Source organism: Capricornis sumatraensis, chromosome 3, assembly GCF_032405125.1.
Source record: "Capricornis sumatraensis isolate serow.1 chromosome 3, serow.2, whole genome shotgun sequence".
Taxonomy (NCBI): Eukaryota; Metazoa; Chordata; class Mammalia; order Artiodactyla; family Bovidae; genus Capricornis; species Capricornis sumatraensis.
In genome coordinates this window covers 174,000,945-174,236,130 of record NC_091071.1, presented here as the reverse complement: position 1 = coordinate 174,236,130, position 235,186 = coordinate 174,000,945, and the positions used below count along the sequence as shown (strand labels likewise).

The window sequence follows — 235,186 nt, the reverse complement described above, 5'->3', positions numbered from 1 at the left end:
GTGATTCTCTCCCCACCCCCTACCCTCCACCGGACCCTTGCCCAGGCCTGAAGGCCTTGGCCAGGAGAAAACCCATCCGTCAAGGGGTCTGGCCACAGACTCTGCTGTGAGCAAATGCAGGTACCTGAGCGGAACAATCAGTTAGTGGATTGAATGGAAATAAAGGCTTTAGTTAGAAAATGACCCCTGTTCTCTGTAAGCAACGAGAGATCCTGGCACCCTTGGGACACGTCAAGTGACCCATGATGCTCTTCTAAGGGACTGTTCCTCCCTCCGGGTTCAAGAAGGCCCGGGGCTGAGAAGACTCATGGAGGACGCCAGTGGTCCAGGTGGCCTTCTCTGGCTCGTCAAAAGCACAGGCAATGAAAGTTGAGTTGGAAGCGGCTCAGAACTTGGGATCTGATGTCCTATGAGTCGGTGAGCCACTCCAGGATACAGCAGGAGCAGGGAGTTTGACCACCATGCCCTCGGCATTTCTGGGCCAGAGGAAGGGGACCCAGGGAATTGAGTGAGCGGTGACGAGAGTGTGAGGGTCCCCAGTCAAAGCCACACCTATTATCATCTTATGCTGGTCCACTCTGACAGCCTCTGAGCAGACGGGCTTCTACTCACAATCAGAATTCTGATTGTGTGAGGAGGCAGCTGGGGTGGGGAAAGCCAGGGACACCGCATCTCAGGACCATTCCCTTTGTCTAGGAGACTGACCAGTTGAGAAAGACTCAGGCCGCAGGTGGTCAACCAAATGCCCCTCGGGTTGAGCAAGCATCCAACACGGACCAGCCTGTCGTCTGTCACTCACCTGTTCTCAGAGCCCAAGACGCAAGGGGAAGGAAGGGATTTAGAGGGGAGCACAGACCCCCAGGGGGAACAGCAGAGTGAGCCACAGGGAAGGCCTTGGCTGGCTTCCCACGAACCGGCCAGCCTTGGCCCAGCCAGCTGCCCTCTGTGCCCCAAAGATGCCCAGCACGGGTGGCAGCTGTCCCAGCACACAAGGTCACCTTCTGGAGGGAGCTGCCCTGATGCTCTTTAGATTAACTCCCGTCTTCCCAGCCTGCCCCCACCCCCACCCCCAGCCCCGCTGCTGGGGGCCCCACAGGGGGCTGGCATTCAGTGCTTCCTGTCAGATGGCTTCCTGTCCTAAGCCGCTAGGCTGGTGTCTGCTAGCCAGCTCATCTGCCCATCCACCCTTCAGGGCCAGAGTCCTTGGGTCCATGTGCCTGCTTCTCAAAAGCAAGGGTGCTACCCAGACTCTCTGTCCCACTTCAGGGTAACAGACGGACACCACCGTGACTGTGGCGGGTGCAGGCAGATGCTTACCTCTCCCCGCGGCTGGGGCAGCTTGCCCACCACCTCTAGCTTGCTTCTCAGTGGGGAGGGTGGACCATGCTGCCAAGCGCCTTCCACAACGCTGCCCGCTCACCCAGACATACCACCCAGAGCCACCCGCTGCCTGGTTACTAATCCTTGCCTGGCTCAGCCTCCCAAGTGCCAGCCCCCACCTGCCCAGCAGTGGGAGAGGCGTTTCCGGCTGCCCTGCATGCAGTTGGTACTTGAGGAAAGAAAGCTGCCTTGTAAACAGGGGCCAGGGCACCGTGGAAATGGGGACCAGCTGCTCTGAGAGGCTGTGACCAGCAGATCTTCACAGGGCCAGGCCGGGTAATAGAGCAATCGTGCCGTTACCCCCACTCCTAACCCTAACTGCCCTGGAAGTCCCCCGCCCCCAAATGAGCTACTGTTGATGATCAGCAGGTCTCCTCCTGGGGGATGATATTCCAAATATTGATAAACTGGTTTAAGATGTGGGCAAACCGATCCGAAGCGATGACAGCCTCAGGGCTCGACCCAAAGGCCCCAGAGGAGAGGCTGGGGTGGCGCTCGGGGAGATTCTTAGAGACTCGGGGCACGAGCTGTTTACTGCAGCCCGTGGTGCCTCCTGCTCAGATGGCATCAGTGTGAATTTCCGCATCGTTTCTGGCTGGTCCCTCTCAGGGAGCCCTCTGCCGCCCTCTTGTGTGCAGTCACTAGTTTGACAGCCCTCCATCCAGCTCATCTCCAGAATCCTCACCCCCCAAACCACTGCCCACCCTGGTGCTGGGCCCTCAGCCACGCCTGGCTCCCCACCCCCGCACCCCTGAAGTCCCCAGTGGTACCAAAAGCTGAAGACTTGTCAGAGGAATTACTGTACATGCATTCGAAGGTCAGGACGAGGTATGATGCTGGCCCAGATGCGCACTGCCGCCCGACTGGCAGCTCTGTCATTAAGACGCGGATCTGGGCAAGCCGGCTCCCCTCCTGAGCCTCAGGCTCTCGTTTGTAAAGCAAGAGGCCTGGATTGGGTGTGTCAAGGGTACAGAACACTTTACACACCCCAGTCCTGTGAGGAGGGGCTATTTCCTTCCATAAGTGGGGATGGACTGAGGGAGAATGGGCTGAGAGAGAGGAAGTAACTTGCTCAGGAAAGGGCAGACCAGGCTGCATCTACCTGTTTCCAATACCCACCCCACCATGCTCAGTTAAGACAGCATGGAGCACCTGGCAGTCTGAACCCTGGTTGGCAAGAGAAGGGAAAGGTCAAAGGGGCTGGAGTGGTCAGGGAGGGCTTCATGGAGGAGGCTGTCTTGACAGTTAACAGAGGTTTGGAGAAAGGTCACTCCAAGTGGGAGGCGCAGTGTACCCAAAGATGCAAAGGCCAGTATGGTTAACAGTGAGGAGTCATGTCTGGATGGGCCAGAGCAGTGCTGGGAGGTGGGGGGGCTGGTTTAGGGAAGGTTGAGGCCGCTTGGACAGGAGGGACAGTCCAGCCACAGCAGGTTCTTGAGCAGAAGAGTAGCAGCGTGAGCATCAGGTTCTAGGAGGAGGAGTTGGTTCAGCCATTAGAGGGGAGCAGGATGCTTCACAGCTCCCCCTCCACTCCCCCGAGGGGGCAAGAGCCCCCTGGAGAAGCCCTCATTTATTCCCAGAGAATCCAGGCCCCGCCGGTTCCCTTCCCATCCTCGTTCACTGATGCAGAAAATCCAAAGACTCGTTCCAGCTGCTTGGGACAGCGGGGTTGGATTCTGTGCTACCTGATTCTAATTCAGCTGCATCCAGCTGAGAGGCCCACGCCACCTCCAGGGCAACCACTGAGAGAGCCGCCACTCACGGCCAGAGCTGAGTGTATGCAGGAGGTGGTGAGGGCACTGGAAGGCAGGCAGGTGGATGGGCATTCCCCCGGGCGGGATGGAGCGGAGTGATGGAAGTGGACAGGGTTGGGGGCTGGGCAAATGGCATGCAAACTGCTCAGGAAGCCCGCCTCTGCACCCCGCCCCCCTCACCCTGGCCCAGGAAGAGATGATCCAGACACACTGTTGGGAGGGGGTGGGGGGTCCTGCCCTTATCAATAGTGCGTTATGCCGGGGAACCCAGGGGCGGGTTAAGGGAGCCACGCCACCCACGCGCCCTCCACCCGCCCGCCTTGACCCCGTGTCCCATGAAATGGCTCTTGCCATAAAAAGCACCAACTTGTGCCCTCGAAGCTGGCCGCATTCCCCTTCAGGGAAACCAAAGGAAGTGACTCAGCCTTTGTTCTGACACCTCAGGGCTCAGGGGACAGCCCATAGGAGGCTAGCATCAGGAGGCTGATGCCACAGCGACTGATTGGCTGATCGATAAACGCTCCCCCTGGGCCAGGCCCGAGGGTGGGACCCTATGGGTGCCGCACCCTCCACGGGACAAGAGAGGAACAAGAGTCTCAGAGATGATTCCCAGAGGAGTCCAGCCAGGCTGTCTGCCTGCTCCTCCCTGACCTCCTAAATCACAAGAGCCAAGGGTGGGCTCAGGAGCCTATGTTTTTAACAAGCTCCCCCGGGAGACTGCTCCAGACACGGAAACCCTCTCTTCACTTCCCCCACAGTGAACTGTGCCCTGACGTCTACAGAGGGAGGGTCTGGCGTAGACAGGGATTAGGAAAAAAGCAGGACACCGGCAGATAAGATGCCCAAACTCAGACAGGGATTAGGACCCCTGAGGTGGGGGCAGGGCTGGCCTTCAGGAATGTATTCTGAGCTAAGCGTTCAGGAAAATTAGAAAGACCGCATCCCCCACCCCACCCCCACCCCCACCCCACCCCACCCCAGACCCAGAGTCTGTCTGAGTTTAGCTCCACAGCAGGAAGGCTGCTTCAGGAAAGCTGATATAGCAAAGCAGCAGCAGAAACTCAATACTTCAGAGGGGCCCACGAGCCCACCCAGGGCCACCCCACGCAGACCACACAGACCTGGAGGCTATGATCCAGGCCTGGTCACTCAACACCTGGCCAGGTGGGCCAGGCAAATGCAGGGTGGGGCTCCAGCTGGACCTGGGGCTTCCTATAACTCCCCTCCACCAGCCCTTGCTCCCCAGACTAGGGCTTTCCCTGGAGGAAGATGAGGGAGTGAAGGTCCTTGTCTCTACTCCTGGTCTAATGGCCCCGGCTGGAGGAGGGGAAGGAGACACAAGGGAGGTGCGAGGTCAGAGCCAGGACCACATACACTCTGGGGGCCCTGCTGATCCTGCAAGAGTTCAAAATTCTAACATTCCCTGGGCAAAAGATGCCAAGATTCCAGGGTTGCAGAACCTTAAAATTCTAAGATTGCAACAGAAGGATTCCGTAAGATTCCACCACCAGGCGACTTCAAGTCCCACTGTTCATCCCTGCTCCCCACCCCTGAAGGTCCCCCCGGCAGTGAGAAAGCACACAGAGAGACAGACAGACAGAGATGGGGAGACACTAAGAACAAACACGAGCACCACCACCATCCTTCGAACCCGAGTCGTTCTGAGTGGGATGCTGGGTTTCTCTCCCTGGTAGACGGGTAGAACTGCCCACCCCTGGCCCCCCTGGCAGCGAGGGGGCTGACTTCCCCAGACTGCAGCAAAGCCCCACATGGGCCACAGGGCCCAGGGGCTGGGGGGCTGGAGAGCTCGGGTCAGGAGGCTGGCAGGGGCCCCAGGGGCTCTGTTCACGGAGGGACTCCTCCGGGGTGGACACTCCCCGGACCCTGAGAGAGGAAGCTGCTGGCCAGGGATGCACTGAGGGATCCTCCCCAAGCTCTCCGCCTCCCTGTTCAGAGCCCGAGTCTTAACCCCGGGCAACCAGAGGGGCGGGTCCTGCTGCAAACCCCGGAGTCAGGGGACTTCCCTCCGACACTCAGGATGCAATTTCCATGGCCACACGGCCCCGGCCCCCTCACGTCCCACTTGAGACCGCTGAGCCTATGGAATCTGGGAGACCAGCTGGAAGAGGAGTCTCTGGATTGCTCGGAGCTCGGTCATCGGTCTGGCTGCTTTCCCCTAGGTGGACAGGGACTCGGGCGGGCAGGGGGCACGAAGCTGAGCCCCTGAGGCTGGCCTGGAGAAGCATGGGCAGGGACACTCACTCACAGCCAGCCTCTTTTGAGCCCAGGAAAGAGCGATTCCTGGTTGGCCATGCCCAGCCCCCAACGCTCATCATCGCTGCTATTTCTTGAGTGCCAACGATGTGCCAGGTGCCATGCTTCTCTTTTTATACCCAATGTCTTGCTTAACCCCCGTGCAGCTCTGTGAGACAGGAACAATCCCTCTACAGACTAGGGAACTCAAGAGACGCGCATGGTGGCCTTCCCAGGTCGGCCGGTGGTGTCTGACCCAGCGCCTGCCCTCGCAGTCACTGTGCTAAGCTGCTGCCTGTGGCCCCCACTCAGCCCCTCTCCACTGTCAGAACCTGTGCCAATCAAACCCAGACCCCTGAGGGGCAGCCTGTCTGTGGGCACTTGGACTCCCACTCCGGCCCTGACCTCCTGGAACTGCTGTCTGAGCCACAGGCGGTGGGGACGGGCCCTTGGACTGCCCCCCTGGAATTTCACTCTTACCTTTGGCCACAAAGGCCAGAGCTCCCAGCAGGGGCCCCTGGGGTCTGGTGTGGTCTCACACAACCTGTTTCTTCTGGTCAAGAACATGGGCTTTCCCAACAATGCTGGGGAGTCAGGGAGGGATGCAGCTGGGGTTCTGATGGTTGTGGGTCAGATCCGGCTCCCCGAACGGCACCCCCACCCCATCGTGACTGAGGAACACTCACCAGCTGTGTCCGTGAGCAACCCGCACCCTGTTCCTCCAATGCCTTTGTAGGAGTATTTTTAGCAAATCCTCTTTTTTTTTCCCAAAATAAATGTGAATTGCAAAAATTATCACTTGGACTTGCAGTGTATTTTCCCCCAGTGTTCCTCAGGGAACAAAGAGGAGTCCTGGGAGGTCTTCAGCTGGGTTCTGAAGCGTGACTAGGAGTTTTCCAAGGCTAAGGATGGATCCAGGGTTGGGGCTGGGACTGGGTTGAGGCTGGGGTGCAGATTTGGCCTGGATATTGAACTCAAGCAGTAATTCCTAAGTGTTCTAAGGACACTCATTCATGTTTAAGAGTTTGAGCTCTGCTGTGAGGAGTCCTAAGGATTCAAGTCCCAACTCGGCCATTTGTCAACTACACATCCTTGGAAAGTACACATCATTGCTTGGAGCCTCATTTTCACGTCTTTAAGATGGGACAGTAATACCGAGCTCCTGGAGTAGATGTGAGGATGAAACGAAGCCTGTCAAGCACTCAGCATCACAACTGTTAGCTCGTAGTCTTCTGCCGGGAGGAAGCAGAGCCCACAACTGCCACACACTGAGCTGTGTTCTCCGCAACCAGGACAGAGCCTGACTCACAGGAGGCTCTCTATGAATGTTTGTCAGATTCAAATCAGGGTATTTGGGGAGGGCTCCGTGGTCAGATACACTAGGCAAATTCTGGGTTTGGGCAGGCTGTTCAGACCTCTTTGCTTCAGGATATTGTAGAGCCTTTGGTGCGTTGGAGAAGGAAACGGCAGCCCACTGCAGTGTTCTTGCCTGGAGAGTCCCAGGGACGGGGGAGCCTGGTGGGCTGCCATCTATGGGGTCGCACAGAGTCGGACACAACTGAAGGGACTTAGCAAATGTGCCAAAAGCACAATGTGTGTGCGTTAGTTGCTCACTCGTGTGTCCGACTCTTTGCGACCCCCATGGACCATAGCCCATCAGGCTCCCCAGTCCATGGGATTCTCCAGGGAAGAACACTGGCGTGGGTTGCCGTTTCCTTCTCCAGGGGATCTTCCCAACCCAGGGGCGAATCTCTAAGAAGCTGTTACCATCTGCAGGGTTTCCCACCGCGGCGGGAGCATCTTATGGGACCAGCGTCCCTGGGAGCACACTTGGAGAAGTTCACCAGCATCTGGGTAACACCCTGGTGTTTAGAGGGAGAACGGGGCTGAGGCTGAAACCGGGCCTGTAAACATAAGGGGGCATAAATCAGAGGGTTGGATGGGGGGAGGTCTGCCTGATGGCATGACATTCAGGCAGGGAGAGCCTAACAGACTCCACCTTGCAAGACCTTTGTGAGAATTAAATAGTTAACGGGCGCCAGAGTGCCCAGGCAGAGAGCCTGGCACACAGCAGGGGCTCAGAAAGTAGTTCCTCCCCTTACTTCCCCCTGGGGAGCAGCCCTGCCAGACCTCGAGGGATGAGGCCAGGAGGAGGAACTGAAGGCTGAGCCAGGCCTTCCCTCCATGGAGCCACGCTGCCCCCTGGGGGCTGAGGCTAGTAACAGATCAGACTGAGCCCCAGAGCAAGTTTGGCATTCTGGGCTGGGGGAGGGCGGGGGTGATGAGCCCTCTGCTCCCCACCCCCGGCGAAGGTCCAGGCCAGTGGGTGCGGACTCAGAAGCACAGCGACAGGGCAGGAGGCAGAGAAGCTGAACCAAAGGTTATCCCCTTACCGGCTGCCTCACCTAGGTGCCCATCCCAACTCCCTCAGTTCAGTTCAGTCTCTCAGTCATACCCGACTCTTTGCGACCCCATGGACTGCAGCACGCCAGGACTCCTTGTCCATCACCAACTCCCGGAGCTTACTCAAACTCATATCCACTGAGTCAGTGATGCCATCCAACCATCTCATCCTCTGTCATCATTCCCTTCTCCTCCTGCCTCCAATCTTTCCCAGCATCAGGGTCTTTTCCAATGAGTCAGTTCTTCCCATCAAGAGGCCAAAGTATTGGAGTTTCAGCTTCAGCATCAGTCCTTCCAATGAGTATTCAGGACTAATTTCCTTTAGGATGGACTGGTTGCTGCCCAAGGGACTCTCAAGAGTCTTCTCCAACACCACAGTTCAAAAGCATCAATTCTTCGGCGTTCAGCTTTCTTTATAGTCCAACTCTCACATCCATACATGACTACTGGAAAGACCGTAGCTTTGACTAGACAGACCTTTGTTGGCAAAGTAATGTCTCTGCTTTTTAATATGCTGTCCAGGTTGGTCATAGCTTTTCTTCCAAGGAGCAACCATCTTTTAATTTCATGGCTACAGTCACCATCTGCAGTGATTTCGGAACCCCCCAAAATAAAGTCTGTCAGTGCTTCCATTGTTTCCCCATCTATTTGCCATAAAATGATGGGACCAGATGCCATGATCTTAGTTTTCTGAATGTTGAGCTCCCAACTCCCTGCTCCTGACTTAATGATAATACTGTGTCTCCGATCCAGGCTGCTGACCTGAGAATGTCTCTGCAGTAAGGCCCCAGGAGCAGTCAATCTAGCTGAGATGAGGAACTAGGAAATTTTCCTGGAGGCTGGAATTACCCAACCAGCTTGCTGTTTATCTGTAGCTTTCAAGTTTACTGGGAATGCCTCAGGGAGGAGGCAGCTGATGGAGACTGCTAGCCCTTGGCACCACCACCCACATTTTATCCCCGAATGTCCACAACCATCAGAGATGCTTATTACCAGGGGTGTGCTATTTAGCATGTACCAACCAACCTGCCAAGCATACTTCACAAATGCTGGCTGACACTTCCATTTGAGTCCACAGGTAAGACGAGGGTGAGACAACAGGACAGAGGGGCGGGGAGACAGACAGCAGAAGCAGATGATGAGGCACGAGCCGCTAGGGGTAAAATAAAGAAGACTGGTGGTGATGGCGGTCACCAAATCCTGTCTGACTCTTTGCGACCTCATAGAATGTAGCCCACCAGGCTCCTCTGTCCTCCGTTATCTCCCGCAGTTTGCTCAAATTCAGGTCTGTTGAGGTGGTGATGCTGTCTAACCATCTCATCCTCTGCCAGTCCCTTCTCCTTTTGCCTTCCTTCTTTCCCAGCATCAGGGTCTTTTCCAATGAGTCAGCTCTTCACATCAGGTGGCCAAAGTATAGGAGTTTCAGCTTCAGCATCAGTCCTTCCAATGAATATTCAGGGTTGATTTCCTTTAGGATTGACTGGTTTGATCTCACTGCAGTCCAAGAGGCTCTAAAGAGTCTTCTGAAAGTGAAGTGAAAGTGTCAGTCGCTCAGTCCTGTCCAACTCTTTGTGACCCCATGGACTGTAGCCCACCAGGTTCCTCTGTCCATAGAATTCTCCGGGCAAGAATATTGGAGTGGGTAGCCATTCCCTTCTCCAGGGGATCTTCCCATCCTAGGAATTGAACCCAGGTCTTCTGCATTGCAGGTGGATTCTTTACCATCGAGCACAAGGGAAGCATACAGGAGTCTTCTCCAGTACCACAATTAGGAAGCATCAGTTCTTCAGTGCTGTGCCTTCTTTATGATCCAACTCTCACATCCATACATGACTACTAGAAAAACCATAGCTTTGACTATACCTTTGACTAGACCTTATAAAATAAATAAGATACAAGGAAATAATATACAGCACAAAGAGTATAACCAATATTGTATAACAACATTAAATGGAGCATAACCTATAAACGGGGCTTCCCTGGTGGCTCAGAGGGTTAATCGTCTGCCTGCAATGCAAGAGACCCGGGTTTGATCCCTGAGTCAGGAAGATCCCCTGGAGAAGGAAATGGCAACCCATTCCAGCACTCTTGCCTGGAAAATCCCATGGACAGGGGAGCCTGGTGGGCTACAGTCCACGGTTGCAAAGAGTCAGACACGACTAAGCGACATCACTTAACCTATAAAAACATGAAATCACTACCTTCCACTCCTGAAACCAATATAACATTGAAAATCAACTGTGTTTCCTTTTTTTAAGTGAAACAACAAAGGCTTATGCTAGAACTTTGCTTGCTCCCCAATGACATGGGTGACTTCTCTGCTGAATCAGGTGATAGTTTTCAAATCCTGCAAGAATATTTCTTCAGTTTTTTTGTGCTATTATTCACCATGTCACATTTTTCGATTTAATCTGCATTAGCATGTCATCCATTACTTTCTTAGGCCTAGACAATCAAAAAATGACAAATAAATCAAGCCCTGATGTGGAGTAATGGCCATTTTCCACAGTATAAATGGCCAACAAGGTCTATTTCAAACTATCAGTGTGAGTCACTAAACAACAGACTTTGGAAGAGATGCCGGGTAGCATATCTTTTTTTTTTTTTGGCTTTTAAACAACAGAAATGTGTTTCTCACAGCTGTAGAGGCTGCAGGTCCAAGATGAGGGGGCCTGCATGGCCGTGGTTCTGCAGAGGGCCCTCTTCTGGGTTGCAGATTGCCCTGGCAGAGAACAGACCTCAGCAACACATGGTTACATAATGTTTCCAAAATTCAGATACGACAGATATAAACAACCTCAAAAACACAGATAACAGTAGCACACAATAAAATAGCTAGAAAAGTGATTTGAGTGTTTGTATTGAATGCATTTTATGCTATGGTAAATTTATGTAATTTCATTTTTTAATGATGGCATCCAACAACAGCTTCACAAAATTCCTGAAAATGTAACAGCTGCCTCTTGCCAGCTGGTGGGAACTAGCTCCAGCACTACCCTGGGCCTTCTTCCTGTTTTACAACAGTGGAAATTGAGGCTCACAGAGACAGGGGTGTCTTAACTGCTCAAGGTCAAGATGAATGCGGCTTGGTGGGGTGCCGCTCAGGTATATTTTATGAACTAAAACTGACTTTCAAACTCCCTGCACGAGAAGACCTGGCATCTTCTCCGTCCACCTCTTTTCTGCATCCCTCTGGCACTTCAGCACAATTTACAGAATTTCTTTTCTCCTTCCCTCTCTTCAAAACCAATCCTGAGACTGGACCCTTCCTCCCATTCCAGGAACACTAAACCCCAGAGCCTCTGATGCCGAAGAAGGAGCCCTCGGATCCAGGGGAGGGGGAGGGGGATACCCAGCCCAGCTAGCAAGTGTTCGAGTGACCTGCCCCCCAAAAGCTCACCCTTGGTTCATATCTCTCTAAGTGGTAGGAAGAGCTGTGGGCCCCTACAGAGACTCGGTGGAGCCCCACTGATAAATTTCTGAACTTGGGCAAGTTACTTCACTTCCTGGAGTACATGGGCTGTCTGATCCCTACCCTCAGGGTTGCCAGGACCATTATCTAACTGCTGCCTGTCTTCTCTTCCAGTTTCCTTAAATGATGTGATTGGGTGGATGCCAGGGAGCCCCCTGCTCAACCCTGAGCCTGGGATTCCATCCTAAAGGGTCTTACCTTGGGTTTCCAGCATTGCCCTCTTCCAACTGTTCTTTTTAATTCCATTAGGCTTGGAGGAACAGCTGATCAATTCAATCTTCAAGGAGTTTGTTCGGGCTTCTTCCCTGAGACCCTGGGCTCCTCCCCTCTTCCCTCTTTCTTCTCCTGTAGGCAGGAAAGCTGCAGCCTAGCCTCCCCGGCCTGAGGCCCACAACCAGAGGCCCTGGCTTAGGTCTTCCCTTCATGAGTCTTGATCTTGCTGGAAGGGAAACCCCACCATGTTACCTGAAGTCCCTCTGGGTTATTCTGAGAGGTTCATGGTTCTCTACAACCAGCCCTTCATATGCCTGACCAGTCCTGATCCTCCCTCAGCTGCCTACAGAGGTCACCGTAGCCAGACTGATGATGGAAGATATCGGATGACTTGACCTTCGTCCTGGCTCTGCCCTACATCCCCGAGTGACCTCGGCAAGTTGCTGACCCTCTCTGAGCCTCATTCTTCTGTCGGAAGACATTTTCTGAGTGTGTTCTCACACCAGGCACTGTGCTGGGCACTGGGTTACACCCAGAAGCAGGAGACACAAGGCACCTGCCTTCCTGAACTCTGCAGCCCTTACTGAACCAAATAAATGGAATAAAGGCAAATTGTCGCAAGTCCTGGGAAGGAAACCAGCAGATCTCCGTGACACCAGCCCGAGAGGGTAACAGATTTTAGACAGAGCAGCAGGGAAAGGGGAGAATCTGAGTAGAGTGCTAAGGAATGAGAAGCGGCAGTCATGTGAAAACCAAAGGAAACAGACATGCATAAGGCCCCCAATCCCTCACCATGGAAGGAGACTTAACCACTGTGCCTTGCAATCCTGAGTTCCAAGGAGGTGCCCAGTGGAGCACGTACAGGGAAAAAGCGAGAACCTAAGCTTTGCCTCCCATCTCCACCTCCTCCAGAATAATTCTGCTTCTGCTTTAAAGACTGGATTTGGAGGTTCTCTGGTGGCCCACTGGTTAAGCGTCCACCTTGCAATGGAGGGACCACGGGTACTATCCCCAGTTCCGGAAGATCCCACATGCTGCACAGCAACTAAGCCCATGCGCCGCTACTACTGAGCGACTGCTCAAGAGCCTGTGCTCCACAGGAGAACCACCACCGTGAGAAGCCAGCGCACCACCAAGAGCAGCACCTCCTCGCTGCGACTAGAGAGGATGCAGCAACCAAGACCCATCACGGCCGATCAATAAATGAATCAATCTCAAAAAAAAAAAAGATTGGAACTGGATGTTTTCAAAACAAGAATGACAGCTGAAAGATGTTCAGAAACTACTAGAAACTCATCTCACTCACAATGAGATGATGGCTGAGGACTCCCTCTCCATCCTTGGGATGTCTCCCATCTCTCCTCCCAGAGATGCTCACCCCCTCCCACCCCCACCCCCCATCCCCCCCCCCCCAGCACAGGCTGTGCCTTTAAGCATCTTCTGGTTTTCACCTATCAAAAGTCCCAGACACAGAAGAAAAATACTAAATCTCTGGATTCCTTTTGAAAACTGGAGAGAAAAACATAATTAACATATAAAAACATAACAAACATAAGTTAATTTTTAATATAGCATCCAGCCCCACGCTCATGTCCACAAAAACAGACGGAGTGCAAAGGCTCAGTGCGGTTTGTATCCATGTGTTTTCAAACCACGGCCATGATTCAGTTTCCCTCGGGTGCCTCATGACTCTGTCCCAGGTACTCTTGCCGTACAACAGAGGACTCCAAAATTTAGCCACTTAAAATAACTATTTGATTTTTAATTAACGATGCACTGGTGAATATTATTTCATTGTAGTATTACTGATTTAATCAGTTATTCATTTTGTGAGTCAGGAATTCAGTCCGGGCTTTGCTGGTGTCACACAGCATTAAAGGAACTCATGCAGGGGTATTCAGCAGGTGGGTCTGCCAGTTTGGACATCTAAAACAGAGTCACTCACTGCTCTTCTGGAGTCCTGGCAGGGATGGCTGGGAGCCTGGGCTTGGCTGAAGTCTGAGCTCCTCTAGGACTCTAAACCCTACGTGTCTACATGTAGCCCCCAGTATGGCAAGTCTCAGAGTGCTGCTGCTAAGTCACTTCAGTCGTGTCTGACTCTGTGTGACCTCATAGACGGCAGCCCACCAGGTTCCCCTGTCCCTGGGATTCTCCCGGCAAGAACACTGGAGTGGGTTGCCATTTCCTTCTCCAATGCATGAAAGTGAAAAGTGAAAGGGAAGTTGCTCAGTCGTGTCTGACTCTTCGCAACCCCATGGACCGCAGCCTACCAGGCTCCTCTGTCCATGGGATTTTCCAGGCAAGAGTACTGGAGTGGGGTGCCATCGCCTTCTCCGAGTCTCAGAGTAGTCAGACTTTAAAAGCTCAAGGCCCCAAGACAGAGTGTCCAAGAGAGGAAGAGAAAGCTGCTGGTGTCTAAAGCCTTGGTCCAGAAACTGGAATCTCATCACCTCTCTTACATTCTTTCGGGTTAAGCAGTCCCAGGGCCCACCTGGATACAAGAAGTGGAGACAGATCTCAGCTTCCAATAAAAAGAACAGCAAGGAATTTGTGCTCATCTTTTATTTGCTACATTGACTTTTTTTTTTTTATTAATGTAACAATTTAAAATGACATGATTTAGGACTTCTTTACTGGTCCAGTGGTGAAGAATATGCCTTCCAATGGAAGAGACACAGGTTCAATCCCTGGTCAGAGAACTAAGATCCCACAAGCCTCGGAGTAACTCAGCCTTGAACTGCAACTAGAGAGCCCACATGCCACAGTGAAAACCCAGTGTGGCCAATAAATACATATATAACAGGATTCCCAACATAGTCTATAGACTCAATGCAATCTAATCAAAATTCTGGCACATTATTTTGTGGCTTTCAACAAACCGATTCTAAAGTTTATATGGAGAGGCGAAAACTCCTCAATAGCCAACTCAATATTGAAGGAGAGAGACAAACTGGGAGGACCAACACTGCCCAGCTTCAAGACTTAATGCAAAGCTACAGTCATCCAGACTCAGTGTGGTGTTGGCAAAGGGACAGACAAATAGATTAGTGGAATAGAATAAAGAGCCCAGAAACAAACCCACACAAACACAGTCAGTGGATCTTTGACAAAGAAGCAAAGGAAATGCAATGAAGAAAAGACAGTCTTTTCAACAAATGATGTTGGAACAACTGGATACCCACATCCAAGAGAAAAAAAGAATCTAGACACAGACCTTACATATTTCACAAAAAATAACTCAAAATGGAGCACAAACTTAAGTGTAAAATGCAAGATTAGAAAACTCCTAGAAAATGATTAGGAGAAACCCTAAATGACCTTGGATACACTGATGACTGTCTTGATTCAACACCAAAGGCACAATCCATGAAAGGAATAACTGATAAGCTAGACTTCATTAAAATTTAAAACTTCTGCTCTGCAAAACACAATGTCAAGAAAATGAGAATGCAAGCCACAGACTGGGAGAAATATTTGCAGAAGACACATCTGATAAAGGACTGTTACCTAAAACACACAAAAACTCTTAAAACTCAACAATAAGAAAAGAAACAACCCAATTAAAAAAATGGGCCAAAGACTTTAACAGACACCTCATCAAAGAAAGTATACAGATAGCAAGTAAGCATATGAAAAGATGACATCATATGTCATCAGGGAAATGCAAATTAAAATGACAATGAGATAGCACTATATGGTGGTTATCTATTAGAAAGGCCAGAATCTAGAACACTAACATCATCAGATGCTGACAAGGACAGGGAGCCATAGGAACTCTCATTCACTGCTGGTGAGAATGCAAAGGGGCACCGCCATTCTGGAAGACAGCTGGGCAGTTTCTTACGAAACTAAACACACTCCTACCATACAATCCAGCACTTTGGTATTTACCCAAACAAGTTAAAAACATGTCCACACAAAAACACGCACATGCATTTTTATAGCAGCTTCATTCAAAAGTGCCAAAACCTGGAAGCAACCAAGACGTCCTTATTAGATGAATGGATAAACTGTGGTACGCCCAAACAATGGGGTATTACTGAGTGCTTTAAAAAACATCTGTTGAGCAGCAAAAAAACATGGAAGAAACTTAAATGTGTATTACTAAGTGAAAGAAACCAATCTGAAATGGCTACATGCTATAAGATTCCAACTGCATTATGTTCAGAAAAAGGAAAGACTATGGGGATGGTAAAAAGGTAAGTGGCTGCCAGGATTTACAGCAAGGGAGGAATGAATAGGCGAAGCACAGAGGAGTTTTAGGGCAGGGAAGATACTCTGTACGATACTGTAATGATGGATACCTGTCATTACATATGTGACTTTACCCACAGAACATACAATACCAAGAGGGAACCCGAAGGGAATGGACTTTGGGTGATAATGATGTACCAAGGTAGGTTCATCAATTGTTCAAAATGGAGCACTCTGGCTGGGGATTTTGATCATAGAAGAGGCTATGCATGAGTAGGGGCAGGAAGTAAATGGGAAATCTCTGTTTCTTCCTCTCAATTTTCCTCCTCTAAAAAATGAAGTCTTCAGAAAAAAAATAAAAGAACTGAAAAGAGTAAACTCCAGCTGCATGTGACAAGAGTAAACACTGTTGCATTAAACTTATTTCAGTTACATTATTGTGTCTGTGCATAAATAAAATCTATTTTCCATTGAGGGTGTAGGTCAAAAAAGTTGTAAAAACTGTGATCTAATCCGAATCTAGCATTCAAGCTAATGAGCACACATGAAAAAGCTGCAAAAATATGCGAAATGAAAAATCACAAATTGAAAAGAGAAACAGACAAATTCACCATTATAATCAGAGACTTCAACTTCCCTCGCTCAACAACGGACAGAACAGCTAGGAGCCCGTGCTCGGCAACAAGAAAGAGAAGCCATGGCAATGAGAAGCCCCGTGCACCACAGCTGGAGAGTTAGCCCCCACTCGCTGCAACTAGAGAAAGCCCAAGGGCAGCATCGGAGACCCAGTACAGCCAAAAATAAATTTAAAAACTTTTTTAATAAAAAGTTAAAATAGAGACAATATCAAATGCAAGCCAAAATGTGCAGAAACGAGATCACTCATACAGTGCTGGCTGGAATATAAAACAGTACAACCACTCTGGAGAACAGTTTGGCAATTAAAAAAAAAAAGGCATCATTCAACCTTCAGTTGCCCTCCTGGGCATTTATGCCAGAGAAATAGACTTACACGCAGACAAATACATGTAAACGAATGTTCCAAGCAGCTTTATTCCTAGTAGGTTAAAACTGGAAACAACCCAGATGTCCTTCACCAAGTGAATGGTTAAATAAACTGTGGTGTGTCTATACTATGCAAGCACCACTCTGCAACACAAAGAAACAAACTTTTGATACTTGCAACAATTTGAACGAGTCTCCAGAGAACTGGGCTGAGTGTGGAAAAAAAAAATCCCCAAAGACTACATACTGTATGACTCGTCTCTATGGAAATAATCAATAACCAACGTGTAATAAGAGTAAACGAGAGTTTTAATCAAGTCAAACTGAGAACCAAAGCCCAGGAGACAGCCTCACAGATCTGAGAAACTGCTCCAGAGAAGCATGTTTTCAGCACAACTTTTTTTTCTTGTCAGAACAAAGAACATCAAGCATGACAGGGGTACCTTCCTTCAAAGTATCCCAAAAAATACAGATTTGCACACAAACAGCAAGTCAGTATGGCCTGGGCATCTAGGGAGGGAGACTTATTGAAGTACTAGTGGCACTGACATCCCAGGAAGGCAGGCAAATATCTGTCTTCAAAACAGACATGTTTTAAGCTTTCATTTATTTATTTATTATTTTGGCTTTGCTGGGTCTTCATTGTAGCACTCAGGCTCTCTAGTTGCCCCACAACATGTGAGATCTTAGCTCCTCGACCAGCGATCAAACCCGTGTCTCTTGCATTGGAAGGCAGATTCTTAACCACTGGACCACCCGGGAAGTCCCAAAAGGGACATCCTTAAGGTCCAGACAATGCATCCATTTCTTTAAAGGTTAGAGAAAAGCAACAGTGTATGTTTGACAGGCCACAAGGCAATCTGTTCTAGTTAGCACAAAGTTCAAGCTAACCCACGTACTGTAAGTAGAATGACTTTCCCATTCCTCAGTATGGGCAAATTTCTTCCATCACTCCATTTACATAATATTCCTTGTTAAAATTTTTTAATTGGAGGACAACTGCCTTACTGTGTTGCGTTAGTTTCTGCTGTACAACAATGTGAGTCAGCTATAAGTATACATATATCCCCTCTCTCTTGAGCCTCCCTTCCATCACCCCCCATCCCACCCCTCTAGGTCATCACAGAGCACTGAGCAGAGCTCCCTGTATAAGCAGCAGCTTCCCACCAGCTACTTCATACAGGGTAGTGCATCTATGCCAATGCCCTGCTCTCAACTTGTCCCTCTCTCCCCGTCCCCTGCTGGGTCCACAGGTCCATCCTCTGCCTCTGCATCTCTATTTCCTGTTACATAATATTCCTGAGGTGACAAAATTATAGAAATGTTGCCGGGGTTGCCAGGTGTTAAGGACAGGGTGCACTGGTAAACAAGTGGGTGTGAGCAGAAAACGCCAACAAGAGGGATTCTTGAGCTGATAGAAAGGTTCTGTATCTTGATGGCATCAATGTCAATAACTTGCATGTGATACTGGGCCCTAGTTGTGCCAGATGTTTCCACGGGAGAAAACGGGATAAAGGCTACACTGATTATTTCTTACAACTGCATATGACTCTACAATTTTCTCAAAATTCAATGCTTAATTGTTAAAAGGAAAGGCAAGCCCAGATTCTGATTCATTCGGATGTATCAGGCATAAAATTCATTAAAATTCTATAACTTCTGCTCTTCAAAAGACATCATTAAGAAAAGGAAAACGCAAGCCAAAGACTGGGGGGAAATCTTTGCAATATTTGTATCTGACAAAGGACTTCTATCCACAACATTTAGGGAACTTTTACAATATGATAAATACAATGTAATTAAAACTACCGTGAGAGAAGACTTCACAGCTACTACCACTAGCATGGCTAAAACTGAAAAGGCTGACAATGCTAAGTGGTAGCAAAGATGCGGAGACATTGTATATTGCTGCTGGGAACATAAAATGATACCAGTGCTTTATAAAACTGCATGGCAGTCACACCTAGATATTTACCCAAGAGGTATGAAAGCATGTATTCACAAAAACCAACTTATATAGGAATGCTGTTTCATAAAGCCCCAATCCAGAAACAACCCAAATGCCCATCAAAAGGTGAAAGGATAAACCAATTGTGGTATATCTGTACAACCCAATACTATTCAGCAATAAAAAGAAACAAAATATTGCTATACACAAAGACACGAATGAACCTCAAAAACATCCTGCTGAGCAAAAGCAGGCAGACAGGGAAGATTACACTCTGTGATTCCACTTCTACAAAATTCCAGACTAAAACTCATGTAAAGTGACAGAGTAGATCAGTAGCTGCCCAGGGCTAGGAGCAGGGAAGGAAGCTGACTGCAAAGCAGCAGGAGGGATGTTTGGGCGAGTGATGAAAATTTTCTACTATCTTGATTGTGGGGATGGGTATACATATCTGTCAAAATCAAACTGTACCCTGATAATGCGTTCATTTCCTTCTACATAAAATTATAACTCTATAAGGTTGATTTTTAAAAGATACAATGATATTCTGTCTCAGATTCAACACACACACAAAAGTACTCTGTCAACTCGCTATTAGAGTTTCTAAATGCTTACCTAACTCTTCCTCTCTCACAGATAACAGCTGGCAAGCGGCGGTGGTCCACGAACCACAACGTTGAGGGGCACTGCCCTACCCCACGCTGCCAACTCCTCGGGTTCTCCAACAAACCTTCATGCAGCCTTACTTTGCAAAACTAGGTTGGACAGCGGGGAGGCAACAGCAGGGGAAAACGGAGTCCAGGGTCACTGGGTCTTGAACACCGGCTTGTGCGACAGCCGCAACACCCTGTACGTGTTGAGGCCCGGCACGTCGAAGCCCGGGGACAGCCCGTGGCGGTCCAAGGGGTAGAAGTTGACCAGCTGCCCGTGCTGGGCCTCCAGGGACAGCCAGGAGTCGCCGAGCGGCAGGGCGCACGGGAACTCGCGGGCCACGTGCAGCTGGAAGACGCGGCCGCGCACGTGGCGCAGCGTCAGCGTGCGGAACGCGGCGGGCACCAGCGCCTCCACGCGGGGCCCGAACTGGCGCAGGCGCAGCTCGCCCGCCGGCCCGGGGCGCACGTCGTAGAAGGTCAAGTTAGAGAAGGTGAAGTAGCCGGTGAAGGGGCGCGCGCTGGGCGGCGGCGCCGGGCTGAGCTCGGCCCCCCGCAGGGCCCTCTCCATGGCCGGCAGGAGCACGTCGTAGGCCTGCGCCACGAGGTCGGGCCCGGGCGGCCGCGGCCCGGCCAGGAGCAGCGTGAGACCCAGGCGCAGCGGCGGCACCAGCGAGAAGGTGGCCGCGTAGCCGTCCAGCTCGCCGTCCTTGCGCACCACGCGGTAGCCCCGCTGCGCATGGAACTCCCACGGCGTGCCCGTCTCATTGGCGAAGTAGGCGCCCGGGCAGGCCAGCAGTGGCACCAGCAGCGTCTTGGACGCGTCCGGCCGCAGGAGCCGCTGGGGCCCGCCGCCCAGGAGCACCATGGACAACTTGGCCAGGTCAGCCGTGGTGGAGTACATCTGGCCCGATGGCCGGTACCAGCCCAGGTCGTACAGAGGTGCCGGCCGCCCACTGCCGTAAAAGCCCACTGCCAACCGGGCACGCACAGGAGGCGTCAGGTCGAAGCCCGTGTCTGCCATTCCCAGCGGCTCCAGCACCTTCTCCAAGATCCAGCGCTGGAAGTCACCCTGGACGGTGTGGGCTGCCAGGACGTGGGCCAGAAGCGAGAAGGCCAGCGTGCTGTAATGGCACCTGAAAGAGGAAGGGTGGGAGCTGGCCTGCAGCCTAGGATGGGCATCGCCAGCCCCCAAGTAACCCCTTCCCACTTGCTCGGATTGTCTGAAAAGCCTTCCGAATTTCGTTTTACCGTGTGGACAGGAAAGGAATCTGCTTCACGGAATCGGAGATGGTCAGACCTAGCAGAGACTTCAGAGATCATTGAATACAACTCAGTAGTTATTCTTCCTTCCGGAAAGAGGAAGGCCCAGAGAGAGGCAGAGCATTGCCCAGGGTCGCACAGCAGATTGGCAAAGACCTAGACTTAGCAGTGCACCTGGGAAAGTGGCAAAACAAATCTACTTTACACATTAGTATAATTTACTTTGTCAGGAAAACGAGCCTCAGATTGCTGGGATTGGGTGGTGAGTAACGATAGTGATCATATAGCTCAAGGATAGCAACTAGCGGGCAAGATCTCACCCCCTTCTTCCCAGCCATGGCAGACACCAGTAATCAATAGGGAGTCGCTTTTCTTTCCCAGAGCAGACGCTGTTCCAGAATCTCTAAAATAGTGCCTCAGGAAGGCACAAGAATGGGTGAAAATGCACAAATGCCATTAGACATTCCTGTACTCTAGCCCAGGCTCATTTTTTTTTTCCCCCAAAGGCAAGAAAAGTGAAGTTCACAGAGGCAGATGCTTCCTGCAAGGTTGCTCAGGAAGTTAATGTCACAGCTGGAAGGAGGACTCTAGCCTACAGACGGCTAAGTCTTAGACCCTTTCTTCCTTAACAGAAGTGGGCCCTGAGGTTCAGCATTTGGAGAAGCAGAGGGGCAAATTTGGAAAAAGGGCACTTGCCCAGGGCCCAGAAGGAGGCATCTGAGGCAGGCGAGTGCCCGCTGACCTCTGTCTAGCTCACAGCCCCACTGCTCCAGGAGCCCAGCTTCTGTGTTCAGTGGCTACCCCAGCTTTCCACTCCCTATCTTATCAGCATGCCGTTTATTTTCCAGCACTTGGGAGAAACTGTATTTATCTTGTTTATCTGTTTAGCAATAAGAATTTCATTGTTCACTGGCAAGAATGCAAACTCCATTGAGGGGGCACCGAGTGGATCCATTCGCTGCTGTTTCTCAGGTTTGCACATTCCAAGCACAGAGTTGGTGTTGAGTTAATTCATCGAAAGAACTTGAGATTCAAACAGAGCTGGATCTGGGCCCGGCTCCCCTACTGCCTTGCTCTGCCATCCATCCATGGGCCTCAGTCTCCCCAAATGTGGAACAGGACTTGTCAGTCATCCCTGAAGTCTTTCCGGGCTCTGACCACCTAGGATGTGGTTACACGGGCTGTCTGCCAGGACGAGTGTGTGCCCTTGTGAGGTTCCTGGCATTGGCGGGGCATCAGGGCTCACCCCTCACCTGGTTCCTGGATCCGCCACCAGCACATCGTCCTTCAGCAGGCTCAGGGCCTCCTGGGTGCTGCCCCTCCACAACAGTGAAGTGGAACGGAGCCTTCGGGGTAGCCCTAGGGAGGAGCCATGGTCAGATTCGCTGGGTAGGCTAAGAGGGGGCCCTGGGTGCACTCCTCCCCCACTTTCCATGAGTTGAAAGATAATGATAAAATCAGCTTTTTAAAAAGAAAGCCTCTAGCATGGACTCTCATCCTGCCTGTGTTTTGTGTCCTTTGGGTTGTTGTTGTTTTTTCTGCACTAGGCAGCCTGTGGGATCCTTAGTTCCCCAACCATGGATCGAACCCATGTCTCTGAAATGGAAGTATGGAGTCTTAACCTCTGGACCACCAGGGAAGTCCCCTGCCAGTGTTCTGTTGGGCAAGCCACTTAACCTCTCTGAGCCAGTGTTCCCTCATCTGTAACAGAACGGAAATAATTCCCATCATGGGGCTTGTGTAAGGATTCAGTGAAATAAAATGCTGAGCATGATTGTCATCAACCAGAGACCTTCGATTCCATAAAATGTTTGAGGTTGCTGCCCAAATATGTCTTGGGAACTGACTCCTCTGATCACTTGGGGTTTTCTGATTTTGGATGTGACAATACGGGAAGGCTCGCAGGATTAGGATTCTTCCCATCCATTCACTCAGCAATAGTGTTCAAGCATCTGTTCTGTGCCAAAGGCTGTTCTGGGTGCTGGGACTCAGGGGTGAGCCACACGAAGTCCCTGCCCATGTGGAGTCTGCATTCTAGCAGAGGAGACAGGCAAGCAAACAAATATTCGTGCTCTGGAGGGAGATAATTACATGTGTGAAAGGAGGGGTGGTTATTTTATACAAAGCGGTCAGAGGAAGGCATCGCAGGGAAGGCAACCCTTGAGCAGGTGAGGCCTGGAGGAGGTGAGACGAGAGGAAAGAATGTGTCAGGCAGAGGGAACAGCAGATGCAAAGGCCCTGAGGCGGGAATGTTTGAGGGTCAGCAGGAAACAGCCAGTGTGGCTGGAGAGGAGTGAGAAAAGGGGAGGCTTTGGCGATAAGAGAGATTGGAGGTGCAGGCGCCAGACCTGTAGGGTGCTATTGGGTACTAGAAGGACTCGGGCTCTTCTCTGATTGGAATGGGGCTAAAGGGCTTGAGCAGAGCAGGGATATAATCTGACATATATCGGGGTAGCTTTGACTGCTATGTGAAAGCAGTCTTTGGGGGCAGGCGTGGGCAATGGCAGACGCGGGGGAACCTGTAAGGAGACTCGCAGAGGTCCATGCTTAAATGATGGTGGATTGGACGAGTGAGTAGGGGGTGGGTTCTGAACATATTTTGATAGTGGAGCCAACAGAATTTGCTACCGGAGGGGATATGGAGGGTATGGGAGTGAGAGGTTCCAGGGATAACTAACTCCCAGGCTCTTGGCCTGAACAACTGAAGGCTGAAGCTCCCAAGTCCTGGGTTTAAATTCTGACTCTAGCACTTCTTGCTGTGTGACCACAAACCGTGTGCTTTACCTCTCTGAGCCTCTCTTTGCTCACTGTAAAGTGGGCTGAAGCACCTGCCTTGATCTCCCTGGGAGCTGTTGCAGGGCCTGACTAAGAATGCATGAAAAGCTCAGAATGGGAGGAAGCTCCAGATTAGGGTGAAGGTCAATCGTAAAAGACACTGGGAGCCTATAAGTTATCCAGGCAGCCCTGTGGTCAGCTGGTCCCTTTGGGACTGAGAGAAGACAAGTAGGGAGTTTTTAAAAATGACCACAAACAGAGCCCTGTGCTGAGTTCCTTGGCTATAGATGAAGAAGAGTCCACAGTGTACCCCTAGAGGGAGCCCTAGGTTCAGGTTATAACCAGGAGTGGATTTAATAGGAGGTTCCTGGAGCAAAAGCCTGACTGACCCCTTCCAAGGCCTGTATCTAAGTTTGAATTTATAATATTCTAAAAGTGAAAGTCGCTCAGTTGTGTCCCACTCTTCGGGACCCCATGGACTATACAGTCCAGGGATTTCTCCAGGCCAGAATACTGGAATTGGGTTAGCTTTGTCCTTCTCCAGGGGATCTTCCCAACCCAAGTATCTAACCGAGGTCTCCCGCATTGAGGGCAGATTCTTTACCAGCTGAGCCACAGGGGAAGCCCAAGCTTACTGGGGTGGGCAGCCTATCCCTTCTCCAGCAGATCTTCTTGACTCAGGAATTGAACCAGAGTCTCCTGCATTGCAGGCAGATTCTTTACCAACTGAGCTATCAGGAATATTTTTTTAAAGGACCCCAAAATTGTATCAGGCCCCAATAAACCTAGGTCTATCCCTGACTGTAATAACCAGAGCTACTTTGAAAAGTACCTGCTGTCAGATAAGTGCTTGAAATTCATTAGCACACTTAATTCCCCAAAATAGCACAAACTAGTCATTTTACAGAGGAGAAAAACAAGGCTCAGAGAGGTTACGTGACTTGCCCAAGATCACACAGCTAGGAGGCAAAGTGGGAATTCCAGTGCTTGTGCCCTTAGCCACTGGGCCACCCTCCCCTGATCCTCTCCTGCCTAGGCAATTTCAGGAGGTTCCATTTTCTGACTGAGCCTCAGGTTCACCATCTGCTAATGGGAGTGGAAACCAGCCATGTCCATAGATTGAGACCTCAGGCCTGAACACACTTTGTCAAATGATGAAATAGTAGGCACTTGTGATGCATTCCTACCATCTAGATGGGCTGATGACTGAAAATCTGAACAATAGAAGGCATTTTGGGGTGGCGCACGTGGTGCCCGCCTTCTCCCTCTTCGCTGGGGCAGTCGCCACAGATCACAGACCCCCTCCCACCCATTCCTGCCCAATTCCTGTCCACTGGCTTTTGTCTTCCAGCATCCCAGCCTGCCCTTGCCCTTCCACCGTGGAGACTTCATCTTGGCTTGTTAGCACATCTTTTATCATTATTCTTTTTATGTAGTTTTTAATAAATAATTCATTTACATGATTCAAAATCCCAAAGACACCAAAGGGTATACAATGAAAAATGTCCCCCCCTACTCTTCTCCCCAGCCACCAAGTTCCTCTCCCTGGAGGCAACCCAGTGGTTTAATTTCTACTATCCTTCCAAAGATACATGATGCATGTTCATATATATACATAGACACACACACATAACATGTGTGTGTATATATATATGTTATATGATATGTACATTACATGTGGAAACAGAGCAGAGAGTGGGCCCAGCCTGGCTGGGTGAGAACATGCTTCTTGGTGCCCTCACCTAAAATGGTTTGGGCTAAGCTAGATCAAATGGTCTGGGCTAAGCTAGATCATTGGAGAAGGCAATGGCAACCCTGCTCTAGTACTCTTGCCTGGAAAATCCCATGGACAGAGGAGCCTGGTGGGCTGCAGTTCATGGGGTCGCGAAGAGTCTGACACGACTGAGAGACTTCACTTTCACTTTTCACTTTCATGCATTGGAGAAGGAAATGGCAACCCACTCCAGTATTCTTGTCTGAAGGATCCTAGGGATGGGGGAGCCTGGTGGGCTGCCATCTATGGAGTCGCACAGAGTTGCACATGACTGAAGCGACTTAGCAGCAGCAGCAGCAGCAGCAGATCACGTTCAGAGCCACTCACCTGACAGCTGGCTGGCCATCCTTCGGAGGGTGACAGGTGAAGGCCTTGGGGCTGGGCCCACCTCCTCCAGCCCATCCACCAGACTCCTTTGTTGGGAGGCTGATGCCATACCCAGTGGGTTGTTAATGGTGAAGGTGCTGGCGTACCGCTCCAGAGGGTCGTCTAGAGAAGCCACAATGCCCTCTTCCCACAGGCGGTACAGCATAAGGACAGGAAAGATCTTGGAGACGCTGGAGATCCTGGACAATGAGAGGCACAAGGGTGCAGCGGGCGTCGTTGGCTCCACAACCCACCTCCACCCCGCACCCCCAGCCTCCACCTTTCTGGTATAATCAGGAAAGCGCTGTGTGTATGTGAGCTCAGCCGCTTCAGTTGCGTCTCTTTGCAACCCCGTGGGCTCTAGCCAGCCAGGGTCCTCTCTCCATGGGATTCTCCAGGCAAGAATACTGGGGTGGGTTGCCATGCCCTCCACCAGGGGATCTTCCTAACCCAGGGATCCAACTTGTGTCTTCCGCATCTCCTGCGTTGCAGCCAGATTCTTTACCCACTGAGCCAGCTGAGAAGCCCAGGAAAGCGCTGAGCCCACCCTTATTCACCGTCACAGGTGGAAATCCACAAGCCTCTGTGGAATGCCATCGAGATGCCTGAGAACATAGCAGAGGCAATGAGGCGGGGCCAGAGGCACACCATGAGCATCTCCCCGACGCCAGGCCCTCACCAGCAACTCCCCACTCTGGGACAGACCCAAGCTGGGATCATGCCTCTGCCTCTCTCCAGCTGAGTTGCCTTGGAAAAATTACTAGACTTTTCTGAAATGTAATTTCGTTGTCTTGTTTCACGGATTTTAGAAAGGACTGAACAAGATTATGCGTGCAAGGTGCCTAGCAAAATACCTGGCAGGTAGTGAGTGCCCAGCAGGTGATTTATTGTTGCTTAGTCACTCAGTCGTGTCCGACCTGCGACCCTGTGGACTGTAGCCCACTAGGCTCCTGTGTCCGTGGGATTTCCCAGACAAGAATACTGGAGTGGACTGCCATTTCCTTCTCAACGGGATCTTCCTGACCCAGGGATCAAACCCGTGTCTTCTGCTTGGCAAGCAGATTCTTTATCACTAAGCTACCAGAGAAGCCCTCAGTAGGTGAGAGCAAATATAATTGTTACCCCCTGGCTGGCACACAGCTGGTGCAGCCTGACTGGAACCCCTGTAATCCTCACAAGCATCCCTGGCAGCAACTGTATTCACTTCGCACCGTGAGGGCCGAGGATCCTACAGGCAGCACCCAGGAGGAGAGACTCTGGGTGTGTCCCAAGTTGCTTCCATCTGGGCCACTGCTGCTGGCTGTTGGAAACCTGGGTGGAGGACCCAGGAACTGGTTACAGCTCCTTTGTGTCACATAGAAGGGGGGTAGGGTGGAACACAAGGGGGTCTTTTCTAGTTTGGGAGCTTTGGGGCTAAGGACTCTCCAGAAGGGATTCCTTCCTGACCTATTACCCTGTGGTGTGATGTTAGGCACTCAGTGTTCCTCTCTGGACCTCCATCTCCTCGTCTATGAAATTGCCACGACTTAAGAAAGGGCCATGGTAACTCAGATCCCCCCCCCCTCACCCAGCCATAATTCTCATGAGTCCTCCTGCCTCCCAAGTCCCCCTCGTCATCCCATCCCTCGCCCCCGCCACAGGATCCTGGTGGTCCACCAGCTGACCGGTATATGGTGTACTCATTGGGGGGCCCGGAAGCCGGGTCTGAACCATTCTTCTTCCCGAAGTTCCCAGTCCAGAGCACGGTGTCATTGTGGATGACAACTGCCGACATGGCAGCCAGGCCCGGGGCAGACAGGGCCTGGCGGAGGATCCGGCCCACCTGGGAAGAGAGGAGCGGGAGGCTTAGAGCTCACGTGTCCTTCTCCCCACCAGGCCCTTCCACCAGCTGCACACAGCACACACTGTCTCGCTCCCCTCCGTTCTCCCCACCAGTGGCTGGAAGGGAGCCCCAGTGAGCCTCCAGACCTCTGGCTGTCAAACTATGTCCCACGGGGTCGGCCACCACCCAGCTGCAATCAGAGCAGATCCCCTGGAATCTGTTTTGTACGTAAGGTTTCCTCATAAGACTTTCGTTCAAAGAAACATTTCCTTGGAAATATATAAGAGGAAGGAGGGGTTAAGACCACTGATCTAATCAAACCTGTGATGCCCTAGAAAGCCTTCAGTAGGCCTCATCTAGGGCTTTCCCTGGTGGCTCAGCAGTAAAGAATCTGCCTGCAGTGCAGGAGATGTGGGTTCGAGCCCTGGGTCAGAAAAATCCTCTGGAGAAGAAAATGGCAACCCACTCCAGTATTCTTGGGAAATCCCATGGACAGAGCTGTTCATGGAGTCACAAGGAGTCGGATACAACTCAGCAACCAGACAATAGCAAAAGCCTCATCTGACCCCTAGCGCTGGAGAATTCAGGATTTGTAGAGGGCGCTCTCTTTGAACATTTGTTGGAAATATTAATACTTCGTTATTTTCAGTGATGAAGTTTAATGACGATTAACTGCTAACACCTACTGGACATTTAGAATGTGCCAGACACAATACACAATGATGTTCATACCTTGTCTCGCTTAATCCTCATAATAAGTCAGTGCTGATTCCCCCCACCCCCCACCCCCACGTTACAGGTGAGAAAATGAGATATGAAGCGACTTGCCCCAGTGGCTCATGGCTGGGGGAAATCGGAATGCTCATTCCCCATGCTCATTCCAGCACCTCCTGGCCAAGAGATTTGACATCCCTGAACCGAGTTCAGTCTACCTGTGGTTTCCACCCCTGGCCTAACTTTTCCTCTACTCTAAGTGTTTTCGGCTGCGCTGGGTCCCTGTGGCCAGGAGGGCTGTCTCTAGTTGCGGTGATCTGGCTCCTCACCGCGGCGGCCTCTCTAGCTGGGGAGGACGGGCTCTGGCACATGGGCCCCGTCGCTCCCGGGCCTGTGGGGTCTTCCCGGACCATGTCTCCTGCACTGGCAGGCGCACCGCCCGGGAGGCCCACCTGAGCTGACGTTGCCGCAGTTTCCTCCTCTTTGTCTAGGGCTTCACAAGGCGGTAACACAGGGGGAAGTTAGCACACTGCAAGACGCATGCCAGGCTCTCACAAGGAGGCAGCCACAGTTATCATTGCTGCTGTGTTGTTTCTAATTAGTATCACCCCTGGGAGGCAAATAGCAGCCTTCTGCTCTGTCTCCCTCACAAAAGCTTCTTGTGTATTTGCAGGCAGGGATTGTGTCTCTCTGCGCTGGCCCACGCCTGCTCTTAGATGAACACGAACCCTCCTTTCCTCCATCTGTCCCACAGACCAAATTTCAAACCCTTCCCCACTGCCGCCACCCCCAGGCTGCTGCACATACACTCCTTTAAAAAAAATTTTTTTTATTAGGGTATAGTTGCTTTACAATGTTGGGTTAGTTTCTGCAGTACAGCAAAGTGAATCAGCCATTCCTATACACGCTGCTGCTGCTAAGTCGCTTCAGTCATGTCTGACTCTGTGCGACTCCACAGTCGGCAGCCCACCAGGCTCCTCTGTCCCGGGATTCTCCAGGCAAGAACACTGGAGGGGTTACCATGTCCTTCTCCATATATACGTATATCCCTTCTTTTTTGCATTTCCTTCCCGTTTAGGTCACCGCAGAGCACTGAGTACCCGCTCCAGTGTTCTTGCCTGGAGAATCCCAGGGACGGGGGAGCCTGATGGGCTGCCTGTCTATGGGGTCGCACAGAGAAGGACACGACTGAAGCGACTTACAGCGGCAGCAGCAGCACTGAGAGTTCCCTGTGCTATGCAGTAGGTGTCCACTCGTTATCTATTTTATGCATAGTAGAGTATAATTGCCAACGCCAGTCTCCCTGTTCATCCCATCCCCTTGATCCTCCTTGGTATCCATATGTTTGGTTTGTACTCTAAGTCTATGCCTCTGTTTCTGCTTTGCAAATTAGTTCGTCTGTATCATTTTTCTAGATTCCACTTTCTGATTTTTATGTCTGTTAAGGTGAGATCAAACCAGTCAACCGTAAAGGAAATCAGTCCTGAATATTCATCAGAAGGATGATGCTGAAGCTGAAGCTCCAATACTTTGGCCACCTGATGCAAAATGCTGACTCATTGGAAAAGACCCTGATGCTGGGAAAGATTGAAGGGCATGAGGAAAAGCAAACGACGGAGGATGAGATAGTTGAATGGCGTCACCGACTGGATGGACATGAGTTTGAGCAAGCTCCGGGAGTTGGTGATGGACTGGGAGGCCTGGAGTGCTGCAGTCCATGGGGTTGCAAAGAGTCGGACACAACTGAGCAGCTGAACTGCCTGCTTGAAGATGTGTGACCCACGTGAGTGGGGTCTCGATGGCACAGACTAGACCTGACTGACAGCGCCCTCTAGTGCCGGGCCATCCGGCAATGGTAATGTGGGGTTCTTCTTGTTCGGTTACTGAGTTGTGTCCAGCTCTTTACGACCCCATGGACTGCAGCACACCAGGGTCCCCTGTCCTTCACTATCTCCCAGAGTTTGCTCAAATTCATGTCTATTGAGTCAGTGATGCTATCTATCTCATCCTCCGCCACCCCCTTCTCCTTTTGCCTTCCATCTTTCCCAGCATCAAGGTCTTTTCCAATGAGTTGGCTCCTCGCATCAGGTGGCCAAAATATTGTAGCTTCAGCTTCAGCATCAGTCCTTCCAGTGAGAATTCAAGGTTGATTTCCTTTAGGACTGACTGGTTTGATCTCCTTGCAGTCCAAGGAACTCTCAAGAGTCTTCTCCAGCCCTACAGTTAGAAAGTATTAATTCTTCGGTGCTCAGACTTCTTTATGGTCCACCTCTCACATCTATACATGACTACTGGAAAAGCCATAGCTTTGACTAGATGGACCTTTGTCCCTACTTTTTAATATACTGTCTAGGTTTGTCATAGCTTTTTTCCCCAGGAGCAAGCGTCTTTTAATTTCATGGAGTGTCTTTAATCATATTACAATGGCTCTGTGATCCTCCTTGCCTCATCTTTCTCCACCCCCAGTTATGCCCCCCACTAGACTGAACTTCCTCGTAATTCTCTACATGTGTCTTGTACTGACCCTGCTGCCTCTGGGCCTTTGCACATGCTGTTCCCTCTCTCTGGAGCACACCCTTCACACCCCCAAGCTCCCTTACTATATACACACATATCCTACCTGCTCAGCTCTCAGTTTAGACACCACTTCCTCCAGAAGCCTTCCGTGACTCCAAGTCCCATGACCCCTAAACTTGCCCTGTCCTCACTCTTGCCCTGGTGATAAATGTTTATTATATTGACTGTTCTCCTCACTTCAGACTAGTAGCTCCTTCAGAGCAGGACAATGTCTTCTTTCTGCCATACTGCTGGTCTGTAGGGCAGAGCAAGTGCTCAAGGATTATATGTTGAATGAATGCAACCACCAGTGCAGAGGGCGTGCCCTCCCCTTCCTCGGCCTGGCCTAGCCCACACAGTCAGTTCTCTCCTGGGTCATCACTGACCTTTTCCAGGGCCTCCTTCAACACAGGGAGGGGATGGGCCAGGGGCACAGGCTCAGGGTGCTGGGGACACATCCTCACGGGGGCAGAGGTCACCTCTGGTCCCAAGGAACCTGGAGGGAATATCACAAAATGAGTAAAGGACAGAGATCAGGATAGGAGTCTAGGGGTCATCGTAGAGGAGGTGGGAAGGTGGCAGCAAGTGCCAGGCTCATGCCCTAGGGCCAGCCCTCCAAGCTGGCACCCCCTCACCACAAGGTACCAGCCCTGGGCAGTCAAGGGCAAAGTGCAGAGCCTGCCCGGGAGGAGACAGCACAGTCCCACACTCACCATCTGTGGCTTGGCCTTTGAGGGACCAGTCAGGCCACAGGTGCCCATTGGCAGCCCTTCTGTCTCATATGTCCAGCCTCCTCCCTCTGTATAGTCAGCAGACTTAGGCCCCAGCTCCGAGGGGCAGCCACAGCAACATCTCTATCTGTCCCCCTTTCTCCAGCTCTAATGATGTATCTGGATGGAGAAGTGGATTCAGGGCCCTGCTGAGGCTCCAGGCTTAAACCGCTAGGAAGGACTCATTCCATCCCCAGAGCAGTGCATCCAGGCATCCAGGTTTGAGTCCCATCCTGCTTTTGTCCTGGTGTATGCTTCCTTGCCACCTCAGAGGGAAGGTGTGGAAGTTGGCAGGATAGGATTCAGGCTTGAGACCATCTCTATGGCCCCCAGACCTCCCCACATCCTTTAAGGACGGTGTGGGGTGGCAAGAGTGTGAGAACCCCCCAAGAGTGTAAGAACCACCTTTTCCTAAACCTTCCAGGGATTTCCCTGGTGGTCCAGTAGTTAAGACTGCCCTTCCACTGCAGGGGGCGCAGGTTCGAGCCCTGATTGGGGAACGAAGACTCTGCATATTGTGTAACGCAGCCAAAAAGCAATACAAATTATTTTTTTAATTATGTGCCAGCAGGTCTTGTGTCTGGTGAGGTGCTTCAAAAATAAAAAAGGTTCACTTAAATAAACCTTCCACTGCCTCCCAAGACCACCCAGAGCTGGGAGAAGGCTCCGTGATGGCAGGTCACCGTGGCCACAAGCTCTCAAGACCCTCCCACCTGAATCGGAGGGGCTGCGTGACTTGTTTTGGCCGAAAGTATGAGGTTGAATTGATTGTGCCCCTCCCAAAGCTAGACCTTAATCTGCCTTTGCTGCTTTGGAACACTTCCCTCTCGTGGACAAGCCTGGGATAGCGACCTTGAGAGGGAAAGTCCACACGGGGGAGAGGTCCACTGAACTTGCTTGCATTGGAGAGCCCAGGTTAGACCAGCAGAACTGCCAGCCAGTGCATAGAATCACGAGAAATGATCAGTCACTCTGTCTGAAGCCAGTGGGTTTAGGTGGTTTGTTACCCAGCCTCAGATGATGTGGTCCCAAGCAGGAAAATCACAAACCCTACAGAAGATCTCTCAACAACTTCATCCGCATTGTTATTAATAGCAACCTCTCAGGTGATGCCTATGGGAGGATGAGGACGCAGATCACTGTAGTCAGTGGACCCAGGAGAGTTCCATAAACTGTTTCCCATTTGTGACAAATTAAGTACAAAATTGGAAAAAAAAAAACATTTAGAAACTTTTATAGCAGGTTCTCAGAGTAATCTTGTGAATGTTGAATCTAATTACTGAAAACCTGGGCTTCCATTTTGCAGTCTTTTTCATTTATTTCCCTAACATAATTCATTTTTTCATTTATTTCATAAGGCTGGTCTGCCACAGATTGGTAGTTTGATAGTTTGAGAAGCACGGCCCTGGAGAACAGGCCAACCTACCCACTTGGGGACTGTTTGCTAGAGGGACTAAGAAGCCCTTGATAAAGGAATTTACTCTAGAAAGAAAGGGTTGGCTGGGAGAGGAAGAAGCTGGCAGGAAAATAAAAGGAGGCATTTCTGCAAAAATCTGCAGGATTCTGGGAGCCCAGACCACCTTGTTGAGCCATTGGCGTCTGTAATACAGGATGTCTCAGAGAAACGGAGAGAGACATTCTCCCCAGCTGCAGCAGAGACCTGGGACTCTGGACCATCCGGGATCCCAGCAGGCTGATGGGCCCAGGGGTTGCTATAGCAACAGAGGGCCAGGATGTTACCTGCCCTGGAGGTTCGTTCGCTGAGCCTTAACCAGCCCAGGATGCAGTCAAGAAATGGCAGCTGCTGTCCACGTACGCTGGCACGTGTTCCTCCCAGGGTCTTAGCTGAAGCTGGAGGAGTGCCTTTAAAGGGAGGTAGAGCCTGGGCTTTCACCCTGGGGGCTGAAGGCAGAGAAACACTGCACTTTGTGGTGGGGGGGAACCCTGAGTTTTACACACACACCCCAGAGTAGGTGGCTTAAGAACACCGCAGGGGCATTAGTATCCTCAGGTTACACAGAAGGGCATCGAGGCACAGAAGGAGCACATGACCGGCCCAAAGGTGCACAGTTCCTGAGAGCTAGAGTCCGCATGCAGGCCAGAGCTCCTGAGTCTGAATCTGTGGTCCTCCCTCAGGTCAGGAGTGGCGGCCCAAAGCCCACGGGGACCTCCAGGGACGGGGAGCGACTCAAGGAGGCTTGGCACTCACCAGTCTTCAGCTTGGGGAGGTAATACTGCCACAGGAAGCAGCCGGTCATGAGCACAGAGAGCACGAAGAAAAAGCTGCAGGAAGCCGGCAAGAGCCACTTCTTCTTCACTTTCAGCACACTGAGCTGCCGGCCAGCCTGGAAGGGGAAGGGCAAGACAGGCCCACACAGGGGGTCAGCAATGGGCAGGAGAGAGGGACTCCCCTGGCCTGGCCCTTCCTATGCCTTCAGTTCAGTTCAGCTGCTCAGTCATGTCCAACTCTTTGCAACCCCATGAACCGCGGCACGCCAGGCCTCCCTGGCCATCACCAACTCCCGGAGTCTACCGAAACTTATGTCCACTGAGTTGGTGAAGCCATCCAACCATCTCATCCTCTGTCGTCTCCTTCTCCTCCTGCCCTCAATCTTTCCCAGCATCAGGGTCTTTTCAAATGAGTCCTATGCCTTAGGTTTACCCAGACATCAGGGGAGCCTACAGCTTGGGGTGAGTTTCACACCTGTAAAACCAAGCACCTCCCCAGTACAGCCCCTTTGACAGCTCTGCCCCGCAGACCTCTGTGTCTGTGCCTAGCCTGTCTCCTCTGCTGGGCATGCCCTCTCTCTCCTGTGTATTTAGCGAGATATCTAAAACCAGCTGAAATGCCACCTCCTCCCAGTTCTCTTCACCCAGATCCATTCAAGGGCACTCAGCCTAAGCCTCCACTGCAGTGCAAATCCAGCTCTCTCTCTAAGATAGCAGTTGTTCTATGATTATCAGTGTGATAGGGTTCGATCCCTAATTGGGGAACTAAATCCCGCATGCTGCAACTGAAATAACCTGTGTGCTGCCACTAAGACCCAGTGCAGCCAAATAAATAGAAATAAATATTTTTTAAAACGTTGCAGTGAAAAGGGACCTGCCTGGAGAGCTCAGGGAAGGGTGAGGCTCGGAGAAACAGGGGCCGTTCCCTCAGACAGGCGTGGGGACCGAGACGTGCTTGGGAGGTGGGCAAGGGCAGGACATAGGGATCGTAAGGTGAGATCAAGGCCTGAAGTCACACAGAGGGTGAGGAAGAGGCCTGGTGGGGAGGTGGGACAGAATCTAAAGAGACAGTGTGTATGGTGACCTGGCCCCCAGGAAGAGCTACATGTTCCCTCAAGGCAAACTTAGTCTCCTGGAGACACTTCCAGTTAGTGCTGCAAGCAATGTGCTAAGCCTTTTCAGAGGCCTATCCCAGGGCCCTGTTGAGGCAGGCGCCCTTAGTGCCCTGACATCACAGATGAGGCTCAGGGAAGTTAAGTGACTTGCCCAGAGTCACACAGCTCGGAGCTACTCAACCAAAGTTCTTGACGAGGCTTCACAAGCATTTGTTGAAACTTAATTCCAGGTGGGCAAACTGCAGTTACAGGAAGGAAAGGACTCGTCTAAAGAATGATAAACATCGTGTGTTAACTGTCAGCTTTATGCCTGGCCTGTGCTGTTCATCTAAACAAGTATTATTTTACCACATTTCACTATCTGCTCATGAAGTGGGTTTGAGAACTTTCATTTTAGACGTGATTAAATGGGGCTCAGAGCAGCTGAGCAACTTGCTCAAGGTCACAGAGCAAGGTGGTAGCAAAGCTGGGATTCAAATCCAACCGGCCTGACTCTCCACCTTATGTCTTAATGTGTCTTATGTCTCTCTGTCTCTTTTATTTTTTTGACTGCGCAGGGTCTTTACTGATGCGTGCGGGCTTTCAGTAGTTGTGACTTGGGGGCTTCACTTGTTGCAGCTTGCGGGCTCTAGAGCGCAAGTTGAATAGCTGGGGCACAGGCTTCGTTGCTCCGAGGTCTGTGTCATCTTCCAGGACCAGGGATCGAACCCATGTCCCCAGCACTAGCAGGTGGATTCTTCACCACTGGACCATCAGGGAGGTCCCGTTTGATGTCTCTTTTGAACTATCTTCACTGCTGCTGTAACCTAAACTGTGTTGTGAAAGGACTCTTCCCTGCTCTCCCCTAATCCTTCTCTGTCCCTCCTAGGGGGCCTGAAGAACGAGATAACAGGGAAGGAATTCAAGATTCAGAACCCTTGTCCCAAGACTGAGGGCTAGACTGCTCTGTTTCATCTATTCGTCCTTTTACCCACCCTCTCCTGAGCACCTATTAGGTGTCAGACACTGTTCCAGGCCCCCGGGGCTCAGCAGCGAACCAGTGCCAGAATTCCTGTCTACAGGGAGCTGGCCTGGGGGTTACCTAGGTGGCTCAGTGGTTAAAGAATCTGCCTGTCAATACAGGAGACATGAGTTTGATCCTTGGGTTGGGAAGATTCTTTGGAGAAAGAAATGGCAATCCACGCCAGTATTCTTGCCTGGGAAATCCCATGGACAGAGGAGCCTGGTGGGCTACAGTCCATAGGGTTGCACACAGTTGGACACAACTTAGCAACTAAACAGCAACTGTTTCAGGCCCTGGGGACTAAGCAGTGAGCTGGTGTCAGAATTCCTGTCCTCAGGAAGCTGGCCTGCTGATGTCTAATGCCTAGCCATCCTGGCTGGCCCAGCTCCATACTGTCTCTCTGCTGAGCTCCCTGCTGACCTCGGTGGCTAACCTGTTCTAGGGGCCTGGTGAGGATTTGCTCAGCGAGTGGGTAAGCATATCACAACTCAGCTGCTGGAGAGCTGGGTCTCAAAGTCAGGCCTCTAGAATGTTAATCACAGAAGACACCCTTGCAAAGCAAAACCCACGTTCAAATCCAGATACATCACCCTAAGACCCATAAAATCCTGGGCCACTCCCAATCTCTTCATCTGTGAGATAGGAAAGGCACTAACCTGGCCAAGCTGTGTTGAGACAGTAGACATAGAAAGCACCTGCTATGTGTCAGGCGTTATTCTAAGTACTTTAGGTTGCTGCTGTGTTGTTGTTTAATTGCTCAGACTCTTTTGCAACCCCATGGACTATAGCCCGCCAGGCTCCTTCTGACCATAGGATTTCCCAGACAAGAATACTGGCGTGGATTGCCATTTCCTTCTCCAGGGGATCTTCCCGACCTAGGAACTGAACTCATGTCCCCTGCATTGGCAGGCGGATTCTTCCCCCCACCAGGGAAGCTTAAATTTTTAACTCCCACTATAGCCCATGAGATAGTATTATTACTACTACCTCTAGTTTACAAGTGAGGAAACTGAGTCTCACGTATGCTAACCCCTTCACCCCAAACTACACAGTATTACGTGGCAGAGCTGGACCCTGAGCCTATACAGGCGGCTCCAGAATTGGGCATCCTTAACCACTGGGCTGTCTCTGCTGCCCTTGATGAATGAGATCACACATGTTCACACAGAAATGTGTACTTGTATATCCATAGCAACACTACTCATAGTAGCCAAAAAGTGGGGTCTATCCAATGATAAATACATAAAGTTAGGGATATCTAATGGGATATTATTCAACCACAAGAAGGAATGAGTTGCTACAATATCAATGTAGGTTGAAAACATTATAAACCCACAGCCACAAAAAGCCACGTTTAATTCCCTTTTATATAAATGTCCCTTTATATTAAATGTCTACATATAATTCCCTTTATATCAAATGTCCAGAATAGGCAGATCCATAGAGGCAGAAAGTAGATGGTGGTTGCCAGAGGCTGGAGGTACAGGGAAATGATTGCTAATGGGGTACAGGTTTCTTTTGGAGGTAATGAAATTTATAGACTTGTGATGACTTGCAGAGGTCATGGGCGACAGATGATGGAGGTGGGGTTCTAGCCCCATCTCTGTACCACCCCGACCCCAACGTGTGCCTGGGTTCTCTGCATGCCTGATTTGCAGCCCTCCTCTGGAGCCTAGCCTCATCTCATATCTCTCCAGTCTCAGGATTTATTCCAATAGACCCAAAGGTGGGTTCTGTGTCTAGCGTCTAAACGTGCTCCCCGGCTGCTCACACTGTGACTTGAAATGGCCACAGGGCATCTCTCCTCTCCCGTCCCAGCTGGAAGATGCTCACGGAGTAGGGACTCAGAGCCAAACTCTCCCAAATCCCAGCCATAACACAGTTTACTCAGCTCCTTCTCCAGGTGGTTTGCAGCCCAGAGACTCTCAGTTCTCTTCTCCTCGTTGGCCACTCTGGGCAGACCTCCTTGCCCAGTTAGTTATTCAATCAGAATATAATCCCCAGGGGCTGGCTGTGTGTGGGGCCCAGCACTACTCCCTTTGGCTCACATCTGTCCCTTGCGGAGCCAGCAGGGTGGTTGGAGGTCAGACACAAGGGCTCTGGGCCCTGGGATTTGATTCTGGCTCCGCCCTTATTAGCTGTGGACAAGCTGTGGACAAATGACTTCCCCTCTGCAAGTCTCAGTTTCCCTGTCTGCATAACGGGCACAGCCATCATTCCTACACCTCATAGACTTTAGGGGAGGGTAGTTGAGAAAACTACTGGTTTTTTCAGTAGTCATGTATGGATGTGAGAGCTGGACTATAAAGAAAGCTGAATGCCAAAGAATTGATGCTTTTGAACTGTGCTGTTGGAGAAGACTCTTGAGAGTCCCTTGAACTGCAAGGAGATCCAACCAGTCCATCCTAAAAGAAATCAGTCCTGAATATTCAATGGAGGGATTGATGCTGAATCTGAAACTCCAATACTTTGGCCACCTGATGCGAAGAACTGACTCATTTGAAAAGACCCTGATGCTGGGAAAGATTGAAGGCAGGAGGAGAAGGGGACAATGGAGGATGAGATTGTTGGATGGCATCACCGACTCAATGGACATGAGTTTGAGTGTACTCCAGGAGTTGGTGATGGACCGGGAAGCCTGGGCTTGCTGCAGTCCATGGGATGGCAAAGAGTTGGACACGACTGAGCGACTGAACTGAATTGAACTGAGAAAATGTAGGCAAAGCCCCTCAAAACTAGCTACTCACAAACTGGTAGCTGACGTTGTTATAATTCCTCTGGGAAAGAGATGTAAACAGATCACACCACAGGGCTCTGGGGCTCTGGGATGCTGCTGAGCTCAGCCTCAGGGTGGGAGCAGGAGGAAAGTTTCATTGAACAGGTGGTTGGGACTGAGTTGGGGACACTCCAGTCAGGGCTCCTGAGACAGGAAAAAGAGGAGGCTCCCTTTCTGGTTTGTTTTGAGAATTTGATAAGTTAATACCCAGAAAACACATGAAATGTTTCCCGGCCTGTGGTGCAAACTCTAGAAATGTGAGTGATGACAAGGAAGGTGATGTGGGGGTGATTTATGAGTTAGGTCACTATCTGAAGCAAGGCTTCAGGGGGCTATGCCTCACCTGGGTCTTCACTCTCTCCATGGCATGAAAGATTCCAGCCCTTGAGGAGTCAGATCTATAGTCCAGCAGACGCTGTAAGTGGGGAAATTGAGTCAGTGGAGAGAAGAGAGTTCTTGGAGGCTGGAAAAGAGAAGAGGGAGCTGGAGGAATGCCAGAAGACGAGGAGGGAAGACGAAGACCCAGGACCCCTCACGGTTTCCAGACATGAATACGTCTCCCACGTTGTCTCCCCCGCCCACCAAATACTACGAGGCTCACCAGGGCAAGGATCCCCATTTCATGAAGCTCTGCCTCAAAGGCAAGGGGAAACAAACTCAGGGAAAACCCTGGTTGCCCAGGTCTGTCCCGTCTGTCCTGATTTCAGCACGAAAGCCCCAAACCCCTTCCATCCGGGGAGAACCGGGACAGTCGGTCACTCTCCCTGCCACTGTCGCTGCCTCCAGCTCCTCCTCCCGCTTCAAGCCTCAGAAACAAGCCTTGTCAGAGCCCTGGGGGCCTGCCCCCGACTCACCCTCTCCTGGCAGGCTCAGGAGGACGGGGCAGCTCCGACCTGCGCCTCCCGGAGCCCCTGTGTTCCCGGGTACGAGGGTGGCCCTGCGCAAGCTCCCTGCCAGCTCCCCAAAGGCTGCCAGATGTGGCTCCGATTTCCCAGCACTAATCCCTCCGTGTGTCACACGCCAGGGGATTAGTTTCTGGGGTCCCCGAGCAGCGGGTAGGGCGCACATCTGTCAGGGAGACGGCGTGGCACCACGTGACCCAAAACGCTCCGGGCCCAGGAATGCTGTCTCCAAGAGGAGTGTCTGCCCAGCCCCGTGTGGGGACGAAAGGTGACGGGAACTGCCAGGAAACAGCCTCGACTCAACCCTGGGGCCTCCCAGAACTGCCACCACCCACACCAGCTCCTCCAGCGACCTCTGAGGAACCCTCGGCCCCGAGGAACACAGTTCGAAGACCACCGGGGTCAGCCTCGTTGTTACATATTCACTTGTGTGTGTGTGTACTCACTCGCTCAGCTGTGTGTGACTCTTGGCCACCCCGTGGACCATAGCACCGGGCTCCCCTGTCCATGGGATTTTCCAGGTAGGGATACTGGAGTGGGTTGTCATTTCCTTCTTCAGGAGATATTCTCAACCCAGGGGTCGAATCTCACCTCCTGCAACGGCAGGCAGATTCTTTACTGCTGAGTCACCTGGGAAGTCCACACATATTCACAGAACTCCGTTCAAATCCCAGTTCTGTAACTACCTTGGGGCCCTCTTTGTTTTCCCATCTATGAAATGGGTGTGATGTCTATGTTATTGTGAGGATTACTCTGCAATATGTGTGTGCAAAGCCGGTAGCCCAGGACCTGGCCCCTAGGAAGGGTTCCGTCAAAGTTACTTTCTTTTTAAAACTTGGCTTTTATGCCACACTTCCTACTCAGCACCTGTGGCAGACATAGATCTTCCCCAGTGAATACTCTAGGAAGTCGCTACCATTGATTTTAGTTGGCGCAAAAGAGAGAATGCGTTTGCCTTCTTGACACTAGATATGGATGCACATTGGAATTACTTGGAGAGCTAATAAAAACCACCAGTGTCTGGGTCCCACCCCCCAAAGTTCCCCAGGGATACAGCCCAGGCATCACAGGTTTTGAAAAAGCCTCATCGATTCTGCTGTGTGGTCAAGGTTGAGAACCATTGCCCCAGAGCACTTTCCAATTCATTCTAAATGCAGGTAGGAACAGCCTGGGAATCGAGTTAAACTGCAGGTGCTGAGTCAGTGGGTGGGGGTGAGACCTCAGATCTCCATCTCTAACAAACTCCCAGATGACATTGCTGCTGGTCCGTGGACCACACTTTGAGGAGCAAGGCTCCTCTGCAGTTCATGGATTGCCCCCGGCTTCCACATCATTATCTCAATAGAACATCGTAATTACCTCCCAATCACCCCACGACTGGACAGGACTTGAATTATTCTGTTTGGCCAATGCTCAAGATCAAGTATGTGAATGGATGGGGGCAAGCCTTCTGGATCTTCCTCTTTGGAGACCAAAATTCTGGGCTGACCCAGAAAAAGGGCTTGATAAATTAGAGTGAGAAGAGATCTGAGTTAATCTTCTCTGAGCTCCACATTGTATGGCTGGTGAAACCATGAGCAAGGAGCTGACTTGCTAAGGTCACATAGAGAACTTAGTGACAGCAAAGGGCCCGGGACCCAGGATTTCTTTCCCCTTGTACCTGGCTGCTTTTTTCATCTTTATTGAGGCTCTGAGCAGGCTAGACGTACATGTGCTTAGTGTTTTCTGTGTTACACCCGTGGTCTTCACAGCAATCCCACGAGGCAGGTTTTATTCCCCAGTGAGGAAAACGAAGCTCTGAGAAGTGAAGTCTGCAGGAAGTGGCAAGACTGGGATTTGAGCCCAGGAGTCTTCACTGTTTCCCAGACACTAATGCATGTCCCATGCTATCTCTCCATCAGACTATGAGGTTTTCTAGCATAAGGAACTGGGCTTCACAAGTGGCCTAGTGGTAAAGAACCTACCTCCCGATGCAGGAGATGTAAGAGACATGGGATCGATGCCAGGGTTGGGAAGATCCCCTATAGGAGGTCATGGCAACCCAGCAGTCTTGCCTGGAACTGGCAAATCCATGAACAAAGGAACCTGGTAGGCTACAGGCCAGAGGGTCTCACAGAGTCGGACACGACTGAAGCGACTTAGCACACACGCAGGGTAAGGATCACTTCTCATTCTGGTTTGCTCTGGCAAACCAGGGCTCAATATCTTAATCAGTTAATCCAGTATTCTTGGGCTTTTCTTGTGGCTCAGCTGGTAAAGAACCCACCTGCAATGCGGGAAACCTGGGTTTGATCCCTGGGTTGGGAAGATCCCCTGGAGAAGGGAAAGGCTACTCACTCCAGTATTCTGGCCTGGAGAATTTCGTGGACTGTATAGTCCATGGGGTCGAAAAGAGTCATACAAAAGAGAAGGAAATGGCAACCCACTCCAGTGTTCTTGCCTGGGGAGTCCCAGGGACGGGGGAGCCTGGTGGGCTGCCATCTGTGGGGTCACACAGAGTTGCACTGAGCGACTTTCACTTCACGTCACTTTAATCCACTCCAGAGTTCTGCATTTCTGCTGATAAAGACCCTCATCCCCAGGACACCAGCTCCTCTCTGGGAGCTCTTCCCTTGCCCTTTCAGTTCAGTTCAGTTGCTCGGTCGTGTCCAACTCTTTGTGACCCACAGACTGCAGCACGCCAGGCCTCCCAGTCCATCAAGAACTCCCGGAATTAACTCAAAACTCATGTCCATTGAGTCGGTGATGCCATCCAACCATCTCATCCTCTGTCATCTCCTTCTCCTCCAACCTTCAATCTTTCCAAGCATCAGGGTATTTTCCAATGACTCAGTTCTTTGCATCAGGTGGCCAAAGTATTGGAGTTTCAGCTTCAGCATCAGTCCTTCCAATGAATATTCAGGACTGACCTCCTCTAGGATGGACTGGTTGGATCTCCTCGCAGTCCAAGGGACTCTCAAGAGTCTTCTCCAACAGCACAGTTCAAAAGCATCAATTCTTCAGCATTCAGCTTTCTTTATAGTCCAGCTCTCACATCCATACATGACTACTGGAAAACCATAGCCTTGACTAGACGGACCTTTGTTGACAAGATAATGTCTCTGCTTTTAATATGCTGTCTAGGATGGTCATAACTTTCCTTCCAAGGAGCCAAGCGTCTTTTAATTTCATGGCTGCAATCGCCATCTGAAGTGATTTTGGAGCCCCAAAATCCAAAGTCTGCCACTATTTCCACTATTTCTCCTTTTATTTGGCATGAAGTAATGGGACCGGATGCCATGATCTTAGTTTTCTGAATGTTGAGCTTTAAGCTAACTTTTTCACTCTCCTCTTTCACTTTCATCAAGAGGCTCTTTAGTTCTTCTTCACTTTCTGCCATAAGGGTGGTGTCATTTGCATATCTGAGGTTAATGATATTTCTTCTAGCAATCTAAATTCCAGCTTGTGCTTCATCCAGCCCAGCGTTTCTCATGATGTACTCTGCATATAAGTTAAATAAGCAGGGTGACATTATTCAGCCTTGACATACTCCTTTTCCTATTTGGAACCAGTCTGTTGTTCCATATCCAGTTTTAACTGTTGCTTCCTGACCTCCATGCATATTTGTCCAGAGTTCTGTTCCCTTGCCCTTTGCCCCAGCCTTAAAGCAGTTTCTCCACCCAGACCACACCACCTCTACCAAATTTAGCCAGACCAGAATCCATATCATGTCATACAGCAGAATGACCACACGGTGGCAGCAGATGACCACCTGTAAATTCTTCCAGCCCAGCCTGGGTGCCTTGCATCTCTCTAGGCATTTGTCCAACGGCTTCCCATCCATGAACCAAGATAATCTCCGCAATAACCCGGTGCGTTCTTCCTCTTTATAGATGAGAGATCATATTAGTCCTTTGCTTAAATAACTTTTCATGGCTGCCCACTGCTCTCTGGAAAAATTAAAATTCTCAACCTCAGTCTAAAAACCTGCCCAGTGGACCCTTGCGTTAGACTGCTGGAGGCTCAGATCCCAGCTCCACCACTTATCATGCATGTCACCTTGGTCAGATTTCTAGGCTATTCTTGGATCTCAGTGTGCAGATCTGTAAAACTGGGTAACGGAATAGAACCTAGTCCTTTGTTGTCCAGGTGAGGATTCCCTGTGACATGCAGAGCACATGGCTCTGTGCTGCACGTAGCAAGTGCTCAGAAAAAGATAACCATTCGTTACCATCAGACAGGCGGGCTCCCCTCATGGCCCCTAGGGTCTCTTCTCTTTCCTTTTCTCCACTCTCCTTCTCCCCCACTTTTTTCTGTTCTTACTCTCTCCTAACCCTTTCCCCTTATTCTAGTAGGGGCAGCACTTAAACAGTATATTAGAAAGTGATAAACGTAGGACTTCTCTCGTGGTCCAGTGGCTCAGACTCCGCACTCCCAATGCAGGGGAGGGGGCCGAGGCTCCATCCCTGGTCAGGGAACTAGATCCCACACGCTGCGACTAAGAGCCAGTGCAGACGAATAGATAAATAAAGTTTTTAAGTGATGCATGCTATGGAAAAGTAAGCACAACCTAGTAAAAGGGGGTAGATTATAGTGTTAAACTGGGCAGTCAGGATGGCCTCCTTGAGAAAGAAACATTTGGCAAGTCACCGAAGGGGAGCTGGGCGTATGGACAGCAGAGAAAGAGGCCATGGCAGAGCCTTAGTAAGAGTGTGCAGAACAGCAAAGAGGCCAGTGGCTGAGCAGGTTAAGTGAGGCACAGAGTAGAGGCGAGGTCAGAGAGATGGTGGAGGGCGAGGTTATAGGGAGCCCCGCAGCCCGCAGGAGGGACCGTGATTCTCACTGAGTGAGATGGGAGTCGTTGCAGTTTGGAGCAGAGGGCATGACCTGACACGTTTTTCAAAAGCATTTCTTTTTGGCTGCGCTGAGTCTCTGCTGTGTAGTTGCGTCGATCGGGCGCTCCTCTTTGCTGTGGGGCACGGGCTTCAGCAGCTGCAGCACACAGGCTCGGAAATTGCAGCTCACAGGCTCGAGAGCGTGGGCTCAGTCACTGTGGCACACCAGCTTAGCTGCCCGCAGCAGCTGGGATCTTCCTGGACCAGGGATTGTGCCTGTGTCCCCTGCACTGGCAGGTGGATTCTTACCCACTGTGCCATCAGGGAATTCCAAACCTGACACAATTTTAAGGAAGCGAGCACTCCGGCTTCCTTATTGAGAGAGGACTAGAGGGGAGGGGCAGAGGCAGGAAGACCTAGGTCTCATTCTGGTGAGAGATGGTGGTGGCATGGAGCTGCAGGGGAAGTGGTGAGAATAGAGACTCTGGATATGCTCGGAAAATGAAAGTGAAAGTCATTCAGTCGTGTCTGACTCTTTGCGACTCCATGGACTCTTTGCGACTCCATGGACTATACAGTCCATGGAATTCTCTAGGCCAGAATACTGGAGTGGGTAGTCTTTCGCTTCTTCAGCGGCTCTTCCCAACCCAGGGATCAAACCCAGGTCTCTCGCATTGCAGGCAGATTCTTTACCAGCTGAGCCACCAAGCCCAAGAAAACTGGAGTGGGTAACCTATCCCATCCCCAACGGACCTTCCCAACCCAGGAGCTGAACCGCTTGGAAGGTGGAGCCAATAGCACCTGCTGATGAATTAGAGCTGGATGTGAGAGAAGGAGAGAGGAGTCGGGACCAGCTCCAAACTTTTCAGCCTGAGCAACTGGAAGCAGAGGGCTAACTTTTACTGTGAGATGGGGAAGCCCGCACATGGTAGAGCGTTTGAGAGGAGGCAGAGAGTTCAGGATGGACTCTGTGGATTTTGAGATGTCTGAGTGAAGGTGTGGAAGCAGGCAGTTCAACATTAGAATCTGGGACTTAGAGATCTGTATCAAAGGTACAGTTTAGAAAATCACTGACATGCACCATTAGATGACATTTATTTATTTGGCTGCAACAGGTCTTAGTTGCGGTGTGTGAGATCTAGTTCCCTGACCAGGGATTGAACCCAGGATCCCTGCACTGGGGGTGTGGAGTCTTAGCCACTAGCCCCACAGAGAAGTCCCAGTAAAATGATATTTAAAACCACCAAGAGAGTGAGAAGGAGTAAAGAAATGATCTGAAGACTGAGCCCCAAGGTCCAGGAGATGTGAGTAGTGAAGGTGAATTCACAAAGTCACACAGCACAGGTGCAAATCCGGCTTTACTGGGGAAACTTGGAGGCACTGGGTCATCAGTCCAACCTCTTGTCTTCATGTGGAGAGAGACATGGGGGTCAGGGTATACAGCTGGAAACCTCCTAGAGGGTGCTGCAGGAGATGGACCCCTCACCCCCATCCCCTACTCTACATCATTTTTGGCAAGTGTAAGATTAGTCTTGCAAGTAAAGAAAACATGATCTGAGCTCAGACCCCAGGGGGATTGTTTGCAGCGCTGAGGGCAGGAGCCGCCCGTGGGAAGTAGAGACTGTGTGGAATCATTTCTGCTTTGGGAAGGGAGGCCCCTCTGGAGCCCACCTGCTGCTAGAAACTTGGAGTGTGCCTCTAGGGTCTTCCAGTACATCCTCTGGCCTAGGGGCTCATGAAACATAAGCCTACCAAATGGGAGTAGAAATCAGTAAGTACAGGGACTTCACTGATGAACCAGTAGCTAAGTGTTTGCTCTCCCAATGCAGGGAGCCCAGGCTCAATCCCCGGTCAGGGAACTAGATCCCTCATGCCATAAATGAGAGTGTCCATGCTGCAATTTAAGCTGAAACTGAAGATTCTGGTTGCCGTAACATAACTGGGACCCAGTGCAGCCAAACACGGAAATAAATGTTACCAAAAAAAAAAAACAAGAGTAGATTCAACTGAGCTGATAAGTCACTTCCAAATAGGCAGTGATGGATTAATGCTGGAGGGAGGCCTGGAGTAGTAATCGTACAAAGCCCATCACAGAGGCCTGAGCCGTCTGGCCATGGAGTCCATGCCAAGTCTAGAGAGAAAGCCCCAGGTTCAGATGGAGAAGTAGCCTGGGGACACTGGGCTTGCTGCCACAGTCACTGGATGGGCTTCTTGACTTGGCTCAAAGTGTTAACCCAGAAACAGCAGGAGTTGTTGGCTGGTGTGGTTACTCCCCTAGCTGGCCAGCAAATCATCCAAAACTGTGTGGTTTGATCCTGAGCTATGGAGTGATGATAACCTTGACAGTGAGCACGCTGGCTGTCCCCAGGGTGATTTCCTTCCAGAGCAGTTGTGGATCATGATTCTACCTGTCTATGGGAGGGAGACCTGCATGAAAGCCATGTACATAACATAGGAACATGTTGTGTCAGTGGCACCTGAGGCTGATGCTGGGAAATGTTGCCTTGCCCACCGGTCTTGAGTGATCATGAAGGTTTGTATGCAGGTGCCATTAGGTCCAAGGAGAAAGCAAGGAAGGACCGATATCCAGAATGCAGGACAGTTTATGGGCTACAAAGGGCACCGTGGCTCAATATTCTTGCAGCAGGCCTCAGCATCAGCCATGGGGGACTTCCCTGGTGGCCCAGTGGCTAAGTCTCCGAGCTCCCAATGCAGGGGGCCTGGGTTTGATCCCTGATCAGGAAACTAGATCCCACATGTGTCAGCCAAAGATCCTGCATGCTGCAAATAAGATCTGGTGCACCCAAATACTCTTGCCTGGAAAATCCCATGGATGAAGGAGCCTGGTAGTCTGCAGTCCATGGGGTCGCTAAGAGTTGGACACGACTGAGCAACTTCACTCTCACTTTTCACTTTCACGCATTGGAGAAGGAAATGGCAACCCACTCCAGTGTTCTTGCCTGGAGAATCCCAAGGACGGGGGAGCCTGGTGGGCTGCCGTCTCTGAGTCGGACATGACTAAAGCAACTTAACAGCAGCAGCAGCCAAATAAATAATTTTTTAAAAAATCATCCATGAGGAGGATGAGAACATGGTTGTAAAGGCCACAGGCACAGCAGGTACTGGCTGTGGCCTGCTGGGAGCAAGATCCCTTGCCATTGTCAGAGAGTGAGACACCGATAAGGTTTCCCATAATTGAGCACGGTGAGAGCAGGTAGGAATGGTCTATTACTGTGACCGATTCATGCCCTGGCCCTGGCATGGGCAGCTGATTGAGGCTGTTTAGCATTGCCTGTTCAGGTCTGGAAGAAGAGGAGAGAGGGTATTTAGCCCTCCACCCCGGTCTATTTCCTGAGATCACTGTGTACATTCTTCCTAGATTTGCTGGAGTCTGTCGTGTGCCTGGGATGAGGTAGCCGATGTGTCCTTTCCTGGAACGTTTATTTCCGTAAGCACCAGGAGTTGCCACACCTGCCTGAGTCATCGAGGGGAGCTTGTCCACCTCCTCAGTGCCCACAGAGGATCTTGAGGGGATGGCTAATGTCATTGCTCCCAAAACCAGCCTTGCCAAGCCTCATTTGTACCCCCCCACCTGCAGGTAGCAAGTGTGGAAGGGCAGGTGAATTCCATGTGGACAGCTGGAAGGGGTGCCATCGAGATCATTTCATCAGCAGACTGTGTCACAGCAGGGAAGTCCTGCACGTGACTAAGGTACTCATCAGGGTCCCGAGAGTCTCGCTGTTGCCGGCTTGGTGGAAGAGAACAGCCACTCCATACACCTAAACCACGCTCGCAGCGGTCAGAACCCAAGATAACCGCTTTGCCAGTTGGTCAGATCCGGAGGCCATTGTGCCCCCTGGAGCCACAGGTCAACGTTCCTGGCAAGTAATGCATATTCCCTGAGCACGAGTGACTTCACAAGTCAAACAGATCCTCGGTGGGCCCTCTGAGACCTACAATGGTGGTTCCACCGTTACGGCAGGTCCAAGTGTGGGTCTAGTCCGCCCAAGTGGACGTGATAGCCACACAATCTTTTTTTCTTTTTTTAAACATTTATTTATTCATTTGGCTCTGTTGGGTCTTAGTTGCAGCACGTGGAATTTTGTTTCATCATTCAGGATCTTCTGTGGTGGCACATGGACTCTACGTGCGTTACCGAAAGAAGTGTGTGGGTCTGGCTGCTCAAAAGCCAATAAATAGGCCAGGCTGGTGGAAAGGAAAGCTTGCCTTATTTCAGATGCCAGCAACTGAGAGGGGAGGGGAGAGGGGGGCGGATATCTGTCCAAGAGCCTCCGCCACCCCCCACCACCCCCAACTGTCCCGACAAGCAGGGAGTGAGAGCTTTCATAGACAGAGTGAGGGGGAGGGGCTACGTGCAGAAACAGCACAGTCAGCTGACCGTCATCTTCAAACTGGTCATCGCTGGTCTGACCAGCCTCATCTTGGTTGCTTTAAGTCCAGTTAATCTTCGGTTCCAGGGGCCATTTGTTCCCATTTCTTTGTGGTCACTTCTCAGGATTATGGCAGCTTATGTCCTGGTGGTCATCATGCAGTTAACTTCTTCACCTGGTGTTTTAGTATCGATAAGACGGCTCACAGGATATGGCTCAGAATAGTATCTACAGCCTTTGAGAAAGAACTAAAGGTTCTTGACTATACTTAATGACTACATTATTATTATTATTTAGTCTCCTTTGACTGTTTTTCTTTCTTTCCACATTTCTCACTTTTCTGATTAGACTTTTTCTTTGACTAGAGTTTTCCACAGACAAAAGGCAGGCAGAGCACACGGTGGGAGAGGCAAGGACCGTCGGGTGTTGCTCTGTTTCACGTGCAGGACATGCACTTCGTTGCTCCAAGGCAAGTGAGATCTTGATTCCCAGACCAGGGATAGAACCTGCATCCCCTGGATAAAAGGCGGATTCTCAGTCTCTGAACCACCAGGGAAGTTCCCATGGCCACATGGTCTTTTAATCAGCTTTTCCATTCCAGATGCTCTCTTTAAGACGCAGGGCCTTACAGTAGGTTCATTCATATGGTAATATTAGATTGAGTTTGTTGTTGCATTGTTGAATCGATCTCCACAACAAGGGTTACCATATGGACATTCTCCTAATGGTCCAGTTCTGGGTGACTCAAAGACTTGGCCCTACAGCAAGACCATTAGCAATGGCCCATGAAGCTGTGTAAAACAGACTATTTACAAAGACGTGAACAGGCTATAGAGGACCTGTAAGGCAGTGCAGTACCCCTGGGCAGTAACTAGGGGGATACTATTGCCCTTGGACCAGAAGGGAATGGAAAGAAGGCCTTGTCGAAAGAGCCTCCTCTGCGATTACCCAGCTAGCCCTAAACCAGCCCGAGGCAACCCCACATGAGGCAATAAGCACCCCAACCCCCTCCTTCCCTCGCATCCTCTGCCAGGCTCTAAAAGCCGAACTCAACTGGAAGACAGGAGCAAAGGAACCTGATGATGCAGGCTGGCTCCCTGGCAGAAAAGGCAGAAGGATGGAGAGTGGGCCTGGAGGGGCAAGTGCAAGATGCCGACACACAAGGGAGGGTGCGAGTTTAGACAGGGTGGCTTAGTCCTCACTAGGAAGAGATCATTTGAGCAAAGACCTGTGATAATGTATCTAATCCTCATGACAATTGATGAGGCCGTCTTGTAGCCAAGGAAACTGAAGTACGGCGCTTAACTTACTTGTTGTCCAGAATCACACAGCGAAGAGTTGCCTGAGTTGGGATCTGACACCAGGGAGTTTAGCTCCAGGGATCCTGCTCTTAAGCAAAACAGGATATAGGAAAGTCATCATAAAATGAAAAGGCAAAGAAAATGTCAGGACATGCGCGACTGTGTTCAACAGTCATACTTGTTATATATTGAGCACTGACTGTATGCTAGCCATGGTGTTAGGTGCTATGGGTGGGTATACAAGATATACAAGCGCTGTGCTTGCCTTCAAGGAGTCCATAATCTAGTTGAAGAGTGCTGGGGAAGTATAGCCATCTGTATGAGAAGGTTGTGATACATTCTGTGGTAGAGATCTCTTCAAGAAAATTAGAGATACCAAGGGAACATTTCATGCAAAGATGGGCTCAATAAAGGACAGAAATGGTATGTACCTAACAGAAGCAGAAGATATTAAGAAGAGGTGGCAAGAATACACAGAAGAACTGTACAAAAAAGATCTTCATGACCCAGATGATCACGATGGTGTGATCATTCACTTAGAGCCAGACATCCTAGAATGTGAAGTCAAGTGAGCCTTAGAAAGCATCACTACGAACAAAGCTAGTGGAGGTGATGGAATTCCAGTTGAGCTATTTCAAATCCTAAAAGGTGATGCTGTGAAAGTGCTGCACTCAATATGTCAGCAAATTTGGAAAACCCAGCAGTGGCCACAGGACTGGAAAAGGACAGTTTTCATTCCAATCCCAAAGAAAGGCAATGCCAAAGAATGCTCAAACTACTGCACAATTGCACTCATCTCAAACACTAGTAAAGTAATGCTCAAAATTCTCGAAGCCAGGCTTCAGTAGTACATGAAGTGTGAACTTCCTGATGTTCAAGCTGGTTTTAGAAAAGGCAGAGGAACCAGAGATCAAATTGCCAACATCTGCTGGATCATGGAAAAAGCAAGAGAGTTCCAGGAAAACATTTATTTCTGCTTTGTTGACTATGCCAAAGCCTTTGACTGTGTGGATCACAACAAACTGTGGAAAATTCTGAAAGAGATGGGAATACCAGACCACCTGTTCTGCTTCTTGAGAAATCTGAATGCAGGTCAGGAAGCAACAGTTAGAACTGGACATGGAACAACAGACTGGTTCCAAATAAGAAAAGAAGTATGTGAAGACTGTATATTGTCACCCTGCTTATTTAACTTCTATGCAGACTACATCATGAGAAACGCTGGGCTGGAAGAAGCACAAGCTGGAATCAAGATTGCCGGGAGAAATATCAATAACCTCAGATATGCAGATGATACCACCCTTATGGCAGAAAATGAAGAAGAACTAAAGAGCCTCTTGATAAAAGTGAAAAAGGAGAGTGAAAAAGTTGGCTTAAAGCTCAACATTCAGAAAACTAAGACCATAGCATCTGGTCCCATCACTTTATGGCAAATAGATGGAGAAACAGTGGCAGACCTAATTTTAGGGGGCTCCAAAATCACTGGAGATGGTGACTGCAGCCATGAAATTAAAAGACAGTTGCTCCTTGGAAGGAAAGTTATGACCAACCTAGACAGCATATTAAAGAACAGAGACATAATTTTGCCAACAAAGGTCCATCTAGTCAAGGCTATGGTTTTTCCAGTGGTCATGTATGGATGTGAGAGCTGGACTATGAAGAAAGCTGAGTGCCGAAGAATTGATGGTTTTGAACTGTGGTGTTGGAGAAGACTCTTGAGAGTCCCTTGGACTGCAAGGAGATCCAACCAGTCCATCCTAGAGGAGATCAGTCCTGAGTGTTCATTGGAAGGACTGATGTTGAAGCTGAAATTCCAATACTTTGGCTACCTGATTCGAAGAACTGACTCATTTGAAAAGACCCTGATGCTGGGAAAGATTGAAGGCAGGAGGAGAAGGGGACAACGGAGGATGAGATTGTTGGATGGCATCACCGACTCAATGGACATGAGTCTGGGTAAACTCCGGGAGTAGGTGATGGACAGGGAGGCCTGGCGTGCTTCAGTCTATGGGGTAGCAAAGAGTCCAACGTGACTGAGCGACTGAACTGAACTGAACTGAATGGTTACAGATAAAATGCTGTAAGAGGGGCTTCCCTGGTGGCTAAGTGGTAAAGAATCCGCCTGCCAATGTAGGTGACGCAGGTCCAATCCCTGGCCTGGGAGGATCCCACGTGCTGCAGAGCAACTGGGCCTGTGCGCCACAACTCCTGAGCGGCCACGACTGAGCCCATGACCCACAGCTGCTAAAGCCTGCGCCCCGAGAGCCTGTGCTCGGCAGCAAGAGAAGCCTCCATGATGAGAAGCCTGCCCACTGCTGCCCCCGCCTGCCGCAACTAGAGAAAGCAACGAAGACCCAGCATAGCCAAAGATGAATGTTTTAAGAAAATTTTTTAAGTGCCATAAGAAGACTAAGGAAAGAGATTCATTACAGCTCTGTTGAGGGAAGCTTTCTGCAGGTGGCGACTGTGGAAGAAGTATGGAATTGTAATAGCAGAAAGGGGAAGATAAGGGATTCCAGGGGAAGAAACCACCAGAGCAAAGATGTGACTGCATTTGGGGGATGGCTGGTCAACCGCAACTGGGGCGAGTACAAGAAACTTTTGGGGAGAGGGATGACTTATTGCACTGATTTATTTTTATCAACAATGTTTTTAATATTAATTTATTTGGCTGTGCCAGGTCTTGGTCGTGACACGCAGGATCTTTGATTTTCGCTGGAGCATGTGATCTCTCAGTTGTAACAGGTGGGGTCTAGTTCCCTGACCAGGGATTGAACCCGGGTCCCCTGCATTGGGAGCATGGAGTCTTAGCCATTGGACCACCAGTGAAGTTCCAGAGAGATGATTTTAAGTGGGATACCCACAGGGCATTAAGTCACCCTGGATCCCACAGCAAGGTAGAGACTTCCTTCCCAATTCTCCTTGGTGGAGAAACGTCTCAGCTGAGGGCTGCATGTCTTTCAAGCGCTAACACTCGCTAAACTCCCTTTTTAACCCAAATTTTACTGATTCAGGCCTTCCAAGTGGACAACTAAGCTCTCTGGATGGAACTTCATAACATCATTCTCTTTTTATTGTGTTTATTTTGATAGGTTCTATTTTAAGCAAATGGTACTGTTTTTTAATTTACAGATGAATTATTTGTTTGTATTATTATTGTCCTTTACAGGTGAATTTATTAAGGAAAAAAGAGTCGATTAAAAGGGACAATATTGAGGTAAACATTCAGGTGGTTCACAGCTCTAGCAAAAATACAAAGGTAGCATACTAGTGATTGATGCTTAGGATACTCTGGTATAGGGGGAAAAGCAGGCAAAAGGGAGAAACTGGGAAAGAAGGCTGGGAAGGGGGTCAGATCATGGGGGGCCTGAACACCATGGTGAGGAGTTCTGTCAACTGCGCCCAGGCATTGGCCCAAGGAAGGTAGTGAATGGTCTCAGAGCTGTGCTTGGCAGGGCTGGCTGTGGCCTCTGAGCCCAGCGGGAGGGGTGACTAGGGGCTGGGACCGCACTGGGGAGGCGGTTATTAAGATTCAAGGTGAACAGGAAGAGAGGGGCCTGGACCAGGGTGAAGGTGGAAAGAGAGCAAGGACTGGATCTGAGAGCCCCCAGCAGGCTGTGTCATAAGGTACCATGTGGCTGCACTGGTGAGTACAGATTTCTTTTCTAGAGGCGACAGATCTATCTGCCTCCAATTGTCCTGTCCGCTGTGATTCACTAAGAACATTCAATAGTCTCTGATCGGGCTTTACTGAGGAAAGATAATGTCAGAAGAGGCCAGCCCACCGCAGTCTCTGCGGCCTCTTCAGGGGGAATTGGAAGTGCAATCAGAGAGGATGGAGGAAAGAGACTCCCGCCTCCGCATTCTGTGCTTTCCTGCTGGAAAAGTCCGCCGACGGCTTGACTGCTTGTGGTGATTCATTCTATTCCATACGATGAACATCTGATTTTCTAAGACCTTCAGCTTCATTTCACTGAACATAAGCCGCTCAAGGATCTTGTCCTGGAGGGCAAAGCAGGCGTGCAGTCTCTCCACTTCTTTCGTGTTTAGGCAGTTGCCGTTGGTTTTGTCTTCGCAAGTCTTGGATTGCTCGGCCTCTTCCTAAACTCCCCATGGCCACAAACAGAGGAAAAGTTGGTTAATAACAGTCATCCTTTCCCAAGCCAGGTGAGTTACAAACATGATCTTGGTCGATTTCATGACCAGCATCTAAAGACCTGCCTCTTTGCCTCATCTCATGAGTGAGAGAATGGAGGGAAGAAATGGCCCTTTCTCAGCATCACCCAGCCTGCATGAGAGCCCCCAAACTCCCAGGATCTAGGGCTGCCTTTGGTTCATAGGAATAAGTGAAATGGCCTGCTAAGCTGTATTCACAGAGGACGTAAAATCCTTAACCCAAACATGTCTGTCTCTAGAGCTGTGCTTTTCCCAACATGCCTCTTTAAAATAAAAAAAAAAACACCTTTTTGTTTTGTATTGGAGTATAGCCAATTAACAATGTTGTGGGTGGGAGGGGGGTTCATGTTTGGGAACACATGTAAGAATTAAAGATTTTAAAATTTAAAAAAAAAAGTTAAAAAAAAAAAAAAAACAATGTTGTGATAGTTTCAGGTGGACAGCAAAGGGACTCAGCCATACATCTATACATACCCATTTCCCCTCAAACTCCCCTCCCATCCAGGCTGCCAGAGGAATACGTGGAGCTCCCTGCGCTATGTACTAGCTCCTTATCATTTTAAGTATAGCAATGTGTACTCGTCCATCCCAAACTCCATAACCATCCCTTCCCCGACCCTTCCTCCCCGCAGCCACTTTAACTTCGTTCTCTTAAGTCCCAGCATGCCTCTCTGAGAATTTAGTCGGGCCTCGTAAAACCTTCAAGCCTCAGTAATGCTCTGATCTCTGTCATCTTTATCTGTCCCGCCCCTCTCTGCATGCAGTTGATAAGAATACTTTCTTTTTTCTTTTAGTATTCAACTACAAATTCCTGGTCCTTGAAACCATTTAAGAATCAAGTACTTCAGACATGCAGAAAAAGTAAATCTCACAACAAATACCCGTGTTCCTACACCAGCTTAAGAAACACAATATCACAGAGGTGACAGATGTCCTCTGTGGAGTCTGCTGCAGTGTTCCTGTCCATCCCTGAACCTTATCTCAACCGTAATCCCGAATTTGGTATTTATTTTTTCCAGGAATTTCTTTACTCCATTTGATACCAGTTCTCAATAGGAGGCTATTCTGCCCTCTCCTGGGAACAGTTGGCTACGTCTAGAGAGTTCTTAGCTGCCGCAAAAGAGGTGAGGGGTGCTGTTGGCTCCTTGTGGGTAGAGGGATACTGACAAAATTCCAGCATTGTGCAAGACAGTCCCCTCATCACGGAGAATTATCCAGCCCCAAATGTCAGTCATGCAGAGGTTGAGAAACCCTGCCTTAATGCACTTTCACTGTACACAGGCATCCATACCCAAGGCAGGATATTGTTTTGTATGTTTTTTTAACTTTATATAAAAGCTGTCAGAATCTAGATATATTCCTGCTGTCTTCATTATTCAGTTTGAGTGATGTATCTATGTTACACATGTTTTTAACTTTGCCCATCTTAATTTCCCCCCTTTAAAGTAGTTCTTAGAGACTTCCCTGGTAGTCCAGGGGCTAAGACTCCTTGCTTCCAATGCAGGGGGCCCAAATTCCATCCCTGGTCAGGGAACTAGATCCCACACGCTGAAACTAAGAGATCGCACGCCACAACGAAGGATCCCATGTGCCGGAACTAAGACCCAGTACAATCAAATCAAATAAAAATAATTTTAAAATACATAAAGTAGCTGTTACTGTTGTCAAAGCCTGTTGTCATTAAACATGAAGTAGGGGAGTCTGGATGGGCCCTAGTTTTTAGTCGAGGCAACTGAAGCTTCATGAAGAAAATGCTTTGTCCCCCATCACCCAAGAGGGAGCTACAGAGCAAGACTCTTAGACCAGAGTCGGGTTTCTCCATCTTGCCCAATTCTCCTGACACCTTCCCTGTCTCCCCACCACACAATCTAGCTGTGACTCTCCCATCACCCTCAGTGAAAGCTAAGGTCCCTCTTGCTCACCTGCTGGGGCTCTTGAGGAGTGGGTTCGAGTTCATGCTTGACCAGCCAGTTGCTAAGCAACAGCAGAAGGAATAGAAAGCCAAACAAGGCTGGCTTATAGCTGATCAGCCAAGCCATCAATGCTCCTATGGTGCCTGAGGAAGCAAGTATCCCATGGAGACTCCAAAAAAGAGACATGAGGTCCCCCAGTATTATGGCTTGAGAGCACCCAGGCCCTGAGGTCCTGCCTCAGTCCCCTCATCAAGGACAGTTGCCCTCCATGATAGGAGTCATGGCTGCTCGCCCCCTCTGAGTCATAACTGGCCCCTATCCCCAGCTGTCGCGTAACAATAATATTAACTCCTCTTATGTCTTAAGCAGCCGCAGTGTGCCAGACTTTCACAGGCAGTTCACAAGCATCATCTCATGACATCCACACACCAGCCAAGTGATGGGGGCCTCTGTGATACCTCAGCCATTCAGCCGTACTTCCAGGCCTCCTAGTTGCTGGGGATAAAGTGGTGAGCAGCACAGAGCCCCTCCCCTCACAGAGAGCAAGACCGCAAAGAAAAATCATCCAAACCTTGGAAATAAGGCAAAAAGATTTCCGCGGGCTTGTTCACAGTCATACCAGGATATTGTCTAACTGGCCCACTTGTTGGTCACTTGCTGCTTTATTGGATTTAATATTGATTAGGGTCCTGACTCTCTAAAGTCACATGGAAAAGTTGCTCCAGCAATTTCACTTGGATATATCCCAAAGAATCGAAACCAGGGTCTGGCAGAGATACTTGTATACATACATTCATACCAGTATTACTCATAATAGCTAAAAGGTGGAAGCAACCCCCAAATCCACCAACAGACGAATGGATAAATAAAACTTATTTATGGCATAATAATAAAAAAAGTTCTATATAACTATAGTAGGATTAGATAAAAAGGAAGGAAATTCTGACACATGCTACCACCTGGTTGAACTTTGAGAACATCATGCTAAGTGAAATCAGCAAAATGTAAAGGGTGTTTTACTCCACTTATGAGCTAAATAGTGTGGTCAGATTTATAGAGATAGGACTTCCCTGGTGGGGCAGTTGTTAAGAATTTGCCTGCCAGTGCAGGGGACATGGGTTCGATCATTGGTCTGAGAAGATTCTACATGTTGCAGGGAAGCTAAGCCTGTGCACCACGGCTACTGAAGGCTGCACACCTAAGCCTGTTCTCCACAACAAGAGAAGCCACCCAATGAGAAGCCCGTGCATTGCAACTAGGAAGTAGCTCCTGCTCTCTGAAACTTGAGAAAGACGGTGAGCAGCAACAAAGACCCAGCATGGCCAAAAATTGTTTTAAAAAAAATTTATAGAGACAGAGGTAGAAGTTTGGTGGTTGGCAGGGGTTGCAGACAGAGGGGAATGATGAATCATTGTTGAATGGGTCCAAAGTTTTACAAGATGAAAAGCGTTCTTGAGACTGTTTGCAGAATCATGTGAACACACTTAGCACTCGTGAACTGTACGCTTTAAAACGCTTAAGATGGAAAATTTTATACTATGTAATTTACTCCAATTTTTAAAAGTTAATTTAAAATGAATTACAATTTCAAAATGAGCTAGTTATTTCTGGAAAAAATGGCTAATTTCCAAATGATTTTTTTTTGTAAATAGATGCAAATAAATTCTGATAGAAAAAGTAACCTCAATGTTTACAGTTTTACAGACTTGTAGGACTTTTTTTTTTTTCTTATTAAACTTTACAGTCTTATTCCAGCATTCTGTGTTCTAATGACCGGTGACTGTTTATCATTTTCTTATATTTTCCTTTGAACCAGCTTTATCAACCTGCTGGTCCTCTCAATAATTGGTTAAATACATCTTTGACATATGCTCGCTATTTTGTATGAGAGTTCTTTATGTTCAAATGTAAATTTTAATGACTATATTATTCTAATAGTATATTCAGTTAGTTGCCACTTGTTGGGCCTGTAGGAACCTGCGATAAACACATTGAAGTTAAATCTTTGTACATATACTTAAACATTTTCCTAGAATATTTTTCGTAAAGTAGAGTTGCTGGGTCCAAGGATATGCATATTTTAAAACCTAATTTTGTGTGGGTGTTAGTCAGTCAGTTGTGTCTGACTCTGCAACCCCATGGACTGTAGTCTTCCAGGTTCCTCTGTCCATGGAATTCTCCAGGCAAGAATACTGAAGAGGGTTATCATTCCCTTCCCCAGGGGAATTTTCCCCACCCAGGGGTCAAACCCAGGTCTCCTGTAAAATCTATTTTAAATTTTATCAAATGACTGGGATTCCCTAGTGGTCCAGTGATTAGGGGTCTGTGCTTCCACTGCAGGGGGCATAGGTTTGATCCCTGGTGGAGAAACTAAGATCTCTATAAGCCGCTTGGCCTGGCCAAAAAAATAAATGTTTATAGGTACTAAGTTACTAAACTTGCAAGCTAGTCAGATAAAACTATAGGGTTTAAAACAAACAAGTTTCCATTTCCTATCTCACTCCTTCCCATCCTCACATTCCACAACTCAAACAACCAATTCCAATTCTTTTAGCTGTTTCTTATGGTATTTATCTTGATATATCTAAATAGTAGACTTCCCTGGTGGCTCAAGATGGTAAAGTGTCTGTCTACAATGCGGGAGACCTGGGTTTGATCCCTGGGTTGGGAAGATCCCCTGGAGAAGGAAATGGCAACCCACTCCAGTACTCTTGCCTGGAAAATCCCATGGATGGAAGAGCCTGGTAGGCTACAGTCAGTGGGGTCGCAAAGAGTTGGACATGACTGAGCAACTTCACCTTATACCTTATCTAAATAGTAACTTATATGCAGAGTTGCTGCTGCTGCTAAGTCGCTTCAGTTGTGTCCGACTCTGTGCGACCACATAGACAGCAGCCCATCAGGCTCCTCCGTCCCTGGGATTCTCCAGGCAAGAACACTAGAGTGGGTTGCCATGTCCTTCTCCAATGCATGAAAGTGAAGAGTGAAAGTGAAGCCCCTCCGTCATGTCCAACTCAGTGATCCCATGGAGTGCAGCCTACCAGGCTCCTCCGCCCATGGGATTTTCCAGGCAAGAGTACTGGAGTGGGTTACCATATACAGAGTACATCATGAGAAATGATGGGCTGGATGAATCACAAGCTGGAATCAAGATTCTAGGGGGGAAAGATCAGTAACCTCAGATATGCAGATGACACCACCCTCATGGCAGAAAGTGAAGAAGAACTAAAGAGCCTCTTGATGAAAGTGAAAGAGGAGAGTGAAAAAGCGGGCTTAAAACTCAACATTCAGAAAACTAAGATCATGGCATCTGGTCCCATCATTTCATGGGACCAGATGCTGTACTATGATTTTCTTTCTGGCATAGCTTTAGTTTCCCTGAACTTAATTTTCCTGAACTTGATTTTTTTCTATCTACTTAGTAAAAAAAAATCAACTTCTTTAACAATCAACATAAAATAAAATATACCTATTTTACATGTATAGTTCAATGGGTTTTGACTCATGCGTACACACTCCAGTCAAGATATAAACCATTTCCATCACTGCCAGCAAGTTCTTTACAGCTCTTTTGAAGTCAAACCCCACCCTCATTCCAGGCAACCACTGATTAGATTCTATCACTAGAGGTCATTTGGACTAGTTCTTGAACATCATGCAAATAGAATCATTTTTTGAAAATTATACTTTGAAGACACAAACTTATAAGAAAAGCAATGATAACTCTGTGTCCTGATGGAAATAAGCTTGAAGAACACAAGGCCTCTTTCATTGTTAGGTCAATGAAGTATTCCTGGAAGAATTAAAAGAATACACCACCTCCACCAGACAGCATATTAAAAAGCAGAGACATTACTTTACCAATAAAGGTCTATATAGTCAAAGCTATGGTTTTTCCATCCAGTTATGTATGGATGTGAGAGTTGGACCACAAAGACAGTTGAGTGGCGAAGAACTGGTGCTTTTGAACTGTGGTTTTGGAGAAGACTCGTGAGAGTCTCTTGGACTGCAAGGAGATCCGACCAGTCCATCCTAAAAGAAATCAGTCCTGAATATTCATTGAAGGACTGATGCTGAAGCTCCAATACTTTGGCCACCTGATGGGAAGAACTGACTCACCGGAAAAGATCTTGAAGCTGGGAAAGATTGAAGGCAGGAGGAGAAGGGGACGACAGAGGATGAGATGGTTGGATGGCACCACTGACCCAATGGACATGAGTTTGAGCAAGCTTCTGGAGTTGGTGATGGACAGGGAAGCCTGGCGTGCTGCAGTCCACGGGGTTGCAAAGAGTTGGACACGACTGAGCGACTGAACTGACTAACAATCTGGGCCGACATTAGAATTAACCTGGAGTGGAAAGCTGTCATGTGCAAAGGGGATGGGGAGCATAGGAGTGTGAGGAGGTAGGTGCAAGTACGAAAGTGCACATGTGTGCGGAGGGGTCCACATAGAAGGAAGAGTATGTACAAAGTCCAGTAAGGAATGACAATTCCATTTGGACTCATTGTGGATTTCCTAACTTTTGTCCATTTTATTACCATGAAATTCATTTGCTTTCCAAGACTTGCCAGTCCATCCAAGCAGGACAATTATGACTAGTAAATAAGATGATCTACCAGCTACATTTCAGTGTCTTCCCCTCACTGGACCGACTGTAAACTCTTTGAAAGCAAGAACTTCATAATTAAACTCCTGTCACGTAGTAAGCATATTAATACTAGTTGAATTAATGAATGAGTAAATGAACGAATGAATTTATAAACACATGCAAGTCTCTGGAGGAAATGGTCGCCCTCGGATGTACGGTCTGGCCCAGAAGCCCTAGAATGAGAACCGTCCCGGGACAGATCCCGAAAGCTAAGGAGACGCTCTAGGAAAGCTTCGCGCACTTTGCCGTGGCGCCGCTCTAGCCTCGAGGACGGCACTCTATGGCAGCGGGGAGGGCGGGGCCGGGGGCGTCCGGGGCCTTATTGTCCGGGCGCGGCGGGAGCGCGCGCAGCTCGTGAGTACGCGGCGGCGGTTGGCAGCGCGCGGACTGTGTGAAGTGAGGCGAGGCGGCTTCAGGACCCACGGACCGACAGACCGGGCGGCCCCTACGGCCGTCAGCGGCCAGGCGGCCCGACATGTTGTCTGGGAAGAAGGCAGCGGCTGCCGCGGCGGCGGCGGCGGCAGCGGCGGCTGCCGGGTCGGAGGCCGGTGCGGGGGTAGCGGGTGGCGCGGAGAACGGCTCTGAGGTGGCCGCACCGCCCGCGGGCCTGTCCGGCCCTGGCGAGGCGGGGCCGGGGGCGGCTGGAGAGCGCACTCCCCGCAAGAAGGAGCCCCCGCGGGCCTCGCCCCCCGGCGGCCTGGCCGAGCCGCCGGGGTCCGCCGGGCCTCAAGCCGGGCCTACCGCCGTCCCTGGGTCTGCGACCCCCATGGAAACGGGAATCGCAGAGACACCGGAGGGGCGACGGACCAGCCGGCGCAAGCGGGCGAAGGTGAGGCCCGACCCCCCACCCTCGAACCACAGAATCCCGGTGGCTAGCTCCCCTGAGGTTGTCCAGCCCGCATTACCCCCACCCCACCTCCGAGAGCCGGGGCTTGGGCCTTGAGCCCCACGCCCACCCCGACCTCCGGTCGCCGACCTCCACCCACCTCCCGGCTGACTGACTGGGTGGGGTGAGAGAAGGGAAGGTGTTTGCCTGAGGTGAACGCGGCTTTGTGCAGGGACCTGGCCGTCCCAAGAAAAGGGGGATCCCGGAGGGGAGTCTTTTCACTCATATATTTCTCGTCCACCTTTTCGTTTTCTAGACTGGGGGAAAAAAAAAAAGGCTCCCTGACGTGGTGTCGTGGTTGGCCTTGTCTGGGACATTCACCGATGTGTCTGGAAGCTGCTCGGCGATATTTATGTGTTTCAGCTGGGAGCACATTGAGGCTGTAGGATGATGGTATAGAAATTGTCTTAGCCGGAGAGATCGGGAGGGTGGGGGAAGGAACTTTTTTTTTTTTTTAGCACTTTGCTCTGTGCTAGCGAGTTTTCCCCTTTTTATTCTATCAGCGATCTTTTGATGTGGATTTTTACAGATGAGGAAGCTGATTAATATCAATTAGTCAAGGCACGGTTACAAGGACAGTATATACAGACAATATTTGGCTCACAATTCTGGGTGCCAGATGCTGTGTTCAAAGCATGACCAGCATTTTTATGTTTGTTAAAGTAATAGTAACTGGCAGGTGTTGCTAGCTTCATTTCATGAATGAGTAAGCTGAAGCTGCCAGTTTAAGCAACTTGTCCAGAGTCAGAAAGCTAAGTTAGTGGTGGAACTGGAATATGAACCCTACACTTAGAACAGGGTAGGGTATCATCAGCCTCTGAAACAAAGGACCACATGGGACACCAGCAGTGAGCAGCGCACTGGGGCAGTGCTAGAGCGCAGACTTCAGACATGGGCCTTTTCTGGGATTTCACCGTACAGTTGAAAAAACTGAAAATATAGTTCTAAGTAACTAAATATGTAAATCATGTAACTTACGCATATTATATCTATAATTTAAATGGGTGTACCAGTTCAGTGTGTATGAGGAGCTTCTTGAGTATTGCCCATACTGAGAGCCCTCAGAATAAATTGCCCAGTTGTGAGAGCTCTCTCACCCAAAATACCCTGCCCTAGGGATGTCTTGAGGTTTAACCAAAGCACAGGTTGGCAACTTCCAACTCTGAAATGAAATAGAGGGCAGAAGCCCAACTGGGTTTTGATTTTACTATTTCAATAGATAATGTGGCCAGAAAACCAGAAGATGAGATTTAAAAAAATTTTATTGAGGGAATTCACAAACAATAAATTTACCATTTTTGAGTCTATCCAGTGATTTTTATCATATTCACAAAGTTGGCAACCAGCACAACAGTCAATTTTAGGATGTTTCATCATCCACTAAAGATGCTTGTAACATTAGCAGGCATTCCGCATCCCTCCTTAACCCCAGCCGCCTGGCAATAACTCATTTCTGTCACTGTGGATTTGCCTAGAAAAAGGACGGTTTATGTAAATGGAGCCATATAATATTTGGCCTTTTGTGTCTGGCTTTAGCATGTTTTCAGAGTTCATCCTTGTTGTACTTCCATTCAGAACTTAATAGTTCACTGGCCAAATAATATTCCAGTGTACGAATATAGCATGTTTTGTTTATCCATTCATCATTTTATAGACATTTGGGGTGTTTCCACTTTTTGACTATTATGAGTATTGCTGCTGTGAACATGTGTGAAGTTTTTTCTGTGAATTTTTTTTTTTTAATTTATGTTTGAATCTGCTGGGTCTTCGTTGCCACACATGGGCTTTCTCTAGTTGCAGCGCCTGGGCTGCTTATTGTGGTGGCTCCTCTCTTGGAGCATGGTCTCTAGGTGCACAGCCTCAGCAGTGTGGTGCCAAGTTTAGTTGCTCCGAGGAATGTGGGATCTTCTGAACCAGGGATCGAGCCTGTGTGCTCTGCATTGGCAGATGGATTCTTAACTTCTGGACCACCAGGAAAGCCCTGTGTGAATGTTTTTGGTTCTCTTGGATTTGATACCTAGGAGTGAAATTACTGGGTTGTAGGGGATACGACTTAGCAAGCATGGACTATTTAACTTTTTGAGGAGCTGCCAAACAGTTTTCCATAGCAGCCTCATCATTTTACTTTCCCGCTATCGATATTTGAGAGTCCCAATTTCTCCAATCCTGTTTACACTTGATGTTGTCTTTTTATTTATAGCCATTCTAGTGGGTGTGAAGTGGTATCTCATTGTGGTTTTTTAATATGTAAGCTAAAAATGTTGTCTTGAGTATTTTCCCGTATACTTATTGGCCATTTGTATATCTTTTTTGGTGAAAGTTGTCTTTCTATAATTGGCTCTTTTTCTGTTTGTTTGTTTATTTTTGGCTGTGTTGGGTCTTCATTGCTGGAAGGGCTTTTCTCTAGTTGCAGCTAGCGGGGGCTACCTGATGCAGAGAACTGACTCATTTTAAAAGACCCTGATGCTGAGGAATATTGAAAGCAGGAGAAGAAGGGAACGACAGAGGATGAGATGTTTGGATGGCATCACCAACTCAATGGACATGAGTTTGAGTAAACTCCAGGAATTGGTGATGGACAGGGAGACCTGTCGTGCAGTCCATGGGGATGCGCAGTCGGATACGACTGAGCAACTGAACTGAACCGAGCAGGGACTACTCTCTAGTTGTGGTGCACACGCTTCTCATTGCAGCGGCATCTCTTGTTGCAGAGCATGGCCTCTAGGGCACACAGGCTTCATTAGTTGCGGCACATGGGCTCAGTAATTGTGGCCCCCAGGCTCTAGAGCGCAGGTCAGTAGTTGTGGCCCAGGGCCTAGTTGCTCCAGGGCATGTGGGATCTCCAGGATTAGGGATTGAACCCATGCATTCTGTGTTGGCAGGTGGAATTTTTTTTTTTTTTTTAATATTACTGAGAGCTTCCCTGGTGGCTCAGACAATAAAGAATCTGTCTGCAGTGCAGGAGACCCAGGTTTGATCGCTGGGTCAGGAAGCTCTCCTGGAGAAGGAAAAGGCAACCTACTCCAGTTTTGTTGCCTGGAGAGTTCCATGGACAGAGGAGCCTGGGCAGGACTATAGTCCATGGGGTCACTAACAGTTGGATATGACTGAGTGACTAACACTTCTTTATCACTGAGCCACCAGGGAATCCCTCCTTGGCTCATCTTTATTTTTATTTTTATTTTTTTACACCCCCTTTTTTTTTTTTTAACTCTTTAATTCTTACATGTGTTCCCAAACATGAACCCCCCTCCCACCTCCCTCCCCATAACATCTCTGTGGGTCATCCCCATGCACCAGCCCCAAGCATGCTGTATCCTGCGTCAGACATAGACTGGCGATTCAATTCTTACATGATAGTATACATGATAGAATGCCATTCTCCCAAATCATCCCACCTTCTCCCTCTCCCTCTGAGTCCACTTGGGTCATCTTTAAATTGTATTGTATTTTTATTGTTGAGTAGTTCAAGTTCTATATTTATGGTGATTACAGAAGTTTTAATTTTGGTTTCCAATTTATTAATATTTTTTCTTTTGTCCCTTTTGCTTCTAGTGTTCCATCTAAGGAACTGTTGCCTAATTCAGTGTCATAAAGATTTACTCCTGTGTTTTCTTCTAACAGTTTTATAGTTTTAACTCTTTTAGGTCAATGATAATTTTGGAGTTAATTTTTGTAGATGGCATTAGGTAGAAGTTCAGCTTCATTCTTTTGCCTGTGTATATCTACTTGTCCCAACACAATTTGTTGAAGCTATTCTGTCTCCCTGTGAATGGTTGACACTCTTGTTGATTGACTATAAGTGTGAGTTTATTTTTGGACTCTCAGTTCTATCCCATTGTTCTATATTTCTGTTCTTATGCAAGCAACACACTGACCTGATTACTATAGGTTGACAATATGTTTTGAAATCAGGAAGTGTGAGTTCTCCAACTCTATTCTTTTTCAAGATTGTTTTGGCCATGTATCTCTTGCATTTCCATACAAATTTTAGGATCAATTTGTCATTTCTGCAAAAAAGGCAGCTGAAATTCTGATTGGTATCATGTTGAATCTGTAGATTAATTTGGGTCATGCTATAAGAATTCTGTCTTTGTAATTCTCCTGTGTTTGTTTTAATTTTCCTTTGTGATTAACTCTGAAGCTCCCAAAAGAAAAATGGGTTGTATGTGTATTTGGAGAGCACCTAGAAAGTAAAGAACTGGGGAAGCTGACCTATGTATTCATAGCTAGTCTTGGGAGCCAGAGAAAACAGACCTCAAGGGGTAGAGTGTCCATAAAGGGGTAAAATGTAAGCTGAGTCCAGTGTAAATAGGCCTTGCTTCAAGAGTTCTGAGATTTATCCAGGGGATATATATCTGTATTTTTTTGCTTGGGACTTTATTCAGTTTTTCTGGGGGGATTTTAAAATTATATATACATAATATATAATTATATAAAGAAGTAAATGTATATATAATTATGTAACTGAAATTAAGTTTAGGGTATTGTATTGGAAGGAATCCAGGCAATTGAAGTTCCCTAATGCTCAGGTTTCATTAGTTTCAGAGTAAATTTACCTCTGAATGTGTATGCTAACATGGCAAACTAAGGTTTGAAACTGTTGGGTTGGACTGAGGCTTTGGGAACAACACACAGCTTAAGGAATGACGTCCTTGAGCTGATCCTTGAGAAAGGACAGAATTTTTTATAGTAGTCTGGAAAAGGTGAACTTCTGGAATTAACTCATCCTCCTGTGATTGATTCCCTTTCCTCAGGAAAATAAATCCTATCTCTAACATTATGAGGTTTATATATAATGTAAACAAAATGCTTATTTCAATGTCTGGCATAAGTAAGTAGGTACCCAGTGATTAAGTGCTACCAGCTGAGAAAAGGAGTTGAGAAATGCTTGGAATATAATAGAAAGTGGTCTGAAAAGCAGACAGGAAATCCAGAGTGGACAACTGAATGTTGGGAACAGTGGGCAAAAGAATTTAATTGCAAGTGAGATTTTTCTAGGAGCAAGATAAGTTGGAGGGATTGTAGTCAGAGTGTTGTATAGAGTTGTGTCTAGGTTGTAGAGATCTGTACTGTGCAGTGTAGTAGCCACTGGGCACTTGTGGCTATTGAGCACTTAACATGTGGCTAGTAGATTGCTGCTGCTGCTAAGTTGCTTCAGTCGTGTCAAACTCTCTGTGACCCCATACATGGCAGCCCACTAGGCTCCCCTGTCCCTGGGATTCTCCAGGCAAGAACACTGGGGTGGGTTACCATTGCCTTCTCCAGCTAGTAGATTGAGGAAACTGAATTTTTAATTTTAATTTAATCCTAAGTAGCCACATGGTGAGGGGCTTCCCTGGTGGCTCAGTGGTAAAGAACCTACCTGCCAATGCAGGAGATGCAGGTTTGATCCCTGGGTCAGAAAGAGCCCCTGGAGAAGAAAATGGCAACCTACTCCAGTATTCTTGCCTGGGAAATCCCATGGATAGAGGAGCCTGGTCGCTACACTCTATGGGGTCATGAAATTCAGACACTACTAAGCAACTAAAAGCAGTAACAAGTGCTCAGTAGCCATGGTTAGTGCTACCTTATTGGAAGCACAGATGCACAACTTTACCATTACCACAGAAAATTCTACCAGACGATTTTGCTAGATTAGGAAGGGTAAGTACTGTGAGAATTTAAAGAAGGGAAAGATATACCTGTGAGTGTGGAAGACTTAGGGAGTGATTTGCAGAGGAGGTGTCCTTTGGATTTTAGGTATTGGATTTACAGAAAAAGGTGAGGGTAGCTTTTAGGGAATTTAGGGATGATTTTGACTAGTATGTTAGAAAATGATTAGAGGTAAGTTTGACTAGCTAGAGCCAGAGAGTTCTTATGCTGCTAAGACAGTTTGGGCATTCATCTGTTAAACTATGTGAAATATAACATATTTAGAAAAATTAATCTGGCAGTTGTGTCCAAGGTGAATTACAAGGAAAAACTGTTAAAACAAAAGATGAGCTTTAAGGTGATTAGGAAGTGAATGAATCACTCTAGCGAGGGTGTGGAGGAGAGGAGAGACTAAAGATGTAAATTTGAGAGTCATGGGTGTACAGGTAAGAACAAGTACCCTGCTGACTCATATCTGCCTCTTGGGACATCTTTTGTCCTTGATTATAAGTAGTTGTAGAACCTCTGAACGACAATAGAGGTTGTTCTGTTGTTGCTCAGCCTTCTTTATGGTCCAACTCTCACATCCATACATGACTACAATAGAACAACAATAGAACAACCTCTGTTGTTGCTCAGTCTCTCAGTTGTGTCCAGCTCTTTGTGATCCCATGGACTGCAGCACACCAGGCTTCCCTGTCCTTCACCATTCCAGGAGCTTGTGCAGACTCATGTCCACTGAGTCGGTGATGTCATCCAACCATCTTGTCCTTTTCTGTCAGCCCCTTCTCCTCCTGCCTTCGATCTTTCCCAGCATCTGTGTTTTCCAGTGAGTTGGCTCTTCGCATCAAGTGGCTAAAGTATTAGAGTATCATCCTCAGCATCAGTCCCTCCAGTGGATATACAGGACTGATTTCCTTTAGGATTGACTGGTTTGATCTCCTTGCTGTCCAAGGGACTCTCAGGAGTCTTCTCTAACACCACAGTTCAGAAGCATTGATTCTTCAGGGCCCAGCCTTCTTTATGGTCCAACTCTCACATCCATACATGACTACTGGAAAAACCATAGCTTTGACTAGATGGACCTTTGTCCCCAAAGTAATGTCTCTGCTTTTTAATACACTGTTTAGGTTTTGTCATAGCTTTTCTTTCAAGGAGCAAGGGTCTTTTAATTTCATGGGTGCATTCACCATCTGCAGTGATTTTGGAGCCGTAGAAAGTAAAGTCTGTCACTGTTTCCAGTGTTTACCCATCTATTTGCCATGAAGTGATGGGATCAGATTCCATGATCTTAGTTTTTTTGAATGTTGAGTTTTAAGCCATCATTTTCACTCTCCTCTTTCACCTTCATCGAGAGGCTCTTTAGTTCCTCTTTGCTTTCTGCTATAAGGGTGATGTCATCTGGATATCTGAGGTTATTGATATTTCTTCCAATAACCTTGTTTCCAGCTTGTTCTTCATCCAGCCCGGCATTTCACATAATGTACTCTACATACAAGTTAAATAAGCAGAGAATTTTACTTAGGAATAAAAGATTCCCAATCCTTTGTGTTCAGAGCATTCAGTCTTCTGAGTTGGTGCCACTGGTAAAGAACCAACCTGCCAGTGCAGAAGACTTAAGAAATGTGGGTTTGATCCCTGGATTGGGAAGATTCCCTGGAGGAGGGCATGGCAACCCACTCCAGTAATCTTGTCTGGAGAATCCCATGGACAGAGGAGCCTGGCAGGCTATACTCCATGGAGTCACACAGAGTCAGAAATAAGGGACTCTCCAAGGGACTCCAACAAGTCCATCCAAGGGACTCTTAAGAATCCAACACCACAGTTCAAAAACATCAATTCTTCGGCACTCAGCTTTCTTTATAGTCCAGCTCTCACATCCTCAGTCAAATAGAATAAAGTTTCAGTTCAGTTCAGTCACTCAGTCGTGTCCAGCTCTTTGCGACCCCATGAATCGCAGCATGCCAGGCCTCCCTATCCATCACCAACTCCCAGAGCCCACCCAAACCCATGTCCATCGAGTAGGTGATGCCATCCAACCATCTCATCCTCTGTCATCCCCTTCTCCTCCTGCCCTCAATCTTTCCCAGCTTTACGGTCTTTTCAAATGAGTCAGCTCTTCGCATCAGGTGGCCAGAGTATTGGAGTTTCAGCTTCAACATCAGTCCTTCCAATGAACACTCAGGACTGATTTCCTTTAGGATGGACTGGTTGGACCTCTTTGCTATCCAAGGGACTCTCAAGAATTCAACACCACAGTTCAAAAACATCAATTCTTCGGCACTCAGCTTTCTTCATAGTCCAGCTCTCACATCTACACATGACCACTGGAAAAACCATAGCCTTGACTAGATGGACCTTTGTTGGCAAAGTAATGTCTCTGCTTTTTAATATGCTGTCTAGGTTGGTTATAACTTTCCTTCCAAGGAGTATGCATCTTTTAATTTCATGGCTGCAGTCACCATCTGCAGTGATTTTGGAGCCCCCCAAAATAGTCACTGTTCCATTGTTTCCCCATCTATTTGCCATGAAGCAATGGGACTGGATGCCATGATCTTAGTTTTCTGAATGTTGAACTTTAAGCCAAGTATCTACATTTCTGGGAGATTTTAATGTAAAATCTCTATGAGATGTTTACCTGATCAAGTTTATTTTGTTTGGCACTAGAGTTTCAGCTTATTAAGGACAGAGAGACTCATTTACAATCACTTTCTCCACCATGCTGTGTTCTCGATGTTTAGTGTTTGATAGGTAGATTCATGTGTTAAATAAGATTCTTAGAGCACATCAAAACTGTTCAATTTATCCATAATTGTTTCCATTTTCTAATCTAATCCATGTTATCAGTAAAACTTTTATCTCTACCCCCCTAGCTACTGACTCCCAAAATCTGTGGTCATGTCATTTAAAAAAAAAGATAATAGCAGCCAGCCATCTGGAGCTATTTCAGAGATATTTAAAAATTAAAATAGATTATACCTTCCCTGATCCACAGGATTTTGCATTTCAGAAGCCTAATAAGTTAGCTGTGTTTTATGTGGAAGCCACGTTGTCCTTACCCTGTCTCCACAGCCAGTAAATCATTTATTTTATTCATTTTGTCTTTTCATTGAGTCCAGGATAGAGAGCTCTTGTTTCTGTGGCTTCTTGAAATCTTTATTGGGATGGGAGTCAAAATGATGGTTTGACAGTGTTCCAAGGTTTTTCCTATTTCCTATGGAATAGTGATTAGAAGTACAGATTGACATGAGACAGACTTGTTTTTCTAGTTGACTATATTTTTGTTTGACTGAGGACTATTTTAGTCTTTTTTTAAAGCTATGGTTTTTCCAATAGTCATGTATGGATGTGAGAGTTGAACTATAAAGAAAGCTGAGCGCCAAAGATTTGGTGCTTTTGAACTGTGGTGTAGGAGAAGACTCTTGAGAGTCCCTTGGACTGCAGGGAAATCAAACCAGTCCATCCTAAAGGAAATCAGTCCTGAATATTCATGGGAAGGACTGATGCTGAAGCTGAAACTCCAGTACTTTGGCCACCTTATGCAAAGAGATGACTAATCTGAAAAGACCCTGGTGCTGGGAAAGATTGAAAGCAGAAACAGAAGGGAACAACAGAGGATGAGATGGTTGGATGGCATCACCGACTTGATGGACATGAGTTTGAGCAAGCTCCAGGAGTTGGTAATGGACAGGGAAGCCTGTTTTGCTGCAGTCCATGGGGTCACAAAGAGTTGGATGCGACTGAACTGAACAAGTTCGGTTCAAACTGAATGTGGTTTGTAATACCACATTACACATTTTAACAGAGAGATCCATAATAATCCTTGCTATCCTAAGTTGCTCTGCCCCACAATAAAACATTCAGTAGGACTGCTTCCTCTTCCTACTTATGCCTGGGTTTCCTCTTTATAACCAGTATAAATTAGTAGTAAGGCTTGTAGTCTCCATTTCCCCATGACTTGCTTCTTAGTTTGTGTTCATAAGGATTCTTTGCTCTAATCATTCAACTCTCTTCAGTCACCAGTGTTTTGTTCCTTTAAGCAAATGTACCTTTTTATTGTTTTTGACTATTGCCATTTGCAGCTTTTATTCCCTGCCCACCATCCACACCTCCGATTTGGTTTCTGAAATTCTTTTGCTGTTTTCCTATTTTGTTTCCTATTTCCTATGGAACAGTAGTTAAAAATACAGATTGGCATTGGACGGACTTGTTATTCTAGTTGACTGTATTTTTGTCTGACTGAGGACTATTTTAGTCTTTTGTTGAAACTTCCAGTATGTGAACGTAACATATATGTACATACAAATGCACGCACAAACACAGTTTTTAGTTGTAGAGAGCCTCAGAGTCATTAATTTGAATTTCAGTACTATGATGTGAAAGTTAGTTTGGGCTAAATCTGAACTGACAAAAGATTGTTTCATGAGAGATTTTGTTTTAACGGTTACCTGTTAGGAGCTCACCTGTTCTTTGTTATTTGATTATTTCCTTTTAAAATTGAAGATAGAAAGCAATTCACATTTATTTACAGTTCCAAATTGAGTTTCTGACTTTAGATGTCCACTGTATTTAGCTTTCCCTGGTATAATCTCCATCTAGGTAGAGTACAGAGAGATGGATGAAAGTTTGGCCAACCTCTCAGAAGATGAGTATTATTCAGAAGAAGAGAGAAATGCTAAAGCAGAGAAGGAAAAGAAGCTCCCTCCACCACCCCCTCAAGCCCCACCTGAGGAAGAAAATGAAAGTGAGCCCGAGGAACCATCTGGTGAGTTGTAGTAACTAACCACAGTTTTGTTTTATCTTAGAATAAATGAATTTACTCCATTCTGCAATGTTTTTGATGTCTTTGGTTTATACTCTGCTATTGGCCTTATGTATTTTAGTATGTGTATATGTGCATATACACGTTTACACACAGACATATACATACATAATGGTACTGACTTGCTTCTTGTGTGCATCTGTACATATAGGAGGAAAGTAAAGAAGGAGGGTAAAAGGATAATGGCTATGTAAGGCCGTTGGAAAGTTGGAGAAAATGAGCAATTGGAGAAAATATACAAAAGTCAAACCCAAAGAACCAACCCTCTCACTGGTAACTCTGATTCAGAATTTAGACGTAGAACGGTTCAGAAATTATTCTAGCTAAATTGTGCCACTTACTTTATGGTTAGATACATTCTGATAAAACTGTCATGGTGTGTATCAGTGTTGAAGAGCGTCTTTCTGGTGAACAAATGTAAAATGTAGTCTAAAGTCAAAAAGAAAAGGCCTGAATGCCTATTGTTTAGTTATTGAGCCCTGTACTCAAAAGAATGTTGTGAGAAAAGGCTATGAAGAGATTCTAAGGTAATACAATTGTCCCTGTGACCTGGAAAGATTGCTGGATCTATGGTACTGTTCTCAGAGCTTCAAACATCTTTAAAAATTCTCACTAACATCCCTTCATGAGTCCTGCTGAAGATACCCAGACCAATCAGGAATACCCTTTTGTTTTGCAAGACCAGACAAAAGTAGAATCTTAGTTAATATTTCATATCTTCTGCCTTTAAAGGCATTTCATTAACTCCTCTTGACTTTGGATTTTTACTAGTTCTTCTCTTTAAAATATTGTCTGTATTTGCAGCACCAGCTCCAGGCCCATTCACCTCACCAGTTCTTTTAGTTCTGCACCTTTTAGAGATAAAGTGCTTGTTTCAGACCCCATCTGCTATCTGTTGCATCACTCGCATAGGTGCGCTGGTTAACACATCCTATCTTCAAGAAATTTTATCTTTTTTCAGTTTTATTTGTGGTTGTTGGTGTTTGTTTCTCTCCTCTATTATGTTATATAAATACCCAGGAGTTACTGTATTTTTTTTTTAAAGGGATTAATACTGATGTATCACTTGAGAGTATAACAAATCAGGTGTTAATTTAAACTTAGAACTTACCAAACAGATTCTGAGGTTAAAATTCAAAAATAAAAATTTATAATTTACAATAATTGTGAGTAAGTGTAATGAAAGTATACAACTTGAGTGCATTTAGAAAAAGATTCTGGGTTTAATTCTTAAGAATCAAATTTTCTAAGACTGGTTCCCTAAGACTTTCATAGAATGACTTATCAGTTACTTCCAGGAGTGGCATATTATCTTTGGGAGTAAGGCCCCTGTGGCAGATGTACCTCAGCAACACTGCCTCCCTTTTTGTTGCTTTGTTTTTCCTCTTCTTTCTAGTCTTTTACATTTAGCGCTCTCCTCTTCCATCCTTACTCCCAACTCTCCCTTTTGACTCTCTGCTCCTTTCTTCTATAACTTTGATAATTGCTTGCCTTTGCTGTAGATTTGCTTATGCGACACTCGGGAATAATCAGATAATCTGATATCTCAAATACTGCCTCCCTCTCTTTTTTGTGTGGTTGTCAGTGTCTCCAGGAAGAAGCTGATTTACTGGTTAAGTTGATACACACTTTGTCCTCTGAAAATTTTAAACCAAGTCTTAGTGTTTTCTTTCTTGTAAAAGAGGTTTTTTATTTTGCTTTCTTTTTCCATAAGTGTCAGGTACTGTTTCTACAAAAAGTAAATATCTTAGCAAAGGGATTTAGGGTCTGTGGAACTGTTGTTATGCCTTTACATTCTAGTTCATTTTAATCCAGCGGTTTAGTTTTAATAAGTTTTAAACTGTTTAATAATTTGGAGAAAGTGAAAGTTTATCTTCTCAAGTTTAGGGTATCTTCAGTGCTCAGAAGTTTGTTGATTACAGCCAAAACTTCCTAACCATTTGTGCTTATGAAAATAGTTATCTTTCCTCTAAAACAACTTAAATTTTTTAAAGCACTGTACAGTGAATTAGCAAAGTACTTTCCCTGGGAAAGTAGTGGTAACTTACTGGCCTGCAGAATTTAGAAATAGTTTGGGTCCTCATGGTGAATAATTAAATATTATCAGGGGAGTTCAAGTATGTAGAAACTGTCCAGGTTTTCCAAATCTCTTGTCCTATCCGAACTAGTTCTGTTACCTAAGTTTTCATTCAGGAATGAATGGTGGCTTTGCCTTATGGGTATCTTAAAGTCTTGAGAGATGATGTGGGTTTGGTTCTTTATGTGTGTGTATATATATATGTATCTATATATGAAGATTTAATATTTATCTTTAGTTGTGCTGGGTCTTTGTTGCTGAGTGCCATCTTTTCTGGTTGTGATAAGCGGGGACTGCTCTTCATTGTGACGCGTGGGCTTCTCATTGAAGTGACTTCTCTGTTGCAGAGCACGGGCTCTAGGGCATACTTGAGTAGTTGTGGCCCATGGGCTCTGTGGCTCTGGAGTGCTGGCTGAGTAGTTGTGGTGTGCCTGCTTAGTTGCCATGCAGCATGTGGGATCTTCCCAGAGCAGGGACCAAACTTGTGTCTCCTGCATTAGCAGGTGGATTCTTAACCACGGTGCTACCCAGAGAAGCCCTAGGTCTGGTTCTATGCCAAATCTTTTCAGTCATTTTAGGTGATAACTAGACATTAACTTGGAGGAGGAAATGGCAACACACTCCAGTATTCTTGCCTGGGAAATCCCATGGACAGAAGAGCCTGGTGGGCTATAGTCCATGGGGTTGCAAGTGTCGGACACAGCTTAGCGACTGAACAACAAGGCGTTAACTTAGTCTCTTAAAATATATAAGGTTTGAATACATTTCATTCTTACCAATTTTTAAACATGTTTAGAAAATTTGCTTTGCTTTCCATAGTGTTAATCTTTAGAATAAGCTATTTTGTTAATTATCAAATCACAATGTGATATTCTGAAGTCAGTAGGTCAAATGATTTGATTGGAGAAGATTCCTCTAGGAGAGTTTTAAGAGGCCAGAAAGGGAGGTTGGAGCCTTGGTTACCAGGGTAAGGAATTTGAACTTAATGTCTTTTGAACTCTGGGAAGGTGTGGTCAGAGGTAGTAGCGCTGAGGTCTTTTGAGTAAAGGGTGTTTACCAAAAAACATGTTTTGGAAAAATCAACCTATCTGCTATTTGAAGGGGAAGTAAAGGAGTAAAGAGACTGGGATTGGAGAGATGATTTTTAGACTTTTTGGTTATTGAGTTTACTGGCTCTTGATCAGAAGAAAAATGCTGTCAGTATCAAAGTTGAATTTCTATGGAAACAAGAGGTTTGGGTTTTGGGAATTTCCTGGCGGTCCAGTGGTTAGGACCCCACACTTTCACTGCCAGGCCTGTGTTCAATCCCTGGCCAAGGAACTAAGATTCGGCAAGCATGCGTGATGTGCCCCTTGCCCCCAACCGAAAAAATAAAAGTTTGGGGTTCTTTTGTTTGAACTTAGTTGGGAAAAAAGCTTTCTGTTCTGGGTTAAACATTGTTTGTAGATTTGTCAGTTTTTAATTATAACTTAATTAAACTTAATAAACATTATAACTTAATGTGGCATGTAGTTCCTTGTAGTTACTTGGGCAAATGTATTTTTCATACTAAATATTGCTGCTTATATTTAAAATTCACCTAATTTATTTTCTTAAACATTTCCCATCTATTTTTACATTTGCTGTACACTTCTGAATATATTTTAACAAATGATGGTTTTATTTGGTTTTCTAGTACCTTTTCTATCAAGATAAAAGTGGTTTGTTTTTTGGGGGGTCATGGCAACTCAGCCTGAACAGATTGCCTTTGGCATTGCATGTTTGGTTATTAGTGGTGTCACATAATAGTAGAGCTCTGATAAAATAGAGTGAAATCTCAGTTGGAGATAATACGGATTTAAAATAATTGCCCCTCTGTTAAAGTAGCTTTCTGTTAGAGAAAAGATTTCTTCCCCTCTTGAGTCAATTGTTACTCTCTGTACCTTAGATTATTCCTCAGTGAGGTTTTACTATGTTAACTAATTTGCTAGCACTTTGTTTTTTATTTTCATACAAAAACATAATTTTTTTCCCCTTCACTGCTTTTCAGCAATTGAAATTTTCCAGGAAAATCTCACTAGTAGTTCCTGGATTTAAATTTTGTGTTGGATTACTGTTTAGGAACTCGGGTTTGAGATTACTGTTTAGGAACTCTAACTCTTGAGGTTAGAAGTAGCTTAGTTGTATATAGCTTAAGACTTTTATGGAAACTTGCTCTAAAATAAAATGAAATTTAAATATGTTATTAAGTTGCCTGTCTTAAGATTTCTTCACAGTAATGAATTTCTCAGTAGAAACATCAGAAGTATGTTTAAAATATATGTATGTACAGCATGTATGTGCCTGTGTCTTTTGTGTACCATTTTCCAGACTCAGTGCTATGCTAATACTCTGTAATGAAACTCGAAGGCTTTCATTAACCATTGATTAACTCTTAAAGCAGTTTTGTTAGATATTGTTTGCTGGTCAGTGACTACTCTATAATACTCTGTTTTATTAAATGACTGGGAAGAATCACTTTATCTCCTTGTTTAAGGATTCTGGTAAGAACAGAAAGGAAAGTATTTCTCTTTATTGTACCTGGTAATTTTGGATGTGTGTGGTGTATGTGTTTGAAAGAGATGTAAGCTATTAAGCAAATTACAAAACACTGAGACACAAGAGACTGGTGTAACAATTTTGTGTAGTTTTAATAATTTGAGGACCTTGATCTTGTAATAATCATGCTGTAGCTTGAAATTATATTTTAAAAATCACACAAAAGGAGATGTAACCTTAAGTAGTAAAAATACCCCCCAAACCCCACTAAATTTATAGAAAATATACCAAATGTATCTTTATGGGTCGAAGAACTTAGCTTAAAACTGAGTGAAATTTGATCACAAGTAATAATATAATGAAAATATCCATATGACAAAAGATTGATGACCAAAAATTTGGTGAATTGTTTTATTTGGTTCAGCAAAAATCCAAAAGAATCTTTTGGATAATGCTTTAGAACTTAATACAATTAAATTTGACCAGAGAAGAGCTGAAGATGGACCTTAGTTCAAAAGGAAAAATCAGTGGTCAGTTCCAATATTTGTAAGTGGTCCTTATATTTTCATACTTCTTTGTTTACAACATGCCCTGGTCATCTTCCCTGTGAGGCAGTCACACTGATTGCAATCAGTAAAAGTGCCGGATTCAGCAGCATGGATAGTTATGGTCAGAGTTCAGGTGAATATTTTTGTTTTCCGTGCTCTAAGTGCTCTCTAGTGGCTTATCCCAGGCTTTTCTCTCTCCATGCCTACAAGTGCACAGCCCCCATACCCAGCCACAGACCCTCTTTTATAGATTTAATAGAAGTTGCTAGGAAATTCATTCCTGAAGAGTTATTTATGTTGCCATTTTGGCCTGTAGTGTCAACTAAGTGCCTGAAATCATTTTATTTTTCTTATCATATGAAGTGTGATGCATACATTTAGAAAACAGACCTAGGATTAATTTTCTTGCCTTTTTTTTTTTTTTGTATAGCATCATTTCAATGTTCTGATTTGGAACTATGCTCCAGAATAACTTACTAGAGATCTGGGGGAAAATGTCACAGCCTGAAAAGGTAATCTAGATCAATTCAACAAAATTTTTATATTTTGAGAGATTACTAAAAATGGACCAAAATGTATATTACTATCCAATACATGGTCCCCACTCTGATAATTTGTAGCTTGATATGAGATATAGCTGTATTGTCAATGGCAAAATACCCTTAAGTGTTACATTATAGAATAAGAATTTGGAGAGACGTAGAGACAGAAAGGGTGGAAAGGAAGGAAGTCTTCAGATTCTTCTTTACTTACTGGAAGAATTAAAAAACAAACAAAAAAAGAAACCCAACAAGGAAGGGGACTGGTAGTATAGAGGAGAAAAATTTTCTACACAAAATAAGATTCTCTCAAATGTGCAGCTGCTCATTCTCCGTATTTTACACACATTAATTGTAAAACTATAATGTTTTATTCCAGGCATGGTGCTAGACTCTGAGGGTTCAAGGCTGAAGACTAAGTCCTACAAAAAATTCACAGTCCAGTTTAGGTTTATAGATATATTAATTGACAGTAATAAAGAAACAATACAGCAAAAGTATATTCAAAGTTTGATGAGATCTCAGAAATTGTTTTCAGATGTTTTTCCCAAAATTGGATTTTGGAAGTTGTACTTTAAACATAAAAGAATGAAATTAGGCTTTTATGAAGCAATTTGACAGCCTTGATTTTTAACTGTTTACTGCTTTTGGTTGACAAGAACCTTTGAATGAGATGCTACCAAGTTATGTTTGGTCTTTTAGAGATTGTGCTGCTTTTCTTCTTCTTCTTTGTTTTTTTAGATGTTTGTTTATTTATTTGGCTATTCTAGGTCTCAGTTGCAGCACGTGGGATCTATTTCCCTGAGCAGGGCTCAAACCTGGGCACTCTGCACTGGGAGTGCAGAGTCTTAGCCACTGGACCACCAGGGAAGCCCTGTGCTGCTTTTCTTAATGACTGATTTTATTTTATTATTTTGCTTTATTTTCTATTAATGCAAAACAGTGATCTGTTTAGTTGAACAACTTTATTTTTATAATCTCCTTGTATTCTTTTTGCTGCCATGGTTTATTTGGTGTGATCAGGGATAATAGAGGAGCAGGATACTTTGTGAGGATTTTGTCATCTGCAAAATGGGTCTTGATATGAGGATCAAATGAGAACATATGCACTCCTCTTTTGTGTACAAACATCTTGTATTTATTAAACACAGAGTTGAACCAGGAATAAAGTGGATTGGTGGAGGTATTTTTATTGAAGTATAGGTGATTTACAATGTGTTAATTACTGCTGCACAGCAAAGTGATTCAGTTATATATACATATATATATATGTTTAGTTATATGTATATTCTTTATTTAGTATTCTTTTCCATTATGGTTTATCACAGGATATTGAATATAGTTCTGTATGCTATACGGTAGGACCTTATTGTTTATCCATTCTGTATATAACAGCTTAGATCTGCTAACCCCAACCTCTCAATCCATCCTGCCCTGAAACCCTATTCCCTTGGCATCCACTAAGGTTGCCACCAAAAACCACACTGTTCTCAGTGTCTGTGATTCTGTTTCATAGATAGGTTCATTTGTGTTATAGTTTAGATTAGACATATAAGTGATATCATATGGTATTTGTCTTTCTGACTTGCTTCACTTAGTATGATAATCTCGAGTTGCATTAGATTGGCATTTTAATCAGGAAAAAATCAGGTGAGGTTATGGACAAGGTTGACATCTATTCTGTCACTTTTGGAAACTGGAAAGTGTTTAAGCCCATTTTCAGTAATGTTAATAGATGTTCTTTAAGCTTTCATATGTTAAATCATCAGAAGAATGGCAAATCTTGACAATGTAAATCCATGTGTCAACTATTGAGATATAACATGTTAAATTTTGCCATATTTGCTGATCACAAAGGTTTTAAACATTTGAAAGTAGAAGTGTTTTTACTTTTGCTGTTTTTTAGCATCTTCTGATATTTGAAGATAGAAGAGTACATATGATTAATTTATTTCTAAGAATTTGTATGTTTTTCATAGTATCATAGACTCAAATTATATTTCAGACGGAGGGAGCCTCTAATCATAACCTAGGAAGGTGCAGATAGCCAGAATTCTGAAAAACCTACCTGAGCAGGAAAAGGGGATTCTCCTATTGGGAAATACATTCATGGTTATCAGTTGTGAAAAGGTATAATGGTTCTTTTAATAGCAGATCCAGAATAAAGTTCCATATTGGCCTTTTTAAAAGCAGGTAAATAACTACAAAAAATAAGCTTTGTTTTTAACTACTCAGATTAAGCTTGGTGGTTGAGCAACATAGCATAGCATCCAAATTGTAGATTTTCCTTGCAACATTTTGAAAAGTGAAGTACAAACCAAGATTTTGCAACAAAATAAGAAAAATATGCTCTATGCAATGTGGAGGGAAATAACATGTGAAGAAGTCAGTTCTTCCAGTTGGTTTCTAAAAGCTTTGCTTTCGTCCCTAGCTTGTAGGGCTTTTACTTTCTTTTATATAAGATCCCTGCTGCTGAGCTTCTCAGTTCTGTCCCATGTTAAGTTCTGGAGCAAATCTGTGCTACACCTTTTCCAGTGGTACAGTGAAAAAATTCCAGGCAGGCTCCTACCTCAGGCAGCAGTTTTCCTGCTTTTCAGACTTTAAGGTTATCTATTCTTAGTTCATTGTTTTAAATAACAGTGTAACCCTAGAATTGCTGCTCTGATTGGAGATTTCATTTTGGTTAATTTTGTTGGAGAGTATTGATCAGTGTTTTGTGTTTGTGTGTGTGTCTGTGTGTGTTAGTCGCTCAGTCATGTCCAACCCCACGGACTGTAGCCCACCAGGCCTCTCTGGCCATGGGATTCTCCAGGCAAGAATACTGGAGTGGGTTGCCATGCCCTCCTCCATTGGTCAGTGTTAGGTGTTTTTAAATGCCTCTGATGTACTTCAGAGGAACCCCTGAGGCTTCTTTAGGCTAATTCAGATCTACCTTTCTGAGCCCTTACATTTCTTTCAGCTGCTATAGATCATTTCTTCTACTGCTGAAAATCATAGTAAAAAAGGCAGAAAAGAGTATATACCATTTTTAAGCCACCTTTCACTAAAGCAAGGACAGAAAAGCAGCATGAAGTGGTTGGTGATGGTCACCAATAACTCAGTTTTTCTCAATTTTTTTTTAACTTTTTTTTTTTTTGTCATTTACGTGGACCAGTTCCTCTTTGAAACTGTGTCTTTCCTTATGAGATTAACATATAGCTGCTTCAGACTCTCTTACCTCCATGCTAATTTAAAACTTTCTAGTCCCGTTCTCACTTGTGAGTTCCAGTCTTTAATTTCCCACCATCTGTAGAGTGAAGTGAAGTCGCTCAGTTGTATCTGACTCTTTGCGACCCCATGGACTGTAGCCTACCAGGCTCCTCCATCCATGGGATTTTCCAGTCAAGAGTACTGGAGTGGGTTGCCATTTCCTTCTCCAGGAGATCTTCCCCACCCAGGGATTGAACCTGGGTCTTCCCCATTGTAGGTAGACACTTTATTTACTATCAGAGCCCATTTTATTTTACTAACCTGTCTCTCAGATTTACTGTTTATACATTTTATTACTGAAGTCCATTCTCCTGAACTTTGGAAGCTTGCAGTCATCTTGAAATTCCCTTATCTCTTTCATCAAGTCTCTTGAAAAGTCGTGTCTTCCTGTGTACAGCTTCTTCGACTTGTTATATGCCTCATCCATTTTTACTGTCTCCTTTTTAATTTTAGTGGATTTTGCTTCATATCCAGATTATTTCAGTAGTCTTTCTATTGAATCTCCTTCATCTAGATCACCTTTCCCCTCTGATCTATCTGGTACAAAGTGACCGGATTAGTTTAATTAAAATGTCAGTTGTTTTACTGTTTTCTTGGTAAAAATCATACTGTTCTCCTGCATTACTAATAAGACCAAGTTTAAGTTTTGGCCCTGAAGGGGGTACATTTTTGCCTATCCTGTGTTTCCCACTGCTCTTTGAGATCATCTCCTTCATTTAGCAGCATGCTGTGTGCAGTTCTTTGCACATACCATATCTGTGCTTTTCTCCTTGCTTTTGTAAATGTTTTGGCCCATGCCAGTGTGTTCACTGCTCCTTCCACTCCCAGTCTCTCCAAATCTCTCTGGATTTGTTCAGAAAAGCTTCAGTGATTCCCCCAAATCTGTACTTGTTTTCTCTTAAAAATAAAGAAAAGTTTCTGGGTATTTTTTCATCTTTCCCCAAGTAGATCACAAACCCTTTGAAAGTAGGCACTCAGGTCTTCCCTGGTAGTGTAGTTGTAAAGGATCTGCCTGCCAGTGCAGGAGGCAGAAGAGACTCAGGTTAGATCCCTGGGTCAGGGATATCCCCTGGAGTTGGAAATGGCAACCAACTCCAGTATTCTTGCCTAGAAAATTCCATGGTCAGAGCAGCCTGGGAGGCTACAGTTCATGGGGTCACAAAGAGTTGGATGCAACTGAGTGTGTGCACGTGCGCATGCACACACACACACACACACACACACACACACTATTCTACCTTTGATTGGGTGCATGGCAGTTTTTGTTTGGGTTTTCAGTAAACATTAAATTTGTGAAGTTATTAAGAAATTCAACTAGAGTGTTAATATAGTAGACACTTGTATATTCAAAGATGGTTTTTTGAGATTTTTTTTTTTCCTTTGCTAGTTTGATTGAAGTCAATCCTTGGCAGTCATTTTTATTCTGTAAATTTTGTAAAATTTTGATTAATTGATTTTCTGTTAAAAAAACGATTGCTTCCTCTAAGATTTAGAAGTTCATCAAAATGTTTATAAAAATTATCAATGTGTTTCCAAGAAATTAGTCAAAATATGATGACTATGTTGTTTAGTATGTTAGTGGGAACAATAAACCAGTAACTCTCACTTCCGTGCCTGGCTAAATGAAAATATTTGGAAGCAACAGACTTGCTCTGAAGATGTTGGGAGAGTATGAATTTTGAATTAAGAGTTTTGAATTAAGATGAGAGTTTGAATTAAGATGAAAAAATATTCAGTAGTGTGACTATAACTAAAATACTTCACTGTTCTTCAAGAATAACAACATATTTGCAGATTTATTAGAGGATGACTGAAAGACTGCTATGTAAAATAAACCAAAATGATTTTCAACTTGGAGAAAATATGCACAAATAAACTGTATTAAGGGTCTGTGCTTCAGACTTGAAGATTTTGTGTGTGTGTGGTGGAGGGGAGTGGGGTAAAAACAACAGGAAGTATTCTCACACAGGAATGCCAAATTAAGTTAATATTAAAAAGTTGCCTTGTATAATTTTTCTTCTGTTTTGGATTTGAGCTCATGGAAAACAAAAACCATGTTTGCCTGATGTTCCATGTCTTTGTACCACTGTAAGAAGAAAAGTTCTAGGCCCGAAAGACCCAAAGAACAAATGAATACAGCATTTTACGTGTTCTAGTCAGAGACACTACCTGGATGGAAAGTTAGCTGCAAACATTTTTCTGTGTGAAAGTGAAAGTGTTAGTCACTTACTCATGTCCAACTCTTTGTGACCCCATAGATTATAGACCACCAGGCTCCTCTGTCCATGGAATTTTCCAGGCAAGAATACTGTAGTGGGTTGCCATTTTCTTCTCTAGGGGAGCTTCCTGACCCAGGGATTGAACCTGAGTCCTCCTAACTTTGCAGGCAGATTTTTTTTTTTTTTTTTTTTTACCATCTGAGTCACCAGGGAAGCCCCATTTTTATGTACATTTTCTTAATGAAATGATTAATACTCTGTTAAAAAATAAAGGAAATTAATATGTAATTATAAAACTATTTCTTATGCCAATTGTATTGCATGATTCTGTGCTTTAAACATTATAGCATTCTGGCAAAATGAATCTGAGAGCTAGTAAAGTGCAAAAAAAAAAAAAGATGAAGAATTGGCCTAGAATACCACTAATAAAGATGGTGCTGTTTTCCACTGTCTTGGAGAAGTATTCACCATCACAATACTCATGAGTATACTGTGATTAGAGAGACAGCAACCACCTTATCTTTACTTTCAAACAGGTTATCAGTGTTTGTCAAGAGATATATTGTTCATTTAACTAATTTAAAGCACTTTTTGTTCTTCATCATTTCTTAAAAAGAAGGTGTTTATATCACCTTGGTTTTCTCCTGTGTTTCTGCTTAAGTAATACCCCAGAGTTTCACTTCTTTTTTTTTTTTTTTTTTGACTGCTGCTATAAGAGATACCTTTTAAAAATCTTTCCAGGGTATTGAATATTTTCCTTGTTTCTCCTACAATTTTTTTTTTAAAAATCAAAGAACAGTCTCAAAAAATAAAAAAAAAACAGTGTCTTTATAAGAATTTTGTTAGTTCCTCTTCAAAAGCAGAAGACGAAAAAGATTGCCTTACCTTGTTGACCTTCTGAGTACATAAGTCGGGGTAAGAACTCCATATTTCTATGAAGTACCATTGATAGAAAAGATCAGTCAATAAAGTACATAGCATGTTGTGTGACATGTAGTGGGAGAAGAAGGAAAATCATAGAAATAGGATTAAAATAATTAATACTTAATGGCAGGCTTGAAGGTGTTTTTTGATTTTACTTATTAAGAAGTGATGAGATGCCATCATGACAAGAGATGGTTATTTTCATTCTTTGTTAAGCTAGGAACATAATTTGCGAAAGAACTATATTATTATTTCTAATGCCTGAATGTTCTTGGAAATGATTTCATTGTTGGAGCCCCTTTCCCGTCTTCTAAAATATAGTTTAATCTTCTGATCTAGTTTGGTTCTATTTTGGAACCAAACAAAATTATGACAATAATTTTTACTCAGAAACTTTTCACTCTGAAAGTTTTTAAAATTAATTAATCTGTGTTTATTAAGAATGAACATTGTTTTACTTAAACTTTAAAAATAAAATATTAAATGTAGAGCTTGGAATTTCAAGATAGGTTTACAGATTGGATTTCATAATTGGAGTTACCTCTTCATATGTATAAGCCCTTTTTCAAAGGCTGTAAACAACAGATCACACACCTTGTAACTTGTCTGAGAAGCATAATCCTCTGGAACCTAAAGGACCCTTCATGCAAGAGCAATGTGAAATAATTTTAGAATGAGATTCTATTCTCCTTTCAGAGCAGATCATATACCATCTAGCAGCATATTACAACATATGTAAAAAATCATTTTTGTCTGAATACCTTCATACACTTAAAGATGAAAGTGTTGTTTTAAGTATCACAGTCATAGGATCATTCTTACAGTAAGGGGGTAATGTTAGTCTGCTCTCAACTCAAATGATGGAATAATCAGTCTGCTTTCTAGCTGAGATTCTTTTAAACTGTTTAATGAAGCTTGTCAAGTTTTAGATCTTTTAAAAGGGGATGGTGTCTCATATCTTCCAAAGATCACACTGTGGTTTTCCCATAGTGTATCAGGTGGCTGGAAGCTTAAGATGACCATTACATCTGTCTTGGTGATTGACTTTGGAAGAGTCTTGAAGATGATCTGACTTTCTCAGATTGAACTTTCAAGCTGTGATACTTTTCTTGAAGCTATTTCTGTGCATTAATCAATAAAGAAAATTTCTTAGCAGGCTTATTGTGTAGCTTGAGGTAGATGCTCCCCCACAATCTTCCCTGTTTCAGCCTTTCCCTTTGTGTCTCTCTACAGTACTTGACATATAACTACAGCTGTCTTATGTTGTGTTTTAAAGTTTTCTAAGGAAGCTCTGGCATGTTCCGATCTGGCACTGTGTAGTTTGTATAGCGAATGAAACTTCTTTTGGAACTGAGTCTTGTAGTTATTACCCTTCGTTGAAGTCAAGGGGAGAGTTTCTCATTAAAATTACATCTTTTGCTTGTTTTCTTATATATATATATGTGTATATATACTTTTTAGGTAGAAAGGTAAAGTTTAAGAGACATTGAGCAAATGCTGAATTGTTGCAACTCCAGATCCTAGAGCCCATACCGCACCCACTCTCAGTCTAGCAATAAGTAGTAAGACATTTGGAATCCCTTTTCCCCATCCAGTCTTGACTGTTGAGACTGACAGCAAAGATGTAGCAATTAGAAATACTACGTACTTTGTTCTGCTACCTTTCAACAAGAATCAGCATGCAAAGTTGACATTTCCTGACCAGAATTTGGAAGACTATAATGTGATTCCCTGGGCCTTGATTCCAGAAGAAAGAGCTCTCTGAATATGGGTTTACTAGTTGGTGGTGAAGTCATGAGTCACCAACTGTTAGGCCAGATATTATCCCAACTATATGTCCAGATATTATCTCAATTTATGGAGTAAGGTCCCTGAGTTCTCCTCTTTCCTTCCACAGGGCAAGCAGGAGGACTTCAAGACGACAGTTCTGGAGGGTATGGAGACGGCCAAGCATCAGGTGAGGGTGGCATTAGATGCTTGCCACTTAGCAAGAGCCGCCAAGTCAGGGATTGATGCTTGCGAGTGTCTTTGGCTGTGGTACCCACATTTTAGCCAGAAGCACAAGGGAAGAACTATAAGCCACAGGATAGAGTAGTATGATAGAAAGTGTAGCCAGAACAAAGGCAAGCAAAATCTTTTGAAGTCCTCAGGCCGATCTCAGCCCTCCAGGAGATGGCGGGTACTTTTCTCCCCGGCAGACTTTATAGTAACAACAAACATGATATAAAACATAGGCTTAGGAATCATGGGACCTTTACACAAAACTATAACTTAATATAATACACAGAGAGGGGAAGCCATAGGTTGAAAAATAGGATGGAAAGGCATTCTAAGATTAGTCAAAGGAATTATGTGGGCAAGTGACTCTTTAGAAATGATTGTTAAGTGGTATTGGATACGGTTTTTTCAACTAACATTATTACATAGTTAATTTTTTAGCTTTAAACATTTTGTTTCTCACATGAAAATTAATTAAAAAAAAAAGTCTGCTGAAAGTGCTCTTTATTTTCAGACCAAACTATAAGATTTTTAACTTCTAGGAAAAAATAAAGGGTTAAATGATTTATAGGAGCCCATCTGGAACAGTTAAAGTTTGTTCCAGGAATCCAAAGTAGAGTTGTCTGGATTTCATCCTTTACCTCTTAAAGGATGTTATTGTATATGCCAGTGCTCAAAACTATTTTGCATACACATTTTGATAGACTTGGAATAGGTATCACTTTTGGAGTTTGTCACTTTTCAACTCTTAAATCTACTTCCAAATTATTGATTACAATTGTGTACAGCAGGTCCAGGGAATATTTGTATTTTACTCTCTTGGATCAGAGATACTTCAGTGGTAGTATCTAGGGGATCCAGAACGTTAGAAGTAGACTTCTTTAAATGCTGTCCAAAGGATTGAAGTTTGATAATCAGTACATGGTTGTCTTAGAGGAGTTAAAATTCTCATTTATCTGGCAGATAAATCTTCAACAATGCTTTTCATCAAATGATGCATGATTGGATCTTCCATGGAACTGCCAAGGAGCCAGGGGTAGCTTTTAGAACTTTTAATCTTGAAGAAATAGAGTTTTCTTGTTGCTTTTTGTTTTTACGTGAATAATTAATAAATTTACTCTTTCGCTTAAGAAAACAGTATGTTGCACTGCTGAGAGTAAAGCAGACTTCCATACAGAACTGGTGCTACTAATTTAATAGTAGAACCTGAGCTTAGGTGTTTCCAGGAATGGTGGTGACTACTGTGAACCCATCAGGGTCTCTTTAGATCTTCATCTTGTTCAGCTTGTTCAGAAGCATGCATTTGTGATATGATCAGTCTGAGTTAGAAAAGTATGCTTATAAGTAATCAGTGTTCTTCTCTTAACAAAACCATGTGACCCTCATGAGTATCTTGGGGACAGGATCATATCTTGACCTTAAAAGATCACATCAAGTTGGTATTTACATCCTCAACCTTAAAAGTTAGTGGGGAACTTGAGGTCATCTTACCTAGTTTTCTGCCTTCAAACACGTGGTATTTGTATCACCCCTGTTTTGTCAGTTAGGTCCTAAAACACAAAGTTAAATGACTCGGCCAGGGATATACCAGCAGTGGAGGAGTGAGAACCCAGAGGTCGTGTTTCTTATGCATATACTGTTCCTTATACTCTTCCCTCATAGAATCATTTAAAGTGCGCATTTACCCTAAAAATTAAAAATCTAAAGCATAAGAGATGCTCTCCTGTTTCTTCCTTTTTCTCTCTTTTTCTTCTTTTATTTTAAAGCTATTATTAGACTGGATGTAGTGCATCAGGGCTTCCCTGGTGGCTCAGACGGTAAAGAGTCCACCTGCAGTGCAGGGGACCTGGGTTTGATCCCTGTGTCGGGAAAGTCCCCTGGAGAAGGGCATGGCTATCCACTCCAGTATTCTTGCCTGGAGAATTCCATGGACACAGGAGCCTGGCAGGCTACGGACCATGGGGTTGAAGAGTCAAACATGACTGAGTGACTAACACATGGTGCATCTATAGTTACTAATTTTAAGAAGTTTAAATGTACATCTTATCAGGCTCTTGTTTCTGTCCTTTAGCTAGAAATCTGCTGCTGCAGCTGCTAAGTCGCTTCAGTCGTGTCCCGACTCTATGCAACCCCATAGACTGGACTATGCAGCTAGAAATCTAGTTATAGTTAAATTTTATCTACTTTAATGAAGGGAGGCGGGAAGCCAAGAAACCCTCATGGAGGTCTTCTTTTCTTTTGTGTTGTCATATCCCTGTTACTTTATTCAAGATGCTGCCTGTGTTCTAACAGAACTGGAGGGAAATGGTTTCTTGAAATAGAGAGGTCCTAGGGCCTCACTTTCCCCCTCCCTTTTTCTGTCTAATTAATAGATTGAGAAAGGTCCCTTAAATATGTAACTACTTTCACTTTGTTTTCAGAGAAAGTATGAGGCAGTCAGACCCTTAGACAGGGCAGTTAAGCTTTAGCATGACTGCATTTTGAAAGGTAGTGCTGGAAATATCCTGTGTTGAAGTGGTAAGAAAGACAAACAAAGGGCAAGATTGGTATGTAGGCAGCCTTGGGGCTTTTAAAAAAATACAGTGTCTTTGAAACATTCTGAATTTCCAGAATACCAGGCTCTATTAAGTACATACAGACACCAAAGTATAAAACTATTCCAGAGCCAAGTGTAAGTTACTTGTGAATTGTATGTACTACTGATACTTTTAATAAGGATATTGTTAAAGACAATTGTATTCTGTAAGATTCTTCCCTTTAAAAGAGATAGTGGTCTGTTCATTTTGCAATATTTTTAAAAGAAAGAATGTTTTGATTTAGCTTCTGAGCAGTTTAATTTCCAAATTTTTTGTTTCTTTGGGGAAAAGTTAGATTTTTAAGTCTTGTACTTTTCATCTTGATTTTGATAATGGTTTCCTTCTTTTAAATACTAGTCTCATCCTTAAAAGCTAGAAGGAAGGCAATAATTACTGAGAATTTTTAGGGTCCATTTTTCATTTTTAAAAAGTTTAATTTTAAGAATAATTGGGTTTTTTTTAGCTATTATGCAGAAGTTAGAGATGGAGAATATTGTTATTCCACATGTACATTAATGTTACAACTTTGGGCTCCTTTAATTCCTTTTGTTAAACTTTTGATATTTGATCAAAAGATAATTTAAAACTCGTGACTGATATAAAATTTCTTAATTGTTACATTTTCTCCAGTTTTCTCAAATTAGACAAGTATATTAAAGTGATTTCTGTTGATAACACTTGGAATGAGAAACCTTTAATGTAAGATTTAGTGGGTTCCCCCCACACACACACATACATGGTTTTTCTGGCTGTCATGACAGTAGTATTTTGCAATGGCATTGATAGTCAGGGACCACTTATTAAACAAATACATAGAAGATAATATAACTAAGAAAGAAAGCTACCCTGTTTTGGGGAAGAAGTAAAGTTTATAGAGTTCATTGGTTTTCTTGTTAATAGTATACACTCATGAAATATACCAAGATGTAACCTATATTTGGTTCAAATACTCAGGGTTATTGAGTAGATAATATTTCTTACAAATGTGACATGTTTTTGGACTTGGCTTTATTTTTTGTTTATTATGATTTGGGAATACAGGACTGGGAACTTTGAAGCTGTAAAGTATTGGAAACTTTCAGTTTACTGAAATAACCTATACTTTGGATAGTCAGCATTTCTTCTTTTCATTCCTTGATTTCCTGCTCTACCCTCCACAGTATGGCTGTTACTTTTTTTTTTCCTTATAGAATAATTTCCCTGAGAGTCTTTAATTTTAGGTTGTGATTCATTGAATGTGAGGGTTATTAATATGATATAGTGTTGTAAATACTTTATTTATGCCCTCATTACTTACTGTGGATGAATGGGTTTTAATGCTTGTCTCCAAGAACAGCATTCCCTAATGTACAGTAGCATTGGGCATTTTTGCTTATCCTCTTGTTAATCATTGTTTTTTCCTAAATCGTGTTTGGATGACTTTACGGAAACAGTGCCTCAGTAGCCTAACTGTGATTCTCTGAGCCCCACCTGACCTGCCTCGTTCTTTTTGTTCTCCTGATCTCACTAATGCCTTTTCTTTAGTGTTGCTTCCATCATCAGTGCTTCCAATTTCTTGTTTTTTTGTGCTTTTAAATGATTAAATATGGATATCTGGTACCTATTTTATTACTTACATAATTACTTTAATGGTATTGAATTTTTAAACTCTTTAAATTGTGTCTTGATATGTGCAGAAGCTGATGGTTAAGTATATATTTATAAGATCATCCTAGATAGAGAGCACCAAAATCCTAACCCCTGGACTACCAGAGGAAGCTCATCTTAGAAATAAAAGTAAAATATATATAAATGTATTTCTTAGAACATCTTATAAAGATGTACTTAACCACCAGCTTATAAAAATTTCAATTTAATCCCAATTTAAGACTTACACTTGTTAAATAAATTATATATATGTATATGTAGTACTATATAGTATATGCAGTAACATATTTTACTTGGAGTTAGTAGTGAAGCATTTCTAATGTTTCTACCAGAAAAGATGGATTTCTTGCTTTCTTTTGTCTCTTCATTGTAGTCGGCTTAGTTTCTCTCACTGCTTGCCAGCCGTTGAATTATGAGAACTAGTGGACGGTGCCGTTGATGAGACAGTATGTTCGTTATTAAACGTTAGATCCTCTTCATGTTCCCTGTTGTTGTCCTAAAAAAAGTATGTGATTGTGGTGTTCATTCCATAGCCTCTTTTGCTTTCTTGTTAGTCTTTTCTCCTTTACTCTTGTTCTTTAGTTTTAAATTTTATTGTATACGGTTAATAGTGCTAATTTTAGTTAAGGAGTGTCCTCAAGTATTTTAAAGTTTTTTGTGGATGAAGAAAAGATTCTAAATGCCATGTTATGTTTTTTAACATATATTGTTTCTCTCATTAGTAAACTGATTTTAGGAATGTTAAGCTCAAATGAATGACTAATTTTTAAGGGTGTTTCAGCTTTTGAGCAAATTGAAAGTTTTTTTTTAAACAAAGAAGTGAGATCAGTCTGTGAACAAGGCAAAGCTCTACAGAGGTTCTTAAGGCAGAAAAGGAGTTCGAGGTATAATCATTATCCCTAGTTCTATATTCACTTGCACGTTTCCCAGAAACCCTTTGCTTTTTTTTTTGCTAGGTGTGGAGGGTGCAGCTTTCCAGAGTAGACTTCCTCATGACCGGATGACTTCTCAAGAAGCAGCATGTTTTCCAGATATCATCAGTGGACCACAGCAGACCCAGAAGGTTTTTCTGTTCATTAGAAATCGCACAGTAAGTTTCCTTGTTAGCTTTTTTCCACCTGAATTCTAAAAGGTACATATTATTTTATATAGAATATGGGGGGAAAAGTAGAGAGGAAAGAATTTTTAAGTTATCTATAATACTATTATCCAGAGATAACCACTGTTAAAAATTAGTTTTTTTCCTCTAGGTATTTTTTAAAATGTACATAATTTTTCTTACAAAATTGAGATCCTCCTTCTGTGCATTCTTTGGATTCTTTTCATTCTTCAATAACCTTATAAACACACGATAAGAATCTTTATAAACTTTTTAAAAATATACTTTAAAAATAATCACTTTGTCTTTCCTTCTCAGCATAAGAGAAACCCTTATTCTGTTCTGCTCATCTGGTTCATCATCCTCCTCTGGCTAAATGATTGATTTTAATATCTGTGTAATATTTATTTGACAAGTGGGTCATACTTTTAACTGTTGGGCAGTTAAATGTCCATTTTACTTATTAAAGTGAAGCTCTGAACAGCTTTATACATTGTTGACTCTCATCTCTGATTATTTCCTTACGATAGAATTCTAGATAGAGTTCTAGAAGGAAAACTACCTTCTCAATAAGTATGAATACTTTTTAAGATTTGATACATGTTGTCAGATTACTTCCCAGAGAGCCTGACCCAGTTAATGCCCTCATTGAGTAAAAGTGAAAGTGTTAGTTGTTCAGTCCTGTCTAACGCTTTGCGACCCTGTGGACTGTAACACACCAGGCTCCTCTGTCCATGGGATTTTCCAGGCAAGAATACTGGAGTGGGTAGCCATTGCCTTTTTCAGGGGATCTTTTCAACACAGGGATCTGAACTCAGGTCTCCTGCATTGCAGGCAGATTTTATGGTCTGATTGATGATAATCTGTGCTGCTGTAGTAGGCCAAGATCATTTATCTTCCATTTCTTTGGTTACTTAGACTGATTGCTTTTTCATATTTGTTGGTCATTTGCATTTCTTCTGTGAATTTTTCTTTCATGTTCTTTATTCATCTGAAGTTCTTTTTTTTTTTTTCTTTTTAATTTGGCTGCTCTGGGGTCTTAGTTGGCCTGTGGGATCTAGTTCCCTGACTAGGAATCAAACCCAGGTACCCTGCTTTGGGAACACAGTCTTAGCCACTGGACCACCAGGGAAATGCCATCAGAAATTCTTTAACTGTATACTGTTCAGAACATATTTGTTACACTCTGCAAGTAAAAGTGTTAGTCACTTCAGTCGTGTCCAGCTCTTTGCGACCCCATGGACGTAGCCTGCCAGGCTCCTCTGTCCATGGAATTCTCAAGATAAGAGCCATTCTCTTCTCCAGGGAATCTTCCCAACTCAGGGATTGAACCAGGGTCTGCTGCATTGCAGGCAGATTCTTTACCTGCTGGCCGAGCCACCCGGGAAGCTCCATTTGTTATACTCTGGTGAAACAGAGCAGAAGAAATTCATGTTGAATTTCAGCTATTTTGGATATAGCTGAATAGATACTCAGAGATGTCTTTTTATTCACCACTAACATCTTTATTTTGACCATTAGATTGTAAAACTACTGCTAAATTTGGATTGTTAGATGCCATTTAGCTAGAGTGATTGGTAGGTTTGTGTAGTAGTGAATAAAGGTTCTTTTCTGTGAAGAAAAATTGGGTGATTTTTTTTAAAAAAGTGAGTGAGTGGAACAGTCTTAATGTGCGTTTTTAAGGCTGATTTGTCTTACAATTAATCAGCTTCTGTGCGTAGCTTGTTAACATTTGTTCTAAGTAGATTTCAGACAAAATTGTCATTTTGTTGTTTCATCTGAGGGAAGTTTTCACTTTTTACTTGCATTTCAGTGGTGTATTTATAGCGATCTCTGTTTCCTCTGATTGATTCCCTGTGACGGAAGTCCAGATTTGGGGAAGGACTAGCACCGAGTTAGAGTTGTGGTCTCCGGCTATAAAACAGAGTTTAAGTCATTCTTTCCTATAAGAACTGTGTCAATTGTCTCATGTTAAATTGCATCCTTTGCATCCAGATTTTAAAACCACAATTTTAGAATTATTCAACTAGAACCTGTGATGTGAGTTTTGTATTATAAGATAGAAGGAGGAAGAAGGCTTATGTTGAGGTTTGATGGGCTTGGGCCCATGGCATGATTGAGGAATTCCATTTTCCTTTTGACAGTGGCCACAGAGAAAAGCAGAGGGTCCATATGAATTTGGTCATATCTCTTTGTAACTGAATTTATTTACACATTAACTCCTTTGAAATTTGATGGAGCAGTATTTATTAACTTTTAGCTAAGATTTAAATATGATAATATTCCACTGGTCTTGCCTTTTGTAGGTATGTATTCAGTTTGAAGAGAATTCGTGTTAGAGGCCATTGATTGTACTGTAATATTTGTCATTCCTCATTTTACTGCTCTTTAAGCAGTATTAGAAATAATTGACTCCTTTCTTAAATACACAGCTTCCTTAGCTTAACACAGTATTCTAGTTTTTCTCTTGCTTCCCTGGTTGTTGTCTTCTCTGAATGATTTGTAGGGTTGTCCTTAACAACAGGCCAACTATGTGAACTGGTTGGAGGTCCTTAAGGTCCTCTCCTCTCTCCCCTGTTCTTTCCTGCTAGGAGCCCTTTTTCTGCACACTTGACTTCAGTTATACCCATAAGCAAGAGGCTCTAAACCTCAAGTCTGAACCCCAGCTACATATCTAGATGCCAGTCTTTCAGCTCCTCTTTTGTCTTTAAACTCAACTCATGATCTCTTACTTCAGTGTCCCTCATTCAGTAAATGGTATACCAATTCATTTAGTTGTGCAGGCTAATAACTGAGGAGTTATCTTTTGCACACACATGTGACCACGTATCTAATTGATCATTTAATTTTGTATCAACTCAGTATCTCTGGACATCTAATCCAGATTTAAATCCTTGTTGCTCCCCAGCTGAATGATCTTGGCAAGTTACTTGGTAGGCCAAATATTTCCCAGCTTCTTTAATTAGTCACTCATTTGCCATGGTTTTGTTTCATTAGTTTCTTTGTCAGAAATAAAACCCTTACTGTTTCATTGAAAGGAAAACCCATATTTGAGGCAATCAAATAGTATATGTCTGTTTGTATGTAATACAATTTTCCATCATTCAATTACAGTTGCAGTTGTGGTTGGATAATCCAAAGATTCAGCTGACATTTGAGGCTACTCTCCAACAATTAGAAGCGCCTTACAACAGTAAGTAGTATGCTCCATAGGACTGGTCATGAACCAGATTGTGAAAATTGATATTTTCTTCCAGAAGCTCATGGCTCCTTGATAATGAATTTGTTAATTAATTTTCATACGTATATTCATTTTATTTCACACCTGTGCTGTGCAAAAGTGAGCCTCTTAACAAAACTGTTTTGTGTGTTTGTAATTGTTCTTCTGAATTTTTATTTGTGTTGACAGGTGAATGAGTTCAAGAAATTGCTAATAATCTCTCCAGACCTGTGTTCCAGCTTTAATCCACAGAGCACTTTGGTGGCATTCAGTTGGCTGTATATTTGGCTTTCTCATTTGCCACTTGCCACCAGTGGTCTTGTAAAGACTTTCCCAAAGTAAATGAGCATAATACTACCATTTAAAGGGTTGGTTTTGTCCTTTGTTTCATCTGTATTAGGATGTCATTCTTAAAAATTCAAGATTATGTGATAGGCATTTTGGACTACCACACAGACTAACAGTTCTCAAAATCACTTTTCTAAAGGAGTCATATGACTTGAAGCTTATGGAAAAGATGAATAGAATGACTTCATGATGCAGAAATAAAGAAGAATCAGAGTTTTCTATTTAAAGTGCTAAAAAGATAAACATGTATTTAAATTCTTTTTTCTGTAGGTGATACTGTGCTTGTCCACCGAGTTCACAGTTATTTAGAGCGTCATGGTCTTATCAACTTCGGCATCTACAAGAGGATAAAGCCCCTCCCAAGTAAGGACTGGCCAATGAATTTCATTGTTTTAGATTAGATTTCAGGAGGCTTTCAGCGTTTTATTTTGATTTCTGAATCCATATTTAGAGCCAGAATATTCCCAAGTTTATCTTCTTATAAGTCAAATTTAAAGTAAAATCTCCTTATAAATATGAATTTCTTATACTTTCTGGTTTGATAAATACTTGGTAAAAGAGATGAATTTCCAATTTAAAAAAAATAGTTTACTAAAAATGAAAAATCAGTTATGAAAGTAGGAAGTTTGTTTTCTCTCATTGAGCAGTTCTTTAATGCAGTGCTAAGGGTTGCATTTTTTTTTTTTTAATGCTGTTTACCCCTTTAATGGTGTCTGGATAATGTCTGCCAAGAATCAGAAGATAGGGATAATCTGAGAATTGATACATCTATCTGTCTATTTGCACTCTCTAGTGACTCAGACGGTAAAGAATCTGCCTGCAATGTGGGACACCTGGGTTTGATCCCTGGGTTGGGACGATTCTTTGGAGGAGGGCCTGGCAACCCACTCCAGTATTCTTGCCTGGAGAATCCCTATAGACAGAGGAGCCTGGCAGCTACAGTCCATGGGGTTGCAAAGAGTTGGACATAACTGAGCTACTAAGCACACACATCTGTTTATAATACATGTATTTTTTTGCTTTAATAATTTCTTAAAATTTATATATTTATCTGGCTATGCCTAGTCTTAGTTGTGGCATATGGGATTTTTTAGTTGCAGCATGCAGGATCTTTAGCTGCAGCATTTGAACTCTTAGTTGTGGCATGTAGGTTCTAGTTCCCTGACCAGGGATCGAACTTGGGTCCCCTGCATTGAGAGCACAGAGTTCCAACCACTGGACCACCAGAGAAGCCCCCTCTGCTTTAATAATTTTTAAGAAAAGGAAAGACTGCAGAAGTACAGCTTATAGAAAATAGCTTTAAGAATCAGTTGGTTGACTGCTCAAATTGTCCTAGTATAATTGTGAGGTAAATATGGGAGATTATGCATAATAAGTTTACCAAGGGTCACAGACACTGAAGCATGTGACTGAAGTAATGAGAAAGTAAATTTTAAGGTAAAGAATTCCATTTATAAATTTTAAACATTGAGTTAAAGTATAAGTCTCAGATATTTGTTAATTTGGATTCATATAGTTTTCCTATTTTGAAAATAACTGAATTATTTATTTTGTGAGACATCATAACATAAGGAATTTAGAAATTTTCATGATAAAAAATGATAAAAACTATTCAAACTGTAACAGTGTTTTAATTTTTGTTCATTTTTTAATTTCAGCTAAGAAGACAGGAAAGGTCATCATCATAGGCTCTGGGGTCTCAGGCTTGGCAGCAGCTCGTCAGTTACAAAGTTTTGGAATGGATGTCACACTTCTGGAAGCCAGGGTAAGAGTTTTAGTTTGGGTTTAGAAGCCCAACCTGATGAAAATGTGGTAAGGAAATTATCTGTGGTAAATTAAGGAATCATACAAATTGAACTAAACCAAATTGATTTAAATAACACTCAGAGTATTTTGATAGTATTAATAACTACATCGAATAAAGCATTTTTGACAGTAAGACTTTGAAAAAGGGCTCAGTGAGTATTTAGAGTTTGTAAATAATCTGTATAGCCCTTTGGTATGTATTTTCAGGTCATTGTTTCTTACAATTAGCAACTTTCAATTTGGGGCTTTGTTGAAATACCCTTTATAGAGTGCAGTTACTTTTAGTGGTGGCTGTATTCTGTTTGATAGTAAAAGGAGAGGAGTTGCTTCTCAGGCAGCAGCTGTCTTTTACAGCCTTGGTAAATCCAAGATACTGGCTCCCTACCATTAGTCCAGAGAGAGGAATGGAAGCTGAAGGAGGACGAGGATGATGGCACAGAGTAGAAAAAAAGAGCATCCCATTAGGACTATGCAACTCATTTTCATGAGTAATGTTTGAGATTTAATTATCTTTCAGTGGCTTAAAGACCTCTGTGGGCTCCTGCCACTTAAAATAGCAACAACAAAAAAATACTTCTCACATAACCTAAACCATCTAAAATTTTATAAAAGCTTTCAAAATGTTTTGTGCAGTACAATCTAAATTTAATTTTTTTAAATGTTCTTTTCAGATAGTATGGGGAAGTCAAAATAAATAATTTGTGATAGTCTTACTAAAAATAATATTTTATTCCTTAATTGGAAAATATCTGTGTGCCTGTGTATCCTATGTACTGAGAATACAGTAAAGAATAATGGAGGATCATTATGATTCCTACCCATGTGTATAGGTTTTTGTCTTGTTTTGCTTTTTTTCATTTGTTGGTCTGGAGTTTACAGAGTACTCATGTAACTTATGACTGAGGTTTCACTGCAGCTCAGAAAGATTTCCCTATACTTGAAAATCTCCTGTCAGCAAAGATCATACTTGGGCCTGTTTAGAAATGAGAGTATTGTCAGCCATTCATGTTCAGTAGACACTGCCCTTGGGCATGAGGCTGCATGGAAGAGGCATTTCTCAGAGAAGTTGTCTGTCAAGTCAGTCACACCTGACTTTGACACTGGGGACAAGAGTCAGAACATGGTGGTAGAAAAATGACCTTAAGTGTTGAAATTTGTGTGCAGGTATTTTCTATGTGGGTGGCCCTTGCTCAGCCTGTACAGTAAGTGGTATTAGAGACATTGGGGTTGAGAACTAATAGTACCTACAACTGATGTCTTCTGGCTATTAAATTTTTTCCTATCTCATAGCACTTAATTCTGTTCCTTTGATGTGTCATTCATTATATCCCATTCCCTCAAATAGTTAAACTTCATTTGCTCTTTGCGCTAACATCATCTTCATGTAAACTCTACAGCTTTTTCTTTTTAAGTTATCAAAGAGGCCTGAGATGGTACTTTGCCAGGTTATTATGATTAAACTAGAATTAATTTTAGCCATTTAATTTTTAAAAAACAGGATCGTGTGGGTGGGCGAGTTGCTACATTTCGCAAAGGAAACTATGTAGCTGACCTTGGGGCCATGGTGGTGACGGGCCTTGGTAAGTAGTTCCTAGTTGTGTGCTATGATTCCAGGGTCTGAGACTCACAAAGTGGTTCGATCTTATAAGGTCATAGATTCAGGTTTAAATATATCGGTTAGGATTCTGTTCTTAGTCTTACGTGTATGTGCTCAGTCGCTCAGTCATGTCCAGCTGTTTGTGACAACCTGGAAGGTTCTTCTGTCTGTGGAGTTTTCCAGGCAAGAATAGTGGCGTGGGTTGCCATTTCCTTCTCCAGGGGACCTTCCCCACCCAGATATCAAACTTGTGTCTCTCATGTCTCCTGCATTGGCAGGTGGATTCTTTACCACTACACCAGCTGGGAAGCCTGGTTTCAGAGTTAGTGAAAGGTAAATTGGCAAACAGTTTTCCGAAAAGATGTATCAGTATGTGCATAATTTAAAATGTGTGTAGATTTTGCCCTGGCAGATCTAGTTCTAGGAAATTAACCTAAAGAAAATAGACGAGTGAACCATATTGTGTTCAAAACATTTTCAGTTTTGTAACAGAATGTTAGAAACCGCAGACTAGAAGATTAAATTGTTATTCAGTGAGAACTGTCCACCTGCTAAAAATCTGTAGCTCCATATTAACATGAAATTATGTCCACAATTTATTGCTAAGCTGAAAAATGATTATAAAACAGTGCTTGTGTTATGACCCTTTTGTATGTAGTGTCTAATTTTACATATGTAAAGTCTAGAAGGATCTGTCAGTTCAGTCACTGAGTCGTGTCTGACTCTGTGACCCCATGAACTGCAGCAAGCCAGGCCTCCCTGTCCATCACCAACTCCCGGAGTTCACCCAAACTCATGTCCATCGAGTCGGTGATGCCATCCAGCCATCTCATCCTCTCTTGTCCCCTTCTCCTCCTGACCCCAATCCCTCCCAGCATCAGAGTCTTTACCAATGAGTCAGCTCTTCGCATCAGGTGGCCAAAGTATTGGAGTTTCAGCTTTAGCATCAGTGCTTCCAAAGAACACCCAGAACTGATCTCCTTTAGAATGGACTGGTTAGATCTCCTTGCAGTGCAAGGGACTCTCAAGAGTCTTCTCCAACAGCACAGTTCAAAAGCATCAATTCTTCAGCACTCAGCTTTCTTCACAGTCCAACTCTCACATCCATACATGACCACTGAAAAACCCATAGCCTTGACTAGACGGATCTTTCTTTGTTGGCAAAGTAATGTCTCTGCTTTTGAATGTGCTATCTAGGTTGGTCATAACTTTCCTTCCAGGGAAGAAGCATCTTTTAATTTCATGGCTGCAGTCACCATCTCCAGTGATTTTGGAGCCCCCAGAAATAAAGTCTGCCACAGTTTCCACTGTTTCCCCATCTGTTTGCCATGAAGTGATGGGACTGGATACCATGATTTTATTTTTCTGAATGTTGAGCTTTAAGCCAACTTTTTCACTCTCTTTCACGTTCATCAAGAGGCTGTTTAGTTCCTCTTCACTTTCTGCCATAAGGGTGGTGTCATCTGCATATCTGAGGTTATTGATACTTCTCCCAGCAATCTTGATTCCAGCTTGTGCTTCTTCCAGCCCAGCGTTTCTCATAATGTACTCTGCATAGAAGTTAAATAAGCAGGGTGACAATATGCAGCCTTGACGTACTCCTTTTCCTATTTGGAACCAGTCTATTGTTCCATCTCCAGTTTTAACTGTTGCTTCCTGACCTGCATACAGATTTCTCAAGAGGCAGGTCAGGTGGTCTGGTATTCCCATCTCTTGAAGAATTTTCCACAGTTTATTGTGATCCACACAGTCGAAGGCTTTGGCATAGTCAATAAAGCAAAAATAGATTTTTTTCTGGAACTCTCTTGCTTTTTCGATGATCCAGCGGATGTTGGCAATTTGATCTTTGTTTCCTCTGCCTTTTCTAAAACCAGCTTGAACATCTGGAAGTTCACGGTTCATGTACTGCTGAAGCCTGGCTTGGAGAATTTTGAGCATTACTTTACTAGAGTGTGAGATGAGTGCAATTGTGTGGTAGTTTGAGCATTCTTTGGCATTGCCTTTGTTTGGGATTGGAATGAAAACTGACTTTTTCCAGTCCTGTGGCCACTGTTGAGTTTTCCAAATTTGCTGGCATATTGAGTGCAGCACCTTCACAGAGTCATCTTGCAGGATCTGAAATAGCTCAACTGGAATTCCATCACCTCCACTAGCTTTGTTCATAGTGATGCTTCCTAAGGCTCACTTGACTTCTCATTCTAGGATGTCTGGCTCTAGGTGAGTGATCACACCATCGTGATCATCTGGGTCGTGAAGATCTTTTTTGTACAGTTCTTCTGTGTATTCTTGCCACCTCTTCTTAATATCTTCTGCTTCTGTTAGGTCCATACCATTTCTGTCCTTTATCGAGCCCATCTTTGCCTGAAATGTTCCCTTGGTATCTCTAATTTTCTTGCAGAAATCTCTAGTCTTTCCCATTCTGTTGTTTTCCTCTATTTCTTTGCATTGATCGCTGAGGAAGGCTTTCTTATCTCTTCTTGCTATTCTTTGGAACTCTGCATTCAGATGCTTATATCTTTCCTTTTCTTCTTTGCTTTTCGCTTCTCTTTTCACAGCTATTTGTAAGGCCTCCCCAGACAGCCATTTTGCTTTTTTGCATTTCTTTTCCATGGGGATGGTCTTGATCCCTGTCTTCCTGTACAATGTCATGAACCTCCATCCATAGTTCATCAGGCACTCTATCAGATCTCGTCCCTTAAATCTATTTCTCACTTCCACTGTATAGTCATAAGGGATTGGATCTAGGCCACACCCGAGTGGTCTGGTGGTCTTCCCCACTTTCTCACATTCCAGCCTGTATTGGCATCAGGCGTGCCTGGTCTGTGATGTTACTGATTTTTGGTACCGGGTTGAGTGACTGAGCACACACACACTGTGGTTTGCTTTCTTCTTCACGCTTACTTATGTATTTCTTTTACTTTGGGCATTTTTTTGGTATTAATTCACATACCCTAAGCTTTAATATTTTAAAATTTGAGTGAAAATATTTTTGCTTTGAAGTTTTTGTTCCCTTTTCATAAGGTATGTGAATTTAATTGTTGGAGTTTTTTCTAGGAGGGAATCCCATGGCTGTGGTCAGCAAACAAGTAAATATGGAACTGGCCAAGATCAAGCAAAAATGCCCACTTTATGAAGCGAACGGACAAGCTGTAAGTTGACAGCAAACAACTTCATACAATTTCTTTGGTTCAGTTGAAAACAATTTTGGGGAAATATGTGGATGAATATACACACATACAAATATGAACTGAGGGTAGAAATAATGTGGCTTTATTCAGATTCTTAACTCTGAGCTATATAGGGAGGAGTTATAATAGCTGCTTAGGTGCTTAAATACTTAATGAAAGTTAGGCTAGTCAAGTGATTAATTTTTTTATTTGGCTGTGGCCACCTATACCCTAAGAGACCTGTAGAATTGACCACCTGATTCTTCACTTCTTTGTATTGTGCCTCCCATCATGTGCTTTAGCTTTGTGTGCTCTTCATGATTTCAGTTTTATGTTCATAGGGTCAGGTTTTTGATGGGCTAATAGTGAATGGTAATACTAAATTGATGCTTAGGTAGGTTAAAGTATTTGTTTATCAGAGGCATTTGTTGTTGTTGTTTAGTCACTAAGTCACATCCAACTTTTTGCAACCTGATAGACTGTAGCCTGCCAGTCCGTGGGATTTCCCAGGCAGGAATACTGGAGTGGGTTGCCATTTCCTTCTCCAAGAGATCTTCCCAACTCAGGGATCGAATACACTGAGCACCAGGGAAGCCCAGATAGGAGCTTCCTATAGTTAGCATGGCAGTAACCTGAAAGTGATGTTTAATATGGGAGAGTAGGAGTATTTTAACAACTGCTTGATAGGTTATATGTCAGTTCTAATTTTTAGGGGCCTGTGAAACTCAAAAGTTTGTTTTCAATGGCAGTTTTGCCAGCTCCCCTGTTAGGAGTAAAAGAGACTCTAGTTCTCAGGATATAAACACGTTATCACCTTTATATTTCAAGGAAGAGAAGGTTTGCTATGTGTATGGCAGTGTAGCTCCTGTTATTGAAAGTGGTAATATTCCAGCTCTAGAATTTTTTATCATAGGTCCTATGGGACATCCTCGCCTTTTACTGTCTACCTTTAGGAAAGGACTTTTTTATAGGGTTCATATCAGAGAAGTACAGACTTTCAAGGAATGCTTTGGTTCCCATCCCCACCATTCTGGATCCAAATTTACTTCCAGGGCTTTTCTGGGGGTGAGGGAAAAGGGCAAGCAGCCTTCTAACAATAAAATAGAAAAAGATGAAGTAGACATTAATTCAGCAATTCTGTGAACTTCTATTACTTGCAAAGACCTGTTTAAAAAAAAATGTAGAGATGAATAAGACAATCCCTGCCATATAAGCCACTACAGTCTGGTGGGACTTGTACACAAATTTTCACACATATACAAATGTAGAAAGAGTCCTATAATAGGCTCCCATTTTTCCAGTCTAGTTCCATCTATCCAGTCTTGTTGAGAGCGGGGGAAGTAACATGACCAGATAGATGTTTTATGTAGATAGACAATAATTCAGAGAATTGAATTACGGAAGCAAGGTCTTTGAAGTTGATATTATATCCTCAAGAAGTAATGGAATCCAAGCCAAAGATTATCACTGATCTTTGAGACACTATCTTTTTCTTTTGACTTTCCTGAATGTAGAACAGGTTCATTTAGTCTTTCTAACAGTAAAATGTGAGTTTTTTTCCCCTAGTAGAGATATCCAGAGGAATGGTCTGATTTTGTGGTATTAGATAAGCTGTAAAACATTTTAAAAAACATTTGTTTCCAAATAAATGCCCTTCTCCAGGGGAATCGTCCCAACCCAGGGATGAAGCCCAGGTCTCCTGCATTAGAGGCAGAGTCTTTACCATCTGAGCCACCAGGGAATCCCATAGAACAGCAGCGTTCACTCAGGTGTGGCCTGCAGCCAGCTGCCGGTTCGTGAGCTGTCGGTTACTAATATGGGATGAGAGAGAGATCTTGTGCCAGAATGTAAATAAACTGCATCCTTTTAACCACAGTGTTAGTTCAGATGGCTTTGGTAGCAGGACTTTTTTCTCAGTGAAAGAAATGTTGCTTTAGTTTATGTTCTGGCATAAGCTCCTGATCTCACCAGGACCAGCTCTTTGAGTAGCATTCGAGTAAACAGTCGTTAAGCTGGTGTGTGGTTTTCAGCATTTTGTTGTCGTTCAAGTCTGATCTTTATAGAATTTTTCTTGGTTGGTTTGTATTTGGTAATGCAGCTAAATAGTACGGAGGATTCTTTAGGCATTGTTAAATTTGGGGAAAGAATTTCTTTGTAGCTTTGAGTTCTGCTTGCCCTATTAATGTTTCTGTATCTTGCTGTTCCCAGTAATCTAGCTCAGAGGAGGAATGGATACCTATTGACTAGCAGACTGGGTTTTGGCTTATAGCCAGATTAACTTATATTCAGATATGTTTCATGGCTTTAGAAATCTAAGGAATCTCACTCAGTTGCTTCGTTTCCTCATTTTGCAGGGGAAGAATCTAAAGCACACACGTTTGCCTGACATCACCATAGTCAATAAATTGTAGAGTCAGGTCTCTTGTCTGGTGTTTTAGCTTTTTTTTTTTTTTAAACTTTAAAAATGGTCTATAGTCGCTTTACAGTGCTGTGTTAGTTTCTGCTGTGCGGCAGGGTGAATCAGCCACAAGTGGGCATATATCTCCTCTTTTGGATTTCCTTCCCATTTAGGTCACCGCAGAGCACCGAGTAGAGTTCCCTTTGCTATACAGTTGGTTCTGACTAGTTATCTACTTTATACATAGTTGTGTATATATGTCAATTCCAGTGTCCCAATCCATCCCACTTCCCCGGGTGTTTAATTCTGTTCTGCCTGGCTGAGAGTCCAGGGAAGGCTGGGGCAGGAGAGGTGTGCAGTTCTGTCAGTGTGACTGCATCAGCTGAGTCTCCTTCTTTTATTAAAAGAACTTATTTTAATTGTTACTCTAAGGAGGCCCACCTAGAATGATGATACTCAGCCATTGCTTTTTCTTTAGTAAACTGTTGTACAAAACAGGATGTGTTGCTCCATTCTCTCTGTATAGTGTCAGTGGAAAAGAGGGTAGTTAGATGGTTCTTTTGTTAGTATACAGAAATTAATTATTTCATCCTGTACAAGGGCAGCAGCAAACTCAGTTATATAAACCACTTGTAATATTGTCTTAAGGGCCTCCCTGGTGACTCAGTGGTAAAGAACCCACCTGACAGTGCAGGAGATGTAAGCTCAGTCTCTTGAGTTGTGAAGATCTCCTGGAGAAGGAAATGGGAACCTACTCCAGTATTCTTGACTGAGAAGTCCCATGGACAGAAGGACCTGGCAGGCTATAGTCCACGGGATTGCCAAGACTCAGACATGACTTAGTGACTAAACAACAGTGTTGTCTTAGGAACATATTACCATATCCAGGCATTTTGCTGCTGTAGGAAAAAAATCATGTAGTAAGTAGTTTTTGTAACATTACCTTGTTATTGTTTTAATCACAGTCACAAGAATCCCTGACAGAGCTTGCCTGTCCGTTCTCTCTGGTCTTGCACTGGCAGCTAGGATGTTGAACTAATAGAAGTATCTTCCAAGCCTATAAAAACAGTCAGAGCTAATGAAGCAGCTGCCCTGCTCATTGTCATCGTTAATTGATGATGGAGTCATACTCTGAATTATGCTGTAATTAGTTTTGAATGGATAAGGTTGGAAAATAGGGTAATTCATGTTTTCAGTAGCATTTTGGGAGTCACCAGTGGGAGGTCTGAAAAGCTGGATTGTGGGGTATACTAGAGAAATGGCTGAGTGTTTTCTGCATCTCCTATACACCAGCTAGTAACTCAAGGGCTTTAGATTCTAGTTTTGTTTTCAGCTTTTTTTGAGTCATGAGTGTAGTAAGAGAGAGGGGTGTGTATGTGTGTATGTGTTGTTACTATCAAGTGAGATCCAAAGGCTCAGTTACCACTTGGAGAAACAGATCCTGATTTTCTGCTTGGGAATGGCTCAGAGGAAGAAAGATAACTCTTGAAAGGTAATGCATACCAGGCTTCTTATAAATACCATTGATTGGGTACACTCAGTACCTACTGTAACTTACCAGGTATCCCGTTGTGTTCATATAGAGTGGTGTCTAGGTTATTATACTTTTGACACAGGTGTCTTGGCCTTTTCAGTTTTCATCATCCTTTTTGGAAACATCTTTGGTATCTTTAAGGCAGTCTTTCTCTACCCTTGAAAATCATGACTGCCAGTCTCTGCTTTTTATGTAAAAATCTCATGCCCTCCTCCTTTAATGTTTTTGAAGTTGCAAAATAGTTATTTTCCCCTCAAATATAGTTACAATAGTGACTTGACTTTTCCAAACTATATTAATTTATTCATTTAACAAGAATTTACTGAGCACGTATGTGCTAGAAATTGCTAGAGTGTACTCCTTAGACATGCCATGTGTTCCGTCTCCATATGGCTTAGTCCCTACTCTAGGAAAGTCAGTTATTTACATCCCCTAATACCTTATGAGTTAAAGGGGGAGGGAGGCAGCAATCTCCATTTATAGAATCACATTGAATTTTATTGAGTTGGCCAAAAAGTTCATTTGGGTTTTTGTACGGTGTTACAGAAAAACCTGAATGAACTTTTTGGCCTACCCAATATTTAGATTAAGGATATTCCCCTTGCCTTATTCTCCCTTTAGGGTCAACAGCTATCTGTCATTTCCCTTAGCTATTTCAGAATCTGAGTTGGAAACCCCTCAGATGTAAATTAGTTCTTCCACAATTTACCAAAGGAACCAATGTTTCATTTTATTGTAATTACAGAAGTACATGGAAATGGGAGAGGTGGAGATTGGCTGTAACCTCTGTTGGCCAGATGTGGCCATTACAACTTTTTTCAGGGTGTTACTTTTTCCTGAGGATTTCTCTTGCTAAATGTCAGAACTTTTAAGTACCTGAACCTAGGTGTACCTTAACTCCATTTTTGCTCTGCTGCTAGAGAACTTATGCAGACTAGAAGTGTGACAGATGGGCAGTGTTTCTGAAGACCTACCAAGCTTGTGATGATAGAATGCAACCAGAGATAGAACTAAGAGCTGTCTTTTCTTTGCGATGACTTCTTGCAGAATCAGGGACCCTGTCCAAAAAGTTGCTTGGCTTTCCCAAAATTTATTCTGCATGGGCCAGTCACATGGTCTCCCCAACCCATGACCATGTTCAGGGATGCTCCATATAATCTACAGGACCAAAACAGTCAGGATTATAATCCATTTACAGGAGTGAGACTCACCAAATTTTTCATCTTAAAGGAACCGTTTATTTGGAGACTTTTGTAGAGAAATAAATGGTTTTGAAGAATCGTAAAATCTGTTTCAAGTGATAAGCCTTTTTGTTTGATTCTTTGCTAGAAAATGTATCAGTGATTCTTTCCCAAAAGAGTACATAGTTTGTTGTTTTGTGTTCTCACTGGGGTGTAATACAGAAATCCAGCTGCCATCAGACATGCTGCTAATAACGCTGGTAGTCATTTGCTAAGTTCCTTTCTCAGAATGTAACTAAGAATCTAGAATAGAATGGTCAAATTAAAATTATTGAGACTTGTATTTAAAGACCGCCAATATGTCAACATCCTTTCATAATTTGTGAAACTAACAGAGTTCAAGGGTTCTCACCAAAAGGAAAGAAATGACATGTAACAGTATTTAAGGAGTGCGTAAGGTAGTCAGCTGCTAAAATTCTTTTCATTGTCTGGGTCAACTGGAACATATGTAATTAGCTTAATTTTAGAAACAAATTCAAGGTTTAAATACATCAAAAATACATTTTGGTTTTCTCCCAGTCAATATTAATTTCCTAATGGACAAATATTTTATTTACTGTTTTCCAAATAATTTCTTTAATTTCAAAGTGGAATTTTTAAATTAATGGGAAGACAATCCAGGTATCAAAGGTATCCCTGGTCTCACTGCCAACATCCCTATAACTGCTTAGCTAGCAGATGCTGGGTGGGGCCTCACTGTTGACGGGAGCCCTGAGTTAGAGAGGTGCGCTAGCGCTGTTGTCATGCCATTCTGGTGTCGATCAGATGTGGCGGTGAGCTTTTGGTTTGGTGTTTGTTTGTTTGATTCTGTATTGTTCTTGTTACTGTCCAGTGTTTTTCTTTTTCTCTTTTATTGAATTTTGCTTTATTCTCTGCTTTATGACACCATCTCCCTTGACCTCCCTAACCCTCCACCACCACCAAAAGTGCCTTTCTTTTGCCCATTTCTATGCCTTGACTTTCCCGTTTTAGTCTCTGTACAGTCTGTTCCTTATTTCTCTGGTGGTTGCAGCTTCTGAGCTAACAATGCTTCTGTCATGCTGTGTGTTTAAAGCCTTGATTTTACAGCTGTCTTACAAAACTAAACTTGACGTGGCTGTTGGGCTGTTATTTACAGTTTATTTCTCTCTCTGCTGCACTGGTTAAAAGGACACTGTCAAGGTATTTTTTTTCATAATTTTTCAAGTCATTTTCCTCACTGTTTACAATAACCCATTCAAAGCTTGAAACTTAAATCTTTCGCTTCCAAAGATCCTCTCCATCATACATTCACACTGGTTTGTTGTTGTAGAGTTGCGCCTATATGTTGGACTGGTGCCATTTGAGTTTTTGTCATTGAAAGCGCATGTAAAAAGTCAAGTTTTTTGTGGTGATGTGGGTGGGCTAAAGGGGAAAGTGTAATGAATCAAGTGGGCTGCTCAGCAAACAGAGGGAAGAAAAAGGTCAAATTTGGTCCCTCTAACCTTGACAGTGTCCCTTTAAATATTTCTCTACCACGCACCCTGGACCCCAGTTACTGAGCCTTGAAGTGCTGCGTACTTTTTCAGTATGAACTTCCCTATGTGACTGTCACTCTAGCTGCAAAGATTAAAGCTTGTCTAAAGCAAGCCATACAGTTGGCACTGGAAGAGCTTTAATCAGTACCATTTGCACACATATGTATTGGCACATTCTGCCCTGTCGTAGTGGCATATGTGATCTGGCCCCCCTCTGCTATAGCATCCTCTTGCTAGGCATTTTAGAAGCCATGTATAGAAATATCACCATTTATACTCCAGGAAAAGCAGTCCTTCACATTGCATCTGTGATCAGTTAAGATTTCATAAATACGAAGGTTTCATATTGAAAACGTAATTGTTTCCTTTTTAAAGGAGCACCAGATTTAGAGTTTTTAGAATCATCTTTTATAACATCATTGAGGGAATTAACACCAAGCAAAATTTCAGCTTTGCTTTGAGCTTCTCTGTATATGACCCTTATGGCAGAAAGTGAAGAGGAACTAAACAGCCTCTTGATGAACGTGAAAGAGGAGACTGAAAAAGTTGGCTTAAAGCTCAACATTCAGAAAAATAAAATCATGGCATCCAGTCCCATCACTTCATGGCAAATAGATGGGGAAACAGTGGAAACTGTGGCAGACTTTATTTTGGGGGGCTCCAAAATCACTGCAGATAGCGATTGCAGCCATGAAATTAAAAGACGCTTACTCCTTGGAAGGAAAGTTATGACCAACCTAGATAGCACATTCAAAAGCAGAGACATTACTTCGCCAACAAAGGTCCATCTAGTCAAGGCTATGGTTTTTTCAGTGGTCATGTATGGATGTGAGAGTTGGACTGTGAAGAAAGCTGAGCGCCGAAGAATTGATGCTTTTGAACTGTGGTGTTGGAGAAGACTCTTGAGAGTCCCTTGCACTGCAAGGAGATCCAACCAGTCCATTCTAAAGGAGATCAGTCCTGGGTGTTCTTTGGAAGCACTGATGCTAAAGCTGAAACTCCAGTACTTTGGCCACCTGATGCAAAGAGTTGACTCATTGGAAAAGACTCTGATGCTGGGAGGGATTGGGGTCAGGAGGAGAAGGGGACAAGAGAGGATGAGATGGCTGGATGGCATCACCGACTTGATGGACATGAGTTTGGGTGAACTCCGGGAGTTGGACAGGGAGGCCTGGCGTGCTGCGATTCATGGGGTCGCAAAGAGTCGGACACGACTGAGCGACCGAACTGAACCGAACTGACCTTCACTGTATCATGTCAATGAGGAAAAGTAACTGATGGGAAAGTAAATGAAATTCCTGACAAGAAGATCACTTCCATCAGCTCTGATAGCTGTGAAAACAGAACAAGTAGGGATGTCACCAAGAGCTCCTCTCTTTGGCTGTGGGATTGAATGGGTAGGTCAGATGTCTTTGATCCACCCAAGTCCCAGGTACCACCCTGATACATAGATGGTACCAAACTCCAGAGCCTGATTCACAGCCTTGTTTCTCAACATAAACCAGAAGATTCTCTCAGGTATCTATTTCTTAGGCTCAGGGGGATTCTCTAATTCATAAAGATTTCCTGATGTTTTCCATGTGTGATCTTTTAGAACTTAATGCTTTAAAATATTTTGATTGAGTCAGTTTTGAGAGGGCAGAGGCTAGTGCTTTGAAATCATCTGTTTAATTGTGAAGGGCAAAAGTGAAGGTGTTTCAAATGAGAAGCAACGTTTCACTGTGATGGTCTGGTCCATAATAGTTACCTCTGTTCTTCCTTACCCTAGTGATTATTAGAACTTTCATGTTTTGTTCCTTATTACCAATTTTAGGTTGATTGTAAAGTGAAATTCCAAATTTTGAAACCCATTTCCCATCCCTAACTTATTATGGCAAGAGATGCTTTCCTTAGATATACTTTCTTCTTCTCACTGTCCCCATGAATTCAGCAGTGGAACTGAAGATACAGTTTACTTTGGGGCTGAATTGAGCATTAGCAGAGGGATTCGTGTCAGCTAACTGATGGCATCGCTAGGCAGGGCCACAGCAGGGATTTAGGAGCATGATCTTGCAGCTTAATGATCTGCTTTGCAATCTGTTCTCTTCCCCCACAGTAGTGAGCCAGACTTGGTACCTCAGTTACTTGTAGTCTTAAGAGATTGGACATTCATCCTTGAATTTAATTGGTGCCGTAAAACACTAGTACTCGGAGAATTAAGATGCTGTTGTGTTCTTATTAATAGCCATGAATTTCACTTCTCTCTTCACTACTCCTACCTGCAATTGTTATCTTAGAGGGGAAGCAGATACCTTGTTGCTCTTATTTTTTTCATCCTGCCCTTATTTACAAGGTGCTTGGGTGTGTTGACAGTCTTTGTTCTCCAGGACCTTTCCCGTGTGTTGTCTGCATGTCAGCCCCCGTATCTCAGTGCATGTCAGCTCCAGGGCACCTTGTGCTCCACATGATTTCACTCACCGCCAGTGTGAATCCTGTGGCTGTTCATAGAGGTGGAGTTCCAGCTCTGAGGGCAAAATCATGAGAATAGGGAATATCTGGGCTGAAACATTTCATATCTCATTTAATGGAATTAACCACTTCATAGAAAAGATAGTTTGAATCATTGTCCTCAAAGGTTTCTCCTTTGAGATACATATTTTGATCTTTTAAAGTGTAGAGCATTTGTGTTTTCATGGATGGTTATGTTTAGTCTTGTAAGGACCAACTCTGCCCTACTTCGAATTTTCAGGTTCCTAAAGAGAAAGATGAAATGGTAGAGCAAGAGTTTAACCGGTTGCTAGAAGCTACATCTTACCTTAGTCATCAACTGGACTTCAACGTCCTCAATAATAAGCCTGTGTCCCTTGGCCAGGCATTGGAAGTTGTCATTCAGTAAGTACTTTGATACTGCTTATTGTATTGTGGATTTCGTTTATAGATTGCTGGGTAGTGTTTTAAGTTTCCATTAAGTCTTATTTGAGCTAGTTCTCACTTATTTTCATGGATAGTTAAATCTAAAAATAAAGCTTTTTAAAATAAGCCCATACATGATCCTTAAGGCTCTCTCAATTGTAAAATTCATTATCTTTTAAGGTATTGAATTGATTGTATTTAATATAACCTAGAAAATAATTTGCCATGAGCTAACTTTCTTATTCCAAAGTGTTAGAAATTTTAGTGGGCCTTGATACCATCAAATGTTTCGGATGGGCACCTGTCTTACACAGCACTGGTAGCTGTGCTAGCAGAGCACATATATTGTCTCTTCAGGTTACAAGAAAAGCATGTCAAAGATGAGCAGATTGAACATTGGAAGAAGATAGTGAAAACTCAGGAGGAACTGAAGGAACTTCTTAATAAGGTAAAATTCTGTTTTTATCTGTCAGTCTTTCAGTATGACATTGGTAATTGTTGCTGGGAGAAATAGATCTTTCCTGTGACAGATTGCCTTTGACTGTTGCAAAGCTGGTCTAGTGCTGTCTGCTGGAGTCTAGGATGGAAGGGAGATCAGCTGTGCTGGGGTCAAGTTCCCACTGATGAAGACATCATGTCAGTAGCCAGGATCATAGTTCTCTGGCCTAAGGATTTCACTTGAGGTACCAGTATGAGGATATTCCTCAGTGGTACGAATAGGGGGCCCTTGTGTATTTCACCTTCCAGAGCCCCAGCTCCAGACTGGGAAACTGTTTGTTTCTCCCCATCCTGCCGGCTGCAAACTTGGGGGCTTTATAATTACAGAATCTGGGGGCATCTTTTGGCTAGGCTCTTGGCCTCCCTCTTTGACTGTGCTTCATGTCTTCATCTTGTCAAATGAAGAGGTCTCTGGCACACCACCTTCACGAGCTGTGGTGTGGAGGACGCGAGAAGCGTGGCAGAGGGCCGACGGCCGAGCTGATGCGGCGCTCCTAGTTTCAGGCTTTAACCTTCCCTCCGAAACCTGGAAGAACTGACATTGGGAATGGTTCCTTAACGTTCTTGATGTGATGGTTTGACCGTTTACGTTTTTAAAAAACAAATCATGATAATTTGTTTCCTAAAACTGTGTTTGATTGGTCACAGTTTCTTTTGCCTGGTAGTTAAAGTTTGAATTAATTTTTATTTGGGGGACAGTGTTTCTATTAATGGGATACTCCTGGTTCTTCCATTTGTTTTGGAAGACAGAGTCAATCCTGCCTATCTGATAGTGATGTGATGCCTCTGTGTTGAGCCATGTAGGATTTTTTCCTGTTTTAAATATCATCATTTGGAAGAGGTACTTAATTCCACAGATGTAGCAGTGTAACCCTGTTTTGGTATAATAGCAGTTTAGGGGAGGAGCCAAAGTACATGCTTTGGTGATGAATTATATCACTGTCTGCAATGTCAAATTTGTATTTTTCTCTCTTAGATGGTAAATTTAAAAGAGAAAATTAAAGAACTCCATCAGCAATACAAAGAAGCATCTGAAGTCAAACCACCCAGAGATATCACTGCTGAGTTCTTAGTGAAAAGCAAACACAGGGATCTAACTGCCCTGTGTAAGGTATGATATACATACATGCCTCGCTGATTTTATTTGGAATCCTAAGTGATAGTATAGATCTGGGAGATTTTGGCCATTAGCCAGTCACAGATGCTAGAATAGTAAGAAGGGGTTTGGTACACAGGAGCCCTGGGGACGTCATGGGTTAGTTTCGTCTGCTCTTTGTGCAGAATTTCTACCTTGTTTTCACAGTATCATCCTTTAGCTTACATGCATCTCAGTTTAGCCCTCTGTGATAGTTTATCCGTGACAGTTTATAGAGTAATGTCAGTGAAGGTGGACTTCAGAGTTATTGGAGTCAGACCATCTGGTTGAAATCAACTTAGTATCTCCTAGCCGTGTGACCTTAGACTCCTTAGAGACGTGGTGTTAAGTACTACCTTACTTGTAGAGGGATCTGAAGGGCTTGTTCATACTGGGGACGCAGTAAATGCATGAGAAGTGGTAGTCACTCTTTCTTTTTAATCCTTACTGTGTAGCATCCTAGTGTGTTTCTTCTTCATCCTCTTCCCCCTCCACACCCCCCTGTTATGTTGCAACTTGTCTCCAAGAACAACTATCCCTGCACCCTGACCCAGCCTTGGGCGAAGGCACACTTGTAATTGACCTAAACAGGGGCGTGGTGCAGGCCTAACCCTCTGTGGCGCAAATAACTAGGTGCCTCTCTGACTCATCCCAACCAACCCGGTTCTCTTAATTCCATCAGGAATATGATGAATTAGCTGAGACACAAGGAAAACTAGAAGAAAAACTTCAAGAGTTGGAAGCCAATCCCCCAAGGTAAATAAATGCGCCAACAGATAGCTTTTACTCTTCTCTCCATTAAATTTAGAAGGAAGATTACAAAGACCCTGGCCTTCTATGTATGTTCAGTGAATGCATTGTAGATTATTTCATGAATGGAAAGTGTCTGTGCACATAGGGCTACTTGTCAGGGTCCTTAATACTCTGTTCTTATATGGTAATATGTAAGAGTGTCCTAGATACTTAAATCAAGGTATCTTTTTTAAAACGATAGCTTTTTCCCGTAAGATTTGATATCTGAATGAACATTGTCTTTGAGTGGGGTAGAAAGTGGTATTGCTTTAAATTTCAAAATTCTGGGGATCAGAAAAGTGTTACCCTTAATTTCTGTTGGATTTTTGACAGTGTACCCTTACATAGTGACAAGTGCTCCGTGTGGCATCTGGCATCCACATACATCTGCTCTTTTCTCTAGTCAAGAATGCCACCCGTCTTGCTTTTTAAAAAAATGCTTTATTCAAAGTATAAAACAACAAAAAAAAGGATACAAGTAAGCTTTTATAATGCAAGGTAAATAGTATAAAGAAGACTTTTTTTCCCAAACTAATTTTTTTGTCCAAATTAGTTAGGCCTTTGCTTTATGTAGGAAGCTTGGCACTCCTCCTAGGCACTAGCAATAAAGGGTTTAATAAGACAGATGAGATCTTGTTTTTTGACTTAGAATTTCTTCACATAAGGCGTAGTCCCACTGAAATCATCAACATCAGCCCATTGAGAATGGTAGTAATGCCCTTTAGTAACCTTGAGCTCCTTCGTTCTCATTTTGCAGTGATGTATATCTCTCATCAAGAGACAGACAGATACTTGATTGGCATTTTGCAAATCTTGAATTCGCTAATGCCACACCTCTCTCTACACTCTCCCTTAAGCACTGGGATCAGGTAAAAATTCCTTTGTCTTGTATTTTGTTGCACATGTCTCTGAGAGGGCTCCTAAGAGAAACTGTTAATTTATCTGTATGTGTGTTTTTAAACAGCTTTAGTTAGCTATAATGTATATACAATAAAACCTATTTTAAGTGAGCAGTTTGATATTTTGCCAAACTTAAATAATTATGAACCACCACCACATTTCAGATACAGAATGTTCCTGTCATCTTGAAAAGTTCTCTCTCGCCCCTTTGCAGTCAGTCCCCAGCCCTTCAGCTTCTGGCCCTGCACAACCACCGATTTGCTTTCTGTGGTTATAGTTTTGCTTTTCCTAGAATTACATGTAACGTGAACCACACAGTACATGATTGCACCGTCCCTAGCCTTGTGTGTGTGGCTTTTCACTTGGATTCAGTGTTGTTGGATGTTTCGGTAGTTTGTCCCTTTTGTTGTTTAGTAGTATTCATATCCATTGAATGGATGTGCCTCAGAATGTATCCAGTCACTGGTACATTGATGGACATTTAGGTTGTTTCGGTTCTGGCTGTAAATAATCGAAGCTGCTGTGAATGTTGATGTCTTTCTCTTGGGTGAATATCTAGAAGTAGAGCTTTCACTCTGGGCAGCAGATGCTTAAAGTGTTTCCAAACCACGTTCTCATCAGTAGTGTGCGTAAGTTCTGTTGCTCCGCACCCTCACCAGTGCTGGATACTCTGCCAGCTTTAAATTTTTTAACTGTTTTAATGGTTGGTTAGTAATTTTTCATTGTGGTTTTAATTTGCACTTCTCTGATGACCAGTAAAGTGAAGCATCTTTTCATGAGCTTATTGGCCATTCATATGTCAGTTATTTGGTAAAAAGGCTGTTAGATCTCTTGCCTACTTAAAAAAAATCTTATTGTCTCTTCTCTTGTAAGAGTTCATTATGTTCTTCAAATCCTGGATATAATTCTTTTGTCAGATTTATGGTTTGAAAATTCTTTCTTCCAGTCTGCAGCTTGCATTTTCCTTTTCTAAGTGATATCTTTCAAAGAGGAATATTTTTAATTTTATAAAGTCCCATTTGTCAACTCTTTCTTTTAGGCTAGGTGCTTTTTGTATCCTGAAAAATCTTTGTCTAAACCAGGACTGCAAAGATTTTCTATTTTCTTCCTAAAGTTTTATGAATTTAGCTCTTATGTTAGGTCTATAACTCATTTTCAGTTAATTTTTGTATACAGTGAGAGGTGAGGGTAGTTCATAGTTTTCTGTGGCTATCTTACTAATCTCGCACCATCTTCTTTCTTCATTTGTCTTGTCACGTTTGTGGAAAATCAGTTCTTCCATTCAGCAGCTGCCTCTCGACGTGCCACTGTCTCACTGTCCTGACGACAGTTGCTTTATAGGACATTTTGAAATCAAGTAGAATAAGTTCTTCACCTTCGTTCTTTTTTGAAAGTGTTTTGACTGGTTCAGATCTCTCAACTACAAATCGGCACTTGCCATCTGCCTCTACAAGGATTAAATCTTGCGCTGCTGCAGCTAATTTTCAACACTCTCTGAAAGGAGTTTAGGGCAGAGAGCAGAAATGAGGCACTCTGTGCTCTGGGAAAAGCTGGCAGAACAGGTCTTCAGATAGATATTTTCCAGAGCTGATTAGCCTGCCTCTTGTATCTCAGGGATTCCCAGATGGCTCAGAGCTAAAGAGTCCGCCTGCCAATGCAGGTGACACAGTGGACGCGGGTTTGATCCCTGGGTCAGGAAGGTCCCCTGGAGGAGGAAATGGCAGCCCACTCCAGTATTCTTGCCAGGAAAATCTCATGGACAGAGGAGCCTGGCGGGCTACCGTCTGTGGGGTCCTAGAGAGTCAGACACAACTGAGCACGTACGTACACGTGCATCTGCTCATATCTGGAAGAGCACTGAAGTGCTTCGTGGTGATGTCTGCTTCTCGGGACTCGCAGTAACAAGACCAGCAGTAACCTTCTGCAAAAAATGTGTGCTGTGATTGCCTGTGCTCCCCAATTACCAGAATCAGTATGTGCCGGCTTTCCTCCCTGCCTCTCCGGAGCAGTTTCTCAGAGCTGTCTGAAATGCTGCCTCCCTGACTATAATCCTCATTTTGCTTCAGATAAAACTTGCAACTTGTGCATTTTTTAAGTTGACACCTCTATAAAATTTTAGAACCAGCTTATCAGTTTCTACAAAAACTACCTTCTATGATTGTCATCTTAACAATAGTGGGTCTTCAAATCCTTGAACATGGTCTGTCTCCCCATTTATTTAGGTTTTCTTTAATTTATCTCAGCAACATTTTATAGTTATCAGTGTAGCAGTCTTACACATCTTTTGTTAAGTTATTTTTAGGTGTTTTCAGTGTGATTTACTCTTGAACTTGTGACAAATCACAGCATTTCTTAGATGTTAATGAACCAATCTCTAAATCTGAGACTTAAGATTGTATAGGAGTAAATAGTATATCTTACCTACATATTTTCATTTTTACTATGCATTTTCCTAGTAAAATTATTTTGACTTCCTCATCTTTAGAGCATGTCCTCGTATTCTTTAGAATTTGAGTTATGGTAAGGATTGGACTTGTTAGTGGTATACATCTTGCAGAAGTTCCAGTTTCCTTATGTTTTTTCATGTAAATACTGAACCACTCCTGTCCTAGTCACTGATCTATCATTTGACGATTCGCTGTATGTTCAAGTTTGAATGTAGGTGATGATCCATATGGAGAGCAGATGAGTCAGTCACTTAAGTAGTGAGTGTTCTGCTGCCAGCCCAATATATGTTTATCTAATTCCTAAGAATTGTGGTATGTTTTTCCCAGAAGTTTAGTGAAATTAGAAATATCATTTAACCTTCGAAAGGTTTTCTATTTGGAAGATTTTTCAGTACGTTCAGAGACATGAAATATTTTTGGGAATTCTTCCAGGCCAAATCTTGACTCTATGGATTATCTTGGGCGAGTCTTTGTAATCTTATATTGCCTTCGTCTAGTTTGACCAACTTTAGTTTTGGAAGTTTTCCTCGACTTTAAAACTTGTACGTTTAGGGCATGAAAACTGATTTTGCTGTTATGTAGCAGAAAATGTAATTAGGATGGTGATCCTGATGTCCTGCCAAATCTGTAGTACAGGCAAAAGCGATAAACTGTTGTGGTAGCTAATCATCTGAACTTACTGAATCAGCTTTCTTCCCTCTCCTGCCCTCTAGAGGCAGTCTGAGCTTGGTGTTGTAGGGCTTTGATGTTAGAAAGTCTGTCTCAGGAAAAAAGAAACTGCCCTAATTTCACTGCCCAGAGTTAGCCATACGTGACATTTCGGCTCTTTTTTTCCCTTTTCCCTTCAGTTTCCTGGGGCAGCCGTAGTTGAAGACTGAGGCATTGTCCTTTAATTTCTGTCTTAGAATATTGACTTTTCACAAGCTCGTGTTTTTTCGGTGTTGTTTTATAGGACTCAGTACAAATGACATCAGTTAGACTAAGAAGTGTGAAAGAATGCCCTTTTCTGTCCTCTTTAGGATGATGACTTTGAGTTTACTGGCAGCCACCTGACAGTGAGGAATGGCTACTCATGTGTGCCTGTGGCTTTAGCAGAAGGCCTGGACATTAAACTGAATACTGCGGTTCGGCAGGTTCGCTACACAGCTTCAGGTACGTCTTTACTAGTAAGATAAATCTCTTATTCTGAAATACAGTACTGATTTTCTGTTGAGTTTGACCTACTGAAAAAATAGTAGTTACTTTTCCTGATAGAATGTTTTATAAGCTATGATTCCTGAATTTAAATTTTTTCATTTACAAAAGTATTGAGCCAATAGAGCCTTTAGAGGTTCTGACCCCATCATAGTACAGACCAGAAAATGGGGCAGTTTTCAGAGTCTGCAGGTGAATGGATTAGCAGTTAGCATGGATCTGTTTGTTACTGTTGTTCAGTTGCTAAGTCATGTCTGTTCGCGACCCCATGGACTGTGGCATTCCAGGCTTCCTTGTCCACTATCTCCTGAGTCTGCTCAAGGTCTTGGCCATTGAGTCAACGATGCTACCTAACCATCTCATCCTCTGCTGCCCTCTGCTCCTTTTGCCCTCAATCTTTCCCATCAGGGTCTTTTCCAGTGAGTCAGCTCTTTGCATCAGTTGGCCAAAGTATTAGAGCTTCAGAACCTTTAGCATCAGTCCTTCTAATGAATATTTAGGGTTGATTTTGTTTAAGATTTACTGAAATTAGTTTGGTGTTCAGATCCAGTGAGTTTGGATCTAATTTTGCTAAGTAGATTCCTAAATACCAGGAAGTGGGCCCCAGGCTCCATTGAGAGCCACCCCTTGTGTTTTCACCATCTGCACCTTCGTCTTCGGCTTTTCCTGTTCAGGTGGGCTAACTGCTTAGGCTGGTTTCTCGTTTTGGAAGCAGTTTTGCTGATAGGTTGACCTCAGAGCCTGAACTGCCCTTTGATTCCTATGGCAGTGGTCTCTCTGCTCATTGTTGCTGCTTTCAGGGTACATTGCATTTGGAGTGCAGAGAACCCGTCATTCCAACCACTTTTGGAATTTGCTTGAATACCTTAGAAAAGCTTGTGGACACCCCTCTGTATGGACGCTCATGACAAGTGGAGATGTGGCCACCAATCTTGCCCTCCATGGCCCCTTTTCTAGAGTTGCTAAGATCACCACAGATTTTTGTTCGTTTGTTTGTTTTTACCACAGATTTTTGTTTGTTTGTTTGTTTTTACCACAAATGAAACAGTTTTCCATTTAGTTTTCTCTTCAGAGGCAGCTTCTAGCTGATGGTGTTAAGATCTGCCGCCTTTAGATAGCCATTTGCAGGCCTGTGGAGAACAGTGAAACTAGTGTTTTGTGTCATTTTTCTTAATTCTGCAGCCACAGAAAATGGGCGTGTATGGAGCACTCATTCTTATTTTGAGCTGTTTGTGTATTTTTTGGAAATTATGTGAAAAGGCATTCATTGAGGGAAAAATTGAACACAGTTGAGAGAAAATTACATTAACTGACTTACAGTACCTTTTCTGTGGTCAGCTTTGAGCTCACTCACATCCTGGCAAGCTAAGCATCACGCCCTGGTGCACCTCAAGAACAGCACGCTCTGGCTGCAGGCTGCATCCCCTGGACCTGCACAACAGTCCTCTCTCTGCTGGCGCCACTCGCCTCTTGGTCCTCAGGCGCTCCATAACTGCAGTGGAGAGGCATTGCTTCTCCCGGAACAGGCATTTTACTCTTAATTTTGGTCTAAATTTATAAAACTTGGTAAATGATAAGGTCTTGTTAGTACAGAAGAGCACTAGGGTCAGTCAGGAAGGTGTGGGTGGTATTGTGAAGTTCGAGGACTCTGAAGTTGACTGTTGGGTTTGAATCCTGGCACTTGTTACCTATATGGCTTCAGACAAGTTACTTCACTTCTGCCTCAATTTTTTTTTGTGAAAAATGAGTGGAACTGACTTCATAGACAGGTAGTCAGAGCCGCCTGAGTCGGCATGTGGAGTCTGCTGCACACGAAGTGGTCAGTGCCCTTGTCAGTCTCATCCTATCACCAAGAAAGCCTTTTCCCTCCACCCTCTCTAGGCTGTGAAGTGATAGCTGTGAACACCCGCTCCACAAGCCAGACCTTCATTTACAAGTGTGACGCGGTCCTCTGTACCCTTCCCTTGGGCGTCTTGAAGCAGCAGCCACCAGCTGTTCAGTTTGTGCCGCCTCTTCCTGAGTGGAAAACATCTGCAGTCCAAAGGATGGGATTCGGCAACCTCAACAAGGTAGCTGGGCACCTCTCTACGTTCCCAGTGCACAGGTACCACTCTGATGTCAGGGTGAGGGCTGTCCGTTCATTCCCTAACCTCCTAATTGCATGTGAAAGTATCCACGAGGACTGTCTTCTGAGGTCACTTCTCAAACCCAGGCCTAGAAAGAGAGAGCTGCAGGCCCTCCTGAGTAGTTATTAATAATAGGGATTTCTAAACTTACATTGAGAATAGAGGAAACTTTCTGAGGAAGAAGTGCTTCCCTTTTGAGACACAGCTGTGCTCAAAGCCCTGTTCTCTGGCTTCCATCACCAGCTCATGTGCTTCTCTCTCACTACAGGTTGTGTTATGTTTTGACCGGGTGTTCTGGGACCCGAGTGTCAATTTGTTCGGCCATGTTGGCAGCACAACTGCAAGCAGGGGTGAGCTCTTCCTCTTCTGGAACCTCTATAAAGGTAACTGCTTTCTAGTTTCCATCTTTTTCTCATCCTTCTAGGAAGAGAGAATTAGTAATATTATACTTGCCTTCAAGGAGGGCACAACTTAGTGGGAAGTCTATATAGCAAGGAGGCAGGCAGCCTCAGAATGGGGCGGTAAGTAGAGGTGGGGCAGAGTGCGAGCCCAGGCGCTGCAGAAGAAAACAGGAGGACGACTCCGCTCAGCCAGGGGCCAGCCCCAGGAAAGCTTCTGGGAAAGGAGAACTTGAATTCCTCATTCTCAGACTCTTGTATCTGACCTACCCCTGAATCTTTGATCACTTCTTGTTTTATATTCTTATGTAATTGGGTTGCTCTTAGCTTTATATAGAACTTTTTTAAAAAAAGAAAGAAAAGTATATTTAGATACTACCTCATTCTAAGAAGAAGGTGTAAGACACTCTATGCAGCAGTTTCAGGAGGCCTGGCCTTGACGGTGCAGACACATGGATTAACCCGTTTGACTGGCACCCTGGTTCTTGCCATCACTCCTTACTGCCTGACACCGAAGCATCCTGCACATGGCCGTCGTTCATCCTTCATTTGCTCCCTGGGCACGGCGCTTCCAATGACCGCTGAATGCTCTCTCTTTCCCACTGCCCACCTCCCAGTCCAAGCCACTCTTACCTGTGCATACCTGTACAATCACCAGTAACCACTGACTGCTATCCCCGCTTCTTTCTTTTGATGGTTTTCATTTTCATGGCCAGCATGAAGGGTAATTAATCTAACGCTTCTTTTCTGTCAGCTTCCTCATTGTCCATCCCCTCCCCAGCTTCCAGGCACACTTGTCTGGTCCCCCTGGAACCCTGAAATGCACCATCCTATCTACTACTTCTGCACTGTACTGGGGCCTCTGCATTGTACTGGGACCTGGGCCTGAGGTGCTTTTCCTTTTCTCCTTTTCTTTCTTGCCAGCCTGGCATACTCTACCCAGCCTTCAAGTCTTGACCTAAATGACTCTTTCAAAGAGACCTTCCAGGACACATCTGTCCCCACTGCCTCAAATGTAAATTTATTTCCTGTGTTATTTTCTATCTAGTCTGTTTTCGTAGCTTTTATGATAGTTCGTAATTATGTATCTGATTTTTTTGTTGCTCTTTGGGGTCTATAGTTTTTATGTCCCCAGCATCTAATACTGTGCCTGTCACGTAGCCTGTTGCACACAGGGCCATGAAATGGGTGAGGAAAGGCAATGGTGCGTATGGAAGGGCCTCGGATGACAGCTAGGAGGCTGCAGCCCTGGTCATGGAGATGTCTTGAAGGATTCTGTGCCTAAATAAAGGGACACTTGTTAGCAGGGTCTGAAGTGTGTGTTCAGGACTTCGGTATTCTGCCAGGTTATCTGCAGTGACGTACAGGAGTCACATTTCACTCATGTGGTTTGCCAGCTCTTCAGGGGACAGGACTCAAGTTGCTAGTTCAGAAACACATCTAGCATGAGTGCTGCACATCTAGGCTGTTGGATTTCAAACAGCCACGAGTAATGTGGGACCTGATAAGGAAGTACTTGGAGAAAGTCTGTAGGACTCTAGAATTGTCCTTTGTTTCTTCAGCTCCAATACTGTTGGCACTCGTGGCGGGAGAAGCTGCTGGCATCATGGAAAACATAAGCGATGATGTGATTGTTGGCCGATGCCTGGCCATCCTCAAGGGGATTTTTGGCAGCAGTGCGGTGCCCCAGGTGAGTAAGCGGGGCGGGGGCAGTCAGGGATCTGGGGCCATAAGACTACAGCAGAGTTTGATGGCTCTCCAGTCACAGCATAGATTCTTGGTCAGGGCAGTTTCAGCCAGAATCAAGTGTGTGCTGGGTTAGTTGTGAGAACAGCCCCAGTGCATGGGCTGGGGGACTGAGAAGCCTGCTCGCTGCCTTTGTTCACGTGTGTTTTCTGATTGTCTCTACTTGTGAAATCACACTCCTCACCTGCCCCCCAACTTCCCCAACCACCTTTTAGATAAAGTGGCTAAACTCCCTTAAGGAAGTTTGAAGAGATTATCTTGATACATTTTTTCTATTATTCTTTAAGTCCATTGAAACACTCTTACGATTCCTTTGAGATAAGGCATATTAATGCTTCATGTGAATTTTAAAATCAAAAGGGAATACAGGTCAAGTCCCAGGTAGGTCTCTGGATTCATAGCGAAGGCGCCTGGACCCTCCTCGCAGCCTAAGAAGGCATTTGTGTCTTGTTTCAGAGCGGCAGCATTCATCACTTGGCCAGCACTAGTTTCTCACTGTACCCCAACCCACCACAGCTTTCCCACCTTTCAGAAATGCATGATTTGTCCTTGGTTTCCAGCAACAACTTCCACTCATATTTTTTTCTTTAGCCCAAGGAAACTGTGGTGTCTCGCTGGCGTGCTGATCCCTGGGCCCGAGGCTCCTATTCCTATGTAGCCGCAGGATCATCTGGAAATGACTATGACTTAATGGCTCAGCCAATCACTCCTGGCCCCTCAATTCCAGGTGCCCCACAGGTGAGAAACTGGCAAACTCTACCTGAGCTTATTTGGAAATAGGCCAGTATCCCAGGATTTCGGGGTAAAAATAGTGCTACTGGTTTGGTTGTTTTGTGTTTTTTTTCTTTAATTTTTTAAAAAAATATTTTCTTCAGATTTTTAATCTGTTCTCGAACCTTTCAAGAACAGAGGGAAAGGGAGGAGAAATATTGTGTGTGTCTGATTTGTTACTTATTGGCTTTGTCTAGTCTTTGTTCAGAATGGAAGAGTCCAAAGTATAGACCAGTTACTTTTTCCTTATTCAGATTGTGTGTTTTAATTGTGCCCCATTTTGTACTGGCTCATAGGATTGTTGCAGCATCCCAGTTACTTAGGGGCCTCCAGGAAATGCCCCTGAGAAGTGACCTGAGGTCTTTATGAACAGTCATGGTTTCCCAGAACCCTGTGGCAAGTGAGGTCTGCTCTAAACTGCGGGAAGTGTCCCAGAATAAGAACAAGTACTGTGTTTTCTGTGGTTCAGAGCAGGCAGGACACCACGCCCCCAGTACATGCTACATCAGGCAAGGGAAGGTCTAGAGCTGGGTGTTCCCCAGAATTAAACTGATACCTAAGTCCAGGTGCGTCACCCTAGAAGGCTGCACTGAGCTTCAGTGCCCTGTTTCTACTTCTCTGTGCTTTAGGGAGTTGCCTGCTAATGAGGGAGAGACCCTTTTTGCTAGGATGAGGGACCAGTAATGGAACGGAGGTTGTGAGCCTTCAAAGGCCAACAGGAGTTCGGGAGTTCAAATATCAGAAGAAGACATATTTGCAGCCTGCTGATTTTCTCTAATTTTTTCCCTGAAATAGCCTATTCCACGACTCTTCTTTGCTGGAGAACATACAATCCGTAACTACCCAGCCACGGTCCATGGTGCTCTGCTGAGTGGGCTGCGAGAAGCAGGAAGAATTGCAGACCAGTTCTTGGGGGCCATGTACACCCTTCCTCGCCAGGCCACACCCGGCGTCCCTGCACAGCAGTCCCCGAGCATGTGAGACAGACGTGTTAAGGGAAGAAGCCGGTGCGCGTGTCTTTGGCTGCATAAGCAAAGCTCTTCTAGCAATATAGATTCCACTGAGAAACTCACCCTGCATCTGGGCTCCAGCTCAGCTGCTGAAGCAAAGCCCATGATGGTCAGGTGGCCGAGGAGGTTGCCTCCTCTAAGTGACTTAGAGCTAGGGAGGCGCTTGTTCCATTAGTATGAGAGTCTGTGTTCTTAGGACTGAGGGAAGCAAGTACTGAGAGAGAACGTCTTAGTCTCTTTGTCTGTGGTGGTTTTTTATATTTTGAGAATAAAACTTCATAGAAAATCAGGACTGATTTTTGTTTCCCCTTGGGGTTAGAGTTCTGTGTAAAGCAGGAGTGTTACTCCTTTGAAAATGCCAACTTTATCCATGTTTAAATGAGATAAAGGAGAAAATGGTTTGGTATGATCAGAAGACAGGACCGAGGGTTTCACATGGAAGCAAGACACTTATCTGTGGGGCTAGACTTGCCCACCACCGGGACTGTGGGGGGGACCATGTGCCAGGGGCATGAAGCTGCAGGTCATGCATATGGGTGTTAGGAAGCTGAATGAATTTTCAAGATAAAACACAGGCCTTGACACAAAGTTTGGCTAGGCCTCTGGTAGACTGTTCAGGCTTTATTTTCTCCTAGATTCCCTCCCATGGGTATATGCTAACTTTCCACTTCTCTCCAAGGTACTGATATAAAAGTTTAAGATCAAGGGTTTACATAACAGCTACACAGACTGTGGAATATTCCATTTCCTTGCTCCTTCAGCTTCTAGTGACTGTATTCCTTGGCTTGTGGCCCCTTCTTCATTTTAAAAACACATTACCCTAATCTCTGCTTCCATCATCACCCTGTCTTGTTCTGGTCTCCCTCTTGTAAGGATACTTCTGATTTCATTTAAGGCCCACCCAGATCACCTCTCCTGTGTCAGAATGCTTAGTCACATTTGCAGAGTCATCCTCACCTTGTACGGTTAAAATGTTCTTACAAAAAAGGAACTGCACCTGTTTCTTCCAAAGGGCTCCTGACAGACTACATGACTGTAAGTGTAGGCACATAATCTGCTTCAGTAAGTTGGATTTTGCTCCTGTCAGTCAATTCTTTCCTAAAAACAATTTAAATGAGGTTTTATCCTTAGTAAGATTTAAGGACATTATAGTCCGACTGGAAGGTGGAGATGGAGAGGGCATTTCCCCTAGTTGGAATGAATGACCACCGTGGGAAAATTTGCACACCAGGATTAGGACAGGTGGTGTAACCATAATGTAAAGGTGAGAACATGGAGTAGAAAGTATACTGACTTTGGAATACAACCTATATTTGAACCCTAGCTTTGCCATGAACATCTGTTACCTCAGGGGCTTAGCTGTCTGATGTAGTGATACGTGCTTTTTAAAGAGTTTGTGTTATTTAATAACATAGGCAGCCTGGGAGATAACAGATGGTGGTTTTGTGTGTATCTGATGACAGATAAGCCTAAAAGTAATGAAATAACTGCTTTATGATTCTAACTCCACTTACATGAGTCTGAGGAAACGTCCATAGCCTCAGCTGTTTCCAGTCCTTAATGACATCTGTAATTGGCTGAGTATTTTCAGTAAAACACAGTGAAATATACTAGCTGCACCAGTGCATAGCAACAGCTGTACACAGAGATGACATCAAGGAAAATGGCATCACTGACCCACACTCACACAGAGCATGTGGAAACTGGGGAGCTTTATTGGTTACATACTGTGCTGCAGAGCCAGCAGACCGCATTAGAGCCAGAGGATACATGCAGACAGGCAGCTGCAACTATTCACATGCACCCAGGAGCCCTGAGTCATTGCTCATGGCTTTGCCCTGGTTTCCAGCAACAGGGTCTGGCCTCCTTGGTCCCGTGCTTGGAGCAGGAATGTAAGAAGCTGCTGCACCCAGCCTCCAAGGGGCAAGGGAGCGGCCAGAGGACCTGCCTGAGCGAGTAGGTGTAGACCGACACACTGATGTGTCCCCAGCGAAGGGGCCTATAAGGTAATAACAGTTTATTTGAGGGCTACTTCCCTAGCCCTCCCAATCTTTAAAATACAAAAAAAAAAAAAAAAAATAGACTTTATTCTCTTAAAAATACATTCCATTCAGTACATGTTCTGAGCTGTGAAGCAGCAGGAAAATAGGGCCCCTTTCCTATGCTCTTGTCTGTGAGGCTGTGAGAACCCTGTTCCCAACCTGGGGTACTTAAAAGGGAATCCCTAAAAGCAGCTCTTCCAAAGCAGTCTTGTCAGAGTGACAATAAGCCCACACCAACAAAGGCAGCTGGGGACCCAGACACGGGGTCCCCAGTCCTTTCCTGGGGAGTGGGAGCACTTGGCACTAACCCACTGAATGTAAAGAAGTAAAACTGCCCCGAGATGACAAGTCCAAGATCAGTACAGACGCCCCCACCCCACAGGAGAGGATGATGAGTTATGTGCAAGCTCGCCTGTGGCTGAGGTTGGAGTCCTTGGCCCCACTGCAGAGCCCTTCAACCCACCCTGTAACTGTTTCCTTGCCACACAAAAGCAGAACAGCCACGGCTTCCTTGTCCACCATCCCATCCTTTCTTTCTCTGGTGGTTCCGAGTATCACGAGTGGTGAGACAGGCGGCAGCAGGTGGCGGAGACCAGCTCCTCGCGTGTGGCCAGCTCTGCCTCCAGCGCCCCTTCCTCCAGCTGAGCAGCTCTTGGAGTGCCAGGTTCCCCGACCCTCCTAGGAGCCCTCCCACAACCACACATCTGCCAGGAAAAGTCCGAGTCAGAGCCAGGCTGTGGAAGAGGCTGGTCGTACAAAGTGGGTGTGTTGGCTGGGACAGTGGGAATATTTGGCTTGATAAGACAATTATTCAACTCCTAGGTCTCCCATTTGGAAGTTTCCTCCAGGACCTCTGATGGTGAGGTCTGGGGCCAGTCACGCCTAGATAGCTTTTCGGAAACGGGCCTTCTAACTTTGGAATTTGAGAGCCAGCCTTGCCAGCCATTTGAAGCCCAGAGGAACTGTGCCTCTAGCCTTCACTTGCTATTACAAATAGTATTTTCTGCAATGTTGAGGATGTTTAAAAATAAAATCTATTTTACAGCGGGCTTTAGAAAGTGTGCAGAATAAGGAAACAATATTTATCCTGAAATAATTGTACAATCAAACCCTATTGCACTCAGAGTTTAAGTCAGCAGCCCCAGCAAGAGGGCACCACAGCTGTCCCTCTCCCACAGAGCATTCTGGGCGGTGGCAGATGCTGGTGCTGCTGAACTGTGGAAAGATTCAGACTTTGGCACCAGGAGCTACAGCACCAGGATCCAGGGCTCCAAACGCCCAAAGAGACAAGAATTATTGGCGAGACCTTTGCAGGCATGCATGGTCTGGCACCTGTTTCCACCCGCAAAGAGCCACAGACCTAACTTCGTATAGTCTCAGCTGACTACCATAGAGGTCTGTTTCCTCTGGACTCTCAGGGTTGCTGACCAGTGCAGAGTGGCAGGGAGGCTACAGTGAGGGGCTGCAGCCTTGAGCCAGGAAAAGCAGCAGGAAGAGATTCTGAAGACAGCGTCCTGAGCATCTGAGGCAGCGATGAGGAGAAAAGGCAAACCACATTACAACCCTTGGATTGGCAAGCCTCCGGGAAATGGAAGTGTGAGCAAAACACGCCTGTCCGTGAAAGTCAGGTAGGTGCTCCCGAAGCCTCCTCCAAGACCACCAAACCTGATGCAGACAAGGGAGGGGTGAATGCTGGTTCCCACCCTGAGTGGAGGCAGAGAAGATTCGAGAAGCAGTGGAACTGGAGATATACCAAATCGTGTCATGGAAAGCACACGGCCTGCTGTGCAGCACTGGGCAAGGTTGGTATTGAGAAGGGCCACAGAGACCATCTAACCCTTCCATTTTACAGACTAGAAAAACAGGGCCAAGGTAACTTCTCTTGAGTTTATCCTCTCGACATTAAAACACAGGAAACTGGAAAGAATAAGGCCCAGAAAAACAAAGGCAGCGGGAAGGACACATGTAAACCCATTTGGACAACACCTTCCAACAGTGAGAATCACTCCCCTACAGGGTGGAAACCAAACTTAAAATGCCATGTTTAGGACCCTTGGAGACCATCCATTTTAAAGAACTAATTTTATAGATAGGGAAACTGAGCCCCCAAGAGGACAATGATTTGCCTAAGGTCACACAGGAGGGAAGTATAAAGCCATGAAGAAAACAGCTTTCTCAACTTCTACTCCAATGCCATCTTTCATTATGAAGAAACAGTGTCGGCTTCATAAAGGTAGCCTATGAAAAGGGATCCCTTTGAACTGAGAGAATGCTATAGAAAAAGCAGTGCGAAGAATATATGGTTCTTCCCCAGGGGACTGGTGTAAGGAAACTGTAATCGGTTTTTCTTTCCATGGCTTCCTGAAAGGCTTGCTGATTTCTGAACCGTTAAGCCTGGGGCTCTCGATGGGCATGTTCACCTATCCTCCAAAGTTGTCACAACGATCGCTGCCTTGCAGCGCTCACGGGCCAGCTTCTGGTAGGATGCATCAGCCTCGTAAAGTGCGATACCTCCTCCTCGGAGGACCAGGAGGAGGAACAAAGTCCACGTGTTTTTCATGGAGCTATTGCTTTATGGAGTGACTAAAGGGAAATCGCTTCTTCCTGTCCACTCTCCCCGACGCTGGCACTTCCTAGAAGGCAGAGGATGCTGGGTCTGGCCCAGTGGAGTCTGGGAATATTCCAGAGGAGGAGATGATGCAGTCAGCCTGAGGTCTCCAGCCTCAGGAGAGGAGCAGGCCGGGCCAGCAGCACGGTGGGTGCCCAGGGAAGGAGGCGCATGAGGCTTGTGTGCTCCCATTTGCCTTTGGAAGGTGAGCAGAGAGCCGGGGTTGGTGACGAGGGACGATGCCATTCCAGTAGGTAGGGTACCCGTGTGCTCTGCCCCCGGAAAACGGTCAGCCAGGGGGACAAGTCAGAGAAACATCAACCTAAAGGGTAGTTCCATAAACCCTTAGAGGCTACACAGATCTCTGTCGCTGTAGAAGTCTAAGGAACTCCACAGGGGAAGAAACGGAGGCCCCGCAGATGGAGCTGATGGCTGGTGGGTGCGCAGGCCCCTTGGGCAAACGAGTGAGTTGGATACAGTGAGGATACTAAGGAATCAGAATCTTAACCACACAGAAGGGGTTGCCCTACAACACAGAACCCACAGAGGAGCTGGGAAGAGATTTGGCTGCTGTTGTGTGGTGGGGATCCAAGATATTTTCTAGGTCTTTCCTCATTTGGGGGCCGGACTGGCCCATCCTACCTGGGGGACGGGGATAAGGAGAGAAAACTCATGCATCAATGAAGGCGGAGCCCGGGTGAGCACGCACAGCTTGTAGTTTCTGATCCCCTCTGGCCAACTGGCAAGCAATTGGCCACAGCCGGGCTCTCTGCCACAGTCTCCCAGGTAAGGCCTGGGGGCTGGCCTGGCCCCTCCTCAGGGCAGGAAGGTGGATGAGCTGAGAAGCAGGGGCAGAGGAGACGGCAGGCGTCGCCCGGCTGGCTCAGTTGTCCTCGGCACAGGGCCTGGTGGGCCGCAGCCGCTGCTCAGCCCGCGCGCGCCCGGGCTCCGGCAGCCCCTGCATCATGGACAGTTCAGACCTCTCGAGGGAGTTGTGCAGTCGTCTGTAGACGCTGAGGGTGCAGTCGTCCCCTTCCTCCTGTGCCAACAGGACAAAAGTCAACCGCGCAGAACAACCCAAGTGAGGATCGAGACACCCGCACGCCCAGCCCCGTGGTCTTTCCCTGCGGGGGGAGATGGGGTAGAGAGAGCCCATGGCAGAGCTGGAAAGGGGAGGCCAGCAGACAAGCTCCCGTGCCAGCTCCGAGATGCTCAGGGCTCCCGAGGTAGACTGGAGGCCCATGGCTGAAGGGGAACCCCAAGATGGACAGTGCCAGAAGCAGGGGCACTGGGGCAGTGCCCCCAACAGGGGCCAGCAGTCCTGGAGGGCTGCATGTGCCTCTCGGGGTCAGAGACAAGTGCTCGGCGGACAGGCAGGGAGGTGTGAGAAAGAAGACGGCCAGCTCTATCCGACTTCCCGCCCACAAACTACCAAAGGCTCACATGCCTTTCCTACCGTATCCCGTACGTGCCCTTCACCCTACACTTTCCAGACAACCAAAGCTTCAGCTTCATCCAACTTTTTCCACTCCTTGCAGAATTCTGCCTTTGGAATGTTCTTGTTGGTCTATCCACCCAAGCGAATGCAGATCAGAGAATGCAAGTTTGAGTGAGAAGTTCCAGTTGGCAAGGTAAACGAGCGCTGGGTTTAGAGGTCAGAACCATGGATTCAGATCTCAGCTCTTCCAGTAACTCACCTGGGTGGCCTTGGGGGAGGCACCTTGTGTCTCTGACCCTCAGCTTCCGTGTCTTAAAACAGAGGAATAATATAGTCCCCACACACCCCCCAGGGCTGCTGGACAGAATGAAGGATACGCTGGGTGGAGAAGTGCTTTGTCCGGTATTGAGTACCCTGTAAAGACTGCCAGGGCTTTTTAACTCAATACAGTCACCCCCTGCCTTTTAAAAGAAGGGAACAATATCTTATTCGAAGATGTCTTTCTTCATCACAGGACTCACATCTGAGACTCCCAGGGGCTTCCCACCACACGCTGATCTGGCGCTCTGACCCTTGGGTAAGGGGAGATTCTGGGTCTGTCTGTTCAGTAACAGGCCACACGGAGCCGACCAGCCCTGCCCTCAAACTGGTGGTGTAATGGGCTAGATAGATGCGGGGGACAGTGATGCTCGGGCATAAAGCTTATCACTGTAGGCCCGGTGGCAGCCCTAGCTCTCCTCAGCCCCTACATGCCAGCGGCTGGCAAAACTCTGCGGTCTAAACTGAGGAGGCAGCCAAACAGCTCCCTGCCTCGGCCCGCCTCTGCCTACACAGAGGGCGCAGGGTTTCCCCATTTCACCAGCGCCTCCCAGCAGCCCGCGTGCTCCTCTGCGGGGCCAGGAACCCGGCGCCTCTGGCTGCTCCGGCAAACTGCAAGAACAGGCTACATCTCTCCTCTCCTGTACCCTTCATGTATGGAGGAAATTGGGAAAGAGGATTTTGGAAATTCATGCTGCTCTCTGCCAAATACCTTCTTCAAGGTACTTCCCTCTTCTTTCCAGCCCAATCCGCCCTATGTTCAGCAGCCCTCTGGACCACGCAGGTCTTGCTCAGTGTTTCCTAACCCCAAAGTCTCCAGCATCCCGAGTTACCCAGGCCGGGGCAGAGGAGAATCAGGAAGAAAGCACAGAAGGAAAGGGGGAAGGTGGGAGGAGAAGGGGCAAGGGGGAGAAGCGGGACCTACCGTGCCTGCCGAGTGGTTCCAGGCCTCGGCCGGGACGGCGTCCCCTGCCCGACTCCGCCGCGTGAACACCTCCGACACGGTGAGGCTGCTCTGGGTCCTTCTGGAGGCGAGCTCGGGGACATCCCCTGAGGTTCCGCCCCTTCGAGTGCCCTGCTCAGAAAAGTATGAGCCAGGCTGTTCAGGGTCTGGACAGTCTGTGGACGATCTCTGGGCGTGGGGGTTGGGAGACTCCACATGTCTACCTACACGACCTGGGGAGTCTTCTGCAGAGTTCAAGTCGCGCCTGCTCTTCCAGGCATTGCGCACAGTGACGTGTCTGGTGTCTGAAGAGCCCGCTTCTGAAGGCGCACTATGGCTTTTCCACCTGATTGTCTCCGCTGGGGGTGCATGGCTATTCCTCTCCACCGGGTCCGACGGCTTGATTACAATGCTGCTCCGAGAGACCACAGTTTCCGGCCTGTTCTTCAGGGACCCATCTCCTGTTCTCTCCGCTTCGCTGAGCTGCAGGGTGATGTCATGTTTGTGAATGGAGAGCTCAAAGGGGGAGCTGACATGGTTGCTCACCGAGGCGAGCTCTGGCAGCCCGACCTGGATGTTGCTGGTGGACGTGTGCCTCTCCCGCGCGGCCTCGCCCGGAGTGGCTCGCGGGCTGCCGCTGTCCGAGGGGTAGATAGTTATGCTGCTGGTCACTTTGTTTGGCCCTGGTTTGGAAGCAGATTTCTGTTTTTCCAATGCGGCCTCGGTTCCAGATCCTCCCATGATTTTTTTCACATCCTTATCAATGATGACAGGCTTGATGATGGCTCTAGACCGCAAGGCCTCTCTGGGGCTGAAGGGCCGCTGGCTTTTTGCCCCGGGGCCGTTGGCCTCTGGGAGCTCCGTGGCATTGGCGGAGGCTCTGACAGCTTTCCCAGATTCATTTTCTGTTCCTACATCCTTATCGTTCTCAAACAGGGAGGCTCTAACCGCTCCTCGGGATTTGGCCTTTTCTCTCGACTGGGGCTGCTGCGGGGGCTCTGGCTCTGGAGTGATGGTCGTGTTCACCAGTTTGGCAGTAACAAGAGACACCATGTCCATGTCGTCGTCCGAGTCCAGCTTCTCCCTGCCACTGGACTTGGTGACTCGACACCTCAGGGCCTCGTGCTGACTACTGTCTTCCATCACAACTGCCACAGGTTGTTCAACTCCTTCTTTACTTGGGGTTGAAAATCCCTGAAGGATGTTCTCTTGGCTCCTGGAGCTATAAGGATACTTGGATAGAGATGGAGTCTTGGAGCCGGGGAAACTGATGTCAGGCTCTGGGCCACCAGCAGCCTTTTTCCCCTTAGAGAGCCCTTCTGAGGAAGAGCGTCGAGATGTGGCCAGGGCTCCAGTGGCTTTAGAACTGCCAGCATCTGCAGCCTGAGTGATTTGACTTCCACTGCCAGGCACCTGCCCCCTCTTGCCAAAGGGGGCCTCAGCAGAGGTGTCAGAAGCCTTGTCGCCTCTCCCCGACACGTCATTGGAAACAGATCCATGGGTGCTGTCACTAAACGTTCGCGTCGCCTTCTCTACTCTTCCCTTCAGCGCACTCTCGGTGCCTGGCCTGGGAGCGCCCTTCCAGACCTTACTGTGCTCCTGGGCAGCGGGCGGGTAGCGGCTGAGCACCGGCGGCTGCTCCCGGGACTTCTTCCCTTCGCTCTGCGAGAAGCCAGCTGTGAACCGGTCTTCGGTTCTCCTCGCCTCCTGAGCCCCACTGTCAGCACCTGCCCCTGCATGGGAAGCTTTGGCCATCCTCCTGCTGGTAAAGCTGGGAGAGGAGACCTGCCTGTTGTTCAGAGGGTTTTCATTGCTGAGGGCCAGTTCCCTGTTCCGGTGCCTTTCCCGCTTATGCTGGGGGGACAGTTCCCGGGCCGTGTGCTTCACGGATGCCTCATTCCCATGGCCTCTAAGCTTAGTCCTCTCGTGCCTGCCTCTGCTGGACAGGAAAGCGTCTTCCCCTTCCACCTCCCCATTCTCTAATTCTTTCTGTTTCTTGATTTGTAGCTTTATCTCCTCCAGCTGGCTGGCTAAGAGTTTGTTTTTATTTTGTTCACTTAGGTAATTATCCTGAAGATCATTGTTTTTGGCCCTCATTTTCTTAAGCTCTTCCTCCAAGGATTCAAAATGTTTGATCTGCGTCTTGAGTTTCTCAATCTCTTGGTTGAGGTCTTTTACTTTGTTGTCTTCCTGATTGCGGTTCTTTTCGTTTTCTGACTTGTTTCTGGCTTCATTCTCTGCCTGCTTTAGATAGTCCAGAGCGCCCTTCCTTCTTGCTTCTTTGGACGGCAGTGGGGAAGAGATACCATCCTCAATCCGCAGGTCATTCCTTTCCAGAAGATTAGAAGCATTCCTGGTGAAATCGCGGTTTATTTTTTTGTTCTGCTCCAATTTTTGAGTAAGCTCTTTTATCAGTTTCTCGTTTTCTTTCTCCTTTTCATTCAAGTACTTTCTCTCACTTACAAAGCTCAGAGTTAGTGATTTCAGCTTTTCTAACTCTGACACTAAACTCTGCTCAGTTTTATCCAGGCGGTCCTCGGAAGATTCCAGTTCTTTCACTTTGATCCGGAGCATTTCCAGCTCAGAGGAGATTTTCTTCGTCAGGTTTCTCTCCTCGTTCAGGCTCAGACAGAGCTGGGTACAGTCATTCTTACTCCTGCTAAAGGCCTCCTCTAGCTTCTCCAGTTCTGCCATCCGTTTCTGGAGCCGCTCAATCTCAGATTTCAGCTCCCGGGTGAGGTTTTCCTCCTCTTCAAGCTTCTCCTTCATCAGCTGACAAAGGTCCTCTGCTTTCTTAATTTCCTCATCTTTGCCTTCGATTCTCAGCACTCGCTGGCGCAGCACTTCAATCTCGGCTAACATGCTGGAGTTGCTGCCTTCTGCCTGAATCACCTTGTCCTGGAGGTCCAGGAGCTCATCCTCTGCTTTCTGGAGGTTTTTTGTGGCTTCCTCCAACTCATCAAGGCGGCGGCTTAGACTCTGTAACTTGAACCGCAGGTGGCGGCTAGAAGCAGTGTCTTTGTAGCTTGTAAACTCAGCCATGTCTACTGCCAGCCAATGTGGGCTCCCAGAGGTGACCAATTCCACTCGTGGTGATAAGAAACGGTTACCTTTCTCTTGGCACCCACAATCTTCTTTGGCAGTTGGAGACCATTCTCAGTCTACAGAAGAAAAGCAGAAAGCATGTTAGGCGGCAAATCTGAAGTCTCCACCTCAGCTCCCAGTTGCAAGAGTTACCATATGTAATTCTTGAGCCTAGAACATGGTAAGTATTCAAATTTACTGAATGAGTAAATCTGACTAAACCTGCAGGAAGGCACTGGTTCTTTATGGCTGATGCCTAGTTTCACCCTAATGAAGAATGCCACCAATGGCAGCACTGCAAAAAGACAGAAAAATGCCTCATTCACATGACCAACTGTTCCATGTTCAGGAAGCAAACTCCCAACCTAAGAAGGATAAAAATAAAATCTCCACTTACGCATCATAAGGATTCAGCAAAGCACCATGAGATCTTTTTAAAAGCCTAAGTTGGGGGGAGAAAAGGGAAAATATTCTATGAAGAAAGAAAAAACAACTGACCTGGATTCTCAGTGGAGACTTTTAAGTGGGTGTCAAGTAGAAGATAATAAGACATGATAATAATATCTTTAAAAAGTTATAAGAGAAAATAACTGTAACCTAGAAGTAAATACCCAGAGGAACTATGAAAAAAAGATACAATTAGAGACAGGTTTTGAGACTAAGAGGAAACTAAAGCCTTAAGTGTTTATTATTAACAGATGGTCACTGAAAGATCGATTTATGGATATACTTCAAAATATAGAAACTGATCTCAGAAGGCATGAGACGCAAGACAGAAAAATTAACCTGAACAAGCACTGATTCAGTAAAACACTAAAGATCACCTGAGGACTGGGGAGAAGTAACAGGATAAAACCAAAGGGGAACTAAACACTAAACAATAACAACATGTAAGTCATAAAGACAGCAATCAGAATTCAGGTGTCTTAAAATGTTCTGTTCTTGGGGAAGAGGACAGTGCTGTTACAACTAACCTTAGAACCTTATTAAGAATAGACACTAATCACGTATCTGATAAGGCATTAATAAGCAGAATATATTAAGAACTCCTACAACGTAACAACAAAAAAGAACCTGATTTTAAAATGGGCAGAGGATTTGCACAGACATTTCTCCAAAGATGATATCCAAAGACACCTACTATCAAAAAACAAGAAGTATACAGACGTGAAGAACTGGAACCCTTATACACTATTGCTGGGAAACTGTTATATGAAAAAACATGATGGTTCCTCAGAACCTTAGAAGGAGAATTACCATATGATCTAGCAATTCCACTTCTGGGTATATATTCAAAAAAATAAAAGAATGATCTCAGATATTTGCACACGTGTTTTTTGGCTTTTCCCCCCCTTCTGGTGGCACCATACCACATAGCTTGCAGGATCTCGATTCCCCAACCAGGGATTGAACCCCAGGCCCCCACCAGTGGAAGCACAGAGGTGCAGAGTTCTAACCACTGGACCACAAGGGAATTCCCCATACCTGTGATCATAGCAGCATTTTTCACAAAAGCCAAAAGGTGGAAGCAACCTAAGTGTGCACCAGTAGACGAATGCATACACAAAACGTATACACATACCATGAAACGTTACTCAGTCTTAAAAATGAAGCAACATGCATGCACCTTGAGGACACTGAACTACGTGAAATACTGCTGCCACAAAAGACGAACTAGCGTGCGATTTCACTCATATGAGGTACCTGGGACAAGGCTTCCCTGGTTGCTCAGACAGCAGAGAATCTACCTGCAATGCGGGAGACCCAGGTTCAATCCCTGGGTCAAGGAGAGTCTCTGGAGAAGGAAATGGCAACCTGCTCCAGTATTCTTGCTGGAGAATTCCATGGACAGCAAAGCCTAGTGGGGTCGCAAAGAGCAGGACACGCCTAAGCAACTAACACTCTCACTTCACTGGAATAGTCAAATTCACAGAAGTAAAATAGAATGGTGACTGCCAGAGGCTGAGGCAAAGAGGAAAGGGACTTGCTCAATGGGTGTAAAGTTTCAGTTCTGCAAGACAAAAAATGCTCCAGATATTGGTTGAACAACAATGTGAATATATATGTAACACTAATAAAGTGTACATTTAGAAATGGTTAAGATGACACATTTTATGCATTTTTTGCCAAAATAAAAAATATTTTTTTAAATGTTAAGGCACAAAAGAAGTAAAAAGCATAGTGAAGTAGGGTAGACTTTTAGTTTTGGGCCCAGCATGTAAGGAGCTTCTAAAACCATCACTTCTTCCTGACAATAAAAAGCTGAACAAACAACATCAACAACTCTTCTCAGATCCATCAGAGAACTGAGGTCTCAGAGAGAACTGAGGTCTCAGAGAAAACTGCTTCCCCAAGTTAGACAGACAAGCTGATACAGAGAATCACAGTTTACCGGAGCATGAATGCATAGGTAGAAACCTCCATGGGAACTAGGACCAGAGTAGGAAAACCTAAACTGCACTGACAATCTGCTGGAGGCTCAGTGTGGACAACCTTGGGAGTCAACCAACAGGCAGTTTGTCTCAGTTTTTTTTGGAGGGGGAGGGGGGCAGTTGGGAGGGATGTGCCACACTTTGTGAGCTGTACCTCCAGGAACTGTACCAGGTTCCCACAGTGAACATGGGAGAAAAATCCCCTCGTGCTGCCAGCTGGAGGAGGGTAAAATTAACCATTATGAAACCAGTGTCACAGCTACTGGAGTCTTATCCAAACCTAACTGACGTGGGGGAAGGAAAATACCTAACTGCAGCTCTCTCTAACCTTCCACATGGAGGAAGGAATATGCCAACTCCAGCCACCACGTTTTACCCAGGGAGTGGGGTAGGGAGAGGGGTGGCGTGTGGACCTGACGATGAGAAGCACTTGTGAAATTCACAGCCCGGGGGGCTCAGGCTCACTGAAGACTGAGACCTAACCGTGGAACAGAAGAGCGCTTCCCCTGCACCTGAGCACTACATCATGAGAGGCCTGCTCACCTAAGTGCTTTTCACCCATCATGCTCAGCTTTCAACAAAAATTACAAAGCATACTAAAAACTGTATTTAAAAATACAGTTTTTAAAGAAACAGAGCAACAATCAAAAATAGACTCAGACATGGCAGAGCTGTTGGAATTATTACACAGAAATTCAAAACTATAATATGCTAAAGACTCTAATGGAAAAAGTAGACAACATCCAAGAACATATGGGTAAGGTAAGCAAAGAAATGGAAATTATAGTAAAGCATCGAAAGGAAATGTTAGAGGTGAAAATCACTAACGAATGAAGAATGTCTTTGACTGTCTCACTAGTAGACCAGACACAGCTGGTAGAGTCTCTGCACTTGAGGATATGTCAGTAGAAACTTCTAAATCTGAAAGGCAGAGGGAAAAAAAAAGGCGACGGGGGGGAACAGAACAGAATATCCAAGAAGTGTGGGATAGCTACAAGAAGTTTAACACAAATGTAACGGGACTACCAGACGAAGAAGAGAAGAAAAATCTGAAGCAATAATGACATAACTTCCGAAAATTGTCAGAAAGCACACCACAGACTCAGGAAGCTCAGAACACCAACCAGGATAAATGCTAAAACAAAAACTCCAAGGCATATGATATTCACACTGCAGAAAATCAAAGATAAATGGAAAAAATCCTGAAAGAACTCAGGAAAAAATACCTAACCTATAGAAAAACAAAGTTAAGAAGTAACATCTGACTTCTCAGAAATCAAGCCCATGAGAAAAGTATGGAGTGAAATATTTTAAATGTTGAGAGAGAAACACCACCAATCTAGATTTCTGTACCCTACAAAACTGTCCTTCAGTGATGAAGATGAAATAAACACTCAGGGGGAGAAATAAAAATTGAGGGGATCTGTTGCCAGTAGATCCACTTTACAAGAAATGTTAAAAGAAATTCTTCAGTTCAGTTCAGTTCAGTCGCTCAGTCGTGTCCAACTCTTTGCAACCCCATGGACCGCAGCACGCCAGGCTCCCCTGTCCATCACCAACTCCCGGAGTCCACCCAAACTCATGTCCATTGTGTCAGTGATGCCATCCAGCCATCTCATCCTCTGTCATCGCCTTCTCCTCCTGCCTTCAAACTTTCCCAGCATCAGGGTCTTTTCCAATGAGTAAGTTCTTCACATCAGGTGGCCAAAGTATTGGAGTTTCAGCTTCAACATGAGTCCTTCCAGTGAACACCCAGGACTGATCTCCTTTAGGATGCACTGGTTGGATCTCCTTGCAGTCCAAGAGACTCTCAAGAGTCTTCTCCAACACCACAGTTCAAAAGCATCAATTCTTCGGTGCTCAGCTTTCTTTATAGTCCAACTCTCACATCCATACATGACCACTGGAAAAACCATAGCCTTGACAAGATGGACCTTTGTTGGCAGAGTAATGTCTCTGCTTTTAAATATGTTGTCTAGGTTGCTCATAAGATTCCTTCCAAGGAATAAGCGTCTTTTAATTTTATGGCGGCAATCACCATCTGCAGCATTCTTGGAGCCCAGAAAAATAAAGTCAGCCACTGTTTCCACTGTTTCCCCATCTATTTCCCATGAAGTGATGGGACCAGATGATCTTAGTGTTCTGAATGTTGAGTTTTTAGCCAACTGTTTCACTCTCCCCTTTCACTTTCATCAAGAGGCTCTTTAGTTCTTCACTTTCTGCCAGAAGGGTGGTGTCATCTCCATATCTGAGGTTATTGATATTTTTCCCAGCAATCTTGATTCCAGCTTGTGCCTCCTCCAGCCCAGAGTTTCTCATCATGTACTCTGCATAGAAGTTAAATAGGCAGGGTGAGAATATTCAGCCTTGACATACTCCTTTTCCTATTTGAAACCAGTCTGTTGTTCCATATCCAGTTATAACTGTTGCTTCCTGACCTGCATACAGGTTTCCCAAGAGGCAGGTCACGTGCTCTGGTACTGCCATCTCTTTCAGAATTTTCCACAGTTTGTCATGAACCATACAGTCAAAGGCTTTGGCGTACTCAATAAAGCAGAAATAGATGTTTTTCTGGAACTCTCTTGCTTTTTTGATGATCCAGCAGATATAAGCAATTTGATCTCTGCTTCCTCTGCCTTTTCTAAAACCAGCTTGAACATCTGGAAGCTCAAGGCTCACGTATTGCTAAAGCCTGGCTTGGAGAATTTTAAACATCACTTTACTAGCATGTGAGATGAGTGCTTTTTTCCAATGACCCAGCGGATGTTGGCAATTTGATCTCTGGTTCCTCTGCCTTTTCTAAAACCAGCTTGAACATCTGGAAGTTCACGGTTCACGTATTGCTGAAGCCTGGCTTGGAGAATTTTGAGCATTACTTTACTAGCCTGTGAGATGACTGCAATTGTGCAGTAGTTTGAGCATTCTTTGGCATTGCCTTTCTTTGGAACTGGAATGAAAACTGACCTTTTCAAGTCCTGTGGCCACTGCTGAGTTTTCCAAATTTGCTAGCTTACTGAGTGCAGCACCTTCACAGAGTCATCTTGCAGGATCTGAAATAGCTCAACTGGAATTCCATCACCTCCACTAGCTTTGTTCATAGTAATGGTTCCTAAGGCCCACTTGACTTAACATTCCGGGATGTCTGGCTCTAGGTGAGTGATCACACCTTCGTGATTATCTGGGTCGTGAAGATCTTTTTTGTACAGTTCTTCTGTGTATTCTTGCCACCTCTTCTTGATATCTTCTGCATCTGTTAGGTCCATACCATTTCTGTCCTTTACTGAGCCCATCTTTGCATGAAATGTTCCCTTGGTATCTCTGATTTTCTTGAAGAGATCTCTAGTCTTTCCCATTCTATTGTTTTCCTCTATTTCTTTGCACTGATCACTGAGGAAAGCTTTCTTATCTCTCCTTGCAATTCTTTGGAACTCTGCATTCAAATGGGTATATCTTTCCTTTCCTCCGTTGCTTTTCACTTTCCTTCTTTTCACAACTATTTGTAAGGCCTCCTAAGACAGCCATTTTGCTTTTTTGCATTTCTTTTTCTTGGAGATGGTCTTGATTCCTGTCTCCTGTACAATGTCACGTACCTCCATCCATAGTTCATCGGGCACTCTGTCTATCAGATCTAGTCCCTTAAATCTATTTCTCACTTCCACTGTACAGTCATAAGGGATTGGATTTAGGTCATACCTGAATGGTGTAGTGGTTTTCCCCACTTTCTTCAATTTCAGTCTGAATTTGGCAATAAGGAGTTCATGATCTGAGCCACAGTCAGCTCCCAGTCTTGTTTTTGCTGACTGTATAGAGCTTCTCCATCTTTGGCTACAAAGAATATAATCAATCTGATTTTGGTGTAGACCATCTGGTGATGTCCATGTGTAGACTCTTCTCTTGTGTGGAAAATTCTTCAAGAGACGGGAATACCAGACCACCTGACCTGCCTCTTGAGAAACCTGTATGCAGGTGAGGAAGCAACAGTTATAACTGGACATGGAACAACAGACCAGTTCCAAATAGGAAAAGGAGTACATCAAGGCTGTATATTGTCACCCTGCTTATTTAACTTATATGCAGAGTACATCATGAGAAACTCTGGGCTGGAGGAGGCACAAGCTGGAATCAGGATTGCCGGGAGAAATATCAGTAACCTTAGATATGCAGATGACACCACCCTTATGGCAGAAAGTGAAGAAGAACTAAAGAGCCTCTTGATGAAAGTGAAAGAGGAGAGTGGAAAAGTTGGCTTAAAACTCAACATTCAGAAAACTAAGATCATGGCATCCAATCCCATCACTTCATGGGAAATAGATGGGGAAACAGTGGAAACAGTGGCTGACTTTATTTTTCTGGGCTCCAAGAATGCTGCAGATGGTGATTGCAGCCTTGAAATTAAAAGACGCTTACACCATGGAAGGAAAATTATGACCAAACTAGATAGCATATTCAAAAGCAGAGACATTACTTTGGCAACAAGGTCCGTCTAGTCGAGGCTATGGTTTTTCCAGTGGTCATGTATGGAGGTGAGAGTTGGACTGTGAAGAAAGCTGAGCGCCGAAGAATTGATGCTTTTGAACTGTGGTGTTGCAGAAGACTCTTGAGAGTTCCTTGGACTGCAAGATCAAACTAGTCCATCCTAAAGGAGATCAGCCCTGGGTGTTCACTGGAAGGACTGATGCTGAAGCTGAAACTCCAATACTTTGGCCACCTCATGTGAAGAGTTGATTCATTGGAAAAGACCCTGATGCTGGGAGGGATTGGGGGCAGGAGAAGGGAACGACAGAGGATGAGATGGCTGGATGGCATCACTGACTCGATGGTCGTGAGTCTGAGTGAACTCCGGGAGATGGTGATGGACAGGGAGGCCTGGCGTGCTGCGATTCATGGGGTCGCAAAGAGTCGGACACGACTGAGCGACTGAACTGAACTGAATCTACATCCACCAATTAAAAGACAGACTATCTGTGTGGGTCAAAAACTAAGAGTGAAACATACGCTGTCTACAAAAACCCACTTTAAATTTTAATAAAGATATAGTTTAAAAGCGAAGAGATGGAGAAAGATATACTATCTAACACTAATCAAAAGACAGTACCTACATTAATATCAGATGGCAGATTTCAGAACAAGGAATGTTATCAAGGGCAAAGGGAGAATAGCACATGACCACAAGGGGTCCATTCTCCTAGAAGACGTAATAGTCCTTAATGTGTGTGTGCATCAAAATACGTGAGGCAAAAAACTGATGGAACTGCGAGGAGAAAGAGATCAATCAATTACTATAGTTGGAGAATTCAACAGCTCTCTATCTTAAGTGGCAGATCCAGCAGGCAGACAATTAGTATAAGGACACAGCTGAACTCAGCAGTACCAACAATCAATGGGATATACTGGACATTTACAGACTATTTCATACAACAGAATAAACAACCTTCTCAAGTTTACAGGAAACATTCACCAAGACAGACTACATTCTGGGTCATAAAACATACCCGAACAAATTTAAAAGAATACACATCATACAGTGTCTGCTCGCAGACCACGATGGAAGGAAACTAGAAATCAATACCACAAAGATAGCTGGAAATCCAACGAACAAGGAAAATTTCAAGTATTGGAACTGAATGAAAATGAAATCAACTTTATTAAAAGCTGTGGAGTGTAGCAAAAGCAATGCTTAGAGTCAAGTTTATAGCACTGAATGCAAATGTTAGAAAAGAATAAAGACCTACAGTCAATAATCTAAGCTCCCATCTTAGGCAATCTAAGCTCCTATCTTTTTCTTAGAAAAAGAACAACAAATTAAAACCAAAGGAAGCTGAAGAAAATAAGGGAAATCAATAAAACTTAAAAATCATTAGGTTAAAAAAAAAATCTATGAAACCAAAAGCTGGTTTTCTAAAAATACCAATAAAAACAATCAGCTTCTTGCCAGGCTAAATTTAAAAAGAGAGAGAGAAAACACAAATTACTCCTATCAGAAATAAGAGGACATCACTACAGATCTCACTGATAATAAAGGAATATTATGAATAACTATATATACATGTTTGATAACTATACATGAAACAGATCAATTTCTTCAGAAACACAAGCTATCAAACTCACAGAACCTTAAACGGGATTTGCAAATCTCTTACAATTATACAGTGGAAGTGACAAATAGATTCAACAGATTAGATCTGATAGAGTGCCTGAAGAACTACGGGCAAAGGTTCGTAATACTGTACAGGAGGCGGTGATCAAAACCATCGCCAAGAAAAAGAAACACAGAGAGGCAAAATGGTTGTCTGATGAAGCCTTACAAATAGCTGAGAAAAGAAGTGAAGTGAAGTGAAAGTCGTTTAGTTGTGTCAGACTCTTTGCGACCCCCATGGACTATACTCAGTCCATGGAATTCTCCAGGCCAGAATACTGCAGTGGGTAGCCTTTTCCTTCAACAGGGGACCTTAAGAGAAGCTAAAGGCAAGGAGAAAAGGAAAGATACACCCATCTGAGTGCAGAGTTCCAAAGAATAGCAAGGAGAGATAAGAAAGCCTTCCTCAGTGATCAGTGCAAAGAAATAGAGGAAAACAATAGAATGGGAAAGACGAGAGATCGCTTCAAGAAAATCAGAGATACTAAGGGAACATTTCATGCAAAGATGGGCTCAATAAAGGACAGAAATGGTATGGACCTAACAGAAGCAGAAGATATTGAGAAGAGGTGGCAAGACTACACAGAAGAATTGTACAAAAAAGGTCTTCACGACCCAGATAATCACGAAGGTGTGATCACTCACCTAGAGCCAGACATCCTGGAGTGTGAACTCAAGTGGGCCTTAGGAACCATCACTACGAACAAAGCTAGTGGAGGTGATGGAATTCCAGTTGAGCTATTTCGAATCCTTAAAATGATGCTGTTAAAGTGCTGCACTCAATAAGCTAGCAAATTTGGAAAACTCAGCAGTGGCCACAGGACTGGAAAAGGTCAGTTTTCATTCCAATACCAAAGAAAGGCAGCACCAAAGAATGCTCAAACTACTGCACAATTGCACTCATCTCACAGGCTAGTAAAATAATGCTCAAAATTCTCCAAGTCAGGCTAAACAGTTCTCTCTTGAACAGAGAACTTCCAGGTGTTCAAGCTGGATTTAGCAAAGGCAGAGGTCAAATTTCCAACATCCACTGGATCACAGAAAAAGCAAGAGAATTCCAGAAAACATCTACTTCTGCTTCACTGACAATTTGTTTTCCACAACAAATTGTGGAAAATTCTTAAAGAGATGGGAATACCACACCACCTCACTTGACTCCTGAGAAACCAATATGCAGGCCAAGAAGTAATGGTTATAACTGGACACAAAATAACGGAATGTTTCAAAATTGGGAAAGGAGTATGTCAAGACTACATATTGTCACCCTGATTATTTAACTTATATGTAAAGCACATCATGCGAAATGCCAGGCTGGATTAAGCACAATCTGGAATCAAGATTGCCAGGAGAAATGTCAATAACCTCAGATATGAAGATGACACCACCCTTTTGGCAGAAAGCAAAGAGGAACTAAAGAGGCTTTTGATGAAGGTGAAAGAGGAGAGTGAAAAGCTGGCTTAAAAGTCAACATTCAAAAACCTAACATCATGGCATCCCGTCCCATCACTTCATGGCAAATAGATGGGGAAACAGTAGAAACAGTGAAAGTGAAAATCGCTCAGTCATGTCTGACTCTTTGCAACCCCATGGACTATACAATCCATGGACTTCTCCAAGCCATAATACTAGAGTGGGTAGCCTTTCCCTTTTTCAGGGGATCTTCCCAACCCAAGGATCAAACCCAGATCTCCCACAATGCAGGTGGATTCTTTACCAGCTGAGCTATAAGGGAAGTTCAAGAATTCACCAGAGTGGGTAGCCTATCCCTTCTCCAGCAGATATTTCCAACCTAGGAGTTGAACCGGGGTCTCCTGCATTGCATGGAAACTGTGACTGACTTTATTTTCTTGGGCTCCGAAATCACTGCAGATGGTGACTGAAAGTCAACTCTTTGCAACGCCATGGACTATAGCCTACCAGGCTCCTCCATCCATAGAGTTTTCCAGGCGAGAGAACTGGAGTGGTTTGCCATTTCCTTGTCCAGGGGATCTTCCAAACCCAGGGATTGAACCCAGGTCTCCCACATTGCAGGAAGACGCTTTACCTTCTGAGCCACCAGGGAAGCTTGCAGAAGGTGACTACAGCCATGAAATTAAAGGATGCTTGCTCCTTGAGGAAAAAGCTATGACCAACCTAGACAGCATATTAAAAAGCAGAGACATTACTTTGCCAACAAAGGTCCGTCTAGTCAAAGATATGGTTTTTCCTGTGGTCATGTATGGATGTGAGAGTTGGACCATAAAGAAGGCTGAGCACCGAAGAATTGATATTTTTGAACTGTGGTGTTGGAGAAGGCTCTTGAGAGTCCCTTGGACTGCAAGGAGATCCAACCAGTCCATCCTAAAGGAAATCAGTCCTGAATATTCACTGCAAGGACTGATGCTGAAGCTAGAAACTCCAATACTTTGGCCACCTTATGTGAAGAACTGACTCATTTGAAAAGACCCTGATGCTGGAAAAGATTGAAGGCAGGAGGAGAAGGGGACAGAGGATGAGATGGTTGGATGGCATTACCAACGCGATGGACGTGAGTTTGAGCAAGCTCTGGGAGATGGTGATGGACAGGGAGGCCTGGCGTGCTGCAGTCCATGCGGTCGCCAAGAGTTGGACATGACTGAGCAACTGAACAACAACCACAAAATGCATGATGGTCACTTCAGTCATGTCTGACTCCTGGACATGCAGCCCGCCAGACTCTGTCCATGGGATTCTCCAGGCGAGGATACTGAAGAGGGTTGCCATGCCCTCCTCCAGGGGATCTTCCCAAACAAGGGACTGAACCCAGGTCTCCGACTTTGCAGGTGGATTCTTTACCATCTGAGACACCAGGGAAGCCCAAGAGGGATTTGAGGAGATGACAAATGCTACTTACCTCTCTCCAACCCCAAGATCTCCCCCATTAATTATACTTAAAGCCTACAGCCACCAGGTGGAGCCCATGTTCAGCTTTTGAGAAACACTAAGCTCAGAGGTGTTGGAAATGGTCTCCCTCCCTCGGCCTCTCAGCTCATGCCCACTCCAGGATTATTCTTCCCTCTCCACCACTTGGCTCCCCTGTGTATTATCTCTGTCTTCTCACTTTCGGTTCTTTCGGTCTCCCCTTCTCCTTTCCCCAAGCTCACAGGCTTCCTCAATCTCAAGAATGGAGAGTAAAATACCCCTTCAGTGGTATTTTTATAAGAAAGAAACCTCTTTCCTTATTCCCATCTACATTTCCACATACAAAAGCACTTGTTTTGGGACCTCCCTGGTGGTCAAGTGGCTGAGATTCCGAGCTCCCAGTGCAGGAGGCCCAGATTCAATCCCTGATGGGGGAACTAGACCCCATGTACTATGACAAAGGAGCTCCCATACAGCAATGAAGATGGGAGATGCCACACGCTGCAACCAAGGCCCAGCACAACAAAGTACATTAATGTAAACATACACACACATCGTCTTCATACTTCCCTGGTGGCTCAGCAGTAAAGCCACTTGCCAATGCAGGAGATGCAGGTTCGATCCTTGGGTCAGGAAGATCTAGAGAAGGAAATGACAACCCACTCCAGTATTTTATTTTTTAAAACTGCCGTGGAGGAAGGGAGGGAAGAAATCCCACGTGTGCGTGGGAAGAGTGGCAGGCTGTGAATGAACAGAAAGACAGGCAGGGGGCTGACTGCCTTACAGGACCCTATAAATTATCTTTAGGCCACTTCAGTATTCTTCACTGGGAAATCCCATGGACAGAGAAGGCCAGCAGGCCACAGGCCCTGAAGCCTCAAAGACTCAGACATGACTTGAGACTAAACAACAGCAGTTTAAAAAAAAAAAAATCACAAAGCCCCTTAATAAGGGTAAAAGAATAGAGTAGAAAAGCTGGCTTGAAACTCAACGTTAAAAACACTAAGATCATGGCATCCAGTTCCAAAACTTCAGGGCAGACAGAAGAGGACAAAGTAAAAGCAGTGACAGATTTTATTTTCTTGGGCTCCAAAATCACTGCAGGCGGTGACTGCAGCCATGAAATTAAAAGATGCTTGCTCCTTAGAAGGAAAGCTTTAACAAACCCAAACAGTGTATTAAAAAGCAGAGACATCACTTTGCTGACAAAGGTCTGCATAGTCAAAGCTATGGTTTTTCCAGTAGTCCTGTATGGATGTGAGAGTTGGACCATAAAGAAGGGTGAACACCAAAGAACTGATGCTTTTGAACTGTGGTGCTGGAGAAGACTCTTGAGAGTCCCTTGGACTGCAAGGAGATCCAACCAGTCAATCCTAAAGGAAATCAATCCTGAATATTCACGGGAAGGACTGATGCTGAAGCTCCAATACTTTGGCTACCTGATGCAAAGAACTGACTCATTAGAAAAGACCCTGATGCTGGGAAAGATTGAAGACAAAAAGAGAAGGGAGCCAGCAGAGGATAAGATAGTTGGATGGCATCACCAACTCAATGGACATGAATCTGAGCAAGCTCCGGGAGCTGGTGGAGAACAGCAGAGCGTGGCATGCTGCAGTCCACGGAGTGAAACAGAGCTGAACACAACTTAGAGACTGAACGACAGTAAAAAAAAAAAAGAAAAGAAAGAAAGAAAGAAAATTACAATTTTTTAAATTTATTTTTTAATTGAAAGATAATTGCTTTATGAATTTTTTAACTACCAATTTTATATGAAGGGTGGAGGGGATGGGGGACTGAACTAAGTATGGGCCATAAATCACTTTTAAGTGACTAGATACAAAGGATCTATATTGGCACAGCAGTTATTGGAGGACAAATGATATATGATGCTTCAACAAAATGCTTTAAAACAACTTACCCTCATAAATATGATAAAACTGTATACTTTAAAGACAGGAACTTCATGAGAGGAACTGTTCAGCTTATGCCAAACTGAAACATCCTCCTCAATATGTCTTATTTATACTAATTTATACTACATTTTTCATAAACAAATCCCTTAGAAGAGGGAAATGTTAAACTTAAGTACAGTCCCATCTATAAATTAGAATTTGGAATTTGTAGAGTCCAGGGATAACTGCTTTCCTAAATTCATTTGGATTTAGTGTTAATTGCACCTACATGTTTTGTTCAAGACTCTGATATGAATCAAAGAATGATAAAACCAAACCTGTGGAATATATTGGGCTTCCCAGGTGGCACTAGTGGTCAAGAATCTGCCAAGAGTTGTGGGTTTGATCTCAGGGTTGGGAAGATTCTCTGGAACAGAAATGGCAACCTGCTCCAGTATTCCTGCCTAGAAAGTCCCAAGGACAGAGGAACCTGGTGGATTACAGTCCATGGGGCCGCAAAAAGTCAGGCACAACCAAGCAGCTGAGCACACACTGCTGTGGCTGTCTTCAGTCACTCAGTCGTGGCCAGCTCTTTGCAGCCCCATGGACTGCAGCAGGCACTGATTAGACAGCAGATATAAACAGTTATCACACACCACTACTCAAAGTCCTTTTAAACAGCCTTATTACTCTCAGGGCAAAGCCCAAACCCAAACTCCCCAGCATGGCATGTGAGTGAATTGCTCAGTTGCGTCCAACTCTTTGCAACCCCATGAACTGCAGCCTGCCAGGCTGCTCTGTCCATGGAATTCTCCAGGCGAGAATACTGAAGAGGGCTGCCATTCCCTTCTCGAAATGGCACATGAGGTCCTTCACAATCCACCTTGCCTATCTCTTCAGCCTCATCTTCAACCTCCACATAGGCTCTGCATTCTCCAAGTTCCACAAACCGTGCGCGCTCTCACCTCCAGGCCTTCTCTAGGTTGGTAATCATCCCTTCTCATTTGCTTCAAATCCCACCGTAGGCGCCTCCTCCTGGAGCATGTCCTTCCTGAAACCCTGAACGCGATCGGGCGCCACTTCCACGCACTTTAGTGTGCTGTATTGGGCCCACCACAGCACTGACCACAATGCATTCAGGTTTTATTTGCTCATCTTATCTCCCCAGCCTGTTCCTTATTCATCACTGTATTCTCAGCACCCAGCAGGAAGCCTAGCACATAATTGATGCTTAAAATTTGATGAATGAATGGCTGAATGTGCCCCCTAATTATTAAAAAGCTGATCAGTCCTTTGGCACTAACCATTAACAGAAAATAATAATAATAATAAATGATGTCAAGGAGTTAGTTACTCATGAATTACAATGCAGAAAACAACTGACAAGAACAGCCGGCACAGACACCAGGCCCAGCGGTGATCCTCTGAAAGGTCTCCTCCCAAGCCCCAAGCCCCAAGCCCCAAGCCGCCTGCACAGTGCTCCTCCCTGCTGGACAATGACCCATCTGGCTTTCAGGTCTATGCCATGGAACTACGACATAAATACCAGAAAACCACACCATTCACACAGACTCTCACTACTGGAGAAAGTGTTGAAGCAAAAAAAAATTCTGGATCTTCTTCCTCTCCTTCAAAAGTGATTTCAGAGCCAAAATACGGCTAAAATATCATTCAGTCCACTGACTTTCAAACTGGACTCAGCAACTCGCACCCTGGGTCCACCTCAGGGAAAAGAGAGGGGCAAAGGTCTGAACAGGCTGTCAGGGTCCCTCTCTCTTGTTAACCAAAGAAGCTGATTTTAGTTTCTTAACATAGTGAAAGTGAAAGTCGCTGGTTGTGCCTGACTCTTTGCGACCCCATAGACTACACAGTCCATGCAATTCTCCAGGCCAGAATACTGGAGTGGGTAGCCTTTTTCTTCTCCAGGGGAGCTTCCCAACCCAGGGGTTGAACCCCGGTCTCCCATATTGCAGGCGGATTCTTTACCAGCTGAGCCACCAGGGAAGCCCAAGAATACTGGAGTGGGTAGCCTATCCCTTCGCCAGCAGATCTTCCAGACCCAGGAATCGAACCGGGGACTCCTGCAATGGTGGGAGTTGGTAAGACTCCTCTTTACCAACTGAGCTATCAGGGAAGGTCCTAACACATTGGGCTTCCCCCATATGACTAACGAAAGAGTTCTACCGCTTTTATTTAAAATAAAACTGCTTGTTTGGCCTAATCCTCTAATTTTAAAAATGAAAGAACTGAGACTTGAGATCTCTCCAGCAACTTAGCAAAATCAAGGACTTTAGTCTCCTGACTACCCAGAACTCTTCACACTGGGTTAAATCACTTCCCTACAAATTCTTCAGCATTTTTACAAAGTGAGGAGTTCTGATTATATACAGACCAGTAACAGGTATAAAGGGAACAAATACAGGACAGTCCCAAACTGAGCACGACTATACTACAGAGAACATATTAAGTAGTTACTATACAGGAGCTTCCCTGGTGGCTCAGATGGTAAAGTGTCTGCCTGACAATGTGGGAGACCCGGGTTCAATCCCTGGGTTGGAAAGATCTCCTGAAGAAGGAAATGGCAACCCACTCCAGTATTCTTGCCCAGAGAATCCCACGGACGGAGGAGAATGGTAGGCTACAGTCCATGGGGTCGCAAAGAGTTGGACACGACTGAGCGAGCTTCACATACAGGCTTTCTCTAGGAATCCCTAATCAATCTACTTGAATAAATTAGTTCTCTGAATGTTTTTTCATCCATCCAAAGACAATATGGTAATCCCCTGGCATGGAACGCACTTAGCACTTAGCAGAATGCCTCCCACACAAGTACAACAAATAGCAGCTATTACTATCACTTGTGGCTCAGACGGTAAAGAATCTACGTGCAATGCTGGAAGCTCCGGGTCAATCTCTGGGTCTGGAAGATCCCCTGGAGAAGGGAATGGCAACCCACTCCAGTATTCTTCTCTGAAGAATACCACGGACAAAGAGCCTGGCCCGCTACAGTCTATGGGGTTGCAAAGAGTTGGACACAGCTGAGCAGCTAACATTAACGACTCAGCTTATGCAATAACCTTTTGGAATAGAGACCCTCAAACTTGCCTAAGGTCACACAGCTAGTAAGCAGGACAGCTAGATGGTGAACCCAAGTTCCAAAGACCATACTCCTTTTAGAATGCTACCCTGTTTGACCAACTCATTGATCTTCTCCATGCCTTATCAACCCCACCTACTTCACAGCAAAAATTAAGGTCAGCAAAAGCGCTTTGGAAAGTCCTATGCATACCTAAGGTAAATTTCACTAGGCAGAATCCTCCTAAAAAGAACAGCTCACTAACATCAGCCCTCCACCCTGGGAAAACAAGGAAATGGATTGAAAATGTGGTTAGTGTCACTTATCTCTGCCCTTTCAGCCCTACATATAGCCAGAGAAAGAGATGCTTTGCTCTTCCAGGACCATCCACAAAGGGAAGACACAGATGCCTTTCCTTCCAGTCCTACTGCATTCCCCATCAAGTATGTGTCTCCAGTTAACTCATTTATTTTGGAGACATCTATGGAACATCCATGATGAACCCACCATCTAGCCAAGTGCTAGAGAGAGATGGTTAAAACTCAACCCCTGCCTTTAATGAATCAGAAAGCTAGACCTAACTATAAATCAAGAATAAAGAGGCCTCTCTGACCATCTCACAAAACACAGCACCCGCTCTTCTGGCTCCTTGTTCTCTTGTCCTGTTTTTTTTTTTTTTTTTTCCCCCCCACTTAATACATTTCACCACCTGATAAATGTGCTGGGAGCTTAGAAGAAGCAATTAATTGTGCCCAAGGGTGTGTCTGGGAAGGAAATTATGTATATTAAGCCTCAGAAATCATGGGAAAGTGAGGAACAGGACCGGGAGACCATTCTTTAATGCCAACTTCCCCCTCCCCGCCAGTGTCTTCCTCAGCTCCAACTCATAGCAGCAAGATGCTCCACCAACTGTCTCTCATGAGCCCCTTTCTGCCAAAGGTTTAGAACCTAGCTCCTAGTGGCCCTGTCCAGCATTCTGGAAGCTGGCTCTCTTTCCTGTCCTGGTGGGCCAGGAAGGTCTGAAATAGTACATCGTCAAACTTGGCCTGCCCTTTCCCCCAACACAGCTGCCATGATTCACTTCCTGTTCTCAACAGTCATTTAAAGTAGAGGATCTGCAGATTTTTTCTTTCAAGTTTGATGGTATCCATATAAGTATATGACTTAGCTTGACAACAAGTATTTTAGGCTTCGCAAGCCCTAAGGCCTCTGTCCAACTACTCAACTCTGCCATTGCGGTGTGAAGCAGCCATACACAGTACGTAAGCAAATGATGTGTCTGTGTTTCAACTAAACTTTATTTACAAAAACAGGCAGTGGGCCTGTGGACCAGTTTGCAAGTCCCTGATCTAAAGGAAAACAGGAGAACTATTTTAAAGTAGCTTCCTCCTGACAATTCCTAGTTACCTGTCTTAAAACCTTTGGCTATCCACATCTCACCATCACTTCTTGAGTGTTTCTATTTAATTACTGAACTTTTAAATTATTTTTCCCAGAATCATAAATTCACTTTAGATAGACATTTTTGGATTTTAGATTTCGATATTCATATTTTATATATGCAAACCTTAGGGTTGGGAGCCCAACTAGCATGTAGAGATTCTCCGGGTTGGACAGGATTTAGAGATCATCTGATCCAACCTCCCACTCAATGAAGAAATTATCTAGCAAGTAGTCATTCAGCTCCTATTCAAACAATTCTAATGACAGGAAGGATACTCATTTCCTCCCAAGGCAACTCATTTCATCTTCAGACAGTTCTAAGGCAAGATACTCTACGTGTTTCTTCTCAGTACGTTTTACCACTTAATTCTCTGTGTATTTGCTTACTGTCTCTTTACTAGATCATATGATCTATGAGGTCAGGAACATGGTTTGGGGGGTTTTTTGTGGGGGTACCTCTTTTTAACTGCTGCCTTTCTAGCAGTTCGAATAGCAGTACAAAAATGGTATAAAGTAATCATTTACAGAGAGGAAGGAAGGGAGGGCAGGCAAGTAAAACAATGATGTGTTTGGGGGACTTTAAGTGACTCGGCAGTACTGGCATGACAGGCACAGGGGAGCGGCAGGGCAGGTAAACTGGCACGGCTGGTGCCAACACAGAAGCCCCTGAAATCTCACAGCAAGTGCAGAGGCTGAAGTGGCCACGTTTGAGGAGCACACTTAGAATTCTGCCCTTTCCCTTTGCCTCTTTCTTCCAAGCCTCCGCTGCCCCATTCTGATGGTTGGTCATCTCTCACTGCAGTTTTCTGAACTCTGTTCAAACAGCCCCTCCTGCAACAAAAGCACACAGCCCTAAAACTTGCAGATACAAAACTCCCCTCTTAGGCACACGTGATATGTTTCAAGACCCCTGGTGGACGCCTGAAACCACACACAGTACCAAACTCTCTATGTACTATGTTTTTTCCTATACACTTGACCCTGGAAGAACGTGGGTTAGGGGCAACGACCTTCTAAGAACTCAGAAATCTGTGTATACCTTACAGGTGGCCCTCCATATATTCAGTTCCTCTGCATCCTGGGTTCTGGGTCTGTGGATTCAACCAACTGCAGACCACGCTGTACTGTAGTACTTACTACTGAAAAGCATCCACGTAAAAATGGACCCACACAGTTCAAACCTGCACTGTTCAAGAGTCAACTGGATAAAGGCTGGGTCAAGAATTCATTCATATTACTGAGAACAGCAGGCAATTCAAAGTTATAAATTCTTTATTTCTGTGTATGTGTTCTTAGTTATGTCCAACTCTTTGTGACCTTTTGGACTATAGCCTGCCAGGCTCTCTGTTCACGGAATTTTTCAGGCAAGAATACTGGAATGGGTTGCCATTACCTCCTTCAGAGGATCTTCCTGACCCAGGGATCAAACCCGCTTCTCTGGCGTCTCCTGCACTGCAGGCAGATTCTTTACCTGCTGAGCCATCAGGAAAGCCTCCGTTTATTTCTGGAGTTATCCATTTAATATTTCTGGTTGACCTGATCCATCTTACAGTTACATTATTTACCTTTTTTTTTTTTTTCATTTCAACCTGAAAGTTAGTTTCGATCAATAGTTTCAACTGTTTAAATATTTTCTACACCTTCCAATTTATAAGCATTCACTGTTTATCTAACAAGTACGTCTTTTCTGTATCTTCATCCAAATTGATTTTCAAATTGTTAAATAAAATATAACCAAGAAAAGCCCTCCAGAATGCCATTAAAAACAACCCCTCTAGATAAACATCAATCTGTTAACCAGTACTTGCACATCACCTACATGCAAGCCGGCCCCAAATTCTGTCTTGGGGTCACATGAGAAAATGTTAAATCCCTAATTTCAGCACTTGAGACGTATTACTTTTTTAGGACATTTCTGAACCCCCCAGTCCAGCCTAGGAGCCTTTTCCAAAAAATGAACTGCCCTGATATAATCAAAGTGCTATATATATGGTTAATTATCCCTGGATGGTGTTGATTTCCACCCCCTAGTATTTCAATAAAAAACTTGTACTGATTTTACAATTTACACAAAATCATGGCAAAACCTAACGGAAAAAACATTATCAGCTTGTATGAGTTAGTGACTTGCAGGGTCATCTCTCTGTGCTCTTATCCTTTGCTTAATCTGTTTTAGAATTCTACCAGGGATCACTGTCAAGTTTCTAATGATACTCTCAAGCCCATGTGACCTAAAGGTTAACTCCAGATAAATCAAACATCTCTACAGGGACGAGCAGAATTTGACGCTGCCTTCAAGCGATGTCCTGAATCCATTCCTTTCTGGCTACCCAGCTCTGCCATCCTCGTCGCTGTCCTGACCACTGACAGAGGCAGAAGCTTCTTGCCTGGTCTCCCGGCTTCCGCCATCGCCCACTTCCCCCATCCTCCACAGTCTATTCCCCAGCGGGAAACAGAGTAAGCCTTTTAAAACCTAAGTCAGGACTTCCATGCTTGTCCAGCAGCTAAGACTCTGCGCTCCCACTGCAGAGGGCCCAGGTTTGATCCGGGAACTAGAGCTCACATGCCACCACTGAAGATCCTACATTCACAATCAAAAAAGACCCTGAATGCTACAACTAAGACCTGGCACAGCCAAACAGATAAGCATTTATTAAAAAGAAAAACAAAAACAAACAAGTCAAGTCGTATCTCTCTTCTGCTATTCACTCCCCAGTGGCTCCTATCTCAGAATAAAATGCACTGACTGCAAAGGTCCCTCCCCCGCTCTCAGCCCGGGGTGAGCGGCGGCCGGCTCTGCTCTGCTCCGGTCCCCTCCACGCTTTCCCCGCTACTCCTCTCCAGCGTACCGGCGGCCCTGCCGGTCCTGCGACAGGAACACTCACGCTTGTGTCTCAGGGCTTCTCCATCTGCTCTTCCCTCTGCCTGGAATGCTCTTCTCCCACCTAATTCCTTGAGTGTGTTTCTCACTTCTTTCAGATCTTGGCTTAAAGTATCACCTCATCAGAGACCTTTCCAGATGACCTGACATACAGTAACAGTCTCTCAGCTCCTCATCAGTTCCAGTTACCACCTTACCCCGCTTTTGTTCTTCTGCGCACCTACGACATATAGGTGTTACTTATTTACTGTATCTAACTATTCACTTTTTTAATGTTTCGACCCGTTAGAGTATATTCCCTGAGAACAAGAATTTTTTTCTGTTTTGTTCAATGCTGAATACTTAGCTCTAAGAACCATGCTAGGCATGTGGTACCCTCAGGACATAAGCGCGGTACATGGCAAAATACGTATGAGAGGTACATGTAATAAATTTTATTGATGAAAATGATTACTCCCTCCTCCCAAATTCACCAAGTATATTTAAAAAAAAAAAAGAGGGGTGCTCCAATAAAAAGAGACTAAAGCATCCTCAGAAAGATCAATGAACAAATGAATACTGACTGCCACTCCACCCAACCAAAAATGAATTTCATTACCTACCCAGTTCCCTGAGGTAGGAAAAATGCTCCAGGGAAAGGAACAGAACAAGAATCCTGAACCAATTAACAGATCAAGAATTTGTCTTGAAGTTCTCCACTCTCTCAAGAAGAGCCTGTCCTGTCCCTAACTGTGCCTGCTTCCAGGAGCTCCCATGAGACTGAGAACTCTCACTAAGATTCCTTTCCTATGTCCAGTCACTCCCATGCATAGAACCCATTTCCCAGACTCACCCTCTGGTTGCCCCATTGCCCCACCTTCCAGAGAACCCTACTCTAACAAGTCCACAGCTACCAACTAGGGCCCAAGACCATGAGGTCCTCTGGCCTGCTCAAGCATCTTCTGTTTCATTAGTGCCCTCCACTTCCTTATTCAGCACCACCAATAAAACACTGGCACACAGAATCCAGAAAGGGCTAGGAAAAGGAACTAGCTGTCAGTCACTCCCTCAACCAAAAAGTGGCTTCCTCGAAAGAGAAACTTAGTGAAATGAAAATAACCAGGTTTAAAATCTAGTTCTGCCATCTGCTACTTGTATGAACTTAGAGAAGTTATTTAACCTCTGAAAGCTCACTTGTTTGTGGTGTAAATAACAACACTTACCTCACAGGGTTGGTGTAAATATGAAGGGAGATAATGCCTGGCTTATAGTAAGTGTTCAGGAAATGGTAGACTGGCTGACAGACTGAATGAGAAAGCATGTGAGGTGCTTAGCACAGCACCTGGTTCAGAACAGAGCATCGACAAACACCTCCCCCTCTCGCAATGGAGGAGAAACTGCAGAGACTGCAGAAGCCTCCCTCTCGCCCCAGGGCGGCTGAGCACACTTACCATTTAGGGGACGGAAGTGTCCTGTCAGTGCTTCTGGCTGCTCCCCTGACGCTTGCTGTCGTGGACACGGTCATGCACTATACTGCAGTGGCAGCTGCCTCTTGACCTGGAGAGAATATAAATAGAAGGGTAGAGATAGGTAAAATGTGAATTGCACAAGACTGAGCTGAGCCTGTCTCCCTCCTCAGGGAAGAGGGGGCATCTGGCTCTGGAAACTTCCCCTTTCCTATCAGACGGCATGGTCCCAAGACTACACTGTCATTCCTGAAATTAACAGACCTATACAGTCCCCAATGGTCTAAACATTCATATGACAGCTTACATCCAGAAGGGATCTCAGAAATCTAGTTCAGTGCCCTCATTTTAAGGAAGGAAACTAAACATGGAAAGGATGAGTCACACAACTGCTTAGGGCTGAAGCTGGGATTCCACTAAAAATCAGACGTTCTGGAATATGGGCAAGGAAAAAAACCCAAACATCTGTGGAGTATCCACCACACCCTGGACAGTATGTTTTATGTTTTACACCAGACAATACCACAATAATGTCACCCCCTTATAGACAAAGAATCCAAATTCCAACAAGACAAGTGACTTGTCCAGCATCTTAGCTGTGAGTGACAGAGACTTTAAATCCAAGACTGTCCAATTACAAAAGTCATGTCACCATGCTGACTCTCACTGGGGTACCTTCTAGACTTGGTTTTCAAAACAGCCCTGAACCAGCCAATATCAATTAGAACAAAAACAGAGCCTCTTGAACTTTCCTGGTGGCTCAGTGGTTAAGAATCTGCCTGCCAATGCGGGGGACATGGGTTTGATCCCTGCTCTGGGAAGATCCCACATGCCTCGGGGCCAGTAAGCCCATATGCAGCAACTACTGAGCCTGCGCACTGAACCACTGATGCCCATGTGTCCTCGGGCCCATGCTCCACAAAGAGGAGCCACTGCAAGGAGAAGGCTGGGCACCAAAACTAGCGAGCAGCCCCTGCTCACAACCAGAGGAAGTCCGTGCAGCAGCCAAGACCCAGGGCAGCCAAATAGAAAAGAAAACAGAATTTAAAAAATAGAGCCTCCCCAGTTTTGTAACAAACCTTCTATAAGAGAGCTGAAAAGCCTCCTAACCCACTCAATCTTACCCCAGCTCTAGAGAAGAGTAGATGAAGGTGGAAGACCTGGGTTAAACATCTGTCTATCCCGGTCTTCAGGAAGAATGGGAAGATGGCTTCTAAGCTAGTGGCAAGCTTAGAGGCTTCCGTACCTGGTCCTGCACCCATGGCACCCCCTTCCATCACAGCTCCCATCCCTCCCTTGCATACCCCGCAGACCACCCTGTGACCTCCCTGCAAGGTTGCCTGGTCCCCTTTAATCCAATTTCCACATCTCTACTACCAACCCCATAACACATTCACATATACAGAATCTGCCTGTACCTCCATCCTCCTGGGGAGAAAGGCTAGAATAAAGATGGAGAAGTAATAAAATGATAGCTTTTCCCAAATGACCTTTAAAAAGATGGGGGCTTGAAGCCTCAAGCCAGTAAGACCTAAGAGAGAATTATTGATAAGCAACGAACACAGCTAGAAAAGAAGTAGAAAAAGGACCTGTACTAAGCACCTGAGGGATGGCTTGGGCGGGCAGGCTTCAAAAAAAGAAATCAGTCGAAGCAGATTAAGTGTGGTTGCTATTCCAACAGCAGCACTGGCCCACAGACCTTCTGTCCTGCCCCCTCCAGCCCCTTTTACACACATACACATCCCTTCCTTTGCATAGGCTAGAACCTTTCCTACATAAGAATTCTGAACTCCAAGAAACAGCCCCATCAATCTGGCCTGCCACGACCAAGGCCTCTGCAGCCCTGGCAGTGACAGCGGCGCCTCTACTGAAGCTGCTGCCCCCACCTCCAGGCAAACCTGCTGGAGGGCTGGTGAAGCCCAGGAGCCCGTCTCTTCCAAACAGGAAAGAGCACCCTGCCAAAAATCAAACAAACAGGAACTCCAGATGATCCTCATTCGTTTCCCACTGACACAGAGTCTCTCCTTACTTCTAAGGGCAAATGATTTCTTTCCTTTGCTCCTGAATGCCACTTACTTCTCGCATCCTCGGTGTACTGGTCCTCTGTCCCCAGAAACAAAAGGATAACTGTAAACATCCTTCAACTCTTCAGCGCTGCCTCTTCAGAGCCTTTCCGCCCTGACAGATCTCGCCACGCCACTTCCCTGAGGCATTTCTTCTGGTGCTAGTGGTGGTGGTTCTGCGTGCATGTGCTATTTGTCTAGGAAAAGAGATAAAAGGACCCTTACAGATCACGGGGAGTCCAACTGCCTCATCTTCCAGAGACGAAACAGAGTCCCAGCAACGGAGAAGAAACTGGCCCAAGGTAGCAAAGCTGGGTGAAGTGAACACATTGAGTCCACCTGAGATAATTAACAAGACACAGGAAGGAAATGCATCAGTCCATCCTCATTTGATTGCTGAATGTAAAAGTTCTCTTACTCTTTGGGCTCAGACCTAGGTTGCGGTGACATGACTAAAGGCAGCAAGGTCAGAATCGTGGGTAAGCACAGGACCCATTACAGTATTAATAACCCCATCAGGAGACCGGTGAAGCTGGCATCAGCCAGCGCGCCAAGCACACTTGCTCCTTCTGTGGCAAAACCAAGATGCAGAGCCGGTCTGTGGGCCACTCGCCCTGTGCTTCTGCATGAGAATGGAGCTGGCGCTGTGGTGCGCGGACCTACAGCACTCTTTCCGCTGTCACAGTAAAGCCAGCATCAGAAGACTGAAGGGGCTGAAGGACCAGGAGGAGCACCACCATTTGAAATGGTGCTAACCTAGAATACATGAGTTAATTCACGTAACAGCAAAACTCTCTTAAATGTGTATCACCTCTGTTCCCAAAACACTTTAATAATGGCTAAAAATGCTAGTGGGGAGTTCTGCCTCCAGTACACTCCTGTCATGGACAAACAACCAAACGCTCTGAATAAAATATAAAAAGAAATGACTATCTGAAGTGCATAATGGCTAGCAGCAGAATTTAGAGAGCTGAAAACTGGAAGAAAGGACTGGCAGGGTATGAATTCTCCGTTTTGGGAGCTTTGACTTGAGGGTTGTCCAGCTGAAGTTCCAATTAAAAATCAAACCCAAGGCTTTCTGCTCACTGGAACCAGAGGACAGGGAGACCAGGGCAGCCGCAGACTATAAGAAGACAGCCAGAGATGGAGAGCCCAGATTCTGCGTGATGCTCTGTCCAGCCTCCAGCTGACCCCTGAACCACAACTTCACGGGGCAGAATCCAAAGACCTCAGCCAAGGACAAAAGGACCGGACTGTGATGTGGCCTGCCACCTGCCACACGTGAGACAGAACGTGCAACTGAAGTCTGAGCAAGGCACCTGCCCGCTGAAATAGACACAGCAACGGAAACCAGCCTCTGCAACGTTACATTCACACGCATCCATGTCAAGGACACAGTCCCAAATTACACAAAGAACTAAAAGAAGTAAGCCCCTTTGCAAGAGGGAAACAACAACAACAAACCCATAGAGGGCAACACGAAGATGCCCCAGATGTTGGGATTATCAGACAAGGATATTAAAGCAGCTACTGTAACAGCTATTAAAAGCAGAGAAACTGACGGTGGTGGGGGAGGGGAGCCGGGGAGGGGGGTGGAAATTTTAGAACAGAAATGCAGGTTCTGAAATTTTAAAGTTCTCTGAATGAGTGGGCTAAAGAAGAGAATGGAGATTACACAGAAGACTCAATGGAACTTGTAGATCAACAGAATATTCAAACTGAAATAACTGGGTCATCCACAGTCTCTAGAAAATTCATCCTCAGGCCTTTCACTTAAGTATATGCAGTGATTACTTTCTGTTATCAGACAAGCAGGTATCAGAGAGAACCAGAATGACTGAGGATCACAGAGAAACCATTACCTGCAATTCTTTTGGACCCGGTTACCCCCATCTACTAATTAACCTCTTGTGGCCTTTCAAACATAAGCGAAGAAGAAAGTAGAAAGGTGAGAAATGAGAAGGCAGGGGGAAAAATGTAAACCTGAGACAACCATACTATTCAACCATACTATTCAAAGTCCTAAGATTCAAATCTAATGCTCCACTGTCTGTACTGAGAAGCCAGGAGATAGTCATGTTTTCCCCTATAACTGCTGAGGTGGCATTCTCAGGATTATTAGTGAAAAAAGTCAGGAGGGATTTTAACCTTCCTCTGCCCTGTGCGGTCTCTTCAACAAAAATCCAACCTAGGAAACAGGCTACTAGCAGGATGGGGTGGGACCAACCAGACGGTGGTCTGGAGCTGAAGAGAGCAACTTGGTGACAGCCAACCTCGTGCCACCAGCGGCCAGCGCCTCACGCGTAGGTCATCGTGTTGGAGTTCAGCTGCAAGACTTGTCCGTTTCCGTAAGCCCCGCCTTTCTACCTAGGCCACCTGCCCGCAGGCAAGAGAGTCCAGTACAAGTGCTCTGTCCTCAAGAGCTGTGATTAATTCTTAAATTGTGTTAATAACAGAGATTTCAACACTTATCTCTGATGGAGGATAATGTCTGCTCGAATTATCTCTGCTCAAATAATGTCTTTCCTTTTCTGCTCCTCCCAGGATAACTTATTACTCCTGAAAGTCTTAAGATGAGAAGATACTCTCTTATCCTCCATATGACAGATGAGCAAACAGACTGAGAGCCATGTGACCCTTTTAGGAAACCTTTTAGGAAACAGAGACAGGACTGGTATCTAGTAATCCCACCTCTGAGCTACAGGGTTTTTCTTCACTTCACTAAAGAAGCTTTGCCCAACAAAGGGTCAAAAACACAGACTGGAATTGAAAAGAAAGGGCTTAGGCTCTTAAGAACTTATTACTAACAAACAACTGGGCAGACTAGCTTGCGATTAGCATTTCTGTTTAAATGCAGGCCCTCGAGGATGCCACCTGGCTCTCTGCTTCCTTTCCTAACTATTAGGTTATAACTGAGACTAGGCCTCCTTGCAATTAGCCCATGTTTGTGGGGTTTAGCAACCGAACCACATGCCTGAAATTGTTGGTTACTCACCTGCTTTAACAAAGTTGGCTGCTTCAGAAGAACATGCTGGGTGCCTTTAACCTCTAGAAGCCTATCATTAGGGCATCAAGGAGCCATAAGGATTGTATCAAGTAACGGCAAATGGGCTTCCCTGGTGGCTTAGGGGTAAAGAGCCTGCCTGCCAATGCAGGAGATGCAGGTTTGATCCCTGGTCGGGAAGATCCCCTGGAGAAGGAAATGGCAACCCGCACCAGTATTTTCGCCTGAGAAACCCCGTGGACTGAAGGAGCCTGACGGACTACAGTCCATGGGGTCACAAAGAGTTGGACGTGACCGAGCACCTAAACAACAACAATGGTGGATGCACTTAAACAGCGAGTCGCAGAAATTACCCCAAGAAGACAGGGACCGAAGTGCTTCTGTAACCGAATCTTCACGGTCAACCTATCAGGAAAATACCATCACGCTGATTTTGTAAATGAGAGGAAATTAAAGGTTCAAAGTCATGGAGCTAATAAGTGGTAACTGATAAGTGGAGTCTCACCTAGCTACTTCTGTCTCAAAATTTGCTTTCTCCTCTCCATTATAACTCTCTAAGCAATCAGCTCTCAGATCTCACCCAAAGAAAAGTCAGTCCTGATCCACAGTCCAAACATCACAAACCTTCATGAGGTTGATGGGTAGTTTGTCCATTCATTCAAATATTGACTGACAACGCATTAGGCTCTGGGGCAGGCACTGGGAATCAAACAGTGAGCAGAAACAGATGGTCTTCAAGGCATTTACTGTTTAATACGATACTTTTCTAAGCACTGACTGCTCTTTGCAACCCCGTGGACTGCAGCTCGCCAGGCTCCTCTGTCCATGGGGTTCTTCAGACAAGAACACTGGAATGGGTTTCCATGCCCTCCTCCAGAGGATCTTCTCGACCCAGGGATCAAACTCGCGTCTCTTATGACTCCTGCCGTACCTACCCCTAGCGCCACCTGGGAAGCCCAGAAAGTTCCTCCTTTCCACACTGGGAGTCAAACCTGGGCCGCCTGGGTGAAAACCAGGAATCCTAACTGCTAGACCAGGTGGGAGAGGACTAAAGAATCATATAAAATACAAAATACATGAAATGCCATTAACAGAAAGTGACCCGCTGGCATAGGTCTATGAAAGCTCCAACCAGGGTGAGAACGTAGAAGCGGAAGCACAGTGAGCTAGCGGAACTAAAGTAAGTCTATGAAACCAAAGAAGGGAGAGGCATTAAACACAAGAGACGCGATGAGGCGGGAGACATTTGGAGAGAGGCATACCATGTAGGCCCCTGGAGCCCAGATTACGGGTTTGCGTCTTTATCCAAATAGTTAACTAAGTGTTAGAAAGAGATAACTTTTGAAATGTACACACATTTCAAGATCACTTTGCCTTCAGCATGAACAACAGATGAAGGAGGTAAAGACGGTGCCAAGAGATTAGAAAGGAGGCGGGTCCCGGGGTCCAGAAGCAGCAGGAACAGGGCGCATGGCATGATGCCCCCGCGCACACGCGATGGACCAGGCCCTGTTCGGGGCCATTATATGAACTGACTTAATCCTCACAGCAACTCTGTGAGACAGACACTACTATCGGTACTAAACAGATGTAACGTTAAGTAACTTAACGGGATCACATCCCTCCCGTTGTGCCCGCGCTTCCCTCCCATTGTGCCCGCGCTTCCCTCCCGGTTAGTGCTGTGCATTCCCCTCTTCATATTCAACCAGTAAAACTTCAGTCCTTGTTAAACCAAACTAACCGCCTCTGCAGGCCAACACCAAGGCATCTGAATTATAAACTAACATGTATCTCTAGAGAAAACATAACCGTATTGACTGATAAGATTTTAAATGGATCGCCACAAATTTCCAACAATTTTCTCTCAATGCTGTCAGCAATCCGGCTACATTTCCCTTAGTAGGTTCACTTTTCTACTCCCCAAAATGATTCACATCTTTTTTCCCTCCCAATAAACCTCCAGCCCCCAGCAGCTAATAACCCTGTCCCCAAGAGGCAACACCCAGTAGTATCCAGTTTACTGTGTTCTTTATCTGATATGCATATATCCTTGCTGAAATGGAACTTTTGTTAAATAACAAGTTGACATCAAGGTGGCTCCCCAGTCAAATCTGAAACAGTATCAAAACCAAGAAGCAACAGTCAGACCATCATTTCCCTAACTTCAAATCTAACCACACACCGGCATTCTGCTTCCCCTACTGCGATAATGAAGTCTCCACTGGTATATAAAGTACAACCTTTCATACCTACTATGGCTCTAGTTTCCTCTTAGCTTCATATACAGTTATCCCCACTCCCTCTTACATCATTGTTTGCTCTCTTTAAAGATTCACGTCCAGCAGCATACAAACATGCTCAAGAAATTAGCCACTTGAAGTTTGATCCACAAATTTGGCACTGGCTCACAAACTGTTACCAGTATGATATTGTTCAGTCGTTCAGTCATGTCCACCTCTTTGCGACCCCATGGACTGCAGCACACCAAGCATCACCATCTCCAGAACTTGCTCAAACTCATGTCCACTGAGTCAGTGATGCCATCCAATCATCCTGTGCTCTGTCGTCCCCTTCTCCTCCTGCCTCCAGTCTTTCCCAGCATCAGGGTCTTTCCCAATGAGTCAGCTCTTCGTATCAGGTGGCCAAAGTACTGGAGTTTCAGCTTCAACATCAGTCCCTCTAATAAATATTCAGGATTGATTTCCTTTAGGATTGACAACTTTGACCTCCTTGCAGTCCAAGGGACGGACTCTCCAATACCACAGTTGAAAAACACTGATTCTTTGGCACTCAGCCTTCTTTATGGTCCAACTCTCACATCCATACATGACTACTGGAATTACCATTTGACTATTTCTGTACCACTATAGGTACAGCAATTGAGAGGAAGTATGTAGACATTTGTGCAGCAATGTGACACTGCTGTGACATCCAAGCACATCATCAGTGGACTTCTCAAATGGTAGACCAGTAAGGGTACTGGTGAACTCAAACAGTGAGTCATGCATGAAGTGAGTCCGCCCGCAATGCAGGAGACCTGGGTTTGATCCCTGGGTTGGGAAGATCCCCTGAAGAAGGAAATAGCAACCCACTCCCAGTATTCTTGCCTGGAGAATCCCCTGGACAGAGGAGCCTGGCGGGCTACAGTCCATGGGGTCGCAAAGAGTCAGACATGATCAAGCGACTAGCACTTTTACTTCACACTTTCAGATCCAAGGCCACATTTGAGAAGCAAGATTCTAGGATTTCTCATCTTAAAAAACAAGACCGAAAAAGAATAAACTCTCTCGAGCTCACTTCCTCCGCCACTCCAGCTCCAATGTCTCTTCTCTTGAAAAGCTGTCTACACTCTCTGTTCCTCCTCTCCTCTCAGTTCACTCCAACCAGTCCTCTACCCTCAGCACCCCAGAACTGTCCATAAGGGTCAAAGGCCTCAATGTTGCCAAATTCTAGACCATCTCTTTGACCTCTAAATAGCATTAACACAAATGACCACTCTTTCTCCATCAAAAAACACTTTCTTCCTTAATTCCAGGATATCATACTTTCCTGAGCTTCTTCTTATTCCACTTGCTCCGTTATTCATTTTTGTTGGCTCCTCCTCTACTCGACAAGGGCCAGTCCTGAGCTGCTTTATCTGGAACCTCGTTTCTTTGGGTAACCTCATCCAGTCCCAGCACTTCTGAAGCACAATGGCTACAGAAGCTTTCCTCAGCAGTGACCACCTCTCCCCAAACTCCAGTAGCATATCCAACAAGCTACCTGACATCCCTACCCAGACATCTAATCAAAGCCATGCAGTCTCATATATTTTTTAAATTTACTGAAAACTTTTATATTTGGAATTACCCAGCTGAACTCAGGGTGAACTCAGCTGACTAGGGTGCTTTTGGCAACAGCCAAAGGCACCCTAGTCAGAAGCCAATCAAATGCCCTCCCCCCGTCGCCTGATCAGGGTGTTGACCTTAGTCTCATCAGTGTCCTAGAGCTTCTCACAGCCTGTTTAGTTTGGTGCTTGCTGGTCCCGACATCCTCAGTGAACACCAGGGTGCTGCTGTCTTCTATTTTCTTCATGGCTGATTTGGCGGGGGGGGGGGGGGGGGGGGGGGGGGGGGGGAGGGGCGGTGGGTGGGATTTGATGATGGCGTAGTGAGTGGTCAAGTTTGTTTCTCCAAGGGCCGGCTCTTCCAAGGATATTTGGGCTGCCTCCATAGCTGCAGTGTATTGGGCCACCGGAAGGTGGGCAACGTCTGGACCTTCTATTTTTTGTGGTTGTGGACGCCTTTCAACACTGTTTTCTTGGCCTTAAAAGCCTTTGCTTTGGCTTTGGAAGGGGCAGGGGCTTCCTTCTTCACCTTCGGTGCCACTTTTGTGAAAAAGCTTCTTATACTCTTGTTGGTCTTCACTGTCTACTCTTCTCTCCGCAACGCCATTCCTCTTTCCCCATCTCAGTTCACAGCCACACCATCCACCCAACTGTCCAGGCCAAACACCTGGAATCATCCTGGATTCTTCTTTCCCTCACATGCCGCATGCAAATCCACCAGCAAGTCCCATCAACTCTACTTTCTGGTTTTCTGGCCTCTGTCCCTCTGCCCTCTACACTCCAAATAAGCACTCTGGTCCAAACACCTAGACTCTCACCCTACCAACTACAATAGCCTTTCCTTAAGTCTCCCTGCTACCAGCTGTCCTCATTCACCACATAATGGTGAATTAAATTTCTAAAAATTTAATCAGATCAAGACTAATCGCTAATGGCTTTCCCTTTCACTTAGTATAATCCAAAGTCCTCATCACGGCCTACAAGACCCTACATGGTCTGGCCCCCACCTCTCGGACCTCATCTCCCATCAGGTTCCCTCCTCACTTCCTGCTCCTTGCACACACATTGTTCATTCTCGTCTTAGGGTCCCTGCACCGTTCCCTTTTCCCTTTGTACAGCTGGCTCCTTTTGGTCACTAAAGAATCAGCTTAAATTTCACCACCTCTGTGAAGACTTGACCAGCCGATTTAAAGCAGCTCTCACCCTCTAACCTATCACCCTAGTTTATGCTCAGCTTAACACTCCACCCTATCTGACACTTCGTCTATTTGTTTATTGCTTGTCTCTTCCTCCCCACCCCTACCATCACCTTCGGTTAGCCCTTCACGGTATCCCCGAGGTCTGACAATAAAGAGATGAATCTTCAGCACAGGGAAGTGATCTAGGCTGGAGACATGCATTTATGAGTCATGTGTAAGAGGTGTGGCTACTAAAGTCAATGGGGCGGATGATATCACCGAGGGAGAGAGTCCACTACAAGGAGAGAGGGGGGCCTGGGAGAGCAGAGCACTTAACAGCTGAAGACTGGAGGATGCGCCTGCAAAAACAACGAGGAAGAATAGGAGCCAAGAGAAGAGAGGGCTTGTTTCCGGAAAAACTGGGTGGTCAACAGTGTCATCTTCACCGAGAAAATTAAAGACGGAAAGTGTCTGTTGAATTCAGCTTCATGGAGAACACTAGTGACCTGAGTAAGAGGCGTTGCACTGAAACACTAAGAGCAGAAGCCAGACGGGAGCAGGCTGAGTGCTCGGAGTGAGGCAGTGGGTATGGACAGCTTTTTTCTTGAAAAGTTTGGCTATTTGGAAGCAAAGGTGATGGATTAAAGAGAATGTGGGGTTGCGGAAGAAGAGTTGTTCTGTTTCTGTTTAAAGAGTTGCTTTGTTTCTTGGGTCACTCATCCAAGCAGCACTGCGGCATTCACACGCTGCAAGCCACCCAGAAGTTTCACGCGCTCGCACCCAGCTCAGGACACCGCCTGTCTCGGACTGGTTCTGAAATGCCTAGAGTCTCGAGAAGTTTTTGTTTACATGTACATCTCATCTCCCTCGCCACAGTGGAAGATAAAAACGCCCTTCTATATTCTTTCACTAAGTGTTGTCAGGAACAGAATACTGGGCTTTCTTACCAAAAGGCCTGCGTTTTAAAGGCTTTCTGCTGCCATTTTAACTTCAAGGCACAACAGGGGAGGGGGGGGCATTATTTCTACCCCACCAAGAAGGCTCTTGCCATTTTATAGCCCCGAGAGCACTTCCCTTTGTCTTTCTTCCACACTCCCTCTCCACCCTGCCTGCTCCCCGGGCAACACACTATAATGGAAAGAGCACACATAGTCTTAGGAGTTGGGAATCTGGGTTCCCACTATAATTCAGTCTCCTATCAGGTCAGGGGCTAAATCTCACGATCTCAGTTGTTTCCAAGTGGATACAGAAATGATAATATCCAAACTTCATGGGAGTGTTTGTTGTAAGAGTTATATAAGTGCCTAAGCACACAGGCCTAGCATCAAATACATGCTACAAATGTTAATTCAATTTTCTTCTCATTACCATTCTGATTAAACCTTACATCCCCTGACCAAGTTCATTTAGTCTCTCTTTTCCTCTATGTACACCAGGAAAAAGGGAAGAAACTTGAGAAATTTACTTGCCCAGTTCCAACCTAAAGAGTTTTAAAGCAGTGCTAAAAAAAGGCGGATGGGTGGGGCCGGAGGCGTAACCAAGCAACATCTCAAAGGGCAGGGAGGACTCCTGAGTGAGAAGAAACAGGTCAGGCTCCCTGCCAGGGTCTCCCATGCCCCCCTCCAAGCTCCTTCCTGCAGTTGAGGCTGCGTCTCTGTATCATGCTCTTTTAGTAAGTCATGCCTGCCAGCAAGTGTCAAGCCAATGTCTTCAGTATTAAAAACAAACAAAACACTCATACAGACATACTGGGATGCACAGAGGGATCCTAGGTCCTAGCCTTTCTCTAATTTATTAGTTCTGGACCCTTGAAGAGAATTATTCTAATTCTCTTACTCAGAAAAACTTTACTCACAGTTTCCTCATCTGTTAAGACAGAAATAACCATCTGCCATGACTACAAGAGTGACAGTATCAAATGAAGCAATGCATGTGAAAGCACTCTGCACACTGTAACGTGGTTATTGTTATATGATAGGTCCACAAAGCAGTTACAGAGTTTACCCCAGTTTAGGTGTAAGTTTGACTGAAAACGTCCCTAGTTCTGGTGTACTCTGTTCTATGACCCAAGGCTACCTATCTCCAACCCACATCCCTCTGTCCCTGGCACCTGAAAAATCTATATTCTTTCTAATTCCACATGATTCCCTTATCTTAGCAAGGTTTCTTGAACTTCTCTGACTAAATTGCTCCATGTCCCCAAAAAAGTAAGACATCAGACTTGATCTTAAAGGGCCCTTTGGGCTTGGATATTCTAAGCCTCTCCATCCTACCTTTCAAAGCACTTCCTCTCTCTACTTGAGTAATTCCCAGTCTACCCTGCATTGAAGCTTTATCTCATATCATCTCCTAAGGAGAGAGCAGAAGGTTGTCTTACTGAGTTTAACATTCCCCACAGCACTTAACATAGAGGTCTGTACACAGAAAGCACTCAAAAAGTACTGGCTGAATTGACTCAATGCTGATTTCTCATTTTTTGCACTTACTGTCGATTCCACACAATACGTATATACTATCTTATCCTTTCATATTCCTTTTGTAGCTCCCTAAGCCTGGTAGAATGTGAAACACAGTATTTTCTTAAGAATTGGTGATTAGTTCATTTCTTAAGATTTTTTTATATTGATCAACCTCTGAGCCAATCAACCTATCCTACTTGTGATTTTTAACAACTGCCAATGGTTACTGACATAAATAAACATGACATTTATCAGACTATCATAGAAGGAAATTATATACCAGAGTTATTACATGGATAGAAGCAAGTGGAATGCAGGGCTTAGAGGCACTTTTTCTCCTCAGTGGCATCAATAACATGGTCAAAAGGCAGAGGCAGCAGGCCTGGACTCTAAGCTCATCTCTAGAAGGGAAGCGATCTTCCTAATCGGCTCCCAGTGGTCTCCACCTCCTGCTCTCCATGTTCCATGGGGGCTCCTCCCCTTGAGTGTGGGCTGGACCGAATGACTTGCTTCTAGTAACAGAAAATGGCAAGAGTTATGAGAGTCATTTCTGAGATCAGGCACAAAGGACTGAACTCTTTCTTGCTGCCTGTCTCTCGCTCCTTCTCGCTCTTCGCTCACTCTCTCTCCACCTCTTGTCTTGATGAAGCTAGCTGCTACCCTGGAGAGGCCCATGTGGAAAGGAACTGAATGTCTGCCTGCAATATAAGAGACCCAGATTTGATTCTTGGGTCAGGAAGATCACCTGGAGAAGGAAACAGCAACCCATTCCAGTATTCTTGCTTGGAGAATCCCTTGGACAGAGGAGCCTGGTGGGCTATGGTTCATAGGCTCACGAAGAGTCAGACACGATTGAAGCGACTCAGAATGCTCACAACCACCCACCAACCAACAAAGAACTGAGGTCCTCAGTCCCACACCCCAGAAGAATTGAATCCTGCCAATGACCACTGAGAGAACTTTGAAGCTGGCACATGATGAGGTGACTGCAGCCCGGTATGAGATCCTGAAGCAGGGGACCCAGCTAAGCCCTGCCCAGGCTCCTAACCCACAGAAGTTGTGATATAATAAATGCATATTGTTTTATGCTGTTAAATTGTGTTATGTGGCAACATATAACAGAGACACTCTGGTATTAAAAAACAAAACAAAACAAAACAGGGTGGGTGGATGGAGAGAAGCTATGGATTAAAAGATTCTTAAATGGCATATCAATCACAAAGTATGGACCACATTAAAATTGTAAAAAAACAGAATCATTACACTGAGGAAGCAATTAGAAGTTGAATGACTAGATATCTGATGATATTAAAGAATTCTTATTAACTTTTTGATATGAAATTAAAATTGTGGGTTTGCTTGGTGGTTTTTTTGTTTGTTTTTGTGATTGCACCGTGCAGTTTGGGGCGGGGAGCAGGGTGCGGGGTGGTGGGGGTTGTCTCAGTTCCCGGACCAGGGACTGAAATTAGGCCCTTGTCAATGAGAGTATGGCGTCCTAACCACTGGACCGCCAGGGAATTCCCAGGTTACTTTTTTTTTTACGTTAACTTTTATTTAAAGATACACACCGAAATGCTTACAGATGAAATTATATGATGTCTGGAATTTGCTTCAAAATAATACAGGATGGGGTTTCAAAATAATACAGGATGGGGTCAAGTGGATGAGGGTATAAATTATAAAAATGAAACAAGATGGCCATAAGTTTATAACTCTTCAGCTGTGTGGGTACATGGGAATTTGTTATGAAGTTTCCTTTTGTTTAAGTTTCAAACTCTCTGTAACAAAAAGCCTAAGAAAGAGGGAGGGATGGGTAAAATCCAAGACCCAAGGGTCCTCCTAGTTCCAATAATCTGAGCCCACAGCACCTCACACGCTATGCTCTAACCTTCCCCAGGTTTCGTGAACTCGATTTAACATTTCAGTCCATGCCAGTGACCTACATTATCATTTTCCCACAAAAACTCCACTGAGCACCTACAGCTGATGAGTTAGTTAAAATAAGATAATTTAAACAATGCAGCCCTGGTGGGTGGAGGGATGTGATGGCTAATTGCTAGAAGATCCTTGAGACACAACTGTTCAAACTGTGGTGCTGGAGAAGCCTCTTGGCCCCTTGGACTGCAAGGAGATCAAACCACTCAATACTAAAAGAAATCAACCCTGAATATTCACGAGAAGGACAGATGCTGGAGCTGATGCTCCAATAATTTGGCCACCTGAGAGAAAGACCTGACTCATCAGAAAAGACTCTGATGCTATGAAAGACCAAGGGCTGGAGGAGAAGGGAGCAAGAGAGGATGAGATGGTTGGATGGCATCCCTGACTCAAAGAACGGACAGGGAAGCCTGGTGTGCTGCAAGTCCATGGGGTCACAGAGAGCCAGACACAACTTAGCGACCGAACCACCTGGCCAAAACTAGGAGGAACCGCCCTAGGGCTCCCTCATGTAGGAAACCATTACCTGCTGTGCTTTATTTTGGCCACCCTTAGGGAACACCAGTCTCTGGCCAGTATAAGTATTTTAACATTTGCTCCCTATGCTGTGTGCAAATTTAATTTTTTAACCCCTTACAGTTTTCTTTCATTACACCTCAAGTATCTCAACTGGTATGACCTATTTTCTAATCTTCAATTTTGTTCAGCTAATTAAAAAAGAAAATCTCAGGTCGACAGTTCCCCACGAAGAAAACTTCAACAAGGAAGAGATCATATCTGCTTTTTCGTGTCAATCTCTTTGATTTTTAGGTTGGAGAATCAATCTTTGGAGTTCATATTGACGCTAGTAAAGTAATGCTCAAAATTCTCCAAGCCAGGCTCAGCAATACGTAAAGCATGAACTCCCCGATGTTCAAGCGGGTTTTAGAAAAGGCAGAGGAACCAGAGATCAAACTGCCAACATCTGCTGGATCATTGAAAAACAAGAGAGTTCCAGAAAAACATCTATTTCTGCTTTATTGACTATGCCAAAGCCTTTGACAAACTGTGGAAAATTCTGAAGGAGATGGGAATACCAGACCACGTGACCTGCCTCTTGAGAAACCTGTATGCAGGTCAGGAAGCAACAGTTAGAACTGGACATGGAACAACAGACTGGTTCCAAATAGGAAAAGGAGTACATCAAGGCTGTATATTGTCACCCTGCTTATTTAACTTCTATGCAGAGTACATCATGAGAAACGCTGGGCTGGAAGAAGCACAAGCTGGAATCAAGATTGCCAGGAGAAATATCAATAACCTCAGATATGCAGATGACACCACCCTTATGGCAGAAAGTGAAGAACTAAAGAGTCTCTTGATGAAAGTGAAAGGGGAGAGTGATAAAGTTGGCTTAAAGCTCAACATTCAGAAAACTAAGATCATGGCATCTGGTCCCATCACTTCATGGCAAATAGATGGGGAAACAGTTGAAACAGTGGCTGACTTTATTTCTTTGGGCTCCAAAATCACTGCAGATGGTGACTGCAGCCATGAAATTAAAAGACTCTTACTCCCTGGAAGGAAAGTTATGACCAACCTAGACAGCATATTCAAAAGCAGAGACATTACTTTGCCAACAAAGGTCCATCTAGCCAAAGCTATGGGTTTTCCAGTGGTCATGTATGGATGTGAAAGGTGGACTGTGAAGAAAGCTGAGCAAGGAAGAATTGATGCTTTTGAACTGTGGTGTTGGAGAAGACTCTTGAAAGTCCCTTGGACTGCAAGGAGATCCAACCAGTCCATCCTAAAGGAAATCAGTCCTGAATATTCATTGGAAGGACTGATGCTAAAGCTTGAAACTCCACTGGCCACCTGATGCGAAAAGCTGACTCACTTGAAAAGACTCTGATGCTGGGAAAGACTGGGGGCAGGAGGAGAAGGGGACGACAGAGGATGAGATAGTTGGATGGCATCACCAACACAATGGACATGGGTTTGGGTGGGCTCAAGGAGTTGGTGATGGGCAGGGAGGCCTGGCGTGCTGCGGTTCATGGGGTCGCAAAGAATCAATGATGACAGAAGTCAGACTACGTGACTATTTGAAAGTGTGTTAGTCACTCAGTCATGTCCTACGTTTTGCAACCCCATGGACTGTAGCCCACCAAGCTTCTCTGTCCATGGCATTCTCCAGGCAAGAATACTGAGATGAGTAGCCATTTCCTTCTCAAGGGAATCTTCCTGACCCAAGGATCAAACCCAGGTCTCCTGCGTTGCAGATTCTTTACCATCTGAGCCACCAGGGAAGTCCAAGTGATTACTTAGGCAGCCAGTAATTGATAAGAACAAGCATGGGGGAGCCTTCTGGAGTTTTGAAATGTTATGTATTTTGATCCAGTGCATATCTTGATGTGAGTAGTCCTCACATGACTGCTTACACATATAAAAATCATTGAGTATTTTTGCGTACTTCAGCATAGATATATTCAATAACAAATATTGGAGTAAAAATCAGAATCTTAGGTATCGTATTTTTATAAAAGCTCTAGAAGCAATCCTAATGTGCAACCAATGCTAAGAAACATTCGTCTACCTCCACAGTTCAGTTCAGTCACTCAGCCGTGTCCAGCTCTTTGCGACTCCATGGACTGCAGCACGCCAGGCCTCCCTGTCCATCCCCAACTACATGATCTGCCTCAACAGGCTCAAACTGAAGACTCCCAGGTCTTCCTAATTCTACTTCAATAGTAACTGTGAGACAAGGCAATTAAAAAATACAACTGAAGCTTGGCAAGATGGTGGTACAGGGAGTGGGCGAGGGGTACTTTTTGAAATTTAAAAGTAAGAATTCAGAACAAGGGAGGAAAAACCAAAGTCAGTGCTGACAGAGCTAAAAAAAAAAGGAATACAGCTGAAAGAGACAGTGGGCATGACAACTCAGATTCTAGTTCCAGCTTCACTTCTGACTAGCTATGGCCGTGGCCTTCCACAAACTGCTTCCTTTCTCTAGGCTCCGTTGCTGCTGCTGCCGCTGAGTCACTTCAGTCGTGTCCAACTCTGTGCGACCCCATAGACAGCAGCCCACCAGGCTCCTCCGTCCCTGGGATTCTCCAGACAAGAACACTGGAGTGGGTTGCCATTTCCTTCTCCAATGCATGAAAGTGAAAAGTGAAAGTGAAGTCACTCAGTCGTGTCTGACTCTTCAAGACCCCACAGACAGCAGCCTACCAGGCTCCTCCATCCATGGGAGTTTCCAGGCAAGAGTACTGGAGTGGGTTGCCACTGCCTTCTCCGAGGCCCCGCTAAGATCTCTTAAATTTTTAAACAGTTTAGAGAGGAAGGCGAGAGGGATCAAGTAAGAACAAGCCTTTTTGAAGGACCCTAGGTTTATCTCTAGCATAGCACTTATCATTCTGTACTGTAATTACCTACTGGTGGGTTTATCTCCTCCCACCAAACCTAGAGCTCTTGAAAGGCCAGGATTATATATTTTGTTTCTGAATCAAAGCATATGCATAGAATCTGGCACACAATAATAATTCATTAAATGTTCAATAGTTAAATAGCTGCAAATTATGAGTGCCTATACTTTTGTTCTTGTAAGTATACATGTACTTATATCGCTCAGAATCGCAGTCGTGTCTGACTCTTTGCAACCCCATGGACTCTGTAGCCCACCAGGCTCCTCTGTCCATGGGATTCTCTGAGGAAGAATAATGGAGTGGGTGGCCATTTCCTCCTCCAGAGAATCTTCCCAACCCAGGGATCAAACCCACACCTCTTTTGTCTCCTGCATTGGCAGGCACAATCTTTACCAATAACCGGCACCCGGCAAGCCCCGAAAGTTCTTCCTTCCCACACCGGGAGTCAAACCCGGGCCACCTGGATGAAAACCAGGAATCGTAACCGCTAGACTTAGAATGATTCATCTCCCGCATACAGACCCCTTTCAAAAAACACTGAATAATATTATTTTCCTTATTGATACCAACTAAAGAAAATCCAGATTCTAAAATAACCCGGAATCATCAGAAAGGCTCCCTAGCAACGTCCTACCAGAAGGCCTCAAAAGTCCAGGACTCCTCCTCCCCAAATAATATACCTAATAATTTCTAATACTTATACCTTATTTCATAGTTAAAAGTACTTTCACTTCCATAATCTCAATTAGTCCTCATAACAAGTCTATAAGGAGGTATTATCAAATCCATTTACTATAATGAGGAAACTGAGGCTCTTATCTTAAACAATTCTCTAACCCAAGGTAAACTGAAATCAACGGAAGGAGAGCTTTCTTATGTGGCCTCTTTCTTCAGTGCCCGGAAGGAGGAGAAACAGGAGCATCAGCACTCTGCTCCCCGGGCCTCTTCAAGCGAGCGCGGAATCAGTCCCCTAGCTGCTGTTGCTTTACGGAGCTGCCGCTGCTGCTAAGTCACTTCAGTCGTGTCCGACTCTGTGCGACCCCACAGACGGCAGCCCACTAGGCTCCTCTGTCCCTGGGATTCTCCAGGAAAGAACACTGGAGTGGGTTGCCATTTCCTTCTCCATCGCATGAAAGTGAAAAGTGAAGTGAAGTCACTCAGTCGTGTCCGACTCTTAGCGACCCCATGGACTGCAGCCTACCAGGCTCCTCCATCCATGGGATTTTCCAGGCAAGATTACAGAGCTGACTACCTTGTAAATTTTCCTTGTCCCTATGAGAATCAGTCATATGGATTATTTTTATGTTTTAAGAAAAAATAAATCGAGTCTAAGGAGAAAAATCTCATGTCTACAAACAGCCAGACTCAAAAGCTTCTTGCTAATGTCCTTGTGTGTAAAGCTAGAGGTAAGACCAAGACTTGTTCCAGCATGGAGGTGTGAGCCTACTAACCAAACACGCCTGCAGCAAGCAAGCAGTTATGATAGCGGATTTAGGTTGTACTTGTTTTTATATTTTCTTCAACAATTTGCACTGTCTACATTTTCTCCTCACCACAGCAAATTCTTTAAGAGCAAAGGTCACCTATTCCAGTTGGGCAGGTCTGTCTCCTACAAATGAGCACACAGTACCCAAACCAAAAGTGGACCATGTTTTTCTGACCTTGTAATTTACATAAACAGCCTTTCCCAAAATTAAAAATTTAAACACTTTTTAAAATTACTTAAGATATTAAACAGTTTAAAGTAATTAGCAAGTTGGCATTCTAAACATAATAACATATAAAATCTAGAGTCTCTAAAAAACAAAGCACACATCTGAGCGGGAACTCAGTAATACTGAGCTGACTGAATGATAACTGAGAGCCCAAAATTCACTAAAAATCATTAAAGCAGGATAAAGTCACCAAGAACCAGGAGAAATGGAAACAGAATGCCAAATTAACTGGAAAAAAAACAAGTCTGATTCTAAGTCAGTCCCACCCAAAGTCATAGCTGGGGGTCTCACAAGGAATCGCTGGTTTTAAGCACTGCACGCCACCCACAGCAGAGACTCCAGAGCCCAAGAGCTTGCATTAGGGCAGGAAGCTACCTCACAATTCTCTCTCCTCTACCAGCAGCTAGATCAGCAGTACCTGTCCCTCCCCTCGGTTCCACCCCACAGCCACTGTCCTGAAGTCCAGACACAGGGCTGCAGGGGTTAAACCCGGCTGCACTCAAGGTGAGGAGGAAGCAAGCCTGCCACCTGACACTTTTCTGGCACAACCTAAGCCGATTAGTTTAGATTATAAACACAACTGCAAGATTCCACTACACTGATGAAATTACTCTTTTTCAGCAAGCTAAAAATAACCTATTTATCAAATCCGGAGCATTCCTCAACTATTTCTGCCCTGTCAGCAACCCAAAATTCCATGTCCTCAAATCCTTCATCCAGAGTGTTTTACTGGATCCAAGTCTCCCCATGTCCTCCAGCTTCTCTCTTCATCCTAACCTTGTGACTGCAGCAAGAGACATAAACCCTTTTTCCAACTCAAGCTTTTAAACAACAAGCATGTACAAAGCTTTGCGGCCCCTGCCCTGTGTTGAGCCATAAATGGATGATGGGCTGAGCTGCAGCTAATAATGAAAAGCAAAGAAAAAATGAAGGACAAGACAGGGCATGATCAGGAAGTTGGTACATGCTTTTCATTCAGGCAGAAATGGAAGGAACTCCACCCACTTAGAAAAATAAAGCTTAAGGGTGAATGGTTTCCAGCACAGAGAAGGACTGTACCTTATCATCTGACAATACAGCCATCAAGCCTCCTCTGGGGACAAATGCATACCCAAAGAGCCCTGAGTATCCCACAAGAACCATTAGTCTGTTCTAGGTTGAAATGACATTTTTAGGGGAAACAAACTTCCATAACCTAAATCAAACAAGTCAGGGTTAAATTGCAGACTTTCTAGTCATCAAGTGCTGAATGGTGGTGGTTTAGTTGCTAAGTCACATCTGGCTGTAGCCCACCAGGCTCCTCTGTCCGTGGAATTTCCCAGGAAAGAATACTAGAATGGATTGCCATTTCCTTCTCCAGGGGAGCTTTCCGACCCAGAAATCAAACCTGGGTCACCTGTACTGCAGGCAGAATCTTTACCAACTGAGTGACCAGGGAACTACAAAGTGCCGAGAGAGGGGCTCGAATCATCAGGAGCTCTCCTCCTCTCATGTCCTGGAGATAAACCAGCATTCCTTTTCCAAATCAAAGTTGCTCAGTCATGTCAGACTCTTTGTGACCCCATGGCCATACAGTCCATGGAATTCTCCAGGCCAGAATACTGGAGTGGGTTGCCTTTCCCTTCTCCAGGGGATCTTCCCAAACCAGGGATCAAACCCAGGTCTCCCACATTGCAGGCAGATTCTTTACCAGCTGAGCTACAAGGGAAGCCCAAGAATATTAGAGTGGGTAGCCTATCCCTCTCCAGCAGATCTTCCTGACTCAGGAATCAAACCGGGGTCTCCCGCATTGCAGGAGGATTCTTTACCAACTGAGCTATCAGTGAAGCCCTGCTATCAGGGAAGCCTTTTCCAGAGGTGGAAACTAACATGGACTTTGAACTTCCTCATGGCCCCATTTTCCCTGCAACAGCATCAAGAGAATGCCACAATACTCGGCCACCCTCTATGGACCTAACAAAGCACCTGCTGTTGCAGAACAGCTCCTTTCCAAAGACCCAACTTTCAAGTCTTCTCTATTTCTTATTTCACTTATTTGTTTGTGTTGTGATGGGCCTCCGTCGCTGCGAAAGGGCCCTCTCTAGCGGTAGTGCGTGGGCTGCTCCTCACCGCAGGGCTCAGGCCTCTCACTGCGGGGCTTCTCTTGCGGAGCTCTGCTCTAGGCCCGTGGGCCTCAGCAGGTGCAGCACACGGGCTTAGTAGCTATGCCTAGAGCACAAGCTCAGCAGTTGTGGCGTGTGGACTTAGTTGCTCCACGGCACGTGGAATCCTCCTGGATCAAGGATGGAACCCAAGTCCCCTGCGCTGGCAGGCGGATCCCTAACCACTGGACCACCAGGGATGTCCTCTAACTCCTATTTTTAACCTTTTACTATCTCTTCCCAGGTGGCACTAGTGGTGAAGAACCCACCTGCCAATGGGCATAAACGTTAAAGAGACGCAAGTTCGATCCCTGGGTTGGGAAGATCCCTTGGAGGAGGGCACAGCAACCCACTCCTGTATTCTTGCCTGGAGAATCCCATGGACAGACGAGCCTGGTGGGCTACAGTCTATGGGGTCGAAGAGAATCGAACACAACCTAAGCGACTTGGCACGCACGAATCTCTTTAAAACAAAACAAAAACTGGCTTATCTATAAAATGTATACTCTCAGAAACATTATCCCTGAAAAGCCTTCACTGTGGTAAAATTCCAATGCAGAATCCTATGCTGTGAGAACAAAGTACAAGTTGTGGCCCTTCTAGGAGTCATGAAATCAAAGAATTATCAGAGCTGGAAAGATCGCTGGGGGTCAATTATCCAGTCCTGATTTTCACTTTATTTATTTATTTTTTGGCCAGGCTATGTGGCTTGCAGGATCTTAGCTCCCCAACCAGGAATGGAACCTGGACCCCTGCAGTGGAATTGAAGAGTCCTAACTCCTGGACTGCCAGGGAATCCCCTGATTTTCATTTTAAAAATAGGAAAAATAAGGACAGAGGAAAGGAAATGGAGGCTTGGCGCAGAGCTGAACCTAAGACCTAGGTGTCCAGACTCCCAATTCAGGACTCTTACGCCACACCATACCTCCGCTGAAGACTGAGTTTACGGGGAGTCAAGTGGCTATGGGAAAGGAAAGAAAAAAAAAAGAGGTGCCAAACAAAGAGACCAACTCTGAGGATTCTCCTCTGCTGCTGGAGCAGGACAATTCGCAGGGCCAGTTACTGCTCCTCCAAATGCCTTAATTTTAAGAGCTTGTCTCTTAAATATTACATTTCCATGCTCTGTGCTCAGTCACAGCCGGCTCTTTGCAACCCTTTGGACTGTAGCCCGCCAAGCTCCTGTCTATGGGATTTCCCAGGCAAGAATCCTGGAGTGGATTGCCATTTCCTCTTTCAAGGGATCTTCCCAATCCAGGGATCAAACCTGCGTCTCCTGCATCTCCTGCACCATCAGGTGGATTCTTTACCACTGAGCCACTGGGGAATTTTTACTAAAAGCAAGACACATACTGCCATCCACACACTAATAGGGCCTCCTCATCACTGGATGGGCAAAGCCAAAAGTCAGCCAAGGGACTTCCCTGGTGGTTCAGTGGCTAAACACTCCAATGCAGGGGAGCCGGGTTCGATCCCTGGTCAGGGACCTAGATCCCAGTGCCTCAGCTAAAGAGTGTGCCTGCTGCAGTGAGACTGACGACTCCACACGCCACAACCAAGACCCGGCTCAGCCGAGTAAACAAACGAACGTTTTTAAAAATCAACCAAATACAGGGATGAAACACTACAAGAACCCTTAAACAGAAAAATAAAATCCTCTGGGGGAAGAGGGCACATTTTTAAAAGACAACTTCTAAAAGCCTGCAGCCATCCAGGGTCCTCTGTCCAAGGGATTCTCCAGGAAAAAATACTGAAGTGGGTTGCCATGCCCTTCTCCAGGGAATCTTCCTAACCCAGGGAAAGAAACTGGGTCTCTCACATCACAGGCAGATTCTTTACTGTTTGAACTACCAGCAAAACCCTATTTATTGAGCGTCTACCATTAGACATATTAAACACTTTCTCAATATCCTCATTTTGTTTTTCTCTTTCATTCAGCATTTTGCATATTAGAGATTTAAAGACCTATGAAAGAAATTTAAAAAAAAACTTTAATCACAAAGAAATAACTAGAGGGACTTCCCCTGGTTCAGCGGCTAAGAATAATCTTTGTGACGCAGGGGACATGGGTTCAATCCCTGCACAAGGAACTAAGATCCCACATGCCTCAGAGCAACTAAGCCCACGTAGCACAACTAGAGAGTCCACGCACCACAACGAAGGATCTTACATGATGCAACTAAGCCCCAGTGCAACCAAATACAAGTTAAAAACTCTAATGTTCAATTAATAGAAAATGAAAACACTACTGAGTGTAGGCAAGCTCTGTTGTAAACCATATCAGTCTACACAGCCAACTCAGTGTTCTCCCTCCTCAGTGGGTGCTCCTTCCCAGGGATGCGGCTGATGGGGAAAAAGCAAAAAACTGTAAGCAAAGAGGAAAAGAGTCTCAGTTTCTGCTCTCTCATCAACATATCGTAATATGGAAGTTACAGTCTATCAGAGATTTGAGACAAAAATTAAATCAATATAAAAGGAAATGGAAACTTCAGCATAAATTATGAAAAGTAATGAATCTTAACTAAGCAAGGACTTGCCTACCCACCCACTAAGCCAGAAATAAAGTTGATTCCTATCAACAAGGTAACGAACGGTAATTTTCAAATTTCAGTATGGATATGGAATTACTTGTGAAAATTGCAAATTCCCAAGTACCATCCACATAAATTTTGGTTAACTGGACCTGTTGTGGAGGTCCAATTTCTATTTGTCAGTTCCCATTTGTATCCTGATTCAGATGATAAAAACACTACACTTGTAAAAATACTATTGCGGGGGCAGGGGGGAATTGTTAGGTCTCCTAGACACCAAAGTGCACATTTTCTTAAGTGGTGCAACCTACAATATATATTCCAAAGACAGCATGCAGGCTGATTTTCAATAGAACTGAACCTGCTCCTTCCCTTCAATAGGTTCTTGAGAATAAATATGGGTTGATTTCAATCACTTAAGGTCATTCTACCTTCAACCTCCTAAAGCAACTTCTCAAGTCAGTGCTACTTCCACTCCTTATATCAAAGAGCGTCGCTCCTTATCTTAGAGGGTCACTCACTGGCTTCATTCTGAGACCTCTCCAGGAAGTCTTCCATGACACCCTATCTAAACCTGGGACTTCCCCGTCGGTCCAGACTCTGAAATCCCATTGCAGGGGGCCTTGATTCAATCACTGGTCAGGGAACTATATCCCACATGTCACAACTAAGATCTAGCAAAATAAATAAATAATAAACAAATCAATTTTAAAAGTCTCTAAGTTAAAAAAAAAATAGAGATCCTATCTGAAAATAGGCACCCCTTCTCTAACCTGCAACCTGTTTCTCCTGCTTTATTTCTCTTGACAGTACTTAGCATCACCTAAGATTCACTGTACTTTATATTTAACATTTATTTACACTCTCCCTCATTGGAAGGTAAGCTCTATTAGAAAAGGGGGTCCCCCTCCTCCACTGTACTCCCTGCACCAAAACAGTGCCTAGCATACAGTAGGTACTCAATAAATGTTTATAAATAAAGCACCATTTCAGAAAACAAAGCAGGTTCTTGGTCTTTTGTCCTGTTCGATTTACTCACTGTCACAGGACTTTACAGCCTGGGTGATAATAATTCTTCCTTTCGATGGTGACATCATTCAGAAAACTGAATCTAGGTGTCAGCCCAGGGAGGCTCCCCACCATGTGACTTTCACTACCCAATAGTAATGTGAGATTTTTTTCCAACTAAACTACAGTAGAGTTTTCAAAGGTCTAGGCTACAGACATTTCCAAATGACTTACCCTCCATAAGAATGACGTGACTCCTACCATGCGAGAAGTCAAACACACTGCTGGCAAACACCAACGTGAAAGCTGCAAGTTTTGACAAAGCAAAACATAGTATGCTGGCAGCCAGAACCACCTTACTCTATTCTACGTTAAGTCAGCCAAACACTTTCTGTCAAAACTCAGCTCTCACCACACGTTCGTCCATTCTGTGCAACGATATCCTATAGAGCACATACTTTATATGCTCTATAAACATCACCCCAATCCGGAAAACCCTACAAAAAAATTGCAACTAAAAAGTTAAGCAACTTGCAACTAATAAGTAGCAGGCTGGGATTTGAATGCAGGTCTACCCAACTTTTTATTGTATTTATTATTTTTGGCTGCGCAGGGTCTTCGCTGCTGTGTGTGGGCCTTCTCTAGCTGCAGCAAGTGGCAGCGTAGCTTCTGTGCTGCCATGCATGGGCTTCTCAAGGAGCTGGCTTCTCCAGTTATGGCTCACAGGCTCTAGAGCGCAGGCTCAGTAGTTGCGGCCCACCGGGTTAGCCACCCAAAGGCATGTGGGATCTTTTGGAACCACAGATGAAACCCATAACCAAAAAGGGAAGTCCCTCTCCTTGACTTTAAATTCTTGCTTTTTCCATTCTAACACTTTGACTCTTAAGCCCCACCACAACCCTCCCCACACGCCCCACACACTATCTCCCTCGCCCTGTACTAAGCCTGGCACATAAAAGACATGCGATACACATTTGCTGGATCCATGAGTGTTAAACAGGATATTTTAATTCAAACTCAAGAAATCACCTAAGATCAAATTCTTCAGTCCTTCACCTTTTAAAAACCAAATTAATCAAGTTCATTCAATTCCCTTTGAATAATTTTTAAAAATGGAACGGAAAAAACAGCTTTTTCAGTTTAAAAAATATTGGGTTGGGGCTTCCCTGGTGGCCAAGTGGCTAAGACTTCAGGTTCCCAATGTAGGGGGCCTCGGTTTGATTCTTGGTCAAGGAACTAGATCCCACACACCATTACTAAAGATTCTGCACACCACAGCTAAAAGAGCCAACATGCGGAACAAAAATCAGAGATCCCGAGCGCAGCAAGTAAGACCCAGTGCAGCAAATACCTTAAATAAATAGAAATATTGGATTTACTCCCAAATGGAAACTATCAAAACATGATTCATTACTATGGAGAAATGTATATAAAGCAAATGAAATCACAGAAGCAGTGCACTTTCCAAATTCTCTTGCCCCTCCAACTAACAATAGTGCCCTAAAATGCAAACATGATAATGCCTATAGAACACTTCAAAAACTGTAACTAACACGTTCAGTTCAGTTGCTCAGTCGAGTCCGACTCTTTGCGACCCCATGGACTGCAGCCCACCAGGCCTCTCTGTTCATCAACAACTCCCGGAGTTTACTCAAACTCATGTGCACTGAGTCGGTGATGCTATCCAACCATCTCATCTTCTGTCATCCCCTTCTCCTCCTGCCTTCAGTCTTTCCCAGCATCAGGGTCTTTTCAAATGAGTCAGCTCTTCGCGTTAGGTGGCCAAAGTACTGGAGCTTTAGCATCAGTCCTTCCAATGAATATTCAGCACTGATTTCCTTTAGGATGGACTGGTTGGATCTCCTTGCAGTCCAAGGGACTCTTAAGTCTTCTCCAACACCACTGTTCAAAAGCATCAATTCTTCAGCACTCAGCTTTTTTTACAGCCCAACTCTCACAACCATACATGACCACTGGAAAAACCATAGTTTTGACTAGATGGACTTTTATCAGCAAAGTAACATCTCTGCTTTTTAATGTGCTGTCTGTCATAACTTTTCTTCCAAGGAGCAAGCATCTTTTAATTTCATGGCTGCAGTCACCATCTGCAGTGATTTTGGAGCCCCCCAAAATAAAGTCTGTCACTGTTTTCCCATCTATTTGCCATGAACTGATGGGACCAGATACATGACCTTTGTTTTCTGAATGTTGAGTTTTAAGCCAGCTTTTTCACTTTTTCACTCTCCTCTTTCACTTTCATCAAGAGGCTCTTTAGTTCTTTTTCGCTTTCTGCCTTAAGTGTGGTGTCATCTACATATCTGAGGTTATTGATATTTCTCCTGGCAATCTTAATTCCAGCTTGTGCTTCATTCAGCCCAGCGTTTCTCATGACGTACTCTGCATATAAGTTAAATAAGCAGGGTGACAATATACAGCCTTGATATACTCCTTTCCCGATTTGGAACCAGTCTGTTGTTCCATGTCCAATTCTGTTGCTTCCTGACCTGAATACAGATTTCTCAGCAGGCAGGTCAGGTGGTCTGGTATTCACATCTCTTGAAGAATTTTCCACAGTTTGTTGTGAACCACACAGTCAAATGCTTTGGCGTAGTCAATAAAGCAGAAGTAGATGTTTTCCTGAAACTCTCTTGCTTTTTTGATGATCCAGTGGATGTTGGCAATTTGATCTCTGGTTCCTCTGCCTTTTCTAAATTCAGCTTGAACATCTAGAAGTTCACATACTGCTGAAGCCTGGCTTAGAGAATTTTGAGCATTATTTTGCTAGTGTGTGAGATAAGTGCATCTGTGCAGTAGTTTGAAAATTCTTTGGCATTGCCCTTCTTTGGGATTGGAATGAAAACTGACCTTTTCCAGTCTGGTGGCCACTGATGAGTTTTCCAAATTTGCTAGCATATTGAGTGCAGCACTTTCACAGCATCATCTTTTAGGATTTGAAATAACTCAAAACTGGAATTCCATCACCTCCACTAGATTTGTTCGTAGTGATGCTTCCTAAGGCCCACTTGACTACATTCCAGGATGTCTGGCTCTAGGTGAGTGATCACACCATTGTGATTATCTGGGTCGTGAAGATCTTTTTGGTATAATTCTTCTGACTATTCTTGCCACCTCTTCTTAATATCTTTTGCTTCTGTTAGGTCTATACCATTTCTGTCCTTTACTGTGCCCATCGTTGCATGAAAAGTTCCCTTGGTATCTCTAATTTTCTTGAAGAGATCTCTAGTCTTTCCCATTCTGTTCTTTTCCTCTATGTCTTTGCATTGATTGCTGAGGAAGGCTTTCTTATCTCTCCTTGCTATTCTTTGGAACTCTGCATTCAATTGGGTATATCTTTCCTTTTCTTCTTTGCCTTTCGCTTCTCTTCTATTCACAGTTATTTCTAAAGCCTCCTCAGACAACCATTTGGCCTTTTTGCATTTCTTTTCCTTGGGATGGTCTTGATCCCTGCCTCCTGTACAATGTCAGGAACCTCCATCCATAGTTCTTCAGGCACTCTGTCTATCAGATCTAATCCCTTGAATCTATTCGTCACTTCCACTGTATAATTGTAAGGAATTTGATTTAGGTCATACCTGAATGGTCTAGTGGCTTTCCCTACTTTCTTCAATTTAAGTCTGAATTTGGCAATAAGGAGTTCATGGTCTGAGACACAGTCAGCTCCCAGTCTTGTTTTTGCTGACTGTATAGAACTTCTCCATCTTTGGCTGTAAAGAATAACATTAATCTGATTTCCGTATTGCCCATCTGGTGATGTCCATGTGTAGAGTCTTCTCCTGTGTTGTCCGAAGAGGGTGTTTACAATAACCAGTTCGTTCTCTTGGCAAAACTCTCTTAGCCTTCGCCCTGCTTCATATTATGTTATACATATATGTATATAACATGTTATACAAAGATAATTGCTAGCATAATTTGAACCTGATGACAGGATAAACACCTGATATAAATAAGACTATTAACCAATAAGGACAGCATTATTAAAAATCCCACTATAGCTGGAGTGTGGAAAGAGGTATGGCTTACCCATTATTAATCTTTTTATGTCTAAGTCTTGGACTTCCGTGGTGGCTCAGACAGTAAAGAATCTGCCTGCAATGTAGGAGACTGGGTTTGATCCCTGGGTTGGGCAGATCCTCTGGAGAAGGAAATGTCTACCCATTCCAGCATTCTTGCCTGCAGAATTCCATGGACAGAAGAGCCTCGTGGGCTACAGTCCATGGGGCTGCAAAGAGTAGGACATGAGTGAGCAACTAACTCTTTCATGGCTTACCCATTATTAATCTTTTTATGTCTAAGTCTTATCTCTTCAACTGCCATTTTAATAACAGAGAACTAGGATGTGAACATCAGTATCTTGCTATGTTTTGAGAAGAACCAACAATGACTTCATTACAATGCACGGAGGGTATGGGAAAGGCAGGCTCCTCTATATCCAAATAATAATCCCCTCCTTCTGGATAAGGAACAACAGTTGTTAGATCTATAAAATGGGGTGAAAAAAAGAGTCCAAATGATTTCTTCCAGCTATGAAAGCTGTAATTCTTAGGAAAGCCAATAAACACTACCAGCATATGCCTATATTGGCTCAGTGCTCCATAAGCTAAACAGCAAATACACAAGACTCTCAATAACGTTAAATAAGAGATTATAGCAATGGTCCTAATTAATGCCATAAAGTGCATTTATCAGTGACATCACTGCAATTGGTAAGGAATGATAAATGCCTTTTTAAAGCCCGTGGAGCTTGGGTAGGAGATATGGGGAGAGGGAGAAGGAAAAGGGGAGGGAGAGGGAAGGAACCAATTAGTTAAGGAGCTACTGGGACCGCATGCTTGTTACACATGTTGTATTTTTTTAAATGTTTATTTATTTGGCTGTGGGATCTTCGTTGTGTCATTCGGCATCTTCCATTGCGGCACACGGACTCTCTAGTTGTCTCTCTGGTTGTGTCATGTAGACTTAGTTGCATGTGGGTTCTTAATTCCCAACCAGGATTTGAGCCTGTGTCCCTTGCATTGATTGCAAGGCAGATTCTTAACCACTGGACCACCGGAGAAGCCCCTGTGGCTGTATTTTAAATAACGAACAAGATAAGAAAGTCTCATCATTAGGCTCACCATTCTCTTGTTTTCAGCCCCTTAAATGTTAACAACCATTGCTTATCAAGATCCAGAATATAATGATAACAATGAGTTCTGGAATCTTGCAACATATTTTTACATCAGCATAGCCTTCTTATAGTTTCAACGTTTCCCCCAATCCATCAGTCAATAAAATCCTATAACTAACTATTCAGCACCTACTAGTGATACAAATCCCAGTCCATCAAACCTGCCTAAGGGAATAAGATCTCTTAAATGTATTTTTTTCCTGGTTCATTCATCTTCTGCACGTTTCTCTATGTACCAGAATCATAACTCAATTTTATGTCTCCAAGTGGTCAAGGCTGTTACAATTTCACAGAATACAAGTGCAAACAGAAGACCATAAATGTTAGCTGACTAAACAGCATACAAGTGACTGATGCACAAGTCAGGTCTGTGAGGTGCGCCCACTGCAACAGCAGATCACAGTCTGAATTCCTTAGTCTGTTATGCCAGGCCCTAAGCATGCTGGCCATTAGCTTTCTCCTTCTTCAGACAGAGTGACCTGCTCATTATTTCCTAAGGACCAACTGCTCACATTACATCTTTACTCAGACACTTCCCCTGCCTGGAATTACCTCCATCTCGGTCAAAACTATTCAAGAAACAATCCAATACCACCTCTTCAGTGCAGCCCTCCCACACCCACTGCACCTTAACCCCTCCCTTCCTGAGCGCCTTCTGCCGTTTAGCACACATGCTTATATATGGTGGACGCACTGTTCTCTGATACACCACACAGGCATAATTTTTGCATGTACACCCTATTACTCCAACTACAATGTAAGTACAATGTCCAACTAAGATGCAGTATGGGCTTATTGTTTCTTTGCATTTCCACCGGTACCATGTTATAAATGTAAGAGGTTTTCAATAAAGGAAAGTAGAGGGCAGTATCCTCAGGATATATCAAGTTAATATTAAAATCAGGCCATTATCAATGATCTAAATCCTTCAGTTATTTTATACAGTACAATTTGTATTTCTCAATGGTTTCCTATCACTTAAAATTAAAACCCTACACGATGTGGTCATCGCCTTCGGCTCCCATCATATTCTTCCAGCACTCTCTCTGATCCCTCTGCTCCCTACACACTGGCTTCCCTGGCTCCTCACCAAGGCGGCTCCATCACCACCTCAGGCTCTTTGTGCCCTCAGCTTCCTCTGCTTCTACCAGAAATCCCCATGGCTGCTGCCTCCTGGTAATCCTAGTCACAGTTCCAATGTCACTTCCTCGGGACGCCTTCCTGACAACCCTAGTTAAAGGTATACTCCCTTCCTCCCGTTACTTCTACTGTATCAGGCTATTTTCTTTTCCTCTGTATCTATCTGAATTATGTCGATGACATAGGTCTGCCGCTTATCTCTCCCAACTAGTATATAAACTCCATGAGGGCAAGAACTTTGCCAGTCTTGTTCACCACTGTATCCCAGTGCCTAAGAAGCTACCCAGCACATAGAAAACAGTCAGTAAACATTAACCGGAAAAAAAAAAACCAGAGTGCCCCCTCAGCTAACACTGTAGTTCTCAAGAGTGTGAATACTGTTTTCTACACCTTTATCTCCCAGAGCGCCTAGCAGACTGAATGCACCAGAGTCACTCAACAAGTGACTAAGTACACATGCCCTTCCATTTATATCTTTAAGTCACAGATCTTAAGTACTGGCTATGAGCCAGGCACCAGCATTAGGGTGAGGTATCATCCTAATTTCTTACTTTCCTAATTTATCATGTTCATGACTGATATTCTGAATGATCCAATACTTGGTCATAAGCTAAAGACGACCTGAATCCCCTCCCTGACACTCAGATGACCTCATTTTTTTGATCAATGAAATGTAACTTATTGCAGCTACCTGCAAGACACCATAAAAACTTAGTACAGTCATCTTAAAATCACCACCCACCCTATGGATACCAAAATTTGTCAATGCCCAAGTCTCATATAAAAAGGTGTAGCATTTTCATATAACCTAGACACATCCTCCCATATCAATTCCAGACCACTTATAATCCCTAATACAGCATAAATGCTATGTAAATACAATGCAAAGCTAGGTAGGTAGTTGTCTCATGCACGGCAAATTCAAGTTTTGCTTTCTAGAACTCTCAGGAAATTTTCCCCCCAATTATTTTCCACTGTGGTAGGTTGAATCCACAGATACAGAAGGCCAATTGCAGTTATTTTCTATATCAGAGACCACATACTGTTCAATGATACGTCACTCTCTCATCTCTCATTGTTCTTCAAGAGAATCTCTCTCAAAACACAACTGTACTGGTGGAGAGAATGCAGAGAAAAGGGAACCCTTATACAGTGTTGGTGGAGATGCAAACTGGTGCGACCACTGTGGAAAGCAGTATGGGGTTCCTTTCAAAACTAAACGGCCACGTGATCCAGCAACTCCGCAGGCAAGAATGGAAGCAACCCAAGTACCCATCAACAGATGACTGGTTTAAGAAAATATGGTGTGTATATATCCAATGGAATATTACTTGGCCATAAAAGAATGAAACAATGCCATTTCCAACAACATGGATATTATGCTTAGTGAAGTCAGTCAAATAAAGACAAATAATATATCATTTCTATGTAGAATCTAAAAAATAATACAAATGAATGTATATACAAAACAGAAAAAGACTCACAGATATAGAAAATAAATTTATGGTCACCAAAGGGGAAAGGGAAAGAGCGGAACAAATTCGGGGTAAGGAATTAACAAATACAAACTACTGTATATAAAAAGATAAGCAACAAAGATATACTGGATACCACAGGAAATTATATCCATTATTTTGTAATAACCTATAATGGAATATAACCTGCAAAAATACTGAATCACTATGCTATACACCTGAAATTAACACAATATTATAAATCAACTATACTTCAATTTTAAAAAAAACTATGAGACATCCTTGAGAAATGTGGAGATATTTGAACTTGGACTGATATTACACATTAGAAACATAATTTTTTAAGTGTAATAATGGTATGGTGCCTATGGAGTGAAGTGTCCTTATTTTAGGGAGTTACACATCTGCAGTTATCGGGTAATTAAGCAAAAAATGGATATATATACAGATTTGCAGCTACTTAGGTATAATAAAGCCAACAGCTAATTAATGAATCCAAGTAAAACATATGAGCATTACTTAGACTACCGTGTTAGCTTTTCTTTTGCATATATGTCGTTTTACTTGGTTCTCTCTTTTTGGCTGTGCTGGGTTGTCACTGCTGCGTGGGTTGTTCCCCAGCTGCAGTGAGCAAGGGCCACTCCTCGCTGCGGTGCGCAGGGCTTCTCAGGGCGGTGGCTTCTCTTGCTGCTGAGCGTGGGCTCCAGGGCGCTTGGGCTTCAGCAGCCGCAGCTCCCAGGCTCCAGAGCACAGGCTCAGTGGCTGTGGGGCACGGGCTTAGTTGCTCCGCAGCATGTAGGATCTTCCCGGACCAGGGATGGAACCCACGTCTCCTGCATTAGCAGGCCGACTCTTCACTACTGAGCCACCAGAGAAGCCTAGCTTTTCTATAAGTTTGAGATTTTTTCCTAAGAAATTGATGGGGAAAAAAATGTTTCTCTTAAAATATTAATATGTGCATTTCTCTAAGCTATAACTACTGGCTGGTTTTCAATACAAGCTTTAACATATAATTGGTCCAGAGAGTACCACAGGATTCACGACCATTAAAATACAAAAAGTGATGACAAAAGAGGTCAGGGAAAGGAAAAACTACCCTAAGCAAAGGCAATTTCTAGTCTAGACTAGACCAGTCCCTTCTTCTTAAGCAGCCGTGGAAGAAAAAAGGTATTTTGAAATCCTGTTTCTAGAAGGCAGTTGTTCAGCACAATGCATGCAAACCCAATCTTTCAGCCTCACTCTCCCAGACATAGTCTACGATGGGAAATTAAACCACAGAACCACAAGAACGATATATACAAATAGGGCTTTCTAAATAAGCTCATGAGAATTTTGAAAATACAATTCGATCTTTATCGCTGTTGTTACTTAAGCAGATATTAAGAACTATCATCACAACCACCATAGTAATAACTGATTCAGGGAATTCCCTGGTAGTTCAGTGGTTAGGACTCAGTGCTTTCACTGCTGTGACCCAGGTTTGATCCCTGTTCAAGGAACTAAGATAAGATAGCACAGCCAAACAGCACAGACAAATGACAACAATGAAAGCAAAAACACTGATTCAGGCAATCCTCAGCAGTGGATCCTAAAACTATTTGGTAGGAGAAGAGATATTCACATTGTCTCAAAGTCACCCCACAGATTACTTACAAAGGGGATTAAGTAGGTCCCTTTACAATGATGAGATCACACTTATCGTCAACAACAGTGGGACAGACTAATATCATGTGCCTCCCAATATGACACAAGGGCAAGTGGACAGCATTATCCATGTAATATTTGTCACCAAAAATGTTTACCCTGAATTTAAGCATGAGAAAACAGTTAGAAAAATCCAATTTACAGGACACTATAACCGGCCCTGACTCTTAAAAAGAAAACTATTGTTAAAGACATATACAGGGGAAAAAAAAAAAAAAGAGTGGGGCTGTTCTAAATAAAGGGTCTTCAAACTAAAGTTTTATTGGAGAATGAGCATACCCATTGATTTACACATTTGTCTATGGCTGTTTTTCTCTTGCAAGAGACAGTATGATCCCCAAAGTAAAAAATAGTTAATCACTAAAAAATTTAAAATTTTAAATAAATTAAAAAAAATATCTTACCATCTGGTCCTTTACAGAAGTTTGCTAATCTGCTCTAGACTAAGAGACACAACAATAAATGTAACAAGAAATTCTTAAAGTGAATTCTGAAGGGGAGGGAAAGCTACAAAGAACATTTATGAACCAAAGGAGAGATCTGAACATGAACTAATTATTATTAGACATTGTTGAATGTTGAATGCAGAAGTATCTTGGTGTTGTAAGTCATGATGTACTTGTTTTCAAGTGTTTCAGAAAAAAGCAAATGTTAACAAAATATTAACTGTGAATCTGAGTTAGTAGTTCTCAAACTTGATTATCTCAGGACTCATTTACTCTTAAAGACTGCCAAAGTCCCCAAAAGACTTTTGTTCATATGAGTTATATCTACATACATTTGCTGTCTAAGAAATGAAAACTGAGACAGTGTTTAAACATGTGTCAATTTTAAAGTAACAACAAGCTCATTCATTCTATCGTAACACAAATAAGATATTTTTATGAAAAGTAGCTACACTTTTCAAAAACAAAAAACTTAGTAAAGGTTACATTGGCTTTTATACTTTTCCAAATTTCTCTGAATGTCTGTTCCATTCTCATCTGCTTCTGCATTCAAGCCTTAAAGTATTTTAAGTATATGAAGAAAATCCAGTTTCACAAAATATGTACCCAAAAATTGAGTATTTTAAGTCTTTTAAGATGATTAGAGATAATTCTTCTTTGATAACACCACTTCACAAGTGGCAGTTTCTTCCACATTAGTTGCAGTGTGGGATCTGAAGCCAAATATATCAGCTATTCATACTGTGTTACATTCAAATCCATTGGCCTATCTTGCAGTTTGAATGGATCTTTTACCCAGGCATGATCTTAAAAAGCCATGCATTGATCATTTGGAAAATACTGGTTCACTAAGTTGACAGATATGCAGATCTCTTGACACATTTCATTGTACAACATCAAAAAAAAATCACTTTTGTTATTATCACCATCAATCTCATCGGAAAAGACTTGAATACTGGACTCCTCTGGTGGTCCAGTAGTTGCAAATCCACCTTCTAGTGCAGGGGACACAGGCCCCATCCCTGGTCTGGGAAGATTCCACATCCTGCAGGGCAACTACCATGTGCCACAACTGAGGCCGCATGCCCCAACTGCTGAAGCCCATGCACCCGAGAGCCTGTGCCCCGCAACGAGAGAAGCCGCCTCCCTGAGAAGCCTGCACACTGCTCCTAGAGAGTAGCCCCTCACTCAGTGCAACTGGAGAAAGCCCATTCACAGCGACAGAGCCAAAGAAAAAGAAAAGACTAAGTGCTGGGAAGCTGCCAAGCTCACCATGGCAAATAAGTTACCCCAATTCTAATTCTTCCTTGAAAGTTCTAATCTTATCATTGACAACAGATACTGTCCGTTATTTTCCTTGAAGTAACAAGCATCATTTCATTCATTCCCAAGAAAATGTCTACCAAATACCCAAATCTGAATAACCAGTTAATCTGTCAATCATTATTTCAAGTAAAAATGATGTTTCATGAAAAAAGAGGTTAGTTTAGCTTGCAACTCAAACACTCATACTAGTATTTTTTCTCAAATAATCACACTATCTTGATATGCAAGGAAGTACTTCTCATTTCATCACATAGAATATTAAAAAGATGTTTACTCAAAGTTCAAGATTAATCATTTTTACTGCTTCATCAAAGATATTCTTAAATGAAACCAGCATTTTTGTTTTACAGCAAGTATGTTACAAACACAATTATTACTACTACAATTTGATACCGCTATATTGATTTGTGCTGATACACAAGCAGCTTTATCCACCACTGACTGCTTTTGCATCATCAGCACAAATGTCACCACAGTGAAAAATGCAAATTATATCTTAGTATTATGAAAATAGTTTGATTTTGCAAATCCCCTTAAAGGGTCTTGGGTACCTCCTGACAACCTGTGAATAACCCTCCCAGAACCACCAATGTAGGTGGAAAGATATATAAGTACTCATAATACTAACTACCCAGCTGAATGTAGAGTTCCAGACAATAGCAAGAAGAGAGAAGAAAACCTTCTTAAGTGAACAATACAGAGGAAAACAATAGAATGGGAAAGACTAGAGATCTCTTCAAGAAAATTAGAGATATCAAGGGAATATTTCATGCAAGGATGGGCATGATTAAGAACAGAAACACTAAGGACCTAACAGAAAAGATTAAGAGGTTGCAAGAATATAAAGAACATCAAAAAAAAATGGTCTTAATGACCTGGATAACCATGATGGTGTGGTCACTTACCTAGAGCCAGACATCCTGGAGTGTGAACTCAAGTGGGCCTTAGGAAGCATTATTATGAACAAAGCTAGAGGAGGTGATGAATTGCAGCTGAGCTATTTCAAATCCTAAAAGATGATCCTGTTGCTGCACTCATTATGTTGGCAAATTTGGAAAACTCAGGATTGGCCACAACCCTTGAAAAGATCAGTTTTCATTCCAATCCCAAATGCCAAAGAATGTTCAAACTACCATACAATTGTATACTTATTTCACATGCTGGCAAGGTAATGCTCAAAATCCTTTCAGCTAGACTTCAACAGTACATGAACCGAGAACTTTACAGATGTGAAAGAAGGATTCAGAAAACGCAGAGGAAGGAATCAGAGATCAAATTGCCAACATTCACTGGATCACAGAGAGAGCAAGGGAATTCCAGAAAAATATCTACTTCTGCTTCATTGATTACACTAAAGCCTTTGACTGTGTGGATTACATTAGAAAATTCTCAAAGTGATGGGAATACCAGACCACCTTACCTGTCTCCTGAGAAACCTGTATGCAGGTCAAGAAGCAACAGTTAGAACCAGATAAGGAATAATCTTATGTAAAAGTCACAACAGACTGGGTCAAAATTGGGAAAGCAGCATGTCAAGGCTGTATACTATCATCCTGCTTATTTAACTTAAAGGCAGAGCATATCATATGAAATGCCAGGCTGGACAAATCACAAGCTGGAATCAAGAATGCCAGGAGAACCTCAGATATGCAGATGATACCACTCTAATGCCAGAAAGCAAAGAGGAACTAAAAAGCCTCTTGACGAGAGTGAAAGAAGAGAGTGAAAAAACTGGCTTAAAACTCAACATTCAAAAAATGAAGATGGGGCTTCCCTGATGGCTCAGTGGTAAAGAATCTGTCTGCTAACACAGGAGACACAGGTCCAACCCCTGATCTGGGAAGATCCCATATGCCACAACCATTACGCCTGTGCTCTAGAGCCCGGGAGCCGAAACTACAAGAGAAGGCACTGCAATGGAAGCCCACTCACTACAACTAGAGAAAAGTCCGTGCAGCAACAGAATGACCCAGCACAGCCAAAATGAATGAGCGAAATTCAAAAAAACAGAAACAAAATGAAGATCATGGCATCTGGTCCCATCAACTCACGGCAAACAGAAGGGCGGAAAGAGGCAGCAGGGGCAGATTTTATTGTCTTGGGCTTCAAAATCACTGCAGAGGGTGACTGCAGCCATGAAATTAAAAGACCCTTGCCCCCTGGAAGAAAAGCCCTGGCAAGCCTACACAGTGTATTAAAAAGCAGAGACATCACTTTACTGACAAAGGTCTGTATATTCAAAGCTATGGTTTTTCCAGCAGTCATGATTAAAGATCAGAACTATGCTTCAATGTACATCTGAAAGGTAACAAATATGCCAGTTCTATTTGATACTACAAATTATTTGGGTTCCCCTGGTGTCTCAGACGGTAAATTTGCCTGCATTGCAGGAGACCAGGTTTCAATCCCTGGGTCAGAAAGATTCAAATTAATTAGGAATCAGAATTCGGAGGCAAATTATCGTAGCCCTTAGCTGAAATACTAACAAATTTCTGATACTACATCTCAACTAAATTCCAATTTAATTATCCATGACAAAGTAGTATACTAGAAACAGTAGTGAACTGGAGTCCAGGACACCTCAATTCTCATCTCAATTCTGCCACTAACTAGTCAAACATCCTGAGCCAGGATCATAGTAAACACCCAGCAAATGGGATGTTAAATCCATAAACCTAACTTTTTTGAACCTCTAATTCATTTGTAATAGAGAACACTGGATTAAAAAATCTCTGAAGGTCTCTTTTAAGCTATGAATTCTTTAACAAAACCTAGGTTTATTAATACGACTAGAGGTGGTCAGAATTAATTATGACTAATTTTAAAGAGAGGGTCCTTGATCAAAGATAAAAAATGTTTTCCAGCAAAAGTAACAACATGAAGAAGAGTTATGTGTTAACAAATGAGATAAAGGGAGATCGAGACAGTGGGAGAGGACGATGTGGGGCTCACCTCCCCCCACGAAAACAGAAAAATACACCTGTGGAGCAAGTCTCACTGAAAACACACGGGTTAACTGGCAGAAAGCAACAACTACCACAATAAAGAGTGAAGTGATAAACATGAAGATATAAAATATGACATTAAAAACATAAAACACAGGAAAGGGATGTACAAACCTGTACATCTTTTTAAGAACAAGTGAGATGGAATATAGTTTGACTTACAACGCTTGTGCCCCCAAGGACCTTATCAACTCAAACAACTTTAATGGTGACCTTAATTCAGTTCAGTTCAGGTGCTCAGTTGTGTCTGACTCTTCATGACCCCATAAACCACAGCACGCCAGGCCTCCCTGCCCATCACCAACTCCCAGAGTTCACTGAAACCCATGTCCATTGAGTCGGTGATGCCATCCAACCATCTCATCCTCTGTCATCCCCTTCTCCTCCTGCCCTCAATCTTTCCCAACATCAGGGTCTCTTCAAATGAGTCAGCTTTTCGCATCAGGTGGCCAAAGTATTGGGAGTTTCAGCTTCAGCATCAGTCGTTCCAATGAGTATTCAGGACTGATTAATAATTACCATCTAATCCAAACCACGTTACAGATATTATCTGGGTGTGGTAATGCCACACTGAAACCCTGTTTCCCCAGTTCCCAGTCAAATGCCATCCTTCCTGTAACCAAGGCTCCTGGAACTACCTAACTGCAGGGCTACCTGCAGTAGCAACCACTTCAACCAACACGTGCTCTTCCAGGACCTCTAGTTCCACTAGATCATATGTAGTATGAGATGGGCAAAGAATTCTAGGCAAATAAATCCAAAAACTCCCAGAGAATACTTGCAAATATGTGATAAGACACTAGTACCCAAAGTTTAGAGAGAACTCTTATAATTCAACAATTAAAAGGCGACAAATTTAAACAACAGGCAAAGGATGTGCACAGGCATGTCTCCAAAGAAGATACACAAATGGCCAATAAACCATGAAAAGAGGCTCCTACGTCACTAGTCACTAGGGAAATGCAAATCACAGTCACAACAGACGCCACTTCACACCCACTAATACAGCCATAAGCAATCGACAAGGAGGACAAGAACAAGTCTGGCGAGAACGTGGAGACACTGGGAGCCTCGTGCATTACCGGTGGGAATGCCAAATGGTGCAGGTGCCGTGAAAACAGACGCGGAGCCCTGCAGAAAGTCAACTGCTGGCACCATATGATCCAGCAATTCTACACTAGGCGCACACTGAAGAGAAAAGACAACTTACATCCATATAAAAACTTGTACAGTAACACTCATAAGAGCCAAGAGTTAAAGCAATCCAAATGTCTACTAACCGATGAACAGATCAATAAAACGTGGTACATTATACAACAGGATACCACTCAGCCCTAAAAATGAAGGAAGCACTGATACGAGCTGTAATGCAGATGAGCCTTGAAAACACTGAAAAGAAGCCAGACAAAGCCTACAGATTGTATGTTTTCATTTGTGTAGAATGTCCAGAATAGGTAAATCCATAAAGATATAATAAAGTACATTATGGCTGCCAGAGACTAGAGGCAGAAAAGAGTGGACAGTGACTGCTAATGGGCATGGGGCTTCTTTTTGCAGTGGTGGAAATATTCTGAAATTAGATAGTGACGATGATTGCACAAACTCTGTAAATATACCTTTTTAGAAAAGTGAATTGCATGCCTTCAAATGGTGAATTTTATGGTATATGAATCAAATCAATATGTTTTTGTTTTGTTTTAAAACACACAGAGAGACATCAAAGTGAAATCCCCACTCATTTCCTCTCGGGTTGTGAAAAGAAGAATACCAACACAAAGTTAACGCATCAGCCTCAGCAGTTATTGAGCAAGGCATGTGTTGTAAAAGTGGGAATTCAGGGGTTTCCCTGGTGGGTCAGTGGTAAAGAATCTGCCCACCAATGCAGAGACTGGAGTTCGATCCCTGATCCAGAAAGATTCCAGATGCCACAGAGCAACTCAGCCCACTGGCCACAACTACTGAGCCTCTGCACTAGAGCCCAAGAACCACAGCTCTTGAGCCTACTTGTCACAACTACTGAAGCTCGGTGCCCTCAAGCCTGTGCTCCGCAACAGAAGAAGCCGTTGCAACGGGAAGCCTGAGCAACGCAAGGAAGACCAGCCCCACTCGTGGCAACAACAAAGACCCAGCACAGCCAAAAATAAATACATTTTTTAAATCATTTTTTTTTAAAGGTGGGAATTCAGAAATATTCTGTTCTCAGGATATTCGTAAGACTGTAAGTATACAAAGGTAAGCAAATAATTACAACACAACAGGATACAACCACAACAAAAGGTGAAAAAAGTACAGAAGATGATTATGGAGTAAGGAAAGATTTCATAGAAGACTAAACTAGATAACTAGATTATCTCCAGACAGATAATGGAAGCAAAAATTTTATATATATATCAGTCCAAGCTGTGTCATAAAGGCATTTAAAAGTGGGGCAAATAATTTCTCTGGAGTGATTCAAAAGAGTTTCATGGTGAAATTTAATGATCTTTGAAAATGAGTAGAATATGATTATGTATAAAAAAGAAGGGACTGGACTTTGAGACAAACAGAGGAAACAATGAATCAAGGGCAAAATACAATTAGAAATGCACATATTTAGCTCAGCACAGCAAAAGAATCCTAAACAGACCGCTAAAGTAGCACTGACTAGGTGCTCCTGTTGGTATGGCCTGGGCAGCATTTTAATTTGTTTCTTCCAAAGAAATACTGCCTATAGTAAGTATTTCAGTTGTTTCTTGCACATGTAAAATCTATGTCAGCTATCTATCTTTCTGTCCTCATTTAATCTTTACAACAAACTTGAACTAAGTCTTAATGATTTCAAAGAGGAACTCAACTTCAGAAAGTTAGTAACAGCTCACAATACTATACCTATGCATTCTGTTCAGTGTCATAAATTCATTCTCTCAGTTAATCCTGAAAACAACCCTAAGGGGACTTCCCTGGTGGTCCAGTGGTTAAGACTCCACACTCCAAAGCAGGGGAGCCAGGTTTGATCTCTGGTCAGGGAATTCGATCCCACCTGCTGCAACTAAATATCTTGCACGCCGCAATAAACATGGAAGACACCATGTGCCGCAACTAAGACCCCGTGCAGCCGAAAAAAAAACCCCAGGACCACATATTACCAGTACTTCTGTTTTGTATATAAGAAAACTAAGATTCAAGGAGTTTAAGCAATTTGCCTGGCGTAGCACTGGTAATAACAAGGCAGGACTGGGAATTAAGTCCAGGCCTGCTTGATCCTAAAGCTTTTTTTTCCTAGATATATTGCTTCATCTATGCATGTATGCATGCTAAGTCACTTCAGTCATGTCTAACTCTTTGCAACCCTATGGACTGCAGCCTGCCAGGCTCCTCTGTCCATGGGGTTCTCCAGGCAAGAACACTGGAGTGGGTTGCCATGCCCTTCTCCAAGGGGATCTTCCCAATACACAGATCATCTGCTTCATCTATCCTTAATCATTATTCAGTCTAATTCAATATGCTTCAACGTTTATACTCCATTTCCAGTGACTAGGAGTAGTGGTCTCTTACATGAACAAGCACAACATACATCTGCTGAAGACACTGTTTCTCTGTATTCAGTTCAGTTCAGTCGCTCAGTCGTGTCTGACTCTTTGAGACCCCGTGAATCGCAGCACCCCAGGCCTCCCTGTCCATCACCAACTCCCAGAGTTCACTCAAACTCATGTCCATCGAGTCAGTGATGCCATCCAGCCATCTCATCCTCTGTCGTCCCCTTCTCCTCCCGCCCCGTTTTTGTATTAGACCTAAGTAAAGGTTAACAGGAGAAATCCTAGCCAGGAGACACCACCAAACAAGGTGACGTCTCGAAAATTCTTTTCTCTTCAGATTTTTCCAAGAGGTAGGAAAGAGCCTCCAAAGCTACAGCAGACTACAGCAGACCCCTGAGTGAGAGATGCAAAGAAATCTTTTTATCAAAAAGATGGAAAGGGCAAGCCTGACCATGATCTGGTTACAGCAATGCAGAGATCATGTGGTACACACTGCTGCAAAATCAGGGGCTGACAACTGAGAGATAACAAAGCTGTGTAAGGGGCGGGGAGGGAAACACAGACGCACTGAAGAGTTAGACCAGAGAAGGAAACTGACACAGACGGAAGAGCGCAACGCGGTACCAAGCCGAAGCAGTGCAAGAGTTAAGCCCGTGACAGCTGCTCACCACAGCCGAGGGCTCCTGCTGGCGACTCCCACTCATTCCACCTTGTTTTCCCACAGAAAAGGTAGGCTGTTTCCTCAGCTTGCAGCAAATCGGATGCGGTTCTCAGCTTGCTAGATGGCTAGCCTAGATCAGAGGAATGACGCAGCAACATCCCCCTCAGCTCCCTGCTAACAGCAGGCAGAGAACCAAGGCCCAGAAGAAGAAAGGGTAGCTGGAAATGGCTTTCTTTCCCATTCCAAACACCTCAGGTTTGTCCTACCTACATAAAAGAGGCGACTATTAGGACACTCATTTCAAACCAATTTTTTGGTCAAATATACTTTTAAATTTTATTCCATTTAATTTTGTTATCATATTCTTACACAAGTTTCTTCATGAATTTATCTGTAAAATAGGACTAAATATGCTTGACTCTATATGTTTACCCCTTTCATAGGAATGTGTGAAGGAAACATTATTTAAAGTACTTGGAAAAGTTAAAAGCATAATATAATAACAATAACTCGCATTTATTGTATGTCTACTTAGTGTCAGTCTAAGCCCTTCACGTGAAGGGCTTAGACTTCCTTTATTTCTCACAACAATGTCACAAGGCAGATAACATTAACCTCATTTTTTAGATGAGTAAACTGAGGCACAAGGAGATGGAGTTCTTTTCCAAGTTTATGCAAATATAATATGGCAGAACTACAAACCGAGGTGTACTGGTTAACAATTGTGAGTATATATTTCTATACTAATGTAATATGTAATGGAAAATATGTTAGAATATTATAACACATGGCTTAAGGAAGCAACTCAATGACCTAGTCAAATATGCAACAAATATCTCAATTCTACCTTGTTCCCAGCACCATATGCCATCGTCTGTAGCATTATAAAATTAACATGTAACAGAGACAGCTATGCAGGACACAGGAGCTGGTCACAGATAACATGTCACTCTGAAGAAGAGCACAGACAAGTTACTTAACTGTGCCTCAAGGTCCTCGCGTATAAGACAGCTGTAATACCTACCACAAGGAATTCACGCTACACTGTATTTCTTACATGTCAAACAACATATTGCAAAACTCCCCAAATTAAATGGTAGTATCTTCTTAGAAATTAATTACTTCAAAAAAAAAAAAAAGAAAGAAAGAAATTAATTACTTCAGCTTCTCATTTGACAAATCTGAAGTCCAAACTATAACTTGCTCAAGTTTGTAGAGCTAGATTACGACAAAGACTCAGCCAAAACCTCCAGACCCAGTCCAAAGTTCTTTATCATCTCTCTGGGCTAAATAATTCCATTTCCTGTCAGGAAAAGGTGATAAACATCAGAGAACAGAGAATGACTCAAAACCTCTAAGGGTAAAAAAACACAAACAAACAGGATGCAAGGCTTCAATGTTCATTTAATATAGCCAAAAAAAAAAAAAAAAAAGTGGCATTACTCAGTACTGTTTCCTTCCCAAAAAAATCATATTATGTCAAAAAATTTACTCTATTTGTGTTCAGTTCAGTTCAGTAACTCAGTCGTGTCTGACTCTTTGTGACCCCATGAACTGCAGCATGCCAGGCCTCCCTGTCCATCACCAACTCCCAGATGTGTCCAAACTCATGTCCATCGAGTTGGTGATGCCATCTAGCCATCTCATCTTCTGTTGCCCCCTTCTCCTCCTCCTCCCAATCCCTCCCAGCATCAGAGTCTTTTCCAAAGAGTCAACTCTTCGCATGAGGTGGCCAAAGTACTGGAATTTCAGCTTTAGCATCAGTCCTTCCAATAACACCCAGGACTGATCTCCTTTAGAATGGACTGGTTGGATCTCCTTGCAGTCCAAGGGACTCTCAAGAGTCTTTTCCAACACCACAGTTCAAAACATCAATTCTTCAGCATTCAGCTTTCTTCACAGTCCAACTCTCACATCCATACATGACCACTGGAAAAACCATAGCCTTGACTAGACAGACCTTTGTTGGCAAAGTAATGTCCCTGCTTTTGAATATGCTATCTAGGTTGATCATAACTTTCCTTCCACGGAGTAAGCGTCTTTTAATTTCATGGCTGCAATCATCTACAGCGATTTTGGATCCCAAAAAATTAAAGTCTGACACTGTTTCCACTGTTTCCCCATCTATTTGCCATGAAGTGATGGGACCAGATGCCATGATCTAAGTTTTCTGAATGGTGAGCTTTAAGCCAACTTTATCACTCTTCTCTTTCACATTCATCAAGAGGCTTTTTAATTCCTCTTCACTTTCTGCCATAAGGGTGGTGTCATCTGCATATCTGAGGTTATGGATATTTCCTCCCAGCAATCTTGATTCCAGCTTGTGCTTCTTCCAGCCCAGCATTTCTCATGATGTACTCTGTATAGAAGTTAAATAAGCAGGGTGACAATATACAGCCTTGACATACTCCTTTTCCTATTTGGAACCAGTCTGTTGTTCCATGTCCAGTTCTAACTGTGTTAGGCTAACCCATAGGTACTCAGGTTACTCCTTCCCAGCTGTTTCTACAACTTTCTGAAACTGTCTTGGCAAAGTCAGGTCAAAATCCTAATAAACTCTGGAGAACAGCACAGTGTTACTATAGCAAATGCTCCTGAAAATTTTAATAAGCAGGGCTTAGAAACTCTACTGACATTCTCAGTATAGTTATTTTTGCTGTGATAGAAGCCAATCTGTTTTTCTAGAAATACCTTTTCATGAAAATCATTCTCAAGTAAGAAAGAAGACAAAATTTTTCTCATTCATTCCGTTAATTTTCATTCAATTTTCCCAAATTTTCTGGAGCATTTCAAATCTCACATGAGTTTACCAGAGAACTCAATTCATACCACTCTTTCAAAAAGTCTGCTCTAAAAGAGATATGTTTGTTCTGGCATTATAGTATAACCAGAGTTAAGACTAGAATCCATTTTACATGCAAGCAGAATCAGGGAAAGAGAAAGAGACAGGATGACTGGCAAGTCAAATCAATTATTTATTTAAAAGTCCACGAGGCACAGAGCTCTGTAAGCTCCACAGTGCCAATCTGCTCCACCCCTTCTCTTCTAGTCAGTAGAGGCTACAAGATGAACAACAGAGTCCTCAACAACCAGCCAAGTTTTGAGTAAAACGGCCCTACCAGGCTCGATGGGGTCAAACACATTTTTTTAACTCCGAATCAAGTAACAGAGGTTCAAGGAGGAAGATGATCAGTATCTTAAATACTGCAGAGAGATTAAGGATCAAGAGATTAAGGTTATGAAAATGCCTGAATACAAGGACATGGATCTTCTGAAAGGGTCTTTACGATAAAATGCTAGGGACAGAAACAAGACAGGAAAGATGTTAAAGGATAAGCCAATGAGCATAAAAGAAAAAGCTGCATACAAAATGCCCCCTTTTTAAAGATGTTTCAGAGTGAAAGAAAAAAAATCCCAATAACTCTAAGAGATAGACAGGCAAAGAGATTTTTCTTTGTTTTAGGATAGCAAAGACCTCAGTGTATTTATAATCTGAAAGGAAAGACTCAATAAAGAGTGGAGCCAGACTTCCCCGGTGGTCCAGAGGTTAAGAATCCAACTGCCAATGCCGAGGACACGGGATTGATCCCTGGTCTGGGAAGATTCCACATGCCATGGGGCAAGTACGCCATGGGCCACAACTACTGCGCCCACACCTGCCCGGGAGCCCATGCTCCACAGGAGAAGCCTCTGCCGTGGGAAGCCCACACACCACAGTGAAGAGGAGCACCCACACACAGCTAGAGGAAGCCCAAGGGCAGCAAAGACTCAGAAATAGACATGTGTTTGTTTGTTTGTTTTTAAATAGTGAAGCTAAAAATACAAAAGAGAGTAAGTGCTAAGAGGGAGGTACTAAACAAAGTGGATCCCAGGGACTGGAATGGAGGGGACAAGCGACTCATGCAGACCCTAAAAGTCACCAGACAGATGCAGCCAAAATGGAGAGGGCAGCCAGTAGGGGCTTTGAAAACTCAAAAGCCACAAGTAACGGGCAAAACAATGGTCTGGAAGTGACAGTGAAGAACCAGAAATACGTCTATTAACCTATCCCCGTATTCAATCAGCAAAAATAGGAGTAACTCTTCTCATCAGAGAGAAGAGTTTTCAGTTATGGGTTAGGAGATGGAGAAACACTGGGAGAAAAGATTAAGAGCCTAGGACTCAGCTCACATTTGTGCACAGGTTTTACCAGACCCAGAAGAAGCAGCTCGTAAAGGAACACCAGAAATGAGGTGGAAATGGATAGCGCTTAGACGTATAATGTTGAGGAGACAGTAAAAATAGAATTCTGAAGTAATTATCAATGGCAAACATGAAGAAGAGCAAGCTAAAGAATTTTATGGCTGCACCTGATAGAGGAATGAAGAGAGGAACAGACCAAAAAAGAGCTGAGGATCACCAACAGTGTGTCTCCGGCACTAACTACACTTCCAAGTAGAATGATCTTCAGCCCCACTTTCCCAGAAGCTGGACCCTGAAACTTCCTTTTATTTCATTTGCCAAGATTAGCAATTTGCTGAACTGTCTCAAAAGTTTGGGGTTTTTTTGTTTTCTGAATTGAACATTTGTTCAAAGGATTTGCTAAGCACTCTACAAAAGGATCTGAGGAACATCATCCAAAATATAAGTGAGTACGATTGACTAGAACTAGAGCTACAGACCCTATTTGGTCTTTTAAGCTGACTCCACCCCACCCCACCCACACAGACAGGATGGAAAAGGGTAGACAACAGTTAAATCTGGGGAGAACTTCACTAATCTGAATTACCACCTAATCAATTATCTCAACCAACCCACACTTTATTTTTATTCTTAAGAGGTCTAATTCAAGAACAGAATAGTATAAAGAACACAAAATACCGAAATCAGATTGATTATATTCCTCATAGCCAAAGACGGAGAAGCTCTATACAGTCAGAAAAACCGAGACGGGGAGCTGACTGTGGCTCAGATCATGAACTCCTTATTGTCAAATTCAGACTTAAACTGAAGAAAGTAGGGAAAACCACTAACCCATTCAGGTATGACCTAAAAATCAAATCCCTTATGATTATAGAGTTGAAGCAACAAATAGATTCAAGGGATTAGATCTAATAGAGTGCCTGAAGAACTATGGATGGAGGTTCCTGACATTGCACAGGAGGCAGGGATCAAGACCATCCCCAAGGAAAAGAAATGCAAAAAGGCAGAACGGTTGTCTGAGGAGGCCTTACAAATAGCTGTGAATAGAAGAATTTGAATGCAGAGTTCCAAAGAATAGCAAGGAGAAATAAGAAAGCCTTCCTCAGTGATCAATGCAAAAGGTGTAGAGGAACACAATAGAATGGGAAAGACTAGCAACGGAACTTTTCATGCAAAGATGGGCACAATAAAGGACAGAAATGGTAAAGACCTAACAGAAGCAGAAGATATCAAGTAGAGGTGGCAAAAACAGTCAGAAGAACTATACAAAAAAGATCTTCACAACCCACAATGGTATGATCACTCACCTAGAGCCAGACATCCTGGAATGCAAAATCAAGTAGGCCTTAGGAAGCATCACTATGAACAAAGCTAGTGGAGGTGATGGAATTCCAGTTGAGCTATTTCAAATCCTAAAAGATGATGCTGTGTAATTGCTGTGCTCAATATGCCAGCAAATTTGGAAAACTCGCAGTGGCCACAGGCCTAGAAAAGGTTAGTTTTCACTCCAATCCCAAAGAAAGGCACTGCCAAAGAATGCTCAAACTACCATACAATTGCACTTATCTCACATGCTGGTAAAGTAATGCTCGAAATTCTCCAAGCCAGGCTTCAACAGTATATGAACCGTTAACTTCCAGATGTTCAAGCTGGATTTATAAAAGGCAGAGGAACCAGACATCAAATTGCCAACATCCACTGGATCATCAAAAAAGCAAGAGAGTTCCAGGAAAACATCTACTTCTGCTTTATTGACTATGCCAAAGCCTTTGACTATGTGGACCACAACAAACTCTGGAAAACTCTTCAAGAGATGTGAATACCAGACCACCTGACCTGCCTCCTGAGAAATCTGTATGCAGGTCAAGAAGCAACATCTAAAACTGGACATGGAACAACAGACTGGTTCCAAATCGGGAAAGGAGTATGTCAAGGCTGTATACTGTCACCCTGCTTATTTAACTAATATGCAGAGCACATCATGAGAAATGTTGGAATGGATGAAGCACAAGCTAGAATTAAGATTGCCAGGAGAAACATCAATAACCTCACATATACAGATGACACCACACTTATGGCACAAAGTGGAGAAGAACTAAAGAGCCTCTTGATGAAAGTAAAAGAGGAGAGTGAAAAAGTTGGCTTAAAGCTCAACATTCAGAAAACTAAGATCCTGGCATTTGATCCCATCACTTCATGGCAAATAGATGGGGAAACAGTGGAAACAGTGACAGACTTTATTTTGGGGGGCTCCAAAATCACTGTAGACGGTGACTTCAGCCATGAAATTAAAAGACACTTGCTCCTTGGAAGAAAAGTTCCAACCCAAACAGCATATTAAAAAGCAGAGACATTACTTTGTCAACAAACGTCCATCAAGTTAAAGCTATGGTGTTTCCAGTGGTCATGTATGGATGTGAGAGTTGGACTGTGAAGAAAGCTGAATGCTGAAGAATTGATGGTTTTGAACTGTGGTGTTGGAGAAGACTCTTGAGAGTCCCTTGGACTGCAAAGAGATCCAACCAGTCCATCCTAAAGGAAATCAGTCCTGAATATTCATTGGAAGGACTGATACTGATGCTGAAACTCCAATACTTTGGCCACCTGATGTGAAGAACTGACTCATTTGAAAAGACCCTGATGCTGGGAAAGGTTGAAAGCGGGAGTAGAAGACGACAGAAGATGAGATGGCTGGATGGCATCACTGACTCAAATGGACATGAGTCTGAGTGAACTCTGGAAGTCGGTGATGGACAGGGAGGCCTGGTGTGCTGCACCCCATGGGGTCACAAAGAGTCGGACACGACTGAGTGAACAGTTCAGTGAACTGAACTGAACAAACACGTGTTTTTTGTCATGGTGATCTAGAGTCCTAACACTACCAGTCCCCCAAGGATACTTCTCAAGCCCTTATGAGTTTCAGCTTCCCCCTCTATAAAGTAGAATAACAGTACCTATATTTCATGAGGTAGTTGTAAAGAATTAGACAGCAAGTATCTGTTACACAGCAGATGCTAAAGAAATATCAGGTAATACATTCTACTAAAACTTGTTGCAACAACAGAAACTGGAAGACTATTTCAACTAATATTATTATAAATTAAACCATCCAAGGTGAACAAGTTTATTGCTACACTGCTAATACACAGGACAAATTCTGTTTTAAAAAATTCTAAAGGAAAAATGTGTTCTAAAAATTCTGTCACACTTGATAATCTAATGATGATGTTATTTTTGTGGTATAATGTCCATAACTAAGAACTTAGTGGTTTGAAATGCACCTTCCCCCCAAGCCCCAGTAATTATTACTTCCATAATAGAGGAAACCTTCCAATTCAACACCAGGGCAGAATCAGAGATTCTCAACATATCTCAAATAAATGGAGTTGTAAAAACACAGAGATGTAAAGTAGCCTGCAGAGAATTTGAGGCAAAAGGCTACATCCTGCCCCTTTCCCCAAAATCAGAGTTAACTAATATCACAAATGTTCCTCAGTTTTACCAGTCCTATAATCTTAGAGTTATTTCTTTCTTTCTCTACATCATCAGTAAGTCCTATCTCTTCCTTCTTCAAAACTTCTCTCCAACATATCCCCCCCTTTCAGTTTTCACTCCCAAAATTCAGGTCTCAATAGTGTTCACAGATGAATTTCTAAAACAATTCTTAACTGGCCTCCTTTCTAACAATCTACATAATGAAAGTGAAAGTCGCTCAATTGTGTCTGACTCTTTTCCACCCCAAAGACTGTACGGTCCATGGAAACCTCCAGGACAGAATACTGGAGTGGGTAGCCTTTCCCTTTTCCAGGGAATCTTCCCAACCCAGGGACTGAACCCAGGTCTCCTGCATTGCAGGCGGATTCTTTACCAGCTGGGCCATAAGGGAAGCCACTCCTGCTTAATCAGCCTATAATTCCAAGCTTATCAAGTCATGGTCCTACTCAAAACTTTCAATGATTCCCAAATGTTGGCAAGATCAAGTCCACATTACTCAGTATAACTCTCAAGACTGTTTATAATCTGACTGAGCATTACCTCACTAATCTTATCTCCTCCCGGTCCATAATCTAAACTCTATTATAGGATCAAACAATAAATACTACAAGTTTGTTCCAATCTCAGTGTCTTTGCTCTTGCTTTGCTGAGGCCTGGAAACCTATCCCCTTCCTTTCTGCCTATTCAAATCCTATCCACCCATCACTGTAAGTGAAAGTCATTCAGTCGTGTCTGACTCTGCAATTTGGAATTCTCCAGGCCAGAATACTGGAGTGGGTAGCCTATCCCTTCTCAGGGGATCTTAATGACCGAGGGATGGAACCAGGGTCTCCTGCATTGCAGGAGGATTCTTTACCAACTGAGCTATCAGGAAAGCCCTTCCATCACTGTAAACTCCAGTCTAACTGCTTCCATGAAGCTCACTGATGGGCATTTTCACACACACACACCCACAAAACCCACCAAAGTAAACTTTTCATAAGGCTAAATTATTCAATACAAAAAACTCATCTAATACAAAATGGTGGTATTAGATGAGAAAACTGTTTTCCATTTTCATGTCCTTACTTGGAAAACAAAAACCTCTTTTGAAATATGACTGGTTTTATGAAACCCAAGCTTTGGAACCACAAGTCTACAACCCCCATTTTGGCATTTATATATGCTCCAAGACTTGCAGAACTATTTTTTAAAAACTACGTACTGTCTGCCCAATGAGAATTTTAAATTCCTTAAGAACACAGGCTATATACTGCACTTCCTTTGTCTTTTTTGTTTTCTCCACATTAATTAGGCCTGGATCAAATATAACACCAGAACTATAAAATGAATAAAATTCACAAAATTCCTGACTTTAAAATTTAATGTGAAACTGACCAAAAATGTAACTGAAACCTGTGTTCCTTGTCTCCTCTCCATTCCTCTTCTCTAAAGGTTCTCTGCATCCCTGGGGATTGTACCCACTTAGTGAACAACTACTATCCTCCAATATTTCTGCTCAGATCCCACCCCTCTCACCTCTCTTTATAATCTGAAATTTTATCCCTGTTTCCTTCTTATTTCTCCTTGTTCCAGTAACTGCCTCACTACCCACCCATCTAGTTTTCCAACATACTACTATAAGATCCTTGGGATGGAGACTTAAAAACAAAAGTCTAACATAATCACCAGTCCTCAAGTTCCTACTCCAAAAGAAATTTAGCAAATGTTAATAAGTACATAATTTTATCAAATTATATTAAAACCATCCCATACTGCACTCCAGGACAGCTGTGGTAGAAAGTATTAAAAATTGGTATTCCTGATATAAACTTACCAGGGTCCATTACTTTGTTACACAAACTGCCTGATTACATTTGTTATATCTTCTGTCTTCAATTAGCTTCTGTATATTCCATAAGTCTTTCATGTTAAAGACATTTACTGTAAGTTATGACAGTTAAAGACACTTAATCTTTAAGTTTATCAAGACCTAAAAATGGTATTCTTCCTATCCTAAGGAACATAAGCCAAAGCTGACCTCATTTACTCAAGTAATAAAGATCTTAAATACACACAGTTCATAAAATCATCTTGTCTTCTCGTTTGAGTAATGTAATTTTCAAGAGCAAAGACGGAGTCAAAACCTAGCTTGGCATTTACCAGTTGTGTTGACTTTGGGCAAACTGAGCCCATATCTTAAGGCTTTTTCATCTATTAAATGGGGATAATTAACAGTATCTACCCCCAAAGGGTTAAGAGGAAGATTAAATAAAGATATAAAAAGCACTTAAGTACAGTGGCTGGAACACAGTCAGTAAATGCAAGGTTTTATTATTAGTCCTCAGGAAGAAAGAATCCCTAGAAAAATTTTCAAGTATAAGACTTAAATAGCTGCTGATTCATTGATATTAGATATAAATCACTCAGATTGCCTACACCAGATAAATTATCCCACGTAATTAGAAATAGACAGTGTATTTGTGATAAATCTGTTTCAAGGTTTAAAGAGCCAAAACGGCTTCTATTATCTTGTTCAGCATTAAACTTTTCCAGTTAAATGCTTGAAACTGGATGAAAGTAGAGATTTCATGTTTAAAAACAGGAAAATGCTGTCATTTTTCTATCTGAATTCTTTAGCCTCTGCAGAAAGTTTATACAAATAATGCCTTGGTAAGTGGGAAAATACCTTTCTCTTTATTGTTTCAGTTCAGTCACTCAGTCATGTCTGACTCTTTGCGACCCCATGAATCTCAGCACACCAGGCCTCCCTGTCCATCACCAACTCCCAGAGTTCACCCAAACTCATGTCCATCCAGTCGGTGATGCCATCCAGCCATCTCATCCTCTGTTGTCCCCTTCTCCTCCTGACCCCAATCCCTCCCAGCATCAGAGTCTTTTCTAATGAGTCAACTCGTCGCATGAGGTGGCCAAAGTACTGGAGTTTCAGCTTCAGCATCAGTCCTTCCAAAGAACACCCAGGACTGATCTCCTTCAGAATGGACTGGTTGGATCTCCTTGCAGTCCAAGGGACTCTCAAGAGTCTTCTCCAACACCACAGCTCAAAAGCATCAATTCTTCAGCGCTCAACTTTCTTCACAGTCCAACTTTCTTTTTTTTTTTTTTTTTTTTTTTTTTTTTCACAGTCCAACTTTCACATCCATACATGACCACAGAAAAAACCATAGCCTTGACTAGACGGACCTTTGTTGGCAAAGTAATGTCCCTGCTTTTCAAGATGCTATCTAGGTTGGTCATAACTTTCCTTCCAAAGAGTAAGCGTCTTTTAATTTCATGGCTGCAATCGCCATCTGCAGTGATTTTGGAGCCCAAAAAATTAAAGTCTGACACTGTTTCCACTGTTTCCCCATCTATTTCCCATGAAGTGATGGGACCAGATGCCATGATCTTCGTTTTCTGAATAGTGAGCTTTAAGCCAACTTTTTCACCCTCCTTTTTCACATTCATCAGGAGGCTTTTTAGTTCCTCTTCACTTTCTGCCATAAGGGTGGTGTCATCTGCATATCTGAGGTTACTGATATTTCCCATGGTAATATTGATTCCAGCTTGTGCTTCTTCCAGCCCAGCGTTTCTCATGATGTACTCTGCATAGAAGTTAAATAAGCAGGGTGACAATATACAGCCTTGACATACTCCTTTTCCTATTTGAAACCAGTCTGCTGTTCCATGTACAGTTCTAACTGTTGCTTCCTGACCTGCATATAGGTTTCTCAAGAGGCAGGTCAGGTGGTCTGGTATTCCCATCTCTTTCATTTTTTATTGTAAGTAATTTCAAATCTGTTCCCATATAGATTTGACTCTCAGCACACTAAAAATGTTCCTTTTCCCTCTTTTCAAAAACTTTCTTTTTTAGTAAAAAAAAAAGATTAATTTTTAAAAGGCTACAAATAAAACCATGTTAATATTAATACAAGATAATGCTTTCATTAGAGAGAGTTTCCACTCAATCATAATACAAGTTAAATAAGTTCACGTAATTATTTTTATTTTTATTTTTTGAGGGTCAAAATGAGTAGTGTTATACAAGTCATCTTGGGAAGCAAGTTTTGCTTTCAACAATGCCGCCAAGGCTCAAAACCTTTTTGAAACTTCATTTCTAAGATTCTTAAAGACAAGCCTCATACACACAAAAAAATCCTAGTCTCCACCTTGAGAATTACATCTCATTTATGACCAACATAATGTTGATTACTCACTTCATTCACCAGACTTATCTCCAAAAATTAAGTATAATTCCCCCAAACGAAGACTTAATAGGATTAAGAACATGAAATATGTTCTATAGATACGTTCAAAAGAAGTATACCAAATATTTCAGTTTGGAAATCTCATTAAAATATTCATTTTGGAAGCTGTTTTTAAAAAGCAGTCATATTCCCTTACACATACCCTTCAGACGGACTTCCTGATGGTCCAGTGGCTAAGACTCCATGCTCCCAATGCAGCGAGCCCAGGTTCAATCTCTGATCAGGGAACTAGATCCCACACGCCACAGCTAAGACCCAGTGCAGCCAAACAAATAAATAAAAATTAACATTTAAAAAAAAATACATAGTAACAAAACTAGAAATCTGAATTAGTACTGAATCTATGTAAAGCAGGAAAATAGTACTGTGGATAATGACTAAAGGCTTTCCATTTGAACCATTAAACTATCATGCTTCCATATTTGCTCCCTTGAGTGCCTCTGAGGGAACAGCATTTAATAAGGTTATTAACATCCATTTCTCTTGAAAATTTAATTTGGTTCACACCAGTTTGGGTAAACTGCATGCGTGTTAAGTTGCCTCAGTGGTGTCTGACTCTTTGTGACTCCATGGACTGTAGCCCACCAGGCTCCTCTGTCCATGGGATTCTCCAGGCAAGAATACTGGAGTGGGTTGCCATTCCGTTCTTCAGGGGATCTTCCCAACCCAGGGATCAAACTCAGGTCTCCTGTACTGCAGGCAGATTCTTTACCATCTTAGCCACCAGGGACCCACCTTAACATTATGATCTAAGTGTTTTTATCCATTTGTTTTGTTTAGTCACTAAGTCTGTGTTCAACTCTTTTGCAACCCCATGGACTGCAAGCCCAGCAGGAGCCTCTATCCATGGGATTTTCCAGGCAAGAATTCTGGAGTGGGTTGCTATCTCCTTCTCCAGGGATATTTCCAACCCACAGGTCTGGATCAAACCCATGTCTCCTGCATTGGCAGGAGGATTCCTTACCATTGAGCCACCAGGAAAGACTTTTATACATTAAATTATTTAATCCTCACAACCACTCTATCTTAAAAATGGGGAAATGAAGGCTTTCTGAGGCTACAGAACTGGAATCATAGAGTTTTACATAATCTTATTATAAGGTAAGGTGCTATTTAACCAAAACAGTCAACATATGAAAATAAGACACAAATGAATAATCTGTCAAAGAATCAGAAAACAATAAACCACATTAATAAAGCTTTATTTGAATAAAATCTAATGATTCAGAAATGTACTTCGAGATCTCATGATGCTTAGAAGCCAATGTTACGAACAATTCTACAGTGAATGTGTAAAGTGTAGGAGATTAGGTTGAATATATACTAACTTTGTAATATATTCTGAAAAAAAAATGTTTTTAATGAATTCGCCACAGCTTATCATTTGTTTCTTCACACTTCAAAAGAAACTTCTGATTACTGAAGTTTACTACTGTTTTGAATATGGATAAATGTAAATGCACTTCACCTATACTTATTATCTTGACCTAACTGGAATAAAAGCTAAAAACCAATAGACTGATTTCATTAAATATTCCTAAACTGCTAAAGAATAATGTAACAGTGAGAAGATTATGAAAGTTAAAAAAATTACTGCATTGCCTCAGAAACTTCATAAACACCTCTGTCCAATAACTCCATAAAAACAATTATTAAGCTACCCTATAATCTTCTGATATAGTTCCATCAGAAAAGTCAAATGTTCACTGCTTTAAAACACATAGTATCAGGAATTCCCAAGCAGTCCAGTAGGTTTAGGACTGTGCTTTCACTGCTGAGGGCCCGAGCTCAATCCCTAGTCAATCCCCAAAGCCGCACAGCCAGCCAAAAAAGAAGAAAAGAAACTTAGAATACATAGTAGGTATCTCTTAAAACAGATTTATATTTATCACACAATTGTGTTACACTTATATTAAGTTAAATTCTCCCAGTTACTACTAATTCAAATTTGCACTTAAATTGGCTTAAACACATAGGAAATGCGTACATACATTCTTCTACCTTTTTTCTTTTCTTTTTTTGGCCACACTGGGAAGCATGTGGGATCCCCTTGAATTGGAAGCATCTTAACCACTGGACCAACAAGGAAGTCCCACATTTTTCTACCTTTAATAAAAAAGAATAACTACTGAGAGAGCTTATTGGCAAGTTAGAGAAGGTGGCTTTAAACAGATTTAAGTGACTTAAACTTTTCTTTGTTGATATCAAAATAAAATGTTATTCAACAAAGTAATTCAAATGAGGTGTATACCCAGTATCTCATTTCAGTTAAGAGCTTAATCTGAGCATTAGACAAACACTTGATTAAGGGTCATTCCAGGAAGAAACTATACACTTCTTTGCCAGTGAGATTCCAAAGAAGTAGCTGCACCATGAACAGACTCCTGTACCTTCTCACCTGAAGCAACTGGGGCATCTCAGAAAACACTAAGCAGAATTCTTGTTAAAATGTTAATAAGCCTAAGAAATTAAACTGTTACCTATACATAAGCATCATTATGATCAATCATCTAAAACTCTACTGAGGGCCTAGTATGTGCAAAACTCAGTGAAAGGAATTGAGGTGAGTACCAGTTAAGACAAACCCATCTTCTGATCAAGAACCTTCTGATCAAATTAATTAATTAAGATACGAACTAATCAAATTAACCAAGAACACGAAGGGTATGAACATTACAAGCCACAAGATTTTTGAGAAAGTGAGAAGCTTCTGACCTGACTAAGGAGATACAAGCTAGTGTGACTTAACCAAGAACTTGAGGAGTATCAGCAATAAACGTCAAAATTTTAGAGAAGAAACACTACTGCAAAGTCAGGACAGCCTTCAAAGATGAGGAACTGAGCTGAGCCCTGAAGGATGGAAACAATGAAATAATTAAACAGCAAAAGAGAGAAAAGGACAAAAGATAGTGGAAATAAATGTGCTAAATTGTGAATATGGTCATTAAATATTTATTAAATACCTACTACACGTCAGTCACTGTGTTACATACTAGATGATCAAAGCAGATGAGTTTCCTGCCCCTGTGAAGTCTACTGGGAAAGACAGATAATAATCAGGCAAGCAGATATATCATTATAATTGTAACAGGTGTTATAAAGGGAGGCAACAGACGCCAGTAACAGGGAATAACGGGAAAGGACTAGCAAGATAAGATGATGAGGGAAAAGTATCTCTGAATCATAAGCTGAGGCTGGAAGGAGGCAGCCAGGCAAAGTGCAGAGGAGAGAGTGTTCAAGAAAGAGCCACATGTACAAAGGCCCTGAGACAGGAAAAGAACTTGAGTTTAAAAATAAATAAGCAGTTAGTGTGAGAGAAGCATAACGGATCATGAAACTAACATAAGATGAAGTGGTACTCAGGGGCCAGGTTATACAAAGCATTACAGGCCAAGACAGAGTTCGAATTTGGATTTTATTTAAGTCTCAAAGAAAGTTAAAACCATTAAAAGTTTCTGCAGGACTTCTCGTGTCCCAGTGGTTAAGAATCCGCTGGCCAACACAGGGGACATGGGTTTGATCCCTAGTCCAGGAAGATTTCACATGCTGAGGGGCAACTAAGCCTGTTCCCCACAACTACTGAGCCCACATGCCACAACTACTGAAGCCCATGTGCTCAAACGCCTGTGGTCTGCAACAAGAGAAACCACTGCAATGAGAAACCCACACACCACAACTATAGAGTAACCCCCGCTCACCCCAACTACAGAAAGCCCTTGAGCAACAATGAAGACCCAGAACAGCCAAATAAATAAAAGTTTCTACATACTCACACACTGCTGAATAAAAGGAGGCAGACTCAAAAGGGTATATATGCTGTATGATTCCATTTTCACAGAAGTACAAAAACGCATCTAATAGAAGTCAGGATGGTGATTACCCTTGGTGGGTGGAAGGGCTGCAAGAACCTGAAGGAAACTCAACAGGGGCTTCTTCTAGGTCCAGGTCCCAGTAACCTTGTTTCTTGATCTGGGTGCTGGTTACATGAGTATATTCAGTTTGTGAAAAATATCATCAAGTTGTACTCTTAAATGTACTTTCCTACATATAAATACTACATACTTCAATAAAAACTTGTAATAATGTTTCAATTTTTTTGGCAAGTTTTTAGTAACATGTTTTAAAAATATTACTCTGTCCAGATAAAATGGCAACAGAGGAGCACGCAACAGAGGAGCACGTGCAAATACGGAAGGACTTGACTGACAAATTAACCTGGTGGAAGTTTCCAGAAACACAGAATATAGGGGAAAGGGTAAGTCAAGCAACCAGTGAATACCAAGTACCATGTTCATAAAGAATAAGTTAGGTCTAGAAAGGGAGTTATACGATAAAAGATAAGCTATAAATTCCTTAGAATGTAAGGAGGTACCTCTAGAAATTAAAAAAGGAATAGATGAAAATAGCAATGCCTAAAAAGTTTAGCAATGCTTGTTATCTTTTAACTTATATTTTGATATGGCATTTTCAAGCTCTTCTCTTGCTGTCCCAACTCCAAAACAACAGTGTGATGAAACAGAAAGATTCTAAACTTGAGCATCAATCATATCTGAGCTGAAATCAAGTCTGCCCCTCACCAGCTCTGGCAGTAACTGCTCTGAGCTCACCTCCCTCATGGACAAAGAGGATAATGGCTACCTCATAGTTATTATTTTCTATCACCACCTAAAATGTTGAGTTGGTAGACTGGTATTTTAATTTATCATCTCCTAATGGTATATGGCTGAGTGGCTAAGCAGCAGCAGTAATGGTATATGGAGGGTCAGGTCGGTTTCCACTATCAAGATTCAAAGGTGGGAGAAGAGAATTATATAAGAGTCAACATACAGAAACAGCACGGATAAGGAAAAACAAGAAAGGAACTTCCCAGGCAGTGCAGGGGTTAAGAGTCTGCTCTTCCACTGCAGGGGGCACAGGTTCAATCCCTGGCTCCGGAACTAACACCCTGCATTCCCATGCCATGCAGTGGGAAAAAATAATAATAATAATATGAGGGGTCAAAGACAAACATGTGTCTTCTAGCAGTTCAGATAAAGTGGTTTCAAGCATTTTCTAAGACAGGGACTTGTCCTAAAGCAGACTGGGACAGGTGCAGTGACTTGAGAAATTAAGAGAAGGAAAAGACAATCTATGTTTCCCCAGCAAGATGCAATTCCTACCTAATGCATTCCCTTTGTGGAATATTAGCTAAAGCAAGTTAGAGATTAACACTAAGGATATTCTATCGCAGGTGGAAGGGCAAGGCCTTTAATCATTTTATGGCATCCCCACCCTTCAGAATTATTTGAACAACCATAATGTGTAAAGTACTCCTGAAGTATAGCCAAAGATGCTAAGTTTCATATTTCAAGAGCTACCATTTCCAAAAAGATACAAAAATAAAAGTTCATGTCATTAACAAATTTTCAGGTAATTTTTATTTTCCCCACAGTGTATCCCTGTCCTAAAAAGTAATGAAAATCTGGTTCCTCATGAATTTATCTTTCTGCTGATCTGACAAGGGTCCCCATCTCTACCTCTCACTCTTCTCATGCACCTCACCATTAAACACTTTATAGTTCCCACTGTTTCCTACAAAGTTGGCACACTGACTCTCTAGCATTCACTCTGATCTCACCAGTATTGATTCTAAACATAGAAACTTCACAGCATTCCCAAATGATCACTCTGCTAACCAATAGCTAAGAGATAACACACCGTTTAAACAAACAAAGGCGGTTGTGGTGATTACACAACTGTGTTTATCAAAGCTCTTTAAACTGTACATTTCAAACTGGTGAATCTTATTGTATGTAAATTATACCTCAATAAAGCTGATTTTTTTTTTTACAAGAGAATGCATGCATTCATTCATCCAGCAAATATTTACTGAGCATCTACTATGTGCATCAAAGTTTATATCACATCTTTCAGCTTGACTATCTGGGTCCTACCTGTATGTAATGTGTATGCTCTACTCATAAACTAATATTGTCCTCAAAAACCATGTTCCATGAAAAATGGCTCCATTTTTTATTATGAATGTCACCTTAATGATGGCCTCTACAGCAGAAGGACCATTAGCTATCCATCATCTTCCATCACATCAATGAAATCTATGCTATTTATTTTAATATAAATGCTTCCATCACAAGAAAAAAAATTAAGCACCTACTGCATATATCACCACCACAGCCTTATGTTTATCTATCAGGAAAAAAAAAAAGTATCTCAAAACTTACTGACAACATTACCAGAAGACAGTATTATCAGGGAACAGACTTAATTGACTCATTCTAGGATCCATGGTGACCCAGTAGCTGACTCAAAGGCCTAGAAACTAGGCCTCCTGGCTCCCAACTCAACATGCACAGTGGACCTTAGAAACAAACTTGGGTTTGAATTCCAGCCCCACTTCTTACTAGTTACATGCATACACTTAGCAAAGTCAGCTTCAGTTTGCTCATCTGTGAAACAGGGATGCCAACTACCATCTCACAGCATTGTTGTGAAGACTATAGGAGACCAATACCACCCAGTACAATTACTGGGCACGACATGATTAGTTCCTTTTCTTGGTCTTCAATTACTTAAGAGTAAGAAAATATCTATTAATCAAAGTTAATTTACAATTCCTATTTTCTGCCTTGTTCATACTCCACATCAACTTCCTTCCCATCCCACCATTTCCAGTTCTTCAAACTTCAGTTACTATGTTTAGAAGTGATTTAATTTTAGAAACCTGGAAAATTCTTCTGAATAAATTGAGCAAAACCTTCATCTGCCCCAAGGGGAATTCTGAGCAAAATAATTATTTCTAACAAGAAAAGAATTTTTTCAATGGGGGTTATTCATTTTAACCACATGAATGCCACCAAGGCTGCACACAAAGTAACAGAAAACCATCTGGAACATACTGTACAGATCCTCCGAAGGGAAACATCCCCCTAAAAACCAAACACCTCCCTCCCTAATCTTAGGTAGTAAAATCTTAACAGGCGATCTGAATTCCCCCGGCTCTGACACCAGTCCAACTCCTTAGGCCAGAAGTGCAGCAGTCTGTAAAATGCCCTGAACAAACCCCACCTCTCGAAATATTCCCTAAAAGGCAGGGAGGTCCAGAGAGTATTTTCTCCTTCTTTGACAGATAACGCACTAGAGGCACAATTCCTTTCATTCAAGGTCATTCAAGTCAGTGGAGGTGCGACGGGGAATCTGCAGTCTCTCTGGCTTTCTGGAGATCACACTGCGGGGAATTTTTTTTTTTCCTTTTTTTTTTTTTTTTTTTTTGGAAGAGGGTGGGGGGCCGCTGCCTATTCTCTTCCCCTCTCCCACTCTTCAAGTGTGAGCACTGGTCTCGGCATTTCCGAAACAAGCCACAACAAGCTCTGCAGCGTAAGGAAAGGGGCTGACGCGATGAAGAAACAGATGCTCCAAAGCAAAATGGTCTTTCTCGCTTGCAGAGCCTCCTCCAAGGTTATTAACAGAAACCGCAGGCACCCCAGGGAGCTCTCTACTCCCGGCTCCGAACACCCCCAGCCCGGCCGCCCCAGGGACGCCGAGCTTCCTTCAGCAGCCTTCGCCGCCCGAGGCCACCGGCCCCAGAAACCGCACTTCATTCCTGCGCTCCGGGAAGCCATGGCTCCTTCCCCGCCCCGCGCGGGGCTGGGGGTGCAGTGCGCGGAGAGGCGGGCCGCGCGCGCTGCGGAAAGTTCACCGCGGCGGCCGGCCGGCGGGCGGGCGGGCGAGGGGCGGCCCCGGCCCGGCTCGCCCGCGTCCCCCAGCAGATTCCACCATTAATTAGTCCTGAGGACTGTCTACTGGCAACTTAAACAAAGCGAATGCCTCGAATTCCTTCCCGGCCCAGCGGTCTGGCCGCGAGAGCAGCATCGGGCCGGGGCGCGCGGGGCCGGAGCTGCCGGCCGACCGACCGCTGCGGCGGAGCCCTTCCCCCGCCCGGCCCGCGCCCCCGCCCCCGCCGCCGGGCCCAGCAGCCCTGCCCGCAAGCCGGCCCGCGCGCTCCCAAATCTCTCCTCCTCCTCCTCCTCCTCCCTCTCTCCTCCTCCTCCTCGGGAGCTCCCGGGCTCTTCCTGTAAGATCACTTCCTTCCTCTCCGGGTGCCCGCGGGCCCCGCGCAGCCCCCCTCCCCGGCGGTCCCGGCTCCCCCAACCACCCCTCCCGGCCGAGCCGCTCCCCGCCCCCCACCCCCCACCGGGCCCCTGCGCCCCGCGCGTCTCCCCCCCACCACCACCCCCCCACACACAACTCCCAAACTCGACCCCAAAACTCCTCCTCTGCCCCCTCAAACACGTTCCCCTCAGCTCTTGGCCCCGAACATTTTTTTAACCTCAGATTCTCGCTCTCCCACCAAGAAGTCTCTCAGAACCTTCCCTCCCCCCCCACCACCCACCCCTCAAAGGAGAAAAAAAATCTCTCAACTCCAAAAGAATTCTCAAGGTCTGGCTCCAGAGATGTCCCCTTCGGGGCTCTTTCTCCGAAATGCCGCTCAAACTCTACCCCCTTCAACTTCACACACCTCACTCCCGCCCGCCCTCGCCGGGGTGCGCCCGCCGGTTCTGCCCGGTCACCCCTGAGTGCCCCGACCCCCTTTGGCGTGGCAGGCCGCCCCCTCTGAGCGCTCTCCTCTCTCCGCCCGCCAGCCCGGCCGCCCGGCCTCCCGCGCCGCCCTCCCGCCACTTCCCCGCGGACTCCTCACCTCAGCGGCTCCAGCCCGCGATCCCGCCCGCCACGGGCTCCGGCGCTCAGCTCCCGGCGGCCGGCGCCTCCTCCGGCTCCCGGGACTGACAATGAGGGGCGGGGCTATCTGGTGACGTCAGAGTCCTGGAAGGCGTGGCTTCGTTGAGGGGCGGGGTTGATCGACGGTTCCGCCCCCTTCGTCTTGCCTTTCCCCCCCTCTCTAGGACTTGAACTATTCCAAGTTTTTACTGCCGGTCTAGCTATAGTGCCCAGCGCCTGTGCTAGGCGCGGTGGCAAATCGAAATGGAAGACAAGACTTGTTTTCAAGAGGGGCATTCTCAGGGGATTGTGGGATTAAATGAGATAATCCATGTAAAGGTATTTAGCCCAGAGCCTGGTATGGAGTAATCTCTCAACAAATACTATTTCTATTACTCAGCAAAATGTAGAAAAGGAACTCAGCTTGAACTCAGAAGGCATGGTGGGTTCCAGTCCCCACCTCCGCTATTAATTCCTTGTGTGATCCTAGGGAAGTCCTTTACTGTCTACATTCCCTCCTGTTGTCTTTAAAATGGGAGGGGGCCATGACCAGATGGTCTCAAAGGGCCCTCCAATAATACTGTGACATTTTCCTGTGGAACTATACTATGTGCAAAGCACCTTGGGGGCCCAGAGAAGTGGGGAGGGGGGCCTTTGAAGGGAGTTCAAGACCCAGCCCCAGCATGGTACAGGACACAGCTCTAGAGGCTCTCCTGGCTGGTGCCCTCCCACGTACTGGCACAGAGTTGCATTCACAAGCCGGGACACAGATGCACGGAGGCGCGCTTCCTCTCCGACTGCAGCAGCATAGCTGGTCTCTTGAGACATTGCTTGTGTAAGCTCCTTATTGCCTATGGAATAAAGGCCAAATGCCTGGCCTGGTCTGATCTCTTCCTACCTTTACACACACACACACACACACACACAGAGTTTATCCAAACTTCCCCTAGCACACCCACTGCTTTCCCACATCTGCCCATTGCTCATGCTCTGCCCTTACTGTCTCATCTCAGTTTACAACTCCTCCTAGTTTCCCCGAGCCAGAAGCTGACTCTCCCTTCCCTGAATACCCACGGCATTGTGTTAACTCTCATGTGGGCACAAACACATTTTAACTTGTGTCAAACTGACCTCCCCTTTGTTTCTTAGCACTTCCTCACTTCCTTGAGGTCAGAACCCACACATAAGTTTGTGGAGCTCAGGTTCTGATGTCAGAAAACCTTGGGATGATATATCCATGTTCTGGTCCGTACTACCTCTCTTTGAAACCCATTCTCCTCATCTGTCAAATGGGCACATTAAGACAGTCACTGTGGCGTTTGTTTTAAAATCATAGAAGACACTGTGTGGGAAGCGCCAATCACGGTGCTCCACAAATGATGTAGCTGCCATTTGTATTTATTATTATCAGCAATACTGTTTCTAGTTCCTAACACCAGATAGCATCCCTAGTAATATACACCCAATCATTTCATAGTGGGAGACTTTAAGGAGCTGAGAAAGAAACAGACTCTCTGAGAGGGGCCTTGCCCAGCATGGCCATTGGGATAGGAACTCCAGTTTCTAGACCCCACGTGGATTCTGCAGAGTCACAGCTGAGGTGACACCCAGGGGTGTCTCTGTCACTCAGCACCCATCCAGGTTGTGGACTCCGAGTTCTCATCTTTGGCAGCAGAGCTGACCCGGTCCTCCCTCAGGCCTCTCTCCTCTCATTTTCCTTACAGAGAGATGGATCTGTGTTAAACTGCCCTTGACACCCCCGACAGTCTTCTAGCAGAACTGTAACAAGGCACTGGGCGTTTCCAGAGTGCTGGCCTGTGGGAAGAGGGAAAAGGCTTTGGGGTTCTGATTAATTTCCTGTGAGGCTGACAGGCAAATGGCTGTTCTGAATTGCCTGGGCTGGTCCTCAAGGGCTCCTAACAAATTGCAGCTTATTTTTAGAATAAGAGATTCAAAAATGTCACTTCCCATGAAAGGAAGGCACAGCCACAGGATTGCTGCCAGCAAAGAAAGGGCCTTGACTGAGTGCCTCCTATGTGCTGATTCCAAGCATTGCAGACACTTGGAAGTGAGAACCCAGGACATACAGGGGAGGTTCTGAAGATAGAACTTTCTCTCCGGGACCCATGACCCCATCAGCCACTTATTCATTCATTTGAGCCTTGGCACAGGACAGATCAGGATTCAAATCTCAATTCCACCACTTACCAGTTGTGTGACCTTGGGCTTTAAAGTGTCTGCATCTCAGTTTCTCATCTGAAAAATGCGAATAATAACAGTACCTATTTCATACAGTGGCACAAGGGCTGTGAGGATCAAATGGCATAACGTGTGAAAGAGCTGAGTTCAGAGCCTGGCATCTAGTTCATGTCAGGATACGGGAGCTGCTGTTACTATTCCAGCAGGACCTCCCGGGAAGGCCTCTCATGTGCTGGCATGTGGACTGGAAGTAACAGTCCTGACCACGAGTAGCTCATTTGGTAAAAGGAATGGAGGAGATTTTCATGAATAACCAATAAAAGGTGTCTACCAGATATTGTTAAACAAACAAAAGTTGCAGAATTACAGGTGTAGCAGGATCTCATAATTATACTTATATACTTAGTACCTGAATTAAAAATGGAGAATATTGGGGACTTCTTTGGTGGTCCAATGGTTAAGAATCTGCCCTCCGATGCAGGTGATGCAGGTTCGAACCCTGGTCGGAACTAAGATCTTGCATGCTAAGCAGCAACTAAGCCCACGCATCACAACTACTGAAGCCTGTGTGCCACAGCTAGAAAGTCTATGTGGCAAAGAAGCTGTGGGGTACCACAGCTGAGACCTGACACAGCCCAAGAAGAAAAAAATAAATTTTTTAATGGAGAATACAAAAAACTAAATAAGAAATCTTCACCTTTTCTCCTTGCTTTTTGCTTTGCTTTCTTCTGTGCCTGTGTGTGTGTGTGTATATATATATATATATATATATATATATAGCAGGAATTTTCAAAAAAGACTCTACTGAATGCTAAGAGAGAGGAAAAAGGATGAAGACATAGCTACAAGGTGTATCCAGCAATGGACATCTGGGCCAACTCTTCATAAGCCATAGAAAATTCTACAGGTTCCATCTCATTCTTCATGGCATTCCAAGGAAAAGCCCCGCCTAGACAACTCTCACCTTCTCCTTCTCCCCAGCCCTTGGCTGCAGTTGAACTTTTCAATGCTGTAGTCAGAAGCAGGACTCTGAACAGAATTCCCAGGAACCATGGCAAGGCCAGTAGGAGAGACCTTTACACAGGAAGAATTTTTTTATTTTTTGCTCCCTGTCCTGTGCCCCATTCCCACCTCCCAAGGAATAACAATCTGTCAGCATCTTATACCCACCGTGCCTAAACCTGTCTGCATTCTAATTTCTCTCATTATATCTTTCTGTAATTTAAATTTTTTACAAGGAGGATGTATCACTTGGTCATCAGAAAAGAAGCAGTAAAGATACATGTAAATAGAAAGCTAACCAAGCCCAAGTTGGTTCACTTTTGTTGGTTTGCAAATAATACATTCGAACAATGTGGTTGAGGCCAGTGCTTAAGTCTCACAGGATCATAGAAAGTGAGAGTGGGAAGGGATAAAATCACCCTCAGTTTCTCCTCCAACCCTCAAATGGCATGCTTTTAGGTCTCCTCACATTTCAGACCACGCATCAACACACGCATTTGGTGAGTGAACACATTCACTCAACAAACACCTATAGATCCTTCACTATAAACCAAGCACCACACAGGTTTTGAAAGTCATTATTCCCACCTTGCAGATTAGAAAAACAAGGCTTAAGAAAGTAAAGTAACTTGCCCAAAGTCTCACATCTAGAGGAATCTAAAGGAAGACCTTCACAACATTAAAACCCAATTCCTAAAGTATGAGGACTGAGTTCCAAAGTGAGTGAGCTGTGCACTCAGGCCACTGTGATTGCCTGCGTGGCTTCAGGCCACTGTGATTGCCTGTGTGGCTTCAGGCAAGTCCTGAACTCTTCCAGGAGCAGTTTGCCCATCTCTCGGGAGTTAGTGCATACCTGGATATTTTACGTAAGTTAAATGCTTTTGCCAACACCCAATGGATCATCGAAAAAGCAAGAGAGTTCCAGAAAAACATCTATTTCTGCTTTATTGACTATGCCAAAGCCTTTGACTGTGTGGATCACAATAAACTATGGAAAATTCTGAAAGAGATGGGCATACCAGACCACCTGACCTACCTCTTGAGAAACCTGTATGCAGGTCAGGAAGCAACAGTTAGAACTGGACATGGAACAGCAGACTGGTTCCAAATAGGAAAAGCAGTACATCAAGGCTGTATATTGTCACCCTGCTTATTTAACTTCTATGCAGAGTACATCATGAGAAATGCTGGGCTGGAGGAAGCACAAGCTGGAATCAAGATTGCCGGGAGAAATATCGATAACCTCAGATATGCAGATGACACCACCCTTATGGCAGAAAGTGAAGAAGAATTAAAGAGCCTCTTGATGAAAGTGAAAGAGGAGAGTGAAAAAATTGGCTTAAAGCTCAACATTCAGGAAACTAAGATCATGGCATCTGGTCCCATCATCACTTCATGGCAGATAGACGGGGAAACAATGGAAACAGTGGCTGACTTTATTTTTCTGGGCTCCAAAATCAGTGCAGATGGTGACTTCAGCCATGAAATTAAAACATGCTTACTCCTTGGAAGGTAAGTTATGACCAACCTAGACAGCATATTAAAAAGCAGAGACATTACTCTGCCAACCAAGGTCTGTCTAGTCAAGGCTATGGTTTTTCCAGTGGTCATGTATGGATGTGAGAGTTGGACTGTAAAGAAAGCTGAGCGCCGAAGAATTGATGCTTTTGAACTGTGGTGTTGGAGAAGACTCTTGAGCTTCTCTTGGACTGCAAGGAGATCCAACCAGTCCATTCTAAAGGAGATCAGTCCTGGGTGTTCATTGTAAGGACTGACATTGAGGCTGAAACTCCAATACTTTGGCCACCTAATGTGAAGAGCTGACTCACTGGAAAAGACCCTGATGCTGGGAAAGATTGAGGGCAGGAGAAGAAGGGGATGACAGAGGATGAGATGGCTGGATGGCATCATTGACTCGATGGACATGGCTTTGGGTGAACTCCAGGAGTTGGTGATGGACAGGGAGGCCTGGCGTGCTGCGATTCATGGAGTCGCAAAGAGTTGGACACGACGGATCGACTGAACTGAACTGAACTGAAGTTATATCACAAAGAGAAGTTGTTACATCAGCTCTTCTGGGAATGATTCTGCTTGGCACATTCCTGTTTGTGTGTATCCCCATGAATGTTTTACTCCCCATTAACACATATAGGACAGTCTTCCTCGCACAAACGTGTATTAGTCCCCCCACTAGCCTGGGACCTTCCCAAGGAGGGGAACAATGCTTATTCATTTCTGATCCCTTTCTGCCTCCAGGACAGGGTCTGATGTTTCCTTGGTTCCTTCATTCTTTTCTTTATTTCATAACAAATGGTTGAGAGCCTAACGTGTAAGACAGCAAAGGTCCCTGCCTTCTTGGACCTTAAGACTGATGAAGGGACTTCCCTGGTGGTGCAGTGGTTAAGAATCCGCCTTGCAGTGCAGGGGCTGCAGGTTCAATCCCTGGTCTGGGAACGAAAATCTCACATGCTACAGAACAACTAGGCCCATGCCACCACTACAGAGGCCCATGGGCCACAGCTAGAGAATTCACGAGCCACAACGAAAGATCCTGCGTGATCCAACAGACATCTCCCATATGGCAACTAAGACCCAGGGCAGCCAAATAAGTAAATAAAAAGTTTTTGTTTTTTTTTAAAGCAGTGCTCAAAAAAAAAGTTTCAAAAACCAAAACAAACAAAAAAGACTGGTGGGTGGAGGGACAAGAAAATATTAAGCACAATCAATTACTTCGTAACAACTGCATTAAATCCCCCAGAGTATCAGGCCAGGTGCAATGAGAGCTTGGGGAATGTGGAGTGGGGACCTAATTGAATTCTGGACACAGGGAAGGTTTCCTAGAGGAGGTGGCCTTGAGGCTCAGAGAGGTTAAGAAATTTGCTCAAGGTCACACAGCTGCTAAGTGGTAAAGCTGGGATTTTAACCCAGAGGGCCTCACTCCCAAACACATATTCCTCTACTAGACAACACCACCTTTTATCTCCTCTCTCCTATTTTTTCCTGACTCTTACTAGGGAGAGGGAGCAAGGCCTGTCTAACGTAGGATGCTCCAAAGCAATATTTTCCCCAGATTGAGGGGTCAGAGCCCTCTTTGAGAATCTGGTGAAATCCATGAAACCTCTCCTAGGAACTACATGGACACAGACAGACCCACAGAATCTTGCCTGCAATTTCAAGGGGTTCATAGGCATCATGAGGCCCAGGTTTAGAACTCACACCATGGGAACCTTACAGTGAGATTCTCAGAACCTCAGACAAGGCACCAGGGCCCTATGGGGACCTCACATTCAGAGACAGACCCCGGAACTCCATAAAAAGATTCTCAAGATCCAGGAGAAAGATCCTGGGAACCTGTAGCGATCCCAAGCCCCTCTCCTGCAGAGACATTCTTAAATGCTATAGACTATAGAGGAGGCTCAGGCCCTGAAAAAGCCAGCATCCACCCCTGCGCCTTGGAAAGCTAGGACCGTTTAGGAGTCACTGACACTTTGAAACCGAGGGGGGAAAAAATGCAACCTACAACAGGCTTTGCACAAAATCCAGGCGTTCACAAACCTCTAGGAGGTCATCAATTACCCCCAGAATCAGGCCTCCTGCTCTCGGGCCTCCATACAACCTGGACCCTCCCGAGCCCCTCACGAACCGGGACAAGGTCCACAGACTTAAGACACAAACTTTAGAGTCAAGCAGCCCATGAGTCGAATTCCGGCCCTATAGTTTACTAGCCATGACCTTGGACCACTCACCTACAAACCCTCGGGCCTCAGCGTCTCACCTCCGCCAAGAGAGGCTCGGCCACCTCTCCCTCCCCAGTCCGGCCCCCCGCGGCGTGGGCTCCGTGCCGGGTGGGCGCTGGCGTCCGCGGGACCCAGGCCACTCGGCTCGGGCGCCCGGGACCGGGTCTGCGGCGCTTGCCTGCGATCCTGATGGACCGGCTGCAGCGGGAGCGCGAGCGGCGGGGGAGGCGGCGCGCCTGCCGCAGTGACAGCTCCGCGCCGCCGCGGGCCTGGGAAGCCGGCGAGGCCGTTCCCACCCGCTGGGCAGGGCGTTCCCGCCGGCCGGCTTCCTGCAGTCGGGGGCAGCCGAGCGGGGGAGGCGCGGAGGGGCCGCGGGGCCGGCAGGCCTGGTTCCTGGCTTTCTCTCCGCGTTTCCTGAGCCGGACTGGCCGGGGGATGGGACCCAGCACAAACGTCCTTCCCGGGAGCGCAGCCAGGAAATAGCGTCCTGGTTCGCTCAGGTTCCTGCTGTGTCCCAGGACGATGCCAGTTGTGATCCATAATCTCGTCCTGACATAATGAGTACGATCCAAGAAGAAACGGCAGACCCCAGACCCCACAGCCCAGCGAGACTCCAATCCCATGATGGAAGTTGGTTAAGTTCATTCTACAGATGAGAAATCGAAGGCTGAAAAAGTGAAGTGACATCATAAAAACACTGCTACTGATAAAAAAAAAAAAAGTGCTCACTACCTACCAGGTGCTGTGCTACAAATGCGCTAAAGTAACTGTCTCTGAGCCCTCAGAATCTATGAAGATAACTATTGTCCCTATGTTATAAATGAAGAAACTGAGAACCAGAGAGGTCAAGTGGTTTCTGCAGTGTCACACAGCTAGGAGTTAAATGCCAGCTTTGTGTTTCTGGAGCTCAGGCCACTCCACTGTCCTGCTTCCCAGATGTCCTATTTCAACTCATGACAGTGAGTAACCTGAGAGTCAGAACCCCGTCTCCTTTGTTTCTGGGTCCCCCAAACGCCACTTGGAACTTGACACAAAATAAGTGCTCAGAGGTGAATCTGGGGCCTAGTGCGTTGCGTACATGCTCAGTCATGTCCAACTCTTTGCAACCCCACGGACTATATAGCCCGCCAGACTCTTCTGTCCCTGGGATTTTTCCAGGTAAGAATACTGGAATGGGTTGCCATCTTCCCTACCTAGGGATCAAACCTGCATCTCTTGCCTCTCCTGCATTGGCAGGCACATTCTTTACCACTGCACCACCCAGGAAGCCCCCTGGAGCCTAGTAGAGAAGCTCAAAGTTATCAGGACTAGTAGGAGGCATCTTATCTGACTCCTTCTAGAGCCTTCATCATAGGGAAAATTCAGCCTCTGCTTCAATAGTTCCTACCATGACAAACTCTCTCCCACCATAATCCTTTCCTCTGTTGAACAAATATGTTTGGTCTGAAATGTAAATACTTCATTTTGCTCATGGTTCCTTGTAAACAGAGGAAGACCATTGCCCTTCTCATAACCATAGTATACACCGCATGGTATGCTTAACCATTTTACAAAGATTCAATAATTTTAAGTCTTGGTGAACTGAAATAACACCAGCTGTTCACCAAAGACGTTCCTCGTCCATGTGTAGAGTTGTTTCAGAGAAAAGCAGCCCAGACTACATATTCCAGCACCCCTTGCAACTAAGTATGTGACAATGGGCTATGGGCAGGACGATGTGTGCCACGTCCAGGCCAAATCCAAGTTAAAAACTATGTATGCTGTCTCAAAGCTCTGTCTTTTCTCTCTGTCTGCCAACGGCATGGGCTTCCCAGGTGGCGCTACTGGTAAAGAAACTGCCTGCAATGCAGGAGACACAGGTTCGATCCCTGAGTCAGGAAGATCCCCCGGAGGAGGGTGTGGCAACCCATTCCAGTATTCTTGCCTGGAGAATCTTGTGGATAGAGGAGCCTGGTGAGCTACAGTCCATAGGGTCTCAAAGAGTTGGACACGACTGACTTAGCACACTTGCACGCCAACTGCATGCCAACACAGGTGAACTCAGGAAATCACATGTTGAACACGGGAGAACCTTGGTCAGCCCGGGTTTCACTCAGGTCGTTTGACTGGATGGTACCACACTGAACCAACTTCTACTTAGTGTCAGATGTTGATCTCTTCAGGATTTCTCTATTTTAGCAGTTGGCATCACTTTAACAAACACTGGGACCAACTTGGGTTCATTGTTATGACCTCCACTTCACAAAGCAAGGTGTTGGTCATAGAAAAGCTGCTTAAAGATGTCCATTTAGTACCGACTGTGTCCAGCTGGTTCAGTTGGGCAAGAAATAGTCTCTGTTCATCTCGCTGATTCACTTCATCCTTTCTGTTCCCAAAAGGGTTTTGAGATGGTTTCCATTGTAGCCACAAGCCTACTTGATGGTTAATTAAAGAGCAAGAATCAAGGAGTAATGAAAGCCTGGACCAAAGGCCAGTGGAGAAGGAGGCAAGAAAAATGAAAAATTGACTAATTATAGCAGAAATGCTAGGTCAAGTTTTCTAAGAATAGCAACTGTGACAGAGCAAAAAAGAAACCACAGCTCAAAGTTTCCTGGCAGTCAAAGCAAAGAGGGAAAAAGGATGTTACAAATTATATAGGAAGCAGTAAATGTTTGATTAGCCACACAAACCCCAGAACCAGATTGTGTTGCTTTGAAGCCCAGCTCTACCACTTACTTAGGCAGTTATTTAACTTCTCTGTGCTTCTTTTTTTTTTTAATTTAAAAAATGGGGATGATATAAAATAAAACCATGCTCTTATGATAAATGAGCCAAGGCATATTCAGATCTCATAACAAGCCTATCACATGTGGTGAATTCTGTATAAGAATTAGCTATTGCTACAGTCTGATTGGAAGAATCAGGTCAGTGATTTGCAAAAGACAATTTTTTTCCCTTTACTAAACTCTCAGAGGAACATATTCTATAAGGGACCCCAACTAATACAATGAACTATGCCTTAATCAGATTTATAACAACTGCTGGGCCCTGTCGGAGAAGGCAATGGCACCCCAAAATCCCATGGACAGAGGAACCTGTTAGGCTGCAGCCCATGGGGTGGCGAAGAGTCAGACACGACTGAGTGACTTCACTTTCACTTTTCACTTTCATGCATTGGAGAAGGAAATGGCAACCCACTCCAGTGTTCTTGCCTGGAGAATCCCAGGGACGGGGGAGCCTGGTTGGCTGCCATCTATGGGGTCGCACAGAGTTGGACACAACTGAAGCGACTTAGCAGCAGCAGCAGCAGCTGGGCCCTGTATCACACGGTCATTTCTCTTATTGGCTTTTGGTCCAGACAAGCCTTAGCATTCTATTCACTAGGTAATCTGGGCAGATTGTCGGGGTGCCCTAGGTGTCTTATGGATAACCCACCCCCAAGGCAGGTAAGTGTTGTGGTGACAAGCAAAAGGGCTGGTGTCAGACAGACTCAGATATGTTTGTTAACATTTTCAAGCCTCAGTTTCTTATCTATAGAGTGGAGACAACAAGAAATAGTATCTACCCAAGAGAGAGCTGCAAAGACTATGGGAAAGGATAGATACAAAATCATTGCCACAATGACTGACTATGGGAAGACTGTGCTACACTGAAACTCACAAAATAGGGAAGAAACTGCCAAATTTAAAATAGGGAACCACACCTGAGACCCCTGGAGTAAGGAGAATCTTTTTTTTTTTTTTTTTAAGGTTTATTTATTTATTTTTGGCTATGGGAGGTCTTTGTTGCTGCACTCAGACTGCGAGGAGTAGGGGCCACTCTCTGTTGCTATGTGCGGGCTTCTCCTGGCAATGGCTTTTGTAGCAGAGCACGGGCTCCAGGCACACAGGCTTCAGCAGCTGCAGTGTGTGGGCTCAGTAGTTTTGGCTCTCGGGCTCCACAGCGCTGGCTCAGTAGTTGTGACATATGGCTTAGTTGCTCTGCAGCATGTGGGATCTTCCTGGACCAGGGGTCAAACAGGTGTCCCTTGCATTTCAAGGCGCTCCTTTTTTTTTTTCAAGTTTCAGACTATTTATTCATCAGTGTAAACCCCAACACAATACACCAACACGATTTCTGCATTTAGAGGGGAAATATTTCCTGGTTAAGTGGAAAATTGTGCGGATGGCTTCTGGAAGACCTTCATTCTAAACAGCTTTGTAGTGAAATATCTCACTTAGAAGTCTGGACCTTCTTTCTTCAGTTTGCTGTGAATCTACATTCACAGAGTAGAACTTGTACTGATCATTAGGACCTAGTTTGTTCCAGGGTTCTGGGTTATTCTTTCTGTCCCAACTGACATTGGGATTGAACAACGCCAGGCACGTGACATACAGTGCTGCTCCAGTCCCTCCAATAAATATGAAGAGGGGGATCAAGCTAGGATGCTTCTTGGCCTGACCGATGATCTGGCGGAGCATGGTTGCAACAGAGGCCTGGAGTCCAAACCGAGAGAAAGACTAAACCACAAGGCCGGAGATTAAGCACTCACTGCCTCAAGGAGCTTCTTAAACACTGGACCACGAAGGAAGCCTGAGACTCATTTTTAATGCTTCAAAAAGGGGAACAGGTAAGACTCTGAGTTTTCACTACAGGGGGCTCAGGTTCTATCCCTGGTCAGGGAACTAAGATCCCACATGCCATGTGATGCAAATAAATAAATAAATATACAATTTTAAAAAGTTGAAACAGAATTGGTACATTTCCCCCAGGATGTGTCCCTGGGGCTGACCAAACCACTACATTTTTGCTTCTGGCTGGGATTCCCTCGGCCTGATTCAGTCTGTCGCGCAGCACAAGCTGGTCTGTTTTTGGAGCCACCTCTGCCCGGTGAGGTTCTGCAGAGCCAGAACGACCACTGTGTGCTCAGTTGCTCAGTTGCATCCAACTCTTTGTGACCCCATGGACTGTAGCCCACCCCCATGGGGTCGGACAGGTGACCCCATGGACTGTAGCCCATCAGGCTCCTCTGTCCATGGGATTCTCCAGGCAAGAATACTGGAGTGGGTTACCATGCCCTCCTCCAGGGAATCTTCCCAACCCAGGGATTGAGTTCACGTCTTCTGCATTGCAGGTGGATTCTTTACCATTGGGTCACCTGGAAAGCCCAGAATGACTACTATGCTACAGCAAAAGACTGTCTTTGAGGGGAAATGAGAACGGAGAGCTCCCCCTTGGGCTTCCACGTGTTGGGTGCTTCACATATTATCTTGCCTAACCACAACAGCTTCAAAGGGTAAGCCGTGTTGGCAATCACATTTTATGGATGAGTAAACTGAAGGACTTCCCTGGGGGCTCAGACAGTAAAGCGTCTGCCTACAAAGCAGGAGACCCGGGTTTACTCCTTGGGTCGGGAAGATCTCCTGGAGAAGGAAATGGCACCCCACTCCAGTATTCTTGCCTGGAAAATCCCATGGACGGAGGAGCCTGGTAGACTACAGTCCATGGGGTCGCGAAGAGTCAGACACGACTGAGCGACTTCACTTTCACTTTTCACTTTCTTTTCAAACTGAGAATCAGAGAAGCAAAGCGATCTGTCCAGGGTCACACAGCTGAGAAGTGGCAAGGCTGGGACATGAGACAGATGTGTCTGACACTAGCATGTATTTCTAACCTCGAGGCAACATGGCCCCTCCCCTCCACCCTGGGCCAGGATCTCCTCTCTCTCATGAACCTAAGCTGTTTGTTTCTCTCAAGGATCTTCTAGGAAACATATGCTGTAGGAACCAACTTATTCCTCCTGTCGGGGCAGTCCCTACCCCTGTGAGAACCATCTCTTGGGTAAGACACACAGTGTCAGTGGAGTGACTCAAGCTGGTCATCAGTTCTGAGTGGGTGGAAAGCCAGCCACCTACATCATCACCATGTCCGGTCTCATCTCAGCCTCCTGGTTGGGCTCCTTTTCAGTCTCAAGGTTCCCCCAGCTCCCTTCCTTCTTTCACAGCTCAGGTGACTGTTTTCAACACTTCTAGCTAAGCAAGTCATTCCCCTGATAAATAACCTCCAGTAGCTCCCTGTTGCTCCCAAGATAAAGTTTGAAGTCAGTTATTTGCTGTGGTCCTCAAGGTCCAACCTACCTCTCCAACCCTCTCTTTGCTCTCAGGCATCCTTGGCCCCCATGGACCCAAATATTCATGGTTTCCAGCCCTGGGGCCTTTGCGCCTGCGGTTCTGTGTGACGCGCGGTGAACGAGCTGCCAGCCTGAGCTGGGCATCTGTCAGGTTCTGGCAGTCTCACCTTCTGCCTGCCCTCTGACCGAGACATCTTTGCCAGGAGGAATTGCTAACCACCGACCTGGAAAAGGGACCAGTCGGGAAGACAGCACCGGCAACTCAGGCGCTGTGTAGAGCCCTGGGAAGCGAGGACATCATCCTGCATCCATTCTCCGTCCCTGAGGCTAGTTGTCTGGGAGGTGACATGATAAAGCAGCGAAGGGAAGCGCGATTTCCTTCCAGGTTCTCCATGATGCCTGTGCCCAAGCTTTTAACAACTCCCTTATGCGGTCTCCTTGGAGGAGGCAGAATTCACCCCTGTGTATGTCCTTAATGTACACAGCCTCCTGACGCTGTCCCAGAGCGCGCAGTCTTCCCACCTCATTATCCCCTCCTGCCAAAGAGAATTGCTCTGAGTGAGGAAGGCACCCACTCGCCTTCGATTTCTGTGCGTTTCTCTGGTGCCTTTCCGCCCCCTGGTGGTCATACCTGGAATAGAGGGATTTCTGCTCTGAGGATGGAAGGGCGTTAAACAAATTCTCCAGGGTAAAAGCATTTGCATCTCAGTCTACATTCCCCTCTAAGAATCCAGGGCTCACCTGCACCTGAAATTTGGAGAAAGGCAGACGTTGATTCCATCGCACTGTGGAATCTTGAGCCTGTCACTTCCACTCTCTGGGTTCAGGATCCTCATTTATAAAAATGGGCCTGAAGAGATGGGGCCCTACCAGCTCTGATATTCTAGGATTATGTCTGAAGTTCACTAAGTGACCTGTGACTCTGCCTCCTTCCTTACCTCAGTGGGAAGAACGTAAATTCCAGGAAGTCAGGGAAGTTGCTGGCTTGTTCCCTCTCTATCACAAGCGCACCGGTCAGTGCTTCATTCATAGATGCGTTACTGGGTTTGCGGCTGCATTCATAGAAACACTGCATATACCACGTGGGGCCTCCCTGGTGGCTTAGTGGTAAAGAACCCACCTACCAATGCAGGAGCCATAGGAGACGCAG

General features: G+C 44.5%; 4 protein-coding genes and 1 pseudogene across 6 annotated transcripts; 2 read left to right on the top strand and 3 right to left on the bottom strand.

Annotated features, from left to right (window-relative positions):
- Window positions 1–19,426: 19,426 nt before the first annotated feature.
- On the bottom strand, window positions 19,427–33,633 carry LACTBL1 (lactamase beta like 1). The gene is made up of 6 exons (XM_068966875.1): window positions 33,522–33,633; window positions 30,929–31,038; window positions 27,115–27,272; window positions 25,412–25,650; window positions 21,789–21,894; window positions 19,427–20,408 (listed from the first exon to the last, which is right to left on the bottom strand). The coding sequence occupies exons 1-6, from the start codon at window positions 33,568–33,570 to the stop codon at window positions 19,427–19,429; spliced, it is 1,644 nt and encodes a 547-aa protein (XP_068822976.1). The 5' UTR covers window positions 33,571–33,633.
- A 20,014-nt stretch (window positions 33,634–53,647) lies between these two features.
- Window positions 53,648–56,118, bottom strand: TEX46 (testis expressed 46). The gene is made up of 2 exons (XM_068968518.1): window positions 55,942–56,118; window positions 53,648–53,845 (listed from the first exon to the last, which is right to left on the bottom strand). The coding sequence occupies exons 1-2, from the start codon at window positions 56,116–56,118 to the stop codon at window positions 53,648–53,650; spliced, it is 375 nt and encodes a 124-aa protein (XP_068824619.1).
- A 4,938-nt stretch (window positions 56,119–61,056) lies between these two features.
- Window positions 61,057–124,264, top strand: KDM1A (lysine demethylase 1A). Of its 3 annotated transcripts, XM_068969384.1 has the most exons (21): window positions 61,057–61,410; window positions 71,701–71,866; window positions 85,894–85,953; window positions 91,174–91,307; window positions 94,431–94,509; window positions 95,155–95,247; window positions 96,543–96,649; window positions 98,189–98,270; window positions 101,342–101,436; window positions 107,777–107,788; window positions 110,852–110,994; window positions 111,373–111,463; window positions 112,490–112,624; window positions 113,331–113,404; window positions 114,198–114,309; window positions 117,807–117,939; window positions 119,863–120,050; window positions 120,376–120,490; window positions 122,068–122,195; window positions 122,843–122,989; window positions 123,818–124,264. In XM_068969384.1, exons 1-21 carry the CDS (start codon window positions 61,057–61,059, stop codon window positions 124,001–124,003), a joined length of 2,634 nt encoding a protein of 877 aa, XP_068825485.1. In that variant the 3' UTR covers window positions 124,004–124,264. The 3 variants fall into 3 exon arrangements, with proteins under 3 accessions (XP_068825485.1, XP_068825484.1, XP_068825486.1); XM_068969383.1 differs by lacking the exon at window positions 107,777–107,788; XM_068969385.1 differs by lacking the exons at window positions 85,894–85,953; window positions 107,777–107,788.
- A 1,499-nt stretch (window positions 124,265–125,763) lies between these two features.
- LUZP1 (leucine zipper protein 1) lies at window positions 125,764–221,021 on the bottom strand. The gene is made up of 5 exons (XM_068969382.1): window positions 220,991–221,021; window positions 158,727–158,910; window positions 156,636–156,741; window positions 131,364–134,542; window positions 125,764–129,721 (listed from the first exon to the last, which is right to left on the bottom strand). The coding sequence occupies exons 4-5, from the start codon at window positions 134,421–134,423 to the stop codon at window positions 129,566–129,568; spliced, it is 3,216 nt and encodes a 1,071-aa protein (XP_068825483.1). The 5' UTR covers window positions 134,424–134,542; window positions 156,636–156,741; window positions 158,727–158,910; window positions 220,991–221,021; the 3' UTR covers window positions 125,764–129,565.
- Window positions 159,162–159,468, top strand: LOC138076380 (large ribosomal subunit protein eL43-like; annotated as a pseudogene).
- Window positions 221,022–235,186: the final 14,165 nt, after the last annotated feature.

Coding starts and splice junctions, on each gene's coding strand:
- KDM1A (XM_068969384.1), top strand. CDS start 61,057: ATGTTGTCTGGGAAGAAGGCAGCGGCTGCCGCGGCGGCGGCGGCGGCA. Junction 61,411..71,700: donor GCCGGCGCAAGCGGGCGAAG/GTGAGGCCCGAC, acceptor ATCTCCATCTAG/GTAGAGTACAGAGAGATGGA. Junction 114,310..117,806: donor CCCTTAAGCACTGGGATCAG/GTAAAAATTCCT, acceptor TGTCCTCTTTAG/GATGATGACTTTGAGTTTAC.
- LACTBL1 (XM_068966875.1), bottom strand. CDS start 33,570: ATGACCGGCTGCTTCCTGTGGCAGTATTACCTCCCCAAGCTGAAGACT. Junction 25,651..27,114: donor AATGAGTACACCATATACCG/GTCAGCTGGTGG, acceptor CTCATTGTCCAG/GATCTCCAGCGTCTCCAAGA. Junction 20,409..21,788: donor GTGGCGGATCCAGGAACCAG/GTGAGGGGTGAG, acceptor TTCCTCTTTCAG/GTGCCATTACAGCACGCTGG.
- LUZP1 (XM_068969382.1), bottom strand. CDS start 134,423: ATGGCTGAGTTTACAAGCTACAAAGACACTGCTTCTAGCCGCCACCTG. Junction 129,722..131,363: donor GGAACCACTCGGCAGGCACG/GTAGGTCCCGCT, acceptor CTGTTGGCACAG/GAGGAAGGGGACGACTGCAC.
- TEX46 (XM_068968518.1), bottom strand. CDS start 56,118: ATGTCTCTTTTTTGGAGTCTCCATGGGATACTTGCTTCCTCAGGCACC. Junction 53,846..55,941: donor CTCCTCAAGAGCCCCAGCAG/GTGAGCAAGAGG, acceptor TTTGCCCTCCAG/GACAAGATCCTTGAGCGGCT.